The sequence below is a fragment of the Gambusia affinis genome, linkage group LG16 (assembly GCF_019740435.1).
Source record: "Gambusia affinis linkage group LG16, SWU_Gaff_1.0, whole genome shotgun sequence".
NCBI classification, from domain to species: domain Eukaryota; kingdom Metazoa; phylum Chordata; class Actinopteri; order Cyprinodontiformes; family Poeciliidae; genus Gambusia; species Gambusia affinis.
The window spans coordinates 21,081,468-21,306,041 of NC_057883.1; the positions used below are offsets into that span (position 1 = coordinate 21,081,468).

Consider the following 224,574-nt stretch of genomic DNA (forward strand, 5'->3'; position numbering starts at 1 on the left):
AAATAATTTATTTTGTGCTTAAATCAAGTCAAATTTAATGATTTTAATGGTATTCTCATTCTCAATAAACCTCTAAGCAGAGATTTCATAAACTAGATGAAGGTGTGGGATGCTAGGAAAGAGGGTTGAAAACAGAAATTAAGTTGTGGGTTTTATATAAACCTCAATACTGCTGCAGTCTGCTACGCCTGTCCGAGGGGTAGGAACCATTGTTATTAGAGGCGTTTCCGGTGGGAGCGTTCTCAGAGTGACGCTTCGGTCCGCCTCAGTGGACGGTCGCAGATGTTGACATTTTTATGAAGCTTGTTTCTGACAGAAATAATAAAAATAACAATAAAGATGGACGACCAGGGCTGTCCGAGATGTAAGACCACCAAGTACAGGAACCCGTCGCTGAAGCTGATGGTGAACGTCTGCGGCCACACGCTGTAAGTCCTCCAACAGAAAGCAGCAGCAGGGGAATCATTTCTGTAGAACAGGGCAGAGTTTACAAAAATAACCCACAGGGAAGATGACAGATCCCACTTAAATGTCAGTAGATAAATGTTTTAATCATATTTTACCGTTAAACCTGAGTGTGAACGGTTTAAGTTGGAGCTTTCGCTCATTTCAGGCGAATTAAGGCAAGACGACAAAAATCTTCCTTTTTCTCTATGGAGAAATATTTTGGTCAAGGTTTGAGGCAGTAGAGTAGCCAGAAATACAAAAATATACTGAAGTAAGAGTCGCACTACTTCAGCATATTTCTGCTCAAGTAAATGTAAAAAGTACCCATCCAAAAATTACTCAAGTAGAAATAGATAAGTATTTGGTAAAAAGTCTACTCAAGTACTGATCAAATTATCAATAATTTAATATTTAAAAATTACATCGTCAAACGTTAAGTGGAAATGTTGGTATTTTAAAAATCAGAATGACAAAAATTCATATTAGTAGTAAAAAATAACAAAAACAGGCGAAATAAATGATTTCCAAATCAGTTTCTTTAAATAAAAAACTTTTAGAACTTTAACAAAAACTGCAAGTGTGTGTCTGTCTGGTGAATTTTTGATTAAAACATGTTCGTTCTTCATTCAGTAGAGAATCCAGAAATTTTACTCAAGTAAGAGTAGCGATACTTCATAATAAAATTACTCAAGCAAAAGTAAAAAGTTAGGTGTAGTGAAAATACTCTTAAAAGTAATTATTTTCCAAAAACGATACTCAAGTAAATGCACCCAACTCTGGTTTGGAGACATGTTTTTGTGTTAATTCAGATGATTTAGAAGTCCAATAATTGTAAATGTGTGCGGCATTAACTATCTGTGTGAATTCAATTATAATTCATACTGATACATTGAGATACAGTATATGTTCTAATATTAAATCCTGTTAACAGGCCTGAAACACAGTTGTTGACCTGCAACAAGATCTAATGTTTCTGTTTTATATTCAATCAGTGGATGAAACATAAAACAACCCGATTAAAAGGCATAATCAGGAAATATGTTGATGAAATCTAGAAACAAAGCAAAAAAAAAAAGAAGAATAAACCAAATTGCATCAATTTACTTCAGTGATGTTAATATTTTAATGGTGAACCCACATTTTCTTTTCTGTGATCATCCCACTACTTTACAGAACCTTCATAAATTTCCACCTATTTAAATCCTTATAGGTTTTGGCATAAAGGACCAGGAATTTACATCCAACTGACTAAATATATTATTGATTGCAAAGTTTGGATGCTAAAATCATATTGATACTAAGATGGCGGTTACCATTTGATATGTTGTGTTGCTCTGAAATCAAACACAATTCAGACATCGTATCAAAATAAGTTATTTTTGAACTTTTTGCAAAGATGTGGAGCAAAGAAAAGAGAAAAAGTTTGTTTTACCATATTTTTATAACTTCAGGAAACATTTAAGAGTTTGAAACGGATCGTTATCATAATTCACATGATGTGATGTAAAGTTTGAGATATAAGAAGCTGATCATGAATGCTGCAGAATTAAATGGGAGAAGAAGAAACATTCATATAAATAAAGTCATAAGAGAAAATAATGAGGATGAATAAATTAAAGAAATTGGTGCTTGTGCAATGCAAAAGTATCACATCTGCTCATTCCCTCAGCATGATGCTGCCACCGTCTTGCATGACAGTTTGTAGATTTGAAGGCCTCATCTTGACTCCTCTAATTCAAAATCCTTTAAGTTGTTGCCAAGCAGCTCAATCTTTTCTGCAGAAAACATTTGGATTGTCCAAACACTGAAAAAACACAAAATCTTACTAAGAATTTTTAGTCTAGTTTTTTGTGCAAATATTTTAAAACACTTGAAATAAAATAAAACAAATTTACAAACAAGATGTAAGAGATTGTATCAAGTAAATAATTCCTTAATATTGATGAAAAAGTCCTAAATTATTTCACTTATAATGTGGGAAAATGTGTCATAAGTAAAATAATCTGGAACTTACACTTTTTCATCAATATTAGGGATTTATTGACTTTAAAAAAGCTCCTATACTTTGCTGAAAACTTGTTTGTAAGTTGCTTTTGTCTTATTTCATGTGTAAGAGATTTTCAGTAGAAACTAGACCACATATGTCAGAGTCAAGGCCCGCGGGCCACATCCGGCCCGCGAGAAGATTTTCTACGGCCCCTGGGATGATCTTGATTTATTATTAGAACCGGCCCGCAGCAAGCCGGCACCCCGTCTGAAAAAATGCGAGAGGCACCCCCCCCAAGTTCGATCCACACAACGCGCGCGCACCCCCCCCCCCCCGGTCCGCTCACGAAGGCTTGGGCCGGTCCGCTGCACTAGAGCAAATGCGTCATTTAAAAAAATCTCAATGAACATTCGATCAGTCCGGCCCTCGGCTTGTAGCTAAATTTTTTATTTGGCCCTCCGTCCATTTGACTTTGACACCCCTGAACTAGACCAAAAATACCTGCAAAGATTTTGTGTTTTTGCAGATTTCACTCCAACAGTTTCCTGTTTATGGTGGGCTTGTGTCCTGAACATCTTAATGGAGTTCCTTTCATTTTAGGGCAACGTTTTTTATCTCAACACCATGAACATGTATTTTCTTCTCATGTATGTGAGATTTATATAGTTTATCATTAGTAGTTGTAGTTTACAGAAGGGTAGATGTAGCAGCAGCTCTCTGAATGGATGTCGTGCCGCGGTGGCCTGATCAGCGTGACTTTTCCGACCCCACCTTCTGCTTATTGAGCGTGGTACCAGTTGGAAGTGGTTGTGCTTCGTCATCAGGTCAACAAGGGCTCATAACTCCTCCCGCCTCAGTCTGGATGGAGAGCTACATGCAGAAAATTAAACGATTCTGCAAATGAAGCAATTTTAAGCAGCGCCCTGGATCAGGTCACCTTGGCTTTGCTCCTGCTGAGAGCAGACTATTTACCTGTTTTTTTATTTCTATTTCTGTCATCTCTCATATCATTCGGCGGATGTTTTGAAACTTGTTTTGTACGGTTGTATGAATTGATTTGATCTAAATTGAATTTTTTAATGCCTCTTTCATATAACATAGAAATGTTGCATTTAACAAACTGAATTAAATTGAGGTTTGTTTGTTTTGTTTTTTAGAAATATTCAATTTAAATGCTTGTGTTTTGCTTTTAAACTGTTTGATTGAGCTAAACAAACCCTGGAGGTTTTAGTTCCTCCTCCGTGAATCTAAATTAAAATCCACTAAACCTCGTTTTGGAAGACTGACTCTGATTAAACTTAAAATGTGTTACTTACTAAGTTTACAGACATCAAACCATTTTCTTTGGCTTTTGACATGGTGCAGATTAGGATTGAAATAATCAGACAGATTAAATGTGATTAATCAATAATAATAATAATTGTCAACTAATTTAGTAATTGATTAGTTGCTAACTGGAAGATACAGACTTAAAAAAGGAAATTTACTGAAAGAGCAAAATATTAATTGAGCCAAAATTGTACAAAAACATACAAATTTTCCATTTAAGATTAATAAACTTCATGTAAACCTGTCGCTGTAAGCAATTAATCAGTTAATCAATTAATTGCACGATTAATTAAAATAAGCTCCATCATTTCCAGTCTGATGATTAATATTTTCTGATGGGTAATTTTATTTAAAGAGACGACATAACCTTATTTATATTTATGGTTTTTGTTGTGTGTATATTTTTTGTATTTCAGTTTTGTTTACTGCTTTTGTTTTTTATTTTGGATATTTAAAATATCTTGCATTATCAATGTGTTACTTGAAAATAGTCTCAAAACAACAATATTGTAATTGATCATTTCCTGAACATCAGTGCTGATTTTAAATGCTCTAATGTAGCTGCAGCATTTAATACGGTTGATTACGGCATTTTATTGATCTGATTTGTGTTTCTGGAAACATATTTAGTTCTTCTGCTCAAATCTCAAACTCTAGAAAAACTTTGTGGACGGTAAAATTTAAAATTTCGTGCTCAAAGGTTTACATACAAAGTTTTTAGCGATATATCAGAGAACGATATAAAAAAAGGGAAAATTTCTTAAATTTATTATCAAACTGTTGTGTTGTGAAGCTAACCAAATGACCCTGACCCAAAGCTATGGCCTCGTTCTTACTGTGAATTGTCAAGCCGCACCCAGCTTGAGGTTCTTTACCCATTCGTCTTGGTGAAACGCCTCTGCATTTCATACAGTTATGGTTTTCTCCTTAAAGATACTGTTTTTCTGGATAATATTTTTGTTGTTCTTCCTGAATCCCATCATTTCCCTCATATTAATTTCAATTTGAACGTTGGTGATTAGTTTTCCTGAGTTCTTAGATATCTTTTAATGTCTTTTTTTCTGGTTTATGACATTCAGCTGAACTCTTTCAGATCCCTTTATGATTAATTTGTTTCCCCCATGGCTATAAACTCAAATGTCAGAGCAGCACTGCACTAGTGAGGATGGTTACCCATTTAATCAGTCTAAGCCTTCCAGGTTAGGTAATCAGGGTTATTTGTAAGAAGCAACACAATTCTTTGGTAGTATATGGCTTTATCCAGGTATGAGCATAGCTGTGCAGTATGGCGTTCCACCAGGTTCAGTTTTAGGTCCCATATTTTTATGGTACTCTGGGATGGTATCATCAGAAAACATCACATTCACTTTTAGAGCTGTGTTTGTGACAAAGACATCAATGTTGTTTATGACCTGAGATTCATATATTCTCTTTTTATTTTTCTATATTTTAGAAGTTTAGATGCTTGAGAATTTTCTTTATTCAGGACAGAACTCAGTTTAAGACAGTAGAAGAAGCTCAGAATATTATATCATCAGTTTCGTCTGAGTTTCTCTCTCGGTCCAATGCAGAGATACTAATACAAGCTTTCATAACATGCAGAATTGATTACTGTAATGCACTGGTTTCTGGGCCTCCCAAGAAGAGCCTAACTTCACTGCGGATGCTGCAACATTCATCTGAATGCAGGATCAGAAATCAAGCTCACTTCACACTGATTCTGTGCTTTGACTTTATTAGCTTTGGAAAATTTTTCTTTTTCTCTTAGCTTCTGCAAAGCTATTTGTTTCTCACTTTTAAGTTTGAAAAGCGATCTATTAATAAATCTCATTGATTGGGATGTAAGTTAAGATGCTTTCACACCAGCCCTATTTAGTCCACTTTAATCGATCTCTAGTTCTAGAAAGTCCGGTTCATTTGGGGAGGTGTGAATGCATAATTGAACTCTGATGTGAATTTAAAAAATGAACTCTGGTCTGCCTAAAAACCTTGATTTGGTTCAAATGAACTCTGGTGCTGTTTGAACGTGTATGTGAACGGCAAGTGGGCCGGAGGCCGCTCCAAAAGAAGGAAGTGGACTTAAGCACAGGTAAATAAAACCTAAAGAAAATTTCCTGCTAGAGGTAGAAATGGCTCATGGTGTTTTCCCAAAGACAAAAGGAAAATCCTACAACTCTTAAAATCTGTTCCTATTCCATTTTACTTTACATTTCATGAAAACAAAAGATGCGCGTATGTCTTCTTCAGAGGTTTTTCTGTCGTTTCCTACAGTGGTTCTTGGTGCAGCGCCCCCACAGGAGAGGAGGTGAATAGGTTTATCAAAGGGTTTGGTTTGTTTGACACAGAACAGTGTGAAAAAGAACTGCAGCAGCTGAAAATGTGACAAATGTTGACATCTTGGTCCCTATTGAAACTGGACTACCGGTTTATCAGGTGTGAAAACCTCCTAGTGGGCTTGACACCAGCTGTGACGAACGACAGCGTAAAGCCGTGAACCCAACACACGGGACAAGATGGCAACAGCAGGAATGTGACAAAAGTTGAAAATTTTTCACCTTTCTTGTAACGCATCACTAGCCTGCATGTACACTTCCACATGTACCAGCTCAAACTTTCACATACACGAAATTCGACAGTTGCTTGGCAGGAGGAGGGCAATGATTGTCACCTGAAGTTTTACAGGAAATGAAAGGAGAGGGAGCGGCGGCGTCTCTTGTCTGTCGAGCACCTTAAGTTTGAAAAGCGATCTAGGTAACACTTTATTTGGAGGGGTGTCCATAAGTCTAACATGACACTGTTGTAAACATGAAGGAGTCTTTGTGGATGCTTCGCCTGTTGTTATAAAGTGTCATTTGGCAAATAATGACACTTTTAATACAAAGTTGACACGTTCAGTGGACTTTTAATTCAACATTCAGTGCAATTTTGAATGAAAAGTGTCTTTATTTACCAAATGACACTTGATGACAACATTTATGAAGACTCCTTCATGTTCATGACAGGTGTTATGTCATGCTAGTCTTATGCATGCCCCTTCAAATAAAGGGTTACCGCGATCTATAAGGGATGTAAATAAGACAGTTTGTAGGTTCTGGTAACTTTGGACCTACTGAAGGTGGGAAGGTGAAGAGGTCTATCAGAGCAACCCACAGTTCCATTTTGATTTGCCTCTTTCTGGCGGGTTGGTAGAGTTAGGATGTAGTGGTGTTAGTCTCTTTGCTGAGCCAGTATCGCCTTGTTTACCTTCCTATTAGCCCTCCACCCCCTCTGTGACCTGCTGACAGCTGCAGATGAAGAGATAGGAGCCTGGAGCTCTGAGCAGGACAGGTGAGAGAGGGAGGTGTCCAAAGCACTCCGTCAGCAACAACAGCCCTGGGACACAGAGATGGCAAGCTGTTACTTCTGAAACGTCTTTCTGTCTGAGCGGGGTTATGTCTCTGAACATGAAAGCTGGCGCAGAGCAGAAGATGGAAAAGTCTCCTCCCTTTATTTTAAGGGGTCACCTCTCGGCTCTAGAGTTACACAGGATTTGCCCATTAGAGGGTTCTGTTGTGTGGTCCATTTATGGGGCATGGGGCAAGCTACGCCCCGCTCCTTCCCCCATGTTGATGAATGGCCTCTTTGTGGGCCTGTGGAAACAAGCAGAATCCCTCCATCCACCTCCATATGGCAAGGCCTATAGATCTGCTGTAGCCTGAGGCCGCAGCGAACATCTGCCTCTTCCAGGGCTCGCTCCCAACTCCGAGACACCAACTGGACACCGCACATGCTTCTGGCTGTCGGTTTGCTTTCATTTTCAACATCTCAGCTTGGCTACGGCCAAGCCAAACTGACACATGAGAGCATTAGCGCTTTAAGTTGCGGCAGGTTGGGCTTGTTTGACCCTTATTGGAAGCGTTAGGTGTAAACAGAGAAATTCCACGTGTCTGCACTTTCCTCCCTAGCTGTGTTTTCTGCTTTGCGTCTTGCTGATGAGGTGAAACGTCTTGCATGACTGTCCCGAATGCTTGTGTCTTTCTTAAACTCTTCACTTGGCTCGACTTGGCGGCAGTGAAGTGACTCAGGCACACCGTCAGTGAGGTGTAAAGAGAAATTCATCTTTCCTCTCGTAATTCTGAATAATGCTGGTGCTCGGAAACCAGATGTCCATTTTTGTGAGGGTGGTCATGAGCTGGAAGTTGAATTTCTGTGGCAATAAAGCTCCACAGAGACTTAATTAAAAGAGCGACTGTGCAAACGTTTATCCGGCCTCTTCAGCCCATCAGGGGGACACGAAGGGACATTCCCATTGTCTGCAGTGTCCAATCTCCACTGGAGTGTGACTGATGGGTAAATGCCTACCTGCATAAAGGTGTGATTGATGGTTAAATTCAGGTCTGTGCCGTCAGGTGATCAAATGATGCAGAAAACTGTCCAGGTTAAGCTGAATCACTGATTAAGAGTTGAGAATTACTTGAGAAGATGAAGTCCAGCTGAAAAACTCATCAGGACTCTTTTGTCCCATATGTGGTCTTGAAAATATATAGAGCACATTTTTCCACACTTAGTGTCTCAGTGCATAAAATAAATTTTAATATCAGGCAAAAATAACGTGAGAAAATACAAGGAGCAGTTTTCAGATCATGTCATTTATTAAAAAAATACAATTATCCTAAAAACATGGCAGCGTAGTACTCACCTCTAAACCTAAAACCTGATTGTATTCAGAGTTTTCATGTATAAAGAATCCGTTTTATGTCATACTACAGCACATTAATCTTATTTAGGTTTAGACTTTAACTAGGCCGCTTCAAAACCTTCATGCTTGATACTTGAGGGTGTTTTCACACCTGACAGTCCAGTAGATTTGGGTCGATTGTGACATTTGTTACATTTCCAGCTGCTGCGGTTTGCTTTCAAAGTGATCCAAACCTGTCCTCCTCCTCGCCTGTGGGGGCGTTGCACCAAGAACCACTGAAGGAAGTGACACAAAGCAGACATGAGCAAAATGTAAACATAAATGGAGTGCTGTCAGATTTATTAGAAATATTTTTGTACCCATTTCCAGGCTGAAGAACTGGAAGAAAATGTGTTTGTCATCTGTTCTTGAAATTCTATAGAACATGTTTTTTAAAATCTGTTAACACACTCCATGTTGTCAGATTTACTAGATTGCAACCTTTTGGAAAATGGGAATAAAAACATTTAATCCGTGATTTAACAAAGGGGATAATTACTTTTCCACTTAAGATAGGTTGATTTGAAAACTTAAATTCCTCTTAATAAATTTTATGCTCAGTTTTATTGTTGAAGGTCTCAAACTTTCTGGATCATAATAATAAAAAATAAATAAATGGCAGATGTTTATTGTCACTTTCCTAAAATAGTGGCTAAAATAAAGTAGTTTTGCCAAAAAATAAATTACTACCTCTTTCTTTCTAATAAATGTTTTGGCCATTGTCTTAGAAATTGGACAATATGATAGAATATTGTTAAAATCACAAATATTTCATCTTATAATACCTCCTTTAATCAGGCGATGAAGAAAAACCTCAAACCCCTGAAATATTCCAAAGTTACTCAGCATATAATCTGTGCTGGGATGAGTTCTGCACAGATTATTGAGCTGGATTTTTCTCATATTACGCAACCTGGCAGAATGGTTGAGGTCTGCTGAAACAACAATAAAGCAAACGTTTTTCCAGCGCAGACAGACACTCCGCTGATGGGGTGTTGGGACTAATTTCCTCTTGTCTGAGAGTGCGAGGCGGCCTAATTGACATTCCAACCATAATCCCGGCCATCTTTGAGCACTTAGGAGAAATATTCTGATCCCCTGTTATCGCCCACTGCTGCATTATTGCCTCATTTCATGGAGAAATGAGTAGAAACTGTATTTGCACATGAAGCTGTGTTGCCAGTGTTCTGCTTGTTGCCTTAGATGCGAGAACTGTGTGGAGATGCTGTTTGTGCGCGGCTCGGGGAACTGCGTGCAATGCGACACGCCTCTGAGGAAGAGCAACTTTCGTGTGCAGCTCTTCGAAGACGCATCTGTGGACAAGGAGGTAGAGATCCGCAAGAAGGTGATGAAGATGTGAGTGAGTTTGGGGAGAGGGGTGGGCATTAGGGGTGTGGTTCTCTGTGTTTATATGTTTCTCCAGGCCTCCTCCCACTTCTTAAGCTGCCTTTGTCTTCCTCATTACACTGTTTGTTTTGTAGACAATGAGTCTCCCCGGGTGGTGAGGGCGGAGGCTCTTTCTCTGCCAGATTTTTACTCCGCAGCCCCTCCCTGTCCTCTTTCACTCCATCTTATCAGTGTTTTAATAGCCCCTTAATTGAGATCTAATGTATGTGTGTATTGGGCAGAAAGCAGAGATGGTTTATAAAATGGTTGATTTAATGGATGCTGTTACTGTCGGTGATTGCTCCTCTTGTTTCTCTGCAGCTACAACAAAAGAGAGTTCGACTTCCCCAGCCTGAGAGACTATAACGACTATCTGGAACAGGTGGAGGACATAGGTAGGAACAGGAAGGCCTCAGTCCAATTCTCATCAAAGAAGCATCCGGTCTGGGAATACAAGTCCCTCAGAGGACTTTCAGCCTGGATGGACTGAGTATCACCATTAATCTCCATTTAGTACTTTTATTTTTTTTAAAAAAAGCATCCCGAATGTTTTCCATAGGGTGTACCACAAGGCTCTATTATTGACCCACTGCTTTTCAAACTTTATCTCCTGCTGCTGGGAGCTATCTTTAGTAACATGACCAAGTATTTCTGTCTAGTTGTTAGTGCAGATATCTTAGTAGAGTTGAAATAAGATAAAACTAACTTACAAGTAACTTCTCAACAAGATGTATGAGCTTGGTTTAAGTCATTAATTCCTTAATATTGTTAAAAAAAGATTACAGCATTATGAAAGATGTTTGCATTGGGGTGCCCTGCAGGGCTCTTTACTTGGGTCACTTATTTTGTCACTGCTGGGAGCTATTCTTCAAAATATTGTTACTTCACTTATATTAAGATATTTTTCCCATATTATAATTTAAATAATCTGCCAGTGGAACTACTACTTTTTAAAATCAATATTAAGAAATTATTAACTGAAAACAAGCTCCTATATCTTGCTGGAAAATGACTTGTTTGTTTTCTTTCTTATTTCAAGGATATTAATATATTTGCACTAGAAGCTAGACCAAAAATACTTCGTAAGATTCCTTTCCATATGCTGATGGTTGCCAGCTTTATTTCCTCCTAAACACTCTGAGCCCTCCTCTGTTAAGCTTTTTATTATTCTAGGTAATGTTCAGTCACAGATGACTTTAAATTTCTTGAATCTTAATATGTAAAATGGAAGCTCCTAATTGTTTCTGTTGTGGTAAAGGCGTTGATTTTGCTTCTCTCATCTGAAGAATATTATTTACAAATACACAATATTATGTTCTTGAAGTTAAAAAACAATTATGTATTTTGTTTTACTTTTAAATGCAGTTTACAACCTTACAAACAACATTGATGTGGAGAACACCAAGGGCAGGATGGAGCAGTACCAGAGGGAAAACAAAGACATCATCCAGAGAAATAAGGCGAAGCTTGTAAGCACCGTCTCCCCTCTCTTAAACAAACACTTGCATGACTTCAGTTTTGTGGTCGGTGATGTTGCAGATGGTTTTGAGGATAATGTTTCATTCTCCTCCCTCAGACGCGGGAGCAGGAAGAGCTGGAGGAGCTGCTGCTTCTGCAGCAGCAGAGCAACGAGCAGCGGAGGCTGGAAGTGTTGCAGGAGGAGCAGAGGCAGCTGCAGGCCAAGAGGAAGAGCAAACAGGCTCTGCTGGATGAACTGGTGAGAAACACACATGCTGCATGTCCTTATTTACTAAAAGTGACAAGAAAAGAAAGGCTGATGCACATGCTTTCACACCAGCACCGTTTTGTCTGCTTTAACTGAACTCTGGTTCGTTTGGGACTTATGAATGCTTAATCTGATCCAGACCAAAAAACTGAACTCTTGTCCGCCTAAAAACCTAAATCTCAGTACAGTTGAACTAAACTCTGGCACGGTTTGAATGTCAAGCGAACTGAAGTCCGCTCCAAAAGCAGGAAGTGGACAACAGCACAAGGCATTCTGGGTAAATACAACCAAAACAAATGAGGGAGTCAGAAGGTTCCCATATGCTTCATTGATACACATTTACTTGGTTTTGGTAAGTTTTATAAAAATTTCGCACACTTTTTTGTAAGTTATGTTGTAAAGGGGCGTGCCGTGGTGGAGCAGAGGATGGCGTGACCCATGTTGGGAGGCCTGGAGTCCTCGACGCGGCCGGCGCGGGTTCGATTCCCGGACCTGGCGACATTTGCCGCATGTCTTCCCCCCTTCCTGTCAGCCTGCTGTCATATAAGGGAAACTGGAGCCCACAAAAGACCCCCTGGAGGGGCAAAACAAAAAAAAGTTATGCTGTAAAGAAATGTACATAGTTTTTCATCACATCAGAAAAACGTTCCTCAAAAGTATCCAAGTACAAAAACCAGATAATGGAAGTTGACTAGTTGAAAATAAAGCACAGCAACAAACTGCCGACCATTCAGGCAACACTTTGTACGGAGCTCTGTCCAAATAGTTTGACCCAGGCCTGGTGTCGAGTTTGGCAGGCGGATGCCTCTCTGCAAAGACATTTTCTTCAATTTTCATCACACGTTTACGTTAATGAGAACCAATTTTGGTACTTAGCGTGAAGCATGACGGGGTTTTAATGCTAGCAGGAGAAATGACAAAAGAGAAATCCTACAACCACTAAAATTTGGCTCCACTCCATTTTTGCTTACATTTTGTGACAAAGAAAGTTGTCTTCTTCTGAGGTTTTAGTGTTGTTTCCTTCAGTGGTTATTGATGCAAGGAGGCAAACAGGTTTTTCATTTAGTTTGGTTTGTTTCACTCAATACAGTGTGAAAGAAAACCTCAACGGATAAAAATGAAACAAATGTTACAACTTTTCGAACCGAGTCTACTGGACTATCAGGCGTGAAAACCCGCTCAGACCCACACCGCCACCTTGTCACACTGTTAAGAGCTTATTACAAGTCATTGCATCGTTCTCATTCTGTGATCCCAAAGCTTTTCGGCTCCATTGTTTTGAGTCGAGGGCTTTGGAAGTTATTGTTCCTGCAGAGCTGCCAGCAGAAGGACCATCACAGATAACAGGGTAAGCTGTGTGCTTGCTTGTTTAAGGCACAGGGTCTGTTGACCGTCGGCAGATGAGATCAGCTCAGACCCCCTGTGAGGGAAACTCTCCTAGACTCTGACTTCTCCGCCTCTCTGTGGCCATTTGCACACAGAATTTATCCGTTTATCTCCTATATCTGCTTTACTCTTATCAGCTAATACTTTAATTTACATATTTCTGAAATTTCTGGTAATTTTAAAGACTATTTTTAGAGTATATCTTGGATTTGATTAAACTTTTCTTAAATTTTTAAATTCAACAAATGTAGTGGAAATAGTTAATGCTGAAACTTTTGCATGGACCGGTCCGGTTACCGGTACCAGCGTGCCCAAAAGTTCCCGAATCAATACAAATAAATACAGCCTTAAAAATAAGTTATGACACAATTTCAGCAGTTTGAATTATTTTTAATGAGCAGTCAATGAAAGACCCAGAGTGTTGCTGCACTCTGCCTATCAGCTTGCTGAAATAAGGCTAATAGACTGTTCCTTCTTCTTTTATCGCCTGACTAATTAATCAGCTAATATCAGTAGGGCTGAAACAAGTAATTAAATAATTGGTTATTGAACTAATCATCAACTAATTTACTAATCGATGGTTCATTACAGACTAAAAAGGCCATTTTTAGAAAGAGCAGTAATTAAACCAAAACTGTACAAAAAATATGTACATTTTGCATTTAAGATTAAAAAAAACTTTCTCTGTAAATACCTTCTACCCAGAAATGGTCAAGATGCATAATTTTAGATTCACCCGGATCGTATTCTGTTAAAAAATAATAAAAAAATCTCATTAAGCAGCTTTTGCTACCCAGTTATGAATCAGTTATTCTAAAAATACCCAACAGATCAGATCCACACTGTATTAATGTTTCACATGTTGATGTTAGAAGTATTTTAATCTGCAGATGCATCCTTTGCTACAAATGAATGTCATTGCATTATTTCTTTATTAGCATCTTTTATTGTATTTTTTAATATTGCATTAAAAAGAATGGAAAATCTGCAGAATGTACCATTTTAAAAATCCAATTAATAGATAACTAAGATACTTGTTAGTTACAGCCCTAATCATTAATTTATCTGTTCAAATCAACATGTTGTTTATGTAAATACAATAAACTTACCGAGTATTTTTGGTCTAGTTTCCAGTGCAAATATCATAGTACACCTGAAATACTGAAATAAGAACTTAAAAGTAACTTTTCAGCTTGATATAGCAACTTGTTTTAAGTCAATAGTTCCTTCATTTTAATAAAAATGTACTAGTTCCATTGGCAGATTATTTAACTTGTTTCAAAATGAAGGACGCTGTGTCGTTACCTAGCAACCCTAGCCAAGCCAGTCTGTCACCTAGCAACCCAGTTCTAGTTCTATTGGCAGTTTATTTGAAACATAGGGAAAAGGGCTTGTTCTAAGTGGAATAATTTGCTTTTAAAGTACTTTTTAAATTTATTTAAGGAATTATAGCCTGAAAACAAGCTCCTGTATGTGGCTGAAAAGTTACGTATCAGTTAGTTTTTGTCTTATTTTAAGATATTTGCACTAGAAACTAGACCAAAAATACTTGGTATGAGTTTGTGTTTTTCCAGTGTTCCTGTCTGCTGCATGATCTCCGCTTTAGTAGTTGCTGTACTTAGACATATGTCCTCTGACCTTGGATTTAATTGGAGGTTTTGTTCTCCTGCTCAGTTTTTAATATCTGCGCCTTCAGCCCAGTGACAGCCCGGCTGAAAGCACCACTTGCTGATGGTTATCTCGCTGCAGCGATGAATGACGGGAAGGGGCTGCCGCCGGTGTCGGTCTCGTAATGAAACACTTTAATGACAGCCACTGGAACCGTTTGTGCTCCTCCAGGAACAGTCCAAGCTTCCTGCCACCATCTTGCTTGCTCAACACAAGGTTCGCGCCGCCCAACTGGAGACGCAGATAGAGCAGCAGAAACAGAATGTGAAGCCGACCAGCTTGTTCTCTACTGGGATCCAGATCGTAAGTGAAACACTTTGGATCTTTTTGGTATTAATTGAGCCTGGAAAAGGCTGGGAAACTTTATTTTATCTCTTTTGTCTAAAGGTTGTCGTTCCTTCCTTCTTTCTTACCTTCCTTCCTGGTATTCATCCTTTATAAATTTCTTCCTTGTGTTCTTTCTCACAAGGAAAGAACACATGGAGGGCTTCCTTCAAGGAAGCGAGATTCCTTCATGATTTCCTTCCTTCCTTCCTTCTTTTTTTCCTTCCTTCCTCCCTCCCTCCCTCTTTCTTTTCTTCTTTTTTTCCTTATTTATGCCTGAAAAGCATATCACAATGTAAGGGTTTCATATCGGCTGATATTGATAATTATTAATTAGTTTTTGGTTTTAAATCAAAAACATTGCCAAACTGATGACGCCACCATTTCTATTTTATCCACAGTTTCTATAGTTTGGTAATTTTTAAGCAGTTATGATGCACAGTGGCTAAACTTTAAACTGCTGCTGCGTCAGTTACTCAACAAGTCGTTGCTAGGTAACCAAAGAGTGAGCGAGTTAGTTGCTAGGTGACCATATAGTGAGTGAGTTAGTTGATTCCACCAACTTTGCTTCGCTGACTTTGAGAGGTTGAGCTACTAAAGGCTTTCATGCTGTGTGATAATGAACCACAGTTCAGTGAGTCTTCTATACATTGAATATTATCGATTGATATTAATCCTGTGTCTACATATTGTTACTGATTTATTATTCACTTCTAGGTAATTAATTACTTGCAAAAAACACATTTTACCAAGTATTTTTGGTCTAATTTTTATTCCTAAATCTTATTCCACTTCAAATTAGACAAAACTAACTTAAAAGCAACTTTTCAGTTAGATATAAGAACTTCTTTAAGTCAATCCTTTGGCAGATAATCTGCCAGTGGATCTAGTATTTTTCATCAATAATGAGGAGTTATTGACTTAAAACAAGCTTTTGTATCTTGATGAAAAGTTACTTCTATATTAGTTTTGCCATTTTTGAAGTGTAGTAAGATATTTTCACTAGTACTAGACCAAAATAGTTGGTAGGATTTTGTGTTTTTGCAGTGTAAGGCCTGAAACGGAGGATCGTAGTCGTCGCCTACTGCTTCCCCTTAGTGTGGGAACGGGCATTGGGCCTCTTCGCTCCGATCATCACATTCCTGCTGTAGCAGCGGTGGGTCCCTCGAGGGCCGGGCATGTGGGCTCCGGGCTTTAGCTGCGCCGCAGTTTGTGCACACGGTGCCTGGAGAGACCTTCATACTTGGCTGTCGTTCACGTTTTTGGTCATTTATTTTCATTTTAACGGGCTGAGATAGGCTGTGTCATCATCTTTACTCCCTCCACTGCAGCCCTCATGAGACACGGTTGTCTTCTCACAGTTTAGTGAAGCATGGCAAAGATATCTGCTTCACACTCACCTAAGGCTTCAAAATGCTTTCTTACACGCTCTGTTATACGTAAACTTTCACTTTTCTCTAATGCCAACTGCTTCATGCCCTGTTTCTTGTGAGTGTTTCACTGAATGTCACCATTTTTAATATAAAGTAGGAATTTAAACTCACTGACTGAGAGAAACACGCCACGATTGTGTTGCTTTTGGCTGCTTTCCTGGCTTCTTGCTTTAATTTCTCTTCATCTTGTCGTTTGAGCTGCTGTTAGTGGAACAGAGCTCTCACCACGCATCTGCTCGGTCGAACCGAGAGACGCGAGTCAGGGGAAAGTGTTGGTTTGGATTTCCCTTCACCTCAGAGTCCAGAGGAATGACTTTTGTTTGACTTGGTAGGCTTTCAGCAAAGAGCTGTGGGTTCGTGCAGATTGCTGGAATGCATGTATCTGTGAGGTTTTGGGAAGAAATTTGGGAAAAGCAAACCTGAAATATGTGGATATTTCATTGCTTAAAGAGATTTGTGCAAATTCTCTGTAGTATTCTGTAATTTAATTTAATTAATTTCATATTCACTCAATAAATTTGAGGAGTTCATGTTGCAACTGAAAGAAATTATGAATGAAAGGGAAAAATCAACTTTCAGTATCTTCCTCTTACACAAATGAAGAGGAACTTAGTTATTAACTTAGACGATTATTAGTGACAAATGTAAAATACACAAAAACACACAACAAAGCTTCAATTACATTTCTATTAAATGCAGAAATAGAACTTGTTTTAAGCCAATAATTCCTTAATAATGATGAAGTATTGTTTATAATTAAAATAACCTGCCAGTGGCACAAGACATTTTCCCATATTATAAGTTAAAAAGTCTTATTTCACTGGAAGATTATTTCACTTATAACAACCATTTGATTTTCCATTAATATTAAGGAATCATTGGGTTGAACACGCTCCTGCATTTTGCTGAAAAGTTACTTTTAAGTTAGTTTTGTCTTATTTCAAACTAAGGTATTGAACTAGAAACAAAGCCAAAAATACTTGGTAAGATTTTGTGTTTTTGCAGTATGGAAGCCCTGATTGGACACTACAGGTTTAACACAAGCATATCCACGTGTCAAAATGACCTAGTCAAAGTACTGACATAATTCTAATTGAGAATATGTGGCTATACTTGAGAATTCACTGCCAAAATACTAAATCTTTACAAGTATTTTTGGTCTATTTTCAAGTGCAAATATCTTAGTACATTTGAAATGAGACAAAACTAAATTATAAGTAACTTTTCAGAAAAATCTAGGACTTTGTATTTGTAAATAATTCCCTAATATTGATAATATAGTTCTAGTTCCATTGGCAGATTATTTTACTTACAATACATTTTTCCCGTGCTGTAAATGAAATAGTCTGCCAATGAAACTCGTACTTTTTAAATCAATATTAAGTGATTATTTACTTACAATAAGCTATTATCTTGCTTGTACATTAGTTTTGTCTTATTTAAACTAAACTCTAGGAACTAGACCAAACTTAGTAAGAGTTTGGGTTTTTGCAGGGTTGATGTTCACAGTCACTTTTCATCCAATCTACCTGAACTTGAGCCATTAAAGGGAAACTTAAAAATGCAAGTTTTTTCCCAGCATCGGAGTTATTTCCAACTATATCTAAAACAGGACCTTCTGTTGAATCCAGTCATGATTTGTGCTGGGAAGAGCTGGATGGGTATTCTTAGAACTGGTGAGAGGGACTCCTGGCTAAACACCGACTGCTAACGTCACAGTTGAATGGCCTGAAGAGGAAGTTGGCCAATTCAGGGGGGGAAAGTTGTATTAGTCCAGGTGTGATGTGCGGTGGGATGGGCCTGGTCTTGCCTCAGGAATGGTCTGGAAACCTTCTCTAATCCCTCACTTTGTAGAGTGCTCTATTGAACCAGGACACACACAAACGTCCATGTGCGGGTGCATACAGATAAATACACTCTGTGCCCCTCCCCCGAAGTCTGAGCACACAGTGTTTGAAGAATAAAGTGTTTTTCTAAAATAGAAGTCCTCTGAAATCAAAAGACTTGCTCTGCGTGGGAGGATTTGCTGTTTAAACAGGCTCGTTGTTGTCTAACACGGGATCGAGCACGATGCCAAGACTCTTGATGCCACCGAAGAGTTCACTTGGCTCCTAATGAAACAGGAGGTTGAGAGAGGCACAGATTTTAAAGAGGACTTATTATGCAAATTTCACATTTTGCATGTTTTTATTCTTCCATTTGAGCCTCAACTGCTTCAAAAACAGCCAAAGTGATTAAAAAAACACCAAGATGCTTTTTAAGAATAGGGTCATGTTTTTTGGTGTTAGGAAAATGAGCCATTTCAAAATCTTCCAATCATTAAGTCACAATCCTGGGCACTCCACCGTTACCTAGCAACCTAAGCGGAGCTCCAGCATGTTTAGTCAGCTGTTTCTACCACTGTATGCAAAAGACAAGTGTTTGGTTGTTGACTTACCTTCCTGAAGCTACACTGCAAAAATACAAAATCTTGCCAAGTATATTTGTTCTAGTTGATGGTGTAAATATCTTAGTACACCAGAAATAATAATAATAAAAAATCATGTACAAGTAACTATGTAGCAAAATATAGGAGCTTGTTTTTCATCAATTAGTCCTTAATATTGATGAAAATGTGCTTGTTCCACTGGCAGATTATTGAAAAACAGGCTCGTTGATTGTAGAACAAGCACTTTTTCATCAATATTAAGGATTTTTTTTCTTAAAGAAGCTCCTAGATCTTGTTTCAGATTTTTTTGTCAGTTAGTTTTGTTTGATTTCACATGTTCTGAGATAATTGCACTAAAAGGAAGACCAAAAACACTTGATAAGTTTTTGTACTTTTGTCAGTTCACTTGCTGCATTCTTGTTGGTTGTGCAGGAAGCTCCACTTCTGTTTTTCAAAGATTTACAGTTGCGTAATTGTGCATTTGTTTGCTGCCATTTTCTTTGTAAACATTGAGTTGGGGGATCTGGCCTGCAGCAGCTTACTTGGACTTAAAGTGACAAGACATCCTAAAACGATCTTACTACACTTAAAATAAGACAAAACTAACTTACAAGTAACTTTTCAGTAAGATATAGGAGCGTTGTACTAGTGCCAGTTCCACTGGCGGATTATTTCACTTCCATCAATAGATTTATCCCATGTTAAAAGTGAAATAATCTGCCAGTGGAACGAGTTCTTTTTCATATATATTAAGGAATTATTGACTTAAGACAAGCTCTTATATCTTGCTGAAAAGTTACTTATATGTTAGTTTTGTCTTATTTTAAGTGTTCTGAGGTTTTTTCATTAGAAACTAGACCAAAAATACGTGGTTAGGTTTTGTGTTTTGCAGTGTAGAATTGAGCAGACCAAAATCTCATTATTGAAAAATATTTTTTTGCAAAAAATGTAGTGAACCCAGACCTATCCTGACCTGTTCCAGGAAGCATAACAGGTCAAAAACATGCAAACTGGGTCTGAGACGTCTGTTTCCATGGCAGTGAAGGTAAACGCTTCATCATCTGGGACCCGGTGTTTGTGCTGATGGCGGATTGTTCTCAGCTGCTGCAGTGTCCCATTCCGGAAAGCAGCTGACCGATGGGGAATCTTTCCACCTTGGAGCGGCTTTCAGCGCCACCTTAGATGAAAGGTCCCCGGTTCCAGCTCCGCCGGGGGCCCACGGGCCCTCTGCCCACAGGCAGCACAGCAGCTGACATACCTGATGAGGCCGGCGTGGGCACCTAATGAAACAGGAGGCACATAAACAAATAGCAGCACACACTCACACACACGGAGGAGCTAATGTGGGTGGAATGTTTATCCCTGAAAACCGTGTGGCTGGCTGAAATAACCCGGTTTCTCTCTGGACACTCATTGGACACTCGGACAGTGGAATTTGCCTGCCATTGAAAACACCGTCACACACACACAGAGACGGTGAGAGTGTGTTTTCTCTCCTGGTTGAGTCCTCTACCGTGACCTCTGCTCAGCAGATGCACTTGTCGACGCAGGCCGCGCTCTGCAGACTGGCCCAACCTGTTCTGTCTGAGTTGTTGCTGTATACGCTCTGCAACTCCCACTGACGCTTGCACTTTATTTTCCCTTCCCTGTTCACACTGCGCAGGAAAAAAAACACACACACACAGATCTTCATTCCATTGTTTTAATTAAAACAAAGAGGTTTTAAGAAAGGAGTTTGCAAAAACACAAAATCTTACCAAGTGTTTTTGGTCTAGATTGTAGTGCAAATATCTTCATATATTTGAAATTAGGTAAAATTAACCTACAAGTAACTTTTCAGCAAGTTATAAGAGCTTGTTTTAAGTTAGGCTGAAACAATTAATCGGATTAATTGTAATTAATCAATTATTGAAATAAACCTCAACTAATTTAGTAATTGATTCATCATTAACTGCAGTATAAAAACTCAAAAAGGCCATTTGTTGAAAGGGTAACATAATCAGATCAGTAATTAAGGCAAAAAATATATAAATTGCATTTAAGAACTCAAGTGGTATAAGTTCAGCTTCACCTGATTCAAATTATGTAAAAAAAAAAAAAAAAAATCTCCTTTTAAGCATGTTTTTTGATCCAATTATTAATTGATTAATTAAGATAATCAGCAGGTCAGCAGAAAGGATTGAGCTTTTCACATGATGATATGAGAAATATTTTTAGCTGCAGATGCCTCCTTTGCTACAAATGATCAACTGTTCACTAAAGGAATGCTGATGTTGCATTTCAGGTTGTAAAATGTCATAAATTATGTTTATTTGTATCTATTAATGGATTTCTAACATTGCATTTAAAAAAATTTGTGTTTAAATGGCAGAATTGCAGAATGTCCAGTTTATAGTCAGAATGATTGATTACTAAAATAACTGTTGGTTTCCGCACAAGTTTAAAGTCAGTAATTCCTTAGTATTCATAAAAAAAGTACTGATTCCACTGGCATATTATTGTGCTTATAACATGAGAAAAACTAGATTAGTCGTATTTCAAGTGTACTAAACACTTTGCACTCGAAACTAGAAAAAAATAGTTCGTAAGATTTTGTGTTTTTGCAGTGTAGGAGCCCTGATTGGCATCAGCAGCTGTCCGTTCACATCTCGGCCCCCCTGTGGCGGCCTGGCCCGTCCCGGCCCAGCTTCGGTGGGACTCTTCGGGCCCAGCCTGCAAGCTGGCCGGCCTCCGCTTGGCGGAAAAAGGAGTTGTCAGCTTTAGGGGCTTTGCGCTGGAGCAGCTGCCACCGGTCAGGGAGATATATTTAAACTGGTAAGACACAGGGAGCCAGCAGTTTTTACACTTGCTACTTGCTGCTCGGCGTGCCAGTGAGCAACCCAAATCCCTTTATCCACACAGAAGCACCGGCAGCTCCGGGGCAGAACAAGGAAGTGAGGGCTGGGAAAGTGTTAGCGCATCATTTTCAATCCCTCTGCAACACTTCCTTTCTGTTCAGGGTCTTCGCTCATCCCTAAAAAGTTTTAAAATTCATGTTTCTAATATCTCTTATAGAGATTAGAAAAGATTTTAATTGGTTTTAATCAATCAGTTAATCAAGTTTTTTGTAGCATATTTCAACAAGGTTTTACATTATAAAAACGCAAGAGGTCATAAAAACAACATACAGTCAACAGTTGAGAAACCAGTGACGAACATTACATTACATCATCAAGACCAATACATCATCAATACATGTTGAATCTGTTGATCAGTTTAAATACGTTAATCACAGGTCTTGAATTTTGCTGATATTTTATAATGCAAGTGTAGTTGTTTTTTTTTTTTTGTTGTTGTTGCAGGATTTTTGTGTCGCACACAGAAATCTTCATTGCATTCTGTAAATCGAGGCTAACTAGTTGCTAATATAGCCTTGCTAGCTAGCTGGTTGTTTTTTTTTTTTTACTGTAAATTTATCCCCAGTTGCCTGGACGACTTCTGTTGCCAACCGTTACAGGTTAGATACAGTCTGTGAAAAATAAAAACAAATTTTTAAAAAAAAGGTCAGGATTACGGGGGATTTCAGCGATGCTTGGTTGTAATACAGCAGGATCCTCCAACCATTCTCTATATTTATAGATTTTTCTGTCTTAAATTTTATTCAAGGTGGCATTAAAGTTCTTTGACCTGCAGATGCCCTGCCATTGTTCTGATTATTACCTCTTGTATTAGTGAAGAGGAACCCACCGGCTCTCAAAGCTCCTGGGAACCAGATGAGTTTCTGCGGATGTGGTGGGGAGAAGCTGCAGGCTTGATGTGTCCTGCTGAGCTGGAGAGTGCTGATATTTGCCATTTGTTGATTGATTGATCAGATGAAATATTGAAAGCAATGGTTAAAGATGAACCCACTGCTGGTGGTACTTGGACTGTCTTCACTGGTTCTTCTGTTAAATATTTCCAAACAGATGAACCAGGAGCAAATACCAAGGCTGTGAAGAAAAATCCCCCCTGACATTTGTTTGTTTCTGCTTCTTTTTTTTTTTTTTTTTTTGCAGAGTACATTAAACGGGCACCTATTAAGCAAAATTCACATTTTGCACATTTTTATATTTACATTTGAGTCTCAACTGCTTCTAAAAACACTTTAAAAAAACAGCCTGCTGTTTTTCTTTTTGTTAATAAGTTAACGTGTTTTTTTTTTTGTGTGTGTCTGGACAATGAGCCGTTTCAAAAACCTCCCGAGTCTTAAGTCTCACTTCACTGTTACCTAGCAACCCCAGCCTGTCACCTAGCAACCCAAACACAGCTCCAGTATGTTTGGTCAGCAGGTTTTGCCACCGTATGTACAATGTTGGCAAGAAACGACAAGTGTTTTGTTGTTGACTTACTTTCCTGAAAACACTTTCTGCATTCTTGTTGGTTGTGCAGGAGGCTCCACATCTGCTTTTCGAAGATATATAGTTGAATAATTGAGCATCTGTTTGCAGCCATTTTCATGTTAGAGTGTATTCATTGATTTTTGTCTAATATCTATTGCTTATTTTTGAGCCGTGAACTCTGACCTACACTGATAGAATGGTGTAGGTGTTGTTCTGAATTCTCTTTTGACCTCCTGTTTGAGTTGTAAACGGTAGACTAACAAACCCATGAACGTTCTCCAATGTTCCATGTTTTCTCCATTTGTGGATAATAGTTTCTCACTGTGGTTCACTGGAGTATAAAAGCCTCATCTGGGCTTCAATTTATTCAGATCAGGAGATGATGTGATGCTTTTTGACACGTTTTATCCTGCTTCATGTTGTCAGATAGGTTCTATTTAAATTATTTCTTGATTCTACAGGTCTGGCAGCAGTTAAACTTGAAGAATTGGAGATAATTATTTTGTTTCTCATTTATTCTTGACTTTCTCTAGATCGTAAAATGTTTCTTTTAACTCCGATTTCTTCTACTTTATGTTGTCAGGTGGGTTCTATCAACAGGTTTTTACAGGTGCTTGAAATCCTTGAAATGTTTGTGCTTTCAAGGTTTGGATTTTTGTCTAAAGTCCTTGAAAGTGCAATCTATCACTTGATTGAAAAAAAATTATTTACAAGTTGAAACCAGATATTTAAAGATGATAAAAACACACATACACATTGTTTTCTCACTGAAGTTAAATTACACCAAATTCTATTTGTTTTAGATTAATTAGAATTAGAAAAACTATTTCTATTTGCTAAATGCCTGAAAATGTGTCAAGAATTTTTTTTTTAGATTTTTTTTTTTTAAATTATAATTTAATTATTATAATTCTGTCCCTTTTGTAGACATTATCAATAACAGAAATAAGTAATAGAGAATAGATAATTGAAACTGTTTTTGATTTTCTTGTTGGAAACGTCTGAAAACGTTTCATGAACATGCTTGAAAAGTGCTTTAATATTTATATTTGATTCTGTAGGTGTGGTAGTTTAGTTTTTCACAGTCTGTGCCCAGCTTGGTTTTGATAATTAGTAAATTAATTACAATTTAAAAGCTGCCTTGCATATTTACTTTGATTGTTTTTATCCAATATAAAAACTGACTCTCTTAAACATTACAAATATATAAAATACAGCAAGTGGGTCAATTTAGGAAGAGACTTCTTCATTTGACCTTTTAATAGTCAATTTCAGGCATCATCTCAGCACAGAAACTTTATTTTTAAGTTAGCGGTACAAATGCTGAGGCTGCAGAATTGCTCCCACCGGCTCGGCAGTGATTTCTTCAAATCATCCTTCCCTGTGGTTTTATTAGGATTGATGGCCCCCAGAGGCCCAGTTTAGTGCCACGCGGGTGTCATAAGAGTGTAGAAACCAGTTACATACGCAAACTTACAATGCACACAAAGCTGTATATATAGTCGGACGGGCCCCTGTGACGATAAAAGCAGATGTTCGTGTTTGGCTGTCAGTCCTGTTGATCTGAAAACCCACCGTCCCGTTGAGCTGGGGGGTCCGTCCCCCCCTTCCTGCTCAAAAGCATTTTGAAAACAACTTTCATGCTGGCTTTTAATAGGAGGTGATGAGTTTATGATTTAGAGCGGAGTCCTCTGAGAGCTCATGTCTGGGTTTTTGGGCTGTATGAGAGGGTTGGAGTCTTCGATCAAAGCCTCACCGCAAATAATTGTGTCTGTTTTATGTGTCGCCATGTTTAAAGACAAGAGTCACGTCCTGTACCCGCGTGCGCCAATTTTCAAGGTGACCTTGGAGAGGAATGCATCAGGAAAATCTAGGCCCTGTCACTAGAAAATCTGAGTTACTGAACAGGGCCGGCACAAACCTTTTTGGGGCCCCAGGTGGATTTTAATTCGGGGGCCTCTCATACCAACATGTTAACACCAGATACTTCATTATTCCTAAGCTAAATTATGCATATGAGTACCAACTAATACAGAGTTGGGTAGTAACTACTTACATTTACTCAATTACATTTACTTGAGAAAGTTATTTTGAAAAAAATACTTTGGGTGTATTTTTACTATGTTGTAATTTTTACTTTTACTTGAGTAATTTTATTATGAAGTATCTCTTCTCTTACTTGAGTAAAATTTCTGGATTTTCTCCCCACTGAAGGAAAAACAAACATGTTTTAAACAAAACCTCACCAGACACAGACACACACCTCCAGTTTTTGTTAAAGTTTCTCAAATTTTTTATTGAAAGAAACTGATTTGGAAAAAAAATATTTTGCCTGATTTTGTTATTTTTTGTTAGTTATTTGAATTATTGTCATTTTCATCCTTAAAATACCAAAATTTTCACTTTATATTTTGGTCCATCTGATTATGTATTTTCTTAAATATTAAATGACTTATCAGTTACTGACTTTTTACCAAATACTTTTTACTCATGAGTAGTTTCTTGAGCAGCTACCTTTTACTTTTACTTAAGAAGTGCTACTTTTACTTAAAAGTAAAAAAAATTTCGCACTCGGCCCATCTCTGTTCTATTAGTCATTAAATTATGAATTAATTTACATTGCATTACATTTGAATATAATTTAAAAGGAAATTATTTGCTGTAATCCAGAAACTTGGTATCATACACACATTTATGATGTTTTTCTAATGTTTTTTTTTACTGGTTTTCTTTACAGTGAAATAAATTTTTTTAATTATTGTAGAAATTATGGCCTTCGGAAAAGTGAGATCATTCTTTAACCTGCATAGTAACTCTGTAGTTGGTCAGGGTTTCTTTTGCATGAATTCAAAAATGTTTCGTTTCCAGATTTTTCCTTCCACTACACTTTCCATTCTAAAGGTTTTGTAGTTTTTTGAGGTCATCATTACATAGCACCTCTACATTAACAATAACTATTTTTATTGGTTTTATGTAATATTCAAATTTTCTAAAAAAAATTAATTTCAGGTTTTTATTAACTATAATCTCTGATGATCAAAACAAACAGAAATAAATGCTTAAGTGCATCACTCCATGCTGAATAAATATATATTTTTTTGGTTTTCTGAATGAAGACATCCATCTCTATGTTTTACTTAAACACATTTAACCACATTTATTTGATTTATGTGACAGAATCAAACTGAAACAGAATAATGAAGCTCTGGTATGCAGGTAAAAAAAAAAAAAAAAAGCTTTCGTTGCTTCTTCAGTGGAAAAAGCCCACGCATTTTGTGCTAACGTGTTGCCAATGTCACTACTTGAGCCCCCCACCCCCCACCTCACCTGCACAAAGTAAAAGCTGCCGCTCACAGCTACAGGCTCAGACTTGTCCTGTTAAAATAGCTGAAAGTCATTCCGAGAAAAAAAAAGGTTTTGTATGAATGAATTACCTGTAAAACATCCCATTTGCAAAGAAGCATTTCCTTCAAGGGAGGAAGATGATGGACACCACTGTGGGGAAACAGATAACCTTTTACATAATACGCCGATGGCAGCTATCAACTCCGAACACAATCTCTTTTAAATTATTCAGAAGACATAATTAATAGCTAAAAATACCAGATAGTAGATGAATTAGTGAATTGGGGTGTAAATTAAGGAGAATAAACAGATGCTGTCAGTGTATTGTGCTCACCAGGGCAATGTGGCTCATTGTTCTGCTCTTATTTGTTGTTCTGTTCTTAACTTTACTTCTTCCTCAATCATTGTGCATCGCTTTGAAACTCCTGCTCAGCTTTGCTAGCTTTATTTTACTGTGTGTGTGTGTGTGTGTGTGTGTGTGTGTGTGTGGACCAGGTTTTTATATCCTTGTGGGGACCCTACATTGTGAGGTTGTCGGGACCACTGCTAATTGCAGGGACATTTTCTTGGTACACATAAGGGGAAATTTTGTTTTTGGGTTAGGGGTTTGGTTTAGAACTTCAGGTGTGAATTGAGTTTTGGTTAGGGTTAGGTATGTGAAGATTAGGGTCAGGGTCGAAAACGAACTGAAGTCGATGTAAAGTCCCCACAAGGTATGAAAACACGACTGTGTGTGTGTGTGTTCTCATAAGCCAAAGCATGTGTGACGGGCGGGCAGGGCAGTCTGCGGCCGTGGGGCACATGTTACTTGTTTAGTTTGGTTTTCATCAGCTCCCCTCTGTGTTCTGTTGTTTATTCTCCCCCCACTACTTTTTTCTTTGCTCTCTCTTATCTTTTTATCTCCTCTTTGTCTCTCAGTTCCTTTGCTGAACTCTGAAGTAGTTTCTGCGTGTTTAAACAGCATCCTTTTTAATCCCATGTTTGTTTCCAGTTAAGCTGAGCGACCGGAGTAATCTGATGCTAGGTGGAAGTAGGCCCGTCACGATAAATTGATCCAGAAGTTATCGCGACAATCAATTATAATGTTGTTTTGAGACGATTTATAAGTAATATTATGGTATTAAAAGAACACATTCTCAAAGATCAGTAAACTTTAAATTCTAATGAACATTTAACACTGAAACCAGAAGACATTTTAAATAAACAAAAGTACAAGTAAAATTAATTAAGTCTCTGTAAATAAGATTGTCCTTCAAAAAAATGGCTAGTTGAGACCAAAGGACCAAACTGAAGACTTTTATCATCCAGTTTTTGGTAGAAAGAGAGTGAAAAAAGATAAGCAATAAATCATGCCAATGGAAATTTCTGAGTTTGTTTTAATGTCTTATGCGATTAATTGATGTTTTGATTATTGTGACAGGCCTGTGTGGAAGTTCCCATCTTTTATGTCACATCCCCAAATCAAACAGATTCCTCCCAATTAATATCTGATCGACATTATTAGGAATAATTGCAGCCTCACTCACATCTAGGGCTGAAACGAATAATCGCATTAACTATGATGAATGTGGTAAAATAATTGATAATTAATTTATAGGACTGTCAGTGCACTCAATTAATCTGGAAATTTTAAATGGTAATATTACATAACTCAGATTAATCAAACTATTATTTGGGTTTCCCCTATAAAACCTGCTGAGCCTGGTTGTAGGATCAATAGCGTAGCCCACTGTCTTTTTGCGTTAGATATTAAAAGCTACAAAAGGTTAAAAGTGTTTGATATCAACGGGCAGATGTATTCATTTGAATCTTTTAATCTATTTCTTATATTGTATAAAAAAAGTCTTTAGTGGTTGAATGAGAAATCTGTAAAATGTGTCAATTTTTTTTAGCGGATTAATCATCTAATCATCAAAACTAATCAGTGACTCTCATAATTGTTAGTTTCAGTCCTAGTCAAATCACAGCAGTTGGGTCTCTGGCTTGCTGGTTTTGTTTATCTGGGTAGCATTTATGAGAAGAGCTGAGCATTTTCCTAATGGTGGAGGCATTCAGATTGATCCATCTTCAGGAGACTGGATCATGTTGATCCTGCTAATGTTGCTCAGATGCTAACACTCAGCTAACTACTGCTAATCCACCGAAGCATTGTTCCATCGGAAAGAAGTAAATATTCCCACTTTCCAGTGTAAGTCTAAGAAATTTCTCCTGATTTTTTTTTCCTTTCAGGGTCAAACTGTTTCTCTCCAGCCTTTGCCCAGAATACAGGAGGTTCTGTACCAGTACAAACCCCTGCAGGTTGAAACCTATGGACCTCCAGCACCCGACCTGGAGCAACTCAGCAGATTTGGGTATGAATCTCTCTCTTTTTTTTTTTTTTTTTTTTCCAGTTTTGCTGCACATCCAGGGACCAAATCCGATTTAGTTAATGCAGATTATTTTGGATCAAGGGTGTGCAGTCTGCAGCTCTTTGAACCGTTCACAACATCTCTTAATTACTCTTTCTAAAAAATGAAAAAGAACCAATGAATAGTGATAAATATAGATGTAATAACAAATGCAGGTTTAGCAGGTTTTTATTAAATTATTGCATTGAATTGCAACAAGTTTTTGGATTTATTTTTCTTCTATTATTGAAAGTTTTTTTTTACATAATTTGAGGTATATTAATGATATACGATATATGAACGATATATCAGCACTAACATCAGTATCAGCCAGTATTAGTAATTTTTTAGCATATCAGTATTGGCCCGCAAAGTAGAAATGTGCCAGTATTAACAACCCATATTTATTTCAATCTTGTTGCTGTTTGTTTTTGTTCGTTTTTCCTCAATGGTGTCAAAAAGGTAGAGAAATATATTACAATGTATAAAATTGGTAAATATTGGTAATGGGCCATAACAGCAATATTAATGTCAAATATCGCTGCATCCATGTGCAATTTCCACAATTTACATCGCAGAAAAGAAAATTCTAAATCTTTTTGTTTTTGTTTTGTTTTTCTTAATGTAGAATCTGAAAAGCGTAATAAATTTGTGGTTCTTTAAAATGGCAATAGATTTCCTGTTCATTAAAAATTTTAAGTTATAATTTTTCAAAAGCTTTTGTAAAATTTGCTTCTAGAAACAAATTTAATTGAGCTGCATTGAGGTCAAAAATGTGAATTTGGATTTTAGAGGTTATAGAACCACATGTTGATGATCTCCCTAAAGCATAGATCTTTACATGGCCAATACACCAGATGTTATTTATTCACGAAGTTTTTAATTTGATTTTCCTTCATTTCCTTCAAAATCCGTACTTGAAGTAGAAAAATTGTATTTTACCAGTGTTCTGTTTTAGTTTAGGTATTAACATTAAAACTGATGTTTGGAGTTACTTAATTATATTTGATAACTTTTGAACATGTTCACATCATTTATTTAATATAATTCGGAAATAATGCCAAGACAGATTAAAATTTCATTTATTATTTATGTCAAACAGGTTTTTAAAAACAAGAAAACAAGTAATCAGTAAGACAAGATGAAATGTGGTTACATCACATTTTCCTCTTAGTAGGAAGAGGTGAGCATTTATTTAATCCTAATCTCAATCTTTAATCTCAATTTAATGAAAGATATTACTTACCGACTCAATAATTATCAGAAATTGTGTTTTGACATTTTCTTTGGTCAGTTTTAATTTACCACAATTTTCTCTTTGCAAACTCCTTGAAAGTTTCTCATTTTTACCTTTACAGGATCTAAATTAGCATCTTGTTGTCATTATGGTAATGCAGTGATATGGGGATCTACTCCTCTGCAGGGTCCCTGCTTTGCATAGAAAATAATTTCAGTATGCTGAAGAGTTTCTTTTTAGGTAGCTAGAAGGACCTGAAAGCAGACAATCATGTAATAAAATCATTCAAATGTAAACATAAACATTTTATATATGTTGTTGTTGATGTTATGGTATCACCATGCATTCCTTCTCTAAGTCATATCCGGACCATAAATACATGTCATATGTTGGTAATGTTGCCTCTCTCCAGCCAGAAACAATCAATTTGTCAAACTGATGGTTCATGAAACTTTATTTACAATTTTTCTCATTAATACGTTGCAAGAACTTAATGAAATCAAATTTCCATGTTTCTCCCTGATCTGACAGAAACAATGAGTTACTTTGTTTTTAACATGAAGTGGGAAGATAATACCTTTTAAAGTTAACATGGTATAAAACATCAGTTAAATAAAAATACAAAAGCAAAGCTTTTAGCCCAATGAAAATTGGCCCAGAGCCAGACAATTCTTGGCAGTGATCTAATTTCCTTTGCTCTAATTTCAACAAGGAAATACAATAATATACAGTTTTACATGAGCAAACCACGCTATTTGTTTTTAGCTTATGAAAGCACTTCAGGCTAGTTGCTAAAGGAATTCTGCTGAAGATGAGCATTGAACCACACCTTTTAAACACAAACTGTAGTTATTTGGACTTCAAGGTTTAATAAAGAAGAAGTATCCAACAGAGCTAGAAATAAAAATGTAGACATTAAAAAGACACTATTAGGTACTTGCTTCCACTTTAGAACCCTAACTGTGTTATTTTCAGTAATTATAAAATTGCTGTATACATCGAACATGAGTTAAAAGATTTTTTTCTTTGCAATTAAACCCCTTGAAATTGGGCCTCTTTCTTTAAGAAGCTCCTGCTCTATCTGACACTTTGCTGTCAGTACGTCATTACAATGCCCTCTTTTTGGTGCAATGCCGAAGCGTTGCACCAAAAAGTATACATAAGCTCAGCTCAAAAAAGTCAATTTTACGTAATACTGCCCCTATAAAAAGACCTTAAACTTAAATGTATGAACTTGGCAAAGTGTTTTTGGTCTTACTGATGCTCTGAGGAAGAAATGGACATTTTTGGGTGACGCCCATGACAACCTGCTCATTTACAAATTACTGGGAGGAGTTTCAGCTATTCCTGAACAGTAGTGAGCTGAAGACACAGCCTTGTGGCATCCCAGTGTGAAACACATTTGGTTGCCAGTTGTCATAGCTTGTGGCTTTTTATCCAAATACTTAAATAGCTAACTACAACTGGACTTCTAACTTAAATGGTTGACTAGGAAATCAATTAAAAAATTTATTAATTAACATCTTTTCCAAGTGACATTTTCTCCTAACAAAACACTCAGGATTTGATCAAATTTCCTACAAAGTTCTTATAGAATCCATCATGGCGTTGCCTCAATTGCTATGTTTAATGGTGCAGACAGTTGTGGTTTCTGACATGAATGATATGGGCAAATGCCCAGGGCATTATCTTTTTAGATAAGCAGAACAAAGAGTTTATTCTGCTTTTAATATTGGTTAAATTTATTTCAGCTCTAAGTATTTGTTATTTAGGTGTTTTTATGAGAATGTGAATCTTTCAGATCAATTTGATTAGCAATTTTGATGATATTTCACATTTTATTGTGTCATGTAGCACGGGGCGCTGGTCTTGGCCTTGTCTCGGTCTCGATAGACTCTGGTCTTGTCTTGGTCTCGATAGACTCTGGTCTTGGTCTTGTCTTGGTCTCGGACCCTAAAGGTCTTGGTCTTGTCTTGGTCTCGATAGACTCTGGTCTTGTCTTGGTCTCGGACCCTAAAGGTCTTGGTTTTGTCTTGGTCTCAATAGACTCTGGTCTTGGTCTTGTCTCGGTCTCGATAGACTCTGGTCTCGGTCTTGGTCTCGGACCCTAAAGGTCTCGGTTTTGTCTTGGTCTCAATAGACTCTGGTCTTGGTCTTGTCTCGGTCTCGATAGACTCTGGTCTCGGTCTTGGTCTCGGACCCTAAAGGTCTCGGTCTTGTCTTGGTCTCTGGTTAGGTGGCCTTGCCTACAACACTGGTACTTAAACATTTTCACTATTAAATAGACCAAAAATACTTGGTAAGATTTTGTGTTTTTCAGTGCATACTATCTATGAACATTGAAATTGTGAAATCTGTTGATCTTTGAGACCTTCTGGGTTCTGTGCAGCTCATCAGGTCTGGTCCATTTCATTCATGTGACTCTCCTCTGATTAACAGAGAAATGCAGAAAAACGTGGCGGCGGTAGCGAGGGAGGGAGTAAGAACTATCACCCCCGCCAGAAGCTGCCTCTGTGCATCTGTAGCAGGGTCCATTAACACACACAGGAAACGCTTTCCCCGACAGCCCCTTTGGGCCAATCAATTCAGGACGCCATTGGTCCAGTCTCTCTGAGTGTACGCTATCCATCAGACAACCCAGCGCCCGGTCGTCTGTAGTCCAACTGCCTGGCACTACAGTTTGCCCACACACCGAGAGGGAACAGCTTTTATTGGGTGACATAGACAAAACGGGGGCTTGTTGTTTCTGGGCACGCTTACCGACTCAGATCGCTGCTTCATTCTGACAGGATTCACTTCAGATGTGAACATTTGAGCAATATACCTGTCTGCATCGGTTACATGGATAAAGGTTTTAATGAGTTTATCCCTTTAGGTTTACCTCAAAAAGGACGAATGTCTGGTGAAACATTTCAATTTGTCTGTCTTAAGCTGTTTTCACCTGATATTTAGATAGATTTGGTTTGACTGAGAACTAAAACTGCAACATTTGTTTAGTTTTCAGACTGGATTGAATCAAACAGTTCAAACTAATTGAAAAACGTGTTCCTCTGTGGTGGTGCAGCTCTGCAGAAACACAAAATCCTACCAAATATTTCTGTCTAGTTTCTAGTGGAAATGTCTCAGTACACTTGAAATAAGACATAACTAACTTACAAGTGACTTTTCAGCAAGATTTATGGGCTTATTTTGAGTAAATAATTCCTTAATATTGATTAAAAATATTCCACTTGCAGGTTATTTCTCTTATAATAAAATATTTTCCCCTTGTTATAAGTGAAATAATCTGCAAGTGAACTAGTACTATTTCGTCAACATCCAGACGCTCTTGACATGTTTTATTGAAAATATCCTGTAGCTTGCTGAATAATAAGACGAAAGGTAGTTACATTTCAAGAGTACTGAGATATTTGCAGTGTAAACCAGATCAAAAATACTTGGTAAGGTTTTGTGTTTTTGCAGTTTGAACAAAAATACATTGAAGGAAATGACACAAAAACCTCCAGAGAAAACTTAATTTATAAAAGGTTGTTGGATTTTTCTTTGGTAAAACATCATGAGCCATTTCTCCCACTAGCCTTGTGTGTTTGTATTGGTTGTTTTTACCCAGAATGCCCTCCACTGAATTCCACTTCCTGGTTTTGAAACAAATGTTCACTTCAGCCAAACGGAGATCCAGATTTTTTGTTAGACCAGAGTTTACTTTTTTTTTATTTGAATCAAAGTTCGATTAAGCATTCACACCTCTCTAAACGAACCAGACTCTCTAAACAAACGGTCTGGAGTTTGTTTAAAGCAGACTGAACGTGGCTGGTGTGAATTCACCCTTATTTACATGATGTATTCAGAGAAGTGCTGAGCTACTGCTTCTTTTGGTCAGGCTAATCAATATGCAGATGAAACACATCTTGCAATTTTGCTGCGTGCTAAAGCTCAAAGTAGGGAGGAAGAGGAGAGGGGCCCCTTGTCAGCAGTTCGGGGGTCCAGAAGGACCACTGCTGGAGAGGAAGGACTACAGGCTACAGAGATAAATGAGGAACACCAATCCCTTTGGTGAAGGAAGCAGGCAGGGACACGGACAGGCTAGTTCAGACAAACCACAAGTCCCAAGATGCATTGTTCTGTTAAGTAAGAGCAAGAAATACTGCTGACATTTCTGCTCACATTGCAGCTTCTGATTCAGCTTGGTTTGACCTTTTGTCAGATACACAGATAAGTGAGCATGTAGACCTGCACATGGTGTTTTTTATTCAGTCTGGTGTGTTATTGTTTCAAATGCAGTCATGCTAAAAATTTTCCTCCTGCAGTTCCAGCACTTCGGAGGCAATGGAACAAACGCAACGCTGTAAATATTAATCAGACGATGCAAACGACACGCCGGCGACTTTTGAAGGGAAAATGCTCGCATTGGGTGGAGATATGGATGTAGATGAGGTGGAAGGGGCTGATAGGGGGCAAGTACTTATTTTAAAACATGGCTGTTTGTCTTGGTCAAGCCCCACTGTGACAGCAGCTCCACTGGTGATTTGTCTTGGACGCAGACGTCAAGTGAGACCGGAGCGTTGAGCTCATGCTCCCCCTCCCTGGTGGCCCCGCGGCCCTTTGGGGCCTGTCTGTTGCACAGGATGTCCAGTCAACGCAGGACTGACTGGAGCCAGTTTTTTCTGCATCTTTCCCTTGTGTCTTTTTTGTCCCTTTGCCCCCCCCCAAAAAAACCGCAGGAGCTCCACTTGGCTGCCAGAAAAAAGAAAGGCCACACCTCTTTTGCTGTCTGTACCTGAATAAATATGGGCTGAGCCGACCTCGTATATTAAAGACAGCTGCCTCCGTACTGGAGCGCTGGAGCAAAGGCGGCATGTTTGGGCTTTGGGGGCCTCCGAATGTGCCAATTCAGCTTTTACACTGCAAAAACACAAACTCTTACCAAATATTTTAGTCTAGTTTCTACTGCAAATATCTTACTACACTTTAAATGAGACAAAACTAACTTACAGGTAACTTTTCAGCACAATATAGAAGTTTTAAAGTCAATTACTCCTTAATACTGATGAAAAAGTTCTAGTAGTCGTAACATGTTGATGTTAGAAGCATTTTTTAGCTGCAGATGCTTCTTTTGCTGCAATTAATCACGCATACACTAAAGGAATGCTGTTATTACATTTTAGGTAACAGAATGTTGAGTTATTAGTTTATTTGTATCTGTTAATGTGTTACCAGTATAGTATAAAAGTCTTAAATCGAGTTCAGTAAGATATTTTCACTAGAAACTAGTCAAAAATACTAAGATAAGATTTTGTGTTTTGGCACAAAATCTTGAGTCAACAGCCTCTCACTTCAAAAACACAAAATCTTATCAAGTATTTTGCGGAAATATCTTAGTACACTTGAAATAAGACAAAGCTAACGTACAAGTAACTTTTCAGCAGCATATGAGAGCAAGAAAGTAAATAATTTATTAATATTGATTTTACTGAAGTTCTAGTTCCACTGACAGATTATCTCACTTATAGCAAGACATTTTTTCATGTTATAGTGAAATAATCTGCCAGTGGAACTAGAACTATTAAAGAATTATTTACTTGAACAAGCTAGTATATCTTGCAGAAAGTTACTTATAAATTAGTTTTGTCTTATTTCAAACGTACCGAGATAATTGCAGTAGAAACTGCACCAAAAATACTTGTTAACATTGTGCGTTTTTGCAGTGAGCACCAACAGCCCTTGCACAGGCTGTCCTGATGTGTGAAGGTGTGTATGACTTGTTACAGAGGGTTTGACCCCAACTGTTTGAGGTTTCCATAATGGCTTTCCATTGCTGCCCTTCTCGTTGACTGGCAGGTACCCAGAAGTATGCGTGAGCCGTGAGAATTATGAGCAGGCTGCAGCCTGCGCTCCAAATGTCCCTCCATGGCTCTGTGCTTTCATGTCGAACAGTAAAAAGCCTTTAATAAACAAAATCAAAGCAGAAGTAAATAGTTCTTCGACGATCCAAACAGAAACATATGATGTTTACGTTCACATGGCTGTTGTGTGGATAGCAGCACATTGCACCTCCAGGACTGCAGCGGTAGCTGTGAAACCGCTGGCGCCTCACCCTGTCCGCCACCACAACAGGCTCATAACCTGCAGACATCAAAAACACTCAGCAATTCAGAGCAGAAAAACATGGATGGCCACGTTGTTCAAACGACTCAAATTGTCTTTGTTTTTATCCAACTCCTAAATGATCGAGTAAAATGGTTTCTGCAAGGAAATGCTTTGCTAAATGTATTCAGCATTTTACTTTTATTATCACACTTGCATAATTCGTTGGACAAAAGTAACTTGAATAAATACAAAATCAGATTTCATACAAGGAAAACCAAACCACCTCCTCTTGTTAAATCATGAATTAACTGTAATTACATTTCACTGATTTCCCTGATTACCTGTAGAGGAAGGGTGGAAGATGTGGACTTTAAGTTTTATCACAATATTTTGTGATAACCATAAACATGACAATTAGAGCTATTTGTTACTTATTTTTTAGTATTAAAATGACATAACAAATGAATATTGCTCGTTATTGACAAAGTTTGCTAGACGATAAATTTCCCCAGAACTTATTGCAATAATAATGTTGTTGTTTTGAGATCATTTTCTAGCAATATTATGGAACGGTAATGCAAGCTCGCCCACTGAAATGCTAATAAACCTTAATTTTTATCAAACACTTTATATCGCAACTAAAAGATGTTTTAAATTTCCAAAATAAATAAGCAAAACAACAAAAACAACAAATAAAATGGATACTGAAATCTCTGTAAGCAAAATTTCCCTTTGCAAAAGAGGCCAGTTGAGACCGAAGCACCAGAGCAAAACCTTTTGTCATCCAGTTTTTAGAAGAAAGAGACGAGAAAAACAAACAATGAAAAGCTTTTTTAAATTTATTATCTGTTTAATTCATTTATTTCTTATTGCAATATACTTACCGTACTCATGAGAAACAGCCTCTTGTAATTTGTTTCTTTAGTCACATTAAGAAGTGCGATTCGCTAAATCACACTTCTTTCAATAATTGCATTTAGCAATATTTTCTAATTTATTGGTATTTATTGATACTATCATTGAACATACACTGGGAAATACAGTAAAATTAACTGCACAAGACTGATAGCTCTTGTGTTAAGCAGCAGGACATGAAGCTTTTGGAGTGGCCTAGTCAAAGTTCAGACTAAAATGAGGTAATGTATTCTCAGACAATTTACTGTGGGTTAATTAAACAATTTGGCAGAGGAGTGGGCCTTTGAAACACATTTTTCTAAGATTTGAAGCACTTAGCTGTGAAAAATTAGAACCAGTTTGTCTTTTGACCGCCTTGATATTGAAGATAATTTGACATTTTGTGCTGTTCTTCTTCTTCTTCTTCAAAGTAGGACAGTAAATCTGTTAACGTGGACGATTCCTGTGAAGGAATAAAAAAAGATCTATTTTTGTTTATGCAGTGTGGATCAGCATCTGGATCTGAGTTTCTACCAGAATACTTTGAGAGGCTCTGACTGCGTAGGCGATGAAAGACTGACTGGGATCTTTGGAAAAAGACAAATCATATAGTGGGGGGGGGGAAAAGTAGGGGAAAGAGAAACTGGCTGCAGAGCGTTGAAAAATTTGACTCAAACCTCAAGTGCTGACAATGAAAGCTAGCCAGAACAGTTGTTTGTGTTGGCGTGAGTTGCCCTGAAATTAGCCCATCTCTCTCTCTCTCTGACAGAAGTTGCTCAATGTGCTTCGCCAAATGCCAGTGTGTATAATATTTTGAAGTCTTGCCGTCTCCTCCTCCCCCACTCTGCATCTATAATTGGTGGAAAAAGTGAGGTTTTTCTCTCTCTTTTTTTTTTTTGTTCTTGTCAGGGGTCCGTCTCTTGTCGGTGGGGCGAAGGGGAGCAGCTGAATGAATGGGTGTTTAGTCTGGAGATATTTTCTCCTGGGGATGCGCCTCTACGCTCCAGGAAGTAATCCTCAGAGCACTTTCTCTGTCTGAGGGTCACAAGTAGTTTGCCATGACTTAAATTCATAAACAACCATCATAAGAGATCGGTTTCTTCAAATAAAGGGGATCTGTAATGCAAAGTTCACATTTTTGTACTTCCGTTTGGGTTCCTGCTGCTCGTAAAAACAGATCAAGTGCTTTAAAAACCCCAACTTGGCCGTTTTTTGGCAGTAAGTTCACGTTTTTGGGTGTTGGAAAATGAGCCCTTTCAAAAACCTTCAGAATGTAACGTCACAAATCCCCAGGCACCGTTACCTAGCAACCTCAGCCAAGCCCGGCCCGTTACCTAGCAACCCAAGCAGAGCTCCAGCGTGTTTGGTCAGCTGGTTTTGTCGCTGTACTTGCTTTAATTAATATTAATACAGTTTATGGCTGATCTGCTGACCAATTAATTGATTAATAATTGGATTTGTTTAAACAAAAGTTTAACCAGATGAAGCTAAAACAATGTATATATTTTCAGATAAAGGTTTTTATTATCTTAAATGCAAAATGTGTGTATTTTTTGTACAGTGTGGCTTAACTATTGCTCTGATTGTGTTGTTCTTTCAGCAGATTGACTTTTTTGAGTCTGTCAACTCAAATTAATAATTAATCAATTACTGAATTAGTTAACAATTTTTTCAGTTGTTGATTAATTGCAATTTTGTCGCTGTATTCACTGCTGGAAAAGACAAGTTCCAGTTTGTTGTTGACTTACCATCTAGAAACCACTTGCTGCATTCTTGTTGGTTGCGCAGGAGACTCTACTTCTGCTTTTCAAAGATGCGCTATTGTATAATTGCGCATCTGTTTTATTTACAGAGACAATGTACATTTCATTAAACGTCATTAGCTGAAGGGGAGATGAACGGTTCCAGGTTGTAGCGAGAAATGTTAATTTTTACCCACAGTCCGTGAACACATTAATGTAATCAAGTATGACTTAAAAGGTTATGAGTTGGTGATAAACCAGTTTCTGATAAATGATTATTCAGATCTCACTAAAGCTAAGCAAACCAAACTGCAAACCAAGAGACAATTCATAAAACTGTTTCTCTGCCTTCATCAATAATGAGTAAAAAACAGCCATATTTTTTGCCAAACGTGCAAATATTTCCAAAATGACTCAAAATATTTCCAATGACTCGTCACGGCAAAAGAGAAGGCATTTTTATTAAAAACAGTCCTACATTTTGGGATCCTGCCGTCATTCTGGAAGGAGCTCAAAATATGCAGAACTGGCCGGAATAATTATCTTAAAATGATTTAATTAAAACCCATCCATCCTATCTAACCTGATCAAAGATGCATAGCAGATAATAGGTCACCTTTAAAACTCTCTCCCAGTCTTTATTTGAACTCAGTGGATATTCCTGTTCATAAATCAGTTGTGAACACACCAGCTATGTTTAACATGTACTTAAAGCGACGCCTGTTCGCTGTTCTGGTTGGCAGCCAGGGGTTAATGGGTCTCTGAGTGATGCTCTCCTCCTGACTCTTCTTCAGCTCCCAGTGCATCTCTCAGAGCCGCCGTGTTTATTTGAACTCGGCATGCATATCTTGTTTGTGCGCTTGTCCATGTTGCGTTAAGTGCTTCGGTGGGAGGGAGTTTATCCGGGGTTGGCAGCGATGCCATCACTGCCATGAGTTCCTGGCAGTGGGCTTTGCTAACCTCTTCCTGCCTGGGGGGCTTTTCTCCCAGTCTGAACTGCTCTTCTTTGGAATCACTTGGCCTCAGGGATTCTGGATCCGGCTCCGGGATTTCGCAGAACCGCTGAATAGTTATAGCGTTTCAGAGGATTAAATAGCATCCAAGTCATTTATTCCTGCCTTACATCATGCTGCAGAGAAGTCAGGCTGCACTAAAAATTATGTTAGTTATCAATTATTCTATTGATTATACTGACACACACTCTTCAGATTTTTCATTTAACAACCTGAGTTTAATCTAAAACTATGTACAGTATATGTTTACATAGTTTTCTTCTTTTCTCTTAGATGCAAAATGTGTAGATTTTTTTTGTAGTTTTTTCATAATGACTCCGCTGAGCGTGTTGTATTTTGAGCAAATTACCTTTTTTGAGTACATATACTCCAGTTAACGATTAATCAATGACTAAATTAGTTTAAGATTACTTCAAAAATTGGTTAATCAGGACCGCGATTAATCATTTCAGCCCTTGTTATAAATAGGGCTGCGACTAACAATTATATTATCAGTTATTCTACCGATTATCTTCAGATTTTTCAGTTAATCACTTAACTTTATTCTATATTAATAGTAGAAATACATTTAAAAATATTCTTTAAAAAATGCAATAATTTATCAATTCTTTGAATGCATGACCATCCTTTAGGATGCATCTGCAGCTAAAAAAAGACATCAACATGTAAAAAATGCTCTAGTTAATAATTAGTTGATTTGGTAACACTTTAATAACATAATTTTATAATCAGTAATACTTTTATAACAAATTTATGTCAGATTATTATTTCTTGGTTAATGTAAAGTTGTCATAACGAAGACGTTTTGAATAATGTCAACTTTGTATTAAAAGTGTCATAATTTACCGAATGACACTTTATGACAACAGTCATAAATATTCATGAAGACTAACTCATGTTCATGACAGGTGTTACGTCACGTTAATGACGGCGTCATGACGGTCTTATTCACAACCCGTCAAATAAAGTGTTACTTTTGATTTCTAAAAAGTTGTCAGTTAATAATAAATGATTAATCATGACTAATCCGATTAATCATTTCAGAGTACGGCTGCAACTAGCAATTATTTTACTTATAGATTATTCTGACGATTAATCAAATAAAAAAAACAGGCACATTCTACAGATTATTCACTTAACCACATTTAACCACTTGAGCTTATTATGGAGCGTAAAGCAGGAAAGTGATTTATGGAGCTGAAACTAAACAGTTTTTATTTTTTGTTATTTGAAATACAAAATGTCTATTTTTTTGCAGTTTTGGCTCAATTAGTACTCAGAGTGTGTTGATCTCTCAGTTAGAGATTAATCAATAACTAAATTAGTTGACAATTACTTCAATAATCGATTAATCGTGATTAATCGATTCAGGCGTAGTTATATCATTCTTATTTTTCTCTCTTGGACTATTAGTCAGAGAACAGCCAGCAGCAGGAATCTCTAGGAATTGCCTTGAATGGGTTTTCCACATTCTCCGATCACATCCATCTGAAAGCTATGACGGGTGTGAAGGGGCCGGGGCCGGGTCAGGGGTCACCGACCAAGAGGCAGCAGGAAGTCAGAGTGCTGGGGCTGACAGAGGCTGACTGATGGCACCTCGGAGAGACGGCTCTCGTTTCGTACCGTTTCACGCTCCTTACCGTATAAACACGGCTTTGATGCCGAAGTTAAGAGCTGCTGTACGAGACCTCACCTGAACCTCTGTGGGAGGAGAAAAAAAACACCAAAAAACGTTTGCAGGTTCATATGGAGCCCCTTATGGGGACGTGGTGGAAATGCTTCTTTTCTATTCCCTCGTATTAAATTTGCATTTTCTCACAATATTTTCAGTTTCCAAGATTGACTAGTAGTAGTCATTTCATGCGCCATCTTGGAAACTGTTTCTGCTATAATATCAGGTTTTTGTATGTGAATGTTATCTCATTATGAGATGTCTGAAGGTTTATATATTTTTCTTTTAGATACAAAACTTAAGTGGAAAATGGAAAACAAGTCAATCATCTACTTCATCCTTCTACTTCCATTCCTTCTACACTGCAAAAACACAAATCTTACAAAGTATCTTTGGTCTAGATTATCGTATTTTAGTTCACATGAAATAAGACAAAACCATCTTTAAGTAACTTTTCAGCAAGACATAGGAGCTTGTTTTAAGTCAATCATTCCCTGATATTGATGAAAAAGTACTTTTTTCGCTGGCAAATTATTCCACTTATGGGAAAAATGTCTTGTTATAATTAAAATAATCTGTGTATTTTCATCAGTATTAAGGAATTATTGACATTAAAAAAGCTCCCATCTCTTGCTGAAAAGTTACTTGTAAGTTAGTACACTTGAAATAAGAGAAAAGTAAGATATTTTAAAAACTAGACCAAAAATATATTTTTTTTTGCATTAGCTGAACTTCAGAGCATCGATAATGTAGATTTTATCTGCAAGCTAAGATTACCATGTAGCCTACATGTATGTTCCTACAAATACTCTGCTGGTCACCAGAACCTTGTTGTTCATGTGAAGCGTTCGTACGTCCTTCACAAATCCGTTTAAACGTTAAATATTTGCGTCCTAAGCTCCTCCATGGAGTTGCACTCTTTGTGTTCACTAAGTAGTGAATTATATCGTAGTTTGAGATCGGAAGCAGCTTGTTCACATCGTCCGGCATATTTTCCTTCTCCGTCTCATTCGGGTCGATCCAGACAGCAGCCATTTTGTTCATGTATCGTTTTCTCGCACGTTGGTCAAGATTGCAAACATATTTTATTTTTGTTAGTGTCGATATGCATTGTGCTGCGTTTGCCTGCTAAGATGGCGTGGATCACTTCCAGCTCAGACTTGTTTATGCAACTTGTACACTGTGCAGAATATTATCTCTTTTTGACATTATTTATTGTGTTTACCACTGTTAAAAGTAGATATTATATGGTAATATGTAAATATGCAGCTCTGGAAAACAATTAAGCGACCAATTAAAATGATCAGTTTCTATGATTTCACTGTTTAAAGGTTTATGTTTGAGTAAAATGAACATCGTTCTTTTATTTTATGAGCTACTGACAACACGTCTCAGAAATCAAAAGCAAATTTACTTTCAGAAAATGAGAAAAAAGATGCAGCGCTTTCAGACCTGAAATAATGCAAAGACAAAAAGTTCAGATTCATTTAGAAACAGCAATACTAATGTTTTAACTCGGGAATGAATATTTGGTGGAACAACCAGGAGGTTTTCAACGGGGTTCGGTGCAGAGGCTCTTCATTTATTCCAGAGGTGGATATATTTAAGACAAAAGTGTCAGAGCACTCTTTTACCTTGCTGGTTGGCAGTGTGCACCAACAGGTGGGGGAGGGGCAACAGGCTCTTTGAGTTGAAGTTTTTGAAAGATTTTAAAGCCTTAGTATCCATTGGTACCAGTAAGCGACCCATGTCCAGTCTGGTGTTACTGGGTTCAGTCTGCAGTCGCTGAGCATCATCGACCATTTAAGTGTTTCCACTGCTTTCGTCTGAAGGTTGGACTGCAGTCCTGAGGCGCACAGATTTATCATTTGCATAGCCAAAAGAGAGTGCAGGCACTATAAAAGTGTGGAGGCACGAGGGCGACTATTTGACTTGCAAACCCGTCTGTGTCAACAAGATGAGCCGTCTGCGTCCGCGGCGCGAGCCACCGCCTTGCACCCAGTTTCTGTCAGTTTCTTCATCAGAAACTGCATCAGAAGCGCGCGGCCGTCGTCTGACTCTCCACCAGCCAACACCCAACCCATTATCCCGTCTGTCTCGGTAAACAGACCATTAACAGACCAGCCTGGTGGAGGCCACATCACTATTGTTTTCCCTCCCATAGATCTGTGCAAATATTGATTTTCTCTTGAAGCATGAGTCAAAATAAGCTCTCTCTGTAGTCGACTGGAAGCTTTTTACTTGTGGGCGAGTCATTTTTGACCTAAAGAGCGAGCGGAGAGCAGAGGGAGACGTACTGAAGGACATCTGGATTCTGGGAACCAGTAGTCACTGTAATCCGATTACTGTTTTTCAAGTAACTAAAGGATTACAAATGCAGAAAAAAATTATTAGATTACTGCGTTACTGCGCTACAAAACGTGTGGCGTAGTAACGCTATTTTAAATCAGTACTGAACTAAATTTGTATTTTAAATCAATCAGTCAAGTTTATTTGTAATTAAAATTTCAGCAGCAATGCAGTTCAAAGTGCTTTACATCATAAAAAGACAGTAAAATGTCATTGTTACACATCAAAATGTTGGTCAACGTTTCATTTTATTTAAACACTTAAATGAAATGAAGTTTAGTCAGGAGTTTAACAGAAGAAAGAGTCGATTTTCTTACAATATGCAGAGGAAACCTATAAATATTTAACAATATTCTTCCAAAAGAGATCTGCATTAGTCAATGTTTGGTGATGCAATGTGCATAAAGGTAAGAGAGGGGCAACAAATCCAGCTCTGAGAGTTTCACAAGATGGAAAATGCAGAAAGGACAGAATAAGGCTCAAAGGTAAATTGCTTTATTGCATTTTCAGGTTGTGTATCTTTTTCTTAAAGTAATTCAGTAAGGAATCACTCTTGAAAATAAGTAATTTGATTATTTTCCTATGGAAATAATTGGTAACTATGAACTATTTTCAACTAGGTTTGTCACAAGAACAAATTTTGCTGGACATAAATTGTCCCAGAAGTTATTTTGATAAACAATAATATTGTTATTTTGAGACCATTTTAAAGTAATATAACAGTAATGGCATAGTAATGCATAGAACAGACTCTCAAAGATGAATAAACTTTAAATTTTAATGAACATTTAACATTTGAACTGGAAGACATTTTAAATATCCAAAATAAATAAACAAAACAACGACAAGAATTGATTTTTAAGTCTTTCTAAAGAAAATTGTCACCAGACTGGAGACTTTTATCATCCAGTTCTTGGTAGAAAGAGAGTAAAGATAAAAACCCGATAAATCCTCCAAATGGAAATGATTGATCTTGTTTTCAGTGATTGTGTGATTATTGGATCCCTCCCAGATTAAACCCTGTGACAGGGACAGCAGGTGTCAGGGAAGACGGAGGAAAACTCTCCGCCCTGCCTCCTGATTTACTTGCATCGCCATCCTGCATGCATGAGCTGCTGCCTCCAGACTATTTTAGCTCTCAGATTTGTCGAGATGTTTGCACTGGAATACTATCCAGGCTCTGATTGTAAGCTAGTGGGTGTGCAGAACTATGCATACACAGAGGCAAAGCACACCTTACACTCGGTGCGCGTCATAGCCTCAAACGTAAACAGACTGGAACTCCGTGCATCTCCGTTCCTGTGGGCCGGCGGCCCGGTTATGTTCAGGGGGATTATCTGGCTCATTTTCCCTCTTAAGAGCTGCAGAAACAAAACAAACGGCTGTCCTGAGCGGCCTAGCCGCGGGGAGAGCTTAAATTATTTAATGCATGAAAGGCAGCCCTTAACTTTACTTTACCTTTCTGTACTTTTTGTCCTTTACTCCCTTCCTGTTTCCCTTCCTGATTGAAAAACTCTCTGGGTTTTCCCAGAGATGCTGCAGTAACTGATACCTGCGGGGGTGAATTCTCCTGTGGGAGCGCCGCTTTGTTCCCTGAATGTTACCAACCTGTCCAGCCGCCATGCAGGTGTCTGCATGGGTGTGTCTCCACAGCCACTGGCTGGCAACAGGGCTGGAACTATCGATTACCTTAGACATCGATTATTCAATCAATTAATCGGGTAAAAATCAGGGATATTCTACTTTTTTTTTTTTAACCTCTTAAGCTTCTTCTATAGTAATATTAGAAATACATTTGAGCAATATTGCTTTGTATTATAAATAAGAAAATAAACCTTTTATTGCAACTAATGATTATATTAGTTATTGATTATTTGATTGATTAATCGGATAAAAAATGTAGCACATTCTAACAATTTCTTTTTTATTTAACCACTTAAGCTTTTTCTATACTGTTATTAGTGAATTTTAGCAATATTTTTAGCATTATTTTATTTTTTTAAAATAAGAAAATTAACGTTTTATTGCAGCTGTCTTGTTTGATAGTTCAAATATCTTAGTTTTGTCTTATTTTAAGTGAACTGACTGACAAGAAACGTTTTAGCCAGATATAATTGTCTTAAGTCAATTATTCCTCAATATTGATGAAAAGGTTCTAGTTCCATTGGCAGATTATTTAACTTACAACATGGAAACATTTATTGTTATAAGTGAAATAATGCCAGTGGAACCAACAGCTTTTCATAAATACTAAGGAATAATTGACTTAAAACAAGCTGAAAAGTTACTTCTAGGTTAGTTGTGTTTTATTTAAGATATCTGAACTGGAAACTTGGTAAGATTTTGTGTTTTTACAGTGTGGGTTTGTTGTTATTTCAGCAAACTAACTTTTCTTGTCTGTTTACTCCAGCTAGCAATTAATCAATTAATTATAACGATACATTTTATTTGTCTTTCTTGACACTCTGGGTCACCTTACATAGTTTATCAAAGCAATAGTCAATAATCAGTTGGCTAATCGATTAATCAGGATTAATCGTTTCAGTCCGGGTTGACGTCTGTCCTCCTGTCTGTCCTCCTGTTGACGAAGACGCTGATGTCATATTATCTCTCTCCTGCATTATTGAGTGGCAGCTCTGCCTTTCAGGAGGTCAGAGGCTGCATTACAGCCAGCCTCTACTGCCCCCATCAGGCGACTCAAGGGAAGTGCAGCAGCCAGGAAGTGAACTGGATCCCTTATCTGCATTCATGCAGCTCTTATTTATCCACAGTACCAACAAGCTGCCTCCTTTATAGATTTCCTGTCGCTCCCGATGAGAACATTTCAAGAGCGTTAATGTCGCGTCTCGCCTCAGTCTCCTGTTAACACGGCGGCCGTGTTCTCTCCTTCAGTCAGCCGTGCTGGCCTGCCTCCCCGGCCCAGATTGTTAGCGGTGATGAGGAGAAACACGATAATGGAGGAGGAGATGTGATGTAAGTACGCTCTCAAGCACACTCGCAGAGAACAACTTGAGATAATCTGCTGGACAGCGGGACGAAGATCCGTCTCACACACTTCATGTCCCAGAGGAAGCAGCGTTCAGCGGAAAAGAGCGTGACCCGTGACCCGCCGCGCTGAAAGACTGCTGTTGAAGGATATAGTATACCTGTGAGAGTTATGTGTTTGGCTTGTCCACAGAAACGGTGGATGGGGGGGGGAGTATGTGCGGATTGCAGCTACATTTTCTCTCCTGGTAAGATTCTGCTTCTCTGGCTGAGTCCGGGTATCGATACGAACAGCTCTGCCTGTGGATAAACAACCCACCGGGGGAGATTTGCACACAGGGAGCCTAAGCCCGCGTTGCTCATCCAAACAGTCAACTCGGTTTGCCGTCTCTCTCTCACAGGGCTACATTTTCTCTAGCTTAGGAAGGAGGGGCAGATGGAGTGAAACCGGAGCCGCCTCAGGAATGCAGGGGGTGTTTGTGGAGGACTGGAGAGGAGTTTAGAGGGTGCAGGAGGGGGTGGCTAAAGGGGTAGGATGGGTGATTAGGGGGTGACAGCTGAGTGCTGACCCCTCTATAATGACAAATCATCTGGCAGGTGTGTGGCTCCCTCCTCCCTGCAGCTCCTATCATTCCCAGGCCAGGAATCCTCAGTTGGTGCTGGAACGTACTGCGCTAAAGGAAGATTTCCGGGCATTTGTAGAGTCATCCTGCAGGGTTATGACTTGGCTTTTAAACAGATTCAGCATTTATCATATAGATGCGCTTCTCTGTGCCTGTCACTCACCCTCGCTCTGCATTTAGGCCTTCAGCTGCTTTAATATACGTACAGTTAAAACAAGGAGTTTACACACTGTGTTGAGGCTGAAGTGATTAAATGTGATTAATGCTATTGGAAGAGGATCAGGGCCAATGGGAAAAAAAATAATCTGACTTTAAGCTGAGAATTCTGACTTTTTAATTTTTTAGAAATTATAGTCTGAATCTGGAGAAAATAGTTAGAAATCTGAGAAAAAATATTTAATTTTGAGAAATAAGTCAGAATTTTTAGGGAAAAAGTCAGAAATCTGAGAAAAAAGGCAGAATTCTCAGAAAAGATTTAGAAATTTTGAGGAAAAAAATCTGAATTCTCAGAAGAAAGCCTGAATTCTGAAAAAAAAATCAGAATTTGGAGAAAAAAAAATTTGAATTTTGAGGTAATAAGTCAGAATTCTGAAATAAAGTTTGAATACTCAGAAAACAGTTCAAATTTTGAGAAAAAAATCTGAATTTTGAGGGAAAAAAAGTTTTTTTAATGTTTTTTCGGTTCAATTGTTTATTGAAACGATCCCCAACTACTCTAGCTAACTAATCTAACTGAAGTGAACAGGTTCAAAAAGAGGCAACTTGCTGAAAAAACTACACAATCAGAGCAGCAATTAAACCAAAACTGTACAAAATATTTACACATTTAGCATTTAACATAAAAACACTTTTGTCTTGAGGAGTCCTGAGGAGTTTCTACCCAAAACTCCTCAGGACTTTTAGCTTCACTGTTTCAAATTATGAATAAAGATTGTATCTAGTTTGCACTGGGAACAGGCAGAGGAACGTTTTTCAGATTATCTGACTCATGTCAAACTGTCACAACAAAGTTTACTGCACCTTTAACAGACTCTCCCACCTGAGTTGTGGTTCTCTGTGGCTCCTCCAGAGTTTCCTGTCTCTTTAGTTCAAACTACTTTCTGTCCATTTCATGAAACCAAATTAAAGTAAAAACATTAGAGTGTGGTTTTAACATAAAGTGTTCTGAATACTAGACTGTAATTAGCATTTTTGTGTGAATATTGTTAGTCTTTTGATTCTGTGAAGAACTGGGTTTGTATTATTCTTCCCATTACAAAAAGCTAACCTAGCTTCTTCAAGCTTCCTTCATTGCAAAAACTTTAAGCGTAGAAACAGACAAAACCACAAGCGCAGATTCTTCAGTGAGTTTTGTTTAATCCCAATCCCTCAGACGCCTTTTCTGTGGTTCGCATTTCGATTAAGCGTCTGCTTGCTGTGCCATTACACGCTTATTTTCTTTCCATCTCAGTTTGGCTTCCACGGCCATTTTTAATCTAGATCCAGCCAACACATGGGGTCTGCATTTCCGTTTCTGGAGCTTCCCTACTCTTCGTCATCAGAAAACTCAAACATTTCCATCCCGCTGCAGCATCACTGAGCACAAATACTAAGAGAAGCCACAAGTTCTCATCTGGAAGCCATGCTGAACATTTCGCCACTTATCCTTTCACTCTGAATTAGAGACGGTGCAGCTCTGTGTTTCCCAGGCAGTGGGGGAAAACCTGCTGTCGTTATTAACAGACGTGGGTAGAGTACCAAACATGGTACTCAAGTAAGAGTAGCACTACTTCAACATATTTTTACTTGAGTAAAAGTAAAAAGTAGCTCTCCACGAATTTGGTAAAAAGTCTACTCGGTAACTACTCTAATTATTTAATCATTTAATATTTAAAAATTACATGACCAAATGGGCCAAAATATAAAGTTAAGAGGAATATTTTAGTATTATAAGGATCAAAATGATAATAATTCATAGAAGTGACAAAAAAACAACAAAATCTGGCAAAATAAATGTTTCCAAATCAGTTTCTTTCAATAAAAATTTTAAAATATTTTAACAGAAACTGCAGGAGTGTGTCTGTGTCTGATTTTTTGATTGAAACATCTGTTTTTCATTCAGTGGTAGAAAATCCAGAAATAGTAGAAATACTTCATAATAAAATTACTCAAGTAAAAGTAAAAAGTACTTTTTACTACTTTCGTAGTAAAAATACTCCTAAAGTTTTTTTTGTTTGTTTTGTTTTGTTTTGTTTTAAAGTAACTCAAATAAATGTAATTGAGTAAATGTAACTAGGTACTATCCCACTCTGGTAATTCTTTACTTTTACTTGAGTACGGTTTTGGAAACGCTGTACTTACTATGCTGTACTTACTATGCTGTACTTTTTACTTTTACTTGTGTAACATTGTTATGAAATATGACTCCACAAATTTGCATTATAATATTGTAATTACCATAAAACATTTACTTTAACAACGGTAAACCCCAATAAATAGTGTCTAAATGGTATTTTGGTTTTATTTTGTGGTTGATTTGCGTGTTTCACACAAAAACTATGATGTCATACAAGGAAGAGGCGTGTTTGAGATGATAACTTAAAAAAAAAAAAGAAAGAAGAAACCTCTACATGAGCTGGGCCTTTTGAAATTGTTGCTAAAAATGTGCTATATATATAAAATTACCTAATTATACCAAATTAATTTTAGTGTGTTTTAATTTCTAAATTTGAAGTCAGAAACCAGAAAAAAAAACATCTAAAACCCAACTAACTGAACCACACTGTAAAAACACAAAATGTTACAAAGTATTTTTTTTTTTTCTGGTGAAAATATCTTAGTACACTTGAATTAAAACAACACAAACTCAGAAGTAAGTTTTCAACAAGACATAGGTGTTAATTTTATGTCAACAATTCCTTATTATTAATGAAAAACTGCTAGTTATCACTGAAATAATCTGCATTTTGTTTTTACAGTGTAAATAGGAAACATTTTACTGATTTGGATTTAATGTTGGAAAGTGAGATTTTTTTTAAACAATGTATCTAAACTTGTGTTTTCCATTGTAAATGGTGGAATTTAAAGAATTAATATAAATTAATTCATGCTGTTGCTGATTTCCAAATGTTTGGGGAAAAGAAGCCTTATCCCAGTTGCAGTCTGACACACACACACACACACACGCGCACACACACACACACACACACACACCCACACACACAGACACACTCAGAGTCCTTCAGTTGTCTTCGTCACCTGTGCTCGTCTTTTCCAGCTCCCCCGAAGCGACATGATGGGCCGCTGCAAAGTGACCCATATTTACCCAATAATACAAAGCTTTGAAAAGACGCGTATCGGGTTGCAGCTAATGCTCCAGTGGGGCCTGGAGAGTGAAAGATGTTACCGGCCCAAACGTCTTGGATTTCAGTGCCTCGTGAACAAAAGGCAGTCCAGTCTTTGTGAGGAAAGTGAGAACCAGGGGGAGTGGTGGAGGGCAGACTGGTAGGGAAAGGTTTAGAGAGCCTGTTTCACAGGGTTATATCTTTTTAATGAATGTGTTGCGTCTTATTTTCTGTTTCCTGAATGCGTTTTATCACCATTTCTGACTGCAGTCGAGCAACAACAGTTTGATTTATTGTTTGGCTTCACCTACATACAGAGTTAGTTTAAAGCTATGTTTCCATTCACCACAATTCAAATTGGAGTTATGAAAATAAACCAGCTTAATGGAACCATAACCCACAAAAAAAATTATGTTTTTCAATAAAACGTTTTGCACTAGAATTTTTCAGCGATATCAAAATGTGCATATTTCACAAAACTGGAATGGAATTTTTTTTTTGCATCACATGAGCGTGTTTTACTACTGACAGAAACAACAAAGAAGATGGAAGAGGAAGGAGGATGATTGATCTTTAATGACTGATCATGTCAGCAAACTTATTAATGTATTTCTTATTTATTGGAAACACTGCAATTGGGAAATTGTGATTTTTCGACATCAAGTTTTCATATTTGGAATGAAAACAAAGTGTTGGAAACAGCAGTTTTAAAAATCAAAAACTTTTGATGAAAGGATGAGGCGGCTTCTCTTCCGTGTCAAAATGTGTGTATATGTGTTTTTTTGCATGAAGCTAGTTTGTATATAGCAGCAATGCTCTTATTTTTTAGCTAGTAGCTGTTTTGCCATTGACTTTAAAATTGCACAAATTGGAATTACAAAAATAAATTTGCTGAATGGGAGCAAACCAATTTTGAAAAAAACGTACGTTATTCAAAACTGTCATAATCCACTCAAAAACACAATTTCTCAGTTGCGTTGAATCCATTAAATAAGAAACACAAATAATATCACACATGAATTGGTCATTAAAAAACACAGTGCCATCATCCTCCAACTACTTCCTGTGGTCTTCTTTGTCTTTTCCACCAGTAGAAAGATTTGTTTGTTGATCTCATAATTCTTGTGATGCAATAAAAAGGGGTTCCAAAAGAAGTTATTATTAATATGCTAATTTTGATATGACTGGAAACCACCCCTCCACCCAGCGCAAAAACTGGGTTTTTCTGAAATTGACGAATTTCCATTAATCAAATTTATTTCCATAACTCTAATTTGCGTAATTATATGGTAATTAGAAATATAAATAGAAACATGCCTTTTTCAGTAGAATGAGGTGGATTTTCAACTGTATAGAAATTTGCGGGGGGTTTGTGTATTTTTCACACTAGTTGTGATCGACAACCGGAAGTTACTACTTATGATAAAGAAGAGGACAGGAAGTGGTGGGATAATGGCGGCACGACTTGTTTTTTTTTTGTTTTTGTTTTTTTTTAATTCATCATGTTATTAAAACTTATTCACGTGTAAATTATGTTCATTCAACCATAGCGGAATATCGAAAATGTTGTAATGGAAACGCAGCTGTAGGACTCCGTTTACAGGAAGATGCGGACGGAGGCGCCGAGTTAGCGGAGCGGAACCGAAGCTAAACTCTGCCGTTCTGGGTGAGAGCGGGTCGGACAGGCTCGGTTTATAAAGATGATTTCACCTCGTACTCTTCATCTGCAGCACTCTTCCTCGCCTTCACGCTCTCCTTTGGCTCTGCCTCTCCTTAGGGGCTTGCAGGTATAAAGTTACACAGAGCTCTCAGCTTTCTTGGAAGGAATGACCACATGAGTAGCTCGGGGATTAGATTAGCAGGAAGAGCAGACTTAGGCGGGCCGTAAATAGCCCACTTTTTTCACCATTAAAAAGGCCCGGTACAATATAATCAATAGATAGCACTCATCTGATGCAGGAAGCCATATGAGAAGACCTCCCTCAAGTGCTCTGAAGGACAGGCTACAGCAGTGTGGGCCTAATGAAGTTATTATTAATCACTGGGGCTGCTGTGTTGTTTCTCTAGTGGGTGATGAGAGCGCTGATCTGATTGGTATTCTGTGACTTTCTCTTTCCTGGTGTGCTTTGATTTTTGGATTCATGTCACATCAGCCTAGTTTCCCAGTCTGAAACGGTTAATCTGATTATTGAAATAATCTTCAACTAAATTAGTAACTGATTAATTGCTCGCTGCACCTGCAAATTGCCTTTTTTATATCTGCACATTCCAGCTAAGAATATTCTGAGGTGTATATAGACAGAATATAGGTGACTATAGTTTCAGTCATATACAAATTATTTTCCACCATTACTTTGATGCCCCCAGTGGCAAAACACCCCTGTACATGGCATGTAGTTCATAATCTCTTTTTGCACCATTACTCAAAGCAGCAATTAAGCCAAAACTTTACCTTTTTTTATTTTTTTCATTTAAGGTAAATAAAATAACTAGGCAGAACTCCTCAAGTGCTGGTTTTAGCTTCACCTGGTTTGTATTCTGTGAAAAATCTCCTAATTAAGCAGCTTTTGCTATCCGATTATTAATCTGTTAATCCAACAGATCAACTCTGTACTGCACTGATGTTAAGTCAAGCAGAAAGTGCTGAGTTTTTCTGAATAATAGAATAACAGAACTACTTCCTTCTCCCTCGCTATTTTTTTTCTTAATTAAAACTTCTTACTAAAATTGTTATCTAGTTGTCATGGTAGGGGAAGGTTTAGCATGTTATATTGATAACTTAACAGCTAAAGCCAATGGTAGAGCAGTTTTGTGCCCTCCAGCATGGAGATGGGGGCGGGATCTTGCTGCAAGGGGTCTATATATGCTCTTGGGGGCCCTCTGGTGGCGTGGGGGGCCTAACAGCCCCACATACACCTCCACGCTGTCGCTCTCTGCTATCCTCCAGGCGTTAGGTTACCCTGTAAAGCAGCTTGAATGGGTCCAGAAATCAGAGTGCTGTCTGCGCTCCTCATCCTCACATCACTTTGAAGTTTCCTCAGTTCACAGGAACCGGGGGCTGCAAAGCCAGCCTTGTGTGAGGGCTTCGGAGCTGTCTGCCAGAGAAACGCCAGACGGGGGGCGGCATTAGGGAGAAATCTGACATGTTGTCTGAGTTGCTTTAGGATGTTACTTTTCCGGCTTTGTTGTAAAAAGATTGTGCAGACAGAGGATTAGACGTAGCTGAGGCAGCTGTAACCCAGGAACAAGATGTGGAGATTATCAGCAGCTCATCTGTTTCTCGGCTGTTTGAAGAAAGCTGGTTGTGTCTGTCAGCACTGAGAAAACGAAACATGTAGCGGATGATAGGGTACAGATTTCTAAGTAATCAATCTCATAATTTATTGATGAATCTGTCTGTGTGCTGCATAGTTATCCCTCCTTGGATTTGAGTCAAACCCTTCATCTTAATGATTTATGTTAAACAGTTTCAAATCTGAACGCAGCAATGCTGTTTTTTCCTCATTCCTCTTTAAATGCATTTCTCCTTTTCTTTTTAGTTTGTCCATTCTGCATCCTCTAATTTCTGATTTATATTTGAATACTTATTTGCATTGATCATATTATTGTCAGTAGCAGGACTTTGAAATGACTGAGCTGATCACAAAAAAATCTTTATCTAGAATTTTTTTTCTTAATTTGAAGATGTTCTTCTGGTAAAATTGTCTTTATTACAGTAATGTAGCTATAGTTTATGTAATTACACAACAATTCTCAGGAGGAATTATTAAAATAAAAGCCACCTTTTGAAAATATTTTATTTTTTAGAAAAAAAAAGTAAGAAAAAATGTGATTAAAATTGTTAATTTTGATCCGATATGAAAGAAATTGACTTTTATTTTTAAATTATACCAACAATATGACTGAAAAACATAAGCATTTCATATCAGTCTATCGATTATTATTGATTAGTTTCTTCATTTAAAATATCAGAAATACTACCGAACCAGTCACGACCTTTCCACGCCATTGCTTTTTTAAGCAGTTATAACTGCTGTGCAAGTTACTCAGCAGGTTGTTGCTAGGTAACCATAGAACAGTGAGTTGCTAGGTAACCAGAGAGTGAGAGAGTTGGCTAATGCCAACAGAACTTGTACTTTAAGGTTCTGGGTTTATTTTCAGATACTTTGAGAAGTTTCTGTGGGTAAGTTTTCAGATCAGGTGAGTTTGTGGTAACTGCACAGACTTTGATGAAACTTTCAGCTGCAAATTCCTCAACTGTTTCTGGTTTTAGTGACCTTAACGGGTCCAAAAGTGTTAAATACCATTTTGTCAGTAGGGAAAGTTTTAAAGTATGTCGCTGCTGCTGGTACTGAGTTACGCCTTTCCTGTGTTGTCAGGTATCTGAACCACGTCCGGGCCGCCATGCCGCAGGACACGGCGGGAGGATACACCTCGGCTCTGGCGTGTTACCGCGCCATCCAGGACGCTTTCAGCGGCCTGTTTTCTGTCAGTGGATGAATGGACAAATACGACTTTACCATCTCTGTGACGTCAACGTTGACCCGCTTTTCATAAAGATTTGTATAGATTTTTTTGTTTTCCATTAATGTTATTTTTAAATAAAGTAAGAAAAATTTATTTTTCCATTTTGTGGGTTTATTTAAAACTCAAATGTAATCATGTACAGTCTCATAAGAAGAAAAAAAATCAATTTAAGGGCATAAAACTAAAATATTGTTTGAAAAATTAAACTTAAAGTCCTAAAAAAAAAGCCAATCAGATGTGGAATCATGTTAAATCTGGAGCGTCTTCACACTTTGGTTTCTTTGGGGCCGGTTCCTCAGATGATTCTGTGAACACAGATAATACGAAAATCAACATTTTAATCTATTAGAAGACAGCTAAAAAAGAGTGAATACTTTTTAAAAATATATATTTATAACTGGAAGCTCAAAACAGCAGCTTCCTTAGTCATCCAAACACAAAAGATTAGAAGGAAAAACATTGTTTAACTAAAATGATGCAAAATGTAACGCAAGAGCTACACCATTTTTGTACTGGTTTAAATATGATCCATCTATCTATAAAATGGGAAAGACAACAGAACATGTCGTTCATTTTAAATGGCTGCAAGAAAATAAGAAATTTCCTGTAGACAGGAAAATTATTCCTGGCTACAGGAATCCTATAGAGCATAAATGTACTCAAAGAAGCATAACAGGTCACTTTTAAAAGGTTTGTGTTGTACTTTTTTTGTAAAAAAAAAAAGTAGTTTTATAATGATTAATTTGTAAAACATCCAAAGAAGTGAATACTGTTAATAAGCAGAGTCGGTATGTTTTGTGTTCAGGTTTGTTTCTCACCTGTTTTGGTTTCGCTGCTGCAGTAAAGAACGTCTCTAGGAACAGTGAACCTCACACACATCATGTCCTTGTTTGGTGCCACGTTACGCACAAAATGCACGGAGCACTCGTTCTCCAGAGGGAACCCGAGGCTGCGGGACGCCCTCTGCACCACGTCCACCTCCGGATCGTCATGCTTAGAGAAACCGTAGCAATGCACTGTGGGAAGGTTCTGGTCGCAGGTCGGCTCTGGCTGCAGGAGGCCCCGGAAAGCGTCCAGAAACTCCAGCGCCAGCGCAGGCAGGTTCATGACCACATGGACGGCAGATTCCCCCTTCAGCAGAGCGGGCAGCTCCCGCCTCAGAGGCCCGCGGATGAAATCTCTGCCGTCCAGATTGAAGGTTTGGACTTTGCTCTCCACCTTGTTTAGTTTGCAGTTGTGTTGCAGCCATCTGTACGACTCCGGGTTGAGATCGTTGGCCAGAACTTTGGCGCCGAGGCGGGCGGCCGGGATGGCGAAGGGTCCGACCCCGGCGAAGACGTCGAACACGGCGTCGCCACGTTTAACCAGCTGCACCACTCTTTGGTGCTCTGTGCTCAGCCGGGGGTTCCAGTAGACGCGAGAAAAGTCAAACTCATAAGTCACGCCGTTTTCCTTCACCTGCAAGGACAGAAGATGAGGCGCAAGAGTGAGATACAAAACTTCAAAAAGAGAGAAATTAAATATTTATTCAGTGAGTTATTGTAGGTACTTGGAGCAGTAAAGACAGAATGCAGTTACTTTATAATCGTTTACATCACTGACATTATTTTTCAGCAAATTATTCTGTTTATCAAAGCTGCAGTTGTATGTAGCTTTTATAAAATGTTTTTTACATATTTGTTGAAACTGTCAGCATGTTGAGGCAGTTTAATATGAGATAGATAATCTGAAAGAATCAATCTCCTTCTTTCTAAGCTACTAGTGCCGTCCTAAGAAACACACCACCAAAAACAACCAATCAGAGCCAGGAGGCGGGTCTTAGCGCTGTCAAACAACCCCATGTACTTGCTGCTAAATATGCTAAACAACTTACAGAAAAACCGTTTATCTGTCGTCATCGGTAGCCATGCTAACTAACCTTAGAACTAGTTAGTTAAATTAATGGACTGAACATAAGTAAACCTCTCAGGTTAATTGATCTATGTGGGAGTGAGCCATATAAAATAACTGCGCATACTTTGGCGACCATGTTTTCCTCTCCAGCCAGAACCTCCATCTTGAAGTTGCGGTATGTTGAGTCGATTATGTTCGTCTTGTTGACCACACATGTGACTCCTGGGTTTTTGTCCATAATGACTTGACCTACAGAAGAAAGAGCAGAAAATCTGAACTTTGTCAACCACATACAGCTAATATCTATTATCTATTAGCTTAAGAAAAATATTTTAAATGTTTTACATTTTTACCACAGCAGGTTAATTTCACAGAAATATTTAGAAATCATGTTAATTCAGTTAGAAAAATCAGATCAATGTTTTCTTCTTTTTAGCACTAATTATTTTTCTGCCTCAGTTAATTAATATGTCCTCTTGTCTTTCTTATTTTGAAGAGTGGGTAATTATATTGGGTTTCTGTATGACGTCATATTTAGCACGACCAGCTGCAACTCTATTGATTATTCTGACGATTAATCAATTGATTTATCAGATAAAAAATGGTCACATTGTAGAGATTTTTAAAAAAAATTGTACTATGATAGAAATACATTAAAAGATCCAAATAAATAAGCAAATAAAAGTTGTATTGCCTAAAATGCATAAACAGCATTTCTTTAGTGAACATTTGATTATTTGTAACAGCGGATGCAGCTAAAATTTATTCCTATTGTTGTTTTGTTTATTTCTTTTGGATATTAAAAATGTTTCAGTTATAAATTTTAAATATTTATTAGAATTTAAAGTTTATTGATCTTTGAGACTCTGTTCTTGCATTCATGTTACTTAAAAATTGTCTCAAAACAACAATATTATTGTTTATCGCAATAACTTATGGGACAATTTATCGTACAGCTAAATTTGTTATTGTGACATGCTCAGTTGGTCTAGTTACTTGGAAATAGTAATTAGTTACTATCACTGATTACTTCCATAAGAAAGTTACTTATTTTCAAAAGTAATTTGTTACTTAGGTACAACCTGAATACGCAATAAATCAAATTCTTTCTGCATATTCTGTTATGTAAAATTTAGTCATGAACCCGTCTCTTTGTAAAACTTGATTTGTTTCGCTCTTCTAACTCTATGCAAATCACCAAAGCATTAAATGAAATGCAGGTCTCTCTTGTTGTTATTGTGATCATTTTTCCAGTCATATCGTCCAGTCCTACCGATGAGGTTCTTGTACGGCAGCTGGTGGTCTCTCAGGTTCATGTGGGCGATGTGTCCCACTCGGCTGAACGCTGAGGTCACATCCTGTCCCTGAGGCAGCACCGCCTCCAGCACCTCCTCCGTCTTCAGGTTGTCGTAGGTCAGCTTCAGGTCGTATTGTCGCAGCTCATCAGAGACGCCGAACGACCTGAGTGCCTCCGCTTCAGCCTCACTGAACGAACTGGCCGACGACACCCTCTGGGGGTCCAGAAGGACCAACCGGAAACTGCTGCCCTCCTCGCTGCCTGGAACCACCCGATGCACACCTGGGCACTGGAGAGTGGACTTCTTCAGGCTCTTCACGACTTTATTTAGGACCCTGGTTGGTACCTGCAGAGCTGGAACTGTGATGGTCTGTGTGAAGGCGTCTTTGTCCAGAGAGGTCATGCCCCGGACCTCGGGAGGGGGTCGGTACAGTTTGGGCTCCATCGCGGCCCACCCGACGAACCCAGAACTGACCGAGTCTGAAAAGAGGAAACTCTGGCGAACAGCAGCAGAACCGAGTTTTGTTTGAGTTTGAACGGATTCAAATGTTCTGGAGAGGAATCTGTTGAGGTGCAAAGTAAAAATGGAGGAAAAAATCAGATGTATGAAACTTTAAAAATACAACTACATAAAAGCAAACAAGATACTTCTTCTGACATTTGCTCAGACTGTGTTGTTTTCTCAGAAACAGACTTAGATGTTTCTTCAATCATTTTCTGATGCTGATGAGTTAAAAAACTAATTTCCTTAAAAGTCTATTTCCTTATCTGTATAACCGATACTAAACCATAACTTTCAATTTAATTTCTTTGGTATTTTCAGCAACAGTTGTCATGAAACTACTACTTATTCTCCATTTTAATGGTTTATTATATTATTTCAAGTTTATAATCTTAGCAATTCAAAATAAATAAAAGCTGTAAAACAGCTGTTAATAAAAGAAAATCTTGCTATTTTCTTTTTTATTCAAACATGGTTTTGATGTGTTTTCTACAGTGTAGTTTTTATTTGTAAGTATTTTGGAAACGTCTTACAACTTCTTAATGTTAATTTCATCTCACAAACTATGATATTGTAAAAATATAAAATTATGCATTTTGCAGTAAACAAATGTGGGTGGATTATATAAAAGCTTTGCATGAAGCTCTATAACCCATTAAATGCGTTAAAATCCGGCCCAGTCTCCTCTACTCTTAAATAATTACAGGAATTTATTATGAGGTTTATTATAGAAATATTATTCAAGTGTAACAGCAGGAAGTCAAAGTGAAAGCCCGCATATTCACACAAAGGTAAATATATAATATGAATTAAGAGATCAAAGCATCTAATTGCCCCATATAAGAAAAGATTAGCACACAAACTCTGGATAACTGTATCCTGATTCATAAAGCTGAAATATAAATAAAGACGTAGCGTGTTAGTAAATGTTATTCACGGTTTAACTGATAGCTTTCATTATAGAACATAATTGTATTCTGCTGTAAAACTGATGAAAGGGGACACGTTTAGCTACTGTTTATCTGCATACTGTTTATCGGCATTTGAACCGCTCTGTAACGCTTTTTCTGATACAATACAATCTCTAAGCGACATGTCATAATGGCGGCTCTTATGATGACATGATTTTAATTTAAAAAGTCACATATTTATCGTTTGCAGTTAAACGATAGAAACTCACCTCAACATCCTCCGTTCAAAGGCACGCTTTAATTACGTCATCCACACTCGACGGGAGCCGCCTGGGGATTGATCAACAACTTTACAACTCGAAGGAGCAGGAAGTAAGGATGAGGGGAAGATCTCAAGCTGAGAAAATATGTTTAGATAAAGATTGGATTCAAGCTTAAGTTAAAAAATAAAAAAGAAGAATTAAATGGATCTTAAGACACTAATCAGCTGACGAGCCGATAAGACTTCTGGAGACGATGTGCTCATAAAACCAGGGAGCGAATATTGTTCTGTGTTTTTATCTGTTCAGAATGAGCATCAACAGCAGCGAACAGGCGGATGTTTATACCAGGCTCTCTGAAAGAGACTCCGCTCTTAGCGAGAATACTCCTCTGTTGGGAAATGTGAGTATTTAATTATCCCGTCTGCGTCTGTTAAAGATAAAAAAATTTAATTTATCAGTAAGTTACTGCTTTATCTCCGTGTTTATGGTCAAAATCACATGAGCTGGACTTCACTTTTTCAGTTTCTTTTAAGTTTTTTGCTTTCGTCAGCACTCTCGGTCCACTCCGAGAACAAATGTTTAGACCGACTTCTGCTTTTATTTTTTGTTTGGAAAAGTCTCATTTTACACTTCTTTGTACTTGAATATGCACACTTATATTTTACATAGTTTGATCTGACTGTCTTAATGTTTTTCCACTTCACTACTTTTCTTTTTATGTAAAAGATGTCAAAATTAAATTAGTCCCCAAAAATTAATGTCAAGTAGCTCAAACTTAACAGATTTTTACTGAAGAAAAAGTTCAAAGTTGTCACCAAAGAATTTACTGAAGTAAGCGTAAACCATATTTGATTAAAAAAAGAAAAAAGTTGCTCAAGCACCAAGTAACTGATCATAATATCTGATTTAAATTTAACAATAGTGGAATCTGAAAGAGAAATATGCAAAGTTATGTGTTAATACTGATCTTTTATACACTGAGATTAAAAAAAAGAAATTAATAACACAATCACAGGCAGAAGAAACTTTCTTCACAGCAATTCACATAAATATAAATATATGCATATATATATTTAAATTAATTACTGCAAATTGTTCTGTGTATTTACAAAATTGTAATATTGTAGTCTTTTATTAAAGCCACAAACAGAATGAAGAACCAATCAAACTTTCTGGGACTGTATTTTAAACCTGAGTCAACCAGCCTCAACCAACGTTTAATTAAATAAACATATTTAATCGATTCACTATGTGGCTTTTAGGCTGTTAGTGAAAAACTGATTGAAATCAAAACTGTTACCTTCAACTTTTTTATTAAATGGGAAATAATGCAATAAAAGGCAAATACTCTCTTCAGCAGCTCTTTTGGTAAATTCTCATAGGAATCTTGGTATTGATCGTTTTTAAAGGTATCTTTAGGACCTTGTGTTCCAACATGACGAACCCCTGATTAAACCTGCATTAGGAAAAATAACTCAAGATTGTGTTTAACATTAACTCTGTTTTAGAGATTATGGGCTCATCAGTCATATTCTCTCCAGGCTCATAGTGAATATTTGCCGTATTTTAGTGTCTCAAATTCTGTGATGACAATATCTGTTGCAACTGAGCCACAGTACCTCTCCTCTTCTCTTTAAATCACGACCCCATTCCTCTGTTCACTTAAGCATCTGGATCAATAAAATCTCCTATCAGGTGCGGGGGATGGAGGAAAAGGGTTGGAAAAGTTCAACAGACTGGCCCGATATTTTCCAGTGACCACAGGTGATGAGCTTCACCTCGGTGTCACTCAAACAGCTGTGAGCTTGTTCCAAACACACCTTTCTGCACATTGATTGCAGTATTTGCTTGATTGAAATCTGCAGGACTTTTCACTCTGCAGCTGGTCTGTATTCACCTCCATGTGGTTACTGCACTGCAAAAACACAAAATCCTATCAAGTGTTTTTAGTGCAAATATCTTATTATACTTGAAATACGACAAAACTAACTTACAAGTAACTTTTAGGAAAGTCATTAAGACTTGTTTTAAGTGAATAATTCCTTAAATCTGATAATAAAAATAAATTTTTCCACTGACAGATTGTTTTAGTTCTAACTAGCATTAGCATTCAGGGAGAAACTGTACCATAGCAGAGAACAAAGGGGGTAAGCAGCATGCACATGTACATGATTGACAGCGCTAAGACTGATGGCACTGGAAGAAGACAGAGGAGCTTGATTTTTATTTATTTATTTTCGTAGATTATCAGTTTTATACGATACTGTCACAACATGATGACAATTTCAACAAATGCATAAAAATTTTTTCATAAAAGTTACATACTTCAGCTTTGAGAAAATACTGTCTTAAAATAACGTCCTGTCTTGCTGAAAAGTTATTTGTAAGCTAGTTTTGTCTTATTTCCAGTGTAGTGAGATATTTACACTAGAAACTAGACTGAAAATACTTGGTACTTCCTGTCTTCCAGTACTGTAACGGGGTGAATCCGACCGCTCGGCTGCAGGTCAATCCAAGCTTGTTGTGACACCGACACCAGAGTTGCCACTTGTTCTGTCCAGGATATCCCCCATTAGAGGGGTCAAGCAGTTTGTGCAGCTCCCCTTATCCTGAGCTCAGGCAGCTGTCCTGCAGCCAGCAGCTCAAATCCCACCCGTCCATTCCCGTTTCCATCCCCTGATCCTGCAGGCCCCTGCGGTGTTGTTTTATGACATCCATCATCGGGCCTGGCCAGTTGTTCCTCGTAATGTCAGGACGAATCAGCAGGTTTCTTTCTCAGCTGTGTGTCTCTATTCCTGTGGTTTTACTTGTTTTTTGTTTTTTTCTGTGCAGGGATTGGCGCAGACCAGAGCCACTGGAGCCTCCTTCGCCTCCTGTGTGTTCAACCTGATGAACGCCATCATGGGCAGTGGGATTCTGGGTCTGGCTTATGCCATGGCCAGCACAGGGATAGTTGAGTTTTGGTAAGGGAGGCTCCTTTCACCACTCCTTTCTTTCTGAAACCTTTAACACTTTGTACTTAGTGCTTTCCCTTTGTTCCCAGCATCCTGTTAGTACTGGTGTCCAGCCTTGCAGCATATTCCATCCATCTGCTTCTGACGCTTTGTGACCAAACAGGTGAGAATAAAACTATCTGACCGTAAAGGTGACTTATCCTCAAACAGGTTGAGATAGCTTTATGGATTATAGAAAACATGTTTATCACATTGTTTGCACAAAAAAGAGAGATTCATAGGAAATTAGATTTTAGTCTGTTTTAGGGCGTCTTGTCACTTTAAATTCAAATAAGCTGCTTCTGACCACGCCCCCACAACTCAACATTTATACTCTCAGTAAAAATGGCTGCCATAATTCAATTAAATTCAACCTCAAAAATGTTGTTGCAACTCATATTAATTCAACATTCTTCAAAGAGTAATTGTAGATGGCGATAGCTGTGGGCATAGATCTCTTGTAGTGGTCTGTAATGCAGCTAATTTGAAGAAGCTTCTGTTTGAAGACATTTTGGTTTTCTAAGTCAGTCTCATGAAGAGGATGGTCAGGGTTGTCCATAATTATCTTGATTTTTATATACAATTCTTCTGTGGATCATTATATCCTGGACATGTGCAATTACATAACAGTACAGTCTTTGAAAAGTTTTAGTAGAGCTTCCCACACAACCAAGAAGAATTGGTTTCAACCATATATATATTTATATATGGTTAATATTTAAATTGACATTAATAAAGTATTATTGAATTAAAACCAGCGAACCAAACCTGCTGGAACTCACCTTGGGTTGCTAGGTGACAGGCGGAACTCCACTGGGGTTTCTAGGTAACCACCAATGGCTGCTCATTTGTAACGTCACATTCCGGAGGTTTTTAAACGGCTCATTTTCCAAACACAAAAAAAAAACAACTTGGTGGGGGGGTTTTTCAGACGCAGTAGAAACCCAAATGGAAATAGAAAATTGTGCAAAATGTGAATTTTCCATAAAACGTCCCCTTTAACTAATTCCCTGTAAATCCTCCTCACTGTTTGGTGTCGACTTCACATCCTGAGTTGTTCTTCCATTACTCAAGATTTGATCAGTTTGCTGTAAAGTTTCCAAATGCAATCTGATTCAAGTCCTGATTGTTACCTAATCAAGTGATATTTGATTAATTAGAACAAAAAGGGTCAAAGGTGACCAAAGAGAAGATAAAAAGGAAAAACAATAGTGGGACATGCTGGTTGGTGATTGCCACTAAATTAGGTTAAAGCCAGTGTTTATTTTCTGGTCAACACACAGAAATATTTTCCTATTTCTCCCCTACTTCCTTTAAGATTAAAATTTTTCCAAACAGTTTAAACCAGAAATGTATTTGTACAGTGTAAAAAGCACATTCTCATCATTTTTTAAATGTCTAACATTAAATCCGGCTAAACTTATTCTGCTTTGGGTCCATTAGGATCACAAAAACGATCTCTCTTTGCTAGATCCCAGAATGAGAATCACCTTTTTTATTACTAATGTCACTATCCTTTGAAACGATTTGGGAAAGCCCTGATGATGTCACAACTTTTTCAGCTTCTGATTGGTTAATTGGGAGCATTTGAATGAATTGGTGGCACATATTTTATGGAGGTATCTTTTTGTGACATTTTGTGAACTTTGTGGCTCATTGATATGTAAAAATAATGTCTCATTCCCACTAAAACAATCTTGCATGAACATCCGATGATTTCTATTGATTTAGTCTCCATAAAATTAGGAAAAATTACAGCAAACCTTCAAAATGCTTCTTATGAGACTGTTATACAACAACAAACTGTCTTCAGTCAGAGGCTTCTTCAGATTAGCTGTAACACTGACCGCTACAGCAAAATTGTGTAACAGCATTTTAAAAAATCAATTACAGATCAATTCAAAGGTCTTACATAGAATCAAAAACACAAAAAGAAAATACATCAATCTTCCTTAGTATTGATGAAAAAGTACTTTTAATTACCAGTACGTATAACTAGTATTTTTCCATCAATATTTAGGAATTATTGACTTAAAATAAGCTACAATATATTGCTGAAAAGTTACTTATAAGTTAATTTTGTTTCATTTCAAGTCTACTAAGATATTTGCACTAGAAACTAGACAAAAGTACTTGGTAAGATTTTGTGTTTTTTGCAGTGGGACATGTTACAGTATTTGTTTATTTTAATCTTTTAACTGTATTTTGCTGTAGGTATCAACTTGTATGAGGAACTTGGAGAAAAAGCCTTGAAAAAACCAGGAAAAGTACGTTTTTTTTTCAGGATTGTTCCTAATGTTGTCAGTTTGAATGGTTTGTTTGCTCTAATTGCTTTCTGTTTTTTTCTCTCCAGCTTTTGGTCGGTTTAGCGATTCTCATCCAAAATATAGGTGGTGAGTCGGCCTTCTTTTCAACACGAAGTAACAGACATTATTTCTGACATGCTGGACATGAAGCGATTATGTGGTTTTTATGAGAAGCAGAGCTGCGACTGGCCGAGGAATGCTGCAGGGACGGTTTGTTTATTTTGGAGGCGAACATCGCCTCCTGCTGGTGAACAGAACATCCTGTGCTGATGTCCTCTGCTCGTTTCTCATCACCTCCCCCCTGTGAGGCCATTATCTAGATTCCCTGATAACCTCTGACCTCGAACCGCCGTCCTCTCCACCCCCTCCCCCTGGGCCTGAAACATGACTTCTCCCCTAATTGATTGCTGATGGTAAAACTCGCTCCCTCCCTGTTGTGGGCAGGAATAGCATTTTGGATCCACTCCACCACAGAGGATTATATTGATTAGTCAAACTTTTGGTTTTTGAAAGTGTTATTTTGGAAAAATCTGACTTTTTTTCACCAACATAATCCTTGGTTACTTTGTTCAGTGTGGTGTCGCCTAGGGCGGCCATCTTGCTTCACAAGTGTGTTTTAAAGCTTCCATTTGTCTGGACTTTGACTTCAGATCAACTCTACGGTGAAATATAAGCGCCAGGCTAGGAATGGTTTTAAATTACAAGAATAAAGTTGTAATATTAGGAAAATAAAGTAGTGTGGTAGCTTTAATAATCGATTATTGTGATGATTAATCAATTAATCTGAAAATATTTGGCAAATTTTGCAGATTTTTCAATATTACAAATACATAAAAAATGCCAACAAACAAATAATTCAGTTCCTTTTTTAATAATTCCTTTAGTAAATTTCAACCAGATGAAGTTGAAACTCAGACAGTTTTGGATAAAACATATTTACAAACAAATGTGTGTTTTTTTATCTTAAATGAATATATACTGCAAAATTAATCTATACTTTGTACTTTGTTACTGCTCCAAATATGCTATTTGTTCAGCAAATAGAGTTTTTGAGTCCTTATGCTGAACGATTAATTGGTTGCTAAATTAGTTGACAATCATTTCAATAATTGATTCATCATGATTACTTCGATTAATCGTTTCAGCCTTACATCTTGTGAAGTTATATTTTGGTATATGTTTTACGTTAAAATCTTACCAAATAGTTTTAGTTTAGTTTCCAGTGCAAATTTGTCTTATTTCAGAAATAGCTTTGGAGCAATATGTTGGAACTTGTTTTAAGTCAATACTTCCCGAACGTTGGTGAAAAAGCACTAGTTCCATTGGCAGATTTGTTTAAACTTGTAATATAATATTTTTCCCATGTTGTAAGTTAAATAATTTGCCAATAGAATTAGTATTGTTTCACCGATATTAAGGAATTATTGACTTATCTTAATTATTATTAATATTGACAAGCTCCTATACATTGCTGAAAGATTCTTGGTAAGATTTCTCTTATTTCAAGTGGAATCAGATATTTGAATGGGAAACGAGGCAAAAATATTTGGTGAGATCTTCTGTTTTTGCAGTGCAATAATTAATAGAAATACTTAATCTTTCAATATTTCATTGTAAAATTATCAGTTTCAGGACTTTGAAAGCAACTATTTCATAGAAAGATCTACACAAACTGAGCTTTTCTCACTAAGGCGTTTATTTATTTATTTATTTTGTAAAATTGCGTCTTTCTTCTGCTAATATTCTGAATATGTTCTTGCCAGTTCTCTTTCTGGTGTTTAAAAAAGAAAAAAGAAAGTGAAAAATTTCTTAAATTGTATCAGTTATGAAAAAAATCAGATGTTATGTTTAATCCGTATCGCTCATCTGTAGTTGCAGCTCGGTTGGGTAGATCTTCGCCTCTCCTCTAATGTGTTGGTGTTTCCCCAGCATGCAGGAGTGAGAGAGCCAGCACTCCAGTGTGCATTTGCTCCTTTTATAAGAGTGCAATTAGCCTCACTCTGGGTAAACATTCATCTGCGCTGCCAAAGGCTGAGCAGCCAATTGACCTTAATTACTGACCACCCCATGGCTCTGCAGCCGGCCGGCCTCTCCTGGCTCCTAATGAAATGAAAGCGGCTCTTTCCCATCTTGGATTCACACTGGAGCGATTTACTGACCACACACAGAAAACTCACCTGTATTCTCCTTTAACATTACATGCATGCTGATTATCAGTGATTGTTTTCTTACCACTTGGCCGATAACTGTCCTCTTTGTTCACTCAAGGGCCATTTTGAGTAGTCGTGTAAGTATTATCTCACCTCTGGTTCCTATAGAAGTGCGTGGTGCACTGCAAAAACACAAACTCTCAGCAAGTGTTTCTGTAGTTTCTAGTCTAAATATCTTAAGATAAGACAAAACTGACTGAAAAGTAACATTTTAGCAAGAAATAGGAGCTTGTTTTCAGTCAATAAGTCATTAAAATTGATAAAAATCTACTAGTTCCACTAGAAGATTATTTCACAAATAACATGGGAAAAATGTCTAGCCATTTTTTCATCAATGTTAATCAATATTTATGAATTATTTTCTTAAAACAAGCTCTTATTTCTTGCTGAAATGTTACTTTTCAGTCAGTTTTCTCTTAATTCAAGTGTTTTAAGATCTAGAAACTAGATAAAAAAATTATTATTATTATTTGGTGATTTTTGCAGTGTGTGCTCAGTTTGACCAGCTGTATGAAGCTAACCTGCTGCATCCCGTGTTTCTGTCAATGTGGCTTTAGAATTTTAGTTTGTTTCTTATAGCTGCTGTATGTAACTTTATCTTAAAAATAAAAATTTATTATTTATATATTTTTTTAAAACTGTCCTTATGTTGTATAATATGAGATAAACTGTGAAAAGATTGAGCTTCTTTGATTCTCCCAGCGCTCCCAGTTCTAAATATAGAAATACACAGTTTGGTCAGGAACAACCAATCAAAGCCAGGAGGAGGGTCTTAGCGCTGTCAATCATGCTTGTGTACATGCTGTTCACACCTTCCCCTTTGGAAGAAATAATCAGGCTGGTTAGATGGCAGATAAACAATTTTCCTGGAATGGTAAGACGTCTCTGCGCCACTGGAACACTGAGCAGCGTGTACATGAGGATGATTGACAGCGCTAAGACCCTGCTCCTGGCTCTGATTTACATGCTGTCTCTTTAATATTTTTCATGGTTGACTAACCAAAGCAGCTCTGAGAGTTTAAATCCATCTGTCTGTCCATCGCTTCATTATTCTAATGTTTGCCACTGTAATAAAATCATTATACATTCACTGTTTGTTAGTATAACGACTAGAAAAATAAACTAAAAAGTCTGGAATAAATGTTGAGTTTCAACATAGATAGCAGGAACCCTGGATCAATAATCACATCGATAGTCACTTGTGGATCAAAAACCTCTAATGTAGATAACATTGAAGCAAATGGACAGATGGAATCAAGCTGCCATGTCAGTATTTTGATTCCCAGAAAGAAAACACTGAAACAGTAATGAAGGAGTGAAGGATCCCTGCCTGCCAAGTTGTAGCACTCAGAGACGGCAGCTGTTGCTCATAGAGAGAACTTGCTTGTGTCTGTGTGGGCGAGAGCGTTATTGGAGGAATTTTCTTTTCTAAACAAATACAGGATCTAAGGGATTATGGCTGGGATTATTTAAAGGAGAGCCAAAGACCCGCCTCAGGGCTGCAGGGTCCCAGCTAGCCCTGCATGTGCCTGGCTTCCCCAATCATAAACCCCTTAAATTCAGCAATGAACACACACTGAAACATATAAACACACAACGTCTAACCAAATAACTTTGGGCTAGTTGCTAGTGCAAATATCTTGGTAAACTAAGTTGCAAGTAACTTTTCCTCAAGATATAAGAGCTTGTTTTAAGTCCGTAATTCCTTAATGTTGATAAAAACAAAAGATACTACTTCCACAAGCAGATTTTTTTCCCTTATAATAAGGAATTTATAAGATATTTTTGATGTTGGAAGTAAAAAATTTACCAGTGGAAATAGTACTTTTTCAATATTAAGAAATTATTGTCCAAAATAGTTACTAACAAGTGTACTAGGATACATGATACTAAAAATACTTGGTAAGATTTTGCGGTTTTGCTGTTCTCTTTCTGAACTAGACAAAGACAGTCTAGTCTTTGTCTAGATTGTCTAGACAAGTTCAGCATTTGTCTAGTTCAGCAGTCGAAACCACTTGACTAAAAGTGCTGACGTTCCGCTTGGGTTGCTAAGTGATGAGCTGGGGTTGCTAGGCAACGGCGCAGTGCCCAGAATTCTGACTCAACAATCTGAATTTCAAGTTTGCCAAGATACTTTCACTAGAGACTAGAAAAAAACGCATTAAGATTTTGGGGTTTTGCAGTGAGTTTGCTGTTCTTTTAGCGTTCCTCACACTGGACAACGTTTTTCTGAGCTAACAGGAAGTGAATCGATCTTCTGTCTGTTTGACTGTCTGTGGGAAGTGGAAGTATCTTGTTTCCTGGCGAGGCAGAGAAAGGTTGGAAGTACCTGGATTAGCGTTAGAGATCATTACTGTTAGCATTCCTGCTCCCTCCTCACCCGATTAACCTCATCCTGGCTGCTCTGCAGCAATTTGAAGCCCTGTGTTTTGTCTGCCACTTCCAACTGGGGGCTTTACTGGGGATCTCCCAAGGCTAGCCACCCATGTTGTGTTAGCCTGCTCCCTTTCCTGTGTTTTTTCCCAACCCTGTGTTTTCTGAAGTATGTGTTTAAAATAACCCACCCAAGTCTAACTTAGTTTTTCTGAGCAATTACAAACTCTATTTCAATAATCCTGGTGTCAAAATAAAGCTAACACTTGAGAGTCCATCAGAAGTGCAAGTATCACAGTACCTGCATTAGTTTAAGAGAAAATGAAGATTGAACATAAAATAATTTGGATTTTTTTTTTGTCCCTTGTCAGGATTCTTTTTAATATTATACATGTTATAACACTTTTAGAATTATCATAAATAAGGCTACAAAACTTTTGAGAACCATAAGATCCACCTTTACCTGTGCAAACATGAATGCAGTTGAGGTAAACAAAAGCAAATTTAGAGGTTTTAGTTAAAAATAAAAATACCTAGGCAGGTTGACATTATCTACAAAACTGGGGATTTTCTGTGATTTTATTTACTAAACTTATTTTGCAGGTATTTTCCTTAAATACCTGCATTTATTTTTTTATTATTATTTTTTTTTAAATTGAAGTGTTGGTTTTGTTGTTGTTTTAGAAATTCAGTGCAAAAGAAAAAAAAGAGAAATCACAGCAAATTTAGGCACATTTTACTGAAACAAAAATTCAAATCACCAATAAATATATTTTTGGCACTACCAGAGCTCCATACAATGTTTTTTTGTTTTAATGAAAGTTCCTGGTCACTGATGCATATCTTGGAGCCCTTGTGCTTCCTGCTCAGCTCAAACACTTAAATACTTTTTACTCGCTTCTAGACATTTAGAGTATGAGGTTTCCATGGTTACCAGATATGTTCAGCTGAGAGCAGGAGCAATAAAACATTCAGATATGAGTTGAGAACCGCTCGTGGTGGCCTTCATCTGCTTTGTGTGATCTTGGTTAAAATTTAATCTGTTTTTTTGTTTGTTTTTGACGCTGTTTTGTTTTCCTTGTTTCTCCTCAGCCATGTCGTCCTACTTGTTCATCCTGAAGTCGGAGCTTCCTGCAGCCATCAGCAGCCTCCTGAATGCAGGAAACACTGAGTGGGTTCATGCAGCCTGCTCAAAATGAGAATGTTTTTAAAACATTTTAAAAGTTAATGATTGAAGTAGTTATTCAAATTAGCAGCAGTTTAGTCAGTTATCTTCTTTTACGATTGAAATAAATCAATTTCCACATTTTGGAACTTTACAATGACAAAATTTAATGTATTAATTTTTTTCATGCAAAATTCAGAACATTATGATGTGACTGCTTCAGCCCCCTCTCACTCTGATTCCCCTAAATTAAATGTAGCAGTCAGGTACCTTCTGAACTCACCTTGTTAGTAAATATTAGTGTAACAGTACACAGAAATCACAGTTCAGTCCAACATTTGGTTTACTTCACGCAAGAGAAACAACCAAAAATGTAGCTGGATATTTTTTTCTATTAATAGCAGTTGGATGAATTGTGGAACAATCAAACCACTTGAAATTAATCAATGTTGTTGTTTAGGATTAAAGATTTTAGTGAATAAAATAAAATTAAAATAATTTATTGAATTATTTTTGTTTTTAATAGGCAATCTAGTAAACTAAATGTACTTGAATGTGATGTTTACATTCTGCTTGAGGTTTTTGCAGTTGAATAGTTCAGTGAATTGTGCAAAATGAATACTGTACCATAAAGTTTTGGTTCTTTCCAACTAACATCCACCATTCTAGATGGACCATTCAGTGTTCCCAAATAGCGTTTATTGATAGCTCGGAGTTCCCTCTGTTTTGTTTTGGTGTTATGCAGAATTTAACTTTTTGCACACCAGCTTAATGCTATATATGGTATTTAAAAAAAAATGCTGGATGATAAATTCTCCCGGAAATTATTGCGGTAATTGATGATTATGCATTGAAAGACAAATAAACTTTAATTTAGTAGAACACTAGAACTGAAAAATATTTAAATATCCAAAATTAAACAACCCAAACACAAAAAATAAAATGGATTATGATGCCGCTGTTCATAAAACTACCCTCCACAAAATGTTGATCATCAGAAAGGAAATTATTAAGCTAATTTTAATTTATCATAGAGGTTTATCCACAACACCTTGAAAAACCATCCGCGCAGTGAAACATGATGATGGCAGCATTATAATGTGGGATAAACAAGAAATTTGTGGCAAATCTTAAAATTTGTCACAATATTCAATTTGCTGAAGTTGAATATTCAACTTCAGCAAAGTTGAATATTCATCTTTATTCAACTTTGCTGAATAAAGATGAATAAACTTTATTCAGCAAAGTTTATTCATCTTTGCTGAATAAACTTTCATTTATTCAGCAAAGATGAAAAAAAAAAATCAGATGTTAGATGTAAAAAGTTACTTTTTGTTTGTTTAGTTGCATAAAATCCCAGTACTTGTTTTTGTAATTTGGAAAAGCTCAGATTATTTGAAAACTTTGCAAGAACCATCAGCAGCCTGCGTCCTTCAGTGACCTTTCTGGTCGATCCTGCAGCTTCCCGTCCTCGCAGCGCGTCGTCCTCTGGCCAAGAATGTAACGTACATCTCTTTATTATTGACCACACCAGTTTAAGCAGGACTTGTAGCGGCTCTCAGCCCCCATCCGTCAACATCTGACTCTTCCACGCACAGCTGCTCCGTATTAGCACGCTGCATTCACCCCGCCACCCCCAAATCTCTCACACATGTTCCCCAGAATCAGACTGATACAACGGGATATCAGTTTTGCCAGTCTAATTACGGCTCGCTGTGGAGGGGAGCAAAACGTTCCTGTTAATGAGCGGCTTCAGGGACGTTAACAGGAGCCTGTTTGCTACCATCAAAGCGGGAATAAATGAGTGAACACGCATAACGCAGAGGAATGAAAGCAGTCCTACATGTTGTTTTTGTTTGTCTGCTGGAAAGGCTTTTCTTTCCCCTTTTTGTTTTTTATGCCATGCAGCGGATTTTAGTGCCATTATAAATGGAAAAATAAAGGGGTAAAATCTGCCCCAAAAGTTCTATTAAAAAAATGTATTCTGATTAATCTCAGAAATTTTCTGGAAAAAAGTAACAAGATTTCTACCTTTGAAATGTCCAAAAGTAAAAAAAATAAAAAATTCGAAATTTTTTTTTGGATAAATATAAATTTTTCTTCAAGCTATTTTTTGCTTTTTAATCTCAGAAATTACGCTCACTTAAAGAGGACTTACACAAAAATTCACAATTTGCAGGGTTTTGTTTTCCAATTTGGGTCTTAACTGATTTTTAAAACGGCTCAGGCACTAAAAATAAAACACTCAGACAATTTTTGGCAATAAGTTACTGTTTTCAGTGTCTGGAAAATGAGTCATTTCAAAAACCTTAAGTCAAGTCACATTTAACAGGCAATGTGTTGTTACCTATTAACCCCATACTAGACATGCCCAGTTACCTAGCAACCAAGCTGAGCACCAGCATGTTTGTCAGCTGGTTTTATCGCCGTATGCAGTGTACAATGGCTACTGGAAAATACAAGTTTTCTTAACTTACTAGTTAGAAACCACTTGCTGCGTTCTGGTTGGTTGTGCAGGAGGCTCCACTTCTGCTTTTCAAAGATGTATGGTTATATAATTGTTCATCTGTTTGCAGCCATTTTTATGTGCAAATGTAAACGTTGAGTTGGCAGGCGTGGCCAACAGCAGCTTATTTGGATTTAAAGTGACAGGAAGCCCCGAAAACGACTAAACATAGGCAGAACTGAGCAGACTAAAATCTCCTTATCTAATAATGAAAATGTAATGAACACATTTTGTTTAGGCCTTAGACCTATTCTGACCTGTTAAAGGAAGCTCAATAGGTCACCTTTAGAGATTGTTGGGAGTGAGAGCAGACGTCCCACCTGACATCCAGACATAGGCACGGGCGCCACAGCTGTGAAGCTGCCGGGAACGGGTCAGTGGGTGTTGATGTGGTCGGAGCAGGTGCTGCTGACGGCGGGTCGGGCATGGAGCCAGTCCCTTATGACCCAGCACTGTGCAACGACAACCAGGACCCGTCCCAGACGACCCTGACCCCAACGGAGCCAGCATGGCTTCCATATGTGTCACTGCAGCGCCGCCTCTTCCTCCTCCTCCACAATCCCCAATAAACCACCAAGGCTCTCCTTCAGAAAAAGAAAATATTATTCCCCTCTCTGAAAACCCTGCAAGAGAAATGTGGTCCCATCTGATGGAGCGACACAGCGTTAGCATGTGAACTACATGATTGTTGTGATTTGAAAGAGCTAAAGCCTTTAATTCGTTCCATATGATGGATCTGTCACTCTGTATTTGAGTCCAAAATGGAGACAAATTTCCAGAGCTGGTTCATCTTAAAGCACGCCACTTTAAGACATTTCAGAAAGTCTGCTGCAATTCAACCTTGACTTTTAATGCTTTACCTCTTGTGTTTTACAGAAATGCCTGGTATGAAGATGGCAGGCTACTTCTCATCATAATCACATTTTGTGTTGTTGCGCCTTTAGCAATGCTGCCAAAAATCGGTGAGTTTCCAAACAAAAAAAGTGTTGTTTTTCCGTCACTGACTGGTTTGAATCACTCTGTCTTCCTGGATGTGTGTCTCTCTCCCACCAAAGGATTCCTGGGTTACACCAGCAGCCTTGCCTTCATCTTCATGTTGTATTTTACAGTTGTGGTGAGCTCTGACCCAAACCTTGAAAAATCTGTTGACTGCATTTTTTCCAATGTTGACTTGCTCCATTGTCGTCTTGTTTCTAGGTTGTGGTGAAGAAATGGTCTATTCCATGTCCGCTGCCTCATAACATCACAACGCTCTCAGACTTTAAGAAGGTCGTAAACAGTTTATTCAGAACAAAAACACGGTTCAGCTCAGTTCAATGCAGTAAAATAGTTTTACTATTCTGTACGTTAATGTAGAGGATGAACATGTTAAATATAACTAATTGATTCTCATAATTGATCACATCCACTTTATTGTGAAAAATATGCACTCATTATACTGCAAAAACACAAAATCTTACCAAGTATTTTTGGTTTTGATTTTACTGCAATTATCTTATTACACTTGAAATCAGACAAAACTAACTTTTAGATAACTTTTCAATAAGAAACAGAAGCTTGGTTTGAGTCAATAATTCCTTGATATTGATGAAAAATGGCAGAAATTTTTCCCTGTTATTAGTGAAATAATCTGCTGGTGTAACTAGTAGGGTTTTTTTTAATCAATATTAAGGGATTATTTACTTAAAACAAGCTCCTATAACTTGCTGAAAAGATATTTATAATTTAATTTTCTCTTACTATTAAGATATTTACTCTACAAACAAAACTAAAAATACTTGGTAATGGTTAAAGACTTTGTGGTCCGTCTTGGAACAATTTAAATCCAGATTGTTGTACCACAATTCTGGCTGTTGAGCCGTTGCCTAGCAACCCCAGCCCAGCTCATCACCTAGCAACCCAAATGGAGCTCCAGCAAACTAACTTACAAGTAACTTTTCAACAAGATATAGGAGGTTTTTTTAAGTTAATAATTCTTTAATACTGATTTCCACTGGGGGATTATTTCACTAGCCAGATATAAAGTGTTTAAAGTAGAATAGTGGGGTGTTTGCTGCAGTGTGAAACCGAAAGGAAGTTACATTTAGATTTTTATTAATTCTTTTATTATCTTTCTTGGTATATGAGAATAAAGTCATATTACCAGCTAAGTCATATTATTGACTTTATTGTTAAATTATTTCAACTGTATTATCATATACCAAGAAAAATATTAAATATTCTTATAATTCTTTTATTCTTTTACTTACTTAGCATGACCCTAATACTCTGCTGTAAGGAAGTAATTGTTGATTTTTTCCCCTCTATTATTTTGGCTGCATCTCTGCTTTACTTTTGAGTGAGTAGGCATGTCTGGAGTTTTGTGAGGTAGGTAGAATTTGCCCAGGCGTTCATGGCCAACGGGATTATGAGGGAAAGCCGGGATGTTGAGTTTACTGATTGTGTCAGATTTGGCTGATGAGGACCAGAGCGGGCCGCTCAGAGCTCTGTATGGTGAATAAAGCCAGTCCTTAAGGGAAGGAAGTCCAGGTGACCTTTCCTGATCCTGGAAATGAACTCTGACTTTTAGAAATTCAACACCCAGCTACAACCCCAAACTGAGCGCGAGCTAACTTACTTTTACCAAAGTTGTTTTTTCCTAGAGATGTGAGGGCAAACAGTGAGAATATATTTCTATTTTCAGACGTAGATGTAAATTAAAAAAGATATTCCTTTTGTTGTTTCTTGCAGGTATCAAACCAATCTGACTCAGAATGTACACCTAAACTCTTCATCCTCTCCATAAAGGTGAGTGTATATTAATACTGCAAAAATAAAAATCTTGCTAACCCCCTGCGCCACCACAGCACGCCCCATGTTAGGAGGCCTTAGTTCTCGTCGCGGGTTCGACTCCCGGTCCTGACGACCTTTGTCGCATGTCGTCCCCCCTCTCCTCACCCTACTTCCTGTCTGCCTACTGTCGCAAAAATACGAGCCATTAGCGCCGCAAAAACTCTTTGGAGAAAAAATAAAAAATCTTACCAAGTAATTTTGGTCTAGTTTTTATTGCAATTATCTTATCACACTTCAAATAATACAAAAAATTAACATATGATTAACATTTCACCATGGAATGAGCTTGTTTTAAATCAATAATTCCTTAATAATGAGTTTTCAAAAGAGTACTAGTTCCATTGGCAGATTATTTTAAATTATAACAAGACAATTTTCTCTTGTTATAAGTGAAATTATCTGTGTTGAAAGTTGTTGAAAGCCATTTGTTCCACTCCGCTGACGGGTCACACTCTCACCTGTGACGGGTTGTTGTGTTTTTATGAGGAAGACGAGCAACGCCCTGTCCAGCTGCCCCTCATATTTATATTACATTCCAAGAGAAAACGTGCAACTTGCAGATTTACAGTGCCCTGCAATAGTTTTCACACTCCTTAATCTTTTTTTACATTGAAATGATGAACTTCAGCATCTTTCAGTGGGATTTTGAGTGATACACTAGCATACAAAGTGTATAGGTTTTACTAATGAATATTTGAAAATTGTGGCATATTTTAATTGAACCCGTATGAGTCAAGGCTTTGTAGAAGCTACTTTCACTCGATTTAACGGTATTTTCACATCACTCCTGTTTAATTTGCTTAAATCAAACTCTAGTTTGTTTGCCTAGAAAGTCAGGTTAATTTGGGAATGTGTGAATGCCCAATCAAACTCTGGTTGAAGTGAACTCTGCAGAAAGTGGACTATAGCACAGGACTTCCTGGGTAAACACAACAAAAACAAATTCAAGAATGTAGCACTAGATGGAGAAATGGATCATGTTCTTTTACCAAAGACAAAAGAGAATTTGGTTCAGTTTCTAATTAAAATATCTTACTATACTTAAAATAAGACAAAACCAACTTACAAGTAACTTCTCACCAACCAACTGGAGCTTTTCGTAAATCAGTAATTCCTTAAGATTCATTAAAAGTACTAGTTACGCTGGCAGATTATTTCACTCAAGATTCATGACTCAATAAATTTTTCCCATGTCATAAGTGAAGTAATCTAGTGGAAGTAGTACTTTATTACAAAGACTAAGGAATTATTAACTTAAAACAAGCTCCTACACATTGCTGAAAAGATATTTTTGTAGTAGTTTTGTCTTCTTTCAAGTGTATTAAGATATTTGCACTGGAAACTAGACAAAAATATTTAACCATTGGGTATTTTTGCAGCTTCCAACTGGTTTTCTCATGGATTTTCCTGTATTCAGCTCCATCCTTCTTCTCATCAACTCTAATTAGCTCATTTTCTGTTTGTTGCAGAGTGCCTACGCCATCCCTACTATGGCCTTCTCCTTTCTGTGCCATACAGCCATCCTGCCCATCTACTGCGAACTGAAGCGGTCAGTCTCCGGCTTGAATACGTCTCTGGACCCTGCTATGTAGCCGCTAAGCTAACTGTATGACTGCGCTGTCTTTCAGACCAACCAAAACCCGAATGCAGAACGTCGCAAACATCAGCATCGGTCTCAGCTTCCTGCTCTACTTCATTTCTGCTCTGTTTGGGTACCTCACCTTCTATAGTAAGTAGGGCTGAAACGATTAATCAAATTGATATGATTATTCGATGATGAATCACAACTAATCGATTGTGGAAATAATCGTCAACTAATTTTGTATATATTTGTGTATTAACTGGAATACACAGACTCAAAAAAGGCAATTATCTGAAAGAACAACATAATCAGATCAGTAATTAAACCAAAACTGTACAAAAATATATACATTAGCATTCAAGATTCTAAAAAGGCTTATTTTTCTGTATAAATGTTCTATTCAGAACTAACATTGAGGTATTACTATAGCTTCACCTGGTTCAACTTCTGAAAAGAAATCTGTCAACGAATTATCCTATTAAAATTTTAATCCAAAAATAACCAACAGGTCTGCCCTGCACTGTGTTGATGTTGCAGATGGATCCTTTGCCACAAATTATCAAGTGTACACTAAAGGAATGCTGTGTGGTTGCTTTTTAGGAAATACAATGTTTATATTCTTTTATCTTATAAAAGAAATAGAATTGTTTATTTGCATTTTTATAGTATTTCTAAAGTATAAATAAAAAGTATGCATCTCTGCCAGTTTTCTAAAATCTGATTAATCAGATTAATCGATAACTAAAATAACCATTACTTGCAGACCTCATCAGTTTAAAGTCCTGCTCTGTTTCTGCTCCTTTATTCTTCGTCTTCTCCTTTCAGGTCATGTAGATTCTGAGCTGCTGCGCGGCTACGACGTGTACCTGCCGCGCGACGTCATGGTGATGACGGTCCGGCTGGCCATCCTTCTCTCTGTGCTGCTGACGGTGCCGCTCATACACTTCCCTGTGAGTGCGCCACGTCAGATTAGATGTCAGAGGAATCGCTTTTTAAGCTAAAACTTTTAATTTTCATGAATTAGGCCCGTAAGGCTGTGATTGTGATGCTGTACGGAGGAAACCACTTCTCCTGGCTGACCCACATCGTCTCCGCTCTGATCATCCTGGGTGTGGTGCTGGTGTTGGCCATCTTCGTGCCTGATATCAGGAATGTGTTTGGAGTCGTTGGTATGTAAGAAATTATTTCATTTTACTATATTTTTTTTGTCTTTGAGGCAGAATTGATGACACCTTTTAAGCCGTACCCAGGCCTGTTACAGTAACAAATTCTGCTGGATGTGAAATTCTCCCATAACTTATTGCGATAAACGATAATATTATTTTGAGACAATTCTCTAGTAACATAATGATAATTTCAGAATAATGCAAGAACACACTCTCAAAGATCAATACACTTTAATTTCTAACATTTAACTCTGGATCTAGACAACATTTTGAATATCTGCAATAAATAAACAAACAACAAATAAAATGTATACTAAAGTCTCTGTAAACAAAATTTCCCATCACTTCAAAAATACAAAATCTTACCAAGTATTTTAGTCTAGTTGGGGCCTGCCCATAGCAATGCATAAGGAGAGCAGTGACTGACTTGCGAAGCAAGTCAGTCACTGCCTCCATGCATTGCATGGCAGGCACCTATTGTTCTACACCCAATAGAATGTTTCTTTATTGGGGCCTGCCCATAGCAATGCATAAGGAGAGCAGTGACTGACTTGACAAGTCAGTCACTGCCTCCATGCATTGCATGGCAGGCACCTATTGTTCTACACCCAATAGAACGCTTCTTATTGGGGTTTGCCCATAGCAATGCATAGGAGAGCAGTGACTGACTTGCAAGCAAGTCAGTCACTGCCTCCATGCATTGCATGGCAGGCACCTATTGTTCTACACCCAATAGAATGTTTCTTTAATACGTATTATTTATTATTCTTCCGTTACCGTTAATGCTCGCATCGCTATGAGCCCACCCACAAAAGTGGTATCAAAACGTGCGGCTCGTTCCCGGGAAGGGAGCTATTACTTTTGGTGGGATTTGGAGTTACCATGGCGACGTAAAAAGCAAAAAACGACCCCAAAATCACTAACGAGCTCACCAGGTGCAAGTCTCGTCGTCAAGGGGACGAGGCAACCAGTAAATCCTGAAAATACCCTATTTTTGAGGATTTTCTGTGTCGTCATAACCTTATGTAGAGACGCCATTCAAACTTCATTTTGTAGATACGTCCGTGATCTCTTTTAAAGTGAAGACAGCACGTCAATATGTATTATGGTTTGTCCACAACTTCTTTCTAAGCGACCCAAAGTTTTTGATTTTTGGAAAAATCAGAGTGTGAAGGCCGCTCCGCTAGAGTGAGAGTCAGAGTGAAATTTCGACCCCAAATCATTTTTTAACTCGCCCTCACGCTCACAAATATTGCATGATTGGTATCAAACTTGGTCATGACATTGATACTGCGTGCCTACTCGGTCAAATGTTTTCAAAAATTATCTAGCGCTTACAGTTTTCTCTCCAGGTGCTTCAGAGCAAAGTCATGCGCCAGGGTAGCAGACAGATCTCACTGATTCACTTCCATGTATTTCTGATAAATTTCAGACCTTGGCACACACTTTTTTTATCTCATCGCTGTTAATACTGTGAGTGAGGTAGAGATATGAATGGGGACTATGTGAGACAAATAGCCCTCTCATATGCTTCAAACGGTTTTCGAATATGTATTACGGTTCCCGAACGGAAACAGTTTTTGCCATGCTTTTTTAGTCAAACTGGCTGGCTCAAACAGAGAATTGTCTCCCCCTGGATGTCTCACTCACAGCTGGCAGAGAGGATTATTTACCATGGCAACGGAACCCAGAGCAGGGAGAGCTGCTGAGGACTTCAAATACGCATCACTGTAGTTCGAACTACTAGTTCAGTTAAAACAGAGGAGGACTGAGATGGCCTTTAGAAAAACTTGCTGCTATGGGCTGTATATAACTAATTTAACCCTGTCACTGTTACACATGGGATGAGTCTAGCCCTTTGAAATGAAGCTTACTGAAAATTTCAAAATAAAAGCCCTTGAAAATTTTTACATCAGGTCATTGCTTTTTTGAGCGTTATATGACTGATTTAATCCAATGACTGTTACACATGGGATGACTTTGACCCTTTCAAATGAAGCTTAACAAAATTTCAAAATAAAAGCCTTGGGAATTTTTAAATCATTTAATAGATCAATTTGGCTTTATGGGACACGTTTATCCAAAGCACTCTTACACATTGGATTAGTGTGGGCATTTAATATGAAGCTTACTGCAAATTTCAAAATAAAAGCCTCAAAATGCCCCTTCTGATAGTGCATCACGAGGGGCGTGCAGTGATATCATTCTGCATTATCTGTTTATCCGAGGTTAGGGAACTGCCTTGCGCAGCAAGGCAGTTCATTAGCATTAGCCTTTTAGCTTAAATAAGCTATTTTCTATTTTTCAGACTTATTAGCCATGTTTAGTATACTTAATGGAGTAAGTAAATGACAGTAAACATTCTAATGATACCCCACATGCTACTGAAAGTATTTATGCTTATATTAGCATATTTGCTCATTTTAGCTAATGCACTTGCTTTATCATACTGAATGTTGCATGTCCAGCTTACTTAACATTCTTGTGATTCTCCACATGCTATTGATTACATTGCAGCTTTCTTTAGCATTGATGCAAATTGTTAGCATCAGAACGCTGGGTCCAAACCGACGGGCACACTTTGGCAGGCCCCAGTTAAATTTCTTCAGGAATTTTCTAGTTATTATTATTGGGGCCTGCCCATAGCAATGCATAAGGAGAGCAGTGACTGACTTGCGAAGCAAGTCAGTCACTGCCTCCATGCATTGCATGGCAGGCACCTATTGTTCTACACCCAATAGAATGTCTCTTTATTATTGGGGCCTGCCCATAGCAATGCATAAGGAGAGTGACTGACTCTGGCGGCTAAGTCAGTCACTGCCTCATGCATTGTATGGCAGGCACCTATTGTTCTACACCCAATAGAATGTCCTTTATTATTCTTAACTTATTCTTCCGTCACCGTGAATGCGGCTCGTATCATGAGCCCACCCACAAAAGTGGTATCAAACCGTGCGGCTCGATCCCGTGTGGTGTGCTATTACTTTTGGTGGTATTTGGAGTTACCTTGGCGACGTAAAAAGCAAAAAACGACCCCAAAATCACTAACGAGCTCACCAGGTGCATCTCTCGTCGTCAAGGGGATGAGGCAACCAGTAAATCCTGAAAATACCCTATTTTTGAGGATTTTCTGTGTCGTCATAACTTTATGTAGAAACGCCATTCAAACTTCATTTTGTAGATACGTCCGTGATCTCTTTTAAAGTGAAGACAGCACGTCAATATGTATTATGGTTTGTCCACAACTTCTTTCTAAGCGACCCAAAGTTTTTGATTTTGGAAAAATCAGAGGTGAAGGTCCCCCGCTAGAGTGAGAGTCAGAGCGACATTTTGACCCCAAATCATTTTTTAACTCGCCCTCACGCTCACAAATATTGCATGATTGGTATCAAACTTGGTCATGACATTGATACGCTGCCTGCTCGTCAAATGTTTTCAAAAATTATCTAGCGCTTACAGTTTTCTCTCCAGGTGCTTCAGAGCAAAGTCATGCGCCAGGGTAGCAGACAGATCTCACTGATTCACTTCCATGTATTTCTGAAAAATTACAGACCTTGGCACACACTTTTTTTATCTCATCGCTGTTAATACTGTGAGTGAGGTAGAGATATGAATGGCGGGACTATGTGAAACGACAAATAGCCCTCTCATATGCTTCAAACGGTTTTCGAATATGTATTACGGTTCCCGAACGGGAAACAGTTTTTTGCAATGCTTTTTTTAGTCAAACTGGCTGGCTCAAACAGAGAATTGTCTCCCCCTGGATGTCTCACTCACAGCTGGCAGAGAGGATTATTTACCATGGCAACGGAACCCAGAGCAGGGAGAGCTGCTGAGGACTACAAATACGCATCACTGTAGTTCGAACTAGTAGTTCAGTTAAAACAGAGGAGGACTGAGCTGGCCTTTAGAAAAACTTGCTGCTATGGGCTGTATATAACTAATTTAACCCTGTCACTGTTACACATGGGATGAGTCTAGCCCTATGAAATGAAGCTTACTGAAAATTTCAAAATAAAAGCCCTTGAAAATTTTTACATCAGGTCATTGCTTTTTTGAGCGTTATATGACTGATTTAATCCAATGACTGTTACACATGGGATGACTTTGACCCTTTCAAATGAAGCTTAACAAAAATTTCAAAATAAAAGCCTTGGGAATTTTTACATCATGTAATTGCTCTTTTTGGCTTTATGAGACTGGTTTATCCAAAGCACTCTTACACATTGGATTAGTGTGGGCATTTAATATGAAGCTTACTGAAATTTTCAAAATAAAAGCCTCAAAATGGCCCTCTGGACAGTGCACCGCCGCAGGCGGTGCAGTGATATCATTCTGCATTATCTGTTTATCCGAGGTTAGGGAACTGCCTTGCGCAGCAAGGCAGTTGATTAGCATTAGCCTTTTAGCTTAAATAAGCTATTTTCTATTTTTCAGACTTATTAGCCATGTTTAGTATACTTAATGGAGTAAGTAAATGACAGTAAACATTCTAATGATACCCCACATGCTACTGAAAGTATTCATGCTTACATTAGCATATTTGCTCATTTTAGCTAATGCACTTGCTTTATCATACTGAATGTTGCATGTCCAGCTTACTTAACATTCTTGTGATTCTCCACATGCTATTGATTACATTGCGGCTTTCTTTAGCATCGATGCAAATTCTTAGCATCAGAACGTTGGGTCCAAACCGACGGGCACACTTTGGCAGGCCCCAGTTAAATTTCTTCAGGAATTTTCTAGTTCTTAACTTATTCTTCCGTCACCGTGAATGCGGTTTCGTGCCGCTTCTTGAGCCCACCCACAAAAGTGGTATCAAACGCGCGGCTCGATCCCGTGAGGTGTGCTATTACTTTTGGTGGGATTTGGAGTTACCATGGCGACGTAAAAGCAAAAACGACCCCAAAAAATCACTAACGAGCTCACCAGGTGCATCTCTCGTCGTCAAGGGGATGAGGCAACCAGTAAATCCTGAAAATACCCTATTTTTGAGGATTTTCTGTGTCGTCATAACTTTATGTAGAAACGCCATTCAAACTTCATTTTGTAGATACGTCCGTTATCTCTTTTAAAGTGAAGACAGCACGTCAATATGTATTATGGTTTGTCCACAACTTCTTTCTAAGCGACCCAAAGTTTTTGATTTTTGGAAAAATCAGAGTGTGAAGGCCGCTCCGCTAGAGTGAGAGTCAGAGCGACATTTTGACCCCAAATCATTTTTTAACTCGCCCTCACGCTCACAAATATTGCATGATTGGTATCAAACTTGGTCATGACATTGATACGCGTGCCTGCTCCGGTCAAATGTTTTCAAAATTATCTAGCGCTTACAGTTTTCACTCCAGGTGCTTCAGAGCAAATTCATGCGCAAGGGTAGCAGACAGATCTCACTGATTCACTTCCATGTATATCTGAAAAATTACAGACATTGGCACACACTATTTTTATATCATCTCTGTTAATACTGTGAGTGAGGTAGAGATATGAATGGCGGGACTATGTGAGCGACAAATAGCCCTCTTATATGCTTCAAACGGTTTTCGAATATGTATTACGGTTCCCGAACGGAAACAGTTTTTTGCAATGCTTTTTTTAGTCAAACTGGCTGGCTCAAACAGAGAATTGTCTCCCCCTGGATGTCTCACTCACAGCTGGCAGAGAGGATTATTTACCATGGCAACGGGACCCAGAGCAGGGAGAGCTGCTGAGGACTACAAATCGCATCACTGTAGTTGAACTACTAGTTCAGTTAAAACAGAGGAGGACTGAGCTGGCCTTTAGAACAACTTGCTGCTATGGGCTGTATATAACTAATTTAACCCTGTCACTGTTACACATGGGATGAGTTTGGCCCTTTGAAATGAAGCTTACTGAAAATTTCAAAATAAAAGCCCTTGAAAATTTTTACATCAGGTCATTGCTTTTTTGAGTTATATGACTGATTTAATCCAATGACTGTTACACATGGGATGACTTTGACCCTTTCAAATGAAGCTTAACAAAAATTTCAAAATAAAAGCCTTGGGAATTTTTACATCATGTAATTGCTCTTTTTGGCTTTATGTGACTGGTTTATCCAAAGCACTCTTACACATTGGATTAGTGTGGGCATTTAATATGAAGCTTACTGCAAATTTCAAAATAAAAGCCTCAAAATGCCCCTTCTGATAGTGCACCGGAGGCGGTGCAGTGATATCATTCTGCATTATCTGTTTATCCGAGGTTAGGAACTGCCTTGCGCAGCAAGGCAGTTGATTAGCATTAGCCTTTTAGCTTAAATAAGCTATTTTCTATTTTTCAGACTTATTAGCCATGTTTAGTATACTTAATGGAGTAAGTAAATGACAGTAAACATTCTAATGATACCCCACATGCTACTGAAAGTATTTATGCTTACATTAGCATATTTGCTCATTTTAGCTAATACACTTACTTTATCATACTGAATGTTGCATGTCCAGCTTACTTAACATTCTTGTGATTCTCCACATGCTATTGATGCTAATTCTTAGCATCACAACGCTGGGTCCAAACCGACGGGCACACTTTGGCAGGCCCCAGTTAAATTTCTTCAGGAATTTTCTAGTTCTTAACTTATTCTTCCGTCACCGTGAATGCGGCTCGTACCGCTGCGAGCCCACCCACAAAAGTGGTATCAAAACGTGCGGCTCGATCCCGGGAGGTGTGCTATTACTTATGGTGGGATTTGGAGTTACCATGGCGACGTAAAAAGCAAAAAACGACCCCAAAATCACTAACGAGCTCACCAGGTGCATCTCTCGTCGTCAAGGGGATGAGGCAACCAGTAAATCCTGAAAATACCCTATTTTTGATGATTTTCTGTGTCGTCATAACTTTATGTAGAAACGCCATTCAAACTTCATTTTGTAGATACGTCCGTGATCTCTTTTAAAGTGAAGACAGCACGTCAATATGTATTATGGTTTGTCCACAACTTCTTTCTAAGCGACCCAAAGTTTTTGATTTTTGGAAAAATCAGAGTGTGAAGGCCGCTCCGCTAGAGTGAGAGTCAGAGTGACATTTTGACCCCAAATAATTTTTTAACTCGCCCTCACGCTCACAAATATTGCATGATTGGTATCAAACTTGGTCATGACATTGATACGCGTGCCTGCTCCGGTCAAATGTTTTCAAAAATTATCTAGCGCTTACAGTTTTCTCTCCAGGTACTTCAGAGCAAAGTCATGCGCCAGGGTAGCAGACAGATCTCACTGATTCACTTCCATGTATTTCTGAAAAATTTCAGACCTTGGCACACACTTTTTTTATCTCATCGCTGTTAATACTGTGAGTGAGGTAGAGATATGAATGGCGGGACTATGTGAGACGACAAATAGCCCTCTCATATGCTTCAAACGGTTTTCGAATATGTATTACGGTTCCCGAACGGGAAACTGTTTTTTGCAATACTTTTTTTAGTCAAACTGGCTGGCTCAAACAGAGAATTGTCTCCCCCTGGATGTCTCACTCACAGCTGGCAGAGAGGATTATTTACCATGGCAACGGAACCCAGAGCAGGGGGAGCTGCTGAGGACTACAAATACGCATCACTGTAGTTCTAACTAGTAGTTCAGTTAAAACAGAGGAGGACTGAGCTGGCCTTTAGAACAACTTGCTGCTATGGGCTGTATATAACTCATTTAACCCTGTCACTGTTACACATGGGATGAGTCTAGCCCTTTGAAATGAAGCTTACTGAAAATTTCAAAATAAAAGCCCTTGAAAATTTTTACATCAGGTCATTGCTTTTTTGAGCGTTATATGACTGATTTAATCCAATGACTGTTACCCATGGGATGACTTTGACCCTTTCAAATGAAGCTTAACAAAAATTTCAAAATAAAAGCCTTGGGAATTTTTACATCATGTAATTGCTCTTTTTGGCTTTATGTGACTGGTTTATCCAAAGCACTCTTACACATTGGATTAGTGTGGGCATTTAATATGAAGCTTACTGCAAATTTCAAAATAAAAGCCTCAAAATGCCGCTCTGGATAGTGTACGCCTCGTGTGCAATGATATCATTCTGCATTATCTGTTTATTAGGGATTAGGGAACTGCCTTGCGCAGCAAGGCAGTTGATTAGCATTAGCCTTTTAGCTTAAATAAGCTATTTTCTATTTTTCAGACTTATTAGCCATGTTTAGTATACTTAATGGAGTAAGTAAATGACAGTAAACATTCTAATGATACTCCACATGCTACTGACAGTATTTATGCTTATATTAGCATATTTGCTCATTTTAGCTAATACACTTACTTTATCATACTGAATGTTGCATGTCCAGCTTACTTAACATTCTTGTGATTCTCCACATGCTATTGATTACATTGCAGCTTTCTTTAGCATTGATGCTAATTCTTAGCATCACAACGTTGGGTCCAAACCGACGGGCACACTTTGGCAGGCCCCAGTTAAATTTCTTCAGGAATTTTCTAGTTGGGGCCTGCCCATAGCAATGCATAAGGAGAGCAGTGACTGACTTGCGAAGCAAGTCAGTCACTGCCTCCATGCATTGCATGGCAGGCACCTATTGTTCTACACCCAATAGAATGTTTCTTTATTATTATTATAGTAACTTATTCTTCATCACATGCCAAGTAGCCCACCCATAAAAGTGGTATCAAACCGTGCGGCTCGAACCCGGCATTGGAGCTATTACTTTTGGTGGGATTTGGAGTTACCATGGCGACGTAAAAAGCAAAAAAACGACCCCAAAATCACTAACGAGCTCACCAGGTGCAATCTCGTCGTCAAGGGGATGAGGCAACCTCTAAATCTTAAAAATACCCTATTTTTGAGGATTTTTTGTGTCGTCATAACTTTATGTAGAAACGCCATTCAAACTTCATTTTGTAGATACGTCCGTGATCTCTTTTAAAGTGAAGACAGCACGTCGATATGAATTATGGTTTGTCCACAACTTCTTTCTAAGCGACCCAAAGTTTTTGATTTTTGGAAAAATCAGAGTGTGAAGGCCGCTCCGCTAGAGTGAGAGTCAGAGCGACATTTTGACCCCAAATCATTTTTTAACTCGCCCTCACGCTCACAAATATTGCATGATTGGTATCAAACTTGGTCATGACATTGATACGCGTGCCTGCTCCGGTCAAATGTTTTCAAAAATTATCTAGCGCTTACAGTTTTGTCTCCAGGTGCTTCAGAGCAAAGTCATGCGCCAGGGTAGCAGACAGATCTCACTGATTCACTTCCATGTATTTCTGAAAAATTTCAGACCTTGGCACACACTTTTTTTATCTCATCGCTGTTAATACTGTGAGTGAGGTAGAGATATGAATGGCGGGACTATGTGAGACGACAAATAGCCCTCTCATATGCTTCAAACGGTTTTCGAATATGTATTACGGTTCCCGAACGGGAAACAGTTTTTGCAATGCTTTTTTTAGTCAAACTGGCTGGCTCAAACAGAGAATTGTCTCCCCCTGGATGTCTCACTCACAGCTGGAAGAGAGGATTATTTACCATGGCAACGGAACCCAGAGCAGGGAGAGCTGCTGAGGACTACAAATACGCATCACTGTAGTTCGAACTAGTAGTTCAGTTAAAACAGAGGAGGACTGAGCTGGCCTTTAGAACAACTTGCTGCTATGGGATGTATATAACTCATTTAACCCTGTCACTGTTACACATGGGATGAGTTTGGCCCTTTGAAATGAAGCTTACTGAAAATTTCAAAATAAAAGCCCTTGAAAATTTTTACATCAGGTCATTGCTTTTTTGAGCGTTATATGACTGATTTAATCCAATGACTGTTACACATGGGATGACTTTGACCCTTTCAAATGAAGCTTAACAAAAATTTCAAAATAAAAGCCTTGGGAATTTTTACATCATGTAATTGCTCTTTTTGGCTTTATGTGACTGGTTTATCCAAAGCACTCTTACACATTGGATTAGTGTGGGCATTTAATATGAAGCTTACTGCAAATTTCAAAATAAAAGCCTCAAAATGCCCCTCTGGACAGTGCACCGCCGGAGGGAACTGCCTTGCACAGCAAGGCAGTTCATTAGCATTAGCCTTTTAGCTTAAATAAGCTATTTTCTATTTTTCAGACTTATTAGCCATGTTTAGTATACTTAATGGAGTAAGTAAATGACAGTAAACATTCTAATGATACCCCACATGCTACTGAAAGTATTTATGCTTACATTAGCATATTTGCTCATTTTAGCTAATACACTTACTTTATCATACTGAATGTTGCATGTCCAGCTTACTTAACATTCTTGTGATTCTCCACATGCTATTGATTACATTGCAGCTTTCTTTAGCATTGATGCTAATTCTTAGCATCAGAACGCTGGGTCCAAACCGACGGGCACACTTTGGCAGGCCCCAGTTAAATTTCTTCAGGAATTTTCTAGTTATTATTATAGTAACTTATTCTTCCGTTACCGTTAATGCGGCTCGTACCGCTGCGAGCCCACCCATAAAAGTGGTATCAAAACGTGCGGCTCGAACCCGGCATTGGAGCTATTACTTTTGGTGGGATTTGGAGTTACCATGGCGACGTAAAAAGCAAAAAACGACCCCAAAATCACTAACGAGCTCACCAGGTGCAATCTCGTCGTCAAGGGGATGAGGCAACCTCTAAATCTTAAAAATACCCTATTTTTGAGGATTTTCTGTGTCGTCATAACTTTATGTAGAAACTCCATTCAAACTTCATTTTGTAGATACGTCCGTGATCTCTTTTATAGTGAAGACAGCACGTCAATATGTATTATGGTTTGTCCACAACTTCTTTCTAAGCGACCCAAAGTTTTTGATTTTTGGAAAAATCAGAGTGTGAAGGCCGCTCCGCTAGAGTGAGAGTCAGAGCGACATTTTGACCCCAAATCATTTTTTAACTCGCCCTCACGCTCACAAATATTGCATGATTGGTATCAAACTTGGTCCTGACATTGATACGCGTGCCTGCTCCGGTCAAATGTTTTCAAAAATTATCTAGCGCTTACAGTTTTCTCTCCAGGTGCTTCAGAGCAAGGTCATGCACCAGGGTAGCAGACAGATCTCACTGATTCACTTCCATGTATTTCTGATAAATTTCAGACCTTGGCACACACTTTTTTTATCTCATCGCTGTTAATACTGTGAGTGAGGTAGAGATATGAATGGCGGGACTATGTGAGACGACAAATAGCCGTCTCATATGCTTCAAACGGTTTTTGAATATGTATTACGGTTCCCGAACGGGAAACAGTTGTTTGCAATGCTTTTTTTAGTCAAACTGGCTGGCTCAAACAGAGAATTGTCTCCCCCTGGATGTCTCACTCACAGCTGGCAGAGAGGATTATTTACCATGGCAACGGAACCCAGAGCAGGGAGAGCTGCTTAGACTACAAATACGCATCACTGTAGTTCTAACTAGTAGTTCAGTTAAAACAGAGGAGGACTGAGCTGGCCTTTAGAACAACTTGCTGCTATGGGCTGTATATAACTCATTTAACCCTGTCACTGTTACACATGGGATGAGTCTAGCCCTTCAAAATGAAGCTTACTGAAAATTTCAAAATAAAAGCCCTTGAACATTTTTACATCAGGTCATTGCTTTTTTGAGCGTTATATGACTGATTTAATCCAATGACTGTTACACATGGGATGACTTTGACCCTTTCAAATGAAGCTTAACAAAAATTTCAAAATAAAAGCTTTGGCAATTTTTACATCATATATTTGCTCATTTTTGCTTGACGTGACTGGTTTATCCAAAGCACTCTTACACATTGGATTAGTGTGGGCATTTAATATGAAGCTTACTGCAAATTTCAAAATAAAAGCAGGGAGAGCTGCTGAGGACTACAAATACGCATCACTGTAGTTCGAACTACTAGTTCAGTTAAAACAGAGGAGGACTGAGCTGGCCTTTAGAAAAACTTGCTGCTATGGGCTGTATATAACTAATTTAACCCTGTCACTGTTACACATGGGATGAGTTTGGCCCTTTGAAATGAAGCTTACTGAAAATTTCAAAATAAAAGCCCTTGAAAATTTTTACATCAGGTCATTGCTTTTTTGAGCGTTATATGACTGATTTAATCCAATGACTGTTACACATGGGATGACTTTGACCCTTTCAAATGAAACAACAAAATTTCAAAATAAAAGCCTTGGGAATTTTTACATCATGTAATTGCTCTTTTTGGCTTTATGTGACTGGTTTATCCAAAGCACTCTTACACATTGGATTAGTGTGGGCATTTAATATGAAGCTTACTGCAAATTTCAAAATAAAAGCCTCAAAATGCCCCTCTGGAACATTTTGAGGCCTCCGGCGGTGCAGTGATATCATTCTGCATTATCTGTTTATCCCAGGTTAGGGAACTGCCTTGCGCAGCAAGGCAGTTGATTAGCATTAGCCTTTTAGCTTAAATAAGCTATTTTCTATTTTTCAGACTTATTAGCCATGTTTAGTATACTTAATGGAGTAAGTAAATGACAGTAAACATTCTAATGATACCCCACATGCTACTGAAAGTATTTATGCTTACATTAGCATATTTGCTCATTTTAGCTAATACACTTACTTTATCATACTGAATGTTGCATGTCCAGCTTACTTAACATTCTTGTGATTCTCCACATGCTATTGATTACATTGCAGCTTTCTTTAGCATTGATGCTAATTCTTAGCATCACAACGCTGGGTCCAAACCGACGGGCACACTTTGGCAGGCCCCAGTTAAATTTCTTCAGGAATTTTCTAGTTTCTATTGCAAATATCTTACTATGTTTGATATCAGACAAAACTAACCTACATTTAACTTTTCAGCAAGTTATAGAAGCTTGTTTTAAGTTAATAATTCTTAAATATTGACAAAAAAAATACTTGTTCGTTTAGCAGATTATTTAATTTATAACATGGGGAAATGTCTTCTTCCATTGGAACTAGTACTTTTTAAAATCAATATCAAGGAATTATTGACTTAAAACAAACTCCTTTATCGTGCTGAAAAGTTACTACTAGGCTTGTTTTGTCTTTACTTATAATGTTTTAAGATATTTTCACTAAAAATTAGACAAAAATACTTGGTAAGATTTTGTGTTTTTGCAGTGTTTAAATAGCTTGAAATTCCCAGACGTGGAGGTTCTCAGTTCTCTTCTTGATATCTTGTTTGATTAATTTTGATTTTCCAATGATGTCACATGAACATGTTTAAATCGAAATATTGAAATTTAGCCAATTAGAAGCTTACAAAGTCATGACATCATCATCTGGGCTTTCCCAGATGAACTAAACAAGATATTCAGATCTGAAGTCATAAAAGTTTCTCTCTAAAAAAAAAATGAATTTCTCGTACAGCATTTAGCAAAATAGAAATAATTTTAGTTTACCTACTTTACCTAAAACAATAAAAGTTTAGCCATTACATTAAATGTTATTTTCTGTTTGAATTGAAATCTTGAAGCATGAAATTTAAGGAAATGTTAGGAAAGGGTGTGCATGAAAGAGATAATTTATTTAACAGAATTTACTGTAATACTATAATAATGAAAACTGCATTTATGTTTTGATGCTGAATCTATTTCCAGCAGACTTTAAAAGCAGCTAAATATTCAAGCTATCAGTTGTTGCATCATTTATGCATAATTAATGCATTCCTGGTCTAAGTTTATGAAGCTGCTGCTGTTAGGTATGCTCCATGTTGACTTTAATCCGTTTTTAATCATCTTTTTAAATTATTTTAGGCTCAACGATGTCCAGCTGTCTGCTGTTTGTTTTTCCAGGAATATTCTACCTTAAAATCAGCAGCCAGCCGATCAAATCCGTCGACTCCATCGGGGTAAATCAGCAAAATTTTACCTGCCACTGTTTTCTTCCTGGTGATTTTTCCTGACCTGGTGTTTGTTTTTGTCTCTCCAGGCCATAATTCTGGTGGTTTTTGGGTTGATAATGGGCGTTGCCAGTCTCACTGTTATCATTATCTCGTGGGTGCTCACCTCTTGATCCAAATACAAACCAGAAAGAGAAATGTGAACCAAAGAAACTGAATCATGAAAGGGACCAGCATCACCTCAGGGACTTTTTTGTGATGAACTCTAAAATGTTTTTATAGATTTCAAACTACGACAAACTTTTTCTACATATTGACTTTTAATTTTTTTTTTCTGGATTTAAAGATGAACAAGGGATGATTTTACTATTTTGATTTTGCACTTTATTATTCCTTTAAATTTCCCTGAAACCCTTAATGATTCTTGTCCTAACTTGATGTATTTCTGCTCTGTTTTGAGCACTAAATGAAGGGAAAATTGTTTACATAATGAAACCCGGGTTTGCTTGTTTAACCACTAAAATGTCTTCTTCAGAACGTCTAAGACTCATCTGTGTAAACATGTGTTTGATTGGCAGCAGCGGTTATGATGCTGAGAGCCACACTTTTCTGCGGTTCGACTTGCAGCTAATGAAAGCCACACGCTCCGCACGTTTCCATTCGCTGTTACACTGTTTAGTTCGTCTTTAAGTTGCCTCTCAAGCACTCAGACAACTAGTCGGCTTTCTGCTTTAAAGAAGAACCACTTCAGTCAGTCTCCTCATTAAATAAAATGCAATAAATAACCCTAAACAAACTACAGATGACAACAGTTGACAGTTGTACAATTAAACACAGCTAAAATCCACATTAATCATAATAACAGTTTAAAAAACATGACAAAATCACATGTGAAACCCTGTACATAATTAAGTCTGTCTAAAATGTATGTTAAAATATAATACTTGTAAAGGAAGCGGTTGCAGAAAAAGGGGGAGGAGTTGTCAGGTACTGGTTACTACGGTAACCGCCAACTGACAAAACCAAAGCAACAGCGCTGACCCTTTGCACGTGACGTCACTCTCTGCGAAACTCTGCCCGCTCCTGTAAAGCCTTTCAGAAAAATTCGCATGTGGTGGCCTAGTATCGCTTTTATAAAGTTGATTTCGCAGCAAAAACGGTCACATGATGCTGCGCGGTCGGCTGCAGAGAAAGATAAGGATGAAAACCAAACTTGTAATTTTATTTTATGACTTTGAATGTGGTAAGATGCGGCGGCGATAGATACCAGCCGTTAATCATAATGACTGTCAGCCCTCGGTGTAACCGCGGATAAGCAGCGAACACTATCTACAAGGTAAGAAGATTGACGTTCAGAATATAATTTATAAGTAAGTATGACTAGGAGGATATGAAATATCGCATTATGGAGGAGGCACGCGTCTAACCATTAGTAACCATGGAAACAGTGCCCCACCGTCATGTAGCCTAGCATGTATGGAAAAAAAACTGGTTAGCATCTCGTCTTCTGTACGTTTTTAGTACAGAAGACGAGATGCTAACCTGGCTGTTCCAGTGTGAGGGGAGCGGCAGTTTATGACGTAGTGACATAAATCACGTGGTGTGAATTCAGATGAAGTTGGTAATTTGATCAACACGTCAGGACGGAATGCTAGCTATGCTAGCTGTTTCAAGCTTCTGTAAATACCGCAGTTTGTGAGCCCCAAGCAAGCGAGTTACACTCAAAGAGAAATTAGCTTGACTCGAGCAAGTAGAAGCCACGAATAAACTGACAAAAACAACTTCAGTTGCTCTGGTCAATACTCCCGATCTTCATTTCCGACGTCCATCATGGCGGTTAGAATGACTGAGTGACGTAGTGGCAAAGGGTCAAAATGTTAAACGTCTGGAGAAAAAATATATTTTTTTACTAAACAAAATGGATTTGAAGAATAAATAAACACATATTGACAAACTTCACATCTATAATATAAACAAAATGGAACCATAATAAATGGCTTCTGAATCTTTTTCCACCTACAATGTGGCCTTTGACTTAGTGTCTGAGCGTCTTTATATACTAACTAAATAAGTTAGGGTATTTAAAATTAAGAGCTTAAAATTTCTTAAATTTAAAAGATAAATGAAAGTTGGCCTTAGATACTTTAATCGCAGATCTCAAATTTTGTGATGGCACAAATATTTTATTTCATATAGTTTATATTTCTCGTGGGACATTTTTTGTAAGGAAATTTGAGTCTCAGGCAGATGACATCATTGCGTTCTGTGATTTGAGGCGGTTAAAGCTACCACTTACTCGCTGCTTTTTTTAATGTATTGCCACTTGGTTGGGCAATGTTTGTCTTTGCCACTGGCTCTCTTCTGTTGCCGAAATACCCAATGCTACATTCATACTGTGCAAAAAAAGAAGGCGCTACTACTAAATAAAATATCAAATTTTCTTTGTACATTTCTGTTGTGATACTGGTCTTAAATTTAATATTTATGGTCTTAAAAAGGTCTTAAATTATTATTATCATTAAATTTCCCTTTGGTATTAATTAATTAATTAATTTGAATTACATTTGAATTGGTGAAACCTGCAGAAACCCTGTCTGACCTGTACAACTTTATTGGAAAACAAATAAAATCTTGAAATGGTTTTGAAGTTATTTACCTTGGTCCTTATTTTTCACCACATATACAAGGCATTTTAACAAGAGTATTTAGACCTTTTTTTTCTTTTTTTACATAGACTGTACATTGTAAAATATTTTTTAGCACAAGATTACCACCTAGTGTCCAACTATGACAGCACTCCTTATCTTTGTCAGTTTTTTCTTTGGGTATAAAACTGGACAACTTTGAACCAAATAGACGTCAAAGCTCTGAAAACCAGTGCTTTTTGTGTTGGAAGGCTGCATGTTGAACCCGGTTCAGAGCTGTTTTTATGGGGGCCTGGAGTGGTCAGAGTCCTCCGCTCAGGGTGGGAGTGTTTTTGTTTAGTTAAACCGGCTCACAAGGCTGGGCTGGGCCCGGGTCCAGCAGTATGACAACACCATCTCCCAGGGTATGAGGAAGGAATGAAGCAGAGAAACGATGGTGGGCTGAAATTAAGACCCTGCTGGCAGCCTTGGCTTCTTCTGTTGGTTTAAGAGGTGTTGGCTGCGTGCTTTAAAAAATGTTTTTTGTTGATTGAAGTCAGAACAGTGGTCACTTATGATATGTTGACCGATTGTTGACCTTTTGACATACAGTTTGCTGGCCTTTCATTTGTGAAGAAAAGAAAAGGTGGTTAAAAAGCATTACTGCTTCCTTTTTGGGTTTAATGCTGCCAGTTACCTGCGAAGTCAGAACTCTGAGCTGGATTTGACGTCAGACTAGTGGAATTTATCATTTTCACAATAAATTCCAATTAATTTGTTAATTATTATTAATAATAATTTGTTGTTAATGAAATCCACTTTTAATTTGTTCGGTTTAGAATTGCAGGAGTTACATGTGACACTGATATTAGACAGACTTTTGGATGTGTGCATTGTAAAATCAACATGTTTCCACTACATCTTGCTATTGTTGATGATAGGAGCGGCCATATTGAAACACAAAGTCCGCCTTAAAGTCATAACTGGGGTAGTTGGAATTGCTCCCAGTTTCCCAGTGGGAAATCTGACTTCGGAGGACATTCTAGTTGATTTTTCCGATTGGAAAACTGGTAGCAAGTCTGACTTACCCTAGTTGCAACTTGTTAGGTGGACTTCATGTTTCAATATGGCCGCTCCTCGCGTCAACAGTAGTAAGAAACATGTTTATTTTACAAGACACAATCAATGTTACGTGTAGCGCCTGCAACTCTAAACTGAACAAACTCAAAGTGGTGTTTGTTGATGGAAGGTGAAGCTTAAAGTTATGTTCATAAGAGCTACTGCAAATGGACAATGTTGAAATTCTGACTTCTTAACTATATAATCTAAAACGTCATTACCTCTGGTCTGAGTGACGTCAAACCCAGCTCTTAGTTAGCTGAAATGCTAGCACCAGCATCTCAGTTCTGAATGTCAGAAACTGCAGCAGCAAAGAGAAAATCACACACATCTGCTTTCAGTTTAATCCTCTCCAACAAGCGTTCCTGCCTTAGAGGTGCTTCAGGGGTCTTTTCACGTCAGCTTTTTAATGGCGACTGGCATGATGAGTGGTTCTCCCCGTTAGTCACAGTTTGGACCACAACTCGACAAACACCGTCCACATACGCGAGTGTCATCGCTGATGAAGTGCTCTGCGTTTCATTTTCAGTTTTTCCATCTGTTGTCTCTGTTCACCTTCGCTCCACGCTGCTGTTCTGCTTTGAATCCATTTCTACGCTCCATCAGTAAACATGCTCTCTGTGTCACAGTAACGGCATTCCTCGCTCTGAGGACTCTTTCTGAAACTCCAGATGCTTTTGTTGTTCAACATTTTACCTTATTTCCACTCAGATTTCCTAATGCTTTGCATGAAACAATGCTGGGAAAAGCCCATAAATTAGGAGATTTCAGAGTTATTGTAAGTAAATAAAGCATGAAGGAAATGTAAAACAGATTCACTCATCTTCAGAGGAAATGTTAGCCGTGTAATTGCATATCTTCATGTTTTTCTCTGCATTCTGTGTCTTAAAGTGTGTAAAACAAATGGCTCTAAACGACAAAATGCACCATAGTGTTGTGAAAAAGTATTTTCCACCTTACACATTTCTTCACAAAAATCATATATTATCAAGTATTTTTGGACTTCTAGTGCAAATATCTTAGTACATTTGAAATAAGACAATGCTACAAGTAACTTTTCAGCAAAGTATAGGAGACTGTTTTAAGTCAATTCCTTAATATTAATAAAACATAACAACTCTTATAACAAGCCATATTTCTCAGGATATAAGTGGTACAATCTGACTGTAAACATTTAAAAGAAAATCAATATTCAATAATTACTAACTTGAAGAATTATGTGTAAGCCTAGTCTTATTTTAAGAGATATTTGCATTAGAAGCTAAACAAAAACTACTTGGTAAGATTTAGTGTTTTTTGCAGTGTGAGCCTGGTTCTGGTGGAAGTCTAGAAGTTGAAAGGGAGGTCTTCCTTTCCACTGTCCCCACATGCATTATCAAGACGACACTGTAAAAAGCACATCTTAGCAAGTATTTATGTCTAGTTTCCAGTGCAAATATATTCTTAAGCTTGGAATAAGATAAAACTAACTTATAAGTAACTTTGCAGCAAGATATGAGCTTATTTTAACTCAATAATTCCTTAGTATTAATAAAAGTACTAGTTGGCAGATTATTTCACAAATAAGACGTTTTCCAATGTTATAAGTGAAATAATCGGTCAATGGAACTAGAAAGTTTTCATTGATATTAAGGATATAAAAAAACCAAAAAACAAGCTCCTATATTTTGCTGAATAGTTACAGTTAGTTTTCTTCTTGTTTGCACTATAACTAGACCAAAGATACTTGGTGAGGTTTTGTGTGTTTGGAGTTTGTTCAAAAAAACAACCTTGGAAAGTTTTTAGGGTGGGAGGATTCACAGTAAATCTTCAACATTTCTTTATCATTCAGCTCTTCTGATGCCCTTATTGAAACATTCACAGTAGTTTTTGGGGTAAATAAAGTTGTATTGGTTGAGACTGAGCTGTGTGGTGTACAGTTTTTGTTTTATGCTTGTGATTTGCGTTGGTGGGGGTGGGGGTCAGCTTGTGTCTGTGGAACCCCATCAGCCCTGGGCTGAGCCGTTAATGCAGCCCTGACGCCTTTCTGGCGCAGGGGCCACGCTGCCTCACATCTGGAGCCAATTACCCCATGAGGCTGTGTCAGAGTCCCCCCCGTCGTCCCACCAAACACCCACTACCCGCTGCTCCTCCGTACAAACCAGCTCTGACCACTTTGACAGGCACATTCCTCCACACTGCGCTGTATTCTTGTTGGTGTTTCTTTTTCCTCTCTGCCCTGAACATCCTCCACACTGACCATGTTTTCCTCCAAACTGAGGCAAGACATGTTTATTTGTCTCTTTCTGCGTCAAGCTGGAAGAAATTCTGACCCATCTACTCGGCTACGTTCACACTGCAGAATGATTTGATAAAATGTTTTTATTTATAAATTTTTTGGCGTGGTCGTTCACACTTCCAAATATATGCGACTTGTGGGATCTCCAGTGCAAACTGCAAACGGCCAGAAAGTGTCCCGCATGCACAGTAGAGGGCGCAATAACGTGACACATAAAGAGCGCAGTCAGTGTTTTGCCAACTGCCATAAAGAAGAAGAAGTGCCCAATGTTTGAGCACATTAACAATTTAATCTTTTTCGTTTGCCATGGTTGTTTTTCTTCCCACTTGCACGTATCAAGGACGCAGGATAGTGACGTTTGTCGAGTATCAATGACGTTTAGGACCTGACCGTTAGGATTCAGGTCACATATGAAACGAAACAAAATATTGACTTAATACAAGCTTCTGTATCAGGCCAAAAGGTTATTTGTGAGTTGGTTTTGTCTTATTTCAAATGAATTAACATTTGCACTAGAAACTAGGCAAATAAACCTAGTAAGATTTTATGTTTTTGCAGTGTAAAGAGGGTTTACTTAGTGATTTGAGTTACTAAAATAAACAAGCTTTTAGATAATAGCTAAAGATATTGAATAGGACTATATTATAGGAAATGTAACTTTCCTAGTTGAATAAAAGTGACCCAAGGATGATGCCTTGTGGAACTCCACTAATTATTTTTGTTCTCTTGTATAAATATTTTCTAATTAAACAAAGTAGTCTTAGGCTGCCTATAAAAATACTGTATTTAAGTTAATTTAGCTCAGTTCCATAAAGTCTCACCCAGTAGGCTTCTCACGATAACAGATTTAGCCGGACGATAAATTGCCCCATTATTGTTTATTGTGATAATCAATAATATTGTTGTTTCGAGACAATATTTAAGTAATATATTGGTAATGGCATAATAATGCAAAAACACATTCTCAAGGATCAATAAACTTTAAATTCTGAATATTTAACACTTTTAACTTGAAGACATTTTAAATATCCAAAATAAATAAATAAAACAGAAACAACAAAATGAATTATGAAGTCTTTCTAATTAACATTACTCTTAAAAAAGGGACTATTTGAGACCAAATCACAAGACTGAATACTTTTGTCATTCAGTAAGAGAAATACAATTATTCAAAAGGAAACTGAGCAAATTTTTAAATTTATTATAAATTGATGTATTGTTTGTGGCAACAGGCCTTTCGCTCACTTTTCCAGCCGATCAACCAGTGTGTTATGAAAATATATTTTACCAATCTGTTGTGATCTGTTTGTTTCGTTTAAATGGTTTCCCACTTTAACTCCTGTTTTTCTGCAGTCCAGAATTGGCACTAAACACCTTTGGTGAATAAAGTACATTCAGGTTGAGCTGTGATTTATGGAGTACCTCCATTTCCACACACGTCTGGGCTCCATACACGTGTGTGTGTTCAGTTTAGGCCTCCATTGCCTCACCTGAGGGGACTTGGGGGTCTTGTAACTGGACTGTGGGTTGGTGGGGGAAGCCCTGCAGCTCAGCCCCAGTGACTGATGGGAGTAATTGAGTTTGTGGCGGTGCAGGCGCAGACGTTGGGGGTGTATACTGGCCCCGCAGGACTTCTCTCACCGGGGTCAAAGGAGATGGGAACGAGCCTCGCTGTACCTGGGTTGTGGTCCACTCCCTGGCTTGGCACCAATGCTATGCTTCATTAGCTGCAGCTACAGGGTGCAGCTGGGCCGGCAGCCAGAGATGCAAACTGTTCTGGGTTAGACCGACATAAACAGGACCAGAACCAAATGTGGAAACTGCAGGTGGCTGAAATTAAGCTGTATAAAGAGAGCCAAACTGTGGGCAGCTTGTGGTGGTGAGTGGTGTGGATGTGACATGAAATCTTTATGTCTTCACATCTGTGTGTTCAACGTTGGATAGTAACTAGTTACATTTACTCAGTTACATTTGCTTGAGTAAATCTTTGGAAAAAAATTACTTTTAGCAGTGTTTTTACAACGCTGCATGTTTTAGTTTTACTAACAGGTGGATGGAGTCGCTGAAAGATTTACTGAAGCAAAAGTAGCACTACTTCAACATATTTTTACTCAAGTAAAACTAAAAAGTAGCCACGAAATTACTCAAGTAAGAGTGAAAAAGTATTTGGTAAAAAGTTTACTCTAGTACTAAGTAACTGATCAAGCATTTAATATTTAAAAATTACATCAGATGGACCAAAATACAAAGTTAGGTGGAAATTTTGATATTTTAAGGACACAAAATGACAATAATTCATAGAAGTAACAAAAAATAATATGTTTTTCCAAATCAGTTTCTTTCAATAGAAAACTGATGAAACTTGAAGAAAAACTGAAGGTGTGTCTTTATCTGTTAAATGTTTGGTTTTTGGTTATTTTCCATACACTGGGTAAAAAATAATTAAGCCAAAACTGTAATATATATATGTTTATATAATTTGTTTTAAGTTTCAAATAAAAACAAAATCAAAAACTTTATCAGTAAATATGTTTTGTCCAGAACTCCTCCAGTGTCAGTTTTAGTTTCTTCTGCTCAGATTCACTAAATGAATGTTATTTTACTGCATTTTCGGCAATACATTTATTTCTCATTTTAAAGAGATTAAATAATAAATTTATTGTACTTATTTTATTGATTGATTTAAAAAAGACTTAAATGCTCAATTAAAGAAGTCTGTTGAATGTGAAGGTTAATCGTCAGAATTATTGATTGTTAGAAAACGGATGTTCAGAGATGCTCTCCATCCAATCTGACCGAGCTTCAGCTGTTTTGTAAATAAGAATAAGCAAAACTTTCCGTTTCTAAAGCTGGTAGAGAGAGATATGATCGCATTTATGTTCACACTTTGAGTCTGAAAAGAGTGGGGCTGTGAATCAGGACAGGGTAAAAAAGGCCAAGAAAACACTAAAGCTTCTGACAGAAGAAAAACAACATGACAGAGAGGATGTAAAACATGTCGTTTTTTTCCCAGGTAGTTTTATTGTGAATGTGCCGTAAACAACAGGAGGGAAAGGGTGAAAAATGAAGAGAATGTGGATGAATGAGGCGGTCTTTTTCTGCCCTCTGCTGGACATTTTCAATCGAAGACCAAAACTTTTACGACCTTTCCTTTGGAGACCATATAATACACAGAAAGACTGTAAACAAAAACATGTTTGGGTCTAGCGTAGCGCAAACTTTAAGAGTCTTTTATAATAATCTGACCTGTTTAGTAGTGGTGAGTTTATTCACAAGCGAGCTGCGATGCGCCATCTTTGTCACGGCGACCTTCGCCCCTCTGTAAGGTCACGTCTGAGAGGTTGTTTACAAGGCAGTCTGGATCCAAGGGATGTGCACAAAGTGGGAGCCCCGCGCTTTATTCACAACAGCTGGAGCAGAGGGAGGGGAGGTGCTGGCATTTGGCAGAGAGGGGTGAAAGGTCAAGTCTAACACCAATAAAGTGGAGACTTTGATCGTGGCGTTTATGGATGGAGGAGGCACGGCGCCGTCAGGGAGGAGGGAGTGGAGTTTGAAGAAAAAAAAGTATGGAAAATAAAAGAATAAAGTATTCTTTTTTAAGATTTATCTACCTTGAAGAAAAGATGCACTGAAACCTGAAATACAAACATATCAGATTAATAAACTAATTTCAGTAGAGTGGTGAAACATTTCTGCTTCATGAAATAAAACTTAGATTTATTCAAATCACCAGCTTCTTTAACATTTATCTGTCTGTCAGACATTATTCATCTTAGATAGGATTCCTTTTTCAATACTCAATTATAATTCAATCAGGTTATCATTTAGAGATACCTGTTATTGTCTTATCATAAAACATAAACAAAATGTCATTATTTTTGCATTACCGGTAATTATGTTGTTTCAAACAGATTAGAAACATTTAGCTTTTTAAATCTTTTTTCTGCATACAATAATTGTCATTTTTCTAAAGCAGCATTTAATGGACCTTTGCTGCCACCTACTGGACAAAAACGTTGTTATATTGTCAGCATGTTACGGTGGTTTTTCATGTCTCAATAAAATAAAAGAAAAAACAATTCTTCTAAATGAACTAACATTATAGGTAATGTGGTGGTTCTGCACAACATAAATGAATCAATTAAAGGAACGAGTGTTGAAAAATAAAATAAGACATTTGCTGTTAAAATTACAATAAAAACAATTCTGATGCTCTTTATATGTTGCATGCTTTTTTGACATTAAGAAGACAGAAAGAGGGAAAGTAAAAATTAGAAATGATTTTTAAAAATATTTTAATGAGATCAGAAAGAAACATTTCCATAAGCAGAGTTAAAAACTAACTAACTAACATGGTTAAAACAGATTATTCATAATAGAAAAAACAGAAACTCAGCTTTTACTCTATATTTAACCATCAATGTGAACATTGTGTCAACTTTTTCCTCCTTTTTCTACTATTATAAATTAAAAATTTGTTTTTTTAGAAAAATAACAATTTCTACTCAGTCAGTAGCTTCTTTGTTGTACAGCTTTTTCAGAATTAATAAATAAATAAATAAGAAAGAAGAAAATTAAAGAAGAAAAAAATAATAGATGAAAAGATTAAAAAAAGTTAAGAAAAAGTAAATAAAAGAGATAAAACTATATATTTATTTCAACACAAAATGTAGTCCATATAATTTAAAAATAAAATAAATCATGAAATCATTTGTTGTACACCTATACAGAAAAGGTTTTTTAAAGACAAAAGTTACTATATAGAAAAATAAGTTTAAAAAAATTAAGAAACTAAGCACAAGAAGAAAAAAAAGAACAAAAGTTAAAAAAGCAAGACAATTAAAGAAGTAATAGAAAAATATGGCTTCATTTCTAAGCAAAAATTAGTCCGTAATATTTAAAAATGAAGTTAGAAAAAAGTACAAATATAAGAAATTACCATGTAGTTCCAGCTGATGTCCAGCAGAGGTCAGGCGTTCCCCGAACACCAAGCCGCAGGTGAATTTCCCCACCTTTCGGGACAGGAGAACAGTGATGCATCATGGTCGGTGTAGTCCGACCCGCCTCTGAGTGAGTAAAAACTACAAGCCTGACCATGTGACAGAGTAAAGCCAGTGTGTTTTGTCTTGTGTGCGTTTGCGTGTCTGTCAGAAATTATGCGGAACTCGCAGGTCCTGTCAGCGCTGCAGCTTCCTATTTACTGAAAGGTTGACAGACAGCCTGCACAGGATGACTCACAACAGTCACCGGCTTTCACCATGAAGTGGTTTTCTTTTGACTTTCTTTGACACCCCTTTAAAAATCTATTTTTGTTTTAAATGCTTTGTTAAAACTTTCGAGCGGTTTTAAAATGAAGTTTAACGGATACCTGAAGCTGCGGATCGGCGAGGCGCTTGACCTCAAACCGACCACCTTCTCAATGCGCCACACCGTCATCTTCAACAAGGCCCCCCAGACGCTGGACCCCTACATAGTGGTGAAGGTGGACGACTACAAGGTGGGGCAGACACACACCAAGCAGAAGACCAACATGCCCACGTACAACGAGGAGTTCTCCCTCAACGTCAACGACGGCAAGCAGATCGAGCTGGCGGTCTTCCACGACACCCCGATCGGATATGATGACTTTGTGGCCAACTGCACCATCCAGTTCGAGGACTTGATCAAAACATCCAACACAGGAGAGACCTTCGAGGGATGGGTGAGTGCAAACATCTGGCAGGTTCAAAGGCTTCCCGTGAGGTCATAAACTGCAATTAAGTTCGCAATAAATGTCATTTAGCGAGGAAAGTAATAGGTTCAATTGATCTTTATGATACAGAAATATCAATCAGTTAGAGTGGAGTCGATGATACAGTCCAGTCTGGTTGTATAACAGTTTAAATCAGGAATGATCCATGAAAGAAAGTTCAGAATAGTGTGAGTTTGCAGTTCACTGTAAAAGCATGAAATCTTACCAAGTATTTTTGGTCTAATTTAAAATTCAAATTACTTACAACACTAGAAATAGGACAAAACTAACTTACAAATAACTTTTCAACAAGACATAAGTGGTAGTTTATGAAGAAAATAATTCATTTGTATTGATGATAAAGTACTAGTTCCACTTGTAACAAGATACTTTTTCCACATGTGAAATAATCTGCAAGTAGAGCTCATATTTTTTATAAATACTAAGGAATTATTTACTTAAAATGAGCTAAAAAGTTACTTGAAAGTTAATTTTGTTTAAGGATAAATGCAGGGACAGTGGAAAGGAAGAACTCCTTTTCAACTTCCACCAAAACCAGGCTCACACTGTAAAATCATAAAATCTTACCAAGTGTTTTTGTCTAGTTTCTGGTGGAAATATTTTACTACACTTGAAATAAGACAAAACTAACTTACAAGTAACTTTTTAGCAAACTATTTGAGCTTGTTTTTTTTAAATAAATAGTTCCTTAATATTAATTTAACAAAATAGGGCAGATTATTTCACTTAGACATTTTTCATGTTATAATTGAAATAATATGCCAGCATTAGTACTTTTTTATGTACATTAAAGAATTATTGACTTAAAATTAGCTCTTATGTCTTGCTGAAAAGTTACTTACAACTTACAAGTTAGTTTTATTTTATTTCAAATGTATTAAGATATTTTCACTAGAAACATGACAAAAAAATACCTGGTTATAGTTATACAAGTTTCTTTTAAGTCATCAATTCCTAAATATTGACAAAAAAAAGTTCCTTTAGCAGATTATTTAACGTATAACATGGGGAAATGTTATACGTTAATAATATAAGTGAAATATTCTTCCAGTGGAACTAGCATTTTTTAAAATCAATATTAATGAATTATTGACTTAAAACAAGCTCCTATATTGTGCTGAAAAGTTACTTGCAAGTTAGTTTTATTTTATTTCAAGTGTATCAAGATATTTGCACTAGAAATGTGAATAAAATACTTGGTAAGATTCTGTGTTTTTAGTAGTGAAGACAGAAAAACATGAAACCCTGGTTCAGAAGAACTTTCTGCAAAAAAGAGAATAAGAAATAAGAGCAGCAATAACTCCACTACTGAGAGAAACTTTAGCTCAACCAAGAACTTTGTATTTGTTGATGCAGTGAAATAAGAAGATAACTGAACAATTTTAAAGGAGTATCAGTTTATTAAAAAACCTGGAAAGTACAGCAGTCAACCCTGTCTTTACACCACTGAGAAGCTTTTTGCATGTTTCCACTGGTTTTTGAAACCAGTGGAAACTCTCTTAGCTTGGATTCCTCATTGCCATAACCCTAATCTTCAGCTCCATCCAGTGATTCTTCTATCAACATTCAAGCCAGGACTGTGATGCTGCAAAACATAAATATCACTTCCAGTCTGAGAAAACGTGTCTTAAGACAAGTTTATTGACATATTTGTGTAATTATAGGAAAAACTGAGAGAACATGAAATTATTGGCAGGAAATAAACAATCATAATGTTCATTTGAGGCCATTTTTACATAATATAACAGTAATGGTAGAGCCAGACAATATGGCTGAAAAACGTATCACAATATAAGCGTTTCATATCAGTCGATATTGCTAAATATAAATTAGTTTTTTAGTTTTAAATATCTGAAATACTTCCAAATTGGTGGTGTGACCTTTGCTGTTTTATCCACAATTTCCATAGTTTTTTTATTCTTACGCAGTTATGAGGCAGAACTTTAAACTGTCACTTCGCCAATTATCCAACAGGTTGTTGCTAGGTAACCAAAGAGTGAGAGAGTCGGTTGATACCACAACCCTGCTTAGCTGGCCTAGAGATTAATAAACTTTTATTTCTAACTAATATATCACATTAGAACTGGAAGACATTTTAAATATCCATAATATATAAACAAAACAACCAAAATGATAAATAAAATAGATACTGAAGTCTTTGTAAACCAAAATTGTCTGTCAGAAAATGAGCTTGTTGAAACCAAAACCTGATTAAAGACATTTGGTAGAAAATCAGAGAGAAAATCATACAAATGGAAATTATTGAGCTCATTTTAATTCCTCATTTGATTAAATGATTTATTCATACATGAAAAAAATCTCAAACCAAAGGAAGTCTGAGTAAATGAATTATTTTTCATCACTTTGGAGGTTTTTCTGGTTTTATCTCCCAGTCTGATTTACTTTATGGAAATTTTACCTCATTTTGACTTTCTTTAACCTACTCAACATGTTTGTCCCCAGAAACCTAAACACTGACAAACTTTTAAAGACTTGTGATGTAAAATACCTAAATCTATCTAGACTCAGAGAACACAGCAAAAACAAAGTCTTACCAAGTATTTTTGGTTTTCTTTCTAGTTCAAATGCTTCAGTTTTATAGTAGTTATAAGTAGTTTTTCAGGAAGAAATAGGAGATTGTTTTTAGTAAATAATTTCTTAATATTGATTAACAAGTACTAGTTTCACTGGCAGATTATTTCTATTATAAACAGACAATTTTTCCATATTTTTAGTAAAATAATCTGCCATTGAAATTACTACGTTTGAATCAATATTAAGCAATTAGTATTATATTAACCAAGTTTCTATATCTTTCAAAAGGTTCAAAAGTTGATAGTAAGTTAGTTTTGTCTTATTTCAACTGAGAAATTTGCACTAGAAACTAGACCAAAATATTTGATAATTTGTGTTTTTGCAGTGGAAATTTGAGACAGACTCCTGATTGGAGGGTTGAATGAGTCTCTGACATCAGATGCTCCCCTATTAATCAGACCAAGACAGAGAAGTTCACAGACTAAATGACCTTAAACTAGTTTGGTTGATAATAATCAGCTGCTAGCTCCTATAATTAGCAACATTTCTTGAGCGGCAAAGCTTAGCATAGCTTTTTTTTTCCTCCATTGCATGTTTAGAGATCTTTCCCCTGAGAAATGCAAACTAATTTCTGCCAAAAATTAACGCTTAAGTAAAACGTTTCAGTTCCCTGTTTTCATTTTTTTCCACATTGGAGTTTAAACTAAAGAAGTAACAAACAGAGCAACATTTGCAGCCAAGCATTTTGAGTAAAAAACTCCTAGTGGTGCTTAAACTGGGCATTAAAAAGCCATGTCTTTGTTTTATTTGGCATTTTTAGGAAGAATTAAGCAAATCTCACTCAGATCAATCAGAGAAAGTATTGCTTTGGAGCTAATATTATGGAATATTGCAGTGACAACATCTGCTGTCATTCAGAGTTTCTCATCATTCTGATGCATCCAACACTCTCTGTGACCTTTAGTGATTTCCTGACTCTTCAAATGCAACAGCCAACAAACAATGCATTCCAAGCTGTCTTTTGCTGTAGACGCATTGTATGTGCACCATGCTGGAGGGCAAAATAAACTTGCAGTATCTTTTACATGCAGCTAGAATGATACCGTTAGCAAAATGAAACCTGGAGATTTAGGTTTTGTTAATGTAGTGCAGAGCATCACAGAAAAAGGAGAAACAACGTGAAAAAACCGCTGAAGAACAACTCAGAATTCAAGCTTTTTCTTGCTATGCACAGACCCGTTGCCATAGCAACTGACTGACACCTGCTCTACTGATGATGTATTAGAGCACATATGTCAGAGTCAAGGCCCGCGGGCCACATTCGGCCCGCGAGAAGATTTTCTACGGCGGCCCCTGGGATGATCTTTATTATTAGAACCGGCCCGCAGCAAGCCGGCACCCCGTCTGAAAAAATGCGAGATGCGTTCGATCCTCACAACGCGCGCACCCCCCCCCCCTGTTCGATCCTCACAACGCGCGCACCCCCCCCCCCTCCCGTTCGATCCACACAACGCGCGCACCCCCCGTTCGATCCTCACAACGTGCGCACCCCCCCCCTCGGTCCGCAGGAAATTTACGAAGGCTTGGGCCGGTCCGCTGCACTAGACCAAATGCGTCATTTAAAAAAATCTCAATGAACATTCGATCAGTCCGGCCCTCGGCTTGTAGCTAAACGTTGTCAAAGTCAAGTTAGCATAACTGACCTACATTCCTCTCCCTCAATATTTATTTTTAAAATCAAAACTTTTTCCTTACTTTATCTAGTTGTCATAATGCTGACAATTAGTAACAAAACACTGCGCCCCTTTTTCCTTCATGTTTCACACAAACATTTAAGACTTAACACGCTATGTTGACAACTTGACAGCTACAACCAGCGGTAGCCATCGTAGGCGAGCAGCTTTTTACCCTCCATCAGGAAGCTGGGGTTCTGATCTTGATGTTACCGTTGAACACTGATACTAGGATGATGTTATTTTTCCTATACGTTGTGCAAAAAACCCTAACTGAACCTGCAAAAACACAAACATTTACTGTGAAGATAATGCTTCAAGTCCAAAATTGTAATTATTTCATCGGACAGGGTTTGTAGGTTCCCCTGCTTGAAGCTACTTTAGAGCAGATCTGAGAGCTTAAAGGATGATCTTTACTACACGTCCCACTAAGAAACACAACAGGTCTGCGCTGTCCCCAGCGTCTCTAAGCAAAGGACTCATTAACTAACATTTAAACTCCTTACAGGACGCATCTCCTCTTCGTCTCAGGCCATGGCCCCTGCGCCTCGTGTTTCCATTTATTGGCTTACAGGCTTTGACTGCTATCGGCAGCGAACACAGTGAGAAACCACACATGATGGCCCATGTGGCGAAACTTTAGCTCTACTTAAGCGTGGCAAAGTGCATCAGCGTGCACGTGGTCCAGACCTGCAGCAGCCCCCCTCACCCTGAGGCTGCACACAAATCCTTGCTTCTCAGATAAACCGGTTTGCCTTAAAACAGCGTGTCAAACTCATTTTTGTTTTGGGCAAAATCAAGATTATGAAGGCTCTTAAAGGGCCTGTTGTGCCTGAATGTATTGATAAAATCTGTTCACAAACTTAAAATATCAATGGATTCTTAAAATTACATATTATTATTGAACATCTTTTCAGTCCCTTTAGGATTTTGTGATTCTTTTTGGGCCTTTTTTTGTAATAAAAATCTAAGTGTTTGTGTTAGGAATTTGGAAATATTTGCCCTTATTTCTGACAGTGAATGTAACTTTTAATTACTCGCTTTTTGTAGATCATGGACTATAATCTGACATCAGTTAAGGCAGAGGCAGCTGTTTAGTAGTAAGAAAGTTTTTGTCAATGTTTGAGAAAAATCTGCAATAAACTCCCAATTAGTGCTAAAAAATGCAGGGATTTGGCGATTTTATGTCAATTTCCACGATAATTCTCAAAAAAACTAGAGGGATTGATTGACATAATTTGGCAGTAAACAGATAAAAACAGCATTGATTTGATAGATAACATGATATTCAACCATACTTGGTGTTTAATCTAGAACCTAGAGGGCCACATAAAAAGCTGTGGCGGACCGGATTTTGCCCACAGGCCTTGAGTTTGACCCATGTGGCTTAAAGCAAAGTATTTCTAAAGATTATTGACACGGATCTGAGCAAAACCAAAATGGCCTAGTTTACCTTTTGAAACAGTCTTCAGACTGGAGTTTTCCCATTATGTTTTCTCTTTTTTTTAGCGCTCTTTTATCCCTCCAGGACCTGAATCCACTGCAGGAGTGTAAGCTGAGCCTGTTTCTCTCTCTGCAACAGCAAAACTCTCAGGACTGTCTCACATGCACAACATTTAGACATCAGTGAAGCGCGACCAGAAAAGCTGCAGAGCTTCTTGCTTTAGAAACAAAAGCAGAAATGCTTCTCTGAAAGGTTTAACTGTAAAAACTCAAACAAAAGATTCATTATTAAAACTTAACCGAATATTTTTCCTTCTTAAATTACTGAAAAGATAAAAGCTGTAATTTATTACAAGCACATGCACTGCAAAAGCAATCTAGTTTTTAGTTCACGTATCTTGGTACTCTTAAAATAAAACAAAACTATTTTGCAACAAGATATAAGAGCTTGTTTAAATAAATAATTCCTAATTTTTGGCAACAAAGTGCTTGTTTTACAGGCAGATTATTTCACTTATAACAAGATACTTTACCCATTTTATAATGAAACTAATCTCCTAGTGGAACTTGTACCTTCTCATTCATTTCAAGCAATTACTGACTTAAAACCAACTGAAAAGTTGCTTGTAAGTTACTTTTTTTTATTTCAAATGTTGTGAGATATTTAAGGTAAAAACTAGACCAAAAATTTTGTGTTTTGTTTTTCAATGTTAGGATGAATTTCATGTAGAAATCATAAATGCATGGTGCTTTTGGCCCCAGCTTTCAGCAGAAAACAACACCTAGCATTCGCTTTGAGACCCTGTTGGTTGTGAGGAAGTGGTGTGAAACTGGAACTTGGTCTGCAAATGTCTTTCTCACTTCACGGCCCCAGTTTGAGGTTGTATCTGCTCAATCTGAACTACGATGGGCTGCGTCTTTTTTCTTTCTTTTTTTCTTTTGGTGCTTTGTTGTGCAGACGAAGTGCTGGGGCTGGTTCTCTTCGAGGTGCAAGCCTTTACACGCCCACTCTGCTGTTTATCGCACTTTTTTCCCACTCGTTCATTTTCTCAGAGGCTCACAGCCAAGCTCTTGTCTTCTCTGTTGGCTCTTTTCCAGTTTGCTCCCAAACATCGTGTTTCCCCCCGTCTCCATGCCCACAGTTCTGCAAAAATACAAAATCTTACCTAGTTTCTAATGCAAGTGTCTTACTACACTTGAAATTAGACAAAACTAACTCATAAGTAACTTTTCAGCAAGATATCAAGCTTGTTTTAAGTAAAAGATTCCTTAAAGGTGACCTATAAAGCTTCCTTGAACCGGTTAGAATAGGTCTGTACAAAACATGTTAATCACATTTTTTGCACGAAATCATTCTTAGATTATGAGCTTTTATTCTGCTCAGTTCTAACCGTTTTGAGGTGTTTTAGGGCGTCTTGTCACTTTAAATCTAAATATGTTGCTGCTGGCCACGCCCCCAACTCAGCATTTGCACTCGCATGTGAAAATGGCTGCAAACAGATGGGCTATTGTAGAGGCGTACTTCTTTAAAAAGCAATAGTAGAGACTCCAGTAGTGGTAAAACCAGCTGACCAACCATGCTGGAATTCTGCTTGGGTTGCTAGGTAACCGGTGAGCTCCGCAGGGGTTGCTAGGTAACCGTCAGTGGCTGCTGATCTGTAACGTTACATTCTTTTGAAACGGCTCATTTTCCAAACACCAAAAAACATTAACTTATTGCCAAAAACTGCCTGGATGTTTGTTTTTTAAGCGTTGTTTTTTGTTGTTGTTTTTTAAGTGCAAAATGTGAATTTTGAATAATACATCCCCTCTAATATTCCTTTAAAAAAGTTTAGCTCTATTAGTGGCAGATTTTTTTCACTTATAACTAGTGAAATAATCTACTAACTGAACTAGAACTTTTTCATCAATATTAAGGAATTATTTACTTATAAAAGCTGAAACGTTACTTGTAAGTTAGTTTTGTCCTATTTAAAATGTACTAAGATATTTGCTGTAGAAGCCAGACCAAAAATACTTGGTAATGTTTTGTGTTTTTGCAGTGCAGCCTCACGGTTCCTGGCTGCACCAGAATTTCTCTGACATTTAGACCAAAAGGCCAGCTTCCTTCGCCTCCCGCCTGCAGATGACTCCACCGCTCTGACATCTTTGACTTCCTTAGGAGCTCAACACCTCCACACTTCACATTGTGTTGCCCCCTCTCGATTGATTCCCCATTAAAGTATTTGTAGGCGCGAGTTGAGAAGCAGCGAATAAACTGAAAGTAGGTTAAAAACGACCCTCAACATTTTCCACCCACCTTCCTCTGTTCTAAAGTTATTTCAAGTTTTCCTCCTCTGTGGTTCAGTTTTACTATAATATCTGCGCTGTAGGCACATAAACTTCAGTTTGGACCTCACCAGCTGCAGTCATGGTGTCAGTTTTATTTATTAAATAGAAAAAAGTCACAAATCTTATGGGAATAACCTAGAGATGATGATAATCTGCTACTAACTGATTGTTATTGATGTATCAATACAAAGAGAATCTGAAAATTTTATTTCTTTATTTTAAATTTTTTTCATATACATTGTTTTTTGTTGCACTTTTTCCTATTCAAAAAATGAATTGAATCAGTTTTTATTTGCATCATTTTAGTGGTTAGTAAAAGTCTACAGTGTGTGCCTATTTTTGTTCTGATTTATTGTCAAAATATTCAGTTACTAAAATAAACGTTAGTTGCAGCTCTATATGTGCATGAATGGTTGATTGAGTCTTCGTTGCTTATGGTACAATGATGTGACTTTTGAGAAAAGGCGTACACTATACAAGATTATGTAATGTGAAAGTTTTGGAGTTTTTATTAACCGAAATGACAATAACTCATATAAATGACATAATTTAAAAAATCCATAATTTTTGTTTCAATATGAAGTTTATAAAACTTTAACAAAAACTTCAGGTGTGTGTTTGTTGAATTTCTGGTTAAAACATGTTTGTTTTGATTCATTGAAGTTACTCAGTTACTATGAAGTGTCACTATGAAGTATTCTTGAGTAGTGATACTTAGTAAAAATACTCCAAAAGGTTACTCAAGCAAATATGTAGCTAGTTACCAGAGTTGGATAGTAACTAATTAGATTTACTCAATTACATTTACTTGAGTTACTTGTTTGAGAAAAAAAATACTGTTATTACACTGTACTTTTTACTTTTACTTGAGTAATTTTTTTATGAAGTGTTTCTTTTCTTACTTGAGTAAAATTTTTGGATTTTCTACTGACTGAATGAAAAAAGAAAACGTTTTAACCAGAAATTCACCAAAAACAGACGCACACCTGCAGTTTTTGTTAAAGTTTCATAACTTTTTTATTGAAAGAAACTAATTTGGAAAGGATTTATTTAGCGTGATTTTATTTTTTTGTTACTTATATGAATTATTGTCGTTTTTGTTTTTAAATTACCAAAATTTCCACTTAATTTTTTTATTTATTCTGTCTGATGATGTAATTTTTTAAACATAAAAGGATTGATAATTTGATCAGTTACTCAGTACTTGAGTAGACTTTTTACCAAATACTTTTTTACACTTACTTGAGTAAAAGTATGTTGTATTGCTACTTTTACTTGGTTACTCTGAGCACCTGTGGGTAATGGGCTGGGGTTACTAGGTAACGGACAGGGGTTGCTAGGCAACAGGGCAACGTTACATTCTGGAGGTTTTTGAGACAACATGAAACATTAACTAATTGTTAAAAACAAAAACTCTTGCTTGAGTACAATTTTTGGCTGCTCTACCTGCCTCTGACGGGTTAATTGGTTTTCACACAGTAGCAGATGAATTGGTTCAGCCTGAAGGTTTTCCACCTGAATCAGAGGGAGATAAAAATATAAGCTGCCTTGCTCATTACTCAGGCCAGGGAGCGTTAAACATCACCAAGACGAGGCTGGGCCCAGAAATCGACCCGCCTGGCTCAGGCTGTCGGGGTGGAAGTCTGAACTACGTCTAGACTCAGAAAGTGACTGAAAACAGGAGCAGGGATCTTTAAGCCCAAGTGAAAACATGGTTTTATATTATGAGTCCACCTGTTGGTTGCTTTCATGCTCCACATGGCTCTGTTTGTGCCCTGTCAGGTTTTTCCAGGAAGAGTGTATCGAACATAAATAGATCTTACTTCAGTGACCCGAGTTTCCACTCGGTGGTTTCAGCAGGAAGTACGTGTTCCCCTGCCTGCCGGCCTGACAGGCAGTCGGTGTCCATCTTTAAAGGTTTCTGTGATGTTTGGGTTCCCAGCATGTGAAATAAGTTGCGACTCGACCGGTCAGACCCGTCGGACTGCCTTCCTGTAAAGGCCGTCAGATTCTTTCAGTGTTATGTGGACTGAAAAGAATGAAAGCTACGCTCTGGGCAGAGCCGCCAAATATTGTACTCAAGTTAGAGTACACTAAAATACAAAACCTTACCAAGTGTTTCTGGTTTAGTTCAAACTTTTCAACATGAGGGCCAAAATTGTTAATTTGAAAAAAACAAAAACCTTTTTGTTCAATATAAAATTTTAAAACAAGCTTTTGGTGCCTTCTTTTATTCTAGCTGCTCAGTAAAAAGCTAAACAATTTCATAAAAATGGATGTGTAAATCATTGTAGATAGAGATGATTATTTTCTTTTATGAAAAACAGACATTAATGTTTGTGTTTCTAGTTACTGTTTCTAGGGATGCAAATGGCAAAGCTGCATCCTGAAGCAATAACATTAGCATTCTGTCTCTGCTGCTGCAGCTTATGGACTCGTTTTCCTAGAGATCATAATGTCTTTGTTGTAAATCAAATACTTTCTGGTAATAAACTCTTCTGTAATCGGACCAAGTGTTAATTTTGTGTTTTCGTTTCCTGCTGGATCGTTCATAAATATCAGCGTTGTGTGTTTATGTCTCTGCAGATGGACTTGGAACCAGAGGGCAAGGTTTACGTCCTGATTACGCTCACCGGATCCTTCACCGACGGTAGGGCGATGGCTTTACCTCTTATTTTTGACGCCCCGGCGGACATCTTCTGAATGCAGGCATGCATGCATGCGCCACTGTGTGACTCTGTTAGCTGTCAGCTATATTTTCACAACACTTTGAAGCTTTTGCACACAAACTGAATTGACTTGGTTAACATGAAACATCGGTTTGTATCAGAGGGGTGGAAGTTACTTACTGCCATGATAAAGGAGAAGTTGAGGCTGCATGCTGATCTGTTGCACCATGTCCCTGGGTTATTATTTCATACTTACTAAACAGAACCTCTTCCTCTGTTTTTTGCTGATGCCTTGCTTGGTTTGAACTTAAAAATAAATGAACTAAATTTAAAGTGTCCTAAGAATACCTAATAGACATGTTGCAGGTTTAAAAATAATTTCATCCCAAAGAGCCAGGCTTTCTTTCTCATTTCTTCAGCCATTTTTAAAGGTCTTTTGTTGTTTTATTCTTGAATTTTTGGATATATGTCATGTATTTTCTTAAACATTAATAATTATATTGTGAAGTCTGCGCTTTCAAAATTAGAAAAATGAACTAGGCGGGAAAGAAAGTGGTGAGGCTTAAAAAAAAAAGCTACTTACCGTAAACAAGCAGAATCTATTTATGTAAGTTTACTGATGCAAAGACCTTGTCTGATGCAATAAATCGACCTTTGTGCTTGAAATGTTATCATCTTTAAAGGGGTCCTGTTATGCAAAATTAACATTTTGAACATTTTTATCCATTTGGGTCTCAACATCTTCTAAAAACAGCCTAAGTGCTTAAAAAAACTATCCAGATGTTTTTTGGCAATAAATTAATGTTTTATGTTGTCTCAAAAACCTCCGGAAAGTATTGCAACACTGCGCTGTTACCTAGCAACCCAGTCTTGTTACCTAGCAACCCAAACTGAGCTGCAGTGTGTTTGGTCAGTTGGTTTTATTGCTGTATGCGCTGTACAATGGCTGCTGGAAAAAAAACAAAAAACGTTTTGTCATCCAGAAACCACTTGCTGCATAGTTGTTGGTTGCGCAGGAGGCTCCACTTCTGCTTTTCAAAGATGTACGTTTGTATAATTGTGCATCTGGTAGCAGCCATTTTCACGTGCAAGTGTAAACGTTGAGGAAGGGGCGCGGCCAGCAGCAGCTTAAAGTGACAAGATGCCTTAAAACCGATAAAAATTCAGAACTGAGCCGACTAAAATCTCATTATTTAAGATGATTTTGTTAAAAAATGTTATGAACATGTTTTGTAATAAATGATCTAAACTATTTAGGTAAAAAAAAACAAACTCAAATAACATGTAAAAATTTTTGCTGAGTTTTTTGCAGATATAAAAATGTTTCTTAGAAGTTGGTAAGTGTAAGGAAGTTTTTAGTTGTACTGAAATTAACACTCTTCAGAGTATCACAGCTTTTATTCGCGGGCCAGAGTGTGGGCTCAGCATGCAAGTTTCCATAACTCATGTGGTTTTCTTCTCTCTGCTATACTTACACAACTCATTGCTTAGCGGAAGAAGAGCAAATATTAAAAGAAACTATGCAAGTCAAACACAATTCACACGTATTTAAAGTTAATTTCACCAAATGATGCATTTTATTTTTGTTTTGCCTGAATCTGTTTGGAACCAGGTGAAGATGTCCTGTCCAGGTGGAATCTGACACGTCATAAAAGCAAAACGTTTGCACTCCTACTTTACAAGTTTATCGTAAATTGCTGCTGAAGTTATTCAACAATTAAAAATGTTTAGTTTTATTAATTTAAACTCTTTAAAATGGAGCCAAAACAGTAAAAACGCTTTTCTTCAGCATTAACCAAAGTTGGATTAGCTTTATAATAACACTAAATGGCTGTTTTGTGTGGCCCTCAAGACTTCAAATTACATAAATTTGGAGTCAGTTTTTCACAAATCTGTAAAATTCACACGAATTCTACAGATTTATGATTTTACTGAAATTTTTTATCAAAATTGGCCAAAACTGTTGGGTTTAAGTGGCGACTGCCTCGGCCTTGATGTCAAGTTATATCTTTATATTATAAGTTATATTTATTAATTCATTGATTAATAAAAAGCCACATTTAGCATCATACAAGTATTGTAAAAAGTTCTTACAAATATTTCTAAATTAGAACCACAAAATCTGTGATTTTGATTACAAAATCAAGACAAAGACAATCATGAAATCTTGGAGGGACTGATCAGTGAGAAAAGAAGTTCAGTGTTATTTAATTTTAAGAAACACTTATCGAATGCTGAAACAACTATTTAGAGATATTTTAGAAAATTAATGGGTTTTATCAACACATTCTGGCACAACCGGCTCTTTAAGAACATTCAGATTTTTGTTTTTGTCCAGATTGAAAATGAGTTTGACTCCCAGCTTTAGGGGATGATCACAGATTAACTGAGTGACAAAAATAATATAAATTTAATTTCCATTCAATCAGCTTTTCCTTAAATATTAAAAATGTGCATAAATGAGAAGAAAAAGTGGCATACCTGGTGATGACTTGGTGGAATAAATAAACACGCCCTCTTCAGAACGGGAGTCGACCAAAAGCAGAACAAAACTTTACATAAAAGTGAAACGTTCAAAATGTTCAAAATGTTTTATTAATGGTGGGAAAGTTTAGAATTTTGAACTCAGTCTGTGTTTCATTTCTGGCCTGAGCACGTTGTAATTAATCAATCAATTAATTAATGATAAATTAAAAAGAAATCGATAACTTCCATTCTGATTATTAATACTTTTTGATGGACAATCCTGTTTAAAGGCTTCAGAATCCATTTTATTTACCGTTTCTGTTGTGCCTGGTTTTATTTCTGTTTTATTTGTTGTTTTTGGATGTAATTCTACTTTAAAATATCTTCCAGTTCTGGTGTTTCACAGTATTATGCCATTATAAATGAATCACTGGAAAATAGTCTCAAAACAACAATACAGTCACTTACACTGACCTACTGGATACTGTTAAATAAGCTGTTTTAAGTGTAGGATCCAAAAATAATGAAATACATATTACAAAAATAAAACACGACATTCTAAATGGGAGTTCATGGTGCGTTGATGACTGGAGGTGGGAAACCAAATCCTCATATTTGGTTATCTGCTCATTGTTTAGTTTGTTTACATTTCAGGAAGTTGGAGCATGGTTAGGGCTTTATTGAACAATCCCAAATCTAAACAAGAAATAACACAAATCAGAACTACCTGACTGAACTACAAGTGAACCTGTTTCTCTGGCTGTGAGTTACTAAAGGTGACCTATTATGCTTCCTTGAATATGTTATGATCCACCTATGGGTGAATATATTATGCAAAAAATGTACAAAATGAATTTTTTTCACAAAATTATTCTTATGTAATGCGATTTTAGTCTGGTCAGTTCAGAATGAGCTGCTTTAGTGCATCTTGTCACTTTAAATCCAAACAAACATGAAAATGACTGCAAACAGATTCGCTATTATGCAACCGAACATCTTTGAAAATCATTAGTAGAGCCTCCTGCACAACTAACAAGAATGCAGAAGTTTCTGGATGGAAAGTCAACAACAAAAGAACGCTTGTCCTTTCCAGCAGCCATTGTACAGAGACAAATTATTATCATTTCGGTCCTTAAAATACCAAAATTTCTAATTGACTTCATATTTTAGTCGGTCTGATGATGTAATTTTTAAATATTAAATGATAATTTGATCAGGTAATCAGTACTTGAGTAGACATTTTACGAAGTAATTTTTTACTTTTACTTGAGTGAAACTTTTGGCGATTCTACCCACCTGCGGGTAATGGACTGGCGTTGCTAGGTTACGGGCTGGGGTTGCTAGGTAACGTGCAGTGTTACATTGCATTCTGGAGGTTTTTATAGACAACATAAAACATTAAATAATTACTAAAATACAGGGGTTGATTTTTTTTAAGGCTGTTTTTAGAAGCAGTAGAGACCAAAATGGAAACACAAAAACACGCTAAATGTGAATTTTTCCCCTGTAAAGACGGCTTTTCAGTGAGTTTTCCATTATGTGATCCCAAATGATCCTCCGGTCTCGTTGCAGATGTCGCCGTAAAAAAAGAAAACGCCCACAAGCAGTTTACGAGGGAGCGGCAGGGAGCCGTGAGGCGACGGATCCACCAGGTCAACGGGCACAAGTTCATGTCCACTTTCCTCCGTCAGCCCACCTTCTGCTTCCACTGCAAGGAGTTCATCTGGTGAGTGCGAACCGCCGGAACCGAGCCGGAACCGAGCCGGAACTGTCTGGAGGAGATCTGACTGTTTCCTCTCCTTTGTTGCAGGGGTGTGTTCGGAAAACAAGGTTACCAGTGTCAAGGTGTGCAGGCCGGCTGTCCTCTTTGTTCGACTGTTGGTCATCCAGAAACGACTGTAACCCTGTGTGTGTTTTCAGTGTGTACCTGTGTAGTTCATAAGCGGTGCCACCAGCTGGTTGTTACTGTGTGTCCACGCATGAAGAGATCAACCAAAGAGAAGGTAATGACTGCTTGTTTCTGCCTCTTTTCTCTTCATTTTCACACATTTTTAAGGAGCGTTTTGCGTTAATTCAGAAAGCCCTAAAATAGCAGCCCACTCCCACACATGCAAGTTCACCCACTCAGCACCTGCAGCGATCAGCAGCCTTTACAGCTTCCTGTTTCTGTCTGAGTCGACCACTGAGCCAGAACGACACACTTCGCTAAACTTTCCAACATTAGCTGCTGATGTATTTACATCTCCACAGAGACACTCACTAGTGATCTGTATATTGTGCAAAAGCAAAAGTTTCTCCTGATTTTGGTTAATTTTGAGCAAATAAAGCAAAGACAACAAACATCCAACGTATATCTTAACTTCTTCTGAGATCAATACTTTTAACAATTTTCCTCTCAGATAGAAAAAAAGACATTTAACAAATATTTATTCATATCACAATTCCAAAAAAGTCCAATTACTCACATGTCAGAGAGAAAAAATATTAAAACAACTCTCAAATTTTTGTTTGTTTGACTAAAATACCAAACAAACAAAAATAAACCTTACACAAGATAAAATATTACTGAAAAAATTAAAAGTCGAATCTTCTTTCAATGAACATAAAACATTTCTAATACGCCACAAGTGTGGAATATTAAAATTACAAGTAGCACCGTAAACGGCGTGCATCAGAGAAAGGAAGAAGGAAACAGAAGTAGAAAGAAAGATAACATGTTGAAGCACGCTGATGAAACACCAAACTTTGCATGAGCCAAAAAATAGTGATAGCAAAGTTTTAGATGCCGATGTATCAAATTAAGAGGAGGAAGTTCAGAGACATGCTGTCTGAGAGCAGTAGCTTGAAGACCTATCAAACCGGCACCATACCCTGTAATTTAAATGCTTGTTTAAGGCATTTTACACATTTAGACCAGGAGTCCCAACACACTTAAAACTCAATATTTACATACGCTGCTTGTGTCTTACACATTAAATCAAACAATGTTTTCCTGTTTTAAGTCATGGAGGATTGCCAAACTTCTTTCTGTTTGATAAATGATATAATTAGGAGAGATTTTTCTACAGAGTTGTTTTATATCTTTCTTCAAAATCAAACATCTACAAAATCAAAGATGTCACTCACATATTTTGGGTTAATTAACCGTTAAAGCCTCAAACGGTAGCCAGTGATGTCCTTGTGTGACATCATGAAAAAACAGATATCAGGAAGACAAATGCAGACTTTTATAACTCTGGTTCATTTCTGGGTAAAATTTGATGCTTGTTGCAAAATGTGCAAATCTGATCCAGAAGGAAAGCAAAACTTTGTGAAGATGCTGATGAAAGCTGTGAAGAGTCGTTATCTGTACCGATATGAGCTGAAAGGAAGAAGACCTGGAAAACACATCTTCAGAGGCATTTTATTTCAGGAGAAACAAAAGGCTTAGTGTTTTACCCCCCAACAAATTGGAAAGGTGGAGGACACCATCTCAACTGGCAGGATCATGTTAGGCAGATTTCTTTGCTGGTGCAACTCAGATTAAGCAGAGAACAGGTTGTGGTAGTTTCGAATGAAAAGCTCAAGACATCAGTCAGAAAGTTGCAGCTTTGCTGAATTTTCTCCTTTCAAGTTCACAGCATGGGTTTCTGCATCTGTTTACTTTATTTCATCTAACTAATCTGACCTGTACTGAGTAATTTACTGGCTCTGTTGTCTTTTTGCAGGATGCAACTCAAGGTTTCAGCATCAACGTCCCTCACAAGTTCAGCACTCACACCTACAAGTCTCCAACCTTCTGTGACCACTGTGGTTCGCTGCTGTGGGGATTAGTTCGGCAGGGCCTGCACTGCAAAAGTACAAGAAACATAAAAGTTGGGATCTCGTTTATCTTTTGGTTTGTCTAATTGATGTATTTATTCTCCTGTTCTCAGTTTGTAAAATGAATGTCCACATCCGCTGCAAAGGGAACGTCGCCCCAAGCTGCGGCGTCAACAGCGTGGAGCTGGCCAACAAGCTAGCAGAGATGGGTCTGCAGGCCGGAGGAATCTCCAAGCGAAACACAATGGTAGAAAGACGTTTTTCACGTTACTCTAAATAACCTCTGGATCTCTGTGAACGTGTTGATCTTTCCCAACAGGTTAAAGAGCCGAGGAGGGAGCCGTCCGAGAGAACGGAGAGTTCGGAGAGTACGACCTCGGAGGTTCGGCCGGAGACCCCGCGGCTGGGGATCTCAGATTTTACTTTCCTTCAGGTTCTTGGCAAAGGCAGCTTCGGCAAGGTGGGAACAACTTCGAGCGATAATGGGAATTATCCTGTAATGACTGGAATTATGGGAGAAAAAAATCATAGCTTTTATGATGGAACAAGTTTCTTTTCACAAATATAAATGGAATATTGTTCTTATTTTACTGCCCACAGCAACACATTTTTTATGGGTTCTGCATGTAGATTTTTAGCCAGTATTCATTCTGAGTGTATATTTCAAGGCTCAACCTAATCACCAGAGTTATCTCTGCAGCTGCAATAAAATTTGAACCGAAGTCTAATTAAATGTGATTGTTTAATTCTATAAGAAAGCAAACATGCTGAGGTTGTGCTTTTCTTATTCATGCTTTATTTGTAGATATGTTGTAGGGTTGAAAGAATTAATCAGATTAATTGGTTAAATAATCATTAACTGGAACATACAGACTCTTAAAAAGGGCTGTTTGCTAAAAGAACAAAATATTCAGAGTACTAATAAAACCAAAACTTTATAAAATAAATGGACATTTCTCATTTGAGATTAAAAAAAATCTCAGTCTATAAATATGTTTTAACATCTTAATTGCAAAATGTATATTTTCATGGTGCAGTTTTTTCTTATTACTGCTCTCAGTGTGTTACTCTGTCAGCAAAGGACCTTTTTTAGAGTTTGTTATGATTATTTGATTACTAAATTAGTCAATGATTATTTTAGCAATCAATTAATCATAATGAATCACAAATAGTTTGATTAATCAGAATTATGATTTAGTCCCAATAAAGTGTAATATTAAAAACAACTGTTACTCAAGCTAACGGTTAATTCATTACCAAATTAGTTGACGAATGTTTCAATAACTGATTAATCGTGATTAATTCGATTAATCATTTCTGCCATAATGAAGTGTAATAGGAATAACAAACAATATATAAATATTTTACCCCAACAAAGTTGTCTTCTTAAATCTAAAGATTAATTATAATTACTCAGTTACTTGCAGTAACTAACAATCCAACAAAATTAAATGGATTGACCAGATAACACTTTGAATTTGTTTGTTCATGTAAATACTGTAAACACGTCAACGATTAATTGCCAACTGTTACTCCACTTAATGATTAATCGGTTACCAAAATAGTGGACATTTGTTCCTATCATCTATTAATTGTTTCATTCCTAATGAAGCATAATATCAAAAAAAATATATAAAGTTATTTTGCCCCAACAAAATTGTCTTCTTCAATCTAAAGTTTAATTGTAATTGCTCAAAGCTGCAGTTGAGAAATTACCTGTTTCATGTGTTTACTGTAACCACATGGTTTCTGCAGGTGATGCTGGCGAAACTAAAAAGCAAAGATCACGTCTTCGCCATCAAGGTGCTGAAGAAGGACATCATCCTGCAGGACGACGACGTGGAGTGCACCATGACGGAGAAGCGGGTTCTGTCTCTGGCCCGCTGTCACCCGTACCTCACGCAGCTTTACTGCTGTTTCCAAACACCGGTCAGTGTTGATTGATCGTCAGAATAACCAATTACTAAAATACCAGCCAGTGAACCATGAAACAACAGTGTGTGAAGGAATGCTCCTCCTGCTTTAATCCTGATTCATCCAGCTGTCTGGAAGTTAATATTATGCAACTCATGTAAACACATTTTTTGTTTGCTCATCTGAGGTTGTCAGGCTGGTGTCAAGCGATGACGCAGCGACACTGCTAATGGGTTCGAGAATAATCACCTGTAGGCGGGAACAACACCGCCGCTGTTGCAGCTCATGTAGCAGAACACTTCCTTGTTTTCAGGAAATTTGAATTTTCAGGTGATTTTGTGGTTTTAATTATAAAACTGTCTCCTGCCAGGGATTAATTATTCTGTATTGGCAGATGAATAGAGGAGTGTGTCAAAGTTTTTAATGGATTTCCTGTTCAGAGTCTGTTTAAGCTGGTAGCTCCCCGTTACTGGTTATGAGAGAAAGGAAGGAAATGGGACGGAAGATATAGAATATGAAAGAGTGAATGAAGAAGGAATTAAAGAAAGAAAGATGGAAAAGAAGGAGAGAAAGGGGGAATGAAAGAACCAGGAAAGAAAAACACAGAAAGAAAGAATCCAGAAGGAAGGAAAGAGAGAACCAAGATTCAAAGAAAGATGGAGAGAATGAAAGAGGAGATAAAGAGAGAATGAAGGAAAGAGAGAAAGAACAAAGAAGCCAGAGAGTTTCTGCAGATCGCTGATGTTGGGTAAAACCAAACTTTGCATGTCAACCAGACAAGAAGTACTGATGACAAACTGCAGCTTTTAATTTGAAAAGTCATGATTTAGATGATGATTTATCAGACAAGGACGACAAATTTAAGATATATAATTCAGTCAGAGCTTGAAGACCTAGCAAACCAGCACCATACTCTGTAATTTAAATGCTCTGTCTGGTGATTCAAACATTTTTACCTGAACTGTGAACACTGCATTAACATACACTTAAAAAAAAGACACTTAATAACCCTTTTTCTTTCTGTTTCATGTTAAATTAAACTAAACGTTTCCTGTTTTAGGTCAGTTAGAATCACCAAAATAATTTTATTTTGCTAAATGATAGATGGAGAGATTTTAAAAAAAAATATGCTGAAAGAGTGAAAATAAAGCAAAGTTTTATGGATTTTTTGTGATGATAATAATTTTATTAATCAAATAAAAGAATGAATAATAGATTTTGCACAAATTCTAGTGGCTCTGAGCCTCAAAAGAAATCCTCCCATTTTTTAAAAAAACTCTTAAAACTTCAAAGCAGCTAAAAAAAAAATCTAAACTGGTTCCTTGATGTGGGATTTCCAGCTCAGGTGTGTCTCGTCTCATTCCCATCAGCTACTGTTTGCTGACGCCATTGTGATTACAGATTAGATAAAACACAAAGAATTACAGAAATCCAAGTGTCGTCTACAAGCAGAAATTACTGTCTTAACGTCTTGTGATGAATGTCACGTCACTTTAACTCAGTGAAATCATATTTTTAGTTTTTAGGTGTCATTTCCTCAACTGGTCAGCAGGTGGCAGCAGATTTCCAGACTTTAATCTGACAGAATGACTCAGAAGTTGCCGGGTTTAGACACAGGATGCCCATAATCTGCTTTAGATGTTCAAATCATTCCTGACCTACTTCTTACTGGGACGAATTGATCTGATGGTGCGACCGATTCTCAGTTTATTCTGCATTTCATCGCTATCAGCTCTTTCCTGGTAATCACCGCAGACATTGTCAAACATTGTTGTGAAATCACCTCGTGCAAAAGGTGTTAAATTATCTCAGATGTTGATTTTAGTCTGGCGTCTACGTAAATGCCGGTGTGGAAAGAGAAGCAGAGGAAATGAGTTAGACTTGTGGTTACGTCTGTAGAGGCGGACACAAGCGTATTTTTAATTCTGCACTTGGTCTCCAAAGTAGCTGTTTAAAATTTCTTAGAATAAAAGATGCAATGTTTCATTGGAAGTACACTTTGTATTTTAGTTTCTAATAGAACTGCAGCTTATTAGTGGCACAAAATGCATTTAAGTCAAACATTTAAACATTTGCTACGACCGAACCAAAGAAGTGCAAGATTGTGATGTTTAATAACAATTAGTCTTGTTTTTTTCTTTTATAAATATAAATTCACATGCATTTGTATTCACTCCCACCACTCTCTAGTTCTCAGCCCCTCAGTATGACAGTGCCACCACCATGTTTCACCATAGGGATGATGCGTTCAGAGGGGCTTTCTCTCCATGAAGAGCTAGAAGATGTAATTTTGTCTGATCATAATACCTGTATCTCCTACATGGTTTGTAGAAAACAAAACATTTTAGAGTTTGTTTGTTTTCCCTTAATACTCTTCAAAAAAGGCCAGAATTGATGACGTACGATGAGACTCCTGTGGGAAGTCGGCTTCCCTCGGTTTTATTTTGGGATGTCAGAGAAAGGGGTATTGAATACGAAAATGTCTGCCACCCTTCAAATTTATGCCTCCAAACAAATTTAGATGGGACTTTTATTATTAAATTTTAAACTTCCATTTTGGTCTCACCTGCTTCTAAAAACAACCCAAGTACTGAAAAAACTCACCCAGCTGTTTTTTGTTGTTGTTGTAGTAATTTAATGTTTTTTGTTATTTGGAAAATGAGAAGTTTCTAAAACCTCCAGACCAGACCTGGGCATTTTAAGGCCCGCGGGCCAGATATGGCCCGTTGGGCATGCCTGTCCGGCCCGCGTCCCCCCAGTCAAAACAAAACACCGTATTTTCGTGTGCATGCGACACAGCTGTCTTTTATTTTGAAAGGGCTTGACGCACCGTTTATGAATGCACGTACGTAAATGCTAACGCACAGCAACAGGTGATGCTAGCAGCCGAATACACGATCCCCACAAAATGTCATCTCACGGTAAAAAAAGAAAAGTTGATTCCGAATTCTGCATTTTTAACAAGGCATGGACAGCGAAATATTTCTTTATTGAAGTCAAAGGCAAGGCCGTGTGTTTAGTTTGTGGTGCGCAGGTGGCTGTGTTAAAGGAATATAATATCCACCGTCACTATGTGACCAAACACGAGAAAGAGATACAAGAACTTTTCAGAGAAAGAGCACGTCACTGAGTCGTCTGTACTCGTAGCCAAGTTGCAAGCTCAACAAACACTTTTTACAAAACGCCTGGCATCTAGAGGAGCTGCAGTCAAGGCAAGTTTTGTCATATCCCACAAGATTGCTAGGAAGAGCAAACCTTTCTCTGACGGAGAGTATATTAAGCAGTGCTAATATGTCCTGAGAATAAAGACGCTTTTGAGAACATCTCCTCTCCCGCAAACGTAACGAGAAGGATTGAGGACATCGCGACGAACCTGGTGCTGCAACTGAAAGACAGCGTGAATGATTTTGAGTACCGGTATTTTTCCCTGGCTTTGGATGAGAGCTGTGACATACGGGACACTGCCCAGCTGCTCATCTTCGCGCGGGATCAATGCAGAATTTAGCATCACGGAGGAGCAGGCATGCGGTCAATGAAAGGAACAACAACAGGGAGTGAGCTCTTAGTAGAGGTAAATGCGTGTCTGGAAAGCTTGGGTCTGAACTGGGACAAACTGGTGGGCGTGACAACAGATGGGTGTCCAAATCTCACAGGAAAAAAAGTTGGTTTATTAAAGAGAATCCAGGACAAAGATACTTGAAGCTGTCTATTCCTTGTAGTATTTCAGTTTTGGTTCTTACAAGTTTTCAAGTCATTACAGTTTCATTTTGTAATTACATTTTGTAATGAGTTATTTTAATGTTACCTAAAGTGATATTAGTTTTGTGTGTGTACCTCTTTAAGTTTCTGCTGCATTTAAAGTACTTTGTGGTACTTGTTTTCCCATTCATTTGCATCTGATTGGAGGTACTTTTGTGTTAGTCCTTCAAGTTGCAGCACTGCAGGTTTTTTTCCAACACTTAAAACCATTTATTGCTCATATATGCAGTTGATCAGTTGATTAATATAACACACACCATTTCAATTGTGGAGAGATTAAAAAGTTAAAAATAAATTCACATGTGATATTTTTTTAAACTATTAATTTGATAGTATTAATTCTCACTTCAGCCAAACCACAAATTAATTTTTATTAATATTTACTGAATATTCTTCTTAACAAAAGAATATGATTTAAATATTTTATTACAACAAGAGGTATGAGAAAATGAATAATGAGTCAAGATTAAATTTGAGTCATTGCTGGATCGGCCCTCCAACATATTTCAGATTTTTCATGCGGCCCCCTGAAGAAATTAATTGCCCACCCCTGCTCCAGACTGTTAAACCAGATTCCATGGTTACCTAGCAACCGTACTGAAGCCCAGCTTGTTACCTAGCAACCCTAGCAGAATACCAGCATGTTTGGTCAGCTGATTTTACCCCTACAGATATCTGGTATAAATTAATTCATAATACATAATATTTGTCAGGATTTGCTCTAAAATAATTTGGATTTACTCAACATTTGTAATTGAAAAAATATTTTAACCAGTAATTGAATTAATTTCTATTTAAATTTACTTAATTAAATCAATAGATTTTAGTTAAAGTTGAATATATGTTAGTTGTCACTTTGTTGCCATAATTTAAAAAAATTTTCTGAGTGTGTTTTGTTGTTGACTTTTTGTTGGTTGTGCAGGAGGTTCCACTCCTGCTTGAGAGTCCAGTTATATGTGCTCAGCTTGCAGCCATTTTCAAGTCGCCCTAAAACGGATCATAACAACCAGAACTGAGCAGACTTAAATATCTTAATCCAACAATGATTTTGTGCAAAAAAAAAATCTGTTAATAAAACATGTTTTTACCTATCCTGACCTGTTCAAGGAAGAATTAATAATAAATCACATTTTAAAAAAGCAAGGTACCATTTTCCTTCCTTTTGTTGGTTTGAGACATAAAATCCCAGTAAAACTCACTGAAGTTGGTTACTATAGTAAAATGTGGAAAAGTTTAAAGGTTGGGAAAGGTTTTCCATGTTCTTCGTCTTAAAGTGGTTTTCTTTTCCCCAGGCTGATTTACAGACTAATCATCACCACTCGACAAAGATTTATGGCTCATATCTGGATTTATTTGCAGTTGGCTGCACAGAAATTCATAAAACAGACATGTAAAATTTATGAGCAGCCATATTTGATCTCATTCTGCGCACACGGTCACTGGTTTCCCCTGAGGGAGGCTGTGAATGTCGTCTCCTCATTTCGATTGTTTTATTTCTTTTACATTGCAGGATCGTCTTTTCTTCGTGATGGAGTTCGTGAACGGAGGCGATCTCATGTTCCACATCCAGAAGTCCAGGAAGTTTGAAGAGGGCAGAGCGCGTTTCTACACGGCGGAGATCACTTCCGCCCTGATGTTCCTGCACAGCAAAGGCATCGTCTACAGGTTTGAGACAAAAACTCATAAATTATCAGGTCACACAGGAGCTGCAGAGTTACAGAATACATGCTCAGAAATGTCTTATTAAAAATAAATTATTTCCAAGACTAATATGAAGAATATAGCCTTTGAAATAGTAAAAAGGAATAATAATTAAATATTCAGACCTGATCTTTCTCTACAATACTCATAAGTTACATTTTTATTTTAATTTTAAAAGCTAGCAAGAAATTGCAAATCCATGTTTTGATTTTTATGCACTTGGAAAACTTAAGTTGAGTTTTAATCAAGTTAAAGCTGCACAGAAAATCATGAAACAGAAAATTTATAAAAATTTATAATTTTTTAATGTATAATTTTTCTGTATAAATGACAGAAAAATTGGAGTCTTCACTCAATTCAGACTGTTTTTTTGTTTTGATTTTTTTTTTTAGAAAATTCTTATTTTTTACAAAATTCAGATTTTTTTACAGAATATTGACTCTTGAGAATTATGCCTCTAATCTCAGGATTTTTACTTTTTTTTTCTTACAAAATTCAGATTTCTTTTTTATAGAACTCTGATAATTTTTTAAACTGAATTTACAGGATTAGTTTTTTGTTTTTTTTGTTTTTTAAAAAATTCAAAAAAAATTTACCATTCAGATTTTTTTTCAGAATTCTGACTTTTTTTTTTTTTTACAGAATTATAGATTCAGAATTTAGACTTTTTTTTCCAGAATTTGAACTTATATTATGATTTACACACAAATCATAATTTTATAGGGTATAATTTACAGAATAATGTCACAACATATTGAAAAAGTGTCGCCAAACATGTCAATATTTTGACAATGTACTGAAAATGACCTGTAACTATATTAATAAACTATTTAAACATCTATTGTCAAAATCAGTGCAAAGACAGTTGGACGCAGCTGAAGTCCAATTCATTCCCACTTTACCCACTGATCATGCATGGAGCCTCATAGACGAGATGAACCAGGATGTCAAAGGTCACAGAGGGTTTGATGAGCCATAGTGACTGATGAAAATGTGGATTTATTGCAGCTGGTCTGATTTCTCCAACATTGTACAATAAATATCGCAATCGCATGATTTCCTAAATCTGCGAAGCCGGAAAAAGATTCATGTACACAGTTTTAAGTTCAGTCCGTTTTAATTTGGCCTGAAAAGCCGTCATTAATATTGATAACGGCAGACAAACAAATCAAGTTTAATAAGATGTGAGATTTTTTTATTCTGCCTGAAGGAGGTCGGATGGCAGAGCGGCGGCCGTCCTCCCAGTGCATGATGGGAGGGAACGGGGCCATCATGTGAGCAAACAGTAACTGCAGAGTTATATTTAGGTGATCGTGTGTCCTGCAGTCTGGGACCAGCACATCCCACAGCTTATTACAACCTACACAGTAAAACTAAACCGGGCTCCTTAATGTCAGTCTGAGAGATTTTATCTTATTATTTTGTGTCTGAGCTTTAACTTATCTGCAGATATTGCTTCAGTATTTTCATATGATTAATCATTTGGCCCCTGGGCCGCACTTTGGACACCACTGGTTTAGTACAACACAAAGAATTTTTCTCATTATAAACCTTTTTTTGCTTTTGTTTTCATTTTGTTGTAAGCCACAAAACTCCAGGTTAAAGTAGTTCAGAAATCTGTACTATTTTAATTTGAACTTTTAGCTAAAGTTGTTAAGAGTCGTTTTGACTCTGGAGTTGCAGGTTACCAAACCCTTTGCTAGCTTTATTTTCATCTGATTCCCAATCAAACAGCACATTTCAAAATAAAATGGTGCTAAGAAGAAGAATAGGATTTTACAACACAGTAAAAAAAAGTTCAGTTTGTGTGTCACAGCATTTGTCAGCACTTCCTCTGCTCCTCTTTGGAAATTTTCACATTTGTAAATGATTATCTGAGATTCTTTCTCATCAGTGTTGAAACCAGGGCTTCCAGTTTACCCAGTAAACACAGGAAACCAAGCTTGACTCGACCCTGCAGTCTAATGAGGCTCATTAGATAAATGTTGCTGGTTATATTTTTGGTGATGTGCATCTCTGTGATGATCACACAACGATAATGATGCTTCTGGATATCTTGAATTTGTTGGGCGCTACACTGCAAAAATAAAATCTGTCCAAGTACTTTTGATGTAGTTTCTAGTGCAAATATCTCAGTACACTTCAAAAAAGACAAGTAAATAGGTAAGTAAATAATTCCTTAACACTGATGGAAAAACCTCCTGTTCCACCGGCAGATTATTTCACAGATAAAACTTTTTTATTTTAATGGTCAAATAAAGAAACTAGTAGATTTTCATCAGTATTAAATAATGATTTACTTGGAACAATCTCATATATCTTGCTGAAAATTTTCTTGTAAGTTAGTTTTATCTTATTTCAAGTGTCTGAATATATTTTCACTAGAAGCTAAGACAAAATTAGTTGGTAAAATTTCAGTGTGGAGCCTAAAACAATTGCATCATTATCATTTTTACTTATTAATTAATAAAATTATAACAGTAATGACATATTCAGTAGTATTTTTATTCATTTCAACTAGTATTCAACCAGAACAAGGTGAATATCCAGCAAAAAACACAAAACCCTACAAAGTAGTTTTGATCTATTGTGCAAATATCTCAGTTCACTTGAAATAAAACAAAATTTACTTACAAGTAAGTTTTTATCAGAATCTAGGAGTTTGTTTTAATAATTTCTCATTTCAGTGTTGAGACTTTTTTCTCTTTATAAGTGAAATAATCTGACAGCAGAACTTTTTCATCAATATTAAGGAATTATTTTTTAAAACGAGCTCCTATATCTTTCTGAAAAATCACTTCTAATTTAGTTTTATCTTATTTCACGTGAACTAAGATGTTGTACTGGAAACTGGACTAAAATCCTTGGTAAGATTTTGTATTTTTGCATATATTATATTATATTTTGGTCTCTGTTTTCCCACTCTTTGGTTAAACACAGAGAGAAGTGCACCACTGGAGGTTGAGTCAATGTTACACAACCTTCTTCAAGCAGAAAAAAGCAAACCAGATTAATCCAACCCAATGAGTGCGTAATCAGCAGTCAGCGTTTCAGCTGCTGGTTGCTGCATTTATCATCTCCTCTTTCCACGGAAATCACTCACTCTTTTTTTCGTTGGAAACTAAAAAGTTAAGTTTCCTTTCATTATATTAAATCTCATCTGTGCAGCTTCAAGCCTCATCTGCACAGTGACGTTTGCATGAATGCTGGGTCATCTGATCACAGATTAGAGCTTAACCCAGGAGCCCACACTCAGCAGCTTTAATCTCATGTCAGGTGACAAAGCAGCAGCTGAAACGAACATGGAGATGGGGATTATTCCTGGGAGGCTTTGTCTTCGGAGATGAAACCTCAGCGGAGAGAGCCGCACTCACATGACTGAATCAGTTCAGTTACCACATTTATAGATTACATCTTTGCTGCATCTGTGCATTTTACTTTAAGGTTTATTTATAAAAAATCTGCATGTAATTTTTGTCAAATAAAGGATGATGCTTTCTGACAGCGGCGTCCATGTTTCTCACCATGTGAATCAAAACTGTAAAGTTGAAAGTATTTGACAGCCACAAAATGTTTTTTTACCTGGACAACAATCTACAAAATATAATATCTTTACACAGTAGAAAAAGTCTAATTTCTGTGGAAAGTTATAGATCTGAAAAGATTAACTGAATTATTTGTGATTAATCGAATTGTTTATTTAAGCAATTTTCAACTAATTTAGTAACCAATTAATTGTCAACTGGACCAAACAGAATTTAACAAAAGGCCATTTTTTGACACAACAACACAATCACAGCAAATGAAACCAAAACTGTATAAAAGATAAGTACATTTTAAATTTAAAGTATAGAAAATACTTTATCAGTAAATGTTTTCTACCCATAGTTCTTCCATTGGCATTGTTTTAATTTACTTTATTTTTGATTTTCAAACTTTAACGTTTCCAGTATTTGTTTGCTGTGTTGTTGCATTTTATGCCATAAATTTGTTGTTTTCCTTTTTAAAAAGAGGAATTAATTATTTGTTTGCATCTTTTAATGTATTTCTAATATTGTATGAAATGGCTAAAATGGTAAATCTGCAAATTTTTTTATTCGATTAATCGTCAGAATAATTGATCGATTAGTTAATAACTAAACTAATCGTTAGTTGCAGCTCTAATTTGCAAACAAGGTTGTTGATATAATTTTTTTTTTCTGTCTTTGGACATTCTCAGTTTTAGTAAGTTAGTTAGTTAATTGTTCTGTTGCTTTGAAGAGGATTTTCTCCTTCAACAAAGACCAAAGTGAATTTTGCAGGAGAATCTGGATCAATATTGACATAATAAACACATTTGACTGTTAGACAGTTTGTGATCATGTTCTGATTGATTGAAATGTTTTTATTTTTGTGTGTTTCTGTTTGTTCTGCCTTGCAGGGATCTAAAACTGGACAACGTCCTGCTGGACAAAGACGGTCACTGCAAGCTGGCGGACTTCGGCATGTGCAAGGAGGGAATATTTGAGGGCGTGGCCACCGGGACGTTCTGTGGGACTCCGGATTATATCGCCCCAGAGGTCGGTTAAAGCCCTGGCATTATCTATTTTCAGGAATAATGGTTGGTTTTATTTATTTGTTTATTTTTTTGTCTGACAAAATTCTCCAAACTAAAGAGGCAAAAACATGATTTGGATTAATTCACAATGCAGGAAACTCTGAAGTTTGAGTTTAAAAATGTGGAAAAACAAAATGGAGTCTGGGAAAATGTTTTTAGATTTCATTCTGTTTGCTTAAAGTTTTATTTATCCATCCTGCATGTTTAAGTTATATTCTAAAGTATTCTTAAGGTTGTTTTGTTTGTTCTCATACATGAACTGAATTAATAGAAGAATAAATCATCAGATATCAGACTCAAACAGACGTTTAAGTTCACAAAACATCCCTTATTATAAACAACAACACTGTAATTGAGGAGGGAAAGGAAAATTATTTCTGTTTAGGATCTGTAAAAAACTTTAAAAACTCTGAGCTAATTTTTTCATAAATATGTTTAATTATAGATTATTTTATTGTCTTTAAACTGATTGAGCTCCATTCGGCCTCCTGCAGTCTTTGAGCTCGCGTGATGCAGTTTTTCCATCAGACCGCCTCTGTATGAACAAACATGGCGCTCGTTGCTCGTCACTTAAAATTCCTTCCTGACTAACTGGAAGGCTTGAGGTCGGCTTGTAAGCTTCCCTGTTCGCTCTTCAGGATGCACATTCAGCCGCGTGTTTGCGTTTCAGAACCCCACATTGTCTTTGTTTTTTTCCAAGCAGTCCACAGAGTCTGGACTCATGAAAGGGCCGTTTTAAACTGCTTGACCCGAATCCAACATGACTAAAGCTCAGGTTGTGAATATAAATTAACTGCTGAGACTTTTCTGCTCTCCGTGTTATAACAGAAAACTTTACAGAGCTTTGAAAATGTGTTTGCATCCTTGTTAAATCAAGGATTTAACTTTTATTGGACATTTGTTTTTGCACAGTTTTGCTATGTCTGCTTACTGACTGAACTGTGGAATCAGGAAATCACTTTTTTATCATGTAAAATTCACTTTTTATAATTTTTCTACTTCTATTTTGGTCTCTATTGCTTCTAAAAGCAGCACATGCATTTAAAAATGTTTTTTTAGCAATGAGTCAATCCTTTTTGGTGTCTGGAAAATGAGTTGTTTCAAAAACCTCCTCATAAGTCACATTCCATGGGGACTGTGCCGTTACCTAGCAACGCCAACCCACGTTACCTAGCAACCCATTCCGAGTTCCGTCTTGTTTGGTCAGCTTTTTGGCAGAAGTTCCTCAACAAGGAAAAAATGTCTGTTTTGTAAATGAGGGCACAACTGTAAATACTTTCTAAAATAAGGCCGAGTGGGTTTGGATAAATTTATTTTTCTTAATAAAAGTTTGATCAAATCTGTTTTTATGCTTTGTGTGAAAATGTCAAGTTAAATGTTATTTATATAGCACTTTTACAACATGCTTTGCATGTATTTTATTAAATATTAGTGTTTTTTAATGTGTTCCTTTATGAATGAAGAGGATTTGTTTCCCAGTAGGGAAGATAAAAGCTCCACTGATGTTCCCACAGATCCTGCAGGAGATGATGTACGGCCCGTCGGTGGACTGGTGGGCGCTCGGCGTGCTGCTGTACGAGATGCTGTCAGGCCACGCCCCCTTCGAGGCTGAAAACGAAGACGACCTCTTTGAATCCATCCTCAACGAGGACATCGTTTACGCGTCCTGGCTCAGCAAAGAGGCGGTCAACATTCTCAAAGCTGTGAGTTCAATCATTCACCATGAATTAGTTTGTTTTTTTGTTTTGTTTTTTGTTTTTTTAGGGGACTTACTGAGCAAATTTTACAAGATTTGCATGTTTTTGTATTTCTGTTTGGTTCTCAACTACTTCTAAAAACAAGACAAGCAGTTGAGAAAATATTCAGCTGTTACTTTTGGCAATAAGTTAATTCTTTTTGGTTGGAAATAAAAAACTTCCTGATTGACATTTCACAGGCACTGCACCGTTACCTAGCAACCCCAGCCAAGCCCAGTCCTGTTACCTAGCAACCCCAGGGGAACTCCAGCAAGTTTTGATCAGCTGGTTTTACCACTTTATTTCTGAAAAAGACAAGAGTTTTTATGTTCACTTACTATTCAGAAATCACACAACAGTATTTCATTTATAACATGAAAAATACAGCTTGGTGTAAGAGAAATAATCTGCCAGTCAAACTGTTACTTTTTAAGGACATAATTGCTTAAAACAAGTTCCTACATGGTTCTGAAAAGTCACTTGTAAGTTAGTTTTGTCTGATTTGAAGTGTACAAAGTAATTTGCACTGGAAACTGGACCAAAAATACTTGGTAAAAGTTTGTATTTTTGCGCCATACTTCCTGTATTCTTGTTGATTATGCATGAGGCTCCACTTCTGCTTTTCAAAGCTGTGCAGTTGTATTATTGCGCAGCCTTTTCACTTAGTTGGACCTAAAGTGGCGAGAAGCCATAAAGTAGGTAATTCTGGAAAGAGCTTGAAGTAGACTGATCTGACCAGGCTGAAATCTCATTATCTAAGAATTATAAAAAAATAATTCAATAAACTATATTCTATAGACTGATCCTAACCTATTCAGGTCAGCATACTAGATCACCTTTAATAAGAAGAGAAATGACTGAAGTTGGTTCAAAGGCTGAACTTAGTGAGATATTTAATTTATTTCACATTCATGAAGGAAATCAGTTAATCTGATGACCTTTGACCTGCTTTGCTGATAGTTTTGCATCTGTTTCTCAGGATTTTATGGTCTGCGTTTGTGTTTATGTTGTCGAACAGATGGAGTGGTGTTATTGCAGCTTGACTGCCTACAGTTGGAAATTTTCCAGCCAGCTGTTTGGTTTGTTGCATAACTATATTAAGGCATGGATCGGTTGCCAGCCGGTGCTCAAGCTATAAATATGACGCCTCCTCCCCCTTTCTGTAAGTGATTCCACCACGCTACACGAAACGTCACAAACGCCGTGTTGATTCGTCCTCGGCGGCGGGCCGGTGTGGAGGGATTTGGAAAGCGCGGTTCTATTTTTACCAGAGGTTAATTCTCTGTAAGATGCACCGTGGCTTTGAAGACGAGCTCACAGAGCTGAGTTGTTCTGCTGTTCAGAAATTAGATGATTTACTTGGTAAAAATCAAAAAGTCTGAGTTCAGACTTTCACCACAAACACCAAAGTCTTACCTAGTGTGTTTCTAGTGCAAATATCTTAGTACACTTGTAATAAGATACAACGTAAAAGTAACTTTTCATTAAGAAATACGAGTTTGTTTTAAGAAAATAATTTTTTTAATATGGATAAAACAGCACTTGTTCCATTGACAGATAATCCTATTTTATAAAATTGTTCCCATTTTATGAATGAAATAATCTGCCAGTGGAACTAGAACTGGGTTGCTAGGTGATGGGCTGGGCTTGGCTGGGGTTGCTAGGTAACGACTCAGTGCCCTTCATTTTGAACTCTGTGAAACATCCTACAGTGGAACTAATAGTTTCACCTAGAACAAGATGGTATTTCTTGCTGAAAAGTTATTTTGTAAGTTAGTTTTATCTTATTTAATGTGTAAAATGTTCTGGTTTTGAATAGCTTGTTTTAATAATTCATATGATTTATCGATTAATTGATGGTTGAAAGATTTGTGCAATTAGAGAACATTTTTAAAAGGATTATATCTTTGTTGGAGTAACATAAAAACAATGACACAGTTTAACCTAAAAAACTGAATTAATTGTTTGTAAAGTTGAAATATTTCGTCAATGAGTTGTAATTATGCTCATCAGGAGGAGCTAATGGTTATAATTCAGATGAATGATAACTACAAAGTTCCCCTTGACTACAAATGTTAACTAAAACACAACAAAAATACAAAAATAAAAAAAAAATAAATAAATGTTGGTCTAGTTTCTACTGCAAATATTTCACATTTAAACAAGACAACAGTGACTTATAATTAATTATTCAGCAAGATTTTGTTTTAAGTAAATAATTCCAGAAAAATAACTTCTTCCACTGGCTGATTATTTCCACTTAAATAAGACATTTTCCCATTTTATAAGTGAAGTAATCTGCCATTGTAAGAAGTTAGTGACTTAAGACAAACTATAATATCTTACAAGTTAGTTTTGTCTTAATTTAAGTGCAGTAAGATTGTTTGCACTAAAATCAAGACCAAAGATACTTGGTAGGATTTTGTGTTTTTGCAGAGAAGCGTCGTTCAGGTTACTATAGTAACAGTTGCCGTGGAGACGGGGCATGTTGCAGCGCTTGTCTGAGCGTTACTTCCAACGCTCCCCAGCGAACACAAACAGCCAAGAATTCCTGCCAGAGGCGAGGTCAAGCAGGCGCCGCCCTGTTTCCTCGGGGTCGGAGGTCACTTCCTCCAGACCTTTGGCGCTCAGCTGGGGATTCACTTATTGTCTGAGTTTGAGCAACACGGGGAAGTCGAGGCACGTCAGACATTTACAGTACGAAGCTGAACTCTGGCCAAGTGAAGCAGAACAGGGGAGGAGCCAGAGGGGTGTGTGTGTGTGTGTGTGTGTGTGTGTGTGTGTGCGTGCGTGCGTGTGTGTGTGCGTGCGCATGTGTGTGTGTGTGTAGGGAGGTGGAGACTGACTGGATGGGTTTCATCCAGTCTAGCCAGCTTAATCCAGCTGAAGGAAACTTGATACAGTTTGTCATAAACACTCAGACCAGCCGAGTCCAGTTTACTATTATTAGGAATGGTTGTAGTCGTTCTGCTTGTTGCTGTAGAAGTAGTAGTACTTGTTGTAACGGTGATACTATTTGTTGTATTATTGGTGGTTGTATTATTTATAGTAGTAGACGTAGTAGTATTTGTCGTAGTGATGGTACTATTTGTTGTATTTGTAGGAGTAGTATTTTTTATAGTGTTGGAATTTAATTCACATGTTTTCAGTTCAGCTTTTCCTGCAGATTAGATGCCAAAAACTCACAGATCATTTACATTTATTTCAAAGAAATCCAGTTTTCATGTAGTAGTAATAGTACAAGTTGTAGTTGTTGTAGTAGTAAAAATAATATTAACATCATTATTATTTTTGTTTCATGCATTTTCAGTTTTTTCGGCAGATTACCTCACCGATTCTGCTTTCAGCATTCACACTTATTTGTAGAAAAATGCTATTATTATTATTATTATTAGTAGCTGTATTGATGAATCCTGCCTTTTTTGGGTTCTGCAGTTCCTGACCAAAAACCCGGCGCGGCGCCTCGGCTGCATCCCGTCAGAAGGAGGCGAGGACGCCGTCATCAGCCACTCCTTCTTCACTGGCATCGACTGGGAAAAATTAAACCTCAGAGAAATAGAGCCGCCATTCAAGCCAAGGATTGTAAGTCATTTAAAAAGAAAAGAAAAGAAAAACTCCACTGCTGGCATATGAAACCAGATAGACATACACTGTAAAAACAAACTGATTTCTGGTGTGGCATCATGGGAAAAAATCAAGCAAAGGTTAAATTTGCAGATTCTGGAAGGTGCCATATTAATCTTTTATTTTAGATTTTTTAGAGGCTAAATTTAATTAGTCTTTTTAATGAAAAAGAGGAAGTACGGCGGTGGCAGTATGATGCTTTTCTGGTGGAGTACAAGCAAGCTACACTGTAAAAACACAAACTGATACCAAGTATTTTGGTCTACTTTCTACTTCAAATATCTTACTACACTTAAAATAAGACAACAGTAACTTTTTGGTAAGATATCGTAACTTGTTTTAGCTCATTAATTCCCGAATGAGTTAAAACTCATTCAGGAATTAAGTATTTAATAAAAATACTAGATAAAAGTCAATTAATCTGCCAGTGGAACAAGACATTTTAACTTTAAAAAAAATTATTGTTCTAGTTTTAAAGTTCTATAAAATATGAACAAATTGTTTGTTAATTTCTAAATTTAGAAAAAGTTCTAAAAAACATAACTATTTGGTATTTTGAAAATAGACGTAATGATTTAAAATGGGAATAGTTTGCTCTAATATTATGTAAGGCAAATAAGAAATATAATTAGGCGTTAATGCAGTTAATAATTTTTTATTCATCAATTAATGAGATTTTTAACTTGTCTTTTAATACAGTAAAATATGCAAATGAATCAATTCCTTTTTTAACTAATAAAATGAACATTTTACCTCCTAACTTTAATGAACGATTGATTGATTGTAGCAAATGATGCATTTTAGGATAAAAGAATCAACATGTTTGATTTATCAATACAGTGTAGAGATAATCTGGTGATTATGTTTTGGATTAATTGATTAATCATTGGACAGAAAAATGTGCTTAATAGTTATTTTAAATGTTTTACAAAATTTGAACCAGGTGAAGATAAAACTGCCACTGATTGAGGTTTTGGTGAAACATTTTAACAGATGGATGTTTTTCTTTTGTTTTAAATGTGTAATCTGTATATTTTTGTAAATATTTTGCTCTGAGAAAGTTATTCTTTCAGAAAATGTACCATTAATCAATTACTAAATTAGTTAACGATTATATCAATAATTGTTTCTTCACGTTTAATCAGATTAATTGTTTCAGCTCTAAATGTAAACATCTTTTGTTTCTTCTCTTATATTTATTAATGTTGGTCTTTTATTCTGACATTTTCCTCTCATTTCTTTATTATTTTCCAGAAAACGCCTGAAGATGTGAACAACTTTGACCCGGACTTCACCCAGGAGGAGCCGACGCTGACCCCCATCGACGACCCCGTAATCCCTTCCATCAACCAGGACGAGTTTAGAAACTTTTCCTTCACTTCGCCTGACCTCCTGAACATCTGAGAGGCTCCGCTCCTGGCATTTATCTCCCACTTTTCCTCCCAGTTTCTACTGAAACCACTAGAACTTGTGGAGTGGAGGAGTCTCCCTCCTCCAGAAATGTGAGGAAAAAAGTCTCAAGAAGACGTCGGACAACTCATGGAGACTCCGGGCGTTAGCTGAACTCCTCGTTTAACCCCGGATGGTTTTCATTTTATTATTTTCACTGTCAGATGGATCCACTGCAACATTCAGCACTTCTGTTGTAATGGATTTTCTTCGTATTTCTTCAAATGGAAAAAATACTTTAAAAAAAAAAAAATAATAATAAAATTGTTCTATGTTCAGAAACACACACCAGTTTCACACGAACCTGCCAGATTCCCAGAAAGGTCCAAATACCAGTTAAGTCCTGGAAACTTGTGACTGGAGCAGATGACATAGTTTTTCAGTGACCTACTCTTTGTCTGGAAAAATACAAATGTGCACAAATTGAAGAAATTAGAAACGCAGCAGAAGTTTTTCAGCGATCAAAGATGGCAGAACCTGATCAACAGCCTGCAGACAACCGGCGGCGCGTTAGCTGTTTATTTGGACTCTGCTGCTCTTTGTAATGTGATCAGAGGGGCATGTTAAACATGACGCAACGTTTTTCTGACTCATCCTGATGGGGAAACATTAAAAAAACTAGATTTCGCCACAGCAGTGAAACAAAGAGAGAGTGATTGCAAACGGTTGTATGTTGGCAGAACGAAAGGAGGATTCACTCTGTAAACACAGAGGCTGCACTGCAAAAACAAACTCTTACCAAGTGGCTTTGTCTTGTTTCTGCTGCAAATATCTTTGTACATTTGAAATAAGACAAAACTAACTTACAAGTAATTTTTCAGAAAGATGTAGGAGCTTGTTTTAAGTTGATAATTCCTTGATATTGATGGAAAAATACAAGTACAATGACAAATTATTTCACTTGTAACATGACATTTTTCCCATGTTATACGTGAAGTAATCTAGAACTTTTAAATCAATATTATGGAAATATTGACTCAAAATAAGCTCTTATGTCTTGCTAAAAAGTTACTTGTAAGTTCGTTTTTGTGTTATTTCAAGTGAACTGAGATATTTGCACAAGAAACAAAAACACTTTGTAACATTTTGTATTTTTGCACAAAATCTTTTTTTACCATTTCTTTTTTTTTTGTCTAAGTTACTTTTCAACAAGATATGGACTTGTGTTACACTGCAAAAACAAAATCTTATCAAGTATTTTTGGTCTAGTTTCTAGTGCAAATATCTTTGTACACTTGAAATAAATATACAAACTAATAAGCAACTTTCTGACGAGATATAAGAGCTTGTTTTAAGTAAGTAATTCCTTAATACTGATTAAAACTGCTAGTTTTACTACTTCACTTAAAATATAGGAAAATGACTTTTTATAAGTGAAATAATCTGCTGTTAATCAATATTAAGGAATTATTTACTTAAAATAAGCTCCTATATTTTTGCTGAAAAGTTACTTTTATGTTAGTTTTGTCTTATTTCAAGCGTATTAAGATATTTGCACTAAACAAGACCAAAAATACTTGGTAGTATTTTTGCAGTGTGTGTGAAGGCTTCCTGCTCTCTGGCCTGTTGGTTTAAATCCAAGAAATTCATGAAAAAATGTTCAGTCCCTGATAAAAGTGGGAAAAGCAGGAAAACAGGGAAGGCGTGAAACTTTCACCTACATTTTGTGATCCTGCAGCGGACGGGTTGGGCCTTCGGCTGAGCTTCAGTTTTCATTGCTAAATAGTGGAAGATAAACAGGAAACCACAGGCGGCGTCACTGCCGTCGCCTTTATTCGAGACAGGAAGAGGAGAGCGACAAGATAATTTATCCACCTTTAAGAAGAGTTTAGGCATATTTTCATTTCATTTAAGTGAGAAATCGTCATAAGGGGAAAAAAGCTTGAAAGCATCCATTAGTGGAATTAATCTGCTTGAGGATTGATGGTATATTAATTTATTAAATATGACTGCACATCTTTTCTTTCCTCATTGAAGTTACTTGTATCTGATAAAGTGCCCAGAAGTTTTACTGAAGTAAAAGCAGCAATATTACTCAAGAAAAATAAAAAGTACAGTGCCATAAAACGTGAAAGTTACTCAAATAAATGTAACTTCTGTTACACCTCCATGTTTGTCTTCTTTGCAGAATAATTTTAATTCAGCCGCATTAAATCACTTTCGACCACAGAAAGACAACATGACTGACTTTGAAATCCTGATTCAAAGCCTTCGTTTTGTCTTTTGAGTCTTTTATTTTATTCTCTGTATTTATGCATAAACCAGCTGCGTTTAGCTAGATATTACATTTGAAGGCCACAAAAAGACCCACAAAGATGTTCTGTTTTCAATCATCAAATATCACAGTTGTACCTCTGAACAGCAAGCATCAATTGCTTTTTCGCAAAATTGACATTTTCCCGTTGTTATGTTTCCATTCGGGTCTGAAATACTTCTAAAAACAACCCAAGCACTTTAAAAAAACACCCAGCTGTTGTTTTGTCAAGAAGTTCGTGTTTTTTGGTGTCTGGAAAATGGAACAATTTCAAAAACCTCCCAAATGTTACATCACATTCGACAGGCACCGTTACCTAGCAACTCCTGCTGAACTCCAGCACGCTTGGTCAGCTGGTTTTATGTGCTGAATGGCTGCTGAAAAAAATAAGTGTTTTGTTGTTGACTTGGCACAACTGCACTGCAAAAACATAAAATCTCACCAAGTAATTTTTGTCTCGTGCAAATATCTTAGCACACTTGAAATAAGACAAAACTAACTTATAAGTAACTTTTCAGCAAGATAAATTAATTTCTATTAAATCAACAATTTCTTAAGTACTTGCTTCACTGGCAGATTATTTAATTTATGGATTAAATGTCTTACTGTAGTGAAACAGTCTGCCAGTGTAACTAATAGTTTTTAGAAATAAATCACATATTCTCGCTTAAAAGTTACTTTTTAGTTTTCTCTTATTTTAAGTGAACATTTTGCAGTAGAAACTAAACAAAAATACCTGGTAATAGTTTGTGCTTTTGAAGTGTACTTAATATTAAAAGCAAATAACGTGCAGATATTTTCACAAAATGACAAACCTATGGAAAATGGTTGTCATTTTGTGTCATTCAGATTTCACTTATAACTAGTAATTTCTCATCAATATTAAGGAATTACTGACCCAAAACAAGATATTTATTGCCAAAAACTTACTTGCAAAGTTAGTTTTGTCATATTTCAAGTGTATTAAGATATTTGCACTAAATGAGACCAAAAATACTTGGTAATATTTTGTGTTTTTGCAGCGTCACAGCTTCTTTCAGGAGGATAATCCACCCAACTGATCGCTGAATGGTTTCTTGGACGCGGTAATGAGATCACTGCCCTTCAGAGGCCTCTGTGGTCTCCAGGTCCCAATCCAGTAAATCACCTGGATGTGGAAAATCTCTTCCTGGATGTGACTAAAACTGAGTCAAACCCAACAGCAGGAAACTGTACATAATACAGTGGCCATCAGTCTTTATTTTCCTAACTTGGTTATTTGTTAGAGATGTGGAATCCAGACTGAAGTTTAATTATTTCAGCTACAATCCTTCTCAACAGCTCAACGCCTCCCATAAATCCACGGTAGTGGTGACGTAACGTGACTTTTACTTTAGTAATTTCTTGGACGGCTACTTTTTACTTCTACCTGAGTAAAAATAAGTTGAAGTAGTGGTTACTCTCACTTGAGTACAGTTTTCTGCTTAGAAGCGGCTTTATAATAGTGAAAGTATTTATTGTGAATGGACCATGCGCGTTCCCGCTGTGAAACAATCAGGTGACTGCGCGCCCCCGCGGCAGCAGCGGGCGGAGCCTGCGCGCGCCGCCTTCATGAGGCAACATTGTCTCGGTAAAAGGCACTTATCCAGCGTGGCACTATTTTTTTCCTTTACGCAAAAACTAACCCAAAACCTCCGTTTTCAGCAGAGAATAGTTTGATCCTTTTGGACCAAGCAACAACTGAAGGAACTCTTATGTGATCTACCTGAGGATTTGCGGGATAACTTCAGTAAAAAAGTGACATTTTGGTTGATTTCTCGACGCGACCGGGTCCAGCTTGACGCTGATAAGAGAGGCTCGACTCCAGCCCAACCGTCCTGACATGGACACAGCGATCATTCCTGAAAAGAAAAGGTAATGTCGCGGCTAGCTGATGCTACCCTTTGGGGTTAGTCTGGTTTTTAGGGCACTTTGAGAGCTTTGGTGTTTTGTTTTGATTTCTTTTTACTGCCAGCCGTGACATTACGGCCTTAATTTCAAGGTTAAGAGCTAGTTTCCTCTCTTCATTCGTCTCGGTGCTCTGCTAGCGCGACTAGCATTTTAGCATGCGGCTAACAGCGGGCTTTCACAATCAAAAACTACATTTTAAGCATGTTACCATTAATAAATATTAATTTAAGATTTTTAATCGTTTATTCAGTTGATCCCGTTTACTGGTGTGTCTGATTTAAGGCTTTAGTCACCTTTTTCTGCTTTCTGCATTTTATTGCGCTAGCCTTGATGCAACAAGAGCTTTATTTACATTTGATTGACGGTATTCAGCCAATAACTCATCTGTGCAGGTGTTTGGTTTGATGCTTTGACAGCGTTCAGTGAACAGCTGTATTTAGTTTGTGCTGAAATATTAACAGTTCTGAGTTTAGATGTGATAAAATAAGTAATTTAAAAGCGGGTTTGTGTTTGTTTTAGCCACTGAAAATAGCCAGAAGTTAACTCTGTTAGTGGGATTACATCTGCCCACCAGTAAAAGGCAGAAACAACTTATTTATGGCTGCTGACGTTGTGCCAAAGGCCAAGATGTTGACCACAGGTGCTTAGCGGATGAAGCTTCCCGAAATAGGTGAATGAGTTTCAGATTAATACAGTAGTTTAAGGCCATATTCAGGCGACAAGGGGTTCCTCACATCAAATCTCCAAGAGCTTTTAACTAGTAGTAACTGATTATAAATGAGTTTTAGACAGAACTTAATGCATTTGTTATCTATGCACTCAACATTTCTATGTAAGTAATGTGTAGAGACATTTCTTTAAGGTGTAAACTTAAAGAAACCAATCAATTGGCTACAGATTAAGCACAAAAACAGATTTTGTTCTGTACATATTAATTAAATACATCCACAGTAATCCATTTTTAGTGTACCAATTCCCAGCAAGCAATTTTAAACACTTTTTTTGAGTTTAGTTCAGAAAAAAGGTTAGTGTTTATTATTATTTTATTCATAAATGGGGGAAAATACTTATCTATTAAGGAACCTTTATAAGTTGATGATAAAGGACGTATTTTAAATCAACATTAACCATGAAGATCCTGGTTGTTGCATTTCTGATTATAAAAAAGTGTGAGATAATAGGAAAAAGATCAAGGTTTCCCCCAGAAAACTTGCTAAGCTCAGTGGTTGGGGTGCTCTGCAGTCATTCATCCAGCGTGTGTTTGAATGAAAAATGTTTAAAGTTTACAAATTTGAAAATACCACTCGATCATTATGTCTTAATGGAAAATTAATATATGAACACCAACTATAAAGTCATAAAAATACAAACATAACAAAAAACTTAAATAAATAAGCAATGCTAAGCCTGGTGGGGGCACAAATAAAGCCTGGTGGCCAACCAGGCTTATATGACACTGGGGGAAACTCTGAAAGATGTCATTGTCAGAAGTTACAATAATCGTTTCAAAACAATCATATAAGGAGAAACAAAAGAAAAGAACCCTAAATCTTATATTTACTGACTATAAACCAGCCAAACTTTCTTAACCTTTAATTACTGGTTGTTGTTGCATTAATTATAATTTTAGGTGGACTCTGACTAACAAAATCCTTTGGCTTTGCATTTGTTTGACTTGGAGGTTTTGTTGTTGATTTTAATATTCAAACTATTTGGTCATTTTGCTGGAGCATGATTCCAAGGCAACACTGGATAACAAAGTCCGTAAATCAGAAAAATGTCGTCTCTAAATCCTTCTTTGACAGTTTTGTTTTAACTGATTCGTCTCCCTTGAAATGACAGAATCCGGCCACCTTTAATACAATGCTGGGAACATAAATTGTGCAATCCCAACTCTAAAGACGGGTAGCTGTTTCCTCAAAATATTAGCCAGGCCTGGCTGCCTGCGTCAGATGTGAGCTGAGCTGAGCTGTGTTGGTTTTATACAGTTTCTTCATTGAATACTGACTGTAGAACGGGGAAACCTGTTTATTCATGCTGAAACTATACAAACAGTCATGGGAGAAGTGTTAAGTTTGAAATATTGTTTTCAAATCCATATCCTGCTACATATTCTCAATTCTAACTTGTTTGTTCAGTAATAATGGGAGGATGTTTGGGTAAAATCTGTGGACAAAGACAAAAGAAACTTCGTTTAATGGGATTTTCAGAGAGCCATCAGTAAAAGAAGCAAAGCCAGGGCCAAAATAATATATTTTCACCTTTAGTTGTAACCAATTAAGTTGTAAAAAAATATGCACCATAATTTAATTCAGTCCAATTAAAAACATCATCCTGAGAGAAAAAGTCAATAAAATTTAATCACACAAACATTTAAAATAGTTATGAGACAGTGAGGCAGGTTCAGTTTACTATTCAAATTAGTTTCAAAAGTTTTCTAAGGAAACATACGATTGTTTTGTGATTGACTTGATAAAACTTCTTGGTGTTTAGTTTTTGGGGTTTTTTTTGGCCGTACCAAAATTGGTTTATTTTGCAAAATTCTTTTTTTGCATCACACTGGTCACATGATCAACAACAGGATGCAGCCTGGTCCGCTGCAGGCCGGTCCGCTGCAGCCTGGTCCGCTGCAGCCTGGTCCGCTGCAGCCTCAGCTGCTTTCTGAGCGGTGTCTTGGTAAGACTCATCTCATCCCTTAATCACAGGGGCTTGACGTCAACAGGAGTGGCCAAGTGTGTGGTGGCTCAATGGCTGGCAATTAGCAACTTGCTCAGAGGCATTCAGGCAGCAGGCGGGTTACAACACGGTTAAGAAACCCGGTTCTTGTGGGCTCGGAGCACAGATGTGTTTTGGTTTTTGGTTGATTTGATAAATGTGTGGACATGACCTACTTTTGCTCAACACATTAGAGCTAAGTATAGTTGGCGTTAATGAGATTTTAGAGAATATAAACGTAAATTTTCATAAAAAATAAATAACCAATTTGGGCTTCTTCAGTTCCCATTTCAGTAACAGACATTAAAGAAGAAAGCTGCTAATTCTGCACCTTTTTCCTTGTTGATTTGTGATAAATTTAGCTGAGAATGTCTCAAACAATGCTAGGAAGGATGCATGGTGAAATGATGTTTGATTAGGGGTGATATTAAATGTAACTCCGTCTTTCCTTCCTCACACTGATGACTTCAGAGTCTAAGCAGACATGAATCTATTTTTCCAGTTCCATCGTCACTTTTAATATGCATTTTATCTCTTATCTGTGCCTAACTCTTTAGAGACTGTACAGATTTATCTGCTATTTATTAATGAACAGCAGCGTTGACTAAAAGTTTAAAAAGTTGCTACGATATGTAGCAACGTTTGCTGGACGATAAATTGTCCCAGAAGTTATCGTGATAAATGATATTGTTTTTTTGAGACCATTTTTAGTTCAGTTCTAATGGGCATTTAACACTGGATTTGACTCTATTTCCAAAATAAATAACCAAAACAACAAATAAAATTAATTATGAGGTACCTGTGAACAAATTATCCTTCAAAAGAAAAGCTAGTTGACACCAAACTGAAGACTTTTATCTAGTTTTTGGTATAAAAAACTATACCAAAAACTATCTTCAGTCGTATTGATTACTGTAACAGCGTCTTCACAGGTCTGTCCAACAAATCAATCAAACAGCTGCAGCTGATCCAGAATGCTGCTGCTGGAGTTCTCACTAAAACCAGGAAGATAGAGCACATAACACCAGTTTTAAAGTCTCTCCACTGTAGCTCAAAGAATAGACTTTAAAATACTGTTGTTAGTTTATAAATCACTGAATGGTTTAGCACCACAATACATTAAAGATCTGCTGTTATTGTACCAACCTTCCAGAACCTCTCAGGTCTTCTGGCTCTGGTTCTGCTCTGCACCCCCAGAACCAGAACCAAACGAGGATCTATGCATCTATGCACCAAAAATCTGGAACAAACTTCCAGAAAACTGTAAAACAGCTGAAACACTGACTTCCTTTAAATCTCAACTAAAAACCCACTTGTTTAGAGTTGTATTTGAAACGTAATCAATTGCAAATTTTTTGCTGACTATGTTGTGTTTTTATTGTTGATTCTATGTTGCATTGTGTTTTTGTGTTTGATTTGATGTAAAGCACTTTGAAATGCCTTGATGCTGAAATGTGCTATACAAATAAAGTTTGATTGACTGATTGATAAAGAGACAGAAAAAGTCAAGCGAGTGGTTTAATAGATTTATTTCCAGTTTGTAGTGAAACTTCATTAGTTCCTTCAGTTGAGTTTTAATTTGGCTGAAAATGAAAGTTTTCTCCTTTCTTGGATGGTGACACTGTGGAAACTGAAAGGATTTGGGTTTGTACATTACGACGGTTTAACTGGAAGCTTGTGATCTCGACTTGAGTGATTCATAATTCAGATTATTGTTGGCGTTTGTCAGTTGGATTAAGCTTTCCTTAAATCCCAGTTTGTGGTTTTTTTTTTGGATGTAGCAGGATAAACAGATGCTTAATTTTAAGTCTGGAGGTTTTACTTCAGGAAAGATTCGACTCCTTAATCACACAAGTAGATATTTTACACCAATATGTCAGAAATGATCATTAATGGGAATTTTTACTGCATTTTATATGTGCATATAGGACACAAAAACCATCTATAAAAATAGAATAGTTTTCACTATGACTTTGAAGACTTTAAAAAAAAAAAGTTTTTAATTTTCTTGCTGTATCTTTGGACAGTTTCTGAGTTTAGAGGATGTAAGGAATAGAGAAGCTGGTACATTTTCAAACAAGCAGAACTAAAAACTAGTTTGAAATTTTGAATTTGACATTTTTGAACCCAAAAATAATATTTATTACCATCTTTAAATGTAACTTTTACTCACTTTGCAAATTGCAGTGAAGAGGTTTGTGGCAGATTTGATCTCTTGTTTTTGTAAAGTTTTGATCTATAAGAGAGAAAAACGTCGACCTGTTTTTGTTTGTTCTTTTTTTATCTTCCCTTTTGGGGACAGTCATTCCTTATTTATGTTAGGAAGAGAGGTGATGTCACACAGTGTGTGTGAGAAAGCAGTCGGCATGAAGCTTTCACTGTTGGGTAAATATTTTAATTGTAAACATCTTTAGTAAAGTTAAATATGGACCTTACCTTTAAGATCTTCAACAAACTGCCAGCATTTCCAAACTAGACAAACTTCCTGTTATCTAGTGAAAGTCCTGCTCTCTCTCCTAGCTTGATGCGTCTAAATATTTTGTGGTAAAACACTTCTTGTAAGCCAATTTGTCCTAAATCAAGTAAAATCAAACTCATTTAGATGCAAATGTTACAGGTCCCTTCTGATAGACTTGAACTAATAGATTTTGATAAATATCCACAAGTAAAACAAACTTTTTCAAAAAGAGGAGGGATACTTTTTCTGTTTATGGGATGTTGATATTGGGGGAGAATTATTTAAAAGAAAAGTGGATTAGAAAAAGTTTTACTGGTGCTTTGTGTATCATTAATTGGTGGAAATTCAATGTTATTGAAAAACTGCTAAAACCTACATTTGTTAATATATCTGTATTTTTTTTAAATGTGTTGGTTCTTTATTCTTTTATGAACTGAATAAGTAAAAGAACTGGCATTATTAAAATCCATTGTAGGAGCTCCAAAGTCCTGCAAATTAATTTACCAAACTGGCTGCGTTTCCATTGCAAATGTGCTCAAAACTTTGTTGTTTCTCCGCTACAGTTAAAAAAACACGGATTTGCAATTGTGATGATGCGAAAGAAATGTTTTCACCACGAAATACATTAATTTCAAAACAATAAGAAAACATTTCATCCTATTGCCAAAAGTTTCTAAAAAAAAACCCCAAGAGTGTTTTTGAAATTGTTTTGTTTCTACAAGGTGAATTTGTTTGATACATCAAATTGTGCAATTTTAAGTCTAATGCTAATGCAGCTACTGATAGAGAAAGTAGAGAGCTTTCACTGTTTGTCCCTCAGCAAAGGCATCCACACAGAAGAGTGTTGTTCCCTCAGTTATCAAGGTTTCCCCCCAGAAAACATGCTAAGCCTGGTGGTTGGGCAGTCACTGTGTTTTTGAGTTAAAAGGTTTTTAAAGTTGATGGGTAGCTTGGAAATATCATTTGATAATTATGTGTTATTGGAAGATTAATACCTGAACACCAACTATAACGTCTAAAAACTGCAAAAAAAGGGTTAGGGTGCTCGGATTTATTATACTGGTATAATAAATCCGATACGAGTATTTTTCAAGCTTTGAATTAAATCTCAACCAGACTCTTATCGTTTCTATACGTTTGTTTGGTGTAAATGGGAACCATGTTTCCTGGAAAAGCTAATCTGACCTACCTGATAGTTACACCACAGAAAAACCCTTTGTGTGTGTCCTTCTCTGCTCTCTTGTGGGTGCAACAGTGTTTCTACGCTTTGGGTTATATAATGGGACGACTCTTATCATCATCACTGTAAGCAGGACGGAGCGATAGGGAGAGCAGTTCTCCTCTAAAGCAGGTCAGCACAGAGTAACTGAATACACAAACAACACTGGAAACGACAGTCAAGGTGATTCTCCTGGGGGGGTGTATGTATTCTTTATTTATTTCTCCCTCCCGCAGCTTTTGATCCACTTGGTCACATCTGCGAGTTCAAACTTTGTTTACATTTCAACCCTCCTTGATAAATAAATTATTTGCTGACGCAGGCTGGATTGCAAACCAAAAAATGTGAAGTGGAGAGCCGCTGGCTGCGGTCGACTGGATTATTACTGTTATGTAACAACGGGCCTCTTGGCTGGCTTTCAGAAATAGCTTCTTGTCTTTACTTCATCTGACTGCTATCTTATTGAAAATGTTAAGTTTGAAAGTGTGCAAGGTGAAAAACCTGATCTGGAGTCCTTTTGGTCCTTTGACCTCATAGGAAACAAGTCGCTACGTGTTTCTATAAGTAGATTTATAGGTTAGTCGAATGTTTCAGGTGATTTAATAAGGTGCTGCTGTCTCTGAAATGCATTAATTTGAACCCCTGCCAGCTGTTATCGGTTGTTCTTGAGGATGTTCAGAGGTCGTCTATTAGACAGCAGCTTCACAAAATGGCCTCCCAGGTCTGTAATCTGAGGCTGCAGGGGAACAGGAATGTGTTTTTATGTGGGTGCAGGTTGGAGGTGAGGGGAAAAGATTCAGGGGTTAAGTAGGGATGGAACGATTAACCTGATTAATCGTGATGAGTTGATTATTGATTATATATTACCTGGACAGCTATAAACAAAACAATGTTTTTACAAAATAAAGAAGTTCTGTAGGAAAAGAAGCTGCAAATCATTGTAGCTCTGAAACACAATCTGCAAAAGGGCAGAAACGATTAATCGGATTGATTGTGATTAATCGATTATTGAAATAATCGTCAACTAATTTTGTAATTGATTAATGGCTAACTGGAGCATACAGACATAAAAAAGACTGTTTGCTAAAAGATAAACAGATATATAAACATAAAACTATATGCATTTTCCATGTAAGATACAAATCTTGTTCTGTAAATGTTTTAGCATCTTGAATGCAAAATCTATATTTTATTTGTACAGTTTTGGATTAATTATTGCTCTGTGTTCTGTTAGCAATTGACCTTTTTTACATTCTACCTGGAAATATGTTGTATCCAGAACTCCTCAAGTATCATAGTTTTAACTTGATTTACATTTTTTAAAAGTACCTTTTGCTATCCAGTTATTAATAATCACCAGATTAGCTATGTGCTGTATTGATGTTCAGTCAAATGTAACAAATATTTAGTAGCTGCAGATGCTACAAATGTTTTAGCATATGCTAAAAGAATTCTATCATTGAATTTTCTACATTAAAATGTCTTTTTTTTTTAAGAAAAATGAATGGAATAACTTGTTTACTTGCATATTTTAATGTATTTCTACTATTGTATAAAAAGGCTAAAGTGCCTAACTGAATTTCTATTTGATTAATCACCAGAATAATCAATTAATTGATAGTCTAATAGATTAATCAATCACTAAAACGATAGTTGCAGCCCTAGTTGTAAAGTGCGTTCTTGTTGTGTAGCATCTGTCAGATGTTCGGCAGCAGCTGATTTGTGACTTCCTGAGAAGCAAAGCCTCAGACCTGAAAATCTTTTAATCTCAGCAGACCAATTATCTTTGCAGCAGAGCAGTTAGGACGTCACATGCGTGTAATGGAAAGTTTCATTTTCAAACCTGAAGTCCCCTGTTGCTCTGCTCATTTTAATCAGCTGCTCTTGTTTCAGAATAACAATAACGGCCTTGGTCAGAGCTGGTAGTGCACACCGGATCGATTTTAATTGGATGTGCGTTTGGTTGCAGAGTGCTTTCTAAACTGTTGTACTTCTGGTTTGGTGCGGCTCCAGTGTCGTCTAAATCGGGTCTCTGAAGTGCCGTAAAATCTCAGAATCGAAAGGAAAGAATCAAAGCTTTTTGTGTTGAGCTGCAAAGTTTTTATCTGAAAATCTGGTTTATTGGGGTCACTGATGCTGCAGAATGTGATTAATCTGTTTCCCTCCTGTAAACGTCACGATTGGTGTCGCGCTCTTCCTCTCGGGAAATCACATCCGTGGGTCGATGATGTTTCTGAAGATGCTGCTTTGATGTAGCTTTCTGCTAGAGATGCAAATTTGGATTTCAAATTTTTTTTTTCCATTTATGGCCACGATTCAATTCAGAAACCAATTTTTCAAATCAGTTGGTCTAAAGATTGTTTAAATTATGTGATTGGCGAGGATCTACGAGGGTCCATACATACCATAGTTGTCCCAGAAGTTATTGCGATAAATGATGAAATTGTAATTTTGAGATCATTTAAATGGTAATGGCATAACAATGCATGAACACATTCTCAAAGATCAATAAACTTTAAACTCTAATGAACGTTTAACACTGGAACTGGAAGACATTTTAAATATCCAAAATAAGTAAAACAGAACAACAAATAAATTAATTATAAAGCTCCTGTAAACAAAGTTTTTAAAAAAAGGATTAGTAGAAATTTAAGCACCAGATTGTTAGTAAAGTTTATTTATAAAGACATAAAATCATAAAGCAAGAAAAACACAATAAAATCTTGATTTAACAACCTGGGAAAGTAACTGTTTTCATTTACTGAAGACTTTTATCATCCAGTTTTTGGTAGAAAGAGAGAAAAACAATAAATTATGCAAATGGAAACTATTTTGCTCATTTTAATCGATTTATATTCCATTCTGCATCTAAATCTGTCAATTTATATTTAAACAAAAATAGGTTTGTGTATTAGGTTAGCTTAGCTGCCTGGCTGTTTCTTAAATTACAGAATAATTACCTGAGATACGAACAGTGGGTGAGTGGATGCATAATGCCACCTGCAATATACTAATTATATTCTAAAACTGTTCTTTGAGCATTTTGAATCGAGTAGCGAATGTGATTCTTTCTAGAATCGATTATTTTCTGCGTCTTTCTCGTTGAGAAACCCGGATCGTGTTTTTGTGACTAATCCACGGCCTTTTTCCACGCAGGGTGAGTTCGGAGCGCAGGAAGGAGAAATCGAGGGACGCGGCGCGATGCCGTCGCGGGAAGGAGTCGGAGGTTTTCTACGAGTTGGCCAAGCAGCTGCCCATCCCCCACAGCACCAGCTCCAACCTGGACAAGGCCTCCGTCATGAGGCTGACCATCAGCTACCTGCGCATGCGGGAGCTGCTCTGCATCGGTCAGTAGCCGCCAGCGGAGCGCCGACGGTTCAGAGTGAAACATTCTGCTCAGCAGCTGTGATCACAAACACAGAATCTGCATTTCTTTTCCTACTCATCCGTATGTAGAGCCTGTATGTTGGAGCTGATGGTAGCAGACTCCATCATTCAGTCAATAGCTGGGGTCAAAGGTCATGTGGCCAATCTCGCCATGTCCTGATGGAGTTAAATGTATTTTTTTGATGATAAAAATTATTTTGTACGACTGAATGTTGCTGCTGTCAAAGGTCCAGAAATAATCTTCTTTCTGACACCAAAAGCATGAAGAAGTGTGATTATTATGACTAAACTGGACACAGTAAAGCAACTTACTCATATTTTGTACATTTATTTATAGTTTCTGTGCTCTCATGCAAGCAACAGTGGAGAAAATATTTTTTAAAAAATCTAATTTTAGCTCAAAAAATTAAATGAGAAAGTAATTAAATTGTAATAATACAATTACAAAGTTTGTTTTCTCAAAATTAACTCAATTTGGAGATTCTTTATAGCCCAAAACAAGAATATACAAATAAATTCAGTTAACTGCAAAATCATCTGAATATAAGTCCTGATCACGTACAGCAGGGGTGTCCAAAGTGTGGCTCGTGGGCCATTTGTGGCCGTTGAAATGATTCTGATCAGCCCTCCGACACCCACTCAACACCATTAAATTATTTTTTTTTTTAACTTTTAATAAGTCCAAGATCTTTTTTCATGTTTTAAATCTTTAAGGATTTATAGATTTAATTATAATTTTGTTTATAATCAAGATGGTAAAACTAAAAAAAAGAAAAATCACAGTAAACTAATTCAAGTAGCTCAAGTTGGCCAACATTGACATTAATTACACGTTTAAATGTAAATAACCAAGAAAATCAACTCAAATATCTTCATTCTGCAGATAAATCAGTCTGTTTTTTCTGCGCCTGTCAGTAAATGTTTCGGACAGTTTCTGATTACAGTTGCATAATCTAATGTTTTTATCTTATCTCTTCCAGATGAGCCAGTGGCAGAGGAGACAACAGAACTGGATATCCAGCTAACCGGCTCCTACCTGAAGGCCTTAGACGGCTTCCTGGTGGTTCTGTCTGAAGACGGAGATATGATCTACATCTCAGAAAACGTCAACAAGTGCCTCGGCCTGGCACAGGTTGGTCCGTTTCACATGATTTTATGTTGAAATCTGGGAGTTTTCAGCTAAATGGAGATCAAATGATTTATGTTTCCCAACTGAACACTTCAGTGTCACACACACTGCAAAAACACAAAATCTTACCAAGTATTTCTAGTGCAAATATCTTACTACACTTCAAATAAACGTACTTATAAATGACTTTTCAGCAGGATTTTGAAGCTTGATTTTAATAAAATAATTCCTTTAACATTGATAAAGTTCCAGCTCCACTGGCAGATAATTTCACGTTTGACATGGGTAAAATGTCTTGTAATAAGTGAAATAATCTGCCAATGGAATTATCACTTTTTCATTAATATTAAGGGATTATTTTCTTGAAACAAGCCAGTATGTCTTATTTCAAGTGAACTGAAATATTTGCACTAGAAACTAGACCAAAGTTACTTGGTAAGATTTTATATTTTCGCAGTACGAGACCTAAAATAATCCCATCATTATGTACTTTTACTTATCAATTAATAAAATCCTAATAATAATGTGACTTTTAATACATCAAATATTGATGTATAATCTTAAAAGAAGCTCTTATATCTGTCTGAAAAGTTGCTTGTAGGTCAGTTTTGTCTTATTTCAGGTGCATTAGAAACCAGACCAAAATACTTGGTAAGGTTTTCTGTTTTGAAGTGCATTCTGGAAATATCTTTATACACTTGAAATAAAAAAAACTAACTTTTCAATAAGATATAGGAGCTCGTTTTAAGTCAATAAATCTTGAATATTGGATGGAAATGGAACTGGTTCCATCAGTACGTTATTTCTCTTCTAACATCGTTAAAATCCCTGGTTATAAGTGAAATAATCTTCATATTTCTTCCGTTACTTGTAGGTCAGTTTTGTCATATTTCAAGTGTAGTAAGATTTTTGCACTAGAAACTAGACCAAAATATTTGGTAAGGTTTTGTGTTTTTGCAGTGCAGGTGTAAGAACTCGTTCATGTCTGCCTGAACTGTTTCAGTTTGACCTGATTGGACACAGCGTGTTTGACTTCACGCATCCCTGCGACCAGGAGGAGCTGAGAGAGATGCTGGTCTACAGAAGCGGTGAGCAGGTTTCACTTCGGGATGCACCGATTCTCTTTTTCCACTTCCGATACCGATGCAGATATCTGACATTTAGTATAGTCCAATACGATACAGAAAAGCAGAACTGGATTGACTTAAAACCTTGTTTTATTTCTAAATGTAATGAATTACACATTTATTTGGTTCCTCTGCACCAGTACAGCTCAATTAAATGCACCAGTAACCTCATGATTTTGGTGAAACATCAACTTTATTTTGTTCAGTCAGTGGAATTAGTTGTAAATAAGGAAACTGAAACTGACAAAAACAAAACATGGAAAAATAAACCAACAAACGTTATTTCAAATGGTTTAAAAAGTGGAATTGGAAATAATAAATCAGAGCATGACACATAGAACTAGACTGAATAGATCTACCCTTAGGGATCAAACTTATAGATATTAATATTGGATCTGTGGACCTCTAGTTTCACATCTCATTTAAATCCGACTGTCTGAGGTGTAGCTGCAGCTCCACTTCCTTTTTCTGTTTGTTTTTTTTAATCTCGCCACAGAGCAAACCCTTTAAACCTTTATGTCTTCTCTTTATGCAAATGAGATCAGCAGGTTGCAGTTGTAAAGAAAACCCATAAAACCGTTGGTAGTTGGAGATAAAAACCCTCGCTGCTCTTTTACGACTCTTAACCGACTCCATTTCTTCTCTTTTTTTTTTGTGCCACCAGGATCCAAGAAAGCCAAGGAACCGAGTACAGAGCGCAGCTTCTTTCTGCGGATGAAATGCACGCTGACGAGCCGAGGCCGCACCGTCAACGTAAAGTCCGCCACATGGAAGGTAAAGCAAAGAGAAATATCTGCAGAAAAGCATTAAAGATTTAAGTATGAAACAATCCTGCTGCAGGTTGATTAGATTTCAAAAGGAGGATTTTAATAAAGCTTCAGGTTAAAGTGGTAACTCGGTTATCCTCTCAATAATCACATTAAGTGTTCAGAAAGGGCTTTGAAGCTTTTCTGTTTCACTGCAGCTGTCATGGCTGCAAAACTGGAGCTGCATAACAGCCAGAGGCGGGTAGAGTTCCCAAAACTACCCGAGAAAGAGAAAATACTTCAACATATCTTTACTAAAACAAAACGTAGCCGTTCAAGAAATTACTTAAAAATAAAAAATATTCTGTAAAAAGTACAGAGTAACTGATCAAATTATCAATCATTTCATGTTTAAAAATTACCCAAATATAAAGTTAAGTGGAGATTTTTGGTATTTTAAATATCAAAATGACAATTATTGTTATAAACAAAAAAATAACAAAATGTTGACTTTTTTTTTTTTGGATTGGAAATCAAAAGAGGATTAGTAAAAAAATACATTTCACAGAATTGGAGCCAGAAGCTAAAATTAATGTCACAAGTTTTGGGTAGAACATGTTTATATATTTTTTGTCTGTATTTGTTTATACAGTTTTGACTTAATTACTTCTCTAGGTGTGGTGTTGTTTCAGCAAATTACAATTTTATTAGTCTGCATACTCCAGTTTACCAGTTAATCTATTACTAAATTAGTTATTTCAATAATCGATTAATCAGATTAATCGTTTCAGTCCTTATCAAAACTTTTTCAAAAATTACTTTAAGTACTTCCAGACTTTTGAAAAGTTTGGAAGTCGTCCTAACCCGGCTCATTTATCCGCCATGTTTGTTTTGAAACTGTTTCTCGGGAGAAATCTTTGATTTTCCTCTCCTGACTGGTTTTCTGCAGGTGCTGCATTGTTCGGGTCACGTGCGCGTTCACAGCAGCGAGCAGAGCGCCGACGGCCACAAGGAGGCGCCGGTCCCATACCTGGTTCTGATCTGCGACCCGATCCCTCACCCCTCCAACATCGAGGTTCCTCTGGACACCAAGACCTTCCTCAGCCGCCACACGATGGACATGAAGTTCACATACTGCGACGAGAGGTCAGGATTGTTTCTAGCACGGTCCAGTAGTGACATCTGGTGCCAAGCGGCAGTACTGCAACAAGTGTTTTTTTCTCCAGGATCACTGAGCTCATGGGTTACGATCCAGAGGACCTGCTGAACCGTTCTGTGTACGAGTACTACCACGCTCTGGACTCAGACTATCTGACAAAGACTCACCATCACTGTAAGCTCAGCAAAAACATCCACAGCTTTTTAATTTATTTGTTATTCATTAGATTTTTACCAAGGACTATTAGAGCCACAGTCTGAGAAAATTTAAAAATACAGGAGTAAAGATTTATCATGAGATAAGCCATATTTTGAGAATAGTATAAATAATGAGAAGTTGGAATAATGATGAAAGTCGAAATATTGAGAGAAGTTGGCAAAAGTACGGGAATAACGTTTTCGAAAAATGTGTGAATAAATCCAACAAGAATACAAGAATAATGTCTTCAAAAATATCAGAACTCCAAATATTTCAACATTGGTCACAATACGAGAATAAATTCGCATTGATAAAAGAATGAAGTCAAAACAAGGAGAGTAAAGTTATATTACAAGAAAGGCGTAGTGTTATGACTTTATTCTCACAATATTATGTTTCATTTTTGTGATTTTTAAAATTAACATGGCTTTAGTACTTCATAGTTTTTAATATGTAACAGTTTATACAGTATTGTGCAGAGAAAGGATAAATAAAAGTATAGACATATAAACATGTCAAGTTTTTTACTTGTCTAAGGGACGAGGTTGAACAACGTATGACGTCCCTCTCATATTTTAATCTAGTAATTACTTTATTCTGCTTCCAATGTTGTGAGAAAAATCCCATACAAGTTACAGCTGAAGTTTTGCATTTCATATATTTATAATTTATATTTTCACTTTTAAGTCTCAAATCTCCCACATTAATAACAAAATATTGCTTAGTACCAGAAATAATAATAATAGACCAATAATGGTGATAGTTTCAGGCTAATATCCATTCTTGACCTTGTTTTTGTTCCAGGACTTGATGTTTATGATCATCTATAATCTAAATCTTGTTTTGTTTTTTGTTAGTGTTTGCAAAGGGCCAGGTCACCACAGGTCAGTACCGGATGCTGGCGAAAAGAGGCGGCTTTGTGTGGGTCGAAACTCAGGCCACCGTCATCTACAACAACAAGAACTCGCAGCCTCAGTGCGTCGTCTGCGTCAACTTTGTGCTCAGGTACCGAAAAGGCTTCAGAACCGGCAGATTTTAACTCGGAAAAATGCAACCAGAGGTGAAGCTCAGTTTGGTTTGATCTTTCCGTCCTACAGCGGGATCCAGGACGAGAAACTGATCCTGTCTTTGGAGCAGACACAGGAGACGAAGCCGGTGAAGAAAGAGGAGGAGGAGGAGCAGCAGGATGAAGTCAAGGCTGAAGTGAAGAAGAGCGAGGCCGTCCAGGCAGACGATGAGGAAGAGGAGGAGGAAGAGACCCCGGAGCAGAAGCTGCACCTAAACTTCCAGGATCTGGTGATTAAGCAGCAAGAGCAGGATTGTCTTTACAACCTGCTGAAGGGGCATCCAGACGCCCTGATGCTGCTGGCGCCGGCAGCCGGAGACACCATCATCTCCCTGGACTTCAGCCGCCCCGGTTCGTAGTCACATTTACTGCTGAAATAATTAATCGCGATTAATCAGTTATTGGGGAAAAAAATCAACTACTTTAGCAATCAATTAATCGTAAACTGGAGTATACAGACTGAAAAAAACTGTTAATCTGCTGAAAAAACAACACACTTAAAGAGGTAATTAAGTCAAAGCTTTACAAAATACTAATTTAAAAATGTTTTTAAATATAGTTTGAAAGGAAATTAAAACAAAATCGTTTTTTTCAAGTAGGAAAATTATTTGAAAAAGAAAATCAAATTTCAGGAGGGAATCTGAAACTAATGTATCAATTTTTCCACGCTAGTATTGATCCAATACCGATACTGACTTGGTATCAGTATTTTGGATCTATTCATCCACCAGTGAAAATATTCAGAAAAAAACTTCTGTTAATCATCTTTTGCATCCAGTTATTAAACAGTTAATCAAAAACCTAAAAAATACTTTAAACAGGTTGAGAAGTTTCATTTTAGCTGCAGATGTTTCCTTAGGTACAAATAATCAAATGTTCACTAAAGTAATGCTATATTAATATTATTTTATGTAATAAAAAATTAAAAGAATTGTTTATTTTAATATATTTCTGGTATTGCATAAAATAAGCTTACGTGGTTAAACTAAAAGGTCAGCAGGATTTGCCCTTTTTGATTTGATTAATCGATCATCAGAACAATCAATTAATCATTAGTTTTATAAATGTAGTTGTAAACACATTGCCAATGTTTGCAGTATTGCTTTTATGGCTGAAGCGATTAATTGTAATGAATCAATTATTGAAATAATTGTCAACTAATTTATCGATTAATCGTCAACTGGAGAATACAAACTCAAAGGTAATTTTCTGAAATTATTTGAGTGAATCTATTAAAGTATTTCTAACATCACATGAAAAGGCTTAAGTGGTAAAATGAGAATTTGTTATCCAACTAATCATCTTAATAATCAATTACTAAAATAATAGTTTGTCGCATTTTTGCACAGCGTGACTCTGTTTCCAGTCCGGTTGGTTAAAACAATCTGATCATTTCAGGCACAGAGTCAGAGACTCACCTGCTGAAGGACGTCCCTCTGTACAACGACGTGATGCTGCCCCCCTCAGGCGACAAGCTGCCGCTGCCTCTGTCTCCTCTGGCGCCCACCGAGCCGCCGGAGCCCGCCAGCAGCGCCGCTGAGGAGGCAAAACCTGACAGCTTTGCTCCAGCTCTGTCCTCTAAACCCCCCAACAAACCCTCAGAAGTACGACTACGACTTCTTAAAGTTCTTCCTAAGCCTCATGTTGAACAGGAACTGACCTGAATCGTTTCTGTTTAGGTTGACAATCCTCTGGGCTTCTCTTTCCCCATGGACACAGAAATGAACTCTGACTTTAAACTGGACCTGGTGGAGAAGCTGTTTGCCATCGACCCAGAGCCCAAAACTCCCTTCAATGCGGAGGTAAAGACCCGGAGATTCTGTGGTTTTCAGCTCCTTATCTCAGGTAGAAATGAGAAATTATAAACAAAATGTGTGAGGCTGAAACGATTAATCGTGATTAATCGATTACTGAAATGATTGTCATCTAATTTAGTAATCAACTGCAGTATACAGACTAAAAATATTAAAAAATACTGCAGTAATTAGGCCACAACTACAATAATCAGGGAATCCCATGTTGCATTTTAGGCAATAAGTGCTAATTTTCTTATTTAAAAAGGAATTTATTTGTGTATTTTTATGTATACTGTATAAATGAAAAATTTGCAGAATGTACCAATTTATTTATCCGATTAATCTTCAGAATAATCGATTTCAAGGACCATTTGTGGTCCTTGAAATTATTTTGATCAGCCTCCAAACTGAAAATTGTATTTATTATTGGGCATGTAAAGCTAAAGTAAGGGGGGTTGAGGGATCTATGCTAACTGTTGCATTTTTAATTTAGTGAATTTTGTAGTTTTAATTTGCCGGTTTTGGCCTCAGGAGCAAAACGTTACTGGATTAATCAATGATGAAAATAACCTTTAGCTGCATGAACATTAATTTCCTCCAGGGGATGGAGGACTCTGAGCTGGAGATGTTCGCTCCGTACATCTCCATGGATGACGACTTCCAGCTGCCCTGCCTCGGCTCCGACGAGCCTCTGTCTTGTGGACCAGTCAAAGCCCTGGAGAGCTGCCCGGTCCTCGTCACGCCGGACGTCCACAGCCATCCCAGCTCTCCGTTCAGCGCGCCAGAGAGTCGCCCGGCTTCTCCGGCTCCACCAGAACCCGTCGGCACGCCCCCTCCTGCCGCCGTGGCGGCAAACGGGTAACTACTTTTCTAGATGAACTTTTAGGGCGGTTGATACACGATTCTCATCCAGTCTGGTTCCGTTTGTCTTTTTCTGGTAGTTCTTGATTTCTAATTTGTGTTCCCAGTTCCATTTATGAACGTCTACTCAGAAATAAACATCCATAAATTCATTTGTCTGTTGATTAATCTATTTTAATGTAAATTAATTGATTGTCTAACGATTAATCAATTTTTGGATTTTGAAGATTTAAATTATTACGTCTCCATAGTTCAGAGCAGGGGTCTCAAACTCAATTTCCCCGGGGGCCGCTGGAGGTAGAGTCTGGGTGAGGCTGGGCCGCATCGGGTTTTCCACAAGAAAAGCTCTTACAAAAACATTCCAATGTTAGCAAATGACTTTATTTTTATTTTTTAAACACAAAATAAGATGAAAAAATAAATAAATTAACAATTCATAAGAAAAAAAATTAATCAGTAATAAATAAATAAAATATAATAATAACACAGCAGCTATAGAAGACTAGATAAATGTAATTATAATATTTCAGATTCAAATGGCTGTATTAACAGTTCTTTAACCTTTAACTTTCTGAACATGAATGGAACATTGAACATAAACTGTTATGAATATAACAGTTTATAAACAGCGCTTCCTCTCGCATAGCCGAGCCACATTTGGCTTAAGGGAGGAGGCAGTTGAGACCCTAAGTAGAGCTTGAAGATGCTCGTCAGTAAGTCTGGACCTGTACTTGGACTTATTGAAGTTCAAGGTAGAGAAGAGCTTTTCGCACAAGTATGTGCTCCCAAAAAGACACATGGTCCGCTTGAACATTTGGGAAAGCTCAGGGAAGCTGGGTGGCAATTCTCTCAAAAATTGCCCAAGCTTGTCTGCTTTTCCACTCACCTCCCTGAACTTGGCTTTGAGTTCAGAGTGGCACTGCGGGTCAATGAGCTCCATTTGAAGCACTGTGATTGGTAAGTTAGTTCAGCTCCGCACACAACACTGAAAAGTGCCAATCATATCAAACTCGCGGGCAGTGTTGGTATAGTTACTTTGAAAAAGTAACTTTAATCGAACTACTGATTACTCCTTGAAAAAGTAACTTAGTTAGATTACTGACTACTTGATTTGGAAAGTAACTAAGTTACACTAAAAGTAACTTTTTAGTTACTTTCAGCAGCTGCTAACAACACTCCGCCTCCTGTGAAAATCACATTGAGCTTTGCCAATACTTTTTTGTAAGCTATTTTATAATGGTAACATCAACAATGTGTCTCCACTGATAAGGTTGAACTGAAGAGGAGATTGTAGAAAAATAAAAAACGTGAGTAGTTTGTGTGGTCCACTGTTGTCTGGAAAACTCTAAGAAGGATTTTAAAGCCCCCCCCCTCCCCGGCCTCCAGGTTCTGCGTTACGGCCCTGCATTTGGTGTCACTGCGCACAGAGCTCCTCCTGCAGCTCACAGCTCAGATGGCTGCACAGATTTGCGACACTTATCTTAGTATTAATAATTAGAATTAAGTTGCCATTATAATTATTGGAAACTACGGACACGTTCATTCGTGGCTGTTTTCACGTTTATTGCGCTGTTCATATTGGTCTCGATGTTTGCAGTTTTCTGGAGCGCGACGCGAAGCTCGACATCATTCAGAGGTAATACATTAACTTGACATTAACAAAGACACAGCGGTACGGATCATCTGAGAAATGATGAACAGGGAGAGACTGACTAAAACTACCTTAATGACGAACAAATTCTGGGATTTAGCTATTATGACTCTCTGCTTATTTCCAAACCCAAATGAGCAACTTCACGTTCAAAAACGAGCCCAAAAAGGCGCAACCCGCCACTCATTAAATCGGCAAGCAACTTTAAAAAATGAAGCCCAAAGCCGCTTGTAATAATCGGACTTGGCGACAGAAACTCAAAATAGTTCCAGTTTTTCCACCAACAAAATGCGCATCTCCCTCCATTGTTTACATTTCTGTCGCATAGAGACGTCGGTCACTCGACAAGACGAGTAGAGGAAATATGATTAAATAACAAAAGAAGATAGTAACGCAAAAATGATTTTGATAAGTAACTGTAGTCTGACTACTGGATCTGAAATAGCAACGCGTTAGATTACTCGTTACTGAAAAAAGTGGTCCGACGTCAGTAACACGTTACAAATTAACGCGTTACTGCACAGCAAAAAGTCCAGTGTTAATTTAACTCCCACAGATTTGATTTTAACACTTTTTCAGTGTTTATATAGTCCACTCTCTTTTTGAGTTAAATTAACACTTTCAAAATAGTTAAAATTTTAACACTTTATCAGAGTTACTTATTTAACTCACAAAACAGGGTTCATTTAACACTGTGGGATATAATGGATAACACTGATCCAAGAACAAAAATGTACCACTTTGTTAGTGTTGATTTAACACTTTCAAGTGTTATTATTCCAAAAAAAGTTACTTTATGATTAATTATAATAATTATTAAGAAAAAAAAATTGACACAAGTAAATCAATTTTGAACACTTTATTTTTGCAGCTGTGTTTCCAACATTTTAAATTGTGGTACAATGAACAAACATTCATTAGAAACGCCATAAGAGTTTTGAATATCAAAAGTCTTATGAAATTTAAGTTCAGGGATTTTTACTAAATGCCTTTCTTCACTTTGAACAATCCTGAAAGCATGATGATGATCATCAAATGTTTCTGTGAATAGCTGTTTAGATAACAAAAGAAATGTATTGTTAACTAAAAGTACATCACTTATCTGACAAAACACTGGCATCTCATCTTGAATTGTGCTGCAAACAGCAAGTCCTTGTCTGCATTCAGCATCCTCAACTCTAACCCAGTTGGTTGAAAAAACATCTCCTGATGAAATCATTTGAAGCATTTCTTTGTTGACCACATCTTCATCTTTAAGTGAAATGTTCTGATGCCCAACATCAAGGAGGAATGGCTGCAGACCCCGTTGACCCTGGAGATGCTCCTCTAAACTGCAGCATGACTAAAATTAAAAAGATATACACCAAACATAAGAAACAAAACATACAGCTTTATGATACATGTTACATAAAAAAAAATTTAAGTATGCCCAGACATCTTCAAAGCTATCATTCAAACATCTGTATTTATGCATGTCTATAAAAGGAAATAGACAAATAATTTTGCATATTTTAAATTTCAATTACCTTATGAAAGACAACAAGTCTCTCAACTGCATCACTTGCACTGATTTTTGGAGACTTCTGTCCTCCTGGTTGCGGTTGAAGGAGATGTAAGAGAAGTAACAGCGACGCCATTTCTTGGTCATAGCCTGAAGACAAATTTATAAATGTTTTCAGATATGATATCAGAACTTTATGAGTACTCTGAACAGTCAACTATTTTCAGATATATCTAGGTACTTACTAGATGTGTTAGAGAGGTCATCGCTTTGAAGACTTTCCGCTGACTGCACCAAACTTCTCAACTCAGGTGTAGAAGTTAAACGCTTAGCCTCCTTGATGACATTTGGTTTGAAGATCACATCCCACTTCTGCAGCAGTCTGGATGAGGTTTCTTCACTGAACAGAAGACTGAAGTCTTGATCAATCTTTAATAACATGTAGAAATCAAACCATTATAAGAAGGTAAAAATCCACATTTAAAGACTTTTACAACTCACTTGAACACTTACCAATCCTTTTGTGTCCAGGAACCTCTGGAACGTTGTCAGAATATCATTTTTTTCCACTGGGATCTTTAATAAGCTTGTGATGGTGCTCAAAAGTCTCTCTCATCTTCTGAAAGATCACAGACCTGTCTTTTGTGTGGTTAAGCAGAGATATGGCCTCCTGGCAGGCATTCCCATCAAGTTGTTTTTCAGCAATCACAGTTCTCTGTATATTTGGGGCTCCAGATGAAGTGTAATTGGTGCTACTTAGTGGCACAAGAGATCCTCTTTGAATCTTCCTTAGGACCGTTTTAAGACGCCATGAAATGTATCCAGTGCTGCTTGCTGCATCATAAAAGTGCTCCTAAAAAAAAAAAAGAACAAAAATTAATTGCAAAATCACAGTTTGGAGTCACAAAATAAAGAGCATGTTTGATTGTAGAAAAAAACAACAACAAAAAAACATTACATAGCCTTTTTTGGTGTATGGATCCTTGAGGGATGGGAAGAGCGTCACTATTCCAAAGGCATACTTCTCTCTGATTGCTTTAGTGGGGAGGTGCCAAACAGCAGATTTTAAATTGGTGATTAAACATTTTTTTCAATTATTATACATAAATTAAACATTGTAAAAACAAACATACCCATGTTTATCAATCATGTCAGCCACCAGTATGTTCACCATTTGTCTTCTTGTGGCATCAGTTAAGGTTTCTGTAGTTTCATACTCCTGCAGAATTTCTTCACCACCAGACTTGCTTTGTAGGACACCTTCAGCCAGCTATAAAATGAAGAAAAAAAACAACAGGAAATATGCAGATTACCAAAATATGACAAAACATGTCTGGGCATACAAAACAGAATTTAGAGACAGTCAAAAAATATTGTTACATTCTTAGCAGACACTGAGTTATTAGCATTCTCAGTTTTTTGCTTCTTGCGTGGTATCTCATCCAATAGTATGGTTGATGTTGATGCATTTGAGTTGAAGCTCAAGTCAGAGTCAGAAGCAGATGACCATTCTGAGTACTCTGAAGAGAGACAATAGACATCAGTGACATTCTTTGGTAAAATCTGTATAACAGTTGACTTAATTTGCTTTGATATCTCACCATCATAGCAGAAAACTGTCAGTACCACATTGCCTTGTCTAAGGAGGTCACCGAATATTTCTTCGTCAACTTCAGTATCTGTTGCATCTTTGTATGTCACTTTGCCATCAGGTGGCAGGCAAAATCGTTCAATGACTGAAAAAACAAGGCAAGATTTAGAGCCTAATTCTGTAATTAGCTGGATTTTTTTAAACTAACAGTTACTTGATATTGATCATGTGATTAGTATGAAACATATTAATGAAAATACAATGGATTACTCTTTTTACTTACCACAAATGTGTACAATATGTGTTAAATAGACATATATTGAAAAGAATAATGCCCATGCCCCACAGAGATGTTTAATAAATAACAAACCTTTCTCATGAAACTGATTAGAGTCAAACAGCCCTTCGACCTCCTCCAACTTCACGTACTTTTGCAGGTCACCATACTTTACATGGATCAGCATTTTATTTAAGCATGGGATAAACCTAGACAAAGCAAAATAAAGTATAGGTCAAACGTTCACCTCGCTGTAAAGTTCCTGGCTATTTGTGGGGCGTGACTTCGGCTCGTTGATGTTCCACGGAAGCTAATAGTCGTTACCTCTTACATTCACAAGGCCAAAATTACCATTTTAAACTGCAAAACAAAATAGAAGTATATTTTTCGCGAGCATATGGTCGGACAAAATATGTTTTGTAAGAATTACCATGATAATAATATCAGGTGTAAGTGCTACTAGCTACCAGGTGGGCTACTAGCTAACACGTTGTGTAAAATTGTTGCAAAATGGACATATTCAGCTGCCTTTCAATTATGTTGTAATTAGTTGAAAAAGTCAAATCACTCACTCTGTCAATGTAATAGTGCTGGACAAAAGATTTAGTAAGTTGGACACTTACCGTGTAGAACAGGAGATGAACAAAATGGAGCCGAGTTCAGATTGAAATCAAACGAAAACTGTGAAGCGGAGGGGAGGAGCTTATTTTCCTCCCAGCAGAGTTGATTCAACACCAACGCAATCAACTCTGCGAAATAACTCCAACACTGGGCATCATTTAAATCGCTAAATGTTAAAAAAACACTTAATGAGTTAAAATTAACTCTGACACGTCTAACCCTGAAATTTTAACTCTCTACTTTTTGCTGTGTGACATCACTGCTCGCGGGCCACACTAACATTAAACTTTCATATTAAGGTGGGGGCCACAAACTATCGTCCCGAGGGCCGCAGTTGGCCCGCGGGCCGCGAGTCTGAGACCCCTGGTTCAGAGTGATGTCGCCCAAGGCGGCCATCTTGTTTTACAACTTTTATTTATTTGAACTTTGAATTCAGGTCAACACTACGACTAATTGTAATGGTCAAAAATAGTCATAACATTACAAGAATACAGACATAGTAATACGAGACAAATGACCATAAAGTTGAAATAATTCAAGAACAAAAGTCTTAGTAGTCCCAGAATATAGTTGTAATATTAGGAGAATAATAGTAATTTCATACGAACTTTAACACAAAAATAAAAATTCAAGCTTTTTTCTCTTTAAAACTACTTTTTTCTTGTAATTTTAAGACTTTTTTCTGGCAAGATTCTCTCTTTATTTAAGTATTATGACTATATTCCTCTAATTAAACAAAAATTCTCGTAGCCTGGCCATAATGTTTGGTGAATAACTCAGAAAAAGGATGATTGGAGTAAAACCTGCTTTTTGAAAATATTTTCTGTCATTTGTCATTATTGTTGTTATTATTTTCTTTTTAGAAAAAGTGAGAAAAGAATTATTAAAATTGGATCTTGAATGAAAAGATCAGAGATTTTATTCCCAAGCCGTATTCATCTGATATCCATCAATTCATTCATCCATTAATTTGACTGTCGATCTATCCATCCATTCCTTTACAGTCAGTTTTTGCTAAATCCATATTTAAAGCCCAGCTTCTGTGGAAAATATTTGTACTAATGGGAACTGGGAATTCTGGGAAATGTAGTCTTAAAATCAGAGCTCTGAGACGGCAGTCAGAAACCATGGTAACAGCTGATGTTGTTGTGCTTCAGGGTCACACAGCCGGAGAAAGAGGTTCCTCTCAGAAATCTGGCTGCTCAGAACATCCAGCGGAAAAGAAAGCTGAGCGAACTGAAGGAGATCATTGAACAGGTTGGTCAGGGAGTTGATTTAACCAGCTTCGTTTTTACAGGATGGTGTTTAAACTTTAAATGTGTGTCGTCTTCAGGGAACTTTGACCCAAGAGCCGCCTGAGAAGGGCAAAAAGCTGAAGGCGACAGAGCTGGGAGCAACCAGGACCATTCTTCTTCTGCCTTCAGGTGAACAACATGGAAACCCTTAAGGCTGAAACGATTAATCGTAATGAATGGATTATTGAAATAATTCTCAAATAATTTAATAATCGATTAATTGGTAACTTCAGTAAAAAGACTCAATTATTATGTGATGCTCCTAATTGCAGCAACGGAACAAATTAAAGCTGTTTTTACATGTTTGATCAAACTTGAAAAGGTTTTGGTGAACTGGTGCAGAGCTGGCAAATAAATTTGTAATTCAGTACATTTATGACTGACTAAAAATAAAACAATGCTTTTAGGTAGTGGCCGATACTAAACCTTTGATATCTGTATTGGAAGTGAAAAAAGTGTATTGGCGTATCTCTCCTTTTAAAGATTTTAAAATATTTTGTAAAAGACTAAAATTTTAATTTGACCACTTAAATTTTTCTTTAAGTGGTTAAAGAAATATTTGTGGAATGTGCCAATATTTTAATCCAGATTAATAGATCCTCAGAGTAGTCGATTGTCAGAAGTGTAGATTAATTGCTAATTTATCGTAAGAACAGTTTATTAATAGTCAGAACAATCAATTAATCATCAAATTAATTGTCAGAATAGTTGATAGTCGGAATAGTCTACGAATCGTTGCAAAAGCCGATTAATCGTCAGAGTAGTTGATTAATCGTCAGAGTAGTTGATTAATCGTCAGAGTAGTTGTTAGTAGTTGTTAACGGGACTCTCTCCGGTCGGTCCAGATGTGGCCAGCCGACTGTTGGGCACCACCTCGGACGGCGGCGCCTCCCTCTTCTCGCTGCCGCAGCTCACCAGCTACGACTGCGAGGTGAACGCCCCCTTGCAGGGCCGCCAGTACCTGCTGCAGGGGGAGGAGCTTCTCCGCGCTCTGGACCACGTCATCTGAGTCAGGACTTCACTTCTGGACTAGACTGGACACTACAATTATGCCCTGACATTGTGACTCTTCTTTTTACCCTTTGACCCCCACTGCCATTTATTTATGTATCTGTTGGAGTTTGACTTTAGTCCAGCTGCTGTTTGTGCACCTTATGTGATTTTTGCAGCATTCCACGGCGACAGCAGCATCTTGGTTTCAGTTCGAGGGATTGTCAGACATCAACTCGCTCTCATTTCTTCCTCCTCTCCTCTTCCTCCTCCTCCGGGGAGTCTCTCCACACATGGCGCCTTCACCTATGACCCCTCTCCAGCGGGTCACAGAGCCTGGCGTTACTGCCAGCAGTGTATTGTAAGCTTCAGTCGCACAACTTATATTTTCTTAAAAAGAAAAAAATATTACCAGCAATATATATTAAGCCTTTTTAAAGTAGACCTAGATCTAATGGAAAATGTTTTTTGTTCTTCCCATACTTGTATGTTGTAGTCCTCAAGTCTGCACTGCAAAAACACAAAATCAAAGTATTTTTGCTCTCGTTTTTAGTGTAAACATCTTAGTTGTGTCTTATTTCAAGTGTACTAACTTGCAAGTAAATGTTCAGCAAGATATAGGAAATCGTTTCAATTTAATCTAATATTGATAAAGATGACTAGTTTCATTGGCAGATTATTTCACTTATTACAAGAGATTTTCTCCATGTTATAAGTGAAATAATTTGCTTTTCTTAAGTACTTTTTCATCAATATTATGTAGAATTAAAACAAGCTCTTTCATCTTGATGAAGTTATTTGTAAGTTAATTTTCTTAATTTAAGCGTACTAAGATATTTGCAAAAAATACTTAAGTATAGTTTTTGCAGTGTGATCGTATCTTTCTGAACCTTAAATGGTTTGAATGTTCTCTCCATTTTAATAGCCTTCTGTGAGCTAATTACATTTATCTGTGTAGCAGTACATGTCACTTTATTACTTTACTGTAAGTGTGTGTGTGTGTGTTGCTGTACATATGACAGGGAAATTTAAATTTTACTCACTTTTTTCACTTGTTTCCCTCATGCAGTATCAGGATTATTATTTTTTTTCTTCAACATGAACAGACTTCATGTTTTATTGCCGAGTCTGAGGAACTCAAAGCAGTTCGAATAGGTGCGATTTTTTTCCTGTTTTTCTTTCCTTGTGTGATCATTGTCGTCATAGCAACAGTTGTGACCAGACAGGCTTATTTGCTCTGTTGAATGGTAGTTTAAATACCATTCTTCTTTGCCATAGTGTTGAGTCTCTCATGCTTCGTTTTTGCTGTTTAACAATAAATGGCTTTAATAAAAATAAAACTGAGCTGTTTTCAGTCTTTTATTTTACAAACTGTCCATGATCAGGACTAAATCAACAGGAAAACCCATAAATGTTTGACATCTTTTTGGAAAATTAACAGTAAAGCTGCTAAAATATGTCCACATGTCAACTTTTATTCTATATGAATAAAAATATTCACATTAATGCATCAAGTTTCACAGTTTTCTCCCTGGCAGACGTTTGGCCACCAGTGTGCGTCAGCCATTGTCACTCGATGTATTCGGGTGTGACTTGGAGTTTATAGAGCTGGTTTCCTCTCTGCACCACCATGTTGATGGTGTCGCTGCTCCTGACGGCCTTGTAGATCTCCTCAGAGGTGTTCACCATCACCCCGTTGATCTCCAACACAATGTCTCCTGGCAGCATCCCAGCTCTGAAATAAATGCAGCAGAAACACCTCTATTTATTACACACTTACAACTTTAACTTGGTTTCATTATATAGAAAACACGTTGGAGATTTTTCTCACCATCTGAGGAAGAAGTAAAGCATCATATTTTGAGTTCTGGTTTGATTTATTCAAACTGTACTGCCTCACAGATTAAAGATTTACAAAAATAGAATTATGAGAATAATTCTATTTTTCTCATAAAAATAGAATTATTTTTATAACAATAATACAGTTATGTATTATTGTCATAATACATAGCTGTATTATGACAATAAAGTTATACTTTATATTGGCAATATAGCTTATTTTTTTCTAAATACTCTGTACTGGTCACACCTTTTACTCTAATTTAAAAATTAATCTGAATAAATACCATTTCATGTTGAATATAATCATACAAAATATGTTCACAGTTTACGCACAAAATTATTAAACAACGAGATGTTAGTCTGCCCAATTCAGCCTATTTTGAGCTGTTTTAGGGTCTCTGTCACTTTAAATGCAAATAAGCTGCTGCTGGCCACGCCCCCAATTCAAAGTTCACACTCGCACGCGAAAATGGCTGCCAACAGATGCGCAGTTAGACAACCGTATATCTTCGACCCTCAATCAGACCCAAAGCAGAAGGAGTGGAGCTTCCTGCACAGCTAACAAGAACGCAGCTAGTGGCTTCTAAATTGTAAGTCAACAACAAAACACTTGTCTTTTCCGGCAGCCATTTTAGAGGGCATATAGCGGTAAGGCTAGCTAACCTGAGTTTTGTAGCTCGGTTCGACTGGTGACCAAAGTTACAACATTTATTACATTTTCAGCCGTGTCGTTCACTTTCACACTGCACTGTGTCAAACTAAGAGCAGACGAGTAATTAAAGTGTAGAAATATGCTTACAAAATATTGTAAATAATGTGAATATATTATATATAAATATTTAAAACATACGCTGTAGTAGAGGTTAGAATGGTACCGTGTAAAATATGCAGCCTCACTGAGAAGTAATAACTAGAACAGGTCCAATAAGTAATGTGACGTTGACCATTACTTGCTTTAGATCAGTCTTTCTCAAACTGTGGTTCCTGGCGCTTCTACCGCTTGGCTGGGGGGCTTGGATATGCGGTAACCACAGGAATGAAGAAAGTGTTTGACTGCTACTTTCCTGGAAAGGATTTGGCTGAAAGCAGCTCTGGGAACAAATTTTCATCTGTTCCCAAAAAACAAGGGAGCAACGCTTCGAACGAGCGACGGATGTCTGTGGAACCACAGACTTTGACTCAACTGAGACTTTGCAGGACAGTACCGAGGACGAGCGTACTGTCCTTGAACAAACTGACCTGGCTGGGGAAGTTTGTCCTTTAAGTCAGACGGTTGCCAGTCAAAGTAATGTTACTGGTTTTAGAGACACAACGGTAGACCACGATCATAGGTGTAAGAGGACAGTCGTGGGGAACGATTTCTCAATCGTTCCCAAAGAAAAAACTGACCCGCCTGGGGAAGATTTTTCTAAGGCTGACCTCACTGCAAAAGGTTTTGCTGAAGTTTTGGGTCCATCCGTTTCGTCGTCTCTAAAAGGCACATACACTGGTGTCTTTGAGTTACCAAGTTCCCCACATGGGGAACATGTCTCAGGGGGAAACAGAGTCGACAGAGACGTCACAGGCATTGGTCTGTCAAAAACATTGTCTCTGAATTGTAAAGTTTCTGTCGTTTTTGAGCTCCAATGTTCCACGAAAGAGGAAGCTCATTTAACAGAGAGAAACAAATCTGAAACCCCAACCAGTGACATGTTAGTGGCTGTTCCCAAAGACGAGGCTACCCCAGCTGGGGTAGCTCTCTAACAAGGGGAGCAAAGTCCTTGGGAACAGTTTTTCCACTATTCCGAAAGGGATAATCGACCCGGACGGGGAAGTTAACCTTTTGGAGCAGCGACCTGGCCCAGACATCCTGGATGTGGTGAAGACAGGAGCCGCACAGCAGAGACAAACTGTCATGGAAGACACAGAGAACTTCTTTAAGTTCTCCAAAGTTTTCCAAAACACTTGGGTGAATGCCACTTTTCAATCCATCCTGAACCTGAGCGTGACCAGGAGGTGTCTCGCTCCGGGAAAGGTGTTTATTGCGGCGTCATTTATCCCATGCTGTGCCCATTTCTGCCACAGTCAGCCAGGTGTAATTCCTCAAAATGCAGAGTCATTCCCAACCCGAGCATTGATGTGCCTGGAGAATGTGGAACATTAAGGTGCCACCTGTCATTTGTTCTACATGTACTCGATTCATGGACACCAGACACTGTAGGCAGTTGATGAACAGTTCTTCACTGCAGACAGCCGCTGCAGTGAAGAACTGTTCAGAAGGGGCTTCATTTATGTTTACGAAAAGCAAACAGATGAAGAGCATCTGGAAACCATTCTGAATGTGACCGTTTCTCCAGCCCCTCCTCCCAATGACGATAAAGGTGCTTTCGGAGAGGAGCTACAAATTTTTGATTTGGTTGAAGAAAATGTCCCAAATGAGAAAATAAGTGAGCTCTTTGAGGCTGGAGAAGTTTGAGACTGGGACAGAACATGTGTGTCCTGATGGGTCCAGTTACTGAAACATTCAAGATCAGAGACACAAAAATTTATGGGATAAAAGGGTAAAAAGATTTGACAGGTTTCCTGTTTGCAGCTTCCTGCCACAGCCTGAAATCATGACCGAAAATACTATAAATATAAGGGACGGTTGGGGGAACTTGCTGCATTACAATCAAGCATAGCAAAAAAGCTAGCTGACTAGCTGGCCAGGGTATATCGCCAGCTAATTAGCATAGCATCACCTACCTAGAGCCACAGAACGTTATGAAGATATGTGTGCTACTCAAACTTTGCCTGAAAGAATAGTCCTGCCGCAACAAAATTTAAGACCTGTGATTAACTTACTTAAGGTCAACTTATATTTTAAGACACTTTTACGGCCTTAATTTTAGATACACAAATTTAAGACTTTAAGGACACCCTGCTGTAAAATATACAACCTTACTAGAACAACCATTGGAGATGATATTCAACCCCAATCAGAGAGGAAGTGTACCTGCTGGCTGGTGAGCTGGGGATGACTTTGTGGATCAGAATGCCGTGGTTGACGTTCGGAAAAGACGAGTCTCTCATCTTCAGCTCCGCAATGATGCTGGAAACAGAAAATAAGGTTTAGACAAGTTTAGGTCTCAATCAGTGCAGGATGTTAATGATAACGATGCTTTTACCTTGGTGTTAGCGTTAGCATCATGACACCGATGTACCGAGGCTTCACACTCAAGTCACCAACTGTAGAGGCTGAAATACCAGAAATAAAATCAATAAACAGCTGGAGGTTGTTGTACTGTTTTTACAGAAACATTGTTTTAGTTTAGTATTCTTACTTTTTCTTTTAGCTGCTTGATTCAGAAAAAGTTTCACCCGATCAGACGGGATAGCGAATGAGATTCCTGCAGTGACCTTCATGGTGTTAATGCCGATTACTTCCCCATCCTGAAGAAAAATTATTAATTTAAATTACTTTTTAATAGTTTTATATTTTTATCAAATACTTTTATCATTTTTATATATAGAGAAGAATTTATTTTCCCTCTTTTAAAGCAATCTTTGAGTGTCCAAAAAAGGGCTCTAAAAATTTAGATTTTTTATTATTATGATAAATTACAAAAAATATTTTCAAAAAGTGGCGTTAATTACAATCATTCTTTCTGTGAATTGTATGACGTAATATTAGGGCCAGGCTATGAGAATTTTCATTTAATTACAGGAATACAGTCATGATATTAGCAGAATAAAGATGCAATTTTGCCAGAAAAATGTCTTACAATTACAGGGAAAACGTCGTTTAATGAGAAATTAGGTTGGATAATTAATTTGGAGTTTTCATAAAAATACAATTTCATTCTCCTATTACTAAGACTTTATTACTGTTACATTCAAGCAACATTATGACTTTATTTTTGCAAAAAAATAAAAATAAAATCTTAGTCCTGAATGTGACAAATGCTTAAACAGAAACTGTGACTCACCAGATTAATCAAAGGACCTCCAGAATTTCCAAACTAAAATAAACACACAAAAAATAAATGGGTCAGATGTGACGTAAAGTACAGAAAAAAAACGAGTCAAATCAGAAACTATCAACATGTGGAATAATAGAGAACAGTTTTAAATTTCTGCTTATTAAAGGTGGTACAAACATAGAAAAGGTTGTTATTTCCTATGAGTTCAACAACAACAAAGGAACAAAATGATTGGTGAAGCGCCGAAATAAAACCACATATCAACGGCATGGCAAAAATACTTTTGAAAAAAAAGTTTAAAATTTGCTAGAAAAAAAAACTTCTTTGAGATTAGCCTCAGAAAATTTCTACATAAAAGAAGGACATGTCTGAGTTTGAAAAGTCAAACCATTTGCTAGAAAAAAGTCCAGAATTTTTTTTTTGTTTTGAAATTAAACTTTTTTGTGTTTCTAGAAATTTTTTGAGATTAATCTGAAAATTTATGTTTCTCTAGTGGACTTACAACTTTTTAAACTAATTAATTTTCTTGTTTTTTTCTAGAAAATATTTAAGATTAATCTCAGAATTTCCTAATATTTTTCTAGAAAAAAATTCAGCTTTTCTAGCTCAGAAATGTCATTGTTTGTTTTTTTTTTTTTGTTTTTTTTGAAATTTCTAAGATTAATCTCAGAATTTCTGAGTTTTTGCTACAAAATGTCAAATGTTTTTTGGTGGAAATTTACCCCTCCTTTTTGTTTTTCTCTATCTACGGCTCTAATACGGCGCTGTAGTGAAATGGCCAATCAAAACGTCTAAGTGAATGAAATACTGAAACCACTCACGTCGATGGTTGCGTCTGTCTGTATGTAGTCCATGTTGGAGTTGGACAGGCCCAGCTCCTGGCTTCCTCTCTGCGCCGAGCTGACGATCCCAGAGGTGATCGTGTTCCGGAGAGCAAACGGACTCCCCATAGCAACCACGAACTCTCCTTGACGAACCTCCGATGACTGACCCAGTTTGAGCGTGGGGAAAGGTTTCTGCTCATGTGAGAGAAAAAAATATGCAAAAGAGAGGCGGAGAAAAGCTTTAATAACGTTTCTCTTATTTAATTGTTCTTTAATTCTTTAATTTAATCTCTAGTTTAATTGTTTCTCTTCAGAAAGTAAAAGAACTCCAACATTTTGTTGTCGATCTCTGTGATTAGATAAACATTACATTTTATTTATGTTAGTTATATGACCAGGATTCTTATTCAGAATTAGTGATTATTTATTGCTGTAAAAAAATGTAATAAGTATATGATAAGAATTTTAATTTATAATCCAGATTATCATAACCTGATAATCTGATATTACTAGATTAATCTGGTAATAATCTTATCCTGACCCACTCCTGTGTTTAAAACTTACAGACCTTTCAAAATATAAAAAATACCAGTTAAATTTAAGCGTTCAGTGTTCAATATTGTTTTCTTTAGCGCTGAAACGATTAAATCAAATTAATTGTGATTAATCGATTATTGAAATAATTATAAAATAATTTAGTTTTCAATCATTAACTGAAGTATACAGACTGTAAAAATAGTTAATTGCAGAAACAAGAACCCGATCAGATCAGTAATAAAGTCAAAACTGTACAATAAATAAATAAATTTTGCATTGAAGATGAAAAAACGTCTGTCTGTAAACATGTTCAACCCAGAACTCTGTGGTGATTTTTGCTTCATCAGGTTCAAATTCTTTGAAAAATAAAAAAATAATCCTTTTGCTATCCGTTGCTACAAATGATTAAACGTTCACCAAAGGAATGCTTTCATTGATTTATAGTTTCTGATTTAAAAAAATTAAAAAAAATACTTTATTGATCCCAAAGGGAAATGAAATGAAAGGAAATTATTTGCATCTTTTAATGTATTTCTTAAATACTGTGTAAAAACAGGCTAAAGTGGTTTGATACATTTTTTAAAAATCTGATTAATCATTACTGAAATAATCGTTAATGGCAGTTTGTAGCAGAAAAATCAAAGCTAAATGACTTTGTTGCACATATTTTCACTCTTTCCTTACAGTTGAAGTGATTTTAATGGTGGCGATGTCTGCGCCGGGATCGACGTCCTGCACCGTGGCGTTGTACGTGTCGCCGTTGGTTAGCTTCACTCGGACGCCTCTCTTGTTGGCCACGACGTGAGCGTTGGTGATGATCAGGCCGTCGCTGCTGATGATGAAACCCGAGCCGTTCGACACCGCGATTTCTCTTCCTGAAAACGGATTTCTGGGGAAAAAAACAACAGAAACAGAAGCTGCTTTCAGCCCACGTTGAAAGAAACTGATTTGGAAAGATTTTGTTTTGCCTGATTTCATTATTTTTTGTCATTTGTATGAATTATTGCCATTCTGGTCCTCAAAATACCAAAATTTCGACTTAAATTCACATTTTGTTCCAACTGATTATGTAATATTTAAATATCAGATGATTGATCACTTTATCAGTTACTCAGACTTTTTACCAAATACTTTATTTACTCTTACTTTAATAATTTCTTGAATGGCTACTTTTTACTTTTAATTGAGTAAAAATATGTTGAAGTAGTGCTACTCTTACTTGAGTACAATTTGTGGGTACTCTACCAAACTCTGTAAATACATATGTTTGAATATATTTAGGTGTTTTCCTCTCGTCAGCCACATAATGTAATTAGAATCTCTGGGCAGTTGAATAGAAACTGCCCACAGAATCGTTTCTGAATCAAAAATTGTTTCTGAATCGAATCGCGACCCTTAAAATCGGATTATTCACGCCCACTTACCTGCCCACGATCTCGATGTACACCACAGCTGGAGTGGATTTTTCCACCACATCAGCTATGAAGTTGTATCTGAAGCGGGGGCTGTCGGGTCTAAACGGGGAGGCGCACTGAGCAGAGGGCAGAAAGAGTCTTAAAAAGCTGCTGGATCCTGGAGATCCCTCTGAGTCCAACTGATCCTCCCTCAAGCGGACCAGTAGCGCCGCTCCGCAGAGTCCCAGCCCCACTGAGAGAGACTTGAGCCGGGCAGAGCTGCCAGACCGACCGCCTTCTTCCTTCCAGGCTGAAGATCTCTGGTCCAGGCTGCTGCGTCCATCCGATCCTCGGCTTTTACGTCGTGGGTGTGTTTCTGGTTCTTTTCTGATCATGACAGAGGGAAGACAAGAGAGTGTCCTCTGTCCCACAATGTCCATTCCACGGCCGTGGATCCTAATAACAGCTGACAGAAACCTGCCAGTTGCTGCCATGTTGCATCACTCAGTCACAGCTCAGCACTTCCCACAACTAAACCACACTTTCTATCCTAAAACAAAAAGTTATTCAGGACAAATAAAAAGATCCGCGTCACCTGTGACGACAGGAATAACTTTGAAAAAATACTTTTCCTTTAAGTCTGCTCCACCTCTGAATGACTCTCAGCGACTCATTACTAGAATAACAGGAACCTTACCCCGGATATTAAAAGCTTTTCTTTGTGTTGTCGAATAAACGCAGCTGCGCGTTCTACTGCCCTCTAAAGGAATAAATAAGCAACTGCATTTTGTCTCTTTTAGACTATTCAGAATAATTATGTTTGAAGAAAAGACACTAAAAACAAATTTCTTGTAAACATTTTTTCTAAATTAAATCTGAATTAAATTATAGTCTTTTATTTAGGGAAAAAACCGGATGAGTATAACGTAGAGACGTTTTGTTGTACTGCTCCGTTCAAGTTACGTCAGAATTTGTGAAGAAGTCAGAATTTTAAGAAGGCTGCACGTTGTTTGCGGTACCTCTTACAAACGTATTCTTAAGCGTTACTTTCCATGGGTAAGCACCAATTTTAGGTTCTTCAGTTTAAGAGTTGGAGGCGCTACCTGTAACATTGATGTTAGACGGACTTTTACATGTGTGCCTTGTAAAATAGACAGGTTTCCAACACGTCTTTCTACGGTTGATGCTACTGAAGCGCGCAATCGGTCTTATAAGTCGTAACTGGTTGCACGAATCGCTCCCAGTTTCCCAAATGGCGTTACAGTTGATTTTTCGGAATTTCCCAGTTCGCGGTAGAACTAGAACGCAGCATTACAACGCGTCACCGGAACTTTGTCAAAGGGGGTGGGGCTAATGTTTTTTGAAAATTGCGGTTTAGCGGGCTAACTAAACTAAAGTATCTGATTTTGTTCAATACTCTATTAGATTAATCTCGCAGGATTATGGCGTCTTGTCATTTATTGCAACGCAAAGATCCCTGCTTTCAGTCTCCCGCGAAGATATTTGCGAAGCTGAAATCTAAAGTTCAGAAAGAGGCGGAGGGCGACAAGGAGCTGATGCGGAAGGTTGGAGAGCAATATGGACATGGAGTCAGAGCAGCGGGTGTCAACAGGGCCGATGGACCGGGATTTAACCGGGACCCCGTGGGATTCTGCTGGTCCGAAAAGATGAAGGAGAACAGGTTTGCTTCCTGTCAAACTCCAGCGCAGGCGGTAACTCTGTCGCCGATCTCCAGCCCCGAGGAAACAGTCGACTATCCGATTAGCCCCGTCTCTCTGCAGCAAGTATCCCCACTTAAAGACAGATTTCGTGGGTTCACACGGAGAAACAGAGTCCTGATGGAGTCCACATCTGTGTCCCAACTCCCGTCTGGGGTCTTCAGAGATCAGAGCCCAGATGGTTTCAGTAGGATCCAACCCGCAGAGGTTTGCGGGAGGAGTGCGTTCAGTATGGAAGCTCCTTCTCTCAATCCCAAATCTCCGTGCTGCGTCTTTTCCCCCATAAAGAACAGGCTGAGGAAGAGGAAATTGGATCTGAATGACACCCAGAACCCCTCCAGAACCACCGAGGACTCAGGTCCACCTCAAGCCAGGAGAAGACCTGCCGCCTTTGGGGACAGCGTTAAGAGCAACCCCTGCAGACCGGTTTGGGGTAATCTTAAAAGATTCCCACAACCAAAAGAATCAGGATCCAATGGACTCAAACGTGAGTTATTCTCCATGCCTGTCACAATAACACATTTCGCTAGACAATAAATTGTCCCAGAATTATTGCAATAAACGATAATATTGTTGTTTTGGAACTATTGTCGCATAACTTAATGGTGATTATGTCATAAAAATGCAAGAACACATTCTCAAAGATCAGTAAATTTTAAATTCTAACTAACATTTAACACTGGAACTGTAAGACATTTTAAATATCCAAAATAAATAAACAAAACAACAAATAAAATTAATTATGAAGTCTCTGTAAACAAAATGGTCTTTCAACAAAAGGAGTTAGTTGAGACCAAAGCACCACACTGAAGACTTTTGTCGTCCAGTTTGTTATAGAAAGAGAGAAAAACGATAAATTATGCAAATGGAAATTATTGAGCTTGTTTTAATTTATCATGTGATTAATTGATTTATTGGTTATTGGGATTGGCCTATTAATTGTATCATAAATTAAAATAAGATCACTAGTTAACATTGTAATTATTAATCTTTTTTAAAGGGCAGTTCTGTTTATAGAGACTTTATAATCCATTTTTTTATTGTTTTGATGGTGTGTGGTTTTTATTTTCATTTTATTTACTGTTTTTGTTTGTTGTGTTTTATTTAAAATATCTTCCCTTTCCGGTTTTAAGTGTTATTTACAAAACTACAGCGTTTTGGTAATTGCAGAGTGAACTTGCATTCTTATGCTATTTTTACTGATATATTACTTGAAAATGGTCTTAAATATCCTAAATAAATAAGAAAACAACAAATAAAATGAATTATGAAGTCTCTGTAAACAAAAGAGGGCAAAGTCAGGCCAGAGTGAAGACCTTTATCATCCAGACTTTGGTGGAAAGAAAGAAAAGAGCAAAAATTTGAGCTTGTTTAATTTGTCATGTGACTAATTGATTTATTGCATAATAATACCATAATTTCTGCTTTTTATTATGACTCAGATGAAAAGAAATAATGTTGTTTTTCTTTGTTCTGAACAGGTCCAGCTGTTATTCTGGATACAGGTCCGATAATGTCTCCCGCCAAGTTATTTGCTCTGATGAAGGAAAGGGAGAGTAAAAGGGAACATCAGCAGATGGGAACCTGCAGCAGAAGGGAGCTCTTTGCAGGGAACGAGAGTACGTACGAGTCCTGAGCCACAGCCATAACCTGCAACAGAGTATCAATGAAACCTTATATCAATAATTTAATTTTTAAAAATTATATATAGGTCCAACTAATGATTATTTTTGAAATTGATTATTCTGATGGTTAATCGGATAGAAAATTGGCACATTTCACAAATTTTTCCTTAACCACTTCAGTCTATTTTATTCAATAATAGAAATACATTAAAATATGTAAATAAACAAGTAATTAAATTCCCCTTTTTTTAAAATAATAAACATTGTATTGCCTAAAAAGCAATAATATAGCATTACGTTTGGAAATCTGAACCAGGTGAAGCTAAAACTATGTCACTTGAGGAGTTTTTGGTAAAACATATTTACAAAGCTCTTAGATGCATTTTACTTATAATTTTTGTAGTTTGTGCTTAATTACTGTTTTGAGTGTGTTTAATTATTTTTAAGTATGTATGATCCAGTTAATGATTAATCTATTACAGAATTAGTTAACGATCATTTCGATAATCGACTGATCACGATTAATCCGATTATTCGTTCCAGCTCTGGTTTTGTTTAACATTCTGTTTAACAGACTTCATAAACCATAATCATCAAAATTACAATTAAAAAATGCAGCAGTCTGTGTAGAATGAATCCATACAGTAAGTAAAATTCACTTTTTAAATTCAGTTATTGAAAAGAAATAAAAGTTGTTTTTTTTCTTATGACATTTTCTTCTGTCAGGGAACTTGCAGAAGTCTAGTGACACTGATGTTTCCTCATATCATCACGTGGAGCACATGCAGGACGTTCCCTCAATGAATACTGCTGTGAGCCAGAACCAAGCAGAGTCACAAGAGAGTCAGTCAGAAACCTCGCAGGATACTCCGATCCCTGCTTCGCCCTTTCCTACTGTTTTACTGGAGGACCCGCTGGTGCTCAACACTCCACAAATCTCCATACCGAAGAAAGACGAGGCGGTGTTCAGACGCAACGTTTGGCCCAAGCAGAAGAAATTCCCATTCGTAAGTAGAAGCAGAAGACAAACTAATGTTCAATAACTGAAGGAGAGGCGGTCATAGAAAAACAGAGTCTTCAGTCAGAGGCTTCTTTAAAAACGCTGTAATGCAGACTGCTACAGGAGCTCCTTCTTACCATCAGCATCTACAAGTCTTTCAAGAAGCTTTATCCTTTTTTAAATAAGGGAAAAGCTTTTTAATAATCTTTTTATTTAAAAAGAAAAGCTTATTTTTTAAATAAAAAAAAACAAATTTATTGTTTATAAACAATAAATAAATTATTTATAAGCAATAAAAAATGATTTATTGTTGTCACAATAAGCAATAAATCAATTAATACTTATCAGTTAATAAGTTAAGAGAAACTCAGTAATTTTCATTTCTTGATTTATCGATTTTCTCCTTTTTCTCTGCGAAAACTGATCTTCAGTTTGGTGCTTTGGTCTCAACTATCCCTTTTTTAAACACAAGTATGTTTACAGAGACTTAATCATTCATTTTATTTGTTGTTTCTGTTGTTTTATTTATTTATTTTGGCCTCCAGCTTCAGTGTTAAATGTTTATTAGAAATTAAAGTTTATTGATCTTTGAGAATGTGTTCTTCCATTATTATGCCATTATTACTATTATATCACTTGAAAATGTTCTCAGAACATCAATGTTATCATTTATTCCAATAAGTTCTGAGACAATTTATCGTCCAGCAAAATATGTTATCATGACAGGCCTGCTTACAACAACATTTGGTTTCCCTTTGGGTTTAACGACACATTGTTTAATTCAAATTTAATAAAATGGAAACCAGAAGTGGGAAAAACTCAAAGGCTCATAAAAGGGTGTGAATTTTTATTTTTTTTAAAGAAACTGGAAAAAGAATATTAAAGAAAGAAAAAAAATCTAGACAAAGTAATTTGACATCAAGGAAATTAAAAGAAGAAAAAACAGAAATAATAGCAATTACAGTAGAGTAAAAAAGAAAACGTAGGCAGAAAAAAACATGAAGGAAATAAAAAGAAGGAAAAGTAACTTGGGGAATAAAGTAAACATGAATTGAAAGTAGAAAAACAGAAGAGATTAAAAGAAAAACTAGAAAAAAGAAAAACGTGACCTAGAAATGAAAACTTAATGATTTGTTACTTTATTTCATTTTTATTCATATTACAAAACTTTTTTACTTGGGTTTAAGGAAAATGCTCTATTCTTCCAAATATATCAAATCAGTTCTGTGCGATTCGATTCATCGTGTAGCTCCTGTCATCATCAGATGTGTATTTTATTTTTCTTTACAGGAGAGTGTGATTCATCTCAGGAAGTGGTTCCTGAGAAGAAATCGTCAGGGTTTGTTTGTGGACGGGATTCACGTGTAAGTGTCCGTCGCTCATAATGGGGCTGGGCAATACGCCTTAAAAATAAAATCTATTTTTTTCAGGCCTGATCTGATTTTAATATAGTTTTGCTTTTTATACAAAATAAGAAATTACAAATGATAGAAAATATTTTGGAAAAGTAGATTTTATTTCAGTCAACCCTTCTGTGTGTGTACAATGGCGTATTAAGGCCAGGCTATGAGGATTTTTGTTTAATTATGAGAATAACTTCATAATATTGGCCAAATAAAGATGCAATTTTACCAGAAGGACAAAGTTTGGACAGAGTGAGCAGCTCAGTTTGGGTTCTTATTCTTCATCATATGTTAAAAGATTTAGTATTTTCTTATCTATAAAACTTGTAAAACCCACAAGATCCTCAGCATTCCTTATTTTAATCTTTATTTTTTCTGTTAAAATACTTATAAAATTATGACTTTATTCTTGTAAAATTATGACTTTCTTCTCGTATCATTTCGATTCTACTGTCATCTGACTTTACTCTTGTAATATTATGATTTTAATCTCGGAATAAAAAAAATGAAATTGTAGCCTGACGCTTGTATTTTGTTGTAGCGTTGACCTGAATTCAAAGTTTAAATAAACAGAAGCTGTAAAACAAGATGGCCGCCCTGACTTTACGCTGAACTATGGAAACCCAAGGAGTGGAATGTTTTCTCAAAGTGTAACCTTCAAAACCAAAAATCTGATAAAATGATAAAATTGTTTTATCGCTCAGCCTTGTTTTGTACCTTAACAGTGAGACTTTAGAGTGAAGGCTTCCATTTTGTTTCTCTTTTCTTCCCAGAGAGGAGAACATTCAGTGGAACAGCAACGTGATCACAGAGCGGATCTCCAGATCGGTCCTGAAGACCGTCTCCGGCAGGGTGTACATCCTAATGGGACAGATGAACATCAAACTCGCCTCTGGTAAGAGTGAACACCAAATCGTAATGTCCGCTTCAATTGATTCAGGTGTTTTTCCTGATTCTCTCTTTGTTCCCTCAGATTTTCCAAAGAAGTTCCTGAAGAAGTTTGTGAATGGCTTCCCTTCAGACTGGAAGGCGATTTATGAGACGTTTCTGTCGGAGTCGAAAGAGTAAGAGGCTTAACAGTATGGCTAAAAAACGCATCACAACATAAAAGTTTCATATCAGTTGATATTTTACAGTTATATTGATTAGTTTTTTTGTTTTAGAAATCTGAAATACGGCCAGACTGGTGGCGTGACCTTTCCAGTTTTTCCATTTTTAAGCAGTTAGGTGGCGAAAGCTTAAACTGCCACTTTGGCAGTTACTCAAAAGGTTGTTGCTAGGTAACCAAAGCTGGGAGAGGGGGGTTACTTGAAACTGTTACCCAGCAGGCTGTTGCTCGGAAACCAAAGAGTGAGTTGAAGCCACTCACTTTGCAGTGAAAGTTTGAGGGGCTAAAGTTGTGTGGTTCTGAATCAAGGTTCAGTGAAATTATTTATTATTCTTCCAAACATTTATTGATTTTGATCACTTGTATATCACCATTTATATTGTTATTGATTTATTGTCTGGCCGTTTGCTACTATAACACATTCAGTGTGGTCATAAAGCTTTTTTTGTCACCATTAAAGGTTTTCATCAGCATAAAAAATAACCAGAATAAATGGAAAATTCAGTTTTCTTGTGAAAATCCATGTTTAGGCATCAGAGTGTTTATTACACTGAAGTAAAACTTGTAGTTTGATGGGTTGAAAAAGAAAATATTAGCAGCTGTTGGTGCGGACACAGGAAAAAATAATACAGTTTCTGAGTAATTAACCTGGACAACAGATCGATTGTATTGTTATAACTTTATTCTTGTATTTAAACCAACATTTTTTATTCTGGCCCTGATACTTCTTCGTACAACTCACAGAAGGTACGATTGAAATAAAAGTCACTTTTTGGAAATACTTACTGTTAATAATTTTTTGTTAGAAAAGAAACTGTGGAAAACAAAATTGATTAAATTTGGATCTGGTATGAAAAAATCTGAGATTTTATTTTTAAGCCTTACTGCTCAGCCCAACCTTTCAATCATGTTTTAGAGGAAAAACATCTCCGGATTTTTTTCCTCTGCATTTTTCCAGCAGCATTTTCATATGATCAATTTCTTTATTTTTATGAGTAAATATTATCCTGTTTCTACAGGCTGGCAGAGAAGAACAAGGATGCCGCCATTTTGTTTAAGAATGAATCCCAGCTCCCTTCCAGGCATCAGCCTGTGAGGCAGCAGAGACTAAAATCTGTAAAAACACGTAAGAACAAGATGATCAGATGGGCTGCTGGGCGTTAACACAGATCTGTTTCTGAGTTGTAATTTTCTAATTCCAGCCGAGTCGCTTCCTTCTGCCTCCTCCCTCAACGTGTCCCGAAGCGGCCGCGTGATCAAGCCTCCTCTGGAGTATTGGAAAGGAGGGAGAGTAATCCTAGACTCTCAGATGAACGTTACCATCCACGAGGATTACGAGGCAACCAGCCCTGTAAGCATAATGACCGATCACTGATAATCAATCAATCATTCAGTCTGTTTTTCATCTCTATGACCTGAGGGATCTGAAAGGCCTGAAACAGAGAACCAATGTTGATATCCAGGGACTGAACGATTTATCAGATTAATGAATTATTGAAATAATTGTCAACTAATTTAATAATTGATTAATCTTTACCAAGAATATACAAACTAAAAAAAGGAAAATTGCTTTAAAAAGTAACACTCAGAGCAGTAATTATGCCAAAACTTCACAAAAAGTATATAAATTTGCATTTAAAGTAATAGAAAAAATTACGTTCTACCTAAAACGCCTCAAGTAGCAGTTTTAGCTTCACTCAAATCAAATTCTGTTAAAAACTATTTATTTTTGGCACCATTTAATCAATTATTAATCGGTTAATCCAAAATGTAATTGACAGATCAGCCATAAACCACATTGATGTTAAGTTGAGCAGAAAGGACTGAACTTCTCACAAGCTGCAGATTCTTTGCTATAAATCATCAAGCGAACACTAAAGGAATGGTAAATTATTGAATTTTAAACAATAAAATGTTAAATTCCTTTTTTAAAATAATTTCTTTATTTTTATCTTTTAATGTATTTTTAAGGTATAAAAATGGCTCAAGAAGTTAAACAAAAAAAATCTTCAGAATGTGCCAATTTTTTATTTAATTGCCAGAATAATATTTTACTAATTGATAGTTGCAGCCCTAACAAATTTTATCTCTAATATCTCTGAATTAAACCAATTTTGGAAAGAAAGGTTGGCCATAATTTCCTTACAAAATAATTCAGTTATTAGGAATGCTTGCTGTTAAAGCTCCATTATATCGCTTTTTTATTTTTTTATTTTTATCTGATTAGTCAAAAACTAAAATAATTGCTCGTTGCATTCCTGTCCAGTTTCTAAGTTGTTAATATTCTTGTTCTCACAGGATATTTTAATGAGGACGTCCAAGAAGCCGGTACAAGAACTCTTCCCATCCAGTGACGGTAAATTGGTCAGCGGAGGAAAACAATTGGTGCTGAATTGTGCAAAGATTCATCACACAAGTTTCCTCCGCTTCTAGGTTTGAAGCGACACAAATCGAGTCAACACGAGGGCTGCTCGGTACCACAGAGACAGGTAAAGGTGGACAGGAAGCTGCACAGAGCTGAGGCTAACCGGGACCAGAAAACCACTGATTCAACCAATGAGATGATTAGCAATCAAAAAGCTGTTTCTGGAAGAACGAGGTGCAACCGTCAGAGTCCAGGTGCAGAGAAAAGGCCGTGTTCGGACACCGGCCCACAGAAACGACGTGAGCCTGACAGGTCATCAAAGAAACGTACACAGAACGCCACCAGGCCGTCAAGAACATCAGAAACCATCACAAATCCTCACGAGTCTCTTCCAGTTCGCAATAACGCATCAAACAGATCGTCGTGCGATTACGAGTTGCTGAGCACCAGAAGGAGACGAGGGAATGCAGGGCGCGGTGCGAAAGGTTTGACGAGTTCTGGCAAATCAGAGCCGGATGGTGAAGTTTCATCCAATCAGTCCCCAGAAGCTCCGAAGGAGAAAAAGAAAAGAGCAGCGAGAAAGAGGAACGAGGTGCAGGAGAAGAAGAAGAAAGAGAGCAGGAGTAGCAAGTCATCATCACCAGTGACGGCGACGAAGCCCGGCAGGAAACGGCAACAAAACAAAGGCAGCACTGTTGTTCCATACGAGAAATACGGAGACGAGTGGACGAAGGATGAGATCCTGAAACTACAGGAGTACGTAAACAATCCTAGAATATTCCTAAAACACGCAAAGAATGAGATGAAGCTCTGAGGGAAAAAGGAAATCGCTGCAGTTTCATCTGAAATTCAACTGTTATTGTACCAAATATTGATCTCTGAAATACGGCTGCAACTAACAAATATTTTAGTTATCGATTATTCTATTGATTATTTTGACGATTAATCAATAGAACCAGAAATGGCACATTCTGAGGATTTTTTAATAACTGCTTCTATAGTAACAGAAAGTAAACAAATAATTCAATTCATTTTTGAATAAAAAGATAGATTGATTAGTGTATGCTTAATCATTTGTAGTAAAGGATACACCTGCAACTAAAAAAATAATTCTAACATCAACATGTGAAAAGTTCAGCCCTTTCTGTTTGACTTAACATCAATACACCAAAGAATTTATTTAGTAACTGGATTCAAAAGGTGATCAATATGAGAATTTTTTAACAGGAATTGAACCAGGTGAAGCTAAAACTGAAACTTGAGGAGTTCTAGGTAGAATATATTTACAAAAAAAAGATTTTTCATCTTAAATATAAAGTTTATAGATATTTTTTTGGTCAGTTTTGACTTAATTACTACTCAGAATATAAAGTTTTTTCTGCAAACTGAGTCTGTTACTCCCGTTGACGATTAATCGGTTACTAAATTAGTTGACAATTATTTTGACAATTAATCACTATTAATTGTTTCAACCCTACTCTGAATTTTTCCTAAATCAAACCATTAATGTACTCTATTAAAAATGTTTCTTTTTTTTCTTTTCTTTTTTTAATAGATTAACTTCAAAACATTGAAACTGCAATATTTTTACCCAAAATTTGGAAGAAAAGTCCTAATCTGATGCAATATTTGTTTGGAGATCATAATTCACGTACCAAGCATTCACAATCTATATCTCTTTTTCCCTTTGTGCATGTCATCTTCATATTTTAGTTTGTAAGATGGAATGGAAACTGTATAGCGTTAGGGATATGTGTTTAAAAAATATCAATCAAAGAAGCTAAATAATTAGCAGCAATCTCTTGAGATTTTTTTTAAATGACTATTGCGTTCAGTTTCTGGTTGTAGGTCTGTCTGATAATCGATGTTTGCTTGTGTGTTTTTCCAGGGCAGTGAGCTGCTATCCCAGACACATAGTGGGTTACTGGGTGAAGGTAGCGAGGATGGTGGGGACACGTTCAGCTGAAGAGTGCTACAAGCAGCACATCTCCCAGGGAAACACCCAGAGTCCCAAGAAAAGCACCAAGAACTGCAAAAAGGTGAAAGAAGTGGCGGCAAAACCTGCAGGTAATAATGGACACTTTGCAGTAGGAAGGACTGCTATGAACTCACCAACAGTCTGGAATAACATAACTAGATCTGCACAATATATAATTCTGTACAATGATACAATAATTACGGACTGGTCAGGTTTTTATACATATATACCAATAATTAATCGGATTAATCACAATTAATCAACTATTGAAATAATTCTCTACTAATTTAGTAATTGATTGATTGTTAGCTGGAGTGCAGGGTCAGAAAAAAACATTTGGTGAAGAAAAATAAATGTATTCGGAGCAGTAATTAAACCAAAACTGTACAAAATATTTAAATACATGTTGTATTTAAGATAAAATCACCAATCAATCAATCAAACTTTATTTGTATAGCACATTTCAGCATCAAGGCATTTCAAAGTGCTTTACATCAAATCAAACACAAAGATACAATGCAACATAGAATCAACAATAAAAACACAACATCGTCAGATTCCGTCAATAAGTTTGCAATTGATTACGTTTCGAATACACCAATGTCTGTAAATATGTTCCACCCAGAACTAATCAAGTGGCACAGATGTAACTACCCCCAGTTGAACTTCACTAGAGGAATGTTGCATTGTTGCATTTTAGGCAATAAAATGTTTATTTTCTCTTTTTTTATATATATAATTATTTGCATCTTTTAATGAATTCATAATATTTGTATTAAAAGGCTGTAAGTGGTTAAACACAAAAAATCTGCAAAATATCATCAGAATTGTTAGCTGCAGCACATGGCTGCCTGGACGCTATATTTGTTTATAAGGGTCATTGAAGAAGGTCGAGAGTGTGGAAAATGTAGGTTTTTGAGTGTGATTGTCTGAATTTCTGAGGTTTTTATGTGGTGTTTTAGCGGGCTGTGAATCTGTGTCCTCTTCCAGAGATTCCTGTGATATCTGCCAGAGTCGGGACGCTTAAGAGGATTAAGCAGGTGCGGCAGTTCCTGGAGAATTTGCCTAGAGAAGACGTGGACGATGCTTTCAGCTCGGCCTACATGCAGAACAAACGCATGGAGGTGCGTTTTCATCACTTAATCGGCTGATCGGGTGGTTTTATTTCCATCCATCCATTATCTTACACCCTTATCCCTAGTTGGGTCGGGAAGGGTGCTGGTGCCTGTCTCAACGGGATCCATCGCAGAAATCTTAAATTTGTGTATCTAAAATTATCTTATGTCCTAAATTTAAATACGTTACTTACAGTTCTTAAATTTTGCCGTGGCGGGACTATTTAATGTAGTAAATTTTATGTATCTTTTTTCCTTGCGGGACTTTCCGTCAGGCAACAGTTTGAGTCGCACACTAACGTCTTCATTACGTTCTTTTTTTAAATGCAAACTTTATTAACAACAATGGCAGTGACAATTTCAGAGAATACAAAACAAAATCATCATAAACACAATCAGACCTCCTGATACTTACAATATTTTCTAGGTCATGCATCCTAGTAAAAGAACGAGATTGTTGTGTTCTGTGACCGCTAACTAGCTGCTAATATACTCTTGCTAGCTAGGTTGCCTCATTTCTGTTGCTAACCCATATGAAGCTACGTGTATTCTGTGCAAAAAGAAGCTCATCACAGAAAACTTTGTGTCGGAGGTTCAGTGGATCTTACCTATTGACGAATTTTCACTTCAACAAAGTTGCTACTGTTTTGTTTGTTGAAGGATCTACAGCTATTATCAAATCACAAAATGAGTTTGTAGAAATTAAATAAAAACAAACAAAAAAGACACGGAAGACAACATGGCAAAATGCAATTTTAGGTTAAACATATATTTAACATGTATTAAACATGTATTAACTGAAGTGTAATACATCAGATCACAAACAGGCACTTAAATTGTTTGGAATTTGCTAAAATATTGTTTTATATGTCCGTCACATTTTATTTTACTATCACTAAATATAACATCAGTCGGCATTAAATTCCACAATTGCATACCAAGGAGCAACACAACTATTTACTGTACATTATTAATAACATTTTGGTAAAGTCCATCTCTTTTTGATAACATTCCTAGTAAAATGCACATGTATATTTTGGTTGAATTATATATTTTGTAGTAAAATTAAAATCAAAATTCAGCTGAGAAGAAGGAGATTTAGAAAAGCATGGAACCAAAAGAGAATGGAAACAGTACCATTTCTTCCTCTGTAGTTTTTCATTCTTATATATATATATATATATATATATATATATAAAACATGCAATTTTCTTTTTTACATTGCTGTGGTGATACAGGTCTTAAACTTCATTCATAATAGTCTTTTAAAATTCTTAAATTTGAGTTGGTGAAACCTGCAGAAACCCTGCATGAGGGATTATGAGCAAGCTTGTCCTCCTTTCTCTGTTGATGCTCAGATCCCCTCCTTGTGTTCGAGTGAAGATCATGATTTTGCGATATCAGACCTGGAGCCTCAGACCCCGATGTCGTCGTGTTTCCCTGAGGCGAAGACGCCTCCGTGTTTGCACATAACTCCTGGCATGCTCGGCTCTCCAAACACGTAAGGCCTCTGCATCTGCTTTCTAACGCGAAACACATGGAAAGTACACACAAACGCTATCTTTTGTTTTTTCTCACGTTTTATTTTTTCACTTCTAAAGGAAAAATGACGACAAGTACGTCTTCCAGCTACAGAAGAGGATGAAGAAGAATCAGTTTAATGTCCGCAAAACCTCATCTTCTAAAACGGTACCGACTCCTAGTGAATTAAAGGTTTTCTTTCTGAGATTTACAGGATATAAAATCACTCATTTATATCCTATTTTTATCTTTCAGAGGTTCTCACCCACACCTTCCGCTAAGCGAACTGTACAAAGATGCGCTAACACAGGTAGGCTTAAACCTGTAGAACCTCACTGTTTATAAAAAATAATGCCATTATAAATAATTTTCTTTCTTTTTTGCACCTTTACTGCCTTGTAAGCCCAAAGCAAAGCAGCAATAGACTAACAATTATTTTAGATATTGATTATTCTAATAATTTATTTTGTAACTAAGAAAATTAACATTTTATTGCCTAAAATGCAACAACACTGCATTTCTTTAGTGATTTTGAATCAGGTGGGGCTAAAACTACGCCACATGAGGAGTTTTGGCTAAAACATATTTACAGGCAAAAATATTTTTATCTTAAAAACAAAAAGTTTTTATATTTTAAACAGCTTTGCCTTAATCACTGCTCTAAATGTGTTGGTTTTATTTAGCAACAGATCGTTTTATTTAGCAACAGTCTGTATTTTCCATTTAACAATTAATCAATGACTAAATTAGTTGACAATTATTTAAATAATTGATTAATCACAATTAGTCGGAGTAATCATTTCAGCCCAGGTAGATATAAAGGTAAATGACACTTTTCCCTGATTTTGGTTCAAAGTATTTATAAAGAAACATTTAACCCAAGTCATACTGTTTAAAGGCAAGGCTACAAAATACTTAGGAAATGTATGTACACTTATATGACATCAATAAATAAATTTATTTCTCTCATCCTTGTGGCATTTAGCAAATAGAAATTATTTTACTAATTCTAACTGGCCTGAAACAAGAAAAGTTTTGTCTGATTTAACTTTATTTGGTACATATAAATGTCTGTAAACGTCACATTAAAGGTGGAAAAAGGTTTGAAAATTATTTATAATTTTTTTAAACCTTAAACATCTGGCTTTATTTTATTTTACACTAAACAAACTCCAGTTTATTTTCCTTGAATCTATGATTCCTCTGTCCAGGAAAGGACACGTTTTTTGTGTTCGAGATGTTCCCCGGAGACGACGGCAACATTTCCGAAAGCGATGAGGAGGAAGACTTTTACTTCTCAGACGACTGATTTGGACTCATGGAATAAATGTACAAATATCTCAGGATTTTTAGATTAAATTCTTTTTAGGAAACCCAGAAAATCACAGTGAAGGAGTAACGTTCAACCCTCTGAGGTTTTTCTTAGGAAATGCAGCGAGTTGGACGTTTAAACACACTTCTGCTGCTGGTTACGATCTGAAAAGTGATGCTCTGTGCATCCTGTGGACTTCTGTAAATATGTTATTTCTTTTAAATCCTTCAAAGAACCAGTTGTAATTATATTTTTGAATAAACCTTTTTCTATTCTTTCACTATTTGTTAATTTGTAAAAAAAAAAAACGTCAATTGTATTAAATTGTGTATTTTGGACAAAATATTTTAAATAAACTAAATATTTATGAGTAAAAAACTAAAATGATCAGATGAAACATATTTACCTGTTTAGGTATTTTTGTGAAGTTGCATCTGTCAGTATGAAGATCTTTGTTGATAATTTTTACTTGCATTTAATCTGAAACTAATCTAAATTGACCAGCGGTTTCTAAAATATAGCCCCTATTTTAAATAATACTTGAAATCCAGTTTTAAAACCTTTAAGCAAAGTAATTAACTACAGCAAATTTTTCATATTTTTATTTTATAAAGAAGGAAATAATTGTTTTCAGTAATAATTTATCTGTTTACAACGTGTATTCAACTGAAGTTCTTGCCTTGATTTGATCCGTTACTTGATCCTATTTTTGATTTTTTTTCTGTTTTTATCTAGCATAACATGCTTTTTCTTGCTTTCATTGTGTAACAAAAATGCTGTATTCATAAATACTGGATAATCTAACTTGCATCAACTGAGTTTGGTCGGGGGTGTGTAACATTAACAACCTAATTCAACTTAAAACATAAAACACTCATTTAGAGCCACAAATAAATATATGTTATAAATATCTATGTTTGGAAAATATATCTTAAAAAACATTTTCACATTTTTAACTCCAGAATAAATTTGTTATTTATGGAAAATTTTGTAAAAAGAAAAAAATCACATGGATACCAACCCAAAAAATATCAAATACTAATTCATGAAAAAAAATTCTTTAAAAATATAATTAATTGCAAATTATTTAAGATTTTATTTCATAACGCTCAAATATAAAAAAGAAAGAAAAAATATCGATTTGCGTTATCTTTTATTGAGAGTGCAAACAATAGGAAAAAGATAAAAATATTTGTTTAAAAAGTCAAAACGTCAGCAGTCACGTGGAACCGCCTCACGTGACTGTCCTCTGTATAGCCGCTCATTAAAGAGGACACAAGCTGAGTTTAAACAGCAGGAGCAGCCAAGGACACCATGAACACAATGTAAGTGCTCGTAACTTCTGACTTAAAAAATATATATATATTTCATAACTTAACTGCAGTCGAAGAGATTCGGTGAAACTGAGGCGCGATTGTTTGTTTTTATTTTTGTAATGTGACCCAGATTGAACGCTGCCGCCGCAGGTTAGAGCTGAAATGTGTCTGTAGTAGAAGGAGATGAAATGTTTATAAGCGAAGATTCTATAAATGAACAATTCCTTTTAGAAACAGATGTTAAAGGACAGCAGCAGATATAAAAGAATGTCTTATAACAAACACGAGCTGCTTTCAGCGTGTTTACTTCAAACTTCCGGGTGTGATTATAATGAAAAGCTCCATTTAATTTAGTTTTTCTCCAACAGATTCCCCTTCTTCGTGCCTCTGTTGTTCGGCTCGTTGGTCTCCAGCGGGTTCCTCGAATATGACCAAAATGTCATGTAAGCAATCTGTTATCCCATCACTTTCTAGTTTTATTACTTAAAACTAATAATAATGATTTTAGGTTAGTTAGGATTTATTTGTATTTGAAAAATATGGAAGAAATAGAGTCTAAGAACCAGACTTTTTTTTGTTCTATTCTGTGCGCTAAATTTATAATATTTGAATATTTACACTCTGTAGTTTTTCAACTTTATTATTGTATTTTTAATTTTTACTTAGTTTACTTTAAATTTGGTCGACCAGGCCAAAGCAATAGACACTAGATCGAGTGAGCGAGCGGTGGCTTTTAGCCAATCAAATCACGCTCCTGTGATCACGTGACAATCAGTCTGAAGGCGTCTTAAGTCCACCAGATGATTACATTTGTTTCTGTTGCACAGGAGAAAAAAAACTGTAAAAAATTAAATGTCTAAAAAAAACTGATTTTACTGAAACTATATTTCTCCCATGAAAGGATTTCTTTATATTTATAATTACTTTCTTTTTAATTAAAAATTACATCTTGGTAACAATATCTTTGAAAAGAAGTTTGTTCTCATGCATTACTTTATTTCCTCTAGTCTTTAAAATCATTTGTGTATTTCTGTGTCTTTAAAGCAGGGTTAGCAGGTCTGCTGTTTTTATTAAAGTTTTATCCTCTCAGCTCATTAACGTGGCATTGTTTTGGAATTAGCTATTTTATAGTGATCGCAAAACTCCGTAAACTGGATTTAATGCTTACTGTTCATGAATAAGTGTTGTAATTTTTTACTATTTTTGACATTTTTAAGACTTTACCATATCCTTTATAGATCCAGCTGGTTGCATTGGTGCTAAAATCTCACTTTCAGGAAAAACCTGTTCAGCTCAGCACTTAAACTTATAGCACAACATATATTGATAATGTTTTTTATTCTATTGGTGTGTTTTTTTCCCCACTTATAACAAAACATTTTTTTCCATAATTTAAGTGAAATAATCTGCCAGTTGAACAACAAATTATTGACTTAAACCAAGCTTTTATATCTCGCTGAAAAGTTGCTTGTAAGTTAGTTTTTTGTCGTTGTTTTTTTCCTTATTTCAAGTGTAATAAGATATTTGCACTAGAAACTAGACCATAATTACTTGGTAAGATTTTGTGTTTTTGCAGTGTCTTCTGTGACTCTGTTTTTTGTGTGTGTGTGTTTTTTTTTTTTTTTAGGTAAAGTACTTTGAACTGCCTTGTTGCTGAAATGTTCTATGAAAATAAACTTACTTGATTAAATTACCATTCAGGATAGTCAAAATGTGGTTCTGTCTTGTCAAAATGCATTTCAATACCTGAAATAGTCAGGAAATGCTGATTATATGTTAAAACGGCCTGCCATAAAGAGTCAAAGCAAAGATATTAACATATTTATTGATGTCAGATAGTAAATCTTAAATTTTTCCTTTTTTAGACTCCCGCAGGACTGGACCCAAACAGGTCAGGTGGATCCTTCAGAGCAGCTGGAGTTGACCTTTGCCCTGAAGCAGCAGAACGTCGACCTTCTGGAGGAAACGCTCAGACGGGTGTCGGACCCCGACTCGCCTCAGTACGGTAGGCGATGAGGTTATTAAACAAACGTTGGATCTGATTCTGTCTCTATGTGACAGAAAAATGCTCTCTCCTCTGCAGGAAAACACCTGAGTCTGCAGGAAGTTTCCTCCCTGGTTCGTCCGTCTGCGCTGACCCAGAAGGTGGTGCATCGCTGGCTGCAGACTCACGGGATTTCAAACTGCCGGACGGTTCGCACTCAGGACTTTTTACAGTGCAGCATGACTGCAGAGTAAGCACATCTGCTCTCAGCTGCTTTACTTTACTTTATTCACTCGCTTGGGAGGCGACACAGATACTCGTACTTCTGCAGTTTTGCAACTTCTGTGAAAAGGTTCTGCTTTCATCATGTGAGAAAGTTCCTGTTTTTGCAGTAGAAACTGTGAACTGCTATCTGCAGAGATTAGAGCTGATTGAATCTAATAAAATGGCAGCTTTCCACAAAACACTGTAAAAAAACAAAATCTTACCAAGTGTTTTTGTTCTAGATTCCAGACAAAACTAACTTACAACTAACTTTTAGCAAGAAAAATGTTGTACAGTTTTGACTTAATTACTGCTCTGAATATGTTGTTCTTTCAGCAAATAGCCTTTATTTTGAGTCCCTTTACACCAATTAATAATTAATCAGTTTTTAAATTAGTTGACGATTATTTCAATAATCGATTAATCACGATTAATTATTTCAGCCCTGGTTTGGTTGATTCAGTAATTTAAAACTACACTCTGTATTTATTTAGGTTATCTTTTTCCTGTTTTAAATCTGGTTTCTTAATCTGAAACTCTAGAGCGTGTCAAAGAATAAAAACTATTTTCTTTGCTGCACACCTGTTCATTTTGATTACGGCAGTGAGTTTAACAGGACTTTTTAATTTTGTATTAAGGGTTGCAGAGGCTCTTCTTCCAGGAAGTAGATTTTACCGTTACGTCAGAGACGGTCTCTCCATCGTGAGATCTTCCAGTCCGTATTCAGTCCATGATGAGGTTCACCAACATCTGGATTTTGGTGAGATTTTGCTCGTTTCTAAACTGCCGTGTTTTCAGGTACGGATCTGTTCTGATATCTTGTTTTGCTCTTTCGTAGTCGGAGGCCTTCATCGTGTCCCGCCTAAAGGGAAGGCCGCTAACAGGAAGTGGCCGCGCTCCAAGGCGGAGGTTCACCTCGGCGTGACGCCAGCCGTCCTGAGAACTCGCTACAACCTGACAGCGACAGACGTGGGATCAGCTGAAAACAACAGCCAGGCCGTCGCTCAGGTTGGGCGTCTATTAAGCATTTCTCACTTTCTTTCTATTTTTACTTTATTTTTTATTCTTTTCCTCTTTAGTGGAAACAAAAACACAATCAACGCCCTTTAGCCACAACAAATCAATCTACAGAAGAACATTGGAAGAGCAAAAAGACCAACAAATGTTTCATGTCTCATCTTATGTTTTGGTATTTTTTTTAATGTACATCATTTTCTAATAAAAAATAATCAGAAATGGCATGAAGCAATGTGTAACATAGCAAGGGGGTGGCAAAAAATAAAGTAACTGTCAGATTTGTGTAGTTACTAGTTACATTTACATTAGTTATTTTGTAACTGTACTATTTTTATTATGCTGTACTTTTTACTTTAACTTGAGTAATTTTATTCTGAAATATTGCTACTTGAGTAAAATTTCTGGACTTTCTACCCACTGAATGAAAAACAGACATGTTTTAAAGACACAGACACACACCTTTAGTTTCTGTTAAATTTCATAGTTTTTATTGAAAGAAACTGATTTGGAAAAATGTTCTTTTGCCTGTTTGTTTTTGTTACATTTATGAACTATTGTAATTTTGGTCCTTAAAATACCAAAATCTCCACTTTATAATTTTTTATTACAGGAGTAGACTTTCTACCTAATACTTTTTTACTCTTTGAGTAATTTCTTGGCTGCTTTTTCCTTTAACTTGAGTAAAAATATGGTGAAGTTTTTGTTTATGAAGCCATTAGAAATTAGAGCAGTCTTTCTCAAACTGTGGTCCCCCTGGTGGTCAGCAAGATACTGCATGTAAACGACCGTTTATTTGCCGTGACGTCAGCTCAAACTGCGACGCTACAGCTAGCTTAGCAAAGGATTGTGATTAAAAATAATAATGGATAAGAGGCTTAATACCGGGTTACTCAAAAGAAAAACTCAATTTTCTGTCCTCTTCAGTTTCTGGAGCAGTACTACCACCCAGCTGACCTGGCCGAGTTCATGCTGCTGTTCGGCGGGACCTTCCAGCATCGCTCCGAGGTGGATCGGGTCGTCGGCACCCAGGGCGGAGGAAAAGCCGGGCTGGAGGCTAGCCTGGACGTGGAGTACATCATGAGCACCGGAGCAAACATCTCCACATGGGTCTTCACCAATCCAGGTCTGCTAAACAAATAAAAATGCAAATCTGCTCAGATTATACATTTAAAACGTCTCCGTTTTGTTTTACAGAGCTGTAATAATTCAACCTCACAGGGTCTCTTTGTGAAAATAGTATGTTCTGTTGATTATTCATCAATCAATGTATAAATAATTCTTTGTTATTTTGCATATAAAAATTAACCAAAATATGAAACAACTAAAACTAGCGCTATAACTAATAAAAGTTAAGCAAAATAATATTTAACTAATAAAAACCAGCAGTCTAAAACTCATTAATACGAAATTAGACACAAAGCAACTAAACTATTACAACCCTGATGGAAATCCAGGCATTTGTAGCTTAAACGAGACATTTTTCAAAACTGAAAACATGAATGTAAGTAAAGACAAATTCAGCTTTACAAGTAAAAGCAATCGAGAAACAAATAGGAATGTTTTGCATCCAAACTCTAGGTTTGTTTGTTTGCTGTGTAATTATGTCCTCTTCCGCTTCCTGTCCAGGTCGACATGAGACCCAGGAACCTTTCCTCCAGTGGATGGTCCTGCTCAGCAACATGTCTGACCTGCCCTGGGTTCACACCATCAGCTACGGCGACGACGAGGACAGCCTGTCCGCCGCCTACATGACACGCATCAACACGGAGTTCATGAAGGCAGGGGTCAGAGGTCTTTCTCTGCTCTTCGCCTCGGGTCAGTCGACACTTACAGACGTTCAACATCGCTCGCAAAACTGCAAAAACACAAAATATTACCAAGATATTTCTAATACAAGTAACTTGGTACACTTGAAATAGATAAAACTAACTTACAAGTAACTTTTCAGCTAAATGCAATGGCTTGTTTTAAGTCAATAGTTTCTTAATATTGATAATAAAGTTCTGGTTCCACTGATTATTTCACTCACAGCACGGGGGAAATGTGAAATAATTTGCCAATGAAACAAGAACTTTTCCATAGGAATTAACGATATATCGGCACTAACATTGGTATCGGACAATATTTGTCAATTTTTAACATATCGGTATCGGTCTGGTGAACAACCGATATTTATTTTTAACTTGTTGCAGTCTATTCCTGGTCTTGTTTTCTCCAAAAGTGTCAAAACAGTAGTGAATACATAAAATATCAGTTATCGGCCATAACGGCAACATTCGATATTGATATCGGCTCATATTTTCAGATCTGTTCATCCCTACTTTTTCATAAATGTTAAGAAATTATTGACTTTAAACGAGCTCACATTTCTTGCTGAAAAGTTTCTCGTCAGTTTTTTTTCTAAGTAGGGCTGCACCGATTTATTGGTGCTGATTTCCTTAATTTTAGGATATTGGTGAGCGGCTGATCCTTGCATGTGAAGCTGATCTTATCTACTTCAGCCAAGGTCTAAAAATCCTCCACTATCTCCACCGTCAGAGAGGTTTGACTGACGGACCGGCCCAACACATCATCTGTGCACATTTCCAGTTACCAATAATCACCTCAATGTTACCAACTCAGACACTTTCTTGTTATAATTATCGACATTTCAGACACAAAAAAGTGCTTTAAGTCAACATTGGAATCGGCAGGTCAGGCTTTTTGAAGATTAATAATTGGCAATCTGACAGAAATCTGCTTCTCTAGTACTAAAAGACATTTGCTCTAGAAAGTAAACCAGAAATATTTGGTAATATTTTGTGTTTTTACAGTGAAATAGCTGACCTCCACCATCAGCAAAGCATGACCGTTAGTCAGCTTCAGGTTGTAATAAGGTCGAAAATCATGTGCAACTTTTAGTTGTAAAATTTTAGTTGCAACTTCCTGGTTGCAACTAAAATGACTCAGAAAACCTCAGTGAGGAACAAAAACTTCCATTCATCGGAAATACACAAAGACTGGATGAGTTCAGCTTGTTTCGTCACCTTATCTGAACCTGGTGTTGTGTTCAGGCGACAGCGGCGCTGGATGCAGACATCTGGGGAAAGAAAACACCTTCAGGCCCAGTTTTCCTGCCTCCAGGTAGGCCTCCCAATCAAACCTTTACACTGAAGCATTCAGACATCTGTTCACACTGCAGCCAGAAATGTTTTATTATCTGAGAAACAAACAGAAAATAAGGGTTTATTTATGAAATAAAAATAAACTATGTCCAAATGCAATTCTTCAAAATAAGAGAATGGACGTTTAAAGAGGTTTTAGGTTTGAAAACAATACCTCAAGCTTTGAATGTGTCACAGAGGAAACCGTGTGATTTATCGATTGTCGAAATAATCGTCAACTAATTTAATAATTGATTAACTTCAGTATACAGGGTCAATACAGGCTAATTGCTGAAAAAATTATATTTTCAGGGGCGCAAATGAGCCAAAAATGTCCAAAAAACATCTGTATTTTGCATTTGAAAAGAAAAATATTTCTCTTTAATATGTTCTTTAATTAATTGGATAAAATATTTTTTGGCACTTTCTGCAGATTTTTCATTTAACACTTAAACCTTTTTTTACATAATATTAGAAATACATTAAAAGATGCAAATAAACAAATTATTTTAAAAAAAATTAAGTAAGAAAATAAACATTTTTTTCCTAAAATATCATAACATACCATTTCATTTGTGCACACTTGATCATTTGTTGTAAAGGATGCATTTGGAGCTTAAAAAATACTGTAAAAGGTTTTATTTGATCCCAAATGTATATATTTTTATACAGTTTTAATTAAAGTTCTGGATATTTTGTTCCTTCAGAAATTGTTCTTTTTTGAGTCTATTTTCTGAAGTTGACAATTAATTAATTTCTAAATTAATCAATGATTTTTTTTGAATAATCGAATCATCACGATCACTCTGATTATTCGTTTTGGACCTACACTAAACATATAGTCAGAGCTACAATGGACTGGTTTCAATCAAATTATAGTCCATGGTTCAAATGTCCCAGTCAAAGTCGACTCCTCAATCGAATTAAAGATATTCAAGAAAAAATAAAATAAAACACATCTAGATGTTCAAAGCTGGAACTTCCTTTCAGATTTCTGTTTTTATGAAAGATAAAACCATCTATCATTTTTCTTTCACTTCACAGTTGTGCCATGAATTCCCAATAAAAGTGTCAAAACATTAAAACCTTCAGGGACTTTGAGGTGATTAAATGTTTATTAACTGCTGTGTTAATGAGACGATTCTTTATTTTTCAGCCCCTATGTGACCACAGTTGGAGGAACTTCCTTTAAAAACCCGTTTAAAGTAACTTATGAAGTCACAGATTACATCAGTGGGGGAGGATTCAGCAACGTCTTCAAGATGCCCGACTACCAGGTCCAGAAACCGCACAAATACTTTGTGTTACCTGACCTATAAATGTGTAACTGATAGCTTCTGTTTTTTATTGTGTTTAGGTCGGCGCGGTGGAGGGTTACTTGAAGAGTGTAAAGGCGGCTCTTCCTCCTCAGTCGTACTTCAATACAAGCGGCAGGGCCTACCCGGACCTGGCCGCCCTGTCTGATAACTACTGGGTGGTCAGCAACAGAGTGCCCATCCCCTGGGTGTCCGGAACCTCGGTAACCCAAACCGCCGTCGATTAATAAAGTATTACATTAAAATTACTCCCAGTCCATTAACTACAGACAGAAAAGAGGAGAAAATGACGTAGAAAAACCGTAAAATGATAGAAAAAGTTATAAACATAAGAACAAAGTGCTTCAAAAAGTTTTATTTTTCTATTCTGCAACCTCAGAGGTTCAGCCCCACTGTTTTATTTTACCGCATAAATATGTTTAAGTTTAATCTGTGAAAAACAAAATCTTCTGATTATTCAGTCGGTATTTAATACAGATCACAAAATTATATTTCATCATTTTATACAATTTTAAAATATTTTATAACAAATTATTATTACAAAATATTCTAAATAAAATATATTTTGTTTATAAAGTGTTTTATATTTTATAAAAATATAATACAATATTTGTATTAATAAAATATATTTTATAATGTATATTATAACATATATTATGTATACTGTTTTATAATAAAATATATTACAATTTATAGTATTGTATAATAATATTTTATTATAAATAAAATATTATTTGATGCTTCTTTTTAATGAATTCAATTTATTCTGAAAATTTGCCCTTTATGTGAAAAGATGATCAACCGTCGTGATACAAGAGAAAATGGCCACTTATCAATTGATTATTTGTTGATCGATGAGATCAATCAACTTTAGATTAACTTATTAATCTAAACCAAACATTATCAAAGTTTCTGCTAAATACAGGAGGTTTTATAGCAGTTTGTTTTACAGACGGCTCTGACATTTTTAGCATGTTTAAAGTGTTTGCAGCTTCACTTCTCTCTGAGTTATTCTGAGCTTTTGTTTCTGCTCCTGTCAGGCATCGACTCCTGTGGTTGGAGGCATGCTGTCCCTCATCAACGGCCAGCGTCTGTCCAAGGGCCTGCCCGCGCTCGGCTTCCTCAACCCGCGCCTCTACAAGCTGAAAGGACGCGGCCTGTTTGACGTGAGTCTGAAGACCTTTATTCACAACAAATCCAGTCCTAAGATTACAACTTTGTCCATTTATTCTTTGTTTTGAGTGTCCAGATCATCATAATATACGACTGTCTTGTTGGTAAATTATAAATTAGTAGTAATTGACTACATTTTTGGAAGGATAGATTCAATTTAATTAGAAAAACACATGCCTGATCTGAAAATAATTTGCAATAGTACCGATCTGAGAACATGAAGGAGGCTAAAGGTTGGTGGAGAAAACTGAACAGCGGAGAACCTTCCTATGAGACTAAAATTATTACAAGAGTTCATCCAAAATGAAATCTAAATCATGGAGAGTCCAAACGTTTTGACACAAAAAACGGGCCAAAAAAAATAAAATGAATAAGTGAGGGAGTGCCAGGCAAAAAACTCCCCAAAGAATACTGACTGTGTTGGTCTACTCAATCATAAACTAAGTTGCAATACTTTAATTATATGATGTTTTTCTGTTGGAAGGATTATTGTAGATCCAAAATGGTTTTACTGGTTTACCTCACTGTTAGTGATTTTTATTTTATTTTTTTTTTAAAGGTCTTGACTGACTTAGTTGACCAAGTGTGAAACAACCAGCTATTAGGTTAGGGGGCAATTACTTTTTTTAATTAATTTTCCCTCCTTAATGATAGAAATTATGACTTTAAAACAGTTTTTTTGTATTTATGCTGGTTATATTTTATATTAAAATTGTTTTATTTTTAAGGAGCCATATTATTTTTCTCAAGATTATACACCGAAGTAGTTATGCAAACAGTTAATCAATTTAGGATAGTCAATTAATGGTTTATTAGATTAAAAGTTGTTGCAATTATTAACTAATAATGTCGGCTTAGACCTTCGTTTAGTGTTGTAGTTTGGCCGCCATCCAGCAGGGGGCGCCGCTGGTCATCCCTAAGCGGAGCCGTGGATGTAGAAACAAAGATGGCGGCCATAATAGGACGGTAAAGAGGAATTGTCCAAACTGAGTCCGATGCGTTTTTAAATATAGTTTCACTTTATCAGCGCCGCGTCGCTTTCTCATTCTAAACTGCTGCTGTGCTGCTAAGGTGAGGATAATATCGCAGAAACGCGGTGAAAATTGTGTCATGATTGAAAAAACATTGACTGATTTTAACGGCTGTCGTGAGTAACTGCGCTTCATTTAGCGGAGTTTTTAAACTGCAGGCAGCGCTGCTGTGTGATAAGTGTCTAGGTTTAATAATGGGAGAAAACTAAATTTTTCTGTTTATTTAGTCTGTATTTAATACAGCTGACACAAAATAATGTTAAAATTAAATGTTTTTACTTTTAAATTTAGCATATTATGAAAAATGTAGCCGTCTTGATGCAAGAGAAAGCGCAAGTTTTTAAGAAAATGTCCTTTTATCTATTAACATTAGTCTAATCAGTAACTTTCATTTCCATGTTAAAGTGAATGCCGTGTTTCTCTGCAGGTGACTGAAGGGTGCCACCTGGGCTGCCTGGATGAGAAGGTTCAGGGTCAGGGCTTCTGCGCCGCCCCGTCGTGGGACCCCGTCACCGGCTGGGGGACGCCCAACTACCCCGCCCTGCTGGCTGCCCTGCTGTCCCCGTGAACAGAACCGACCCACCAGAGCTGGGAAAGGAACTGCTGGACCCGGATCAACCCGACAGTCAGGTTTTTGGTGCCAAAGCCGGGACAGTGGAGAGGCCATACTTTGAATTATTGCTGCTGATTTTTCCATTTTTAATGAATCATCATTCGAGTTTCCTATCAATCTGGGTTAAAATCACGTTCTTCCATTTAGTGTTGGATCTGCCAGGGAATAATTTTTAAAGCTACACCGCTGTTTTTTATTTGCAATTAATTTTTACTAAACAGTATTTTCTCAAATTTGGGGAAAACATGCAGCTTTTATTTTCAGGGATCTTTTACATTTTATGTAGAAATGGCAAGAAAATGTAGTTTATTACTAGATGAACTCATAAGGGTCAGAAAAATGCACTGGAGACAAATATATCAGATCAAATAACTTATTTTAACTTCCTTTAATTCTAAGAAATGCATGCAGTTTGTCTTTCATATCACTGAGATAAAACAGGAACACTATTTGTGGTTTAACAGGTTCTTCAATTTGATTCTGCTGGCTATGAGATAATAAAAATGCAGTCATGTGTGGGTTTGACAATGACTCGGCTGTTTTACCCACAATGCACTCTTTGCAAAATCACAGATCATATATGTGGAGGTTTATTTCCTATAAATTAAAATGAAAATGTGAAGGATTTTTGAATTGTATTGTCGGGAAAAACTTCCAGAAGAAAAAATTAAAAAGATTTTTTGATACTTTGATCAGAAACGTTCGAGTCGTTTTTTTAAACTTATTTTGTAGTTTTGATGTTTAACTGTCCAAAAGGACTAGTAAGCTTGCAAAATGAAAAGATTTTCAGCAAAAAAACATTTTTAAAAAGGGAAAATATGGCTGCACCTCAATAAATACTAACTGAATGTCAGTAATTCAATTCAAAAAGTTAATCTCGTAAATGACAATGAATCATAATGTAGAAAAGGAAGTTAAAATGAGCTCAATTTCCATTCAGATTTTTTTGTTCAGAGACTTTATAATCCATTTTGTTTATAGTTTTCTGCAGATTTTGTTATAGTGTCAGTATCATGGGTTTTATTTATTGATTGGCGGTTTATTTTATTTGGGATTTTTGGGTTTTACAATAATAAAGGTTTCGTCTTTCAGGTCAAACTTGCATAATTGTACCATTATCAATATGTAACTTGAAAATTCTTAAAATATTATTGAAATAATTTATTGGAGAATTAATCATCCAGTGAATGTTAAAATTCCCATTTTCTGAGGAAATCCGCTTTGCAATATGAGCTTTAAATAAATCTTTTAAATAAAACTTTAAATCTTTGTTCTTTTGCATATTTCAATCTGTAGATTTGAAACAACTCAGCTGTGATAAAACTTGATTTCCTGTGCAAACTCTCAACCCCTTTCGGTTTCGAGTTGCTCTCCGTGTCTCATGTTACTCCAAACAAAAAAAAACCACAATTATTATTATTCTCAGCAGCAGCGCTACGACGTCATTTTGTACCTGCAGTTAAATATCCATCTGTCCCTGTTTAAACACTAACCTGCCTGTTCAAGAACCCATTCAGCCAGTGTTTGATTTTTAATGTTGTTCATTAATGTCATGCACCGATATTAAGTGTTTTTGAATTGTTAAAAACTTTCTGGACGTTGTTTCAACCCGACTGGTTTAAATATTCACCAGCTCAGTGAGAGTTTGACCTCTGACAGCACAAATCACACGCTCTGTACCGGTGATGCAATTGGGAGAAACAATTTAATCAATGATATCTACTGAAAAAATAAAATAAAATCACATGGTTATCTACATGTGTTGTAGAAAACGAAAAGCTATTCCCGCACAAATCTCCTGAGAAACGGAGCCGTGACGGAGAACAAAGGGAAACGAACTTTGAAACCTTGCAGGAAGGCCTACAGGACCGTCTTAAATACATACAGACCACAAAGCTTACATCAAACAGTGTACAATATGCACACTTAGGGAGGAGGTACAAAACTGAGAAGCTGGTGAAGATTAATGCAAATTTCACAACTACTTGTGTAAAGGTATAAATAACAGTTTTCCAGGTGCAGATCCATGAATTAACATCTTCATGAGAAGAAACTCTAAAATATTCCATCTGGGTAGAGGCCAGCTTCGTTGGACCTCAGTTTGTTATGAAAAGTTTCACAAAAAAGGGATTTGTTTCTGGGTTTGTTTGTTTTTTTTAATCTGCAGTACAAAGAGAGTCGTCTCACAGAAAAAGCAGTCCAAGCAACATTAGGTCAGTTCACCCAGAAGCAGACGGAGGTCCGCCGGTTTTCCTGCCGGTTCTGGCCGTTCGGGGTTGATGTCTTACTGGTTGTTTTTGGCTTTGGCGTGTGTGAGGATGTGAGACTTCAGGTTGGTCGACTGGGCAAATTTTTTGTTGCAGCCGTCGAAGGGGCAGACGTACGGACGGTCTCCAGTGTGAATCCGCACATGAGTGCGGAGGTTAAAGTCCAGAGAGAAGCGCTTGCCACATCCCTCAAACGTGCACTGTAAGGAGAAGAGCGTAAACGTTTCCAATCACGTGTTCCCAACACTTTTTATTTCAAGTTTAGAAAGTAAAGGAGCTCACTTGGAAAGGTTTCTCTCCTGTGTGGACCAACTGATGTCTCTTCAGTTTTGAACTCTCCACAAACGCCTTGCCGCATTCTGCGCAGACGTGCACGCGAGGCCCGTGGGTGTGCAAGTGTTTCCTCATCGCCGAGTTGTCCCTGAACATCTTGGTGCATCCCTAAAACGAGAACAAAGAAGATAATTCTTGAAAAACAAGACGCACAACTCCTGGGACTGCTGCTTGTGAATCCAACCTGAGAAACGTTGGATTACACTGCAAAAACACAAAAGTATTTAGACTAATTTCTAGTGCAAATATCTGTTTTCTTTACTTACAAGTAACTTTTTGAAATGATAGAAACTTGTTTTAAAGACAATAATTTCTTAATATTGATATAAAAATACTAGTTCCACTGGCAAACTGTTTCACTTTTAAAATGGGAAAAATATCTTGTTAAAATAATCTGCCAGTGGAAATACTTTTGTTTTCATCAATATTAAGGAATTATTCACTTAAAATCTCCTTTGTCTTGCTGAAAAGTAAGTTTTGTCTTATTTCAAGTGTAATAAAATATCTGGGCCAGACACTTAAAAAAAAATCTTTTTGCCGTTTACTGAATTTAAAATCTGACTCACTTTATGTGGACAGGCTATTGTTCTGGGTGCATCATCTTCTTTTACTTTTCTTGGCTTCATTCTGCAACACGAAATGGGTCACAATTAGAGTAGAACTGATCCCCAAGGGGAAATTTATTAAGGGTTTTAAATATTAGTAAATAGAAACATAACCACAAGCAATTTAAAAGTTATAAAGAATATATACACAAGTGTGGTATTTTAAGTAAACTAAAGTAAATAATGTACATGGAAATAAAAAGCTAAACCACAGAGGGCTGAATGAATGTGCTGCCTTCACTATGTTTGCTTCACTTCCCCTTTTAGTGAGTTTTGCACTAAAAAACGTTTTTTTTGTTTGTTTTTTGGATGGGTTCTTACCGTGCAAATTCTGCCAGCTGTTTGGGGTCGGACAGGTCGATCCCCGGGATGCCGCCAGGGGGGAGCTTCTTTCCCGTCATATATTCAGAATAATCTGGAGGAGAGTTCTCCCCTGCGATCTGCTCCTCGTGAACAATGTCCTTCTTGTCATCTGAGCAAGAACGGGATTGAAAGAAACTGAAGATCAATCATCTGTCGCTTCTTTAATGGGCACTGAGTAAATACTGCTGAGGTTACAAAATTCAAATTCAACTTTAGCCACTTGTATTCAAACTGTAAAGTTATTTAAATATAACATCCAGATATTTTTTTTGCAAGGGAATAGATTAGTTAACACTTTTAAGCGTGATTAAAAGGCCAGATGCATGGCTTTTTGATGCACAAATATATTTTAAATCATGCAAAGGACGATTATTAGGAAACTTTGCAGTGTGGATGTTGAGTAAAACTCCATTGCACAACTTTTTTAGCAACAAGAAATACCTCAGCAGTTTTAGCTGTAACTTGTAGTGTTTGTCAAATATGGATTTTAATATTCTAAATTATCAATTTTTAAAAAATATACACGGAGACTTATATGCATTACTTAGCTTATTTTCATATCTGCACCACCTTGTTTGTCGTTATATTATTTACATTTATTAGCTTTACAGAAATTATAGACGTGAAAAGTTGACAGTTTACAGAACCTTTCACACAAAGGTCAAAGATTACGCTAATCACGTTGTTTTATCCATTTTAAACGCGTATTTTGGTTGAGATGTCGAAATTTATCCGTTTATGTTTTTAAATGTATTTTGTATTTGATATTATATACCCTTAAATTTGAGATTAAGGCCTCAAAACTGTAAAGTCCGAGGCGTCCATGAAGGCGTCTCCGGCTGCCGCTAACTGAACTGCGCCACAGCGGCCCAGCGGAGCTAGCAGCTACCGCTCCCCCTGTCGCCGCCATCTTCGTCGGCCAAATAAACGCCATTTTTTCGGGCCGCCATACTTTCTGGACCGGGGAAATATGGCGGCGCCCATTGACACATAAAACATGGCTTCCCATAAAAACAAACACTTTTCAGGGGAATTCTAAGTCGCTTTGAATTGTGGAAAAGAGTAAGACTTTAGCGGAGCACAAGGCCCCAGCTGGGCCCACTCACACCGAGAACAAAGCGACATCAGCAGCTTGCAGGAACTCACCTGAAGCCCACATAGTAACAGAAAACTCCCCCTCCAAAGTCTTTATCTGGACCTGCTTCTGCTCCCACTTTCGGCCCATCTCTCCACCGCTCAAGTAGCTCTTTTTGCCCGCTTTCTTCCCGCTTCCACTCTTCTTAACCCGGCCTGCGGACGTGCTTCTCCCGGCTACAGTAACCAGAGTGTGCTCGATGTAGTCCTCCTCGACGGCGGGCACGGGGATCAGGATCTGATCTTCGTACCCGTCCTCCGTGTGCAGTTCCGAGTCGTCCTCTCCGACCACCTCCTCTCGGGTCTGCACCAGGATCACCTCCTGGTGTGAGTGGAGGTGGTGCGGATCATCCAGTGGCTGTAAGGCGATCATCGGCTGCTGTTCGCCGTCCTCCCCGACAACTGTCGTCTCGATGGTTTCCACCTCGATTTCATGCAGTTCTACTATTTCTGCTGGCATCTCCGACCCGTCCGTTTCAATGTACAGGGTGTCCCCTGACGCCATGATAATCCTGATTCCTTCTGCGTGTTTATCTGTAAAAAATATTATTTATTTCACCTCCCCCCTGTGCTCGCAGCTCTCTTCCTCCCACTCCGACAACAACTCTCTCCACTATTGTAATCTCGTCGCCACAGTGCTCTAGTTTTTAAGTCTCGCGTGATTTGGATCAGTAGTGGATTCTCTGTAGAGTGCTTATCAGAATTTATTTTAATGACTTTTAAGACTTTGATTACTCTATTCTTTGCATTTATTGGTGATTGGATAAAACAGAAACTTAGTTTTCGTTTTAATATGCAAAATTTATTTTGCATATTAAAATATAAATTAAATACTGTTTTCCAGAGGTGTAGCCAAAAATTACACTCAAGTAAGAGTAGGACTACTTAAACATGTTTTACTGAAATAAAAGTAATTAGTAACTACGCAAGAAGTTCCTCAAGTAAAAACAAATTTGACTAAAATGTTACTTAGTAACTCTTTAGTCATAAACCTGAATGTAATATTTTAAAGTCATGTAATCAAATTGACAAAAATATTATATGTTCAAATGTTGGTCTTTTAAAAACTAAATTAAAATAAATATTACTAAATTAAATTTTATTTAGTTTTTTAAGTACAGCTACTCTTACTTTAGTACAATTTCCACTTCAACTTATTTCACTGAATAAAGAACAAGGATGTTTTAACCAAAGATGTACCAGATACAAACATTTATAGTTTATATATAAGTGGAGATACATTAAAAGTAAATATTATTACTTGAATTATCCTGCACTGTCTTAATAGCAATGGTCTAATATAAAGTTGTTTTTATTTTTTGAGAAACTTTGTTTTGAACAAAAACAACATTTTAAATCTGTATTTCTATGCCAGAATTTTAGTTTAGTTTGACTAATTTTGTATTTTATACTCTAAAATACCATAATTTACTCAGACTTATACTGGAGTCATTTTACCAAATGCATTTTTATTGTAACTCCGATATGGAGAGCCATTTCAGCCAAAATAAATAATTGGTTTCTTTATTGTTATCTTTATTTATTTATTCATTCATTATTAATGTTTGGTCGTAAAGTAACATTTTTTCCGTTACTCTACCAGCTTCTGGTAAAACTGACTCAAACATTTTGAGACCTTATTATCTTCTGACTGTAGGAGGCGCTGTTTCTCCTCTAGACCTGAATTGCGACATTCAAACATCCTAATCAAATACTGAGTTATTGACGGTAATGCCTGATTTATTATGTAAAATCATGTCTTTTGACAGCCGAAAAGATAAAGTTATGTGCAAAAAATGGAAAAGTAATTCAGTGAAGTTACTGAAAAAGTAGTAATACTACTCTCAAAAGTATTTGTTTTTTTCCAAAGGTACTCATCTCTGGCCATGTATAAGATTGAACAAACTAATTAATTTGTTTGCTAATTTATAAAGTCGGGTTATCCAGTCAGGTTATTAAACAGCGTTAATGAAAAAAAAAATATAAAAATATATGAAATGACCCCTGAACACTCACTGTATTCCTCAAAATATAAACTTTTTAAAATAACACACACGTATATATCATATATATATATATATATATATATTTATATATATTTTTATATATATATATATATATATATATATATATATATATATATATATATATATATATATATATATATATAATTTAATTATAAATAATATAATTAAATTATATATATAATTTAATCAGTAAAATATTTTATTTTTTACCACAAACATTTCTGATATCTTAAATCAATGTTCTCTATTTTTGATAAGTCCTTGACTTCTCATTTTATTTCTTGGAGCTGATTGTCTCCTCCTGCCGCCGGTTGGGAGGAGACAATCAGCTCCTCATTCATCCGCTCTACCATTTATTACCGAGTGGAAAACATCCACAGGAGGGCTACGCTCATGTGAGCAGGTGCACAGGTAAGTGTGTTTCTCCCCCCCGCCCTCTACCGGAGTGCGGAAGGAGATCACGCCTTAACTTCAGAGCGGGTCCGCTCCTTTTTCTACCGCCGGGTCGCCAAACGGCTACAGGCGATGATAAGTGGGAGTGGAGGCGGTGGAGAACGTGTCTGACTAGAAACAAAGGATCTTTAGCTGTTCTCTAGCTGTTTCTTAACGGACTATCGTTGGATCTATATGATGTAGCCAAAGAATAAATAATTTTAGTTACTACAAAAAACAAATGAGAATATTTTGAAACGACCTTAAAACTGGTGAGATTTAAAATGAGTGTACACTGCAAAAGCACAATCTTACCAAATATTTTTGTCTAGTTTCAAGTGCAAATATTTTATTACACTTACAAGTTACTTTTCAGCAAGATACAGGAGCTTCTTTTGAAGTCAATAATTTCTTATATTGATGAAAAAATACTAAATCCACTGGCAGATTATTTTGTTTATAACAAGGGGAAATGTCTATTTGCCAGTGAAACTATTACTTGCTGATCAATATTAAGGAATAAATTACTTAAAATAAGCTAATTTAGCTTGCTGAAAAGTTAGTTTTGTGCTATTGCTAAGATATTTGCACAAAAATACTTGTTAAAATTGTGGCTTTTGTTAGAGTTGGCATTTTACACTGCAAAATGTTGAAAATTTTCCGTTTATCTATGAAACTAATGAGTTCTTTCTTATTTTAATTCATTAATGTGAACTTTCCTCCATTTAATAATTGAATGAAAGACAAAAATGAAGAAAAATGGATAAAAACTTCTCAATCCACAAAGGAGCCAAAGGCACATTTCTATAGATTTTGACAGTTGGTTAAATGTACAAAAACAAACACAAAACTTTTTAACTAGCAGTAAAATGTATTGGCAATAACAAACATCAGAAATAAGCTTCTATTCACTCGTTATAAGTGTGCCGCCTCTTACCGTCGCGCCGGCGTCCTAATGAGGCGGAGCCCTTCGCAACCTGCGCTCGTGGGTGTGCTCCGATACTGCGAGAGTTTTGATGACACACTGAACTCAGCAACGCCAGATTCCTCACACCGGGACCAGAACCATGGGGAAGACAGGTGGGAGAGCCGACTTTGAGTGGGTCTACACCGACCAGCCGCACACCGCCCGCAGGAAGGAAATCCTGGGTAAGATCACAAAGTTTTCACTCATTTTCACTCCTTAGCTGACTCTTGGCTTCATATTGTTCTTCCCTTTACCCTGCTTATAAAAACACATCCGGTTAAACCTGTTTACTAGCTGTTGCTTAACGGACCGGCTACCAGCAACAGATGCGTAAAAATGATGTAACTGCACAGATTAAATCTTTAAAGTAAAAAAATTAATTATTTGCATGTATTTGAATTACTTTGAATCTGATGAGTATTATCTTGTAGCTAGTGTTCTATCTATTTATCTACGAAATTATGTACAATCATTTTTGCTTTCTTTAGAAAAGTAACTTTCCTGCTCTTAAATATTCAATTTGGAAAATAAAATTAAGGGTAAAAACTCCCCAGCCGACAAGCCCTTTATGGCTGAAGGCTTATTTATGGGCTTGGTCTGCAGTTAGATGTACAAATACACACACACACACACACGCACGCACACGCACACACACACACACACACACACACACACACACACACACACACAGTTTACAACTAGCAGTAAAATAAGAATTCAGGAACTCATGAAATGTATTAATTCAGTAGAATAACCAGTTTATGCTCTGTTGGCTCTTGTGCTTCACTATTTAAACGTTTATTTCTGAGATGCTAATTCAAATGTTTAATCTGGCGCATTAGAAGGTGCTGTGCTACAGGGGGCGCCAAAATTTGATGGAATAATTATTTTTAGTTGCCTTTTTTTATTATTAAACAGCACAGTCTGTCTCCATTATATGTGATGCATCGGGGCGCCACACTAGCTGGGGCGCCAAAATATGGCGGAATAATTATGTCTAATTGGCTTTTTCTGCGCTCAGCAGCTGTTTGTACATTGAACGCTTGTAATATGTGAAATTGTTGTGCATACAAATAGAAGCACACATACAAAAACCTTTTTTGCTATCAGTAAGAAAAGAATTCAGGAACAATCACAAGAACTCATAAAATGTATGCAGAAGAAATAACATCTGCTTCACTATTGACAGAATTTTCTTTGTCATAATTTCACATGAAATTGCAAATGTTGAAATAATTGATTTCAGTTGACATTTTTTTTATATTTAGCTGCGCTTTGTGCATTAAAAACCTTCCCACTGAGCTTCTATGACGTGTTTGTGCTGCAGAAAGAACTAAAGTCTCTGAAATGAACAACTTTAAGTTAAACTGTCTCCTGGTTTAAATCTCTGCTCACATTTCTCTCCAACTGAAAGTTGGAAGTGTTGATACTGAGTAATGACAGGAATGATGTAATTCAGGCTTTCATATTTTTCTGTCCTGTAAATGTTGAGCCCTTTGCTGATACGGCTGCAGGCTGCTGCGCCCCGGGCTTCTTGGCGCATTATGGTCTCAGGATGACGCAGCGTGAGGCTTTTAGTGGGAGTGGAGGGAGCGAAAATCCTGACATGAACACGCCTATTTATACACGATTTAGACACCATTTATTTATTTACCAAACTATATTTACAAAGGGAACTAACAAATGACTTTTAGCGCCGCGTTTGATTCGTGTATCAATAATGAAAAGCGCAGATTAACAAGGCGGCAACCTGTTGACGTACATTTGATCCTGGTTTTGTTCAGCTGTTGCTTGGTCGCTCTGCTGTGAAATTAGCACCTTCCAGGTGTTTATTTGTCTTTTTCTTCTACTTCCAAGACATGAATTATTAAAGATGTTTAGTTGTAATTATGACATCTAATCCCAAAGCGCGCGTGGCGAGTTTTCTCATTTTTCCTCTTGCGTGGAAGATCATGTGTCGCACATGAACAGAGCTCCCATTTATCTCAACTCGCACGGAAACCTTTTTTATCTCCATGCTCGCTCAAAGGACATCTATGACCAGCTAATGAGGTCACAAAATAAATGACTGTCACTCTGTTTATACTGAACGTCTTCAGAAAATGACGCGTTTCATAGTTTCCCGGTTTAAATCGGAGTTTGAACCTTGAAAGAATCATTTTAAATGTTAAAGTAAATTTCTCTGACATGGTGAAGTAGAAATGCGATAATAACCTCACTCTGTGTGTGTGTGTGTGTGTGTGTGTGTGTGTGTGTGTGTGTGTGTGTGTGTGTGCGTGCGTGCCTCTGTGCACGCGCGCGCGGGCCCAGAACCAGTAGGCCGTTTAAACAGCCTTTTATGGCGGCTGGTTATTCATTTATCTTTATTCCTCGCTGGTGTCAACACTTAAAAATGTCTCTAAACTGAATTTAAAAGTCACATGTCTGATTAAAAACTCCCGTCACGCAACAGATTGTGTTGATTTATTGTTTTCTATGAATCATCGCGGAGTTTTTACTTGAACTCCAGCTATTATGTAATGAGTATTTTTTAGATTAATCGATTAACCAGATTCTTAAAAATGGCAGATTCTGCAGATTTTTCATTTAAACCTTTTTATACAATATTAGAAATGTATTTATTTAACCCTTATTTACCAATGTGACCTGAATTTGCATAGAGTCGTGAAACTGGGAAACAATAAACAAATCAGGAGCCTTAATTTGCATCCTGCCCCCCCATCATGGTTGCCATGTGAGGACTCCACTGCGCCACATTTCTGACTCTTCTTGTAGTTCCTTTAGGGTGTGGTCAGTCAGTACAACGGATCCAAACTTGTTTGCCCAACGAGCGGATTATATTCCATGAAGCAATCCCAATTATGCCTTTCGGATTTTCCGAACGGCTACAGTTGAACTCTGTTATGTCCTTGAGCAAAACAACACCTCCGTCAATTAAAGCCGACTTTTGTCAGCAGGATTTTCCCAGGAGAAGGGCGAGCACCTTGCAATATGGGCTCCTTCTGAACTTTACTTAATTAATCCCAGAGCTGCAGCGATGACCAACAAATTATTTTCTTTGCATCAGGAATTTATACCTTTTATGTATTTGAATTTCTTCTGCTTTCTGTAAATGCTTTTTCACACCACTGTTTCAGCCCTTTATCAGCGAGATATTTTCACATAATTTGAACCGAGTGAAGCTAAAACTATGCCACATGAGTTTTGTACACATTGTACATATTTTTGTACAGTTTTGGCTTAATTATTGCGCGGAATATGTTGTTCTATCAACAATTAGACTTTTTTCGAGTCTGTATACTCCAGTTAATTAATTGATTGCTAAATTTGTTGGAAATTATCTTTTAAAATCGATTAATCACGATGAATTTCTTTCTTTATGAGCTAAATTGATTAACCAATGAATAATTAGACCGCCAAAAGTTTGTAATTGATTGTTTTTTTTGTTTTTTTTTACAGAATGTGAACTATGTGAAGCTAAAACTATGCCAGTTGAGTTTTGGGTAGAACATTTACAGTTCTTTTAAAATTCTATCTTAAATGCAAAATGTACATATTTTTGTACAGTTTTGGGTAGACTATTGCTCGGAATATGTTGTTCTTTCAGCAAATTGCCTTGATTTGAGTCTATATCCTCCAGTTAATGATTAATCAATTACTAAATTAGTTGACAATTATTTCAAAAATTGATTAATCGCGATTAATCACGATGGAATCAATTATTTCATCAGCTAAATTGATGAACTCATTAATATTTAGTCATCAAGAGGTGCTGAAAAGGAGATAATTTTTCACAGAATGTGAAACAAGTGAAGCTACAACTATACCACTTTAGTTTTGGATAGAACATATTTACAGAAAAAGGTTTTTATTTAACCTTAAATGCAAAATTTATCTATTTTTGTACAGTTGAAACTTAATCACTGCTCTCAACATGTTGCTCTTTTGAGCAAATTTATTTTTTTAGTTTTCAACGATTATAATACATTACTGAATTGGTTAGAGGTAATTTGAACAGTTGATTAATCATGATTAATTTGATTAATCATTTCAGCGGTAGTCCTTACTCTTCCTTTCTGTGTTTGTATTCTCAGCCAAATATCCAGAAATCAAGACCCTGATGGGTCCGGACCCCCAGCTGAAGTGGGTTGTGTCTGGCTTGGTCCTGACCCAACTCGTCGCCTGCTACCTGGTGCGCGACCTCTCCTGGAAGTGGATCTTCTTCTGGGCCTACGGCTTCGGCGGGTGCATCAACCACTCGCTGACTCTGGCCATTCATGACATTTCTCACAATGTGGCCTTCGGGAACAAGCTTGCAAAGTGGAACCGCTGGTTCGCCATGTGGGCCAACCTGCCCATCGGGCTTCCCTACTCCGCCTCCTTCAAGAAGTACCACATCGACCACCACCGGTACCTGGGCGGCGACCAGCTGGATGTGGACATCCCAACAGAGTGGGAGGGATGGTTCTTCTGCACGCCGGCTAGGAAGGTCCTCTGGCTCTTTCTGCAGCCGTTTTTCTACGCCTTGAGGCCGTTGGTGGTCAACCCTAAACCGGTGGGTCCGATGGAGATCCAGAACACAGTGGTTCAGCTCCTAGTAGACGCAATCATCTTCTACTTCTGGGGGCTAAAGCCGATTGTTTACCTCATTGCTGGATCCATTTTGTGCCTGGGGATCCATCCGTTCTCTGGACACTTCATAGCAGAACATTACATGTTTCTGAAGGGACACGAGACGTATTCGTACTACGGGCCGCTGAACTTCCTCACCTTCAATGTTGGATACCACATGGAGCACCATGACTTCCCCAGCATACCTGGCAGTAAACTACCTCAGGTGAGTCTCTGACTGATCATCCTTAATACCGCAGCAGGTGAACTTTGGATTTCACTCTATATTTCCAACGTAGATATTAACCGACTAGTGGTGAGGGAGCACAATCTGACTTTTTATGAGTCGCAAATATTGTCGTGACGTTTCTCTGCAACTTCTACACTGCAAAAACACAAAATCCCACCAAGTATTTTTGGTCTAGATTCTGGTGCAAATATCTCAGTACACTTTAAATAATTAAAACTGACCTACAGTAACTTTTAAGAAAGATACAGGAGCCTGTTTTAAGCAAATAATTCCTCAATATGAATAAGTACTAAGTACTAAACACATTTTCCTCATGTTATAAGTGGAATAATCAGCCATTGGAACTAGAACTGGGTTGCTAGGCAACGGGCGTGGCTTGGCTGTGGTTGCTAGGTAACGGTAGAATGCCCTTCACTTTGAAACAAATGTAATATTCTACCAGTGGAACCAGGAGCCACTTGATATTGACTTTTCCATCAATATTAAGGAATAATTTACTTAAAATAAGCTGCTATATCTTGATATTTTTAAGTTATGTTTGTTTTATTTCAAGTGTACTAAGATATTTGCACTAAAAAGTAGATTAAAAAGTACTTGGTAGTACTTTAGTCAAAATGTCTTCTAGTGTTAAATGTTGGACAGAAATTATAATTTATTTGTCTTTTAGAGGATTGACCTGCATTATTTATTCCTTTGCAATTATATAACTTGGAAATTTTAAAACAACAATATTATTATTTAAATTCTGGAATAATTTCTCATCAACTTCAGTGTTTCAGATACTTTGATTAGGACGTTCTGAAACCTTTCTTTTTGGATCATTGTCCTGATGGAGAATCAAACTTAGCTGGATGACTAAAGATTCAGCTTCAGGGTTTACAGGTCCTTAAAATCCTTGAAAATGCTTGAAGTTTAAATCAGGCCTTTCAAGGTTTGGAAAGTGCTTGATTTTTGTACAATGTCCTTGAAAGTATTTGATATTCAAACTGCATAGTTTTGTAATAAAAAATAAATTTAACACTTGCTCAAAAGCTTAAATTTGGAGAATTCTATTTATAATTTTACATATCTAAAAATAAAAAATAATTTTTGCCACATTTTGAAGTTAAATTTAGTCTTTTAGGTCAGTTAGAATCACCAGAACTATTTATATTTACTAAATGCCAGGAAACTTAGCATTATTATTATAAACAGGAAAAAATGAGAGGAAATAGTCATGAATTGAGACTTTCTTCTTAAGTTTATTTGTGTTATTTTTTATTTTTCCAAAGTTTATCTTGAAAATGTTAGAATTTTAAAGTGGGAAAAGTGACCAAACCCTGAATTTGAAACAGTCGAATGTGAACGTTTCTCCCTTTTAAGAAGTAAATCATCATGTGGAAACATTCTTTTATTTGTTCATGTTCTCTAAAATGAATCTAATGTTCAGAAGCAGCAGCTTTAACTAACATCTGCAGTTAAAATGTTGGATTTTGGACGTTTTTCTAAGCGTTCTTCTTGTTTCTTCAGGTGAAAAAGATCGCAGCGGAGTATTACGACTCGCTGCCGCAGCACATTTCCTGGTTCCAGGTGCTGTGGGACTTTGTGTTCGACGAAAACATCGGCCCTTACGCCAGAGTCAAACGGGAGTACAAGCTAAGCAAACTGGAATAGATTTCTAGAGATATTTATACAGAAAACGTAAATAAAGCTGGTATACTGCTACTTACACTGCAAAAACACAAAATCTTACAGAGCATTTTAGTTTACTTTTAGTGCAAACGTCTTTTCAACAAGATATAGGAGCTTGTTTTAAGTTAATTATTCCTTAATATTGATGAATAAGTTCCAGTTTTTTCAAGAATTATTGACATCTTGCTAAAATGCTACTTGCATGTTTGTTTTGTATGACGGCGTATTAAGGTCGTTGTAGACAAAAAAAAAAAAACAAAAAAAAAAAAAAGATTAAATTTCTGCCAAAAAACTCAGAAATGTTCTAGAAAAATCTTGGGAACTTCTCAGCTTGAAAAATCAAAAATATGCAACAAAAATGTCAGAAATTTTCTAGAAAAAAACCCATACATATTTGTAAGTTTGAAAAGTCAAATGTTTTGTTAAAATAATAATAATAATAATAATAATAATAATAATAATAATAAAGAAATTTTCTAGAAAAAACATTTCTGAGTCTCAAAAGTCAAATATTTGCAAGAAAAAACTGTCAACTTGAGATTGATAGAAGATAAATAGTATTGTTTTGGTTTAGAAAAGCTGAAAACATGCTAGAAAAACCTGGAAATTTCTGAGTCTCAAAAGTCAAAAACATTTAAAAATGAAGGATCTTTTTAAATACATCATTTGATGAAAATGTCATGACATTTTCCTGAGCTTTTAGCAAAAATAATCTGCCCTTGAAACTGCAAGGTTGAGGAAAACAAGTTCCTATCTCTTTACGTATGTTACGTATGATTTAGTTTTGTCTTATTTAAAGTGTACCAAGATATTTGCAGTTGAATCAAGACCAGAAATACTTGGTAGGATTTTGTGTTTTTGCAGTGTAGTTGAATTTTTTTGATGCAGTCACTGAAACGTTTTCATTCCTGTTGTTTTGTAAAAGTTGATCTGTTTACAGTCGTTGCGTCTCAGATGAAAGTCACACACATTGTCAGAGTTCATCCTGAAAGATGAGATTATTAATCCCACAACACTGGAACAGATTATTGTTGTAAGGCAGAACGAAGCTGAAGAGGAACGCAGCGTTGATACTTTGAGTAAGAGGAGCTTTTCCTGAGTGACGCTTCGTTTTGCTATAAATCATAAAAATCTGACTGTAGCAGCAAAACCAAACATGAGAAATTATTAATCCCTCAGGATTACAGTTTTCTGGTTATATTTTTATTATTCATAAAGTATTCCATCTGTCTTTTTATCCAAGAGTCTAGAGATATTGTTTTGTTAATATTAATAAATGCATTTAATGCTGTTTAATTGTTTTCTTTTTGACTGATTTGTGGAAAGACGAATCTTGTAAATGTTTTTCTGTCGTCTGAAATCAACACGTAAAAATGCAGGCAGATCAGGAAACGCTGTGAAGAATAAGATGATATTTTGGAAAAAAAGTTTTATCCCTCATTTTAATGTTTCTGTTTCTGTTCGCTCACAGAGCGAAGCTTCGTTTTTATTTTCTAATTCATGGCTTTATTTTTTTTGGATTGAGTTTTATTGAGAGAGTTTTCACATTTCTGATAATCTTTTTGTTATTTTTTTTTTATTCCTACAGCGAATTCGGATTAAAGGTTTTAAAACCGAAGTCTGCAGTTCTACACTGCAAAAACACAAAACCTTACAAAGTATTTTTCTCTCGTCTCCAGTGAAAAGATCCCAGTTCACTTGAAATAAGACAAAACTAACTTTCGAGTAACTTTTCAGAAAAATACAGCAGCTTAAGTAATTCACTAAAAACATTTTAATCTGCCAATGTAACAAGAATTTTTCCATCAGTATTAAGTATTATTATTTACTTTTTCAGCTTACTTTTGATTTATTTCAAATTTAATATATTTGTACTAGAAACAACACAATACTTGGTATAATTTTGTTTTTGCAGTGCATTATTGAAATCCACTCATTGTGGCGAAGTAAAAAAAAACAAAACACCAATATAGTAAAAATGCACTGCAAAAACACAACCAAGTATGTGTGGTCTAGTTTCTAGAGCAAATAACATATTACACTTAAAACAAGACAAAACTAATTTACAAGTAACTTTTCAGCTTTTTTAAGTTATAATTAATTAAAGATTTTAAAAACTTCTAGTTCCAGATTATTTCACTTACAATATGGGAAAAATGTCTCCTAAGTTAAATATAAGAAGAAATTTTGAAAGTGGAAGTTAAAAAAACCTTCTGTTCTTTTCTTGCTGAAAATGTAAGTGTAAATTAGTTTAGTCTTATTTAAAGTGTACTGAGATATTTAGAGAAGAAACAGATTGTTTTTTTTTCAGTGTGTACTTACAGATATGAATGTGTGTGTGAAAGTGACACAAACTGACTGAGATTTAGTTTGAATTGGAACAAATTTACTTCCAGCTTTTAAATGAGAACGATTCGCGCGGACAGAAACGTTAAACCTCCGTTACCACGAACCTTCGTTTCACTGGGCTGCAGATAAAAACGCCTCGTCATCACAGTCAACGTCTGATCTACAGCAGAACGGGGAACCTTCGCAGAAACAAACGTACCACCATTTATATAGATGTTTAATTAAGTTTGGAACCAAATAGAAAACAGAGACGGAGGGAGGTTCATGCATACTGGGAGGTTCACAAAGAGAAGGATGACCAGTAGAGGAAACACCGTTCCACACGGAGGAGGAAAAACACGGCGGCACATTTACACCCACCAGGCTGCTTCAGAGAGCGAATCCCAGCATTTCCTCAGCCACACTGCAGCCGCGCACTGCAAAACATCAACCTTACCAAGGATCTTTATACTGCAAAGAAACTGCTTGAAATAAGAGAAGTGACTTTTCAGAAAGATATAGGAGATTTTTTAATCAATTATTAATGTTGAAAAATACAAGTTTCACTGTTTGGAAATTTTCTGAAGTCTGAAACTCAGAAAAGTGAAATTTTTCCTGCAATCTTTTTTATTTTTGGAGCTCAAGATTTTTATAGAGCATTTCTGAGCTTTAACTCAAAATTTCTTTTTATCCCTTAAATTTTCAGGGAAAATTTTCAATATTAAATAATTAATTACTTTACAAAACCAGAAACTCAAATGTCCTTTCATTCAAGAACATTTCAGAGATTACACTCAAAATTTAAAGTTTTTTTCTGTAAGTTTTTGGGGAAGATTTTCAATATTAAGGAATTAATTACTTTAAAAAAGCAGAAACTCATAAATATCTTATTTTGAGACTCAGAAATGTCCACATTTTTTATAAAAACTTTCTGAGATTTTTTTTGTGTGTAAATTAAATTTTTTCCTTCCTTCAATGCTCTTAAAAAACCGAGACATGCAAATCCAGCTTAGAAGTAATTTTTTATGAAGATATTGCAGGTTGTTTTTAATAATTAATTCCTTAATATTGATGAAAATCTTCCGGTTCTACTGGTGGATTATCTGAAAAAAACAGTTATAATTGAAATGATCTGCCGGTGGAACCAGAACTTTTTCATCAATATTAAGGAATTAATTATTTTTAAAAAGCTGCAATATCTTGCTGAGAAGTTACTTGTAAGTTAGTTTAACTATATTTTAAACTTACTAAGATATTTGCACTAGAAATTAGACAAAAATACTTGGTAAGATTTTGTGTTTTTGCAGTGTAAACAGGCTGCACTTCTAAATGTTCTGAGAGATTAGAG

The 224,574-nt window shown here is 36.8% G+C and overlaps 11 protein-coding genes across 21 annotated transcripts; 7 read left to right on the forward strand and 4 right to left on the reverse strand.

Annotated features, from left to right (window-relative positions):
* The first annotated feature begins 221 nt into the window (after nucleotides 1–221).
* Nucleotides 222–58,491, forward strand: mnat1 (MNAT1 component of CDK activating kinase). Its single transcript, XM_044141826.1, has 8 exons — nucleotides 222–428; nucleotides 9,684–9,836; nucleotides 10,188–10,261; nucleotides 11,232–11,335; nucleotides 11,443–11,583; nucleotides 14,818–14,949; nucleotides 28,764–28,885; nucleotides 55,226–58,491. The coding sequence occupies exons 1-8, from the start codon at nucleotides 340–342 to the stop codon at nucleotides 55,344–55,346; spliced, it is 936 nt and encodes a 311-aa protein (XP_043997761.1). The 5' UTR covers nucleotides 222–339; the 3' UTR covers nucleotides 55,347–58,491.
* Nucleotides 55,463–60,345, reverse strand: trmt5 (tRNA methyltransferase 5). Its single transcript, XM_044141821.1, has 5 exons — nucleotides 60,246–60,345; nucleotides 58,540–59,126; nucleotides 57,391–57,515; nucleotides 56,192–56,831; nucleotides 55,463–55,678 (listed from the first exon to the last, which is right to left on the reverse strand). Exons 1-5 carry the CDS (start codon nucleotides 60,251–60,253, stop codon nucleotides 55,617–55,619), a joined length of 1,422 nt encoding a protein of 473 aa, XP_043997756.1. The 5' UTR covers nucleotides 60,254–60,345; the 3' UTR covers nucleotides 55,463–55,616.
* slc38a6 (solute carrier family 38 member 6) lies at nucleotides 60,267–104,278 on the forward strand. 3 transcript variants are annotated; one of them, XM_044141823.1, is made up of 17 exons: nucleotides 60,267–60,348; nucleotides 60,546–60,639; nucleotides 63,072–63,202; nucleotides 63,283–63,356; nucleotides 65,447–65,499; nucleotides 65,586–65,625; nucleotides 71,214–71,292; nucleotides 74,669–74,754; nucleotides 74,848–74,906; nucleotides 74,990–75,061; nucleotides 76,523–76,579; nucleotides 78,094–78,173; nucleotides 78,253–78,353; nucleotides 79,032–79,156; nucleotides 79,231–79,375; nucleotides 93,112–93,206; nucleotides 93,287–93,731. In XM_044141823.1, the coding sequence occupies exons 2-17, from the start codon at nucleotides 60,547–60,549 to the stop codon at nucleotides 93,368–93,370; spliced, it is 1,374 nt and encodes a 457-aa protein (XP_043997758.1). In that variant the 5' UTR covers nucleotides 60,267–60,348; nucleotide 60,546; the 3' UTR covers nucleotides 93,371–93,731. The 3 variants fall into 3 exon arrangements, with proteins under 3 accessions (XP_043997758.1, XP_043997757.1, XP_043997759.1); XM_044141822.1 differs by lacking the exon at nucleotides 60,267–60,348 and having other exon boundaries at nucleotides 60,510–60,639; XM_044141824.1 differs by lacking the exons at nucleotides 60,267–60,348; nucleotides 93,112–93,206; nucleotides 93,287–93,731 and adding an exon at nucleotides 104,165–104,278 and having other exon boundaries at nucleotides 60,510–60,639.
* Nucleotides 104,279–104,546: 268 nt separating this feature from the next.
* On the forward strand, nucleotides 104,547–141,010 carry prkcha (protein kinase C, eta, a). The gene is made up of 14 exons (XM_044141820.1): nucleotides 104,547–104,919; nucleotides 115,599–115,662; nucleotides 119,720–119,873; nucleotides 119,958–119,992; nucleotides 120,068–120,150; nucleotides 121,855–121,984; nucleotides 122,062–122,195; nucleotides 122,268–122,408; nucleotides 123,704–123,877; nucleotides 129,132–129,286; nucleotides 133,743–133,881; nucleotides 135,434–135,622; nucleotides 139,091–139,237; nucleotides 140,534–141,010. Exons 1-14 carry the CDS (start codon nucleotides 104,569–104,571, stop codon nucleotides 140,681–140,683), a joined length of 2,046 nt encoding a protein of 681 aa, XP_043997755.1. The 5' UTR covers nucleotides 104,547–104,568; the 3' UTR covers nucleotides 140,684–141,010.
* A 3,512-nt stretch (nucleotides 141,011–144,522) lies between these two features.
* hif1aa (hypoxia inducible factor 1 subunit alpha a) lies at nucleotides 144,523–172,038 on the forward strand. The gene is made up of 15 exons (XM_044142201.1): nucleotides 144,523–144,875; nucleotides 154,460–154,650; nucleotides 155,671–155,822; nucleotides 156,823–156,907; nucleotides 157,611–157,720; nucleotides 158,642–158,838; nucleotides 158,919–159,025; nucleotides 159,907–160,054; nucleotides 160,147–160,466; nucleotides 161,514–161,719; nucleotides 161,795–161,917; nucleotides 162,513–162,769; nucleotides 169,571–169,670; nucleotides 169,747–169,837; nucleotides 170,554–172,038. Exons 1-15 carry the CDS (start codon nucleotides 144,844–144,846, stop codon nucleotides 170,715–170,717), a joined length of 2,283 nt encoding a protein of 760 aa, XP_043998136.1. The 5' UTR covers nucleotides 144,523–144,843; the 3' UTR covers nucleotides 170,718–172,038.
* On the reverse strand, nucleotides 164,824–169,564 carry LOC122845790. 8 transcript variants are annotated; one of them, XM_044142207.1, is made up of 7 exons: nucleotides 168,416–169,564; nucleotides 167,886–168,001; nucleotides 167,305–167,660; nucleotides 167,058–167,194; nucleotides 166,883–166,976; nucleotides 165,950–166,777; nucleotides 164,824–165,765 (listed from the first exon to the last, which is right to left on the reverse strand). In XM_044142207.1, the coding sequence occupies exons 2-6, from the start codon at nucleotides 167,977–167,979 to the stop codon at nucleotides 166,481–166,483; spliced, it is 978 nt and encodes a 325-aa protein (XP_043998142.1). In that variant the 5' UTR covers nucleotides 167,980–168,001; nucleotides 168,416–169,564; the 3' UTR covers nucleotides 164,824–165,765; nucleotides 165,950–166,480. The 8 variants fall into 8 exon arrangements, 6 of the variants coding, with proteins under 6 accessions (XP_043998142.1, XP_043998144.1, XP_043998141.1 ...); XM_044142209.1 differs by having other exon boundaries at nucleotides 167,305–167,444; nucleotides 167,526–167,660; nucleotides 167,886–169,564; XM_044142206.1 differs by having other exon boundaries at nucleotides 165,950–166,353; nucleotides 166,438–166,777; nucleotides 167,886–169,564.
* A 6-nt stretch (nucleotides 172,039–172,044) lies between the features above and the next one.
* LOC122845789 (serine protease HTRA2, mitochondrial-like) lies at nucleotides 172,045–179,976 on the reverse strand. Its single transcript, XM_044142203.1, has 8 exons — nucleotides 179,267–179,976; nucleotides 178,527–178,731; nucleotides 177,303–177,497; nucleotides 176,488–176,520; nucleotides 175,843–175,951; nucleotides 175,687–175,756; nucleotides 175,515–175,610; nucleotides 172,045–172,433 (listed from the first exon to the last, which is right to left on the reverse strand). Exons 1-8 carry the CDS (start codon nucleotides 179,728–179,730, stop codon nucleotides 172,268–172,270), a joined length of 1,338 nt encoding a protein of 445 aa, XP_043998138.1. The 5' UTR covers nucleotides 179,731–179,976; the 3' UTR covers nucleotides 172,045–172,267.
* On the forward strand, nucleotides 172,963–194,760 carry mis18bp1 (MIS18 binding protein 1). 2 transcript variants are annotated; one of them, XM_044142200.1, is made up of 17 exons: nucleotides 172,963–173,130; nucleotides 180,662–181,441; nucleotides 182,436–182,573; nucleotides 183,306–183,586; nucleotides 184,870–184,943; nucleotides 185,756–185,877; nucleotides 185,956–186,046; nucleotides 187,110–187,216; nucleotides 187,293–187,441; nucleotides 188,389–188,446; nucleotides 188,524–189,211; nucleotides 190,344–190,522; nucleotides 191,424–191,557; nucleotides 192,907–193,049; nucleotides 193,150–193,237; nucleotides 193,325–193,379; nucleotides 194,281–194,760. In XM_044142200.1, the coding sequence occupies exons 2-17, from the start codon at nucleotides 180,679–180,681 to the stop codon at nucleotides 194,376–194,378; spliced, it is 3,168 nt and encodes a 1,055-aa protein (XP_043998135.1). In that variant the 5' UTR covers nucleotides 172,963–173,130; nucleotides 180,662–180,678; the 3' UTR covers nucleotides 194,379–194,760. The 2 variants fall into 2 exon arrangements, with proteins under 2 accessions (XP_043998135.1, XP_043998134.1); XM_044142199.1 differs by lacking the exon at nucleotides 172,963–173,130 and having other exon boundaries at nucleotides 180,195–181,441.
* An 844-nt stretch (nucleotides 194,761–195,604) lies between these two features.
* On the forward strand, nucleotides 195,605–206,930 carry tpp1 (tripeptidyl peptidase I). The gene is made up of 13 exons (XM_044143516.1): nucleotides 195,605–195,706; nucleotides 196,066–196,140; nucleotides 197,563–197,702; nucleotides 197,781–197,931; nucleotides 198,584–198,705; nucleotides 198,784–198,953; nucleotides 199,887–200,085; nucleotides 200,589–200,777; nucleotides 202,016–202,085; nucleotides 203,262–203,382; nucleotides 203,463–203,624; nucleotides 204,462–204,587; nucleotides 206,053–206,930. The coding sequence occupies exons 1-13, from the start codon at nucleotides 195,696–195,698 to the stop codon at nucleotides 206,191–206,193; spliced, it is 1,677 nt and encodes a 558-aa protein (XP_043999451.1). The 5' UTR covers nucleotides 195,605–195,695; the 3' UTR covers nucleotides 206,194–206,930.
* Nucleotides 206,931–207,924: 994 nt separating this feature from the next.
* yy1a (YY1 transcription factor a) lies at nucleotides 207,925–211,585 on the reverse strand. The gene is made up of 5 exons (XM_044143517.1): nucleotides 210,953–211,585; nucleotides 209,765–209,915; nucleotides 209,405–209,465; nucleotides 208,788–208,946; nucleotides 207,925–208,705 (listed from the first exon to the last, which is right to left on the reverse strand). The coding sequence occupies exons 1-5, from the start codon at nucleotides 211,443–211,445 to the stop codon at nucleotides 208,523–208,525; spliced, it is 1,047 nt and encodes a 348-aa protein (XP_043999452.1). The 5' UTR covers nucleotides 211,446–211,585; the 3' UTR covers nucleotides 207,925–208,522.
* A 2,632-nt stretch (nucleotides 211,586–214,217) lies between these two features.
* Nucleotides 214,218–221,282, forward strand: degs2 (delta(4)-desaturase, sphingolipid 2). Its single transcript, XM_044143518.1, has 3 exons — nucleotides 214,218–214,548; nucleotides 218,461–219,203; nucleotides 220,737–221,282. The coding sequence occupies exons 1-3, from the start codon at nucleotides 214,467–214,469 to the stop codon at nucleotides 220,878–220,880; spliced, it is 969 nt and encodes a 322-aa protein (XP_043999453.1). The 5' UTR covers nucleotides 214,218–214,466; the 3' UTR covers nucleotides 220,881–221,282.
* Nucleotides 221,283–224,574: the final 3,292 nt, after the last annotated feature.

Bases quoted from the DNA above. Each gene is read 5' to 3' on its own strand.
- mnat1 (XM_044141826.1), top strand. From the start codon at position 340: ATGGACGACCAGGGCTGTCCGAGATGTAAGACCACCAAGTACAGGAAC. The intron at 429-9,683 runs GTAAGTCCTCCA...TTGTTGCCTTAG, and splicing joins AACGTCTGCGGCCACACGCT to ATGCGAGAACTGTGTGGAGA. The intron at 11,584-14,817 runs GTGAGAAACACA...GTGCTCCTCCAG, and splicing joins AGGCTCTGCTGGATGAACTG to GAACAGTCCAAGCTTCCTGC.
- trmt5 (XM_044141821.1), bottom strand. The intron at 57,516-58,539 runs GTAGGACTGGAC...TTTCTTCTGTAG, and splicing joins GCCGTACAAGAACCTCATCG to GTCAAGTCATTATGGACAAA. The intron at 55,679-56,191 runs GTGAGAAACAAA...CTGTGTTCACAG, and splicing joins CAGCAGCGAAACCAAAACAG to AATCATCTGAGGAACCGGCC.
- slc38a6 (XM_044141823.1), top strand. From the start codon at position 60,547: ATGAGCATCAACAGCAGCGAACAGGCGGATGTTTATACCAGGCTCTCT. The intron at 74,907-74,989 runs GTGAGCTCTGAC...TCTTGTTTCTAG, and splicing joins TGTTGTATTTTACAGTTGTG to GTTGTGGTGAAGAAATGGTC. The intron at 79,376-93,111 runs GTATGTAAGAAA...AAATTATTTTAG, and splicing joins GAATGTGTTTGGAGTCGTTG to GCTCAACGATGTCCAGCTGT.
- prkcha (XM_044141820.1), top strand. From the start codon at position 104,569: ATGAAGTTTAACGGATACCTGAAGCTGCGGATCGGCGAGGCGCTTGAC. The intron at 115,663-119,719 runs GTAGGGCGATGG...GTCTCGTTGCAG, and splicing joins CACCGGATCCTTCACCGACG to ATGTCGCCGTAAAAAAAGAA. The intron at 120,151-121,854 runs GTAATGACTGCT...GTCTTTTTGCAG, and splicing joins AGAGATCAACCAAAGAGAAG to GATGCAACTCAAGGTTTCAG.
- hif1aa (XM_044142201.1), top strand. From the start codon at position 144,844: ATGGACACAGCGATCATTCCTGAAAAGAAAAG. The intron at 158,839-158,918 runs GTCAGGATTGTT...TTTTTTCTCCAG, and splicing joins TTCACATACTGCGACGAGAG to GATCACTGAGCTCATGGGTT. The intron at 161,918-162,512 runs GTAAAGACCCGG...AATTTCCTCCAG, and splicing joins AAACTCCCTTCAATGCGGAG to GGGATGGAGGACTCTGAGCT.
- LOC122845790 (XM_044142207.1), bottom strand. From the start codon at position 167,979: ATGCTGATCCATGTAAAGTATGGTGACCTGCAAAAGTACGTGAAGTTG. The intron at 167,661-167,885 runs GTTTGTTATTTA...TTGTTTTTTCAG, and splicing joins TAATCAGTTTCATGAGAAAG to TCATTGAACGATTTTGCCTG. The intron at 166,977-167,057 runs GTATGTTTGTTT...ATCTGCTGTTTG, and splicing joins GACATGATTGATAAACATGG to GCACCTCCCCACTAAAGCAA.
- LOC122845789 (XM_044142203.1), bottom strand. From the start codon at position 179,730: ATGGCAGCAACTGGCAGGTTTCTGTCAGCTGTTATTAGGATCCACGGC. The intron at 177,498-178,526 runs GTAAGGAAAGAG...TCACATGAGCAG, and splicing joins CCATTAAAATCACTTCAACT to AAACCTTTCCCCACGCTCAA. The intron at 172,434-175,514 runs GTACACTTCCTC...CATTTATTTCAG, and splicing joins CCCAGCTCACCAGCCAGCAG to AGCTGGGATGCTGCCAGGAG.
- mis18bp1 (XM_044142200.1), top strand. From the start codon at position 180,679: ATGGCGTCTTGTCATTTATTGCAACGCAAAGATCCCTGCTTTCAGTCT. The intron at 184,944-185,755 runs GTAAGTGTCCGT...TTTTCTTCCCAG, and splicing joins TTTGTGGACGGGATTCACGT to AGAGGAGAACATTCAGTGGA. The intron at 193,380-194,280 runs GTAGGCTTAAAC...TCCTCTGTCCAG, and splicing joins ACAAAGATGCGCTAACACAG to GAAAGGACACGTTTTTTGTG.
- tpp1 (XM_044143516.1), top strand. The intron at 203,625-204,461 runs GTAACCCAAACC...TGCTCCTGTCAG, and splicing joins CCTGGGTGTCCGGAACCTCG to GCATCGACTCCTGTGGTTGG. The intron at 204,588-206,052 runs GTGAGTCTGAAG...GTTTCTCTGCAG, and splicing joins AAGGACGCGGCCTGTTTGAC to GTGACTGAAGGGTGCCACCT.
- yy1a (XM_044143517.1), bottom strand. From the start codon at position 211,445: ATGGCGTCAGGGGACACCCTGTACATTGAAACGGACGGGTCGGAGATG. The intron at 209,466-209,764 runs GTAAGAACCCAT...TTCGTGTTGCAG, and splicing joins CAGCTGGCAGAATTTGCACG to AATGAAGCCAAGAAAAGTAA. The intron at 208,706-208,787 runs GTGAGCTCCTTT...TTCTCCTTACAG, and splicing joins CAGGAGAGAAACCTTTCCAA to TGCACGTTTGAGGGATGTGG.
- degs2 (XM_044143518.1), top strand. From the start codon at position 214,467: ATGGGGAAGACAGGTGGGAGAGCCGACTTTGAGTGGGTCTACACCGAC. The intron at 214,549-218,460 runs GTAAGATCACAA...TTGTATTCTCAG, and splicing joins CCGCAGGAAGGAAATCCTGG to CCAAATATCCAGAAATCAAG. The intron at 219,204-220,736 runs GTGAGTCTCTGA...TTGTTTCTTCAG, and splicing joins CTGGCAGTAAACTACCTCAG to GTGAAAAAGATCGCAGCGGA.